The sequence below is a fragment of the Macaca mulatta genome, chromosome 1 (genome assembly GCF_049350105.2).
Source record: "Macaca mulatta isolate MMU2019108-1 chromosome 1, T2T-MMU8v2.0, whole genome shotgun sequence".
NCBI classification, from domain to species: Eukaryota; Metazoa; Chordata; class Mammalia; order Primates; family Cercopithecidae; genus Macaca; species Macaca mulatta.
This window is the reverse complement of record NC_133406.1, coordinates 154,091,330-154,379,687: the sequence shown is the minus strand read 5'-3', so window position 1 is coordinate 154,379,687 and position 288,358 is coordinate 154,091,330. Positions and strand designations below refer to the sequence as shown.

Genomic DNA, 288,358 nt, shown 5'->3' with positions numbered 1-288,358 from the left:
CGGTACTCCAGCATGGGCGTAATATAATTCACCATATTAAACTAAAAAATAAAAACTATATGATAATCTCAATAGCTGAGGAAAAATCATCTCATAAAATTCAACATTATTGGTCAAAACTCTCAGAGATCTAGAAATAGACATTTTCAACTGGATAAAGGACATCTATAAAAATCAAAGCTTTAAGTAAAAATGTACTTAAACAGATAAAGGCAAAACTGGTTAGCTTAAGGAAAGCTCAGTCTCTCCTTCAAACCCTTCCTTACTGTAGAGACTAAAACACTGCCACTACACTCTGAGGCTCCAGGAGCCATGACTTGAAAATCAAGGGGAACCATAGTCACTTGACAAAGGGGATATATTCTGAGAAATGCATTATTAGGTGATTTATTCATTGTGTGAACACTATAAAGTGTACTTACACAAACCTGGATGGTATAGCCTATGACACACCTAGGCTATATGGTACAGATACTGTTCCTAGTCTACAAACTTGTACTCGTATGTTACTGTACTGAATACTGTAAGCCATTGTAACACAATGGTATTTGTATATCTAAGCATATCGGAATATAGAAAAGGTACAGCAAAATATGGTATAAAAGATAAAAATGGTACACCTATATAGGACACTTATAGGGCATAATTGAAGCTTGCAGGGCTGGAAAGTTGCTCTGGGTGGGTGAGTCAGTGACTGAGCGGTGAGTGAATGTGAAAGCCTAGAACATTACTGTAAACTACTATCATTTTTATATAAACATTATACACTTAGGCTACATTAAATTTATTTTTAAAATTTCTTTCTTCAATAATAAATTAACTTTAGTTTACTGTAACTTTTTAATTTATAAGCTTCAATTTTTTAACCTTTTGACTCTTTTGTAATAACATTTAGCTTAAAACACAAGCATATTGTATAACTGCACAAAATATTTTTTCTCTATACCTTTATTCTAGAAACGTTTTTCTACTTTTAATTTTTTTTATTTTTACTCATTAAATGTTTTTGTTAAAAACTAAGACACAAACATACACACTAGCCTAGGTCTACACAGTATCATCAGTATCACTGTGTTCTACCTCCACATCTTGTCCCAGAGGAATGACTTCAGGGACAATAACATGCATGGAGCTGTCATCTCCTATGATAACCATGCCTTCTTCTAGATACCTCCTGAAGGACCTTCCCAAGGCTTTTTTACAGTTAACTTTTTTTTTTGGTAGGAGTACATTCTAAAATAACAATAAAACTATAGCAAATATATAAACTGATAACATATTAACATTATCAAGTATTATGTACTGTTCATAATTGCATGTGCTAGACTTTTACACTAATATCAGAGCACTAGGTTTGTTTACACCAGTATCACCACAAACTGGCAAGCAATGCGTTGTGTTAGAACATTACAATGGCTAATGACGTCATTAGACAATTTTTTGGCTCCAGTATAATCTTATGGGACTGCCAATGTATATGCAATCCATCATTGTCTAAAATGTTGTTATGCAGTTCATGACTGTAGTTACTGAGTCCTCACTACATGTGGCATTTGTGCCATGAACATTACCCAAAAATCAGCCTCTGAATGGTGGGGGCATATAACTCCCTAGTTCAAGACTACCATCTGGTGATGTGCCTCACATATTGTATGTGTTCTACCAGTGTTGGCTGGATTACAGTGAATAGCTATATAAAGGATAAGGCCATAGAGAGATGACTCACGTATCTCAAACTGAAAAACATTACTCTGTACCAGAGGTGTTTGAAGTATGAAGCTATTAAATAAACATGGCACGGCTGAGTTTTAATTTGGCTTGAAGATTGGGGCAAAAGTTGTTTTGCCGTATGAAATAGGTAGCAGAATACACTGTAAATTAACCTTCTTTTTTTTTTTTTTTTTTTGAGACAGAGTTTCACTCTTGTTGCCCAGGCTGGAGTGCAATGGTGCGATCTCGGCGGCTCACTGCAACCTCTGCCTCCCAGGTTCAAGTGATTCTCCTGCCTCGGCCTCCCAAGTAGCTGAGATTACAGGCATGCACCACCATGCCCAGCTAATTTTGTATTTTTAGTAGAGACAGGGTTTCTCCATGTTGGTCAGGCTCGTCTCAAACTCCCGACTTCATGTGATCCACCTGCCTCGGCCTCCCAAAGTGCTTGGATTACAGGCGTGAGCCACCACGCGTGGCCAAATTTACCTTCATTTTTAAAAAACAGTGAAATTTAAAAGAAAGTCAGCCTCACAGCCAGTAGCCTCAAGCTCAGGGAACAGGAACTCATTTCCCTGTCATCAGGGCTTCCTAAATGAAGGTGTTTGAGAAGCGCTAAATGAGTCATGCATCTTCACATTGCAGATGGGGAAGCTCAAGCTCAGATTGTGTATAAGGTTTGTTTGAGATTAGAGATAGCTAGTAGATAGCTTTTCATGAACTATCCTAGAGCCCACCCCTTCAGAAGTAGCTGGAAAAAATAGATAAAAGGAGTAAAAAATTAGATTTAAAAACTTTTCATATACCAGCTGATGAAATTAGGGGTAGAGAGATTAATGTAGCCAGAGTTGGTATACTTACATTTCCAGATTAATTAGGAGATCATGTATGTACATGTAAAGACTCACAATCAAGACCACACAAAATAAGTGCCAACTAAGTATTAAATATATTGAATATAGAAGATATACAGTGGAAAGAGAGAGCACACTTCCAGCTAAGATGGAAACTTGCAGTTTGGTAGCTTCTCAATTTAAAAAAAAAAAAAGAAAAAGGGAGAGACTTACATTTTCCTAAAAACATGCATAGCTCATTTGAGACACACCAAATACCAAGAAGCAGATATTTGGTATTTACTTAAGCTGGAGGGACTTCATCCAGGTAGAATGGGGTTGTCATGCTGAGGACTACATTACATGACCTACTAGGTCCCTTTCAATTCTTAACTGTGTATGGTTCCACAGTGACATGAAACTGTCCATCCCTCCACTATGTAACAGAAATTTATAGTGCATTTGCCTAATATTTGCCTTGTTAGAATTTGCTACTTATTTAATTTAAAATGCAACCTTCAGTAAGTAATTTAAAGAGATAAACTCTGAGAGGCAATATACCTCTCATACACCTGCAAGTGAATACAAACAACACAATGCATAATAGCTCACAGAGGAAGGAGCGGAGGAAGAGCTCCTGTGGCAGGTATGACATGGCATCATTTGCAATACTCCAATAGGAACTGCAAGGAAAAGGCTTTTGGAATTCCCACACCATGAAAGTTATTAGGTTATCTTCAGGGGAAGAGAGCAGTTGGCCATATAGCTGAGTCTCTTGCTACCATGAAAATAAACCCTTTGTTAATCCAGATTTATTTTTTAAACGGGCAAAACCACTTTCAATGAACAGTATTCCCCTGAGGACTTCCACTGGGCATCTTGTTCAGTGTTCTGTCAGGCAGATGTTCACTTGGTTAGCACTCAAGAAAGCAGCAGACAGATTCATTAAGAGACAGGCAGAGACACACGTTCCTCTTCAGAAGATTCACCACAAATTTCCTTAAGTGCTTGCCTTTTATGATAGCTGTCATGGTCATTTCGCTTCAGAGTGCAGCCATGCCTCTTTCATTTTGAAAGCTACCGAGGGACTCACATGCCAGGCTTCCACAAGGAAAGCAGTGGTCAGGATAGGGTTGAAGAGCTGCAGGACAGCAAGGCATTCTGGTGCCTGATGCCCTGTTACTACACTATATTCCATTCTTCCTGGCATTACCCACTTCACTCATGAGTTGTCTTAATTCTTTCCAGCTTCCACTCCAAGCAAATCCTACCTCCCTGATTACATTCTGGAATTAGTTTGCTGGGCCAGCGCTTGGCTTGGTTTCACATGGGTAGCTACTATTGAAACCTAATATTGCACAGTAGAAAGCTAGATGCTGAGTTAGCTTTCTCATCTGTGGGCTGATGCGGCAGAGTAGAAGACTACTACCTTTCAACTAAAAGCTTTTGGTTTCTATTACAGTTTGAAGGGCTTCTCTGATTTACTCTTTGTCTGAAGGACAAAAACAAGGACTGGTAAGCCCACTGGCTTTTCCAAACATCTGCACATTTCCCCCACAGATTCAGCAGACCTCTGCTTTACAGATCCTTTAAACTCTCTCTGGATGTAATCATATTTTATATGACCTTAGTATAGAGCCCATGCTATTTCATGGGCTGCTAGGAAGAGAGGAGTAACCATTGATGGTTATGGGATAGAATAGGGACACCTGTAATCCAAATCACAACACAATACACAAAATCACACGAAGGTCTACCAGTCTGATATTCCAGAATCCTCTGGGCAGGATTGTGGTACCAAGCAGCATATCCAGGTAAAGCAAGAAGCTTAAGCCAACTCCTGGGGAATGAGGTCTAGAGAAGTAAGGCAGGCAAGACACAGAATGCATATTAGAAACCTGAGCAGAAACCCAGGAACAAGTGTACTAGAGAGAACCACCAAGCAGTCTCTCGGGCACCTAGGGACTCATGCCATGCCAGCTCTAGAATGCTTTTCTAAGTTCAGAATTCACTCCTTGTAATCTGCTAGATGTGGTTTACACCATGCAGATCTATCACTGTCATGGAATAGGATTGGGGCAGACAGGTTCTGATAGCTATTTTTGCACTAATGGTCAAATTGTAAAATATACCAAGATAAATTTTTTTAAATCTTGGGGCCATAGAAGAGAGGAAAAATTAGCCAGAATAATCATAGAGCATTTAACTGGCTTGACTAAAATTGTTCAGCTTATAAGGAGCCATTTTTCCAAAGGGTAGTCTAGGTCTGGGTTTTTGAAACCTTTCCCAAGTAGTCTTGGTTGGGTTCCTTTCTTTGATGTTTTCCTTAGAAAAACATTGGCCATTTGAAGGACTTTCTGAAAAAAGAAAAACAAGCAAACAAAAACAAACTGTACTCACAGCCTGCAGACAGGTTATTACTCTATTTCTCTTGCCATATTTCTGGTACCAGTTTTCAAATTATTATGCCTTAAAAAGATAGTTCCTTTCTGTCTTCATCAACCTCAAGCAGAAGCCCTTAATGGAAACAGATTTCATTAGCAGCCCTCAACATACCCTCACAACCACAGAAAACAGTATTTTAAAAAACATAGGTTTTTCTCTACAAGTTTGTGTACTAAGGGACAAGATGACTTTCATTTATTATTTTTCTGTTTTAAATGGATTTATGAGGTGGCAAGAGAGTTGAAGATAAATATGTTTTATTTTATGGATTACATATCATGTTTATCTTTGCTGGATTATTTTTTTTTCACACGCTGTCTTACTAAGGACGGGACTTCTCCAAAACAGAATTTTAAGAAGAGATATGTATGGGCTATTTATGGAAAACAGGTTTGGAGAATGTTTTCTGAATGATTGGACTGAATGTAGACACCGTGTGACTGCAAAGCTTTGCACATGGCAGGAAGTAATTTGGTAATGTGGAGATTCAAGGGTTAAAAAAGCCCCTTGGAGAAGGCTTGAAGACACTCCTATATCCTCAAAGACCAACATTATATTTCAGGATTCCCTTTGGTTAAATTTCTGTAATTATTTATAAATTTTAAAGTCTTCTGAATGAGTCAGGACTACAGATTACAAGGGTAAAGGAAAAGATGAGACTTCTGGAATATTTTGTTGGTTTCTGAGGGATCTGAACAGAAATGAGTGAAATAGAAACAGAAAACAACAGAGACAATCAATAAAATCAGAAGCTGGTTCTTTGAAAAGATTAACAAAATTTACAAATCATTAGCTGATTGGCTAAGAAAAAAAGAGAGAAGACAGAAATTAACAAAATCAAGGATGAAAAAAATGTACATCATTACTGATCCTACAGAAATGAAAAGGAATGACTTCATGCTAACAAATTACACAACTTATTTAATAAAGTGGACACATTCCTAAAAAGAAGCTATAAAAATGATTTAAAAAATAGAAAATATTAATATATTGATAACAAGTAAATAAATTGAATGAGCAATTAAAAATCTTCCGGCCGGGTGCAGTGGCTCACGTCTGTAATCCCAGCACTTTGGGAGGCCAAGGCGGGCGGATCATGAGGTCAGGAGATCAAGACCATCCTGGCTAACATGGTGAAACCCTGTCTCTACTAAAAAAAATACAAAAAAATTAGCCGGGTGTGGTGGCAGGGGCCTGTAGTCCCAGCTACTCAGGAGGCTGAGGCAGGAGAATGGCGTGAACCAGGGAGGCGGAGCTTGCAGTGAGCGGAGATCACGCCACTGCACTCCAGCCTGGGTGACAGAGCGAGACTCCATCTCAAAAATTAATTAATTAATTAATTAATTAATTAAAATAAAATAAATCTTCCAACAGAGAAAAGCCCTGGTGCCTATATGACTCTATTGGTGGATACTATCAAGTAATTTAAAAAGGTAAAATACTAATCCTTTCTTAAGAAAACAAAGAAAAGAACACTTAATTAATTCTATGAGATAGGATTATTTTAACACCAAAGCCAGAAAAAGGCATTTCAATAAAAGAAAACTACAGAAATTCCCACATAAACATAGATACAAAATTTATTAAAGTGAATCCAGCAACATATAAAAAAATTCTACACCGTAATCAAATGAAATTCATCTGAGAAATGCAAGGTTGTTTTAACTTATGAAAATCAATTAATGTCATGCACCATATTGATAGAATATAGAATAAAATCACATAATAATCTCAATAGATGCAGACAAGACATTTGAAAAAATCTGACCTCCTTTTATGATAAAAGCTCCGCAAATTAAGAATATAAGGACATAACCTCAACTTGATAAAGGATATCTGCAAAAACCCATAGCTATGTGATTCCTAATGTTGAAAAACAGAATACTTTCTCCCTAAGATTGAAAACAAGGCAAGTATGTCTTCTATCACCACTTCTACTCAATGCCGTATTATAGATTGTAGTGAGTGACGTAAGGGGAAAAATTAAGTATTCATATTGGAAAGAAAGAACTGTCATTATTTGCAGAAAACATAATACTATATGTAAAAAGTACCAAAGGGACCATTAAAAACCTATTAGAATTAACAAATAAGTTTGCAAGTTCACAGATCAACATACAAAAATCAATTACATTTCTATACTAGCAAAAAGCAATCTAAAAATAAAATAAAGAGAATAATTGTATTTACAATAGCACCAAAAAGATAAAATAGGACTAAATTTAAGAAAATAAATGTAAGACTTTTACACCTAAAACCATAAAATATTGCTGAGGGAAATTTTAAAATATCTAAATAAACAAAGAGACATCCCATGTTCATCAGCTTATAACTCCATACTGTCAAGATAACAATCCTCTCCAAATTGACCCATGGATTCAAAGTAATCCTTATCAAAATCCCATTTGACATTTTAACAGAAATTAACTAGCTCATCTTAAAATGTATACAAAAATGCAAAGCATCTACATTTACCAAAACAACTTTGAAAAAGAAATGAACAAAGTTGGAGGACTTATGCTTCCTTATTACCCAATCTCAAAATGTACTTTAAGTCCACAGCAATCAAGACAGTGTGGTATGATGTAAGTGGGGACTCCCTGCACACAATCAAGACTGTTGCAAATATAATAGGCATATGAATCAATAGAACAGGACTGAAAGCCTAGAAATAAACCCTTAAATGTATGGTTATTTTATTTTGGGCAAAGGTACCATTATAATTCAATGGGGGAAAGGGTAAACTTTTCAATAAATAATGTAGGGATAACTGGATATCTACATGCAAAAATATGATCTTAGATTCTTATCTCAAACCAGACACACAAATTAACTCAAAATGGATTATAAAACTAAATTTAAGAGCTAGACCTATAAAACTGGAAGAAATAGGAGAAAGTCTTTGTGGCTTCGGGTGAGGCAAAGGATTTTTAATTATGAAAGGAAAAGCACAATGCATTTCATCCATTAAAATTTATAAAATTAGACAAATTTTAAATTTCTATTTTAAAATTTAGAATTTTATTTTCTTAATGGTGTCTTTTTAAGTGCAAAAGATCAGCTAAAGACTGGGAGAAAATATTTGCAAATTACATCTCTGATAAAGAATGTGCATCTTTAGCATATATAAAGAATTCTTACAACTTGATAATACAAAGACAAACCTAATTAAGAAATGAGCAAGATATTCACCAGGAAAGATACATGGACTACTAATAAGTAATGAAAAGATGCTCTACATCATTAGTCATTAGGGAAATGCAAACTGAAACCACAATGAGATATCACTACACACCCACTAGAATGACTATAATGAAAAAAATACAGACAATACCAAGTGTTGATGAGCATGTAGAGAAACTGGAATGCTCATGCATGGCTGGTGGAAATATAAAATGGTGCAGAAACTTGTAAAACAGTTTGGCAGTTTACTAAAGTGTTAAATGTAAACATACCACACAATGCAGCAGTTCTCCCAAGAAAGACAAATAAAAATATATGCCTAAACATAACATGTATATGAATGTAGGCATTATTAATAACAGTGAAAAACTGGAAACAATCCAAATATCCATCAACTGGTGAATAAATGTAAAAATGTGATATATCCATATAATAGAATTCTATTCAGCAATAAAAAGGAATAAGAAACTGATATATGCTATAAGGATGAATCTAAAAAATGTTATGCTAAGTGAAAGAATCCAGATGCAAATGATGACATACTGTATGATTGCACTTATGTAAAATATTCAGCAAAGGCAAATATAGAGAGACAGGAAGCAGATTAGTGGTTGCCTAAGCAGAGATCAATTTCAAACAGACTTAAGGAAATTTTTGTGGTAATGAATATGTTTTGAATCTAAATCTGGATTGCAGTGATGGTTGTACATCTCTATAAATTTACAAAAACAATCAATGTATTATAAACTTACAGTGGGTGAATTTTAAGATATATAAATTATATATCCCTAACATTATTTTTTTAAATGGTAAAAGAAAAAAAATCACTTAATAGTTCTTAGCTATGACAAAGCTGAAATTTTCTGGACTTCTTCCAATTTATTGAACACTAAATAAAGTGGCAGGTACTATCTGGAGCTTTATGAAAATTGTTTTTATTTACTTATCACAATAACTCTCTGAGGTAGGAATTATTTTCCCATTTTACATCTTTATAGATGAAGGAACAGCCACAGAGAAAATAAGCAAAAATCCAGGTTCACTCAGCTAGTAATCTAAAGGGCAGGAATTTAAACCCCTGTTTGTCTGGTGGCAAGATCCAAGCTCTAATGACTACACCTTAGTGTCTTGTTTGTCAACTTCTAAGCAAATTAATTCTGACTTTGTCTCATATATGAAATAGACTTAACTTCCCCTAATTCCTTCCTTTAAGATTTTTGTGGGCATGTGAGTTTATTTTCCTCCTTCCTGCCTGGGTCATTTTCTTTTCCATCTATTTCTGTGCTTCAGTTTTGTAAAATTTTCAGCTGTGTTTCAGATGTGTTCTAATCTTCACTCGCATCAGGTGACTGCAGCAGGCTTGACATCTTGCATCCACAAAGCAGAAGACTCCAGGGTGTAAGGGGAACTTCTTTCTTATTGTTTGGGAAAGCACATTTTCCATAGTTTAAATTTTGCCTATTGAGTCCATTTAATGTGGCAACTTTTTGGATAAATGCAAATTGATTGTACAGTACATATTACAGAAACCCATCTGTCTCTAAATGGGTTCATGTGAGACATAGTTTATTCCACAGGTTAACTTTCTAAATTAAATCCTCCTCTAAAGTCAGAACAGTAAGAAGAACCAGACTTCGTAAATGAATAATGAATTTTTTCATTAATAACAAAAACGGCTTAAAGTTGAAAAGTCTACTGGGTAGGTCTGAAATGTGGGAATAATTCATAATTGCGGACCTAATGTTCCACTGAAAAAAAATCTCTTTGAGGTATCATCAGACAAACTTAAAAATTCTCCACCACTGGCCATTTCCAAGTAAAGATGCCAGTTTGACCACACATTTTAAACATGTGTCTGGAGAATTTTATGTAGCTTCTTTTACAAACTTAAAGAGAAATATATTCTCTGTTACCAAAGAAAATTGGTCTTTTGGGAGGATTTAGAAATGGAAAAAATGTAGAAAATAATCCACAAAATAAATACTGGGGCAGTTTCTATTTGTACCTATCCCTGCACTAGTTATATGTTAGGCTCTTTTGAAGACTACACACACATGTTATGCATAAACACATTCTAGAAGAAAGGTAAGAAGAAAAAAATCATGACCAGAGGTTGATATAATAAGAAATCTAGGCCTTCTCACTGTGTATTTGTTGCTAAAGATTATCTTCAGGTAAGACCACCATGCAGCAAACCAGGCCCCATAAAAGACCATATTGATGGCCACTTAATGGGACAATAAACCACAATGGTGTTGTTGTAGCACAACTGTAACCAGAGATATATATCTCCATTCAGATAGAGGAGGTGCTTGTTAATTTTCGCTTTGCTAGACACTTCCTTGGTTTTCATTCTGTTTTTACTTAAAATTCATTATAACCATCTTTTGAACATATTTGTCTAAGGGTTTACATTAATTTTCCTCTTTCAGAGAACAGGGAATCCAAAAACAACAATCTTAGCTGTTGCTGGAAAATAAAAGTGACTGCTGGGACTGTGAACCAGAGTTATAGGAGCTGGTCCATGACCCAGACCACAGGTTGGCAGTGGCAAAGGGCCTTCATCCTGCAGGGCCAGGCCCATGGCCCTAGCACCACCGCTTCTGAAGGACGGACAGGAATGAGGCAGTGATTGGTTCTTCTGGCACCGACCTAGGTAGATACTGCTCTCAATGTTGTCTGGACCATCTGGAGGCAGGTGTGGTGGGCACAGACCACAGGGAAAGAATTCTGTTAGAGCCTGCATTGTGAGATAATTCTCCCCTATTCTAGACTAGTGAAAGAGGAATGGAGGATGTGGGCTCCAGGACAGTTTGGTTCTTTCTTGATCAGCACCCCAGAGTCTGAGTATCCAGAGGGGCCAGGCCTGGGTCTGTCCTAGTAGGAAAGCCTAAAGTAATGCTATATACATCTCAGTGTGTTTTTCCCCACACGACCTGCAAAGTGGTTACAACTGTTAATATCCACATTTACAGATGATGCTTCTGAGTCACAGAGAGGGCAAGGTGCCTGCCACGATATGATGAAGCTAGGATAGAACCCTGTCTCTTGACCCCCACTCTAATGACCCCTATATTAAACCACACGGACTCTGTGAAATCAGTACCACAAGAGGCATTTACTATTCTTTCAAATGTAGTCATGGGAAGGAGATGGGACTCTAGTTAAGATAAGAAGAATCCTGTTGTAGCAGCAGCATACAAAACCCAACTCTGTACAGATGGTTTTAGCATTTCCCCTTGTATTCTTTCCCTGTTCTTTTTCTTGGTTGGTATCCCACTGTATGTGTCCTTGGAGAACAAGGTAGAACTGCCAATTGCCACTCTGGCTGAGGGGCTCCGTGGTTTCCATGCAGAGGTAGGGGTTATAACTCTGTATTTGAAATTTAGTTTGGATTGAATTTTGGGCCACAGTTCTTATATCCAAAAAGAAAAAAATTATTCTTTGCAAAGGTAATTTTTTAAAGTTTTCAAGTTTCAAGTAGAAATAGGGAAAAAGTCACAAGTCCAAATTATAAATTATTATTATTATTTACTTTAGCCATACGTTACTACGTGAAGAAATTACAATTATTTTTGGTTATGTTTACAAGCATCTTTTTTCAAAGATTATTATTCTAATAACACAGGTCGTGACTATGGGAACATTGTCAGGAACTGCTATTCTGGAAACTGCTGAAAATGTGATATGAACATAGAGGAGCTCACATTTCAAGAGTATCTGTGTTGTACTATTTTCCCAAAATATCTTCAAGGGACTAACCTGTCCTCTATCCATCTCCTTAGTGGGATTTTGCATACAAGAGGCTCTTGGGAGTGCACACAGTGATAACTACCTAAATAGAGCTTTCAATATTAATCATTATTTTATAACATTTTGAAGCTTGAAAAAATGTTATGTATATATGCTATATATTAAAGTGCTATAGATATATAACAATTTTCAATGCTGTTTATTAAAAGCCATATATACGCATACATTTAAAAGGCTTATATTATTCTTGTTATATGCGAGAGAACTGAAGCTCAGCAAAGCAAGTTGTCAGCCTCTCACACAGCTAAGGGACAGAAGCAACTCACAAGTACAAGCTATTTATGACATCCAAATGCGCCTCACAAATAATTCTTTACAAAATACAGTCTCTCATTAGTTAGATCTCTGTATTTGGATATGCAGTGCCACGTGGTACTAAAGCTGTTGAATTTGCCCTGTGCTGGATTTGGTACCACCTGTAAGATGGAATGCAGATATTTCCCATCATGTCATAATACCCGGGATGGGCTCCATGACTGCCAAGTTGTCATTCACCAAATTAAGATAGGTAAAAATATTGAATTGTACTTAAATATCTATTTCTCTAGTCTTCAACATGCCCTAATTTGCTGCTGAGAATGAGAAATGAATCAGAAATGAAGAACCAAAATTGTCTACCGCCTGCTTCTCTCACGTCTGCTGTGACAGTAGCACAAAGACAAGCTACTCTCACTCTAGCCTATTTTCCATGAGTTAGAAGCAATTTCCAGGTTCCCCTTCCTGCATCACCTTAGAACTTTACTCAAAATTTTTCACATAGCATATTTCATATTATATTATGATTTTTGGTTATACTATAATTCCCCACTATATTATGACCCCATCTGTAACAGAGACTCTTTATCATCCAAACAGCACAGTCCCTGGTGCAGAATGTGGACTTTACTGAGTATTCATTGAGTAAGTATGACATAGGGAGATGCACCATATGAATAAACTGAGGCACTATGGAACATTTGCACTAAAGCATCCCCACAAGGCAGGAATCTGTCAGATTAGAGAGGTGTGCTGGTTAGATCCACTGCCTAATCTGTTTTTGGCTAGGAGAAAATGTTCTAGATAGATAAATGATACTTCTCTCCATTTAAGTTTTCCTTTTCATGTCAAAGAGAGTCTTTGTTTACAGATATGATGCTACCTTTCCATTAACTGGAGGACAGGCACGCATCTGTTTTTCCAAGAGTGGGAATGAACTGAATCAAACTACTTAAATTTTCTTACCTTTCTCCTATCTAACCGATAGCATTATTTACAGGCTTACAAGCCCCAAGTAAAAGTGTAATTTGAGGTTAGCAAGCAAAAAAACGCTTATGATGAAAAGACTCCAGCCAAATCAGGCTCAAGGACAATGAAATACCTGTTACAGATCAGCATTGAAAGAAAAGGCTCTCACCATGATGACCAAAGATGGGCTAGATCTCCAATACTGTGAGTAAGAGGCTGGGATACAAGTATCTTATTGACAAATCTAACATTCAGAGCCATTAAGAAGCAGGATGGGTCTGCTTTTCTGACTCCAGAGCCCATCACTAGCACGTCTACAGCATTTGCTGTTTTTAAAACACACACATTTTCTTAATTAATCCCCATGGAGGAAGCATAACATAGCTGTTAATAGTTCACGGTACAGGCTCTAAGTCACATTGCCCTGGGTTAGAATCCCGGCTTCCATTTACATGCTATGTTACCTTGGGCAAAATTTAACTTCTTTGAACACCAGTTTCCGTCCATAATGAAGATATAATAATAGTACCTACCTCGAGGGTTGTTAAGATTAAATAAGATAATTACATAAAATATTTGGCCAAGGTGCCTAGCATCTAACAAGTGCCCAATAAAAGTCAGCTGTAAATGATTTAAATCATATTCTCATAATTTACAAAACATCTCTCTGCTTCCCCATTTCTAGATAACTATTATGATAGGCAAATACAGGAAGACACTCCAAATTCAATGCTAACACCATACCAGATCCTAAGCACGTTGGCTCAGAGCCTGATAGTCTCTCTTTAGTCATAGTTCCCACTTACTAGAGTCAGCCTCCTGTCAGGACCAAACCTGCAGTTTCTCTTCATAACATGACTTTTCTCAAACCTCTGTCTATCTTATATTCCTTCTCCTCAGCCCTGGGCAAGACATGACACAGGCCATTGGAGCAAGATGTTTCATGAAGTGAGCCAGGAAGACAGTTTTTCTTAGACTATTTTTTGGAAAATAAATTCCTCCTTTCAAGTAAAATAACATCGATTGAAATCACTAGCCTATGCCAGAGACATCAGGGCATTGTTAAAAGAAAAGCCTTGACTAAGCAATGTTTATAATTTCAGAGTTGTTTGGAGTTTACGGTATAATTTATGCCATGTGTTCTATCATTAACAGTTTTAAGAGCAACCTGTTTTTTTACTCAACTGAGTACAAAACACCCACTTATGACAAGGCATCTCCTATAGTGTAGAAGAGACACTCTTTCATTGGACTGGGAGGGTTCCTTAGAAAACCATTATTTGTTGGTTACCATTTCCTTTCAACCATCTATCTGGCTGAAGACAATAAAACAACTTAAAGAGAAAGGAGTTCAATTTCAGGGTCTACTTACCCGGAATTTGTATTGTGAGTTGTCTGTTGTTGGATAGTCTGTCTTGCTAGTAGGAGCCTGCCTTGATTTGTGTTTAAGAACCTGGAACACCTCTGGGACTGAGTAAAGCCTCAGAAGTATCTTTTAAGAAAGCTTTCTTGGGTAGTGAGGCAGTCTTCTTGATGAGGAGCAGCAAGGGAGGCCGCAGCTGTAAGGAGTTAGCTCGTCCTTCTATCCACAGAGTTTCCAGAAGCGCATTGTTGAGCCACCACAACACAGACCCGTGAAAGGGTTCAGTGCCTCCTCAGAAGTATGTATGAAATATGGGCTGCATAGAATCAGAAAATTACTAAGGAATAATAAACTAGTTGAACATGCAAAGAACTTTTTAAAAAAATCTACCAACAAAATCCTTGAAAATAAAATAAGACACACACACACACACACACACACACACAGACACTCCAGAAACCTAACCTCTGCCTTGGTTTCACTGAAGAGGAATAATACTCGAAATGTTACTTGTACAATGTCACAGATAACATAATTAGGTCTACAAGGTTGGACTATGATGAAAGGAAACTATTTGTCCCTAACTTATTTCTACATTAGTGCTTCATATTCATGATGCAGCAGGATCTCCAAAATTACCAACAGCTCATCTGTGTGCTGACTCTCAGACTTTCCCAGGACATGGAGGAAGTATGCGCTTTGGGAATTCCATGACAAATATTGGGACTGGGAGTGTGAAGGATGCAAGATAACAGACATCCAAACCACACATCCATCCTCTGAAACTTCCTCAGTGCCTCCCCTCTTTTATATCCACATCCAGTTATTCACTGAGTTCTATCTGCCTCCTAGGAAATCCCTAAATCCAGTCCCTCTTGCCCTGTTTGGTGCCACTGCCATGATCTCTTACTGGAGTGTTTTAATAGCCTCCTCACTGATCTCCCTGACTTTTGCCCTTTTCTAGTCTATTGTCTGTACCACTCCTCAATGATCTCCCTAAAACACAAATCAGCACAAATATGACAAAAATGCTTTTGTTACTCCCTTGCCTGATAATCTCCACTGTCCTGTCATTGCCAACAGGATAGAGTTCAAATTCCTTCCAAGAGCCTTTCCAATAGTCTGGGAGTCTCTCTCTCTCTCTCTCTCTCTCTCTCTCTCTCTGGGTTCTGTTATTGACCAGTGTTTGCCCTTAATCTCTCTGAGCTTCAGCCTGCACATCCATAAAGTGGGGTTAATAATAGTACTGATCTCATAAAGTTGTCATGGGGCTGCAATGAGATACCATAAGTATAAGTCTCGGCATAACCAGACACTGAAGTGCTAAGCGAATACTGTTATTATTGTCCCTAGCACATAGCCTTTACCTTAAACAAACTGCTGTTTCTGAAAAAAGGTCACTATGTTTTATATCTTAGAGACTTTGTACCTATTGTTTTATTAATTGATTGATTGATTATTTGCTCATCAGATATTTATTGACTACCTACAGATGTTGGTGGTCTCAGCACCGACAATTTATTGAGTGTCAAAGATATAACAACGAACAAGATAGGATATATACTAGCTCTTGTCATGTTTACATTCCAGAACTAAAGATCCAGGCAATAAAATAAATTATTTTTGTAAACAATGTAATATTATGCATTTAGTATTTAATACTAAGTAAATGAATATGAAAAATCAATATAGTTTTGTGCTTGAAGACAATTCAGGCTAATAGAATCTAGTGGCAATTTGAGCTACTCTTTTCTAGAGATGAGAGCAGCTTTCTCTGAGACAAAGACAAGAAGGAGCCTGCTGCAAGATGTCTGGAAGCACTGAAGCTGCCATCTTCCAAGAAATGATGTTTAGTCAAAGCCAAATATATGTATAAAATCTTAGGCTGTACTTTTGTTTTTACAAACAGTTTGGTGCCACTGCCATGATCTCTTACTGGAGTGTTTTAATAGCCTCCTCACTGATCATTTGATATTTCCTATGGTCTTTATATATAATGCTCATAACGATAGTCTTAGTTGGATTGTGAAAATCATTTTCAGCAACGTATTTTTAGAAATCAGCAACATTTGCTGTTTTTATTTTAATTAGCATAGATTCTTTACATTGATGGTACAATTTGCCAGTTCATATATTTTAATTATAGGTATGAGTACAGGTAAAATAATTATATTCATAATAACCGTTATCACTTATTGAGCTTCTACTATCAGGCACTGTGCTAAGAACTCTATGATTGTTATTTTAAAATCACAGAGCAGTGCTAGGATAAAGGTATTATAGGCCCAATTTTGTAAAGCTAAGAATAACTTGCCCAGAGTTATAGCTGGTAAATGGTAATCCATATCTAAATTCAACTTTGATTCCAAGGCTATGCTACTGCCACTGCATTACAAACGATTATATTCTAGTTAATGTTTAGCTTGTCGGTAAAGTAATGACTCATACAATATTAAGTTAACAGTGACTATCTGATACCAAACATCATAATAAAAGGCTGTCCTCAACATCATCAATCAAAATGAAAATTAAAATTAAATCATGAGATATCACTATGAACCCAGTAGAATGGCTAAAATTTAAAAAAAAAAAGACTTATACCAAGTGTAGGAGAGGATATACCTTGTCTGACATTCTCATACATTGCTAGTGAGAATGCAAAATGGCACCAACACTTTGGGAAAGGTTGGTAGTTACTTACAAAGTTAAACAGGTACTTACCATATGACCTTCAATTCTGCTATTACGTTACTACCCAAAACAAAGGAAAAGCACTTGTCCACACAAGGACTTGTATATTGATGTTCATAGAAACTATATTCAGAGTAGGTCAAAACTGGTAACAACCCAAATATCTGTCCATAGGTGAATGGAAAAATTGTAGTATATCTCTATTATGGAATATTACTCTGTAATTTAAAAAGATGAATCATTGATGCATGCAATAATATTGACAAATCTTAAAAAAAGTTGAGTCAAAGAAGCCTGACATAAATGAATACATACTATTTGATTTCATTCATGTGAAATTCTAGAACAGACAAAACTAATTTATAGGGACAGAAAGCAGATTACTAGTTGCCCAGGACCAGGTGTGGAAAGAAGAGAGAGGAAAATATTTGGAATGATAGAAATGTTCTATATTTTGATTGGGGTGATGAGTGAGTATATTTGTACACTTTCAATTGGTATGTTTTATATTGATATAAATTTTAATTAAATAAAGTTGATTTTAAAAAGATTGTCAAACATTTGATACCTAACAAAGACTGAATGCCAAGAAATCCATTACCTGTGTGAATAGCTAAAACAGCCAAGTCAGTCATTAAAGTTAAAGTTAAAGATGACTTCACACTTTAAAGTGGGTATTTTAGTGTTTTTTGAGACAGAGTCTCACTTCATCACCCAGGCTGGAGTACAGTGGCACAATCTCAGCTCGTTGCAACCTCCACATCCTGGATTCAAGCAATTCTCATTCCTCAACCTCTGGAGTAGCTGGGATTACAGGCGTGCGCCACCACACCAAGCTAATTTTTGTATTTTTTTTAGTAGAGACGGGGTTTTGCCATGTTGACCAGTCTGGTCTCCAACTCCTGGCCTCAAGTGATCCACCTGCCTTGGCCTCCCATAGTGCTGGGATTAAAGGTGTGAGCCACCATTCCCGGAATGTTTTAATTTAAATTGAAAAACAACCCAGCTAGTTTGAGACATTATCTAGCATTCCTGTGTACCAAGGTCATTTAATGATTTCTTCTGTGACGAACAATGTACTAGGCCTTTGGACAATGACAGTCTTCATGAAGAAAACAAATTATTATTATTATTATTATTATTTAAGATGGAGTCTTGCTCTGTCACCCAGGATGGAGTGCAGTGGGCACAATCTCAGCTCACTACAACCTCTGCCTTCCAGGTTGAAGTAATTCTCCTGTCTCAGTCTCCCAAGTAGTTGGGACTACAGGCACATGCGACCCCATGGCTGGCTAATTTTTGTATTTTTAGTAGAGATGGAGTTTTGCCATGTTGGCCAGGCTGGTCTTGAACTCCTGACCTCAGGTGATCCACCCGCCTCAGTTTCCCAAAGTGCTGGGATTACAGGCGTGAGCCACCGTGCCCAGCCAGAAGACAGATTTTTAAAAAGACAATTACAACATAGGGGCAATAAGCATTTTAATAAAATTATTTACAAAGTGCTATGGGGCACAAAAGAAAAGTTATACAATGTTGGCTTAAGCAAATGGGTGGAAAAGGGGCAGACCTGAAGGAGACAATGAGTTTCATTTTGTACATGTGAGCTAAAGGTGTCTCTGATATAACAAGTGCGGATGTTGACTAAGAGTTTGGATGTGAAGATCTGGAGTTCCCTTGCTGCTAAGGAAAGAGATTTGTGACTTACCCACATGCATGTGGTGGTTGAAGTCCAGGAAATGGATGAGACTGCTAAGAAAAAGTGTAGGATGAGGAGAGAGCTGAGACAGAACATACGAGGGAGGAGGACGAACATTTGGAGAAGCCTCGGAAGGATAGCCAGAGCTGTTATGGAAACCAAGATAGAAAGAATTTTGAGTCAGAGAGAGTATTTCCTATGTCAACTGTTGCAAAGAGATCAAGGAAGATAAGGATTTAATAACTAGATAGACACAGATGAGGGCTTGGAAGTGGGAGCAGAGGCCAGACTGAATAGTGAGGAAGTGGAAGTAGTGAGCTCTAACAGGCAGACGTAGCAAGAGTCAGAGAGGACCATGGGCTGGGAGTTTTAATAAATATTGAAAAGCCTGAGCCCAGAGAAGTGAATGGCTGACCTTTCTGCTAGACTTGATTGTAAAATTCAGGCAAGCATGCAGATTTCATCTCTACTCATGAGAATTCAGTTAGCAAAACTAATTCAAATATAAAACGGAAAGTCTCAGCTTGGACTCAGGTCTGGAAAACCACCTCTACAGCTGCCCTTTGTTTCCATAATATAACAGCTACCATTATTGAGCCCCTCCAAGTGCCTGGCACCGGGTTCGTGCCTTCTGTAGACTGGTCTTTGTGGCTTGTCTGCCTCTGGGTACCATGGTAAGTACAAACTCCAGATACTTTTTTGTTTGTTTTTTTTAAGTTATTTGAGGTGAAAGAAAAAGAGACTGAAATCAGAGGCCAAACACCCATTAGAAGAATGCTGTTCTTGGAAGGCACTTTGATATAAACGATTTTCATGCAGAAACCCAGCTCCTTTTTGGTGCTGCCCATGCATTTGAGGCATCACACCAGGCCTGTAGTCCCAGGGCCAAGCCAATAGCTGTGCTGAATCGCCCCTTGTGAGCATGGAATTGCCATCGTGTGTTGCTTCCTGCTGAAGGTGGCCACTGTGGCCGCTGCTACTTTCCTTTTGGAGGCATAACATGCAAAGGTGAGCATTAATCTGGACAGTGAAACTGGCTCTATTTTATTGCATTTCAAATCCTAAGCAGAAGATTAAATGTTCTACATGCTCTGCTATTAAGACCCTAATTCCAATATTTATCACTCCTGCCAGGGTCTCAATTTCCAGCTACCAAATGAAAGGGCACTGCATATTAACCTACATTTGGGAGCATTTTTGAGTACATGCCATCAAAATTCTATTTATGTTTCATAATTACATACATTGTTCAGTGTAATTTATATGTAGAGATTGTTTGCTTAAAAAAAAAGAAAGCTAACGATTTTTGTTTGACTAAAGCATGCAGTTAAAAAGATTTCCAAGGCTGGGCGTGGTGGCTCATGCCTGAAATCCCACCACTTTGGGAGGCTGAGTCGGGTGGATCACCCAAGGTCGCAAGTTCGAGACAAGCCTGGCCAACACGGTGAAATCCCGTCTCTACTAAAAATACAAACTTAGCCAGGCATGGTGGCGCGTGTTTGTAATCCCAGCTACTTGGGAGGCTGAGGCAGGAGAATTACTTGAACCAGGGGGGCAGAGGTTGCAGTGAGCCAAGATAGCGCCATTGTAGTCCAGCCTGGGCAACAAGAGTGAAGTTCTGTCTCAAAAAATAAAATGAAATAAAATAAAATAAAAAGATTTCCAGTAGAGTCAGTTATCCAACATGCTTTTAATTTAGTCCAATGCTACCTACCTTAATTTGCATTTGTTCTTTCAATGTGGCTCAGTTAAAAATAAAATAAAACCATTATCTAAGATAATATCTTTGATTTAAGGTTTTAATTATTTAATGAAAGCAAAACTAAACAACAAAACCCTCAATAACAACCCAGTAAACATTTAAACCAAAAAGTTATAGACCAAAAAAAAGTCCTATTCTACTTAAGGCCAGGTTAGAAAAGAATCTAATCTAATAATCTAATGTACTATAGTTAATGTATATAAATGCAGAGTTATTCCTAAGCAATGTTTCTGTTGCTTTGGGGTAGATATCTATTATTAAATAATGTTGCCTGACACAATAATTCCTAGTGAATGATTTTTATGAACCTAAGTTCTGAGAGAACAAAGGAATTTTATTTTACAATAAAGTATTTTAAAACATTCTTAGTTTAACAAAATAGCTACAGATATACTATTTATTTCTTTATTTCCAAAGAATCTATAGTAAGGCATAGGCACAAATTGGATCAAGAAAAAGCAGCAGATAAATTAGAAGCCAGTTTATGAAGAAACCCAAGAAAGAACAGTGGTACTTTGCCTTTTCAAATGATTTGCATAAAATAATTCAAGCATGTCCAAGGTCTGAAGCAATTGTCAGATGTGTGGGACTCGGGAGTCAGTGAAAATGAAGCCAGCTCAAAGGAAAGAGGAAAGCCATGTGGGAGTCCATTAATGGACCCTCAAATTTTCAGTAAATTTTAATCTTTATGACTTAAGGAAAGAAGAAAACTTATAAGTGAAGTAGTCTGACCACCAATAGAGATATCCTCTTGGCAGAATGGGCATAGGTTTCCCAAATAGTCTGTGCCATATTGTCTTCCTTTTAAATCCATTAGACACTCTGGATAAACATTAGGATGAAAGTGTCTTAATGAACCTACACTGCAGTTCTGTGAGAGGCCCTCTGGCCTCAAAGATTCTGAAGACGTTCTGTCCCTAGAATCAAAGTTTCTATCCTTGTTCAATCAAATTTTCCTGAGGAGTAAAGAGGAAACAGTGACCCCTTACTACACTCTAGGCAGTTAGATGTGCAATCTCATCTAATCCCCACAGGGCACCTTGTTGAATATCTCCATTTCACAGATGAGGAACCTCAGTTTCAGAGACTTTAATTAACTTAACCAAGGTCACATAGCTAATTATATTGAAGGATCTCAATATGAATACTTTGGTTCTGTAGAAAACACCAGGTGAACTCCCAGGACTTCTTTATTTGATTTGGTAGATTTTCTTTTTTTAAAATCATATACATGAACTATTCTTTAAAAGAAGACATGCCTGAAATGTTAATATTTTTGAAACATAAGAGAAGACCTTGACCTCAGCACACATCTCCTGACCCTGTTTTGCTCCATGCAGCAATGCATCTAAAGAATCTCTAGAACATGCTGGCAATTCTTAGAGAGTGAGTCTGAGACTTTGTATTCCCCAGATACATCCAGGGACTAAGCAGGTTCAGATCATTTTCTGTGGCTTCAGGTGACAGCAGAAGAACCAGACACAGGGAACACTTGCCCTTGCTTGAAGCTGGGGAGAGAGACCACAACTGCGATGGTTCTCTGCAGATACTAGCCCAGTGGACCCCTGTGAGTTTCCCTGGAGAGGCACATCTGCTTCCTAACTACTCAATGTTATTAATAAGAAACACACCTAAAAGGAAAGGACAAAGAAAGGGCAAAAATAAGTGACTATTAAATATACACTAGGAATATACATACAAAAAGAAAAAGTGCCACAATATTAACATTAGACTAAATAAGAATTCAAGGAAAAAGAGGGATATTATGAAATGACAAGAGGTACAATTCACAAAGAGATAACATACCACTTTTTGTGCTAAGCAGTACTAGCACCAAAGAAACTCATAGAAAATGAAGGACAATTTTAGAAACATAATAAACACAACAAAAATTTGTATCCTACAAACAAAGAATATGTATTATTTCTCTAATTATGATATTTGGTTATATATTTGGTTACAAAGAACCTTAATACATCCTAGAAAGCAGGAATGTTTTCAGGCCTTGTTTTCTGACTATAATCTAATAACTAGAAATCAACAATTTAAAAAGCAGTAAAAACATAAACACTGGAAATTAAGAAACACTCAAAATAATCTTAGACCAAAGTAAAAAAACAAACTTTTTTTCACTGAGAGTCTTGCTCTGCCAGTCAGGCAGAATGGAGTGCAGTGGCATGATCATAGCTTACTGAAATCTTTAACACCTGAATTCAAACAACTCTCCAGCCTCATCCTCCCAAGCAGCTGGGACTACAGATGTGCGCAACCATGCTTGGCTAATTTTTTATTTTTGTAGAGTCAGGGTCTCACTCTGTTGCCCAGGCTGGTCTCAAACTCCTGGGCTCAAGCGATAATCACACCTTGGCTTCCCCAAATGCTGGGATTACAGGTGTAAGCCACCGCACCCAAACAAAAACAAACTATTTAGAAAGTAACAAAAAGACCACTTTATATTAAAATATGTGAGATATAGCCAAGGCCAAATTCAGAGAAAAACTTACTTATTCAATACTTTATGATTAAAAATAAAGACTAAAATTAAATGATTTGACTTTAAATATTAGAAAAAGAATACCAAAGTAAACTAAAAGAAAGTAAGAGACTTGAATTAATAAAGATAAAAGATTAAAATAATGAAGGAAATAGAAATCAGCACAAAAGAAAAAAAGTGGAAAGACGCAGTAAATCTCTCTAAAAAGAAAAGAAAACAAAAACATGTGAGATTAGCAATGAGAAAGATACCATGGATATGTTAATAGATTAGGATATGTTAATAGAATAGGTTAAAAGAACTATAAGAGAATATTATGTGTTTCTGTATGATAAACAATTTGAAAATCTGGAAGAATTATATGATTTCCTATAAAATAAAAAGAGGCAAAGTTGATCCAAGAAGAGGTTAAAAAAACCTAAATAGACTCATAACTATAGACTACATTGGAAATATAATTAAAGGTCTCCCATTAAAATAAAGATATGCAGCCAGGCGCAGTGGCTCACACATGTAATCACAACACTTTGGGAGGCAGAGGCAGGAGGATCACTTGAGATCAAGAGTTCAAGACCAGCCTGGCCAACATGGTGAAACCCCATCTCTACTAAAAATACAAAAAACATTGCCACTGGGCATGGTCGTGGGCACCTGTAATCCCAGCTACTCGGGAGGCTGAGGCAGGAGAATTGCTTGAACTTGGGAGGCAGAGGTCGCAGGGAGGCAGAGGTTGCAGTGAGCCAAGATCGCCCACTGTACTCCAGCCTGGGCGACAGAACAAGACTGTCTCAAAAACTAAAAATAATGAAAAAAAGAGATGCCACATAAACATGTACCAAGACAAAAACAGTTTTGTAATTGGGTTAGATTTTACTCTTAAAACAGGTAATGCCTATATTATTTGTGTCATTCCAACTCATAGAAAAGATGACAAGCTCCCTGACTCATTTTAGGAAGCTAGCATAGCTATCATATTAAAACCTGATAAAAACAGTACAAACCATGAAAGTGAATATAAGCCCACAAAAAGGATCAAGAGGAACCATTTTGCAAGAAATATATGGGAATAATACAAAGATTATCGCTGTATATTTGCTGCTGCAAGTGCTGAGACACACGAGGTGGAAGCACTCCTGTGTCCAGGTAGGAAATCCTTGGTCAAGCCGAGAGACCATTACTTGCGTGAATATTAGCATTTCCAAGAGGAAGTGGAGAACCCACCTCCTATTCAGAAGACAGCATTATCACTAGGAAAGGTAAATACATCTAAAGGGCTTCTGACCAATTGTTTTTGTCTTAGCTAAAACATACTGAAAACTTACTATGTGTCAGACATTGGGTGAGGAACTTTTGCATTATTTTCTAATTTAATCCCCACAATATTCCTCTGAAGTAAGCACTATTATTATCCTCATTTTGAAAATGAGGAAGCAGACTTTCCAATGTCACACAGCAAGAAAGTGGCAGAGCGAGGATTGGAATCCTAATATGAATCCAGTCCTGAACCACTCTACGTAGACTCTCCCTAAGTCACCCTGATGGCTTCTACCCCTGCCCCACTGTCTTTGTATGTGTTACTCTTTTTGCTTGGAACACTTAACTAAAATAATCATAGCAGTTGTAACAATACTAAAGGTTGGCTGCCACTGAATGATGAGTATGTTCCACGCATGGTGCTAGACATGTTATATGCATGTCTCATTAAATCCTCCTAACAGCCCCATAAGGTAGTTTTTATACAACAAAGCATGATTTATATTCAACAAAGCATGATGAACTATGTGTTCCAAAGGCACAGTGGAAGGATTTGGGAGGGAAGTGGCTGGTGAAAGACTGGTTCAAATCAGTGTACTGAAAGAAAATATCTTGGTAGGCAGTAACATGGTGTATCAGCCTAATATATATCATAAGGAGAGTAAAAAAAGAAAAACCTCAATTTCTAAGATTACATTTTTACATATAGTTTTGCTACCATTAAATGGTCATTAATCAAGCTAAAATAAGCTGTTGAAAAGTCTTGGTGGACCAGCATTAAAAATATTTCACATGTAGCTAGGAAGATATATGAATCAGTTAATCATAAACTAAAACTCTGCTTAGAAAAAGACAGACATCCATCATACATGACCTCATCAATTATATCCTCACTAATTTCAGCATCTATAAATTTGGCATCTTCAGGTAAAGTTAGAAGCTACTAATACAAAAGAAGTCAACACTACATCTTAACTACTCGATATTCCAAATATATAATTGTTTTCATTTCCCTGTGTTTTCAGCTCTTATTCTTATTTGAGTATCATCCTTAACATTAATTAAGACCTCCCAATGTACAATGAAGAAACTGTGATAAATAGATATGTAGTTTCAATGTGGAAAATACAGACAAATGCAATTTTTTGTAAGCTTTGGTTCAAAAATATTTAGGAAACACTATAGAACCTTGGTCTATTAGTGTGACTTGAAGGAATACTGGAAACATTTTGGAGTGGCTGCATGATTCTGATGACATATGGATTCCTGTCTTTCATCTTCTTTCCTTTTCATCAACTTTCCAGGCAATATGTAAAATTGCCAACCCGAGAAAGGAGCAGTCTTGCTCCAAACTTGTGGGGCACACTTTTGACCCCCTATTGATTGAGGCCAGGAAGCCTGAGGAGAGGCAAAAGCTCCCAGATTCTTGTGTGAAGTGGGGTGGAGTGGGGAATTTTCCACTTGTAAAGAGGGTTGGAGACATCAAGATTTTTGTTTCCCAGGTGATTCTTCGTGCAGCCAGTTTTAGACCACTGCTCTAGAGACTTTCTTTCCAAACTGTGTTCTGTGGACCAACAGCATCAACATCACCTGAAAGCTTGTTAGAAACTGAGAATCTTAGGTTGCATCCCAGACCCACTGAATCATAATCTGCTTTTGAACAAGACCTCTGGGCGATTCAAAAGCACATTAAAGTTTGAGTACAACAATGAGTGCAGTGATCCAACAGGTACAAGCTGATCCAATACTTTGACGTCATTTTATATCTTGACCCTACAGTCGGTCTATAATAAAACATAGTTTTGTCTTCAAAGAACTCAGTCTTGAACTTACAGATGCCCTATTCTTCCAACTAGATAATAAGACTTTAGAGGACAAGGATCCTTCCTAGTTTCTTCTGGTAATTGCAGAATCTAGCATGGTGCCTCATAGGTAGTGAGTATATAATAAGTGTCTCTTGATCATGCCAATAGAAGTAGTAGTACTTTGAAATTAAGAACCAGATTTTGTTAAGAGACTGTAGATCTCATGTTACTAAATATAATATGCCAGGCCTTCCTTGAAAGTTTGACGAATATTAATTAGGAAAGAGAATAATTCTATTGGCTTCCTGACAAACTCTTGGCAGTCTGTGGACTTCTAGTAAACTTGATGGTCAGAAATACATTTCAAAATTCCTCCAAATCACCATTATCACCACAGCTACCAAGTGCCCAATTGTTTCTTCTATCCAAATACACTGAGGAGGGCTGTGGATTATTACTGTTTCATTATTTCTCTCTGTTTACAGTTTTAGAGTGAAAATTGAAACTGAACTTTAAAGAAAAAACAACTTCCTAAAACTATTCTGTAGAGAAAAGACAATGAAAGGTGAGATAAATTGTGAGATAAATTTATTGATAACAAATAAGATTTTTTTCCAGTATAAATGACTCACTCATTCAAATATGCTGAAGCTATGCCACATGAGTAAAGATTTTGTACATTTTGCTTCTTTGGGTTTGTTGTCGCCGTGAATGCACTAATACAGTGTTCTGAAACCTCTTCCCCAGAGCAAATTTCACAGATGTCCAGCCAAATAAATTGTTATTCCTAGCTTGACTTTTTTTGGCAACAACAAGAATTTCACATTCTGAGCCATAGTATAAAAATATAAAGAATCTTTATCATTTAGTGAAGCTTAAAATATGTCAGGCATTGTGTTAAGTGTTTTCATTCTTTGTTTCACTCAATTCTAAACAGCCCTATGGTTCATATGTATCATGAACCCCATTTTTCAGGAGAAGAAACTGAGGCTTAGAAAGCTTAATTTAGTTGTTCTCAATCAGCCAACAGAGACCAAACTGTTCTCTAACACTGTTCACAGTTATTGAAGGTCAGAACGTTTTTTCCCAGTGACATATCTTAGCCTGAGATGGAGTTCTGTGGAGTATACAGGGTGGCAGAAGCCTGGTCTATGGGGCTGCTGTAGCTTTAGCTCATCTTCTTGCCCAAGAGGAATGCCATGTTGGCAGAATCATCTAAGCAGAAAATGTCGCTATCTGCTATCTGGCAGACTCCACACAATACCAAAGATTTCTAGGAAGGAACTTCCTGCTTCCAGGTTCTACCTCCTAACTTTCCACAATTCTTAGTCCTCTGAGAAGGAGGTGTTGTGCAAGGAATGTTGCAGACATTGTCAATTTATCAGAATAAATATCTTAATCCATCCCCTCTTAACAACAACAAAAAAAAATCCAGACTTCATGTACTGTATTGCTTTTGTCATATACAGTCATTGCTTATTGACAGAAATAGCATATGTTTGCTTAAGACTTAATAATCCTATAATTTTTTAAATGTGTAAGTTCAGGTAGTTCTTTATATTACATTAAAATGACAGAATTCTTTATATTTCCGAAGTTAGTTATAAAGAAAAGATGACCTGTCTATAAAACGGATAACTAAAAATATTATTTAACACAAACAGCATGGAAAGCACTGCTGAAATGTAAAAATATTTTAGTCATTAGAGAATCCTGTGATCTCCATGCCTGGACAGGTCACATGAGCCTTACATTTAACATGCATATATTAATGGAACACAGAAATACCTCTCATTTCCACCTGAGGAAAGAAATCATCTGACTGAATACATTGTCATTTTTTGAGCCACTATCTCACTTTTGAATATGCTCAGCTTTAGGCAAAAATATGTCTGCATAAACTCATGTGATTAGTGAACCTTAATAGATGTCTTTTTTAACTTAAAATACATAGGAAATCTAATCAAATTAAATACCTATGGGAAATTTTACTTCAGCCCAATAAGATTACATGTGGGAATAGATAAACTCTGTAAGATTAAAAATTAATAAAACACTTATTACTAATTTATGTCCCTTTCAAATGTAAAATTAGTAAAACTGATACTAACATTTAAACTCAAGTTACTCCCAATAGAGCAAGATCAGAAATAGGAAAGCTCATCCAGAGATTGAAATAACCACCATTGCATGAGTTGTGAGCAAACTGAGTTCTCAGCTCTTCCAAGAGGAGGCTGATGTTCAAATGCAGGCTTTTAAAATTATCTTCACCTAAAGAATTAATTGCATTTCCAAGAGGAATGAGTTCAGTTTGATGGGATGACAATAAACTGCCTTGGATCAGCACAAATTTTGTGCTGGTTTTGGGATGGTTCCTTTTCCACACTTTTCATGTTAGATATTATCCCTAGTGCAGCATATTTGTGTGTCAAATGGATGCTTGGGAAATGTCATCATCCACTGGACATCAGGAGAGTTTAACTTTGGCCCAATGCCAGTTTCAGTGGGTGAATATACATATATTTCAGAAGAATGCTTCAAGTAAAATATCAATAGGAAGTCTGAAAATCAACATTTGTTTTCCAAATGTCCACATTGTCCATATGTATTTACTCAAGTCTTTATTGTTCTTAAATTTTTGAAAGAAAAGTGATGAAGTTCTGCCATGCTACAGTATTACAAAACCAAAATTTAAAAAATTGATAGCATGCTTAGATGAAAAAAAAAGGAGGGGAATGTATCATGATTAAGAACACAAGCTTTGGGCCAGGCGCAGTTGCTCACGCCTGTAATTCTAGCACTTTGGGAGACTAAGGCGTGTGGATTGCCTGAGCTCAGGAGTTCAAGACCAGCCTGGGCAACACAATGAAACCCCATCTCTACTAAAATACAAAAAAATTAGCTGTGCTTGGTGGCGTGCACCTATACTCCCAGCTACTTGGGAGGCTGAGGCAGAAGAATTGCTTGAACCCAGGAGGCAGAGTGCATTGCAGTGAGCCAAGATCGTGCCATTGCACTCCAGCCTGGGTGACAGAGCGAGACTCGTCTAAAAAAAAAAAGGAACACAAGTTTGCTTTGTGGCTAGACCTCAACAAGGTCCTTGAGCTTTCTGTACCTATTGATGACATGGAGTAATTATACTCACCTCATGAGATTGTTATGAGATTACATAAGATCATGTGTGCCAAGTACTGAGTACATTGACTGACTCATTCTAGTAAATTCAATATTATCAAAATATTCTCATCAATAATTTTAATTATAGAAAATGAATGTCAATGCTCAGTTTAAATTGTCTTTGTCACCTTTGTGCATAGTTCAAGGAAATTTCTGTAGACTGGTAGTTCAAAGGCCTTGAAAGCCTTGGAAACTAGAAGACTTCTTGTCCCATTCTCTCCCTACACCATAAATAATCTGAAGAAAAATTGAAAAGGTTAGAATTCTGCAAGATTGTTTCTGCATGCAATCTCCAAAATTTTGTTTGTGTACGTTAAGCCTATTTCTAAAACATGGGTTCAGAGTATCTCTAATGGGAAATAGAGGCTTATCCATTAGAGGGCATTTTGTCAGAATTTTAGTGGGCGTTCAAAATTCAATCATTGTAGACTAAGTCCTGTGCAACAGAAATTTTTTTCCCAACTGGTAGGCCTATTTGAATAATAATCTAGTTGGTTTTGAAAATCGCAGTCAAGATTTCAAATACTATTCTATAACCCATTATTTTAAGCTGATAACATTCTTTGCATAAGCAAATAAACAAAAGGAACACTAATAAAAATTCTATACTTTGACTCTCCCTGCTTTTTAACTTTTTGTTGTTTCTATTTATATCTTGCTGTACTATGGCTTGAAAAGTTGTGGTTATTATTTCTGATTCATTCATCTTTTAGTCTTTCTGTTTAAGATAAGAGCAGATTACACACCACAGTTATGGTGTTATAATATTTTCTGTTTTTCTATGTACTTACTATTACCAGTGAGCCTTGTACCTTCAGATGATGTCTTATTGCTCATTAATGTCCTTTTCTTTCTTATTGAAGTACTCCCTTTAGCATTTCTTGTGGGATGGGTCTGACATTGATAAAATCCCTCAGCTTTTGTTTGTCTGGGAAAGTATTTCTCCTTCATGCTTGAAGAATATTTTCACTGGATATACTATTCTGGGGTAAAAGTGTTTTTTTTTTTTCTTTCGGCACTCTCTCCTGGCCTGTAAAATTTGCACGGAAAAGTCTGCTGCCAGACGTATTGGACCTCCATTGTATGTTATTTGTTTCTTTTATCTTGCTGATTTTAGGATTCTTTCTTTACCCTTGACCTTTGAAAGTTTGACTATTAGATGTCTTGAAGATGGGTCTGGTATTGATGAAATCCCTCAGCTTTTGTCTGGGAAAGTATTTCTCCTTCACGTTTGAAGAATATTTTTACTGGATATACTGTTCTGGGGTAAAAGTGTTTAACTTCTTTGAGTTAAATCTGCTTGGTGTTCTATAACCTTCTTATACTTAGATCTTGGTATCTCTCTCTGGGTTTGGGAATTTCTCTGTTACTATCTCTTTGAATAAACTTTCTACCCCTATCTCTTTCTCTACCTCCTCTCAAAGGCCAATAACTCTTAGATTTTCTCTTCTGAGGCTATTTTCTAGATCCCACAGGCAAGCTTCATTGTGTTTTATTCTTTTTTTCTTTTGTCTCCTCTGACTGTATATTGTCAAATAGCCTGTCTTCAAGCTCACTAGTTCTTTCTTCTGCTTGATCAATTCTGCTATTACAAGGTTCTGATGCATTCTTCAGAAAGTCAATTGCATTTTTCAACTCGAGAATTTCTACTTATTCTTATTAATTATTTCAACCTCTTTGTTAGATTTATCTGATAGAATTCTGAATTCCTTCCTATGTTATCTTGAATTTAGTTGAGTTTCCTCAACACTGCTATCTTGAATTCTCTGTCTGAAAGGTCACGTATCTCTGTTTCTCCAGGATTGGTCCCTGGTGCCTTATTTAGTTCATTTGGTTAGGTCATGTTTTTCTGGATGGTCTTCTTGCTTGGGAATGTTCATCTGTGTCTGTGCATTGAAGAGTTTGGTGTTTATTGTAGTCTTCATAGTTTCATCTTGTTTGTACCTACCTTTCTTGAGAAGGCTTTCTAGGTATTTGAAAAGACTTGGGATTGTGATCCATGTCTACATTAGGGGGCACCCCAAGTCCAGTAACACTATGGTTCTTGCAGACTTGTGAAGTACTGCCTTGATGATCTTGGATAAGATCTGGAATAAGTCTCTGAATTATCCAGCAGAGATCCTTATTCTCCTCCCTTACTTTCTCCCAAACAGTTGAAGTTTCTGTCTCTGTTCTGAGTCACCTGGAGCTGGCGGTGGACTAATACAAGCACCCCTGTGGCCACCACCACTATAACTACATTGGGTCAGATCTGAAGCCAGCACAGCACTGGGTCTCATCCAAGACCTGTTATAACCACTACCTGGCTACTGCCTATGTTTACTCAAGACCTTGGAGCTCTACAATCAGCAGGTGGGGAAGCCTGTCAGTCTTACATACTTTTCTTCAGGGTGGCAAGTTCTTCCAGGTCCCAGAGGGTCCAGAGGTGCTATCTGGGAGCCAAGGACTAGAGTCAAAAACCTTAGAAGTCTACCTGGAATTCTATTGTACTGTGACGGAGCTTGCACTCAACCACAATGTGCAGCCTTCCCACTCCTCCCTCCCCTTTCCACAGGCAGAAGATCCTCACTCAGTGGCCACCACCACAGGTCCATGGGAAGTCCTGCCAGGCTGCTGTCAATGTTCCCTTAAGGCCCAAGGGCTCTTCAGTCAGCTTGTCATGAATGCTGCCTGGACTGCAATTCACACTTCAGGGCAGCGGGCTCCACTCTGGCCCAGCACAGGTCCAGAGATTCCATCCAAGAGCAGAGGCCTGGAATTAGGGACCCCAAGAACCTGCTTTGTGCTCTACCCTGCTGTGGCCAAGCTGTTACCAAGGGTGCAAGGCAAAACCCCCTAATTTTTCCTTCTGAGTTTGTCAAGCAGGAGTCTCTCCCCTTACCCACCACAGCTGGGAATGTGTGAAGTTTCACCTGAAGCCAGAAAGTCTCAGAGTCTCACCCAAGGCCCATAATATATGACCAGGGTATTGCTACTGGTTATTCAGTGCCCATGGGCTCTTTAATCAGCAGATGATAGGTCCTGTCAGGACTGAGTTCTTCCCTTCAAGGTAGCAGGTTCCCTTTCTGGCCCAGGGTGTATCTAGTAACATTGTCCAGGAGCTAGGGCCTAGAGGGGGCCTCAAACTCTGACTGGTGCCCTATCTTACTGTGACTGAGCTAGTATCCACCATGCAAGACAAAGTCCTCCGCACTCATCCTTCTCCTTAAGTAGAAAAAGGAGGGGCCTCTTTTGGAGCCACGAGCTGTGCAGCCTGGGGTTGGGGGAGGGGTGGCACACATACTCCCTTAGCTGCCCCAGCTACTGACTCAGTAGGTCGCATGCTGCCCCCATTTATTAGCTCTGAGCCCAGTTCAGACCTAGGGCTCTCCTAGGAGTTGCAGTCCTTGTGGCCTAGACTACCTTTCAAGTTTATTTAATACCCCAGGGCACTTTAGCTTACAGTGGGAAAGCTTGCCAAAACTCAAGTGCTAACCACTGGGATGGGTGAGTCCCCTCTGGCTAGGGCTGGTTTAAATACTACCTCTGTGGGCAGGAGTCAGCTGATTTCAGTATTGTTTTGCTTTCTGCTGTGACAAGGCACCGCTGAGTTCAGTGCAATGTTTCACAATTGCTGTACTCTTCCTCTCCCAAGTACACAGATTCATTCTCCATGCCTTGCAGCAGCTGCCAGGAAATAGGCGGGAAGAGTGGCATCAGTGATTCAAATCTGTCTCCTTCCCTCTTCAGGGCCTCTTTCAGCAATATGAAGTTAAAACTAGGTACTGTGGGTGCTTGCTTGATCTTTGGTTCTTGTGAAAGTGCTTTTCTCATGTAGATGGTTGTTAAATTGGTATCCTTGTGGGGGTGGAGTGGGACAATCAGTGGAGCATTCTATTCGCCCAACCTGCTCTACTCCTTTTCTTCCATAGTCAAGGTTTCAGGGACACACTGATTAGAGTTAACTATCAAAATTCACAAGATAAAAACATTTTATTCACAAGCTTTAAACATCATTGTGTTTAAAAACGTGTTCAAAAGTTAGTCGTGTTCTCAAATGTCCCATTTGGCAACAATTTTGATAGGTCCAATAAAATTCCTATTCACTAGATTTTAAAGTACTTAAATATGGTTGCTTTGAATGTTTTGAAGCCACAGCTGGTGCCAATGTGTTGATAAAAATTATTCAGGAAAGAAAGTCCAAGAATACGGATGACATTGATATATTTTCCAGGCAAGGTGTGTAGATCAAATATCAAGCTATACTTGCCAGCTCTGATGAATAATTAATGGAGACTTAGACATTTAGCACATGGCAGTATGTAGTTGAATAAAGAAAATTAAACACAATTTTAGAGTCTTACCATGTGCTCTCTTCCACTGGTTTCTATCACTGAGACTGTGATATAAGTGGTTCTATGCTATTTTCTCCCCTTTACCTGCCACCAAACAAAAGTAAATAATGTCACTCTCCTATTTGTTTCATATTATACATCTTGTAAAGTACTTTTACATGCATTGCTAATTTAGCCCTCACACACAAATAAAACAGAGTTTGTGAAACTGGCAAGGAAGGCATTATTATTCATATTTTAAAAACTAAGAAAAGTGAAGTAACCTATGCAAGAATCCAGAAAAACAATAAACCCATAAATTTTTTTTTGAAGTGCCCCAACTGTCAGTGCATCAACCAAAATTAAGTCAAACACTCTGAAACTCATCAAACATTTAGAAATCTTTGGCTCACATCCTTGGAGGCCAGACCAGCACCAGAGGGACCAAGAAGCAAGAATGGAGTTGGAATGCACTCCAGAAGCCCATTCTTGAAGCTCTTGGAGTCTATTCTAGATGAATGAATTGCAGGATAGCCCTTAGGATCTGAAAGTAGAAGAAGATATCAATTCTAGGATGTTGTGTTAAGTTACAATAGTATATTCTAGTGGGTAGAATTGAGAGTATTTCTAATATCCAACAGAGTTAATAACACTGAAACTGTCAACTGAAAAAAAAAAGTTAAGCATCTGCCTTTGCTTATACATGGCTAGGTCTCAAATATTTCCAAACCATATGTGGATTTAACATGGATTTGATGATACTGTATAGCTGCTTTTTGATTTCTTGGTTGATTTTTTTGAGGTGGGGAGGTTGGAAAGAGAACAGAAAAGGCCAAATGAAAAGGATTATTGCCAGAAAAATGTTTTAGTCCATGTTTCATTTCAAATTGTTGGATTTAAGAGTTAAATTTCATTTGAGTTTATAATTTCCTGATGTTTTTGCTTAATTTACTTAAAGCAGATATATAACTGAATGTCTATAAGTTATTCTCATGATGTCATCTATAAATTACTTAATTCATGATACATATGCAGGTATATATGTAAAATGTAGAACTCAGACTAAAAAATGTGGAGATTAGAGGACATAAGAGAATATTAATACTGTATGCCCTAACATGGTAGAAATTACAACAAAAACATTGGAAGAGAAATGGGAAAGAAAGTGGGTAAAAAAATATTGATTTTCCTAGATATGTACTATCTGGAGTAAAAAGATATCACTTAAAATTGACATATAAGTAAATCTATATGAATATTTCACAATACAGTTGTAAATTCTAAAGCTAGTGATATAGATGAGGTAGGGAAAGGAGGAAAAGTATGAAAGATCTCAATTTTATATTTACTCATATAAGGGAACTAAAGATATGAATAAGCATATTAAATAAAGCTGTAATTACAAAGGCAACAGTGAAAACAAACTTACGTATCTTTTAAAATATCAGTAGAATCACATACAGAAAGCAAAGCAAAGCAAACAGAGAACAGGCCTTATGCTACACTGCCTTCTTTCTCCTAGCCTGCACCTATGGCCTTGTGAGTTCTCTAAGATCAGCTGACAGAGGAAGGAAAGGCCACAGCTTGGTTTACAGATGGCTCTGCATGACAGGCAGGAACCACCTGAAAGTGGACAGCTGCAGCACTACAGCCCCTTTCTGGGCCATCACCAACCAACAATGGTAAAGGAAAATGCTCCCAGTGGACAGAACTTTGGGCAGTACACCTGATCATGCCCTGTGCTTAGAAAGAGAAATGGCCAGATGAACCATTATATACAGATTCTGGGCCTGTGACCAATGGTTTAGCTAGACGGTCAGGCGCTTGGAAGGAGCACGATTGGAAAACTGGTAACAAGAAAATTTGGAGAAGAGGTAAGTGGATAGACTTATTTCAATGGACAAAAAACCATGAAGATATTTGCGTCTCACATAAATGCTCACCTAAGGGTGACCTCAGCAGAGGAGGCTTTTAATCAAGTGGATTCTGTGGACACCAGTCAGCCTCTTTCCCTAGCCACTCCTGTCATTGCCCAGTTGGCTCATGAACACAGTGGCCATGTGGCAGGGATGGAGGTTGTGTATGGGTTCAGCAATACAGACTTCCATTTACCAAGGCAGACCTGGCTACAGCCACTGCCACATGCCAGTCTGCTAGCAGCAGAGACCAACACTGAATCCAAAACTCCCCAGGGTGATCAGCCAGCTACTGGTGGTAGGTTGATTACATGGAACTTCTTCCATCACAGAAGGGGCAGTCTATTTCTTACTAAAATAGACTTAACTCTGGATATGGATATGCCTTCTCTGCATGTAATGCTTCTGCCAGAACTACCATCCATGGACTTATAGAAGTCTTATACACTGTCCTGGTATGCCACACAGCTGTGCTTCCAATAAGGAAAACATTTCACAGCAAAGGAAGTGCAGCAATGGGCCTATGCTCATGGCATTCACTGGTCTTACCATGTTCCCCACCATCTGAAGAGCTGGTTTGACAGAACAATGAAATGGTCTTTTGAAGAGGCAGTTACAATATCAGCTAGGTGGTAACATCTTGCAAGGTGGGGATAAGGTTCTCTAGAAGGCTGTATATACTCTGAATCAGTGTCCACTGTATGATGCTATTTCTCCCACAGCCAAGATTCATCATCCAGGAGTCATTGGGGTAGAAATGGAAGTTGCACCACTCACTATTACCCCTAGTGACCCACTAGCAAAAATGTTGCTTCCAGTTTTTGCAATCTTATGCCCTCAGTCTCAGAAAGAGAAAGGCTTTCACCAAGAGACACAATGATTCCACTGAACTGGAAGTTAAGCCTGCTGTCTGGTTACTTTGGGCTCTTCAAGCCTCTTAATCAACAGGCAAAGAAGGAAGTTAATGCTTTGACCAGGGTGATTTGTCCCAACTACAAAGAGGAAGTTAAACTGCTATGCCACAGTGGAAGTAAGGAAGAGTATGTCTGCAATACAGAAGAGCCCTTAGGGCATTTCAGGATTACCATGCAACATGGTTAAGGTCAACAGAAAACTACAACAGCCCAATCCAGGCAACATTACACTACCAACATCTCCAAATCTTATAGAGTGAAGATTTAGACCTCTTAACCAGGAAAAGAACCATTACCAGCTGAGGTGTTTGCTGAAAACAAAGGGAATACAAAATGGGTAGTGGAAAAAGGTAAATACTAGCTATGACCATATGGCCAGCTATAGAAACAAGGACTGTAGTTGTCATAAGTGTTTTCCCCTTATTTTGTTATGAATGTGTGTGACACACACAGAGACACACACCTCAAATACCTTTGTTTTCTTTCTTATCATGTAAAAAAATACTGATTTTATATCGTAGTATTTTTAAGTATTGTTAATTTTACATCATAGTATTTAAGTTATAGGATATCAAGGAGAAGAATAAACATCACCCAAGAACTTTTCTTTCTTTTCTGAGGCAATGGTAGGTGCTTTTTTGGTTATGTATGGTATAGTTGTATCATGTTAGGGAGAATTATAGCCTTGTTATTGTCTTTATTTGGAGATTAAATATGGTTTAATGAGACATATTTGGGGGCCGACTTGACAAGGGGGAGACTTGTGATAGTTAATTTTATGTGTCAATTTGATTGGGTCAGGAGTGCCCAGAAATTTGGTTAAACGTTGTTCTGGGTGTGTGATATGTGGTTAAACATTGTTCTGGGTGTGTCTGTGAGGGTGTTTCTGGATGAGATGAACATCTGAGTCAGTAGACTGAGCAAAGCAGACTGCCCTCCTAATATGGGTGGGCCTCATCCAAGTCTGAATAAAACAAAAAGAAAGAGAAGAGAGCATTTACTGTCTCTGCCTGACTGTGTGTGAGCTGGAACACTGGTTCTTTCCTTCCTTCAGACTTGTACTCAGACTGAATCTTATCCCATTAGCTCTCTTGGTTCTTAGACCTTTGAACTCAGACTAGAACTAACACTATTGGCTTTCCTCAGTCTCCGGCCTTTGCACTTGGACTAGAATTGTATCCTTGGCTCTCCTAGGTCTCCACCTTGCCAAATGAAGATCTTGGGACTTCTCAGACTTCATAATCATGTGAGTTAATTTCATATAATGAATCTAACTATCTAACCTATTGGTTCTATTTATCTAGAGAATTCTTATTAATAATGATTTGTGAAGAACTAAGGATGTTAAATAAAGCTATAATTATAAAATAACAGTGAGAACAAAATCACAAACCTTTCTTAATATCAGTAGAATCACACATAGAAAGCAAAACAGAGAAAAACAGAACACAAAGCTTATAAAGATATAAAACAATCTATAAATTCAGAAAATACAATATTGAATAATGAAACTAAGATTAAATATGTTTTTCATATCAATAAGAGTAAGTAGGCTTAAACCAATTACAAAGAGATTTCAAATTAGTTTATTAAACCTATTCTACAATGTCTTTAAGAGATGCACTCTAAGATAAAGTATTTTAGAACGGTCAAAATGGGGGAATGGCATATCAGGAAAATGAAAAAAAAGAGAGAGAGAGAGAGAAGGAGAGAATGTAAAGGTCGCAGTCTAATATTATGGAATGTACAATTCATATTAAATGAGGTAAAGGAATGAACTTTATAATAATAAAGGTAATTCACAATAGTGATGTAACAGTTATGAAAATTTATGCTTCAAGCAACTAGAGGAGCTATAAGAAAAAACAGAAACTTACTAATAGAAGAAAACTTTAATTCACCTTTCTCAGGCCATAATAGATGAAGAGGAAAAAAGTAAGTCAATCTAGATGACACAATGAATTAGGCAGATTTAATTATAAATATCATACTCTGTATCCTGAAAAAAGAGTACACATTTCTGTTTAAGTGTCCATGATCACAGAAATTGATGATATATTAAGACTCAAAGAAAACCTAAATACATTACAAAAAATTGAAGTGATATGGACAACATTCTGTGATCACTATGTAATACTAGAAATTAATAATTAAATTTAAAAATGAAAAGCCAATACCTCTTAGCTTTTACAATCTCAAACAATTGTTGAATCAAAGAGAAAAAAACAAAACTATAATTGCAAAACATCTAACAAACAATAATAAGAAAACTACAAATTGCTAAAACAATAGTGAGAGGAGAGGAAATAATACTTCCATTATAAACATGAAAGACTAAAAAAATGAATTTGACATTTAACTTTAGAAGTTAAAAAAGAAACAAAATAAAATGAAGGAGAATCAAGGGAAAAAGTCAATAAAGATAAAAGCAGAATTTAAGAAGTTGGAACACAAAAACTGAAAGCTGCTGCTTTGAAAAAAAAAGTCAAAAAACATAAACTACTAACTTAATCAAAAAAAATGTAAAAATGTGCTAATAAAATGAGAAGGATTAGGAGAGGAAATTATCATAAAAATGAAAAAAAATCTTAATAAATTGGACAATTTTATACTCAAGCTTAGAAAAGACATAAAATCTAAGTAGCATAATTTTCATTAACAGAAACTCAGAATTTCATCAAAGAGATACTGCCACCTCTTGCACATTTTCCCTGGCCAAACACCAGGCTGAAATTATTTCTCTGAGCAATTTTACGAGATCTTCAAAAAGAATTCTGGATTATTTTTATAAAGCAAGCAGGACACTGATGGTAAAATCTGATGAAAACTATCTCCAATATCATATGAATATTAAAGAAAGCTCCTAAATAAATCTAGCAGTACATTAAAAGAGAAATGTACCATTTCCAATAGGATTTATTACAAGTCTGCAAAGGAGGTTCAATCTTAGAAAACCTATTAATCTATTTATATCTACCAATTAGTAGGCATAAGGAGGAGAATCATATGATCACCTTTATCTTCATATATGCTAAAAAGATACTTGACAAAATTTAATAACCATTCTTGATGAAATTCTTAAGAAAGTATTTATCAATGGATACATCTTTGAATGTTGAAATATAATTATTTCACCTCCCAAATCAGTAACATTTCAGGGAGAATTACTAGGGCATCCCCACTCAGGAACAAGCTAAGAAAGGTCCTATCATCACTATTATTTAACATTCTACCAGAAATGCTAGCCAATGCGATTATGCCAGATAAAGAAATTAGAGATGTGAGAATTAACAAAGCAATAAAACTATCACTATATGTAAATCATATAACATATCTAGAAAATTCAAGGAGGTCAAATAAAAACTACTACAAACAAACAAAACATTCAGTAAATTAGGAAGGTACAAAATTAATATGCAAATTTTTTCATGTATACAATCAATATTCATTGAAAATATAATAGAAGAAAAGACCCCATAGCGAGGTGATGAGCCTAAAAAGAAACGTTCAAGGCTGAGTATTCTACAGACAAAAACATTAAAACATTCTTTGAAAGAGAAAAGGAAGTCTTGAACAAATGGAAAGGCATTTTGGATAGGAAGAGTCAATATTATCAAGATGTTGAACTTAATTTATATATTTAATGTGATTTCAATAAAAATAAAATCTGGGTTTTTTTAGAACCAGACTAGACCAGAAATAATTTTAAAGTTTATATGAAAGTAAGCCAGGCATGGTGGTATGCACATGTAATCCCAGCTATTCCGAGGAAGAAGGATTGCTTGAGCCCAGGAGTTTGAGACCAGCCTGGGCAACACAACAACAACCTGTCTCAAAAAACAGAAAAAGCACATATGGAAATAGAAACAAAAAAATACGAAATCTCCACAAAAGAAAACCACTAAAGGAAGATTTTTCTCTATCAGATAAAGCCTCAGTGATTATTATTGTTATGACACATGAATAGGCAAACAGACTAACACAAAATGTATAGTCAGAAATAGGCCTAAATCCATATGGAGTTTTAGTATATAATAAATGTGGTATCTTAAATCAGTGAGAAAAAGAGGTGCTATCAATGAATCATCTGGGAACTACGAGGAAGCCACATGGAGAAAAAAATACGGTTTGATGTATGCCTCACACCCTAACCCACGGTAAATTTCAAATGGGCTAGGATTTTTCCTATAGATACAAACACATAAGAATGAAATGACATTTGGATATAATTCATTGAAGTATTGTTTATAATGCAATATATTGGAAATGATCTACATGCTCACCAATAAGGGGCTGGTTAAATACATTAATAGTATATCTATAAAATGGAATACTATAATTTTGTTTAAAAAAGCTTTTTTATCAACATATCAAAATATCTCCATGCTATAGTAAGTCAAAAAAGCTAGAACGGGAGGTAAAATTTGTATAATTTCCTATTATCTGTAACTTGAAAGGAGAAAAAATATAATTATTTTTATTAGCTTTCAGATAAATACAAATTCTTATCAAGGATATGATAACCTAGACGCCACATTTGGCAGGTTTCCAAATTAATCCACCTTAGGGAGGTCTTATGATTCATGGCTTACATCCTATTCTTGAGTAAAGAAATTTATCCTGAGTCCCTGAAATCTTATAGTGGGTTCCTCAAACTGTTGATGTACTAATTAATATGTAACTTAACTGATACTGAAAAGGACATTGATTGGTTTCTGAATGGTGAAGCTTTACTGATTGTCTTGCACTTTGATGATTTTAGCCTGTATGTTGCAAAAGACAATTCCTGTATGAGAAGCCCCTCCCTAAACTTCCCCATAGAAGCTTCTTCTTCCTCTTCCTCTTCTTTTTCTTTCTCTTCCTTCTCCTCCTCTTCCTCCTCCTCCGCCACCACCGCCTCCTCCTTCTCCTTCTTCCATTTATTTATTTCTTTATTTATTTATTTAGACAGAGTCTCACCTTGAGGCCCAGACTGGAATGCGGTGGTGTAAACATGGCTCACTGCAGCATTGACCTCCTGGGCTCAAGTGATCCTCCCACCTCAGCCCCCTAAGTAGCTGGGATTACAGGTGTGTACCACCATGCCCAGCTAATTTTTGTATTTTGGTAGAGATAGGGTTTCTTCATGTTACCCAGGCTGGTCTCAAACTCCTGAGCTCAAGTCATCCTCCTGACTCGGCCTCCCAAAGTGCTGGGATTACAGGTGTGAGCCATGGTGCCCAGCTACATTTTCATACATCGTGTTTAAGCCAAGTAAATGAATACCTACTCAAAAAATGTTGATACATGTTTTTAAGTGAAAAAAAAAACTCCTAATCTAATCATAACTAAAGAGTTAAACAGAAAGGTTATGTAAACAATTTGCCAACTTGCAGAAATAAATTTCACTAGTAAATCTGTTCATAATTTTTTATATACTTAAATATCACTTTAAGAGGAAAATGCATTGTGATCTCTTCAGCCAAGGTCAAATTCTTGTGTCCTATACTTATGACACTTATATCCATTTACTTATGACACATATCCATTTATACACATATCCATTTTGTACTTCCTTGGAGCACTCTTAATGATTAGTTAAATAATCAACTACCAAAACATTAATCTTCCATCCCAGAACGAAAGCATCAACAGGGCAGTGGTCAGGCCAGCCTTGCTGACTTCTGTATCTCATAGGGTCTACACAGAGGAAGTTCTACATTGGAGGAGGAGTTGGTGTTTCAAAATCTAAATGTTTTACTTTAGTAAGAGAGTAAAAATAGCTATGCCCATCTCACTGTTACATTGCTACTTAGGTAGAAGGACTGAGGAGTATGCTTTCTGATCTTGCCACTGCTCTGCGGCTTCCTGCAGGTATTTTTGCTTTAAGAAAAGAGAGGAGAGTAAAAGCCCATTTGCAGGGGACAGCTGAAGTCTCAAAAGCTGATGATGTCCTCTTGAATAAAGTTTTGGAATTTTTTCCATGTCCATTTCTCTTTTCTTCTTTTACTAAGAGAACACCCCACACCCATCAAGTTTTGGCTAGACTAACGGCTACTCCAGTTACAGGCTACGTTTCCCACATTCTCTTGAGAAGGCTCTGAGTTTTGGTTTTAGCTTCTAGGTTTTATTTTATTTTTGTGAGACAAGGTCATGCTCTGTCACCCAAGCTGGAATGCAGTGTTGTGATCATAGCTCATTGCAGCCTTGATCAGTGCTCAAGAGATCCTCCCACCTCAGCTTCCCAAGTAGCTGGGACTACAGGCATACATCACCACACCTGGCTAATTTGTTTTATTTTTTATTTTAATTCTTGTAGAGAACGTATCTCCCTGTGTTGCCCAGGCTGGTCTTAAACTCTTGGGCTCAAGTGATCCTCTTGCACTGACCTCCCAAAGTGCTGGAATTACAGATGTCAGCCACCCCGCAAGGCCTAAGTTTTAGTAACCACTTCTGCTTTGTGTTTTTCAAAATAAAGTTGTTTGCCCTTCATATTTTCTTTTGTTCCCTTCTGTGGCCTGGAATGTGGAACCAGTGAAGTTGACAATCACTGGAGAAAACACTTTTGACCTAGCGAGAAAAGCCAAATGTAGAAGATGGCAGATTTGCCCCAGCAACCTGTGTATCTAGATGACTTTATGGAGCATAGCCCAGATATTCATCTTGAACTGTGATATGAAAAAGAAGCTTCTAACACATTTAAGCCTTGTACTTGGAGCTGCTTTTCCCCCCTTACAGTGGCTTAACTTTCTCCCTAATCACGTCAGCAAATACTAGTGGGGTTCTTAGTGGCAGGATCTGTTTTGTAGAGAACAAAAATCCACTTTAGCTAGTTTAAGAAGAAAGGGATTTATTGCAGCCGTTAGGTAGCGTATAAAACTCTTTGGAAGGCCAAGGAAACAATTTTGGATTATACACTGTCAGAAGTAATACAGTCAGAAGAAACATCTGGCTCACTACAAATTTATTCCAGAAGAAATCCCACTGTTGCCACTACCCTCTACAGAGCACAGCATCACTATTATCTATCTCCCTGGGTTATGTGCTGGCTTGTTGATCTGCGAGAGGAGTATGGGAGGTGTCCATAGCACTCTGCTGACTCGTCTCTCTGGGTCATGCCACGGTGGGCTTGGACCATGCCAGCAGAGACCCTGACTGTAGTTCTCTTCGCTTTCTGGCATTCATGTCTCCTGCAAAGATGCTTTGTTTCAGTCTGTTGGTGTGTTCATTTGCTCTCACTGAATGGATGATTTCTTCTTTAGGAGTTCCTAGAAATGTGATGTTTCAAAAATTTTCATTACAGGTTTAGCAGAATAAAATGCTTTAAATGATAGATGTAATTTTCAGTAACAGAAGAGTCATACTGTCAGAATTCTGAGTCTAATTCCAGAATTGTCCTTGAAAGGACAAGATTTATTGTCAAGGAATGAGTTTAAGTAATAAAGTTGGCAAGTAGTCAACATAGATCAACTTTCCATTATTAACATTCTGAGCCATATGTGAAATGACTGGAAAACAGATCTTGGAGCCATAAGGCATTAAGACTTGTTCTTCCCTTCCTGTCAATTTAAACACAAAAAGCACTTTAGGAAACCAAAGACACATGCACATTCATAAAGGGAAAAGGATTGGAGTGAACCTTTCTATTTTGCCTCTAATGCTGGAATATTCTTTCACATTCTTTCCAATATTTTACTTAGTTTGAATCCAACTACTTTCTGTAATACTCAAGACTTTCCTCAAAAGCACTTCACTGTGGGTCAACAAGGTATGCCACCTAAATCAGATTTTCACGTAACCAAGAATCATCTCTTTAGAATTGAAAATCTTTTGCATCTTATTTTTGACATAAATCTTTTTGAAGTCCATACATTTTAACCTCACTTATTAAACAAAAGACGCTCTCCTTGGTTATCTCAATGAATACTCATTACTAGATAGTGCTTGCAGAGTGAAATTCCAGCTACTTTCCAAAATTCTTTTCACTTCTTGCAGTACTGATAATCACTTTTCACTGGGACTCCCTCAAATATTTTTATGCCCCTTTCTCTCTTCAAATGTATTGTTTATAACTTATCAAGCTTAATTGAAGCGTGTTAGGTAGAATCAAACAGGCTCTGAATGAGAGTTTAAAAGGTCACCTAGGAAATAAGGAATTTAGCCAGAGTGCTGTGGCTTTGTCAAAGCCATTTCATCATGCTTTAAAAAAAATTCTGGATGCATATCTCTACATCAGAGAATTGAGGATTATAGAAATCTGGCCTTCAGAAGAGAGTAGTTTTACTATCCTTTTAGATACAAACTTTAAAAAAAAAGTTTTATTCAGATATAATTGACAAATAACAACAAATCATATATATTTAAAGTATACAATTGGATTAGTTTTGACATATGTACACATTCACCAAACCATCATCACAATCAAGATAATGAACATGTCTATCACCCAAAAAAGTTTCCTCATTCCCCTCTGTAATTTTAAAGTCCAGATTCCCAGGAAACTGCTGATCTAATTTACACCACTCTAGATTAGTTTGCATTTTCTAGAATTTTAAATGAATGGAATTATACAGTATGTATCCTTTTTTGACCTTTTAAATTTTACTCAGCATAATTGTTTTGAGATTCACTCTGGTATAGCATATATCAACAATTCATTCTGCTTTATTGCTGAGTAATATTCTATTATATAAATGTAACCCAGTTGTTTATCTATTCATCTGTTTATAGACATTTGGGTTATTTTCAGTTTTTAGCTCTTACAAGTAAAGCTGCTATGAATTTTTATATACAAGGTGTTATGTATGGTGTTATGAACCAAAGAAACTTAGAAACTGTTTTCCAAAGGGGTTGTATCATTTTACATTCTCAGCAGCAGTGCATGAGAATTCTAGTTCCTTTATATTGGTATGGTCAGTCTTTTAAATTTTAGTGATTCTGACAATGAGTGGTGCTATCCATTGTGGTTTTAATTTGCATGTCTTTAATGACTAATAATATTAAATATATTTTAATATGTTTGTTTTCTAGTCATATTGTCTTCTGATGTGGTTTAGATCTGTGTGCCCAACCCAAAATCGTGTCGAAGTGTAATCCCCAATATTGGAGGTGGGGCCTGGTGGCAGGTGATTGGATCATAGGAGTGGATTTCTTGTGAATGGTTTGGTGCTGTTCTTGTGATAGTGAGTTCCTGTGAGATCTGGTTATTTAAAAGTGTGTGGCACTTCCCCTCACTTCTCTTGTTCCTGCTCCTACCATGTGAGATGCCTACAGCTCAGCCTCCCCAGAAGCCCAGGATATACTAGCATCATACTTCCTGTACAGCCTGCAGAACCATGAGCCAATTAAACCTCTTTTCTTTATAAATTACCCAGTCTCATGTGTCTTTACAGCAATGAGAAAACAGACTTATATGTCATCTTTGGTGAGGAATCTGATCAAATCTTTTGCCCATTTTTTTAATTAACTCATTTGCTTTCTTATATTAAGTCTTCAGAGTTATTTATATATTTTGGATACAAGTTTATCCAAATATATCATATAGATGATATATCAGATATACGATCTGCAAGTATTTTCTCTGTAGCTTGCATTTTATTTCTTTCAAGGAATAGAAGTTTTTAACTGTGATGAAGTTCAATATATCATTTTTCCTTTATAGATCATGCTTTCAGTGTTGTGTCTAAGAAATCTTGGCCTAATCCAAGGCAGCAAAGATTTTCTTTCTATGTTTCCTTCTAGATGTTCTATAGTTTTAGGTTTCATGTTTAGGTCTATGATCCATTTTTGGTGAATTTGTGTAAATGGTGTTAAGGAATGGATTGAGGTTCCTTTTTTTCAACTTTTGCTAAAAAGACTTGAAATTAGTTGTTCAAAAATTGGTGTGTGTACTTCTGGGCTCTCCATTTTTTTCTACTGATTCATTTCTTTATCTTTGTGCTAGTACCACTAGTCTTGCTTACTCTAGCATTATAATAAACCTTAAAATCAGGTAGTATTAGTCCTCTAACTTTGTTCTTTATCAACATTGTTTTGGCTATTCTAGGCCTTTGCATTTCAATGTAAATTTTATAATTGTTTTTATCAATACCTACAAAAGAGACTTTCAGGATTATGATCAGAATTTCATTAAATCTATACATTAATGGAGGGGTCAGGGTGAGTTTTCTGACCCATGAGCAAGACATATCTATGTATTTATTTATTGGTTTGTTTGTTTGTTTTTTGTTTTGTTTTGTTTTGTTTTTGAGACAGAGTCTTGCTGTGTCGCCAGGCTGGAGTACAGTGGTGCGATCTTGGCTCACTGCAACCTCTGCCTCCCAGGTTCAAAGGATCCTCATGCCTCAGCCTCCTGAGTAGCTGAGATTACAGGCATGTGCCACTACACTTGGCTAATTTTTGTACTTTTGGTAGAGATGAGGTTTCGCCATGTTGTCCAGCCTGGTCTCAAACTCCTGGCCTTAACTGATCTGCCTGCCTTGGCCTCCCAAAGTGCTGAAATTACAGGCATGAGCCTCTGCACTCAGCTCATACCTACCTATTTAGATTTTCTTTAATTTTTCTCACAAGTGTTTTGTAGTTTTCAATGTGCAAGTCTTTCACCTTTGTTAGTTCATGTTTTTTGCTGCTATTGTAAATAACATTTTTACTAGTATGTAGAGATACTTTCGTATATTGATCTTGTATCTTGTGACTTTGCTAAAGTCATTAGTTCTAGTAAGTGTCTTTATAGATTTCCATGGATTCTCTACGTAATTATCATGTCTGTGAATAACGACAGTGTTATTCCTTCCTATTTAGTCTGTGTGCCTGTTACTCTTTTCCTTGCCTCATTGCAATGGCTAGAACATCTAACCCAATGTTAAACAGAAGTGGAAGAAGTGGACATCGTGATGTCATTTCTGATAGTAGGAGGAAAGTACTCTCTGTAGAGGAAGAATATTTGGAGCTTACCTCCAGCCTCTCCAGATCCTTTTCTTTAAAGTGTTTGACTATAACACATAACCTTTAATGCTGTCACTGTGATGTATCCTTGTTTATATAGCTAACAATTTTCCTTTCATCTGACGGACATCTTTTAACATTTATGATAGTGCTGATGATCCACTGATTACAAATTATTTCAGTTTTTTATGTCTAGAAAGTCTTTATTTCACCTTTGTTTTTTAAATATTTTTTCTGGGTATAGAATTCTAAATATAGAATTTTAGGTTGACTTTTTTTCTTTCAGTAATTTAAATATGTTGCTTCACAGTGAATTCACCTGCAATTTCCAATAAAAATTATACTGTCATCCTTATCTTTGTTCCTCTGCATGTATCATGTCTTTCTTTTTTGGCTGCTTTTTACGATTTTCTCTTTATCATTGGTTTTGAGCACTTTGATTATGATGCACATTGATGTAGTTTTCTTCATGTTTCCTGTGCTTGGGGTTTGTTGAGCTTCTTGAGTCTATGAGTTTTGAGTTTTCATCAAATTTGGAAAATTTACTTTTAAGAGTTTATTTCTCTATTTCCTCTTTTCTCCTCTCCTTTGGATACTCTAATTACACACCTATTAGGATGTCTGAAGTTGTCCCACAGCTTACTGATGTCCTTTCCTCTTTTTAATTCTCCTATCTCTGTGCTTCATTTAGGATCATTTCTATTGCTATGTTTTCAAATTCACTACTCTTTTATTCTTCAATGTCTAATCTTCTGTGGGTCTACTGCAGCTTTTATCTCTAAAGTTCAATGTGTTTTGTTTTATTTTGTTTTTCAAATATCTTTCATGTTTCACCTTAACTTTATAAACATATAAAATGTAATTCTGATCACTTTACTGCCTTGTCTGGTAATTCTAACACTGTGTAAATTCTGAGTTGTTTCAATTGGGTGATAAGTTTTCCAAATATGGTTTGTATTTTCTTGTTTCTTTGACTTGTAACTTTTAGCTGACTATCAGACATTGTAAATTTTGTTTCATTGGGTGCTGGATATTTCTGTGTTCCTACAAGTATTCTTGAGCTTTGTTCTGAGATGCTTGGAAACAGTTTTATCCTTTCAGGGTTGTTAGGCTGGCCCAGAGCAATATTCAATGTAGAGTTACTTATTCCCCACTGAGGCAAGACCCGACTATGCACTGTAGCAAATGTCCTGTGAATTGTGGGATTTTCCAGTCTGGATGGTGGGAACAGACATTACTCTCAGCCTTGTGTGAGCATTGGGCACTGGTTCCTCTAATATGTTTAGGGATTTCTTTCCTTTCTTCACGCAGTTTCCTCATAGGCAAGTGCTAATCTCTATTCATCTGAATACTTGAGAGGAACCCTTTGCAGATCTCTGAAGTTCTCTCTCTTTGCAGGTCTCTGCTCTCCAGTACTCTGTCCTACGACTCTGGCCATCTTAGTCTCCCTGAACTCTCAACTCTGTCTCCTCAACTCAGAGTTCACTGCACTCTCCTGGATTTCCCCTCTCAGCGCCTCATCCTGGAAATTCTCTCAAGACAGTAAGCTGGGGCAACCATAGGGCTCATCTTGCTTGTTTCCTGTCTCTTACGGGGTTACTGTCTTTTTTCCCCAGTGTCCAGCATCCTGAGAACTATTGTGTCCTGTATGTTGTATGTTGTCCTTTTTTATTTATTTATTTTTTTCTTGTCAAAGATAGAAAGAAGAATCTGGTTCCTGTTACTCCATCTTGATTAGAAATAGAAGTTCCCACAATCTATTTTGACCTTTGTTTTATAGCTTCAAGGTAATATAAATAATACAATTTTTAAATAAATGATGTCATTGATCAAGATTTTTAGTCAAATTTTGCTATTCTCATTCACTTTTTTGTTTTGTTTTGTTTTTGAGACGGTGTCTCGCACTGTCGCCTGGGCTGGAGTGCAGTGGTGCCATCTCGGCTCACTACAACCTCCGCCTCCTAGGTTCAAGCCTCAGCCTCCCAAGTAGCTGGGATTACAGCTGCCAGCCACCACGCCTGGCTAACTTTTTTGTAATTTTAGTAGAGACGAGGTTTTACTGTGTTGATCAGGTGGGTCTCAAACTCCTGACTTTGTCATCCACCTGCCTCGGCCTCTTAAAGTGCTGGAATTACAGGCATGAGCCACTGTGCCCAGCCTATTTTTCTTATATTATGTCATTCAGGAACTGTGTCTTTTGATTCTAACCAATGCAGGATTTTTTTTATCCATATGTATCAAACAATGTCAATAATAAATGATTGAATTTGCACTGGAAAATAAATATTTCCTTCTCCTCATACGTCTTGGAGAATGTTTTAACAGTCTCCAGCCAAAGTTTGAAACTTCTTAATTTAAAACTTTTTCTTTTCATTCATTCTCAGTTTTTGTGGAGAAGTAGCAAATAGGCTTCCACTTATGTACCAACCCTCACTCATTTGGTGCTTTGGTGTTTTTGTTTTGGAGGCAGGGTCTCACTCTGTCATCCAGGCTAGAGTGCAGTAACTTGATCACAGCTCATTGCAACCTGGACCTCCCTGGTCCCTAACTTATTTTTTATGGCCACCAGATTGCTGTATGTTCTATATTTTTTAGTACTATTTTTATCTTTTTATATATATTTTTTAAATTTCTGAATTATATCTTTTTCTGGTATGAGAGATAATAGCTACTTTTCAGTGAATAGCCAATTGTCTAGCAATAATTATTAAATTGATGTAAACATCAATTTTATCATATGATGAAATCCATAGATATGGCTATTTTGTTTTTACACTCTTCTCTGTTCTACCGTTCCTCTTTTATACAGTCAAAATTATATTGATAGTAATGATAAAAACGGCTTTAGAGTTATAATATCTAGATTAGAATTCTATTTGCATTATTTACTGGCTATTTAATTTTTCGCAAATGCATCTTTTCTGAGCCTCAGTTTCTTCCTCTAAGTATTAGGTATTAAAAATGCTATCTACTTTATAAGGTTTGTAAGATAATTAAATGACATCAGGTATGTAAAACATAGCACAGCATCTGGCACACAGTAAGCCTTCAATAAATGTCACTAAAAACAGTAGTAGTAATAAAGCTTTATAGTGTGTTTTCATACCTAGTAGGTAAGTCCTCTCATGTTATACTTTAAGAAAAAAAAAATTATTTGCTTGTTTCACCTGTTACCATCCCCGTTGCCTCTGTGTTAAGTAAGAGTAACTCTCCAAGATCCACCACAAGATTGAAGGACAAATGCAGAACCTTGGGAACAGATCTTCCAGAGTCACTTTGTTACTAACATTCAGTCAACTGCAGGGAGGAGAGTGGAAGGGACAAATATAGTCTTTCTGTGATCAGTATGCTTTCTCTCACTCAAACAACACAGCTCACAATGATTAGCAACAGCTGTAGAAAGAAGTGGACTTTTTTTGACATGTCTTTTCAGAGAATGCTTTCTTGCTACTCCTCAGCTTTGCAGTTGAATAATTACATTCTTCATGAATCCTCTTGTTTCTGTAAACTAAAAATAAAATCCTAAGCCCCTCAAACTGACTGGATGGACCCTGCCCCCTTGGCCAAGGGGACTTCAGAGAAACCTTACAAATTTAGTTCCCAGCCATGTCAGGATGAGAGGTCCAACACCCCTTGTTACACCCACCTACTTTTGTGGTTTAGAAACAACTGACCAGCAGTAATGTCAAAATAGATATCATAAGACTGACAGAATGGACTCTTCGTGGAAATAAGATACCAGATTATAAATAGGACCTAAGGCCATGCCAGAGAAGGATTAAATCATACACCCTACACTTAAAGAATAAAGTATGTGCAAAGTGCTACAAGGTTTTTCTTTTTCTCTAGAAGCTAAACAAGCACTGGCCTTGAAATAAACAATATTAAAACAATTGCCACTCACCACCAGATGTTCACTAACTGACACCCTGTTCCACAAGCCTTGACTGGACAACAGACTGATTTCTGTAACTTTCTTCTGATGAGAGACCACTTATCATGAACTGGTTTTGGTGGGTTTTACAGAGACTGCACACTGGAATGCCTTCGTGTCCCTGCCTCACCTTTTGGCTCAGCTGTAATACATTTAAATGTTAATCTTCCACCCCTAAGTGAACATGGGTGGTGTGTAACATGCATGAGGACCAACTTCATGAATATTCATAGCTCCTCCTGTAACCTGTTGAATATGTATACTTGGCCAACCCATTCCAAAAAAATCCCTGTTCCATCCTCCTCTGCCTCAAAGTGCTTTTTTTAGATGGTGGTTGTGCTTCCTGCCTGGAGGTTGTAATCTCCTTCTTAAGAAATAAAGCTCATAACCTCATCAAATTGAATGATGAGGAACCAAAATAGAAAAAAAGGAAATAAATGTCTCTTTTCTAAATGTATACACTGTTATACATAGTGATTTTTAAGTTAATACTTATCATCCCTTTACTTTCAACCATGTTTAGCACAAACTAGCCACTGTCTGTTCTGTCATTGCAGAATTACATACTATACTGAATAATTTGGAAAGAAATTTACCTCACCAGATCCTAGCTAGGAATAGGCACATCTGTCCATTTATTTATTTTGTTCCTTAGCAAAGGTTTTTTTTTGTTTTTGTTTTTGTTTGTTTTTACTTTAAGTTCTGGGATACATGTGCAGAACGTGCAGGTTTGTTACATAGGTATACACGTGCTATGGTGGTTTGCTGCACTTAACCCATCATCTAGGTTTTAAGCCCCGCATGCATTAGGTACTTGTCCTAATGCTCTCCCTCCCCTTGTCCCCCACCCCCAACAGGCCCCAGTGTGTGATGGTCCCCTCTCTGTGTCCATGTGTTCTCGTCGTTCAACTCCCACTTACGAGTGAGAACATGCAGTGTTTGGTTTTCTGTTCCTGTGTTAGTTTGCTGAGAATGATAGTTTTCAGCTTCATCCATGTTCCTGCAAAGGACATGAACTCATTCTTTTTTATGGCTGCATAGTATTCCATGGTGCATATGTGCCACATTTTCTTTATCCAGTCTATCACTGGTGGGCATTTGGGTTGGTTCCAAGTCTTTGCTATTGTAAATAGTGCTGCAATAAACGTATGTGTGCATGTGTCTTTATAGTAGAATGATTTATAATCCTTTGTGGGTATATACCCAGTAATGGGACTGCTAGGTCAAATGGTACTCCTGGTTCTAGATCCTTGAGGAATTGCCACACTGTCTTCCACAACAGTTGAACTAATTTACACTCCCACCAACAGTGTAAAAACCTATTTCTCCACAGCCTTGCCACCCCTTGGCAAAGTTCTAATGGTGCTCTAACTTCCTTTATCCCTTCCTTTCTCTCCTTCTTCTTTCTTTCCTCTCTTCCATGTTATATAGAGTTAAAAATTTTTAATTTTTGTGGGTACATACTAAGTATATATATTTATGAGGTACATGAGATGTTTTGATGCAAGCATGCAATGTGAAATAAGCACTTCATGGAGAATAAAACATCAATCCCCTGAAGCATTTATCCTTTGAGTTACAAACAATCCAATTATATACTTTATTTTTAAAATGTACAGTTATTATTGACTACAGTCACCCTTTTGTGCTATCAAATACTAGATCTTATTCATTCTTTCTATTTTTTGTACCCATTAATCATCCCTACCTACCCCTAGCCCAACCTTCCACTACCCTTCCTAGCCTCTGATAACCATCCTTCTACTCTTTATGTCCATGCGTTAAATTGATTTGATTTTTAGATCCCACAAATAAGTGAGAACATGTGATGTTTGTCTTTCTGTGCCTGGTTTATTTTACTTAACATAATCAACTCCATTTCCATCCATGTTGCTACAAATGATTAGATCTCATTCTTTTTTATGGCTAAACAGTACTCCACTGTGCATATGTACCACATTTTCTTTATCCATTCACCTATTGATGGACACTTAGGTTGCTTCCAAATATTAGCTATTGTAAACAGTGCTGCAACAAACATAAGAGTGCAGATATCTCTTCAATATACTAATTTCCTTTCTTTTGGGTATATACCCAGTAATGTGATTGCTGGATCATATGATAGCTCCATTTTTAGTGTTTTGAGGAACCTCCAAACTGTTCTCCGTAGTGGTTGTACTAATTTACATTCTCACCAATAGTGTACAATGATTCCCTTTTCTCCACATCATCACCAGCATTTATTGCCTGTCTTTTGCATATAAGCCATTTTAACTCAGGTAAGATGATTTCTCATTATAGTTTTGATTTGCATTTCTCTGATGGTCAATGTTGTTGAGCAGTTTTTGATATACCTTTTGCTCATTTTTTATTGGATTATTAAATTGTTTCCCATAAAGTTGTTTGAGCTCCTTACAGATTCTGATTATTATCCCTTGTCAGATGGGTAGTTTGCAAATATTTTCTCCCATTCTGTGATTGTCTGTTTACTTTATTAATTGTATCCTTTGCTGTATAGAAGCTTTTTAACTTGATATGATCCCATTTGTCCAATTTTGCCTTAGCTCCCTGTATTTGTGGGGCATTGCTCAAGAAATCTTTGCCCAGACCAATGTCCAAGAGATATTCCCTAATGTTTTCTCATAGTAGTTTCATAGTTTGAAGTCTTACATTTAAGTATTTAATCAATTTTTATTTGATTTTTGTATATGGCAAGATAGAGGTCTAGTTTCATTATTTGGCATAGGGATATCCAGTTTTTGCAAAATCATTTACTGCAGTACTATCTTTTTCTCAGTGTATGTTCTTGGCACCTTTGACAAAAATGAGTTCAGTGTAGGTGTATGGATTTATTTCCGGGTTCTCTATTCTGTTCCATTGGTCTATGTGTCTTTTGTTATGCCAATACCATACTATTTTGGTTACTATAGCTCTGTAGTATATTTTGAAGTCAGATAATGTGATTTCTCCTGTTTTGGTGTTTTTGTGTAGGACAGCTTTGGCTATTCTGGGTCTTTCATGATTCTATGTAAATTTTAGGATTTTTTTTCTATTTCTGTGAATAATGTCATTAGTATTTTGATAGGGATGGCATTAAATCTGTAAGTTGCTTTGGGTAGTATGGACATTTTAACAATATTGGTTCTTCCAATTCAGGAACATGAAATATTTTTCAATTTTTTGTTGTCCTCTTCAATTTTTTCATAAGTGTTTTGTAGTTTTCATTACAGAGATCTTTCACTTCTTTGTTAATTTTAATTAATTAGGTATTTAATTTTATGTGTGGCTGTTGTAATTGGGATTACTTTTTTATTTCTTTTTTCAGGCAGAGTCATCAGTTTATTCCAAATATAACATCACATCATCTGCAAACAAGGATAATTTGACTTCTTCTTTTCCAAGTTGGACTCCCTTTATATCTAACTTTCTCTTGTCAAATTGTCCTAGATAGGAATTCCAGAACTATGTCAAATAACAGTGGTGACAGTGGACATCCTTGTCATGTTCAGGATTTTAGAGGAAAGGCTTTCAGTTTTTCCCCATTCTGTATGATACTAGCTGTGTGTCTGTCACATATGGTGTTTATTATGTTGAAGGGTGTTCCTTCTATACCCAGTTTTTAGAGGACTTTTATCATGAAAGGATGCTGAATTTTATCAAATGCCTTTTCAGCATCAATTGAAATGATAGTATGGTTTTTATCCTTCATTCTGTTGATATGACATATCACATTTATTGATTTGCATATGTTGAACCATCCTTGCATCTCAGGGGTAAATCCCACTTGGTCATGATGAATAATCTTTCTAAAGTATTGTTGAGTTTGGTTTTCTAGTATTTCATTGAGGATTTTTGCATCAATATTCATCAGCGATATTGTCCTGTAGTTTTCTTTTCTTTTTTTTTTCTAGTTTTTTTTTTTTTTTTTTTTTTTTAATGTGTCTTTGTCTGGTTTTGGTATTAAGGTAATACTGGCCTCGCAGAATGAGCTTGGAAGGATTCCCTCCCTCCTGCATTTTTCTGAATAATTTGAGTAGGATTAGTATTAGTTCTTCTTTAAATGTTTGGTAAAGTTCAACAGTGAAGCCGTCGGGTCTCCAGTTTTTCTTTACTGGAAGACGTTTTATTAAGGCTTCAATCTCATTACTTGTTATTGATCTGTTCAGGTTTTGGATTTCTTCCTGCTTCAATCTTATTAGGTTGTATGTATCTAGTAATTTGTCTCTTTCTTCTAGATTTTCCAATTTGTTGGCATATAGTTGCTCATAGCAGCCACTAATGATCCTTTGAATTTCTGTGGTATCATTTGTAATGTCTCCTTTTTTTATTTCTGATTATATTTATTTTGATCATCTTTTTTGTTGTTGTTAGTCTGGCTAAAGGTTTGTCGATTTTCTTTAACTTTTCAAAAAAACAACTTTTTGTTTCATTGTTTTTTCATTTCAATTTCATTTATTTCCACTCTAATCTTTATTATTTCTTCTACTAATTTTGGGTTTGTTTTGCTCTTGCTTTTCTAATTCTTTAAGATGTATCATTAGATTGTTCATTTGAAGTTTTTCCTCTTTTTTGGTGTAGGCACTTATAGCTGTAGACTTCCCAGTTAATACTGCTTTTGCTGAATCCCATAGGTTTTGGTATGTTGTGTTTCTATTATCATTTGTTTCAAAAAAGTTTCCAATTTCTTTCTTAATTTCTTCATTGATACACTGGTCATTTGGGAGCATATTGTTGTATTTCCATATATTTGTATAGTTTTCAAAATCCCCTTGTTATTAATTACTAGTTTTATTCCATTGTGGTCAGAGAAGATGCTTGATATTATTTCAATTTTTTAATGTTTTCAGATTTGTTTTATGACCTCACCTATGGTCTGTCTTGAGAATGATCCATGTGCTGGGGGAAACAATGCATATTCTGCTGCTCTTGGATAAAATGTTGTGTGACTATCTATTAGATCAATTTGGTTTCTATTGCAGATTAAACTGATATTTGTTGATTTTCTGTCTGGAAGATCTGTCCAATGCTGGAAGTGGGATGTTGAAATCTCCATCTGTTATTGTATTGGAGCTTATCTCTCTCTTTAGCTCTAATAACATTTCCTTTATATATCTGGGTGTTCCAGTGTTGGGTGCATATATATTTAAAATTGTTATATCCTCTTGCTGAATTGATCCCTTTATCATTACACAGCGACCTTCTTCATCTCTTCTTATAGTTTTTGTCTTGAAATCTATCTTGTCTGATATAAGTATAGTGACTCCTCCTCTTTTTTGGTTTTCATTGGCATGGGATATTTTTTACATCCCTTTATTTTCAGTCTATGCATGTCTTTACAGGTGAAGTGTGTGTGTGAGAGACAGTGTGTGTGTGCGTGTGTGTGTGTATTCAGTAGGCAACAGATCAATGGGTCTTGTTTTCTCATCCATTCAGCCAGTCTCTATATCTTTTAACTGGAGAGTTTGGTCCATTCACATTCGATGTTATTATTAAATAAGGACTTACTTCTGCCATGGAAATTCCTTCTGCACACATGCTTCTATAACCAGAATAGGGAGCAGTAGCAGTGTCCAGCCAGAAATAATTACTCTGACCTTAAAGGAATCATAGTATTTCTGGCTGCAACCTGTTATAACAAGCCACCTCAAATGTAAATGTCAAAGGGGTGGAATAGTGTAATCTATAAGATGCCTGGAAGAAGAAGAAATGAAATATTCTGAATAGTGTTACTGTTTCTTCGTCTTATTGTTCACTTTAATGAGAATGCCTCTAGGTTTTAGTACCAGGCATAATATTTGTTTTTGTAGTTGTTGATTTGTGTAAAAAGTCTTTTTTATCATACTAAGTGAGTTATCATTTCTTGCCATGGGTTTTTATTAGGAAGGAATGGTGAATTTTATATTTTAATATTTATAGAAATAGGTGCTTATATTTTTTTCTTTTAATCTGTTATACAGTTAATTATATTAATGGACTTCCTATTTCAAACTATTCTTGCATCACAGAGGGAAAACCCTACTAAACTACAGTTTATTATCATATTCTGTTATAAATGTTCTGGATTTGATATATTTCAAGTTTTGGGGGGTTTTTTTCATCATCGTATCTGAGATTGGGCTACATGCTTTGATATTTTTGTGCCATCTTTGTTGATGATCTATTATAACAGTCAAATAAATCTACTGGATCTGGTACCTCTAAAAAGTAAATTTTAAATTTTTTAAAATTCTTGTATGGTTATTGATTTATTCAGATTGTTGTCCCTTTCTTAAGTTAATTTTGGTTAGCATAAACAATTTATTCCATCTAGATTTTTCTTGAATGCCAAAACTGTACATGGTCATTTTGCTTATATTTTTAATCTTTATCTATGTTTATATATCTTTTATCATTCACAATATTTGCTTTTCTGTTCTAGGTGAATGTGTATTAATTCTTCAAGACTGGTTTTGGGTCAATTTGCCAAAAATCAAACTGCAGAAAGCCAATTTTCCACAAGGACAGTTTGCCAAATTTTCTTCTTCCTTAGAACTCTTTATAAAGTTTACAGCAATCCACATTGAATGAGATCTTTTTAATAGCTTTTAAAGATTTATGTAAACTTTTAGTTGATCAGTTTTAATTTTGTTTTCATAGCAGCATTTTAAGGAATGTTTAATTTATCTTTACCCAGCTTCCTGCTGCTGCAGCTGGAAAGAGCTGGGGACAGAGATAGGAGACCTCTGCTAGGGGCAAGATGGGAAGGAGGCTCAGCTCATTTGCTGATTGCAATGAGAGAGAGGATGTGGGTCATAAAGAGAAAGATATATTCAGGGAATATATACTCATACAGAATATATCCCCAAATATAACCACTTTGCATAAATACATTCTTCATAGAAATAAGAAGTAGCCCCAGCTTCCTCCTTTCTCGGTTTCCCAGGCATTCCGCCCCTAGTCTCTTCCTAGTCTCTTTTCTCCCTGCAAGGGCTGTGCTGTGTGCTGGTTCTGCTCCCCACCTCTCCCCCATGTACTCACTCACTTCCTGCTCCTTCCAGCATAAGCAGCAAGGAGCTGGGGCAGAGACAAACCCCACATTCCATGAAACACTATTATGGAGACCCAATGAGAATCGGGCCATCTAAACTAAATAGAGAAAATAACAAGTACATTAAGACAAGTGGTGAATCGGTGATTTGGACTCTTTTTCTCTAGGACTTGAATCACATGACTCTCTCCTTGGCTGATTTGGTAGCTCCATTCTCTGGGGTCCCAGAGTGCCTTGTTGAGACCTCCAATACCTCACTTAGAAGTGATTTAAAGATATAAACATTCTATCTCAGTTATTTGATTTCATTACCAGCTCAATTTCTAGACTGTTTATTCATTCAGTAACTACTTAATGAACAAAAATTTCATTAAACAAATGTCCATTTAATGAAGAAATGTGAGCTGACTGCAAGCTGGCAGTATGAGCTGAATATGTGCTGCAAAGTGGCATAGATGCTGAAGATTAAAGTTAAATAAAACCTGGTCCCAGTCCAGAGCTCACAGGCTAGAGGTAGCAGGGACCAAGTCTTAGATATCTTCATATCCACTGTGTCCCTCACATCATGGCTGTCATAGAGTCTATGCTCAATAGAAGTTCTAGGTGTATTGAAGGCATGTTTCCACTAAAAGAACTAGAACTACAAGTCCCAAGTACAGTAATTGGTGGCTGTAACTAACATTTTAAACAGCAGAAAGTAGTCAAGTCCAAGAGAGTTTATGAGCTCTAAAGGCTACATTTTCTAATTTATCAAAATATTTTACAAAAACAGGACAAATTTAAAATTGTTTAGTGAGATACATGGTAGTCAGAATCTTACAACAATGAACAAAGCTGGAATTGTCCTTATATTTAACGTTTGGATCCTGAAACAAGCTACCTGCCTTTCCATTTAAACTTCAGCAATAATAATTCAATAGCTATGCTTAAGGTCAGTTAGGACATATTAAATGACCTGTTGGGTGTAAACTCATCAAAAAATGTTTATTAATTCAGCCTTAATCTAGTTCAAAGCATAACCTATCAGTCCCAGGGTGATCCAAATTAAATAGTGTTGATTCACTCCAGATTCCAGGTCTTATAGCTTCCACATGGCTGATCAGAAACACCCAGAAACACATGATAATTTAGGAAGTTCAATAACATATACAGCAGAACCATAATTAAATTTCATTCAAATAAATCCTACCCTCAGGATTTTTGAAGACTTGTAAATTCGTCTGGATATTTAAAAACAGAAACCATGTTCTCAGATGTTCCCCCAAACAACTCTTTTTAAAATAACCGTCTTTCAAAACCTGGTATGGGGTTGAGCACAGTGTCTCACACCTGTAATCCCAACACTTTGAGAGGCTGACGCAGGAGGATCACTTGAGGCCAGGAGGTCAAGACTAACCTGGGCAACACAGGGAGATCCCATCTCCACAAAAATAATTTTAAAAATTAGCTTGGCATGGTGGCACGTGCTAGTAGTTTCAGCTACTCCAGAGGCTGAAGTGGGAGAATCACTTGAGCCCAAGAATTCAAGGTTACAGTGAACTATGATCATGCCACTGCATTTGAGCCTGGGTGACAGACCAAGACCATGTTTCTTACCCTAAAACAACAACAAAACACCTGGTACTGATTATATCACTATAGGTGTATGATAACAATTCAAAACAAATAAGTAGTCTTCCTTCTGTCTGTCATTCTGTAACAAATAAATAAAAAATAAGAAAATAGGTAGTAATTAGGATTGTGTTTTAGTGAATCCTCAGGTAGTATATTTGTTAGGCTGAATAATGGCTCCTCCCAAAAGATATCCATGCCTTAATCCCTGGAACCTATGAATGTTACCTTATATCACAAAAAGTACTTTAAAGATATAATTGAATTACAAATTTTGAGATGGGGAAATTACCCTGGATCATCCGGGGGGATAATTTTTATTGTAGTTATATTTTATAGTTGTATTATAGTTATACTGTCTAAATATAACTATTTGCTTTAGAGGCAAAATAGATTAGGGTAAATTCTGCAGTCAAGTTGATGTGGAAGACAAGATTACCTGGATAATAAGAGTCAACATTATCTGCTCCACATTTCCTTAATGAAACCAGAATTATCTGACTTCCTACTTTGGCTCAAGGGCCAGACTGTGCCTCCAGGCCATCACAACCAGTAACCATGCACAATTGGCTCACTGATTCCCGTAAAGCAACTCATATGCTCTGAGTTATGACTAGATCTATTTCAGGACTTGTCACATTGTCAGGCCAGATTTCCACAATACAACCCCTGAGCAGAGCCTCTAAAGATGGAGATTCCAAAGACCTCTTTTATCCTATTGAATGCACAAAATTTTTGGAGCAAGCCCTCTACTCTCCACCACTTAGTCAGGGAAGTTCCGAGAGGTACAGCTTTACTTCCTGAGTTGCTTTGGATGATCAGACCATCCATCAAATTCCCAGCTGTTCTCACCATCATCCACTCCAAAACTACATAATTTAGACTACTAATTAAATCTCAGGTAAAAGCTTTAACTTTATGCCTTTGTAATTAGGAGACATTTTTATACACACATGCATATTCCAAAACACTTTTTAATTAAAACATTCTGGGGGAAATATCCTTACTTTCCATTTTGGAGATGGTGAAAAGTATTAAGAAAAGTTTGATTTTGCTCAGAGCATTCCTGTTTTAAATCAAACTAATTTTTCCATTGAATATTCTAAGAGTGATTTGCCCACCCTTAATGTACCTCAGCCAGAAACATGTTCCCTTTGAAATTAATCCCAGCTTGTGAACATTGAAAGGTGAAGACCGTAAGGAATGTAATTTCATATTAGTGGTTTCTGTGACTAGATAAACATTAATAATGTTTTCATACTGGCCTAGAAAGTGATTTAATTTATTAAGTGCAGTGGACATATGGTACCCTGTTTGCATTAGCTATGCCCAGTACATGAAAAGAAATCACTAAGTAGAATTCAGTTACCTACTTTTTTTCCCTAACTCACTATATTTTATGTATGAATTTGCCACTGGTAATGAAGAGCTCCAGCTAATATGAACAATGGCAAGAGAAGTTATACCATTAAATGTATAGGTTCATAAATGTAGCATATAAAAATGGATGATTTGCAATTCAATTCTACAAATATTGTGATAATACTATGTGACAGGACTTATAGCCTGAACTGGGGATAGAGAAGTGCATGAGCCAGATGCAGCCCCTGCCCCATAGACCTTAGGGTACCACTCTTTGCCAGAACCATGGTGGAGGTAATGGGGCATCTAAAATGGATTGCCTTCCTCAATATCCATTCCAGCCTCCTTCCAGTACTCCTGAGTTTGGAAAGCTAGAAATTACATTTCCCAGACTCCCTTATAGTCAGAGTTTAGGATGTGGTTGGGATTCCACCATTCAGATGCACTCAAAAGACTTGGATTGTAACTAAATTAAGTGGAGACATGGCTTGCCACATAATTTGGAAGAGCCAATATAAAATTAAAGTGTGAAGACCCTTGTACAAAAGGCAGGAAAAAAACTTTTTCCTCCTGTCTTCTTCCCCTGGTCTTTCTCACCATCTATCAGGGTGTTTTGTTTGTCTGTTTTTTGCTATTGAATGTTATAGTCCCAGAAATGTGAGGATACTCAGATATGAGGGCAGATCCTCACCAGTACTTATAATCTGGCGTATGTGCAGCCCACTGGCTATAAGGTTTCCCTCCTACCTGCTGCAAGACAAAAGGCTCCACAAGTTCAATCAGGCATCTTTTTCCTTCCACTGGCCACAGCAACTCAAGGTTGTTGGGTGACCCCCGAGAGTACTGTCACCTTCATGTATAGATAAATGAGACAGCTGGATGGAGACAAGAGGTGTACCTTCACCAAGTCACCCACTGAATGTTCCATGATGCTACCAGCCTGGGGCAAGGACTGCCACTGCCTTGCCCTCTCCTATCCTGTCTTGCATAGAGATGCTCTGGGAGCATGTGCCTGACTCTAACTAACCCCAATCTTCTTCCTATCCATGCCTAGGGCTCCACCAGAGGTGGAGGGAGGCAGTGATTGGTGGACCATGCCCAGGAAGGGGACGTGTGGGTTAGAGGAGCTGTTGGCTGAGAAGCTGTCACAGGAAGGTGGCAAGAAGAAGACCTAAGGTCCCCCAGGACATACTCTATTGTCCCCAAGGACATCACTTTTAAAACACAAATTAAAAGACAAATTTTTAAGAATTTCATCATGGTAGCCACAGAGCACTAAACTCCATGGATGGGGGCCCAGAAAGAATGCATAGATCACCTGCTCATGAAGCTGGTGCTTCGTGGAAAGAAAGCATTCCATTTTATGCCTGCTGATTGTGGCATCAAGGATCTCCTGTTATCAGTTTCCTGCCAAAATGTCAGGAGGAGATTGTGAGATTCTTGGCCACGCAAAAGTTGGGTGATTTTGGAAATGGGGAGTTTTTCCTAGAAACATAGCCTAGAGCCTGCTCTTTTAGCCACTTTAATGATTTTGTAAGCCATCTAATAGCTGGTAATAATTTCCTTAATACTTAGCCCAACCAGAAAGTCTTAATTGCAAATAACAGAAACCACAGCTGATAATTCTCTCTGGAGAAGCATGAAATAGACGTCAGAAGAAAATTGACTGTGGTGGTGGCCACCATTCCAAACAGAAAAAAAAAAGCATTTGATATTGCCGAAGGTCATTCAGTGCTAGAAGAAAAATCATTTATATTAAAGGAGAGGCATCATGGAAATGGAATAGCAGTGTCATTCCTAGCTGCCCTTTATATTCCAAGAGTTGGAGAGAATTCTTGAAGCAGACCAGTGATTAGCAAGTGGGCACAGAAACAAATTGTATCCTTGCTCAGAAAAAAGTAGGAATCATCCTTGTGATATAGTAGGAAAAACATGAGCTTTAGATTTATGTAAATCGAGGTTTGAATCCAGGCCATCTACTTTCTCTGTTACCTTCGGTAAGTAACTTCTCTAAGTCTCAATTTCCTCAAATTGTTCTTCTAGGGTAGTTAGAGATAATATAGAAAAACAACCCAGTATAATGTCAGATACACAGTAGATATCAATAACTACTGAAATCATAATAAAATCTGAAATTGGTACATAGGACGATGTGGATGGCTTTCCCAGGTCACTATTGCATCTGGGTATATTGTCCAAGCAGAACTTCTGTAAAGCAATACCATACGAAATCTCCATGGGATTTATTGGCATCAATCTCCCAGTCTTCCACCTACCCATCTACCCCCAGTCAACTCACCAATACCCCTATCCCAAATAACCATCTACCCTCTCTCCCTTCTAAAATTGGCACGTAGAATTCAATATTAAGAATTCTCAAGATTAAGTAGTAGCTCTATCTATCAAATCAAACCACAAATTAGAGAAATGATTTACTCCAAAATGAAATTCATTTAAAACTCATATAAAACTTTCTCCTCCCAAAGTTGGATCTGCTTTATAACAATTGCAGGGATGCTAAGGATCTCTGTATGTTTGGGAATCTCTTCATGTCAGCTCCATCCACCATACTGAATATTAATCAGAAATCTTTCTCTACCTTTGCATGTGCTATTTCTGCAGCTTGAGTTTTCTTTCCCTGGTTGGTGTGATACATTCAAGACTCACTTCACATTTCTACTCCTCTTTCTATCCCAGGGCCCCGAGACAGCAGATTTCACTCTTCATTACCAGCACAGAACCTTGCGCACACCTCTACACACCTCTTCCTATAGTGAATTTCAAGTATTTGTTTATATTTTGTCTATCCATATCTATATTTTGATATCCTTGTTGGCAGAGACCATACCTTGTTTATGTTTTTAATCTAATGCCAGCTCAGTCTTATGCATAGGGGGGCCTAATTCATACTGAGTTGATCTACAACCTTAAAAGTAAGCCCAAGCCCTTTACTCTCAACTTCACCCCGTTGGCTCAGTCCAGTGTTCTACTCTTCCATTATGATCAGCAGCCCCAGGCATCCTTTCTACTCTTATCAGCTCCACTGGATACCCAGGTCTCACCTGGTCTCAACTACCACTCATGACTCTGCTCTGTCCTTTACCCTCACAGAAACATATCCCGGCATTTATAAATATGGGCAGAGGAAGATGAGGAAAGGGAAAAAAAAGAGAGTTTAAAGAAAAATGAATGGCATGGTCAACAATGAGAAATGTAGTACGAGATAAAGAGAATGGTTGAAATGTGTAATGTATTGAGACCTACTGTGCTCCAAGCTCAAAGGAGATGTAAAGGGGAGAGAAATCAACAAGGTAGAAGAGCCTCTTTCCCTCTACCTTGCATCCTACTATGGGGCCTTGCATTCTACCATGCTGTATGTGCTGCAGACAATCAGTAAGTAAGTAACCAATGTAATTACAGCTCACGAAGAGTGCCACAAAGGAAGGAGGCAGGGAGATAAGATGATGATGATGACAATAATAGTAAGAAGTTACCTATAGTTAGCCCAAAATAGCTACTATATGTCAAGCCTTGTTTTAAATGCTACCAGTATCTAATCTTGCTTAATCCTTACAAGCACCCTAGAAAACAGGGATAATTATTTTCTCCTTTGTAGATGAGAAACTGAAGCACAGAGAAGTTAAGTAACATCTTTCAATGGCTAGCTTTGCTTAATGAGCAACTCAGCTATAATTGTTAAGAATGAGAAAATCAAATCTGATGTGTCATGGAATAAAAGTTTATTAATTAACTTGTAACAATTTCAAAAATCCTTTTTAGCAATTTTGAATCTTAAAGTTATATTAAATTAAGTAATAGATACTTATTAAATGTCTGGGCCATTTCTAAGTCAGTTAAAACACTGAAACACTAATTATTAAGCATAAATTTAAGTTTATACATTTTGATATATTTTTATGTGGTATGGATAAGCTAAATATATTTGGGTTTGTAAATAAACATGAAAATTTTGTTGTGAGGAAACATGTTTCTGAAAATTATGAAATGGTTACCATTGACAAAATGTTGATATAAAACAGTTCAAAATTGCTTATGTCCTAGGTTTTCATGATAAATTAAGGTTACTAGAGTTTTAAAAATCTAATTAACATATGGTAATTAAAACAACTCCTTACGCAAGGAAAGTAAGACATGTTTTTGGTAAGTGAAGCTTACATGAAAGATGTGTTTTAGTTAAGGGAAACAAAAGGAATTTTCGTCTTAAAACAAGATGATTAGTTGTCCCAAAATAAGAAAGAGAAAAGGTTGTGGAAAGTTTATGAAAGATGAATCTTGTGAAAAGAATTTTATGTGCAATTAAGCTGGCTAAAATTGGAAGGGAATTATAAGTTTTTTCTAAAAACAGCATTACTATCAAAGTTGTACTAATACAAAATGAGAATTTGGTTTTCTCCTTTAAACAAGATTTTTCTGGGGCATAGGTTCTCAGCACCTCCTGAGACTGTATCAAGGGAAAAATATTTTTAAAGATTTTTCTGTAATAAGAGATAGTAAAAGATTTTTTGTTCACCTTTTGAGTAAACTGCAAAAGGTGAGAGTGGGAAGGGAGAGAAAGAGAAACAGATTTTACGTGCTTCATGATGTCTTTTTTTAGGTCTTTTAATTATTTGGAAAATTAGGTCTTCCCTCTAACAAAGAGTAAAGGTTTTTGCTTTTTAAAACTTTTAATCATCAATTTGGCTAAATGATTGATTATTATTTCAGAGTGATCTGTGATCCTATTTTGATCAAGTGTTTTAAACCTTTGACATATTTGACAGGCTTCCCAACATAAAATTTCAAAAGAAAAAATAAGCCTTTTTGACTCCAAACTAACCTTCGGATGCTACAGGGCGCCCTTGAAGCATTCAAAACAGATATAATAAATAGGCTTATTTGGTATGTTTAATTATATGGGAAGCATTGTCAAATAAGAAATGATGTTTAGCCTTTTCCTGAGTTACATCATTTTCCAAAAATAGTATGAGATTTCTAAAATTCTGACATGTCATGGTATATGTTATCAGTCATGATATTATGATTATTATGTTAAATTATTGTAGGCCACAGACAGAATTAAACTTTCTTGTCAATTATGTCTTTAGTTATAACCATTTTAAGTCTTGTTGTCCTAGTTAATTGATTAATTCTGATGCCTTTTCTGAAAGCTCTTTACAAGCAATTATTATCCTAAAGTGTTATATCTTCAAGGAGGTGCATGGAAAGGATGGAAAGGACCCTGACAAGCACTCCTGAATACAGATTTCTGATTACTTTAGGATCATATCATTTGGATTAGGTAAGAATTCTCAGAACTCTAATGAAGAAACTGGTTTATAAAACTGTTTACCCAAGCAGACTAGAATTAATTAAATACCAAGGAAATATGGTTGCAGATTTTCATACTAAGTTTATAAGTACTGAAGTTGTTAAGATACACAATTCCAATAAATTCCATGGTCCAAGTCAAATTACCTATGATAACATATTTAACAAAGAGTGCTACACACCTGAATTAGAAAAACAAAACTGGAATGTAAGAGGATATAAACCCAAGGTTAAGCATGGACTCATGGAGCCTTGACTGCTTCCTGAGTCCCTAAAGCTTCATTATAAGCTTTGCACTCCGTGACTCATCATGGAAGAGATACAGTGATCCAAATTATGGGAAAAAATACTGGTGTGGTGACTGTTCTAAATTTCTGTAATGGTTGATGACCAATTTTTGATTTATCAAAACCATAATCCTGATAAGACAACCAAAACTTCAGGTACATTTCTTCAATCTGATGGGTCACTTATAAAGGGATTTCATTCAATTGCCATTTTCTCTGCATGTTTTCTGATTGTACAGAAGCTTTCCCATATAGGAAGGCTACAAGAGTAGCTAAAAAGTTATTAGAAAATGTGTTTCCCTCATGGTGTATTCCTGGAGAAAATTCCAGCAATAGATCTACTTGTTTCACTGGACAAGTGGTAAAACAGTTAAATAAGGTATTATGGATACAGTCACATTAAGCAAAGCAAACTGAATCAACTGGATTGCCTCAGTCAAAGATATTATAGATTGATTACAATCAAATCCACTTCCAATGGGAACATAAGTTGATCCCCTAGGGAAGAGTTACTGGAAGGCCTATTTCCCTAATAATAGAAACTCATTTATGTTCTGCTTCTAACCTCTGATATGACTAAATGCTGCAAAGCTTTAATGCCTATGCCAAAGTGTATTTTCACCAGGTAAAGGAAACTTTTCATGATTCACCAACTTAAGACAATCAAACCCTTCATGATCTACAACGTGGAGACCAGGTTTTCTGGGAACGATAATAGAGGAAGACTGCCCTTGCCACCAACACTGCAGCAAAACGTTGGGACATTGAACCTTGGGCCTGTAATCACACAACTCAGAGTGGCCCTTCAGACTCTTGGAACTGTACACCTGTAGGAGACCTTAAGGTGCAGCTAATCAGGGAAGTCTCTCCCCAGAAGCAGACAGCATCCTAGACATGGACAACTTTCCCAAGATCATGGATCAAGAATTCTCTGTCATCAGAAAAATTTTACCTCTCTTAGTTTTTTTCTTTTCCTTGCTTATGCCTCTATGAACAATATAATTGGGAAAGGGGCCTTGTGTGCACCAATGGAGTATGCTTTTATTTGTGGAGGATTTTGCAGCCAACCTTATACCTGAGCAACTTATGCCCTGATGGATGGAAGATGAAGGGCCAATATGGGCTAGAAATTTTAATAGTACCTTTGCTGCTCCATGATCAGTCAGAAACAGAACATTTGTTCACTCCTCTTAACCTACATCTTAGGTTAAAAGAACATTGCCAGGAAGTCTTCACTCTTCTGGATGGGCATCATTTCTTAGGTCTCTTTTCCCATGGCCTGCATTAAATATAAATGAGGCAATGCTTACAAATGTATCACTCATAATAGGCTCTACAGCAGGTTCAACTGCAAAGACTGTGGTTGCACAACAGACGTCTTTAAATTCTCTTGCTAACGTTTTATTAGGTAATAAAATTGCTCTAGATTAACTATGAAAAGAGAGGAATCTGTGCAGTTTTTGACACTTCTTATTACACATAGATGAATACATCAGGTATTAGAGGGACTCAGTCACAGGGGATTAAGCAACAAGCTGCTTAGTTAAAATAGGTAGATTCCTCATCTGGTTCGTTCTTTGATGTATTTGATTTTGATTGGTTTTGTTCAGGGGAAACCTGGCTAAGAAGTATATTCTAAACTCTTGATATTATCCTTTTGATAGCCATAATAGTAGTCTCCCTGATGTGCTGTATTCTCTTAAAATTTTTAAAGGTGTACATGAAGCCATCTGTAGAATGCCAAGTGGTCCCTCTTCAACTAGAACAACAAAAACCCAAAGACATGTGATCATGAGGACACTACTGTAACTTACGACTGACTTGTTGAGACTAGAACCCCAAAATGATGGTAACTAAGAATAGCAATAAAGCTCTAAGTTTTGGTCATGCTCTCATCTAAGATTTGTTAAACAAAATTATGGGAGGCCACTGGTTTGAACTGAACTCCTGCACTAGGCCTTAACAGACTACACTAACCCAACTTGGAGTCACTTATGCTATGTTCCACATAATCAAACCAAAGCCTTAAAGAAGCAAGCAGATCTCAAAACAGATGGGAACTGAGACCCAATAAGACTTGTGAATTCTATACTGAGACCAAATAAGTCTGTCCATTTACAATAATGACAGAAAGTGACATTATGCTTAAAGTTTATGGTATAATTGAGAGGTTGAAGGGGTCATTGTTAAATTCAGTTTGGCCTAAAGCTGCCTCCCTACATATTTTAACTTTTGCCTAAAGCTTTCTCCATGCATAGTGAGCTATAACCTAACTTGATATGTAAACAGACTGTAACCTACTCTTGTAACAAGTAGCTAATCACAGGCAGCAAACTGTTCAAACCAGGTTCAAATAAGACAAACACCCAGCTGTAACCAATCCAACTGTTTCAGTACCTCACTTCCATTTTTTGAATGTCACATTCCTTTTTCTGTCCATAAATATGATCTGATCATGCTACAGCACCAGAATTGCTCCGAACCTATTTTGGTTCTGAGGGCTGTCTGATGTGCAAACCATTCTTTGCTCAATTAAACTCCATTAAATTTAATTTGTCTAAAGTTTTTCTTATAACAACTGAATGGGATCATGAATTCTGACAGATATGAAATTCCACTGGTGCAAAACATTAGTAAACATGTTTAATGAAACTCTTATGAAGAAATAACATGTTCATTCCAAAACACTGGCCCACACCCTGAATATTGTAAAATTCCATCTCCTTTGAGAGACTCTAAATGGTTGTGTTTCTCCTCATTAATAATAAAGATAAGAAGGACAATCTATATCGCATTGGATGGGTTACTTGCATCACTCAAAATGAGTTTAATAATTTACTCAGTTTTGAAAAGTAAATTCAGTCTTCTATCAAAGGTTAAAATTTGTTGACCTATGGGTAATTATAAAAGAAAACTTTCTTAAAAGAAACATAAGCTCTACTGGGCAGAAAAGACTATGTACTGTGAATTAAAGAAAGATTGTATTATGGTTAGAAAAAAATTTAGAACTAAGTACGTTATACTAAAATACCTAAAGATTATATATGGCAGGCCAGGCATGGCGGCTCATGCCTGTAATCCCAGAACTTTGGGAGGCTAAGGTAGGAGGATTGGTTGAGGCCAGGAGTTTGAGACCAGCCTGGAAAACACAGAGAGACATCTCTACAAAAATTAAAAAACAAAAAATTTACCTGGGCATGATGGCATTTGATCATAGTCCTAGCTACTTGAGAGGCTGAGAGGGCAGAATGGCTTGAGCCCAGAAGTCCAAGGCTGCAGTAAGCTATGATCATGTTACTGCACTCCAGCCTAGGTGACAGTGAGAGACTCTGTCTCTAAAAAATTAAAATAAAAATTATATAAGAGAGAAATTATAGTATTCTTCTGATTATCTAAGAACTTGCTATTTTAATCTAGATATTCTAGATTTAATCTATTTTATCAATCAAACTATTCTTCAGATCACAAATCACTATGTTTTTACCACATTACTAATCTGAAATATGAACAAACAAGACTGGTTGAGAATTGGGTAGAACAATTATAAAGAAACCACATGAAAAGGTGAGAAAAGAAAGCAGCAGGAAGCTCCAATAAAACAGGACACATTTTTCTAACAATGTTATTATATATTTAATCCATGTTTCTCAGGATGAGATGCTTAAAGGCCTAAAAGTTACTTGGGAGTTTTGTATTACAAAATATCACAATTGATCCTGTTGCTAGATTTCTGCATTACAATTAAATCTAAGAGAAGAAATCTGATTTCTATTAAGTGTTAGGTTTTGTAATGTATTATTGTAAAAGAGGAAAAAATAGGAGTTAATTTAGAAAAATTCTGGGTATATATTACTAGAGTTGTCACTCAATTTGAAATCAGAATGGAAACTAAGGTAGAAGACAACACCACATGACTGCCTTAAAAACAAAAAATACGGCCGGGCGCAGTGGCTCACGCCTGTAATCCCAGCACTTTGGGAGGCCGAGGCGGGCGGATCACAAGGTCAGGAGATCGAGACCATCCTGGCGAACATGGTGAAACTCCATCTCTACTAAAAATACAAAAAAATTAGCCAGGCATGGTGGCGGGTCCCTGTAGTCCCAGCTACTCAGGAGGCTGAGGCAGGAGAATGGCATGAGCCCGTGGGCGGAGCTTGCAGTGAGCTGAGATCTGGCCACTGCACTCCAGCCTGGGCAACAGAGCGAGACTCCGTCTCAAAAAACAACAACAACAACAACAAAAAGGCATGACTTGGGTATATTTCTATTGGGCTTAATTAAATTGACTGAAGTTTGCCTTCAGAAGCTTTTGTTTAACAGTGGTTTTTCAAATAAAATAACAACAAAAAATACATTCTTATTTCCATGTTTTGACAAATGTATCAGTTAGGATTTCGTTCAGCTGCAAGCAACAGAAAAACCAACCAAGAGTAGACTGTATGATTAAGGGACTACCTTTTTTATGTTAAAAAATTTCTGATTTGAGGCTGTTGAGGCCTGGTACATGACTCCACGATATCATCCAGAACCCAGAATCCTTTTAGTTTTCTGTTCCACCATTCTTGACTTGTGGCTTTTTTCTGCATGGTCACAAAATATCTGCTCTACCGCCTCAAGGCTCATCTATATATAAGGCAGGGGCTTCTTAGTTTATCTCTTTAAAAACGGTGTTTCAAAGTTTCATATCATAACAACTGCTTTCATCTTACTGGTTGAGAATTGGGTCACATGGTTACTTCTAATGGAAAGATGGCTGGAAACCTGAATGTTTTAGTTTTCAAGTCATGATGAAGGAAAAGACAAGAATGAAAGATTGAGAATGGCTTTTGAGTAGCTAGGCCACTGTGTCTGCTTCTATGGGCAAGGAGATAAGGATATTTATAGAAAATATTAATATGTGATTGAAATCATTTCTAAATAACAAGAAGAGAACTTGTTTAGCAAATACTGACATTTATGTGTTATTGTCTGGCCTTATTAAGGCAGATCTTTATCATTTAGTAAGTCCACGTAAAAGTCATTTTCTTACCACTCAGATGGTTTCTCTAAATTGCTGTGCTCCTGCTATGATTTGACCTTTGGCTGAGATGCTTTTTCAAATGCTTTTAGCTAAGCCCTGCATACATCTAGATACTCAACCTTCAGGACAGTACAGATTTCAGCCCAATTACTCCCTTTCCAAGCTACAGCAGGAAAACCAAAACAAATATTACGGATTTGTCCAGTTCTCTTAAGTATCAGCTAGGGAAGCAGGATAAGTCCTCTACATTATGTGGTGATTCTCCATATTAGAATCACCTAGGAAGCTTATAAGATATGCTGATACCCTAATCTTTTTAAGGAGCTCTCTCTAGATGATTCTAACATGCAGCTAATGTGGAAAACTAGGCATTTGGAGAAAGAAAAGAAAAAGCTAGAAATAGCATGTAAAACCTTCAGCATGTTATTGAACCTCTTTAAACTCACTTCTCTCATTGTTACTTACATGAGTTAATCCACATAAGTTTAGTCTGGTGTTTGGCTCACAGTAAACACTTAATAAATATTAGTTATTATTAATATTGTTTTATCAAAGTTCATATTTTTTCATCATTTTATTTGTGAATAAATGGTTTCTCCGGAAGCAAAAAATATATAAAAGCATAGATCTTGAAGGTAGGGCTTGAAGACAGCAAAATTTGGCATTTGAATCCCAGCTTGACCACTTACTAGTTGACCACTTACTAGCTTGACATTGAGCAGGCAAGCATTTGATCTGAGTCTCGGTTTTCTCATCTATTAAATGGGAGTGATACCTCTCAGGTTGTGAAGACTAAAAGATACTATGTATGCTAAAGGATAATTTTCAAAAAAGTAAAATTATGACCCTTCTACAGTTATAAAAGAAACATATGTCAAAGATTTTATTCAACTTTTTAATTACTGAGGGAACCGCTAATATAGTAAGATTTGTTCAAATGAGAATTTGACTTATAGAGCTTTCTAATCAACCAGTCAAAATTTGTTTGCTTTGATATGAATAAGAATTTGCTGCATTGTCAGCAGTTTTCAACAATTTAACAGCTACCTCTGCAGAGCTGCAAAATAACCTAGTCAACAGAAAGTCAAGGTGTGAATTTTTGGAATCAGATAATCCAGGACTCCACTGTAATGCCCAGCACTCCACTGAAAGACACCAGTGATCCCCTTTGCCCATTTCTGAGTCCTGACAAGTATATAAAGCACAAGGCAGACTGTACTTGCCATGGAATCAGTGATGATTACATGGTGGCTGCATTCATTATTCTTGAATAACATGATTATTTACGTAGAAAATCCAAACAAATCAACTAAATAAATGTATTATGACAGGACAATTACAATCATTAAAATTTATCATTACTGTGACTCTTGAGTTCATGCTTTACATTCTTCCCTTCACTGTAAACATACCAGTAACAACGTTTTTAAAAAATATATAAAGAAAAGTCATAGCCACATTCAAAAGCAGGATATAGATCACCTGCAGCACGATGCCGGAACTGAAGACTCAGGCAGCGTAGGCAGCCAAGAGTTGGACTCACGTGGGGTGACAGAGCAAAGCATTCTTCCTAAAGCTGGAAGCAAGGACAGTGTTCCCTTTGCCAGCTCAGTGACTGGATCTCTAATATCCCAAAAGACACCAAGCCACAGGAGTTCAAGCCACCAACTAAGACCATGCCCTGGTCTAGAGATGGTGGGGGGAGAGTTGGTGAAAGCAACCAAAAAATTTATATCAAGGAGTCTTGAAGAGGATGGAGATGAAAACTCCCACACAAGCTCAACCTGCAAATTAAAGTTTCAAAGAAAAGGAGAAAAATTAACCCTAAGAAAGAGCAAATAAACTTGTCCGGGGCATTAATAGTTAACAGAATATGATGCAGAATTGTGGAAGAATAATGACATGGAAAACATGGCAAAAGAAGGGAAACATTTCAGGGGAAGGTAAATGTCTTGAAGACTGATTTGCTCATTTGTGATGAGCTCTCAGCTCCAGCTCCACCCCATGCTTTCTCCCTATTGCAGGGAAGCAGAATCTGCATACGCCAGAGTCTTTTCCAAACTTTCCTTTCAGCTGTCTCTCAAAGAGTATTTGGCATTCTGGGAGGCAGTGGGAGGCACTGGAAAAAACTAGAAATTAGGAGGATTTCTTCTCTTCTGGAAGTAGCTCTGATAAACATGGTGGCAGCAGTGACAGCAGCAGGCAAGACTGAGCCCTGGACATCTGCTCAGGCAACATGGTTCAGACAGTAGATGCAGTAGCAGGTACCCCAACAGCCTCAGCGGGACAGTTTCCCTAGGCTGCAACAGGGACAGCAGCTGATGACTTTGGGATCCTGGATCCCTGTAGCATCAGCAAGAGCGCTAACTCCCTGCTTCCTGTAAAGCAGCTGCAGTGGGGTTCCGGCAGCATCAGGGGCACAATGACTGTGGACTCTGGGTAGCAGCATCTGCCTTTCTGCTTCTCCTGCACTAGTATAGTGGTGACTTGTGGAAGTTACTAATCTCTAGGTAACAGATCTTGCCTCTTTTGCTCCTCCAGCCCTTCCAACATGTTTGCAGCCAGTTTTCTGTCCTACATTCATTCTGTCTGCTGATTCTGATTGCCTGAGGGGACACTGACAGTGTTGGCTATGCCTGCAGAATACAGATGACAGATGTGTTGAAAAATCAGAGAAGCTATGATAGTTAAAGAACTATAATGCCAGCAGAAATTGATCTGTCATGCTAAAAACAAACAAACAAACAAAAACATTACAAATGTGTCTGCGTGTCTGTAGACAGGAGGCTAGAAATGATTTGCTCTGGTTACAGTTGCAGATAATTTTTACTAGGTGAGAACTTCACAAATGCTAGAACTAGCTTACGTAAGCTCAAATCCCAGCTCTCTCAACTTCTATCCATGTAGCATTGGGCAGATTTCTTAATCACTCTCTGCCTCTTTTTCTCTAAATGCAAAGTGGTTGAAATAGTATCTCAAAAAGTTATGGAAAAAAGGTGAGTCAATAAATTTTTAAAAATGGAGAAGAGAGACTGGCTCATGGTGCTCTACAAGTGGTTTTCTAAAATGTTTTTCTTTACCCAGATCTTTACTGGTTAAAAAAATAAAAAGAATGAGGCTAATAATTTTTTTACCAATAAATAAATAAAATGTTTGTTTGTATTTTCTAATTTTAATAAAGGATATATATTATTACTGACCAGAAAAATGTCATTTATAAAAAGAGAAACATGGCATTCCATAAAAAATAAATATAAATTATTTTAAAATTATTGCCAAATTTGTGATTTCTACAGTATTACAGGGTTGCAAAGCCTCTTGGAAGATAAACTAGGCTCCTCTAACTTTTAGCAAGTCTATTCCTCTACTTTCTTCACATCAATAGCCAACAATCTGTCACGAAAATATTCATCTGGCTTCACCTAAGTCCTTCTGAATATGCCTTTTCCCCCTCTCACACATTCGATTGTATTTAGAACATTCGATCAACATCTCACATGTAACAATATTCTCTGTATTTAAACATTATGTTGTGCCTTTTCCTATTTACTGCCAGGTGAAATAGATTTTTCTATAGTTATTCACAAAAATCTCAAAGTAAAAATGAAAGGAACTGATAAACTCATGAATTAATGTGTTAGGAAGAATACTTGTTTTGAATTGTACGGGCTGCAATAGAGGGTGGAGCAGCTTTCCTGACTGATAAATGTACAGCTTGGCCCCTTCTTTGGGATCCTCCTTTCTGCAGAGAGTTTGTTTTACGTGTTCTCTCTCCTGAGGGACAGTGGAGGCCTATGGGTAAGCTGGCTTCATTCAGGAAAGACATGTTCACAGGCTTGCTCAAGCGGATTTTTCAGCAGTAAACCCTTTATTTTGATTTCTGTGTTTTATTCCTGCATCTGTTACTCTCAATTTGTCCTAAAATCAGGTGGGGAAGAAAAGATAAATAGTGAAAAGATGAACAGTGATCCCCTCAAACTACAGCATGTTAACCCAGGCATATTATTTTAATTGACACTTAAACCAGGGGCTCTTACCTGGGGTCCACAAATGCATGCATAAACATAGATGGGAAAAGTAAATCACATCTTTATTTTTTCTAAACTTCTTCTTCTTCTTTTTTTTTTTTTTTTTTTGAGACAGAGTCTCGCTCTGTTGCCCAGGCTGGAGTGCAGTGGCCCAATCTTGGCTCACTGCAACCTCTGCCTTCTGGGTTCAAGTGATTCTCCTGCCTCAGCCTGCCAAGTAGGTGGGATTACAGGCACCCGGCACCATGCCTGGCTAATTTTTGTATTTTCTTTTTTTTTTTTTTTTTTTTTTTTTTTTGAGACGGAGTCTTGCTCTGTCGCCCAGGCTGGAGTGCAGTGGCGGTATCTCAGCTCACTGCAAGCTCCACCCCTGGGTTCACGCCATTCTCCCGCCTCAGCCTCCCAATTAGCTGGGACTACAGGCGCCTGCCACCACGCCCGGCTAATTTTTTGTATCTTTTTAGTAGAGAGACGGTTTCAATTTTTGTATTTTCGGTAGAGACAGGGTTTCACCATGTTGACCAGGCTCGTCTCAAACTCCTGACCTCAAGTGATTCGCCTGCAGAAGCCTCCCAAAGCCATGCCCGGCCTATTTTCATTAAACTTCTAACTGACATTTAGTCTTTCCTTTCATTATGAATGTAGACAGCAAATCACCATTGTAGGAGCAGAACAAGTCACTTTGTCACCAATAGTAACCACAGATAGTTTAATCTCTTATTACTGTTATTGGAGATATCTCCAAATATCTTTTACTTTCATCACTACTTTGAAATTATCATCTTTATTAGACTTGCCATTAAATTGCACATGACTGCAGCCTTCCTGTCTTAGATTCCTGTGTGAGATAGCTGGCCAGCCATCTGAAACTGCCTTTTATTGGTGCTTAACCTCCCCGAAGTCACTTATTCTCAATTAGTGACCCAGACATCTACACTACCTTCCAGTAAGTGAGTTACTTTCATCATTAGAGTTTTGCAAGACTGGACTGCTTTCAAATGAGAACTCTTAACTCTCAATAAGAACATGCAACCTCATGTAACTCAAATAAGTGCAGGAGCTGCATGCCAACATGGCAAGTTCAAAAGCATCTGACAGTTTTCAGATCACTGCTGAAGTGTGAAGTAGCTTCCTATTATTGCTAACAGATACCTTTCACACAGTGTTGTAAGATCTTCAGTAGCAGAATTCTTTTGTTTTTCTCTTGTGATCCCTTTTTGTACACTAGCTGTATTAAGAAGAAAAGCATGCATAATCAATGTGCCATATCGGTGGTACATTATTGCATTATTTTTCTATGAAAATACCACACATTTTAAAAATAAACTTCAAGAAAACCATCTACAGCCCCAGAAATGAGAACTATTATTTCTAAGAAGACACAGAAAGCCACATGACTCTAATGGTAGAGAGAGTGCTAAGCCAAGATACAAAATTCTGTCAATTTCCTTGAAAAAAGAGAGCTCTACAAAGACCTGGAAACTATTCAGAATGTTTTCTAAAGTGACTTCAATTTTGATGGTATCACAGTTAAAGCATCGTTGTGATGCTGTAGCACCCTTAAGCTCCACTAGCTCTGTCTTCTTCTAGAGCTGTACCTCATCCAGTGGCATGATCTAAATAGCACCTATATATTTTTATCTCAGTCTGATGGTTCCCTTCAGCATGACAAGATTTCACAGCCAATGAAGCTTGGTTTTGAAAGCCTCTATAAAATTAACCTGCACTATGAATCTCTGAGAAATTGATGACAGCTCCTAAATGTATTTCTCTAGTCCTGACTCCTCTTATAAGCAATGTAGTCAAATACCCAGCTGAGTTCTCTGATTACAATCTTCACATGAAAATATCAGATATTTTGAAACCAACAAAAGCTTTTGTCTCCCAAATACACTCCCCCGCAGTCTTTGCCCAACTTATAAATGCATGTTCATCTACCCAGTTGCTTACATCGGAATGGTGGGAGTTATTTTTTCTTGAGTCTGCTTTTTCCCTCACTGCCTTTCCAGATGCACATTTCCAAAGCATTATCAAGTTCTACCGTTTCTACTTCCAAAATATAGTGCAAATCTGTCCACATGATTGCATCTCCACTGCCATCACACTGACCCAAACTATAGTCATTCTTGACTGACTCTGACATATTCATTAATTCGCTTATCACACACTCACTCATACAGTTCCTATATATGCCAAGCACAACTTTCTCCTAGTTGTTCTGCATCCTCTTGCCCTATTATCCAGCCTGTACCCAGCAGCCCCACAGATCGTTATCAATACACAAATCATGACGTTGCCCTGCTTAGAACTCTCCAGTGGCTTTCATTGAACTTCTTACCATGTCCTACAAAGCTTAGCCCTGCCTACTTTGTTTCTATCAACAAGAAGCCACCTTCAAGGAACTAGGCCCTCATCCTATGCTCCTTCATTCACTGTGGTCCCGTCATAATGGCCTTACTTCTATTGCTTAAGCAAGCTAAGAATTCCCACCTCCTAGCCTCTGCACTCTCTGCGTGCTCTGCTTAGGGGGACCTTTACATTTCTGGCCTCTTCTAAGCATTCAGATTTCAGTAACAATGTTCCCTCCTAGCATAATAAGTCACTCTCTCTCCAAAATCCAGCCATCTTCATCCCGAGTCTATCATTTTAATGGTTTTATTTCCTTCCCAATGATCAGCCCTATATAAAACTGTCTTATTTGTTTACTTGTTCAATTATCTGCCTCCCACACCACAGTAGCAATTCCATGAAAGCTGGGATATTTTCTGACTCACATAAAGAACACTATCTAGATCACGTATTCAATGAGTCAGTAAATAGCACTCAAACATTAAGAAGGCCAAAAAAGTTTTAATAGCAAACATACGAGGACATATATTTCAATATGAAAAAGTTACCTATATATATATATATATATAGGATATATCCATTTCCTAAACCAAAAGGTGTTATTAAAGAACTATAAAATATTTTTAATTGAGTATTTTTAAAGCACACCGTTTAAGATACTATAATCAATCTATTTGTTTCTTAGTTCTCTATTGCTAAGTAATAATCACTTAGTTCTCTATTACTAAGTAATAATCACCCTAAAATGTAGTGGCTTAAAACAACAAGCATTTGCTATTGAGGGTTAAGAATCTGAAAGGGGCACTGCTAGGTGGCTTTGTCTCAGGGTCTCTTGTGAGATGGCCATCATCTGAAGTGGCCACAGAGTCAGCTTCCATGCTCCTGTTGGCAGGAGGCTCTGGTTTTGTACGATGTGGACCTTTCCATAGAGCCGCTCACATAACATGGTAGCTGACTTCCCTAGAGCAAAGAATCAGAGAGAGAGCACCCCAGTAACTGTAACCTTTTATAACCTCAGAAGCAACAACCCTCACTTCTGCCACTTCCTATTGGTCACAGAAACTGACCCTGGTAGAGAGTGGAAGAGGAACTACACAAGGCGGTGAAGGAGGTGGGGATCATTGTGAGCCGTCTTAGAGACTGTTCATCACAATTTGGAATATGAAGACCACTGTCATGCTTATTGCCAAATTTTTTTCCTGAGTCAGTAACTCATGCAGCTGAGAGTAACAGAAACCCAGCGAATGGTCATTTAAACAAGGAAGAGGTGTGTATATTTTATGCCATAAGAAGTCCCGATTAGGAGGTTCACAGTTAGAATAGTAGGTCAAGAGCACCTTCAAAGACTCTTGGCTTCTCAGCTCCACCACCTGAGGTGAATGAAGCAGCACTTCCAGAGCATACTAGAAAGAGACCGTGTGGTATCAGTGACTTTCTCTTCACATCTCATTGGCCAGAACCTTGTCAAGCAAATTTCATCTGTAAGGCAAACTGGGGAACTTTTAGATATTCCAACCTCTATAATAGATGAAAGCAGGGAAAAACAAGGAAAACAGGTGTTGACTGAGGGCACAGTATGTGCCACATTTCCTAAGTTCAGCTTTTGAACACCACATTTTTGGGAAGGTGGATCATAATACAATCATTTATTGGAGCTGCACTGTAACACAAGAGAAGTACAGGGCCTTGTACATAGCAGGTCCTTATTATTTCTTGAATGAATGTATTATATACTAGTGTTTAATATATCTTATAAGCATTAGCCTTATACAAGCATTTCCTAAAATGACTTTGTATTCTATTTGTATTAATTGGGAAAAATAGATTTTCCACTACTATAAAATGAAAATAGTAAAAAGCACAATAATTTTACCTGCTTTACTTTTTCTTAATTTCTAGATTTGTGTTCCAGGTTTTGATCTGTGCAGGAAAGACTGAGCCCATTTACACTTCAGCTCTGTGTTCCTCTGCTTCCCGCTGTGCCCCCAAACCCTCTCCTCCTATCCTACAGCCCTGCTTCACACACAAATTCTTCTTCTATCATTGTTCTTCTTGGTTCAGAATTTTCTTTTTTAAAACAAGATAAAAAATACAAAGTGATAGGGCAAGTTGATTACATATATTCTCTTCAGAAAAATAAATTGATGTTATAAGAAACTGACTATAAAAGGGACAACTCAAAACACAAATTGCATTCTGAAAATACCAGGAAATGCCAACATAGCATTTTTGTACTTCAAAAAAAAAAAGCTTCAACTTTTATGCCAAAATAGACTTTAAAATTGAAGCTGTTAAAAATACACACTTAATTTAGTAGGTTTTAATTCACAGGGTTTTTCATGGGTGGAGTTGCTAAGTGGTGAGTTGATTTTTGCCACAGAGGAGAAGACTGCCTCCATAAAAGTCAGACTTTTACTAAGAATAGACTTGTGGGCTGCAGGATAATTAAAAAGTGCTTGGCATAATTGAAGTTCTGGTGAGGAAATGATTAAAGTCATGGCTTGCATGCTGGGTGTATACAAACTACTTTAAAACTTGGATATTGGAATGTGTAGCCTTCAAAGGATTATATTAAGATGAATAACACTTAAAATACCCCTGATAAACTGTATTTTTCATTTTTAAATAGAGCTAGGATCACTAAACTTACATATTGAAATTATATATTGATTTGACATGAATAGTGAAACTTGCTATATCTATTAGAAATATAGAAAAGCATCTTTTTAGAAGTGTAGCTTATGTTCTTACTCAAAACAAAGTTTACTTGGCCATCTTAGCAACAATAAGACAATCTTAGTGTTGCTAAAATTAAGAGGTTCAAACATTTTCAATATTATTCAGTATCTCTAGGTTTGTGAGTTATCAAAAATTTAAAGGTATTGATACTTAGTTTTTGTTACTTGTAAGAGAACTAGATACTGTTTCTCCCCTGGGCTAAATTATTTAAAGTTAAAGAATTAGGCTTTCTTTAAAGGTTAAGTAATAAGATCAAGCAACAATGAATATGCTTAATTTGGAGAATGGGATCTGGGATGAGAAGCAGCTGAAGTAATATTTTCACATCATATTCTTTGGTATTGTTTGAATTTATTTTAAAATTGAAAATTACTATTTTGTAATTAAATTATTAATGATAAACTGAAGTTGAAAACTTTGTAAGATCAAAATCACTGAAGAAACAAAATTATAAAGCAAGAAAAATAATTGTCTTTATTGAAACTTTAAAAGTAGTCTCATATGTGATATAAATAAACAAGTTTCAAAACAGTAAGATTCAATCCTAAGATTTTATTAAGCCCAAATTGAAAAACTTTTAGAAGACTGCATATTATTTTTTTGTTGTAGCTTTTTTAGAAAAAAAAAATCTATCCTAATAAATCAGGAAACCCCAAATCCCTCTTCATTAAATACCAATGACTCAAGAATGGAAGGAAAACTGCCTTCTTTAGCTCTTTTGTAGTAATTCTGAAGTAACATTAACATGCTTTTTTAACAGTCAGAGTTCCCAGTATAAATATGTACCCCTTCTTACAATTTGCAGGGGATATTTTAATTTGTCAATGAAAGAAATTTACAATAAATAACATAAATTTCAAATTTGGCTAATACTTTCTATAATCCCTTAAATGATTTAGGGTTTGTTTAGAATTTTTTGTATGATTAACTTAGAGCCTCATCTAATCTCAAAGCTATTATGATTATTAGAAACTAATTTATGCACTTGTTTAGAGCTGTAAAGGTTGACCACGTTCTGAGTCTGTCCTAAATATGATTTTAAAATATGATAAATATTTACATCATTATGTAAATAATATAGACACTGGAAATGAAATAAATTTAACACATGAGCAACAATGCAGTAACAAAGAACACAGAAAAATTCTGTGACTTGTTAAATCAAACATCATATTCCTTCCCCAACAAACACACACAAATACATTGGAAAATAATTAGACAAACCCATAAGTTAAAATCAGATCAAAAATATAAGCAAAATAATAATTTTCTTTTTCCTAAGAAAAAAAAGTAAAAGGAATCTGAAACAAAATTGGTCTCCCTCAACCCCACTTTTTCCCCTTGTATTTTAGTTGATGGCCCTAACTGGTACCTGATCAGCAATCTGTGCATCCCTCCTAACAAAAGCCAGTGAGTCACCAAGTCATGTGGATTTCATGTTATCAAATTTCATGACTTTATCCCGTTTTCGCTATTCCTACCACTGCTACCCTCATTATTGTTTACTAGATTATGACACAGTCTCCTATTGGGTCTCCCAGCCTCCAGTGTTCCTTCTCTCTCTTCACCCATTCTTATCCTCCCTGACAACATAGTGATATTTCATTGTCATCAGAGTTATCTACATACATGAAAATTTGACCACTTATATCCCTGTTTGGACAGAATTCTAGAAAAGATGTCATCAGGCACATTTCCTCTTTCAAAAATTCTACTTGACAAGGAGAGAATAGACAGAGATTAAAATATCTGTATCTTAAGTCAGATGACTTAATGACATTGATCCAGTGAAGATACTGTTTAAAGGGATCTGTGGGGTAAAAAAGGATCCAGGGAAACCCAGCAAAAACAGTTAGGCTACCCACAAAAGAAAAGGAATTTGAAAGCCTCAGACATTTCTTCTGTGGGTGTCAGAAGACAGGAAGCAACATCTACAGAGCTTTGGAAGAAATAATTGTAACCCCAAGATTTTCTTCCCACTAAAGTTTCTGCTCAGGTTTCCATCTGTAAATGAAGGCAAGAAAGAAATCCTGATTATGAGAACCCTAAATATATGCCAAATACGGATAATTACTGAATAAAATGTTTAAAGCATATCCTAGAAAAATTAAAGGTAAAACAAAAATAACAATTGAGTGTTGATACCATAAAGAACATGAAATCAGCTAACAATATAACTATAAATTTAAATGATTATTTTATACATGGTTACAACCTTAATTTTTATTATTATCCTTTTTAATAATAATTTAGCACATTCATAGGGTATATAGTGATATTTCCATACACATAATGTATAGTGATCAGATCAGGGTAATTAGCATATTGATCATCTCAAACACTGATCATTTGTTTGTGTTGGGAACATTCAATATCCTTTTAACCATTTGAAAGTATATATTAATATTTATTTTTACAAAAATAATAAATTAGAATTTATAATCTCAGACTGGGAAGAAAAGATGGGACAAATATCAAATTCCTTATCTCCAGGAGAAAGTACTGAAACAAAATAACAAAGAACAATAGAAACAATGAAAATGGCATAATTTATCATGCAAATATGAAGAAAAAATATGTAGAGGTTGCAAAAGTATGTAGAATAAAAATATTAGATATATGAAGAAAAATGGGCAGAAACACACTTTCTGTAGAAGACTTTACAGTATTGATCTATAATAGGTAAAATAGACACAATAAAGAAGATGTAGAAAATTAATAATGGAGTAGAGAAAGATACTTAATAAATTCCCAACAGCAGAAATTATGAAGATCATATTTTTACTACACAATAGTTTACCCTTATCCTAAAGGGACACATTTTAAGACCCCCAGTAAATGCCCAAAACTGAGGACAGTACCAAACCTTATATATACTGTATTAGTCTGTTCTCACATTGCTATAAATACCCGGGACTGGGTCAAGAAAAGAGGTTTAATTGGCTTATGGTTCCACAGGCTGTGCAAGAAGCATGGCAGCATCTGCTTCCTGGGAGGCTTCGGGGAGCTTTTACTCCTGGCAGAAGGCAAAGCAGGAGCAGGCATCTTATATGACAGGAGCAGGACCAGGTTGGGGGAGGTGCCACACACTTTTCAATGACGAGATCTCACAAGAACTAGCCTGCTATCACAGAACTAGCACCGAGAGGGATAGTGTTAAACTATTCATGAGAGGCCGGGCGCGGTGGCTCACGCCTGTAATCCCAGCACTTTGGGAGGCCGAGGCGGGCGGATCACAAGGTCAGGAGATCGAGACCACGGTGAAACCCCGTCTCTACTAAAAATACAAAAAATTAGCCAGGCGCGGTTGTGGGCGCCTGTAGTCCCAGCTACTCGGGAGGCTGAGGCAGGAGAATGGCGTGAACCCGGGAGGCGGAGCTTGCAGTGAGCCGAGATCGCGCCACTGCACTCCAGCCTGGGCGACAGAGCGAGACTCCCTCTCAAAAAAAAAAAAAAAAAAAAAACTATTCATGAGAAACAGCCCCATGAACCAATCACCTCCCACCAAGCTCCATCTCCAGCACTGGGAATTACAATTTGACATGAGATTTGGGTGGGGACACAGATTCAAACCATATAATATGTTATGCTTTTCCAATGCATACATAACTATGATAAAGTTTAATTTACAAATTACAGATAGTGACTAACAACAATAATAAAACAAAACAATTATATCAATATACTGTAATAAAAGTTGCATGAATGCTATCTCTTTAAAAATATCTTATTGTACTGTACTCACCTGTTTTCTGACCATGGTTGACCATGAGTAACTGGAACCACAGAAAATGAAACCACAGATGAGGGGAGGATTGCTGTGATTTAAAAAAAATAAACAATAACTTTAAAAACATAAATGTGAAATAAGAAAAATAAGAACAAACCAAAACCTCAAAAAACTGCAAACCACACACACACATGCCAACACACATACTCACTCTTAAGGGAAGTAGCCAAAAGCCATATGTCAGATTCATGAACACTTTCATTATTAAAAAAAATAATAAATTACTACAGTGAATTAAAGTAGATGAAAAAACACAGATATATTTGTATATTCCATGTTCTGCAAGAATACACTAAAATTAAAACAAAACATTTTGTCGCTTCTGGAGGCTGCTACGAACTCACTCATTATTCTGCAAATTGAATCAAATATTCATCTTTTCCCTTAAAACCTGTATGTGAGGATAAGCACAGTTGATGAAGGAAGGTTCTTTACAGAAAAATCACAGTGAATAAATGCAGAAGAATGACAAAATTAGAAAAATCACCATTTTGATTCCTTAATAAAATAATGGATCTTGGCAATGATTATCGATGGCTGCTTAAAATCATTAGGTTAAAAAGTCGATCAATTTTTGTAATGAATGAATCAGTCTGACATCACGTGAAATCACTGACCCATTTTCACATTAATAAAAGTGCAACAATCAGACATTACCATGCTCTGAGTGTGATACAATTGAAAGTATACAGCATCACCTATGAAGAATACTTGCCAAAAACATTTTAGACCTGAATTCATTTAAGATGTTGCACCTACCTACTGGTTTACAAGAAATAAAGGAGATGGAGAAACATCTTAAAATGTCATGAGACAAATACAGATTGTGGGAAATTTTACAGGGCAAATGATCAAATTTATCCATAAATAAATGTCATGACAATACAGGAGGGGGCTGTAGAGATTACAAGAAACATATTCACCAAATGCAGTATGTGGATTTCATTTGGATCCCAATATGAACAAGTCATTTATAAAGACATTTTAAACATTATTGACACTTAACAGTGATACAATATTAACAATATTGGTAATTACAGTCTTAGACTGCTTATTCAGAAAAGGCCAAAGAATCGATTGGAAAACTGACAAAATTGTTTAGTAATGTGACTAAATACTAGATAAGACTTTTGCATTCATATATACTATTAACTACTAGAGGTTAACAATTCTTAATATCTACACAAAAATCCAAAATACTTTGAAATAATTTTGCCAAGAAATGTGTGTAAGTGGTTTGAAGAAAACTACAGAATTTATAGAATTTATATATGATAATTAGAAATACTTAACATAAACTGTCTTTATACTCTCTTTCCCAATTGCCTCAAAAATCATTACACATTAAGAATTCTTTTACCCATTTTGTAATACACCTTGTTCATTACCTTCTTACCAATCTGTTAATGAATAACATAGTATAGGCAACTTAATTACTTGTTTATTTTAGTAAAAATGTCTCTCTTTACTTAGGAATCCCAAAATCATATACTGAAGTATGTGGTTACAGAACTGTCTCATTATAAGAAGTTGGAGAATAACAATTGGATAATTCTTTCTTTAATGATTTGGGGTTGTTAATTCATTTCTGACTGTTCAGAATTAGGAAGTTGTAGCCTCATAAAGTTTTATTATGGGGGTCATAGCCTTTACCATTTCCTATGGCCTCATGTCATTAAACAACATTCTGCTTGGCTGATGCTTGCTACTAACATTCCTATGCAAAGCTCATCGTCTCTAAGGCTCCCATCACCAGTAGCAATTGGATGACTGTAAACCAGCCTAGGGAATCTTGTTCTGTCTGTTTCTGTTACCTCAGTTTGAGCATTTATGTAATTATATTGTCCAACTATAATCTAATCCTAGTAAGAATTAATGCTGTGATCGTAGACGATTGTTGTCTCTAAATATTTATGCTAGATAAAAGGATATCACAATGAATCAATTAAACTTTCATGTGTGATTATGATAATCTAAATCATCCCTCGAGTTAGTATCTAGTTAGGTATCACAGTAAACCCATCAATTAATTATCTGTTCAACATTTTATAAATAAGTTTAAATAAAACATGTTTGTAAAGTAGACATAAGTTCACATTTTGTATAAGTCAAGAGATTTTTCTGAGACCTGTATAGAGAATTTGCCCTCATCAACTGTAAAGAACTAAGAAAGTTATATACAGAATTAGGATAAAAATTTTAATAACTTTAAAATAAGCATAAATTCAACTATTATATACCACTTTATGAAATGCTTACCTATCATTTTACTTCAGCCATATTCCCATTGCAAATGAAAACTTTTATCTCAGCTATTTCAAAGCCAAATTATACTGCATTTCATATAATGGAAATCATGTGTCCCTCTGGATGAGGAAAATACCTACTACATGGAAAAAGAACAGAAGACAGAAGTGGAGGCAGGAAACAGACTAACAAGACACCAATTATTGCTTCCATGCAACAAGTTGTGAATAGTCGAGATGCACCAACAGACCCAGATTGAGAAAGAACATAAGAAATCTAGCTCATGTACATATCTCAGATCCAAAGGCATCCAGAGGAAGTACCAGTTCTCCCACCGGGGACATGAGATGTTCGCAGGATCTTTTGTAAAAGAAAGGCTAGAACAAAAGAAGGCTAGGAATGGATTTCTTAAGGCATAAATTGATTACAAATGTAGACAGATAATAATCTCAACTCATAAATTGGAGTAGCCTGGACAATATCTATGTTGACTAGAGCCTTGGGTCAGAATTTCTAGCCATAAGCAACTACCTCTTTTTACCATAGTTGGACATAACACATATTATTTTCTAGTGTGTCACGGTTTTCAAAAGGTAGGGAAGCACTATTGCCAGGAAACGAGTTATTAGTCAACTTTGCATGTTCAGTATCAAGTACTGCATCTGGTACATCCTTACAAGTGAGAATGTGCTTTGAAAGCTTTGTGAAGAGTTCTGAAATCATAAATCTTTAATATTTTGCTTATATCAATATTTTGTACATAATTTAGAAGTACTGTGGTTTTATATCTCATTAATATTTAGTTGATGATATTTAAAGTAATACCTGAAGCTGATGTTTATTCCCCTATACATGTATTTATTCAATTATCCATTTGTATTAAAGTTATCTTAAAGATCAACAGTTAGGTCCCAGTTTGTGTAAAATGAATTCTGGATACGAGTCTTTGCTGGAGAAATATATATATATACACACACATATATATGCATATAAATATATATATCTCCAATATTTTTATATAATATTTTTCTATCCCTCTTTGGGTTACCTTTTCACTTTCTCAATTGTGACTTTTGATAAACAGAAGTTCTCAATTTTAATTGCTAATCACAAAGGAAACACAATTTATCCAATTATAAATTTGGATTTATATAAGTTATATAATTTATAAAATTTATAAATCCAATTTGTCCAATCCTCTATGTTCTTTAAGAAGTCTTTGCCTACTCTAAGCTATTGAAGATAGTCCTCTAAATTTTCTTCTAAAAACTTTGATTTACCTTCATATTATGTTCAATCATTCATCTTGAATAGATTCTATGTATGGCTTGAACTAGAAATTAAGATTGTTTTCCATGTGTATATTTAACTGGTCTGGCACCATTTATTGAAACTACAATTCATTCCCAATATAGTACAGTGTCATCTTTGTCATAAATCAGATAAATCAGACATCATAAACCAAATGGGTGGGTTTTGCCTCAAACTCTTTATTCTGTTTCATTGTTCTGTTTGCCTTTGCTCCATTACTACTCTGTTGTAATAACTGTAGCTTCATAAGTTTTGATGTCTTGTAGTGTAAGTCCTTAAGCTTTGTTTTTCAAGATTGCTTTAACCATTCTTGGCCCTTTTTATATAAATGTAAATTTTAGAATCAGGTTGTCAATGTCCATCTAAGGAAATGAAACAAGCTTTTGACTGGGATTGTAATGAATTTATAGATCTACAGGTCTAAAAATTTGGGAAAGTTGACTAAGATCTTTACCATTCATGGATATATATCCTTCAATTTTTTACATTAGAAAAATTTCAGTAATGTTTTGTAGTTTTCAGTGTAAATGCCTTGCAGATATTTTGCTTGTCCTCAGTGTTTGATGCAATATTACTTAAAGGTGGACTATTTTTTTTCATGCTAGTATCAATGGTATTTTAAAAATTCATTTTCTATATGTTTATTTCTACAATACAGAAATAGTGTGATTTTTGGTATACTGACCTATTCATATATATTAATAAATTCACATTATTCTAGGAGTTTATAAATTCTTTTGGATTTTCTATGTACACAATAATGTCATTTGCAAATACTGACATCTTATTTCTTCTTTTCAATTCTTATGCCTTTCATTTCTTTTTCTTCCTTATTGCACTGGATAGGACCTTCCACACAATTTTGAATATAAATATGTGAGAGCAGATATTGTTGTCTTATTTGTAATCTCAGGCAGACCTTTCAATAATTTGCCATTAAGTATGATGTTTGCTCTAAGTTTTTTGCAGACATTCCAACATCTATTTCTAGTTTACTAAGAGTTTTCATTATGAATGGATGCTGAATTTTGTTAAATACTATTTAGTATACCAATCAAAATGAGTATATTATTTTTCTCTCTTTCTGGAGAATAAAGCAAATTAAATTAATTCAATTTTAAATATTAAACCACATTTGCATTTCTGAAATAAATTGCCATTTGATGATCATATATTCTCCTTTTTGCATACTGCTGAATCTAATTTGCTAATATTCTGGTTAGGATTTTTGCATCTATATTCATGTGTGATACTGGACTCCATTTTTCTTTAAAATGTCCTTGCTGTGTTTTAGTTATTGAAATTATATTGACTTCATTAAAAAAAAAAATTGAGAAGTATTTCCTCCTCTATTCTTTGGAAGCTTTGGTTTATGTTACTTCTTACTTAATAATTTGAGAAAAGTCAGCAGTGAAGCCTAAGATTTTAGAATGTATGTGTCTGTGATCATATTGGGGGGTCTTGTAAGATTCTCCCTGGGGCCTGAAAGCTTAGGGAGATGAATAACTCCTTCCTTCTCAGGCCCAGTCCCAAGGTGCAAGGCCACTTGTATCAACCGTGGGCGTCAGCAAGATAGCAGAAGCAGGAAGACAGCCTGCCAGAAGACACCTACCCTGGCCGGAAGACACGTATCCCTGAAGATTGAGAAAGAGGACATCTGGGTACAACATAGCAGTTATGTCAGACTAGGACACTTCCTGTTTACAGGAAACTATAAAACCTTTGCCCCGTCCTCATTTGGGGCTGACTGTAGGCCTCAGCCCACCTGCACCCAGGTGCTCATTAAAACAGCATGTTGTTCCACACTGCCTCCTGTCTGTTGGTGTGCTCTTAGGATTCGAACCGATACAAGAACCTTACATCTATCTGGTGCCGAAAACAGGGAGGGGCTCCAGTCCGTGTCCCTCATGGACTTACCCCTCCACCCCGGAGAGCAGACCACAGCAACTGGACAAAGGAAGTTCCTCAGCCTCTAGTCGCCTCTCTGTGCATGCAAATCAGTCACTGATCTCGCCTACTACTGGTAAGTTTTCCCGGGAGTCCAGTTAACAGGTAAAAATACGCACAGCCTCTCTTGGTTTCTCCAGTCTGAAAACTCAGCGTTGGTCCAAGGCTTCGGTGTGTGCCAGGCACTCGCTGATCATCTGGTCTTAGGGGGATGCCTCTAAGCCATTTGATCCTGTTCCTGGAGTGAAAAAGGCAGCAGTGACGATCACTCCTTTTATCATATCCCTCCGGCCATCCAAGACAGTCTCCTTTTCCCTGTTCTCCCAAACCTACCCTCCGTTATGTGAAACTCACGGTCCTCCATTCCAAAAAACAGCCCTCTAGGCTGCCTCATAAAAAACCTGCAAATGTTAGGCCTCAGGCAAGATATCCACCCTAAGCACCTTGTCATTTTTTGCAATTCAATCTGGCCACAATACGAATTGGATAATGGGTCCAAATGGCCCACAAATGAAACATTCGCCTTTAAATTTTAACTGATTTAAACAATTATTGCCGACGACTGGAGAAATAGGGAAAAATTCCTTACGTCCAGGCCTTTTTGCACTCAGATCACAACTCGACCTCTGCAATTCTTGCTCACCTGTTCAAATCCTTCTCCGCCATTCTTGCTGCCCTGATCACCTTTCTCCTCCCGATCCTACCTCTTTTTCCTCATTCAATCCAGCTGACTGCTGTCCACCCCTCCCAGCCCCTACCTCTTTCTCTGAACTGTCTTCGTTAACCGCCCAAGCCTCCTCCTTACCTTCTCAGCTACCATCTTCCCAGCTGCCATCTTCTCAATCAGCAGTATCCACTTCTTTTCCTACACCGTCCCCTCCTCAGGACAATTCTAGTATTGCCTGTACCCATTCTCCTCCCCCACCACCCTCTCCTGAGGCTTGTAAACCCATCCTGCCACCTTTTGCCCCTATCTAGCCTTCACTGCCTGTTAACTCATCCCCCCACCCCTTCAAACCCTTAGCAGGAACCACTTTCAACTTCTTCCTTCTCTCCCGCCCACACTCGCTTGGGCACCACCTTTGGCCCATACCGCACCCTTACTTCAGTGCAGGTGCTAGAGTGCCCACTTCGGGAAGTAGCAGGAACTGAAGGTATTATTACAGTTCACATTCCCTTCTCCCTCACTGATCTCTCTCAAATTAACAAAAGACTCAGTTCACTTCCAGAAGACCCTACCTCTTATATTAGAGAGTTTTAGTACCTCACCCAGTTTTACGAACTAACCTGGCATGACCTCTGCGTTATCCTCTCTTCCACCCTCACCCCAGAAGGCCGAGACCATATCTGGACCCTAGCTCAGGCACATGCTAATACAATTCATCACCAAGCTCCTGCCCAGCCTTCTGTTGCAGAGGCAGTCCCCAACCAGGATCCCCACTAGGATTATCAAGACAGGGCCTCTGGACACCGCCATCAAGACCACATGATTGTGTGTCTCCTTGCAGGACTCAAAAAGGGTGCCCATAAAGTGGTAAACTATAAAAAACTTTCAGAAATCACCCAAGGTCCTAACAAAAACCCAGCCTTTTTTCACTCTGGTTTAACTGAAGGCATGAGAAAATATACCAACCTAGACCCAGCCAGCCCAGAAGGAACTACTATCTTAAACCTTCAATTCATCTCCCATCCACTCCCGATACTCAGTGCAAGCTTCAGAAGCTTGGTGACAGCCCTCACACCCCAGAACGAGACCTTCTTAATTTAGCCTTCAAAGTCTTTATCAATCGTAATGAGGAAAGTAAAAGGCAAAAACAGGCAGAGTTTCAAATGCTCGATTCCACCATCAGGGGCCCTGCAGGCCCAGGGAGCCGCAGCTCCACAAGGAAGTCTCTTAGAAATCCACCTCCACCTGGCGCCTGTTTGAAGTGCGGCAATGAAGGCCGCTAGTCCAGACAATGCCCAAACCCAGGTAAGCCCACCAGGCCGTGTCCCCTCTGCAGAGGACCCCACAGGAAGTTGGACTGTCAGCGGCCCCTGCAAGGACCACCCCTTCCTAAGCCAGCCAAAACCTCCTACTCGAATCTCATTGGCCTTGCCACTGAAGACTGATGGTGCCCTGGAATGGATGCCCCGGCAACTACCATTGCTTCATCTGAGTCAAGGGTAACCCTGATAGTGGCAGGTAGGCCAGTATGGTTTTTTTTTTTTTTTTTAATTATTAATATCAGACAACCTACTCGGCTTTACCTAATTTTTCAGAATCCACCCAGTCCTCCCAAGTCTCTGTTGTGGGAATTGATGGACAAGTCTTGAAACTCCAAGCCACCCCTCCACTTTTCTGCTCCCTGCACACCTTTTCCTTCACTCACTCTATCTGAGTCCTGCCCTATGCCCAACTCTGCTCCTAGGCAGAGATATCCTTTCAAAACTCCACACTATCCATTTCCACATTCCCCATAGTACCCAATGCATCAACCCAGACCCCTCCGGAGCTTCTAACTTTCTTCTACTCCTCCAACCTCCTACCTTAAAGCATGCAACTTTTCCTTATCCCCAATTCGTAGTTAACCCCGCTGTTTAGGATACTTCCAGACCCTCAGTCACAAAACACCACACCCCCCTCTGCCTTACCTTTAAAGAGACCACCCAGTTCCTATCACAGAAGCAGTGTCCCATCCCTCAATCAGCTCTCATAGGCCTAAAGCCTATCATTTCTGGCCTCCTCACCAGTCACCTACTCCGCCCAACAAATTTCCCTTTCACACACCAATTCTACCTGTTAAAAAGCCAGATGGAACTTATCAATTAGTCCAGGACCTCAGGCTCATTAACCAAGCTGTACTCCCAGTATGTCCAATAGTTCCTAATCCATATACTTGACTTTCCACAGTTCCCTACAATACCACCTATTTTTCTCCTAAAGGATGCTTTTTTTTTTCACAATTCCTTTACACCCTGATTCCCAAAACCTCTTTGCCTTCATGTGGGAAAACGCTGACACCCACCTTTCACATCAGCTCACCTGGTGTATACTACCTCAAGGTTATACAGACAGCCCCCACCTTTTTGGACAGGCCCTTGCTCAAGACCTCTGTACCTGATCCCTAAAACCATCCATGTTAATCATCTGCTCCTATGTAGCCCCTCTCAACGAGACTGCAATGCCCATACCATCTCTCTTTTAAACTTCTTGGCCCAACAGGGGTATCAGGTCTCCCCTAAGAAAGCACACATATATGCACCCCCTCAGTCACCTATCTAGGCCTAGCTCTTACCCCGCAAACCTGAAGGCTCACAACGGACTGCATTCCCTCCTCCAGTCCTTCCTGCCTCTGCAAACTAAGCAAGAAATTCTCTCTTTTCTAGAACTAGCGGGATATTTTGGGCTCCAGGTTCCCTCCTTCGCTCTACTTGCCAAACCGTTATACCAAGCTGCTAAAGGCCCTTTCCATGAGCCTTTAAAACCTGCACAGCCTATTACCCAACCTTTGTGTCTACTCCAGAAGGCTCTCACCTCAACCCTCATCCTCACTCTCTCAGAACTCACCAAACTTTTCTCCCTCTATACCGACCAACGGCGTGGAGTTACACTAGGTGTTCTAATCCAGTCTAAGGGACCCACCCTCCAGGTTATTGCCTACCTCTCCAAACAGCTTGAAGCCACAGTTCTCGGATGGCCTGCCTGCCTCCGAACATTGGCAGCAGCTGCTGTCCTCACCCTTAAAAGCCTAAAACTATCTCTTCATGCCAACCTAACAGTTTATTCAACCCATAACATCAAAGACATGCTAGCTTACCACAGTGTACTAAGTCTCATCTCTGCCCTACAGTTCCTCCAACTGTATGCTCTATCCATAAAAATTCCCCAAAGCACCATGCTAACCAGCTCCCGTCTAAACCCAGCCACGCTCTTACCTGAAGCTACAACCACCCGAGACTCTACATGCTTCTGTGTGAACACTATTCAAACCTTTCTTATACCTTTTCCAAACCTCATACACCAGCCCCTTCCAGATGTACTTGGTTTCTACGTGGTAGCTCCTTCCTACATCAAGGATGTTAGCATGCTGGCTATGCTATAGTGTCACCCCCCAGACTACTGAAGCCAATCTGCTCCCCTTAGGAACCACCTCCCAAAAAGCTGAACTCATCACCCTCACTCAAGCTCTTGCTCTAGCAGCCAGACAACAGATGAACATATATTCAAATTCTCATGATGCGTTCTACACAGTGCACTCACACTCATCCATCTGGAAAGAACGGGGTTTCCTAACTGCAAAAAACACTCCTGTCATAAATGGCTCTCTCATCAGCAAGCTCCTTCAAGCTGCCAGCCTCCCACAGAAAGTTGCCATCATTCATTGCAGGGGCCACCAAACCCCAGACAATCCTATATCGGCTGGAAATGCGCTAGCAGATCAGGTAGCCAAACAAGTAGCCCTACAACCCATGCAAGACCAGTTTCTTTACTCCTCAGAAGAAAAGGAGGACTTCTGAGCCCAAAACCTTCAAAAGCAAGGACCATGGTATGTCAAGGAAGGGCGTGTTATTCTTCCTTACTCTCAAAATCTTCCTTACCTCCAAAGCCTCCACAACGATTTCCATGTTGGTTACAAACCTCTCTTGCAACTTCTCCATCCTATTCTCACTTGTCCTCACCTTTCCAGTGATGTATGAGAGATTACCCAGTCCTCCTCTATCTGCCACTCAGTGTTACCCCTGGGGTCCCTCTGGCCGCAGCCTTTTCCTACCCACCAAGCCCAGGACCAGGTACCCAGGCAAGATTGGCAAGTAGATTTCACTCACATGCTGCCCAATAAATGGCTCCACTATCTTCTAGTCTTTGCCTGTACTTTCTCCAGGTAAGTAGAAGTGTTTCCAAAAACTTAAGAAGGTGCAAGTGTCATCACACAAACTCATCATGCATATAATTCCCTGTTTCAGGCTCCCAACATCTATCCAGTCCAATAACAGGCCTGCCTTCATCAGCCAAATTACCCAAGGTGTCTCTACATCCTTAAGAATAAAGCAGATTCTCCACACACCCTACAAGCCTCAGTCTCAGGCAAAGTTGAAAAAATTAATTCTGTTCTTAAAGCCCAACTCACCAAGCTGGCTCTAGAAACCTGCCAGTTGTGGAAAAAAAATCTCCCTTTCACCCTTATGAGACTTCGCACAACACCAAAACCACCCTCTTTTTATAGTCCCTTTGAAATCATGTATGGCCGAACTTTTGTCTTGGGGCCTCCACCCTTACCAAACTCCGAGCCACTTGGGAATTATTTCCCCTCCTTAATCCAGACATGGTCTTTCATTCATGAAGCAACAAATAAGGCCATGCCTCTCCCTGTTGACACCTCCTTGTCCTCTCAACATAACTGTTTTGCAGGCACAGACATGTTTATCTGCCAAGCCAGCCCTCACCAAAAGCTACAACCTAAGTGGACAGGCCCCTACACTGTGATACTCAGCATGCCAACTACAGTGAGAGTCCAAGGACACCCCCACTGGATCCATCGCACCAGGGTCAAGCTCACCCCCAAGGCTACTCCCTCTTCCAAAACATTAACAGCAGGCAACACCCTCGGAGTCCCTGTATATAATAATCTAAACAAAGAAAAATGATCCTTAAAGGTAGGAGGAAGCCAAAAATGGCAAGGGCACAAATGGCCTCCAGAAAGAATCATCAAATATTATGGTCCTGCCACTTGGACTGAGGATGGTCTATGGGGTTATCGCACTCCTATATATATGCTAAATAGAATAATTAGACTACAGGCTGTTCTAGAACTAATCACTAACCAAACTGCCTCAGCCCTGGAAATGCTCGCACAACAATAAAATGCACGTGGCAATTTATCAAAACAAGCTAGCACTAGACTGCTTATTAGCAGAAAAGGGTGGAGTCTGTGGTAAATTTAATATCTCCAATTGCTGTCTTAACATAGACGATAACAAAAAAGTGGTTCCAGAAATTGCTTCAAACATCAGAAAAATAGCCCATGTACCAGTTCAAACCTGGAAAGGATGGGACCCAACAAACCTTCTAGGTGGGTGGTTCTCTAATTTAGGAGAATTTAAAACGCTGGTAGTGACAATAATCTTTATCACTGGGCTCCCCTCTTTCTCCCCTGTGTTATCCCACTGATAATAAAAGCCATTAAAACTCTTGTTGAAACTACAGTTAACCAACAGACAATCCAGACAATGCTCCTGCTACTACGACACAATAGATACCAACCCGTCTCTCAAGAATACCCCCAAAATTGTTTTTCTTTTTCCAAGGTGCCCACACCACCCCTATGTCATGCCTGAAGTAGTTATTGAAAAAGTCGTCCCTTTTCCCTTTTCTATAACCAAATACCAGGAATGTAAGATTCTCCCTGGGGCCTGAAAGCTTAAGGAGCTCCTCCCTTCTCAGGCCCAGTCCCAAGGTGCAAGGCCACTTGTGTCAGCAGTGGGCGTCAGCAAGATAGCAGAAGCAGGAAGAGAGCCTGCCAGAAAATACCTACCCTGGCTGGACGACAGGTACCCCTGAAGAGAAACAGGACATCCAGGTACAGCGTAGCAGTTACATCAGACTAGGACACTTTCTGTTTACAGGAGACCATAAAACTTTTACCCTGTCCTCACCTGGGGCTGACACCATTTTAGGCCTCAGCCCTCCTGCACCCAGGCGCTCATTAAAACAGCATGTTGCTCCACACCGCCTCGTTGTCTGTTGGCGCGCTCTTGGGGTTCGAACAGATACAAGAACCTTACAGGTCTCTTTAATAATGTTTATTTATTCAATTAATATTACACTATTCCAATGTTATTTCCTTCCATAAGTTTTGGTATGCTGTGTTCTTTCAGGAGTTTTCCAATTTCATGTAAGTTTTCAAAATTATTGGCATAATGTTGCTCACAACTTCCTCTTATCAATATAAGATCAGCAGCGACATCCTCCTTTTCATTTGTAATATCAATAATTTCTCTGTTTTCCTTAATGAATTTACTAATCTTCAAAGAATTAACTTTTGACCTAAGTTTCTCTGTATATGTTTTTTAATTTATTAGTTTGTGTTATCTTTAATATTTTCTTCCTTCTAATCTGGCTCGAGGGGGATTCTTTCCTAGGTTTTTTTTTTTTTTGAGATGGAGTCTCGCTCTGTCACCCAGGCTAGAGTGCAGTGGCATGATCTGGACTCACTGCAAGCTCGGCCTCCCGGGTTCACTCCCTTCTCCTGCCTCAGGCTCCCGAGTAGCTTTTCTAGTTTTTTAAGGTGGAATTGTAGAATACTGATTTATAGTCATTTTCCTTCTCATATATATTTATATAAATTTCTCTCTAACCACTGATTAATTCTATCTTACAAGTTTTAATGTGTCATATTTTCATTATAATTTAGTTCAAAATATTTTTAGATTAATAGTTCCTGGTTCTAACATTTATTATTATTTTTTATTTCAATATAGGTTTTTGTGGAACCGGTGGTTTGGTTACATGAGTAAGTTCTTTAATGGTGATTTCTGAGATTTTAGGGCACCTATCACCTGAGCAGTGTACACTGTGCCCAATGTGTAGTCTTCTATCCCTCACCCCTCTCCCACCCTTTCCCCAGAGTCCCCACATTCCATTGTATCTTTCTTATGCTTTTGCATCCTCATAGCTTAGCTCCCACTTATGAGTGAGAACATATGACGTTTGGTTTCCCATCTCTGAGTTACTTCACTTAGAATAGTGGTCTCCAATTCCACCCAGGTTGCTGTAAAAGCATTATTTTGTTCCTTTTTATTGCTGAGTAGTATTCCATGGTCTACCTATCATCTATCTATCTACACACACACACACACACACACACACACAGACACACACACACACATATACACACACATTTTCTTCATCCAGTTGTTGATTGATCAGCATTTGGGCTGGTTCCATATTTTTGCAATTGCAAATTGTTCTGCTATAAACATGTGTGTGCAGGTATCTTTTTCATATAATGACTTCTTTTCCTCTGGGAAAAGAAGTGTCTCTAGCTCATTGAGGAATGACCTTAGATTGTCTATTTATGCTTTTTCAGACTTTCTGACATAAGCACTTAATGCTACGAACGTTCCTCTTAGCACCACCTTTGCTGTATCCCAGAGGTTTTGACAGGTTGTGTCACTATTCTTGTTCAGTTAAATAATTTTTTAAATTTCCATCTTGATTTCATTGTTGACCCAATGATCATTTGGGAGCAGGTTATTTAATTTCCATGTATTTTCATGGTTCTGAGGGTTCCTTTTGGATTTGATATCCAATTTTATTTCACTGTGGTCTGACAGAGTACTTGCTATAATTTCAATGTTCTTAAATTGGTTGAGACTTGTTTTGTGGCCTGCCATGTGGTCTGTCTTGGAGAACATCCCATGTGCTGATGAATAGAATATATATTTTTCAGTTGTTGGGTAGAATGTTCTGTAAATATCTGTTAAGTCCATTTGTTGTAGGGTACAGTTTAAGTCCATTGTTTCTCTGTTGACTTTCTGTCATGAGGGCCTGTCTAGTGCTATCAGTAGAATACTGACATCCCCCACTACTATTGTGTTGTTGTCTATCTCACTTCTTAGGTCTAATAGTAATTGTTTTATAAATTTGGGAGCTCTGGTGCTCAGTGCATATATATTTAGGATTATGATATTTTCCTGTTGGACTACTCCTTTTATCATTACATAATGTCCCTCTTTGTTGTTTTTAACTGCTGCTGCTTTAAAGTTTGTTTTGTCTGATACAAGAATAGCTACACCTGCTCATTTTTGGTGTCCATTTGCATGGAATACCTTTTTCTACACCTTTACCTTAAGTTTATGTGAATCCTTATGTGTCAGGTGAGTCTTTTGAAGATAGCAGATACTTGAATGATGAATTCTTATCCATTCTGCCAGCATTCTGTATCTTTTAAGTGGAGCACTTAGGCCATTTACATTCAATATTACTATTGAGATGTGAGGTACCATTCTATCCATTGTGCTATTTGTTGCTTGAATACCTTTTTTTTTTTTTCATTGTGTTGTTGTTTTATAGGTTCTGTGAGATTTGTGCTTAAGGAGATTCTATTTTGCTGTATTTTGGAGATTTGTTTCAAGATTTAAAGCTCCTTTTAGCCATTCTTGCAGTGCTGGCTTGGTAGTGGCAATTCTCTCAGCATTTGTTTGCCTGAAAAAGACCGTACTTTCCTTATTTATGAAGCTTAGTTTTGCTAGATACGAAATTCTATCATGGTATGTTCCTGTGGTAGTTACCGGAGCAAAAGCTCATGATTTGTTTAAGGATGCTAAAGATAGGATCCCAATCCCTTCTAGCTTGTAGGCTTTCTGCTGGGAAATCTAATCTGCTGTTAATCTGATAGGATTTTCCTTTATAGGTTACTTGATGTTTTTGCCTCACAGCTCTTAAGATTCTTTATTTCCTCTTGACTTTAGATAACCTGATGACTATGTGCCTAGGTGATAATCATTTTGCAATGAACTTCCCAGGTGTTCTTTGAGCTTCTTGTATTTGGATGTCTAGATCTCTAGCAAGGCCAGGGAAGTTTTCCTCAACTATACCCTGAAATATGTTTTCCAAACTTTTAGAGTTCTCTTCTTCCTCAGGAACACCAATTATTCTTAAGTTTGGTCATTTAAGATAATCCCAAACTTCTTGGAGGCTTCTTCATTTTTTTAAGTTCTTTTTTCTTTTTCTTTGTTGGATTAAATAAATTCAAAGCCTTGTCTTTGAGCTCTGAAGCTTTTTCTTCTACTTGTTCAATTCCGTTGCTGAGACTTTTCAGTGCATTTTGCAATTCTCTGGGTATGTCCCTCATTTCCAGAAGATGTGATTGTTTTTTATTTATGCTATCTATTTCACTACAGATTTTTTTCCGTTTGTATTCTGTATCTTTTTTTTTTTTTTTCTTTAAGTTGGATTTCACTTTTTTCTGGTGCGTCCTTTATTGGCTTAACAGTCAACCTTCTGAATTCTTTTTCTGGCAATTTAGAGATTTTTATCCTGGTTTGGATCCATTGCTGTGGGTGGGGGGTGTTAAAGAACCTTGTTTTGTCATATTTCCAGAATTGTTTTTCTGATTCCTTCTTATTTGGGTAGACTACATCAGAGGGAAGATCTGTGACACAAGGGCTGCTGTTCAGATTCTTTTGTTCCATGGGTGTCCCCCCTTGATGTGGTGCTTTCCTTTTTCCCCTAGGGATGTGGCTTCCTGAGAGCCAAACTACAGTGATTGTTATTTCTCTTCTGGATCTAGCCACCCAGTGGAGCTACCAGGCTCTGGGCTGGTACTGGGGAGTGTCTGCAAGGAGTCCTGTGATGTGATCCATCTTCAACTCTCTTAGCTGCAGATACCAACAGCTACTTTGGTGGAGGTAGCAGGGGAGTGAAGTGGACTCTGTGAGGGTCCTTGGTTGTATTTTTAAGTGTGCTGGTTTTGTTGGTTGGCTTCCAGCCAGAAGGTGGCACTTTGAAGAGCACATCAGCTGCAGTAGTATAGGAAGGATCAAGCCGGTAGGCAGAGCCATAGAGCTCCTAAGAGATTATGTCATTTGTCTTTGGCTACCAGGGCAAGTAGAGAAAGACTATGGGGTGGGGAGTAGGGGCAGGGTTGGGCATGTCTGAGCTCAGACTCTCCTTGGCAGGGCTTGCTGCTGCTGTTGTAGGGGTTGGGAGTGTGATTCACAGGCCAATGGAGTTATGTTCTCTCGAGGATTATGGCTGCCTCTGCTGTGTCACACAGATCACCAGGGAAGTGGGGGAAAGGCAGCAGCCACAGGCCTCACCCAACTTCCATGCAGCCCACGGCCTGAAAGGCCAGTCTCACTCCCATTTTGTCCCCATAATAGCACCAAGTTTATTTCCAGGCAGCCCGAGTAGGGTTGAGAACTTGCCTCAGGCTACAAGCCTCCCAGCTGAGAAAAAAAGCCAATTCACAGTTCCTCAGCTGTCCCACTGAGCTTGAAGCAGCAACCCAGCAAACCTCCTTCAAAGGGTCTGTGGCGTCTCTCAGCATTCCTGGTATGTTCCTGTGGTAGTTACCGGAGCAAAAGCTCATGATGTGGGACCCCACATGTTGCTCCGTCCGCCCAAGTGGTAGCTGCAAGTTAGTCCTGCCTCCTATCTGCCATTTTCTCCCTCCAAAAATCTATTTTTATCTATTTAATATTATTTATAAGTATTTTTAATTTCTAGTCAGTTGGGTTTTTTCCCTAAATAGCTTTTTCTTTTTTTTTTTTTCAATACGGAGTCTTGTTCTGTCACCCAGGTTGGAGTGGTGTGATCTCTGCTCACTGCAACCTCTGTCTCCCGGGTTCAAGTGATTCTCCTGTCTCAGCCTCCTGAGTAGCTGGGATTACAGGAGCCTGCCACCATGCCTTCTTAATTTTTATATTTTTAGTATAGACGGGGTTTCACCACTTTGGCCAGGCTGGTTTCGAACTCCTGACCTCAGGTGATCTACCCACCTTGGCCTCCCAAAGTGCTAGGATTATAGGCGTGAGCCACTGAGCCCAGCCTTTTTCCTAATTATCTTTCTAATATCCCAACATTTGGAGATTTCTTTTGACAATCTTGGGAAATGCAATTATTTAACAATAGAGCTATAGTTAATATATTGTGTGGTACCCAGATAAAGAAACAATAAGCTCCATTGGTAATATGAGAAAATCTTCATTTTATCTCATCTTTTCAATACTAGGAATTAATGATTTAAAATTATTGTAGACAAAAATAATAAAAAAGATTAGTTTTACTTTACATTCCCTTACTAATTAATCTGAATATCTTATAAACATGATTATTGGCCATTGGTAATTCTTCTCTTGTGAATTGTCTGTTCGTATCCTTCGATATTTTATTGTTGGAATTCACATTTTTATTAATTTCTAAAAGTTCTTTCTATGACAGGTAGGAAAAAGAAAGAAGTCTTTGAGTATCGAATATACCATACAGTATTGTGCTTGGTGTTTTACTGTGAGTCATTTGAAATTAAAATTCTTATTTCTTGAAATGCTTACACTACCACATGTATACTATCAGAAAGGCTAAAATAAAAAATTTCAAATAAAACAAGCTCAAAATAGTGAAATCAAGTTATACTTCTAGCCTGGAAATGCAAATTTATGAAGTTTTAAGGTGATTAACTGTGTTTGTCCATAGAAGTTAAAGCAAATTTTATAGACAAAAATGAGTTTTAGGATTACATTCAGGTGACATTCAAGAAGTTTTCCTTGACATTACAATAAAATTATTTCTTTTTTTTTAAATTTCAATAGTTTTTGGGGAACAGGTGGTGTTTGGTCACATGGATAAGTTCGTTAGTGGTAATTTCTGAGATTTTGGTGTACTCATCACCCGAGCAGTTTACACTATACCCATTGTGTAGTCTTTTATCCCTCCCCTCCCCCCAACCCTTTCCCAGAGTCCCCAAAGTCCATTATATCATTCTTATGCCTTTGTATCCTCATAGCTTAGCTCCCACGTATGAGTGAGAATATATGATATTTGGTTTTCTATTTCTGAGTTGCTTCACTTAGAATAATGGTCTCCCACTCCATCCAGGTTGCTGTGAATGCTGTGATTTTTTTCCTTTTTGTGACTGAGTAGTATTCCACAGTGTATATGTACCACATTTTCTTTATCCTCTCATTGGTTGACAGGCATTTAGGCTGGTTCCATATTTTTGCAATTGCAAACTGTGCTGCTATAAACATGCATATGCAGTATATTTTTCACATAATGACTTCTTTTCCTTTGGGTAGACACCCAGTAGTGGGATTGCTGGATGAAATGGTAGTTTTACTTTTAGTTATTTAAGGACTCTCCATCCTATTTTCCATAGTGGTTGTACTAGTTTACATTCCTACCAGCAGTGTAGAAGTGTTCCCTTTTCACCACATCCATGCCAACATCTATTCTTTTTTGATTTTTTTGATTATGGCCATTCTTGCAGTAGTAAGGTGGTATCTCATTGTGGTTTTAATTTGCATTTCCCTGACAATTAGTGATGTTGAGCATTTTTTTTCATATGTTTGTCGGTCATTTGTATATCTTCTTTTGAGAATTTGTCTATTCATATCCTTTGTCCACTTTTTAATGGGATTATTTTTATCTTGCTGATTTGAGTTTGAGTCAGTTCCACAGGCTTAACAGGAAACACGACTAGGAGGCCTCAGGAAACTTACAATTATGGTGGAAAGCAAAGGGGAAGCAAGCACGTCTTACCATGGCAGAGCAGGAGAAGGACTGAGAGAGTGAGGGGGGAACTGCCACACACTTTTTTTCATGAGAAATCATTATATCTCATGAAAACTCATTCACTATCCAGAGAACAGCAAGGGGGAAATGCGCCCCCATAATCCAATCACCTCCCACTAGGCCTCTCCTCCAACACGTGGGGATTACAATTTGAGATGAGATTTGGTTGGGGACACAGAATCAAACCATATCAGGTGTATAGGTTTCTATTCCTTTCTCCATGTGCATACCAACATATGTGAACCTATATACAGAGAGGTGTTTAATTACAAAAATAAACATGATTTTGTGACTTTTTTTCACCTAAATATAACGAATAAACTGCAAGCCAGCAGAGATAGATCAAATTCATTCTTTAAAGTGCTGTATGTTTTTCCAACTACAGACCCTGCTGTGACTCGCTTCCTAAGAGGACTTCACTTGCCATTTGCTGCAACAGACCTACTGGCCTCAGAAAACCTTTAAGGGGCTCTCTAGTGAAGGGCTTTCCAATCTTGTAGTTGGGAAGGAACTGCTGCTTGAGACTGAAAAGGTCTGGGAGTTAAACAGCTCCTCATAGAAAGTTATCAGATGGTAAGAGGTCTCACAGGTCCATGAGAAATGAAGCCACCGCATCTCTTACCACTTAGTTTGCTACTGCCCAAGAGATGTGCACAAGGTGCTGGCAGATGCTGAGGAAACCACAGCATGAGTAGGCCAGGAAAAGTTAAATTCATTTACGGGGCATGGGAAGAAAGAAGACCGGCGGAACAGAAATAAGACAGATGTCTACTGAAGCAGAACCAATGGAAAAGACAGAGGAGAATTTTAATGAAAAATATCATGGAATTATAGAATTAAAAAAAGATTTTCAGAAACTAAAAAATACCACGATTTCTTAATTAAAAGTTCAACATCCAACAGAAAAAGAGAATGACTGACTTTGAAAATAACATTAGTGGTCAAAAAAATCGCTGGAGGAAATACCTCATAAGAGACCCAGTGCAGATAACCTGAGGGAAAAGACAAAGCTGCATGGAGGTCAGATCCAGGAGGCCAACTAAAGAGGAAAGGAACATGAGAAGTAATAGTAACATAGATAATGGAATAAAACATTTACAACTTAGAAAGTCTTGAGGCCCTGAATATCAAAGTTAAAGGGAAAATCCTGCAGATCTTTTAGTACTGTGGGGAAATGGGCTTTCTGGCTCAAGGACCTCACTGACATTGAATTTATGTCACATACCAGGTAAGCCCAATGTGTGTACCTAATGCTTCACAAGGAAACAGTATTAAGCAGAGATTGTTAAATTCTAGCATTCAGCAACTTTCCTTTGTCATGTTGTGTCACTAGGAGCTAAATACCAACCTTAGGAACTCTGTGGTAGTCTTTTCATACACAGTCCATCTAAAGCTGCAGGCACCAATTTTTAAATGCCATAAGCACAAATTATTTTGGTAACAATAAAAAATTAAAAATATGAGAAAGGAGGTATTCAAGGGTAAGACAAACGCATTACTGTTAAAAGAAACCACTATCTTTATTTATGAAATGGATACAGAGGTAGTATGGTGAGAGTTAAGAGCAGAGCAGAGACTCTGGACGTCTGCCACTTACTAGCTGTGCGACCTTGGGCAAGTTACCTAACCTTTCCACGTCTTAGTTTCCTGAAAATTAAACAAGTTAATATATTATCACAAGTATTAACTCTGCAACATAGCAAGTGCTTAATCAATCATAGCAGCGCTGCTGCTGGGCTGCTGCTACAGTGGGAAAACAGCACTGTACATAGAACTTTAATATTGTAGACTTGAATTTAAATGCCAACTTTAAACTTAAGTTTCATACCACAGCCATAGTAGTTAACCCTTTTTGCTTACATTTTTCATATCTAAAACAGGAGTATGAATACCTGCTTCTTTCAACATCTGTCCCTCTATCCACAAACATCAACTGAGTACCTAGATATTTATATGACTAAGATACATTTCAGCCCTTAAGGAGCTTACAGTTTAGTGAGTAAAACTCAAGAGCTTTGCTTTCCTTTCATGTGGGCATTTCTTGAGGCTCCCTTTGTGTTAGGAGATAAAGAAACGGCTGCAAGGGTCAGGTATGTTTTTAGTACCATGAGTACTACGATTTTTTTAAAAAGTGACACTAATCTTGTCAGCAATTGTTGGGTAAAAAATGTGGCCAGTTCTGACACTCTGTATTTTGCTATTTTAAGAAAAATACTATGAAGCAATTGGGTCACTAGAAAGTAAGCATCTGTGGATGATACGACAGTCTTAAAAGTGAGGGGATCAGTGGGGACCAGGCCCTCAACTCTGATCAGGAAAGAGCATAAAACATCTTAAAGAGATATGTCTGTTCATAGGCTGGAACTGTGTAGTTCAAAACCTGCCTTTTTTAGAGATCTTTTAAGACCTGAGTGTTCCTTTGAATTAACAGCTCTAAAGTCATTGTCCAAGAGGAGTCATTATTACTTGATCCTTTGTAAACCACGTCCATCCCCTTTTAGAGTATCCTGCCTTAGCACACACAGTGGGAGATTATAGCAAACAAGTTCTTTGTCAACTTGGACAACTTCATCTCAATACTAAAGACCTTATTTTAAAGCTTCTTGATGTTAAGAGTGCTTATTTTGATCATCTCCATGTGAGTTGGCCATGGAAAGGTGGGATAAGTTGTTCTCCTTTAATCTTTTATTTAACTAAGGGGCTTTAGAATGCCTAAAATAATAATAATATCAGATAATCATTAGTATAAAATGAATAAAAGAGACTACAAATTGAAGACAGCCTGAATGTCTGTTCTTTATAAAGAAACAATGCATGACCACGTTTTCACCTGTCATTAGCAGCTGGTATTTAATAGCTGTGACTTAAAACTTAGTAGCTTTAGAAAGTATGTAATTACACCATTATTAAAAATTAAAATTAAGAATATTTTACTTTATTACATTTATATATCGCCACAATATAATCAATTATATACATTATTTAAAATCAAATTGGCAAAGACTTACTACAAATTCACTTGAATGGTGGCTACAAACATCACAAAGAATTAATCGGACTTCTATGTGTATGTGTGAGAGAAAAATTCTAAAAACCAATTTACTCTTAAAAGAAATTAAACCAGAGATAAATAAGAATTATCCAGCAAAAAGGAAAAGTAACAACTATCCTATTTTAAAGTTTCAGTTAGATAAATTATGTTTCAAAAATCTTTACATAAAAACTCTAATACTATCACCCATAAATCATAAAATATAACTGGTAGTATATTTATTTTTTTACCCAATCACATTTTAGACTCATAATAAAAATCTACTACTTAGAGAAAATAAATCTGACAATTTATTCAAACATTGTTACATACGAAGTTTTAAGAAACTGTAAATAATTCTTAATACTCTCATTTTGATTTTCTGACTTCTCAAGACTATTTTGTACTTCTTTCAAACACACTTCCTGATGTTGTGCTTTCTAAAGAAAAAAAGGAAAAAAATACAGATAAGCAATAATAGCATTCATTCCAAAGAAGCAGAGTCATAATATTAAAAACATATATACAATAACTAGATAATTCTTTTTGATTTTTTAAAAGAATACTCACATCTGATGTGTTCATTCTTAGAGCTCACTCTTCTTTAAAATTAATAATTAAAGCACACATATGGTTGATTTTCACTGATATAATTTATAATACACATTCATTTAGCACCAAATTATTACATATTTAACATAATTAACTTAATAGGTTCTTTAACAACTGTTATAATTTCACATGTAACATGATACATTTTCATACCAGTTTTTGCCATTTTCTGTCTAAAAATTCACATTTTATTCCAAAATAATTAAACGTCTTAAAAGCTGACAGAACTCTAGTTTTGATAATGTGAACATTTTATTTCTAGAATCCCTTAAAAAATAAAAATAATTCTTCACATTAAAGTTGTTCTTTGAGGAAAAAATTTAAAACTGCAATACATTTTTTTTTAACTAAGGTGCATATGAATTCTTAAGTAGGTGAGTTCACTGACAATGCTTTAGATAACCACAGGTTGCAAATATCATCTAGCTTCCAATTAAAATACAGACACCTAGACAGAAAAGAGAGAACTTTTACATCCTTCATATCAGGTGTTCAATGACACCTGATACCTTCTGAAACTGAGCAATGCCCATCTCAGGAAATGGGGCAGGTAAAAAATAATGTGATAGGCTTAGCAGTACAAAGTCACAGGATAAATACAATGAGTTTTACTCAAAAATTTGGAAAGAAAAATAGTAACACTTATTTTGTAGGGTAGGATATAAAATGTCAATGGATTTTAGGATAATACATAAGACTTCAAAGACATTTCAGGCTTCAGGAGGGGTGCCTTGGTTTAAGCTGCTGAGGTCATCCTCAGATCTGTACATCCATTCTGCGCCACCCCATTAGGGTACTTGGACAGAAAATACAAAAAGGCCTGCAGGTGAGCAGGGCACTGTGGGAGACACCAGGGATAAAGGCAACTATGAGACATGCTCTCAGAGTGCTTACAATTCAAATGGGGCTAAAGCAGGCATATTAAATACTGCCCACTTAACTGTCCCCTGGAAGGCATAAAACACACAAACTAATTTTTCAGCAATGTTTTAAATCTATGCTTAGAATTCTAGAATTTTACTAGTACAAAAATTATCAGGTTTCACAAAACATCAGATCTTTATTTTTTATTATTATTATACTTTAAGTTCTGGGATACATGTACAGAATGTGCAGGTTGGTTACATAGGTATACACATGCTGGGTATGCTGCACCCATCAACCCATCCTCTACATTAGGTATTTCTACTACTGTTATCCTTCCCCTAGCCCCCCATGCCCTGACAGGCCCCAGTGTGATGTTCCCTGCCCTGTATCCATGTGTTCTCATTGTTCAACTCCCACTTATGAGTGAGAACATGCGGTGTTTGGTTTTCTGTTCTTGTGTTAGTTTGCTGAGAATGATGGTTTCTAGCTTCATCCATGTCCCTGCAAAGGACATGAACTCATCCTTTTTTATGGCTGCATAGTATTCCATGGTGTATATGTGCCACATTTTCTTTATTCAGTCTATCACTGATGGGCATTTGGGTTGGCTCCAAGTCTTTGCTATTGTGAATAGTGCTGCAATAAACACATGTGTGCATGTGTCTTTAGAGTAGAATGATTTATAACCCTCTGGGTATACACCCAGTAATGGGATTGCTGAGTCAAATGGTATTTCTGGTTCTAGATCCTTGAGGAATCGCCACACTGTCTTCCACAGTGGTTGAACTAATTTACACTCCCACCAACAGTGTAAAAGCATTCCTATTTCTCCACATCCTCTCCAGCATCTGTTGCTTCCTGACTTTATAATGATCGTCATTCTAACTGGCATGAGATGGTATCTCACTGTGGTTTTGATTTGCATTTATCTAATGACCAGTGATGATGAGCTTTTTTTCATAGTTTTTTGGCTGCCTAAATGTCTTGAGATGTGTCTGTTCATATTCTTTGCCCACTTTTTGATGGGGTTTTTTTCCTTGTAAATTTGTTTAAGTTCTTTGTAGATTCTGGATATTGGCCCTTTGTCAGATGGATAGATTGCAAAAATTTTCTTCCATTCTGTCAGTTGCCTGTTCACTCTGATGATAGTTTCTTTTGCTGTGCAGAAGCTCTTTAGTTTAATTAGATCCCATTTGTCAATTTTGGCTTTTATTGCCATTACTTTTGGTGTTTTAGTCATGAAGTCTTTGTCCATGCCTATGTCCTGAATGGTATTGCCTAGGTTTTCTTCTAGGGTTTTTATGGTTTTAGGTCTTACATTTAAGTCTTTAATCCATCTTGAGTTAATTTTTGTATAAGGTATAAGGAAGGGATCCAGTTTCAGTTCTCTGCATACGGCTAGCCAGTTTTCCCAACACCATTTATTAAATAGGAAATCCTTTCCTCATTGCTTTTGTCAGGTTTGTCAAAGATCAGATGGTTGTAGATGTGTGGTGTTATTTTGAGGCCTCTGTTCTGTTCCATTGGTCTATGTATCTGTTTTGGCACCAGTACCATGCTATTTTGGTTACTGTAGCCTTGTTGTATAGTCTGAAGTCAGGTAATGTGATGCCTCCAGCTTTGTTCTTTTTGTTTAGGATTGTCTTGGTTATGTGGGCTCTTTTTTGGTTCCAAATGAAATTTGAAGTAGTTTTTTCTAATTCTGTAAAGAAAATCAATGGTAGCTTGATGGGGATAGCACTGAATCTATAAATTACTTTGGGGAGTATGGCCATTTTCATGATATTGATTTGTCTTATTCATGACCATGGATGTTTTTCCATTTGTTTGTGTCCTCTCTTATTTCCTTCAGCAGTGGTTCATAGTTCTCCTTGAAGAGGTCCTTCACATCCCTTGTAAGTTGTATTCCTAAATATTTTATTCTCTTGGTAGCAATTGTGAATGGAATCTGTTTATTTTACTAACTTTAGCCAAGTACTAGGGATATTACAGCAAAACCCACCTCATTTATTTTTTCAGAGGCTTCAATTACACAAAAAACAGCACACATATTTTACAATGTCAGAAACTCTAATGGTGAGTTTAAAAAAAAGTTTTGAAATAAATGGAAGGCCTGTGCTAAATTAAAGGTGATCGACATTTTGTTCTGATTAAGTTGTCATGAAACTTTTGATGACAATAAAATCAAATTGTGCATGCCAAAAGTCATTTAACCCTTGAATCTTTTAGGTTTTCAACTTTTTAGACACTTGGGAATAAAAAAAATAGATTTAATGGACTCTCTGGATCCTGGAAAAAATACAGTATCATTATTCTCTATGTCATTATCTAGTAGATAGTTATTAAGTAATTTAATCATGAGTAATACTAGCTTTCAGAATATTCTATGCCAATTGACTATTTCATGCGTATTCAGGAAAAAAACAGAAGACTAACTGAACACAGTCAATTTGGTATTTTCATTTCTCGACTGAATGGACTAAAGTATCCATCTCACATGCATATCTAACAATACTGAATGTTTAATACAAAATTATAACTTTCTAAAATAAAATATTCATTATTCAAGACAGATATAAAACTCACGTGTTTATCTTTAAAAAATGAAAAATTCATATCAGGATGAAATCAAGTAGATTATATCTGTAATTTTCATTAAGCAGTGGTCATTGCAAAAGTAACATGTAGGGAAAGGGCCTGATGAGATTTTATCAGATTTGAGGGCAATGCAATACATGCCATCCAAGGAGGCAGAATAATAAATTATTTGGCATATCATAACATTTTTATTTTTTATGTTTTATATTGCTTGTTATTTTTAATATTATCAGTAAAACAATAGCCTTGATTTACTCGCTTTGTACTTTCTACATGGTAAGAATATTAAATGCTATTTTTTATAATATGTTAAGCCATGCTAATACTCACACTGCTCATTTTGCAAACAAGTTGATTTTGTTCTTCGTTTTTCTTTCTAAGCTCAGTTTCCAGATCTAATATTTTAATTTGTAAAGCTCTCTCTCTAGATGACATTTTCTCTATTTCTTCAGCAACCTGTAATTTTTATCAAAAGAGTAAAATAAAGTGCTTTCTTTAAAATATGATTTAAAGCCTTGACATAGTTATATTGTACCTTTTTTCTAAACATATTACTTGTATGTTATATCCAAGTTTAAAGATGTTCTATCTTGAAGAAGCATATATAGTGTAAGTATGTACTATACTTATCTTCGCAGCATTAAATATCTGCAAAATTGGCTTGAGATGGAAGAGATGTATACATTTTCACTGCTCTGTGACTTAGGTAGGTGTTTTCTCCAACAGTATATTTTAAAAACAGACTGAGACCAGTTACCATTTTTATAGCATTTATATTCCCCAGGGTGTTAAGAGCAGTGATGGAACATAGAAATTCCTTGTTAAATGCTCATTATACACTTGGATTAACAGAACTGGGAGTAGGAACTGGTATACACACTTCCTACAAACACACACACACACAAACACAGAGACTGGTTCTTCATTCATTCACTTCCAAACTGGTCTGAATTTGAATTTTCATATTTACCTGATTACTTATTTTGGCAGGAAGTCTAGCTTAGTTATGTTCTTCTAAGGAATCAGATATGTGGAAGCCTATTTGTAAGAATGCTGGGTTGGAGCCACAAGAATGAGAGTAGAGGCAGGGACTGATCCAGGAACAAGGAGCTAGTGGAAAGGACTGTCCTCCAACCTAATTCCTATGAACTCAGTTCTAAGTTATTATAAAGATTTCTTCTGTACATATTCCAAGAACAATTATGCATGAGAGATGCCAGTGTGATCTGAAGCTATGGGAGAAAAGGCCCTTAGGACAAACACCAATGCCCTCGGCACCATCCCCTCAGTGTAGGCCATGGTAACAGGGCAGTGATGGCACTCTCACATGGGCAGAAGCTACAGATAGCCCCATATTCCACCGTAGCAGGAGAGAAAGGAGAGGGCAGACATACCTCTGGGACTCTGAACTCTTCCTTTCAGGAAGGAATCTGAGAGCATACCTGGCATTTCCAAAATGCACTTAGGCTGAACCCTACCAGATTATGAGAGTGCTGAGAGCTAAGGCCAGGTCTCATTCATCTTTGCATCTCAAGCACTAGCAGATTGCCTGATACTGAAGTATTCATTGAATGCTAACCTAATGGATGTAACTGAAATTTAATATTGTATGTATTTATTTATGCAACCATATTTGTCAAAAGGGACTTGAACATTACAGCTCACTGAATCCTGATCAAAACAAAAATGTTCAATTATTTGCACATTCAATTTGGTTGTATATAAAAAAAAAGGTACAGGAGGAGATTATGTCTTCAAAGTGGTTTCCATCTCTGCCCTTTCCCCAGCCACATTACCATTTATCTAGTGAAGTAACTCTAGCCCAGCAATGTATCTGTTTTGCTTGAAAGAGAAGATAGTTAAAGAACAAAAATGTAATTGCTCCCTTCACCCTGTCATCAAGACAAAACAATAACTACTGGTTTGGCAAGATGTTTAAAAAGATGACTCTTTGGTAAATGAATTAAAAAGTTTCTAAATAAAGGCCATGCATACCTTTTGTCTACCTTCTTCTAAAGCGGCTTCCAGTTGTCTGGCCAATGCTGTATATTCTGCAGATTTCTCTTTAAACTTAAGATTGCTGTGCTTAAGACATTCTTCTTGGTTTGCCAGCTTCTTCTCAAGCTCTTTATTTTCTGTGTCCATCTGTTCTAATTTTCTTTTTACAGAAAACATATATTTCAAAAGTTTAGTGTGCAGAGAAATATGCAGCAGCAATGTTAAGTAATTTAATACTTACTGTTGAAGGTTTTCACACTTCAACTGAATAAGATAGTTTTCCTCTTCCAGAGAAAGCTTTGTCAGAAGACTGTGATTTCCATCAACCTAAAAGAAAAAAAAAGGTTTCTTAGTCATTTTCTTCACTATCAACTTCCAAAGAAATCCACACAATTTATTGTTAGACCACAAGCAATGAGAAGGTATAAATGTTACTACTCTCATACAGAAAGACACCAAGAAAACGTTATATTGTTAAAATGGAAGTTTTAAATTCCTGGTTATATTTAAAGAAGATGTGTTGCCTGTGTTGGAAAATAATCAACTGAAAAAAATTCAGGATGATGGCAATTAAAACATTTTGAACAACACCTTATTGAAGAAAGGTATTTATTTTGTTAAGTTGAAATACGAAAATTTGAAGCAGTATTAATCTCCTATTTTTGGATACCTAGGGTTTCTCTTATGGTTTTCTGTTTCACCTAAAAATACTGATTAATAATTGAATATCTGTGAAGTTGAAACTGTCAGTAAAAAATGTGTTTTTTTGAGAAGCAAAATGAAGTAAACAAAGACACACTCGCCCATGCCAAGACAGAATATTCTTCCCACTGCTTCAAAATCTGATCTAAATAATGTAAGAAGTTTTGATTTAAGGAAAAAATTTTTTTCTCATAATTTCAATTAGTAATTTAGGCTAATCTATGTCATCTGACATTTTACTAGAAAAATCTCTTTGAACTCTAAAATTTTGTCTGCATATTTCTATCTAACTTTTAAGTTCAGGGGTACAAATGCAGGTTTGTTACACAGGTCAACTTGTGTCATGGGGGTTTGTTGTACAGATTATTTCATCAACCAAGTATTAAGCCTAGTACCTATTAGTTATTTTTCCTGATCCTCTCCCTCCTCCCACTCTCCACCCTCTGAAAGGCCCCAGTGTGTGTTGTTCTTCTCACGTGTCCACGTGTTCTCATCATTTAGCTCCCACTGATTAAGTGAGAAAATGCAGTATTTGGTTTTTTGCAAAATTAAAATCCAGATTATATTTGGAAGATAGACAGGGAATGCTTCCTAAAACTGTCTTGAAAGTAAAAGAAAAAAGACTTGTCACCATCCTTGGACTGCTCCTTTAAAAAAATTTCATTAATTAAAAAAATATTGAGTGCTTACTATGTGCTAGGCATTGAGCTAGGAGACGGCTATGTGGCTACTACTAACAGGACACACATGATCCCTATTCTGATGGTATAAAAAGTAAAACAGAAAAGAAAAAAAAAAAAAACAGACTGAAAAAAAATCCCAAAAACTTGATGTACAATTCTAATTAAAATAAATTCTAATTTTTGTAAATTTCAATAATTTACCTTATCCTGACATCAAGGAACATATATGTAAGTATAACTTTGCTCCTTCTCTGATTCTATTACCATGTCTTCAAATGTCTATAGATTTGCAGGAATAAACCAAAATAGGAATTTTAATTACCAATTTTTCACCATAAAATACTAAAAGAATAGCTTGCAAAACAGTATTATAGTATCTGCGTGAAAATGATGTTTTACAAACTAAGTAGATGGGAATTTAAAAATCAAGCTCTGACATGAGTGCCCTCAACTGGTGAAATCATTCCAAAGCATTCTTTTAACGCATTTAGCAAAACTCAGAAGGATGGCTGCACACCTGGCCCTGAAGCTCCCTAACGGTGTGTTCCTGGTCTGCACACTTCCCCTTGCAGCACTGCAGACTCTCCTGACACTCGTGAAGCCTCCGTTCAGCTGCCATCAAGGAATCGCAGACACGCTCTAACTCCTTCAGATGAGACTCCATCTGGCCTTTCATCTGAGTTGTGGCAGTAGGGAAATAAGTGCAAGATCACACATTCAGCATTAATATTTTTATTACCTTAAATACTAGATATGCTTGTAACACAAGTATTTTAGGTATAATGGCTTTAAATAAGAACACAACTGAATAAATATTAATTTAAACTCTGTTAAATAGGAATGTATAACTAAAAAGTGGGGTAGACTTTAGTTTTCAAAAAGTTTATTGAGCACATAAATAGGGTAAATTAGCTGACAGGGTGGATGTTTAACTAATTTTTAAAAGCAAATTTTTAAAATCCTGACATTATATTCAAGCACAGATTATCACTAATAATCATTACTAATAAAGCTGTAGTTGTCTACTATCCAGCTATAGGTTCTAAAGGAAATGTCACTTTTAGTCATTCAATCTTATAACTCAGATACTTACCTAAATTAGAGCAGCTTGCTTCACTCATCTTAGCCAAAACTGGTAGGGTTTACTGTATATTATTTAAAAATAGCTAGTATCATCAGTTCTCGCTTGCCTTTAATTTGACCATTAATGTTACTATCAACAAATCTAATTTCATCTACATTAATCTGCTTTGGCTACTGCAGTTCCTCACTGCAGCACTTTTGTGGAGATGTGAAAAGCGGCAACCTTAAGAAATGTTTGCACTGCTAATTACAAAAAATAGACTCTTTCCCTGAGATGGGAACACCTAATAGTTTCTGTGTAGTATCTGGCATTCTTGATCATGAAAGACAAAACCAGAACAAAGGATCCCTCAGTGTCCCTAAAACATCTTAGAAACCATGAGAAAACCAGGAGACTTAAAACAGTGAAGAAAAAGAAAACTTTCATTAAAAAAGTAGTTGTCTTGTAAAATACTAGAAAGAAAACATCGTGACCTCATAGTATCTGAAAAAGGCTCCAGCCCTTTCTGTCATTTGAACAGAACTGTAAAATATGCTTTTATTTGCAGTGCTGCCTAGCAGAAAAGGAGACATTTGCACTGGTATGTTTCATGAGAAAAAGAGACCAAAAGACATAAAATGGTTTCTTCACTGGCCTGCTAAAAATAGGTGAAAAGTAATTCCATGAAAGCAGTAAGTTGTGCATTCAGTGGGCTATTTTATCTCTGTATAACTGGAGGACGCTTGCTGTGGCTGACCCCTTCTTCACATTATTGCCTCGCTCTGACTCCTCAATCCTAAGATAGGGGAGCAACCCAGAGAGAGTAACCTTATTAGATTCAGATGGAACTGACCACTAACATCGCATGACCTCTGCTGCCAGGAGTCAGCATCCTACAACTTTCACTGCTTCTTTACCAAAACAACACAAAAACCCAGAGATGTGGTTTCATTTAAAAACTTTAAAATATTCACAAAAACATCATAACTCGCCAACATTGGCCTTCCCTTCATTCTGTTGCAATAGAACAAATAAAAGAAATGATGGTTTTTTAAAAGATATTATTTTTCTTCAAAAATGCATTTAGCAGATATTGGCTTTGCTTTTTTAGACATAAAAGATTTATAACCAGAAAAAAAGGGTGAGATTAAAAATGAGAGGTACTTAGGTTTGTATACTTATGATTGATAACCATTTTTTGAGCTATTTAAAGTCTGTTCTTGCATCAGAAAAATTAAACATTTATGTTATGCTATTTTCCAAATATTAACAAAAAAGTGAAAATAATTCATATAAACAAACAACATTTCCAGCCTGGAAGAAACATTATTTCCTTGGAAAACAAACTCTTACAGAGGTTAAGACTAGCCCTTTCCTAAGTATGAACTAGAGAAAATGACCAAAATGAATAAATTTGCATACTATTTATAAAGTAAAAAATATATAAATAAAATTTTTATATATTTTATATTTTATTTGAAATTCCAAACATACCTTCTCTATATTTTTATTTTTGGTTTTTGTTATTTGGTTATTTTTATGTAGCAAATTTTCACATCTGCTTTTTACTATTTCAGCTGCTTCTTGCAACTTTTGTACCTGAAAATAAAGTCTATTATTAGAGATACAACTTTGTACCTGAAAATAAAGTCTGTTATTAGAGAAACATATTATTTTTAGAATCATGAGATAAAAATCTAAAATTTAAAATTTCATTTTAAACAAGTCATCATTTTCCTATCAATATCCTCGATTGGTTCATCTAATGTTATTCCTTCTTTAAATACGGAATCACTCAGTGGTCTACTCTAACCCACAATCTTTGTCTGATTTACCTGTCTTCTCTCATCAATACTTCTAAACTCTCCAGTTGAGCTTTGAAGACTACAAAGGTTTCATTTGCAGATCAATGTCACTTCAAAGAACCAGTCTCTGGTCCAAACTAGCTTCCATTTAAATTATTTTTCCCACCAAATCAAAATCTGATTAAAAAAAAAAAAAGATTCTAGGCCCTGCACCCAGAATACGGTCACTCAACAACAATATTCCTGCTGAGGGATTAAACACAAATAACCAGCTGGAAGACCCTGATGAAGAAGAGGTCCCACAGTCCCCCACAATCTCCATTCCTACCTCAGACTTGGATGACTGAAATACTCTAACTGGAGGTCTCAACTCTAATTTTCCCATCTAATCCATCGAGATGCAGCCCCTTTCTACTGCCCACACTTTGCTCCCCTTAAGCTTTCATCCTTAGTTCATTCTTTTTTTTTTTTTTTTTTTTTTTCTGGAGATGGAGTCTTGCTCTGTCGCCCAGTCTGGGAGCACACTGGTACAGTCTCGGCTCACTGCAACCTCCACCTCCTGGATTCAAGCAATTATCCTGCCTCAGCCTCCTGAGTAGCTGAGACTACAGGTGCGTGTCACCACACCTGCCTAATTTTTGTATTTTTAGTAGAGACAGGGTTTCACCATAGTGGTCAGGCTAGTCTCAAACTCCTGACTTCAAGTGATCCGCCCACCTCAGCCTCTCAGTGAATTACAGGTGTGAGCTACTATGCCCAGCCAGTTCATTATTCTTTAATTCAAACTTTCTCTGACCAGTGTGTTACCCATCATGCAAGGACCTGCATAAGTCCCATCTTTCTCATGAAGTTTTTTCTTGAATACTACATTTCCAAAAAATAAAGGTTTTTCTACAAATTACCATTGAACACATGGTCTATTTCATATATATTGTCACATGTTCTTTTCTTGGCATTTCATGTGAATAAATCTGAATTATACTTTATTTCCTGAGAAAGGAGGCATAATGAACTTTAATGACCCTAGAAAGGAGTCATTAATCTAAATCAATACCATTAAATATACACGATGACAGACAAATATAGCCAAGATTAACAAGAATACATTAGAGGTCACATTATACCTACGTAATTAATATTAAATCTACTTTTAGGAATATCCACTATATCCATATGCAGTGTTGGAATCAGTAATTGGCAGAATCATCTATTTACAAAGATGTGTGGGACCTTAAGAAATATTTGAGTCATACCATATTATAACCCACAATGATAGCCCCAACTCTCTTCAGTTCTGTTTATTTAGATTGCAAACAAATAGTGTTTTAAATTGTCTACCAATTTTAGTAAGCACTAAAATAAATGCAGTAGTCACCTGAGTTTTATACATTTCAACAAGGGTTTTCTGGTTTTTTTCTACTTCTTGCAATTCTAAGAGTTCATTTTCAACAGAAACAACTTCATCCTTCAAAGCAGAAAGTGTAGTCTAGCAAAAAAGATATAGATTTTATAAGTCATTAGAATATATTTATACTTCAGTGCTACAGAATTATAAAAACATAACTCATGTATTAACAAAGTTGATAAAACAATTATTTCTGATTGCATGCAATTACCATCTAAAATTTAGGAATTTCACAAAGTTAGTGACTAATACTTATGAACAACCTTCTTAAGATTTACACAGGACATATGATTTTTAAAACTTTTTAAATTTACTGACAAAAAAACTTGGAAATGTTCCTAGATATGAAAAATCAATAGAATATAGAGGTTACTGGAAAAGAAAAATACAGAAAAATTATACTTAGTACATGATAAAGGTTAGATTTTTAAATCAATGGAGGAAACATGGACAACTAAATAAATGGCAATAAAATAACTGTTTATTAGGAAAAAAAATAGGTTGACTACCTGCCTCAGCCCAACTAAAGAAGCATCAAATGAATTAAATAAAAACTTTAAAAATTTTCAAAGACAATTCAGGTAAAACTGTATTTCATTTCAGGATAGCAAAAGTCCTAAAGAGCATAAAATTAAAAGAAGATATGGAGAAATGTAAAAGTCTGAGATACTATCTTCCTTGCAAGCTTACCAGTTAGCCTACTGCAATTTCATGGATGCTATAACAGAAGGTACAAGATTCCTAGGTCAGAGACAGGGGACTTATTACTCATAGCAATAAGAGTAGCAAGACTGTCAGCATTTGTATCAGTTTCCTGAGCCCCAATTCCCACAGAGCAACCTAAACAGGCCAGGTGGCAACTGCATATGCAGTCAAATGCATTACAAAAGAATGAACCTGAGTTTAGGGAACCCAAATTTCTTATAGCAGGCAGTGAGCATGCCTGCCCATACTCCTAAGGGAGACACAGTTATCATATTCCAAGGATATCTACTATGCAAACATCCTTGAAAAGACAGTCTACATGGACAATGTCTTTGATTACAAGATGTGCAGAGCTGTGAGAGCACTCTCAAGAGAAACCATTTAAAAAAATGTGTGCACGTGTATCTCTCTCCAAAATTTCATAGCTTTTCAATACAGTTTAAATGGCAAACAAAATATGAAAAAATATTAGCAAATGACAAATTTGATGCCTTGTCAAATAACATTTGTCGTTACAAAAATAAAACATATAACATTAATATCCTTAATATACAGTTATTATATATTAATTAGGACAAAAGACAACTATAAAAAATGAGCAATTAATTCAAAAAAGGCAGAAATGTGAATGATTGATGAATACATGAACCAGCATGTTCATTAGTTTTTATGCTGTAGGCACTGAAGGTTCTATTAGTGAACAAAACAGACGAAATTCCCTTCCTCCATGAAACTTACATACTGGAGGGACAGACAGACCAAAAATAAGAATAAGCAGTAAAATAAATCAAACACAAAAGCAGCTAGGAATGACATGTGGGGGAAGGCCTCCTGAGAAAGAGACTTTTGAGTAAAACTGATAGGAAGAGTGTCTCTTTAAGAGAAAAAGGCAACAGCAGCAGGAGGCCTAGCAAGTTAGGGGAAAACAACAAGAAAGCCAGTGAGGTAGAAATAGAGAAGAAACGGGAAGAATGGAAGGAGATGAGCGTAGAAGAAGAAGAGAGGTAATAGAAAATGAGATGGTATAATGACTTGTAGGTATTTATGAACCAAGATATCTCGGGGGGGTTCGGAGCAGGGCAGTGACATGATCTGACTACATTTTTACAGGAACAACTCTACTGCTATACTGAATGCTGCCTGCAGGGGCCAGGGCTGAAGCAAGGAGAATGATCATGAGGTCACAGTAACAATGAGAGATGATGGAGGCTTGAATCGGGATAATGACAGTGGTGCTGGTGAGAAGTCGTCAAATTCTGAATATACTTGAGGTAGATTTGATGACAGACTGGAAGCAGCGTATGAGAAAAATGATGATTTTCCATTAATTGGGATGAGGAAAACTGTAGTATTTACTATTTTGGGAAACATCAAGAGCTCCATTTTGGACATGACAACTTTGAGACATCTATTAAATATCGAAGTGGAGATGTCAATCAGGCAGCAGAATATACGTCTGGAATTCAGGGACAAGGTCTAGATTCGAGGTATAAATTTGAAAACCTTGAGCACATAGATAGTATGTAAAGCCACAAAAATAAATGAGATTATTTATAAAATTTGGAGAGATTTGTTTTAAAATTAGTACTTTTAATTACCTGGTACTGGAAAATGTATAGGGACTGTTTTACTTATAGTAGACACATTTATGATAGGTAATTTGGAAATACAGAACAATATTAAAAATGAGTCTCTCTTTTGACCAAACAATTAAATATATCCTAAGAAAACAGATAAGCAAAAAAGACTCAACGAAACTATGTTTTTATTTGCAATAGTAAAAAACTGGAAGTAGCTATTGGAAGTAGCATATATATCACACATAAAATAAAAAAATTATATATATGCTAAAATATTAATTCCAGTTATCTTTCAGTTGTGAGATTATGGGCGATTTAAATTTTTTTCCTTTTGTGTTTTTCTGTTTTTCTAACTTTCTGTAAGAAACAAATACAACTTTTTAACCTTCCAAATAAACTTTCTGTTGTGTCTAATAGAGGAGGTTACTGGGCCTTGGAAGCAGCATTAACAGTTTATTTTTCATTTGCAACTTTAAAATCTAAAACTATTCTAAAGTAATTAAAAGTAATAAAACACAAACATCTAGGCTGCAAAAAAACTGCATTTACACTGCAAATAACATATGCCAAACTTATTTAAATGTTTTCCTTAAAAATCCAGAAAATAATGCATTAAAAATACATTTCTTAATTATTAATAGAATACGCTAAGATACAAACTTTAACTCAATGACTTTTATAGTCTATATAATTTAAAATTAATTCATAATTTTATCAGAAACTAGTTTAAAATATCTTTCTAATCCTTTGTCTATGAAGGATTTCAAGAAAATAAGAAAATAAACATAATAAAATTGCTTCCTCTTTCCAAATAGAGTAATTTAAGCATTCACTCAATAAATATCCATTAAGAGTATATGTCACACCTTCCCTGGGCAACCTGTATGTACACAAAGATAAGAGTTTACAAGGAGAGATTCATTGAGAAGACTTTGGGAGGAAGTAGCATTTGAGCTAAACTTTAAAGGAAAGGTAGGATTTAGATACTGAGAAAAATGGCATTCCAAAGTGTAAGAATAGGAGAACTATAGGAGTAGATGCAGAAAATATAAAACGAGTATTCATATTTGGCTAGAGCTCAGAATAACTAGAAGACGACATTCCCTAGTCTCCCTTGCAGCTAGGTGGGGGTCACGTGCCTAAATAAGTAAGAGAGTCAAGTCATATGGGAATTTTGAGAAGGCTCCTTAAAGGGGAGGAAATTTTTTAAAAAGGGAGGTAATGCATCTTTTTTTCCTCCATCCTGTTGCTTGAAACTTGACTATAATGGCTGAAGCTCCAGCCTCTATTCTAGATCAAAAGAATGAGGGTCATACCTAGGGATGGCAGAACAGAAAGTTAAAAAGCTAAAGAGCCACATCAGTTTTGAAGTGCCAACTCTGTACTACTTCTACATAATAAACATATATCTCTATCTTACTTAAGCCATATAATTTGGATTTTCTGTTATATATGGTGAAGCTGAATCTTAATATAAGGCTTGCTGAAATATAAAAGAAACTTCCCTAGTGTTGCTAGTGTATTTTGTTTTCTGGAATTTTCCAATACAATTTCTGGCAAACTTTATATAACTTAAAATGTGAGACAAATCAAATTTCTAATTATAAAATATGAACAAGATTGTGTCTAGTATTTTTTTTCCTGTCTTCTTCCAAATTCTATTCTGGCTCTGCCAGTAAACTAGTTGTATGATCTTGGGCATGTTATTTAATCTCTCTGAGTTTCAATGTATTCATCCATAATTAAGAAAAGCATCTTTATGATAGCATTGACATGAGAATTAGAAGTAAAAAAAATGTAAACTACTTATCAAGTGCCTCCTACATTAATGGTAATTGATAGATAGTAGCCATTATGGTTGCTACTCTCCAGAGTCATTTATTAAATGACTGATGTATTCCAGGCACAGTACTAGGCACTAGAAGTAATGGGAGGATAAAATGATCCCTGGCCCTGGTATGTGGAGGATGGAGGGAAAAACAGCCCTCAGAGGGAGAAAAATTATACAAACAAGTAAGTGTAATGAAGTTCTACCTGCAAAATTAATATAGAGAGAATAAAACAGGGTGAAAAATGGGAAGATTAGTAATGTGCCCTATTACAGAGAATTTCCTAGGTTTAAGGAGTCTTCTGCTGGAAAACTAACCACATGTTAAAATCTCCATTCATTCCCAAGACCAAATGACCAAACTAATATAAAGCAAAAGGAATGTTTATAAGTCAACTTAATAAAAATAACAGACCGGGGCTGTCAAAGGAAAAAATATTTTTAATGCTTCTGGAAAACTGATGACTGACTAATGAATCAGGAATGGATTTAGGCAAGGAGGAAGTTCATCTACCTGAAGAATCTAGAGAGGTACAGGGCTAAGGGCAAGAGTGAGACCTGGGTTTGAAAAGGATTAATTCAAAGTCTGTGAATAGAACAGCTGACTACCACTACCCTCCACCCCCTGCTCACACACTCAAGGGAAGAACACCTGGAACTAGGAGTTTACTTCCCAACAAACAAAGACAAGACAAGTCCTTCTCTAAAGAAATAGAATGAACTGTTTGGGAACAACAAAGGGATGGTGCTGGTGACCCAGAGCAAAGACGCATGTATTTTGGCATTTTTTAGGGGCCACCAGTAAACTGCTAGTTTCCCAACAGTTGAGAAAAGTGAAGTGAAACCAATCAAGTGACAAGAACCATCCACATATCCATTTGGTTTTCTACTGTTTCATTAGTCTTTTTATTGTCTCATTTGTAAATTCTTAAATGTCATCAGACTTTTGGAAAAAGAGTATCATGAGAGAGATCTAAAAGTTTTTTATATATTAAAAAAAAAAGGAAGAAAAAAATTGGGCGCAGTGGCTCGTACCTGTAATCCCAGTAGTTTGGGAGGACAAAGTGGGAGGACTGCTTGAGCCCAGGAGTTCAAAAGCCCAGGAGCCTAGGCAGCACAGGGAGACCCCAACTACACACATACACACACACACACACAAATTAGCTATGTGCTGTAGTCCCAGCTACTTGTGAGGCTGAGGTGGGAGATTGCTTGAGCCTGGGAGGTCGAGGCTGCAGTGAGTTCTGATTGTGCCACTGCACTCCAGCATCAGCAACAGAGCAACTGTCTCAAAACAACAACAACAACAAAAAAAAAAACCGTGCCAGTTGGAAACAATAAATTGAAACACTGAAAAAAAAAAAAGAAAAAATTGTTATAGGTATTTTCAGATATTTGATGATAGGAACACTTGGGGAATACTTTTTAAAATTCTTGAAAATTAAACTTTTAAATGAAGGATTAAAAGATAAAAACCAAAGAAATCTGCCCCCAAAATTGAACAAAACCCAGAAACTGAAGACAGAGTATCAATCTAGGAGGTCCAACAAATCAACAATACAATCAGCAGTACATCCAGACAGACTGGAGAAAACGGAAAGGGGCAGGAGAGAGAGCATTACCAAAGAAATAATATAACAGAATTTTCCAGAGGTAAAGGACATGAGTCTTTGGATTTACAAAGTCTACAACGTACTTAGCACAAAGTACTGGAAGACACAACTAGATGTGTGTGAAGTTTCAAAACACCAAGGATAAGGGGAATCTCTTAAAACTTTCAAGAAAAATAAAAAATGTCACTACAGAGGAATAAGTATCAGACTGATGGCAGATTTTCTCTACTAGCAACTCTGACTTATGGAAGACCATGGAGCAAAGCCTTCAAAGTTCTCAGTAAAAATTACTTTCAATCTAAGTTGCTATACCCAGCTGAAACCATTAATCAAAATGACAGAATAAAGGCATTTTTAGACATGTGAGACCATTTTAATGTTTACTTCTAATTTTCTCTTCCTTAAGGGAATATTATTTGCAGATATATTCCAGTAAAGAGAAAAAGAAACACAATGTGGGTTCAAGGAAACAGTGGAACCAGGGTAGCAGTCAAGAAAATTCCGGCATGGCATCTGGGCAGCAGGCCTAGAGACCAACCCATTCAGACTGAAACAAGAACATAGAAGGCCCTAAGTAGAAGAAATCTGGGGAAAATAGGTTCTTCAGAGAACAGAGATAGGATGAAGAATTTCAAGAAGGGGGGGGCGGGGGGGAAGACAACGATAAGGGCAAAGAGTACAACAAGTAGGGTTTTTGGAAACTCCAGGTAAAATTTTAAAGTTGTACAAGAAAAAAACATGCATAAACGTATTACTTGACTGTGTAGTGAAAGAACAATTATAAGTCATTACTATTAATGTTTAGAATCAATCTATTAAAAGAGCACTTGAGGTTACAGAACAAATTGTCAATTTAATAACACTGGCGAAGTGAATGTGGGGAGAACAGATAGAGAACAGGTAGTTGGAAAACATCCTTATTTTCCAAATAAAAGGTGAAGATATATAATCTGTCCTATGCTTCACATTTCTGTCAAGTGAAGCTCATCTTACAATATTGGTAAGCAGGGGAATGATGTATAACAAAGAAGTAACTTTTGTTCAGATGCAGTTTTTTCTAGCTCATTAATTGTCTGAACCATGTAAAAAACATCAGCTGAATACAAAGCGCACAAACACAGCTGAACACAGCAAGCCACAGAGGTACACAGCATTCTACATAAAGCCCATATACTCCATGTTCCTCCTCCTCTTTCTTCTCTTTCGTCATTGAGCCCTATCTTGGAAGTGTTTATTGAATATTGCCCTTATGTTCATATCTTATGTCCATAAAAGCCTTAACTCTTTTAGCTTCCTATATCAAACTACCTTCACTTATTTTTTCGAAAGCATAAAAGTTATATGTTTGTTGTAGTATTTATTAGGAATTTAACATGTCTTTTAGTTGTATTAGTATTTATATTATCAATTATGTTAGTGCTCTACTAATTAGAAGGTTAATATAATTGACTAAATGTGATAAACCAAGGAATAGTATAATACATAATTTACTGATACACAGATAACCATGAGAAGAATAAAAACAGAAATTGTTTAGAAATTTAAAACTAGCTCCTCAAAGAGTTACAAATTAAAACCATAGAAAACATTTTTACCTGCCAAATTAGCAAACACTACAAATAAAAACACACATTTCATTTCCTGTGCTGATGAGGTATAGAGAACTAATGGCAGTACGGGTAATAAAATACCTTTTCAGAGGAAATGTAGCAAAGCATATCAAGAACATTCAAAATGTTCATATTCTTTGACTCAGTAATTCTACATGGAAATCTAAGCTAAAGACAATACAGCAAGAAGTTTATGTACGAAAATGTTCATCAGAGCATTATTTTATTAAATGTTAAAAACAATGGGAATAACGTGAATGTCCAACAAATAGGGAATCACCTAACACTTCTACATTGAATATATATTACAGAGTAATTTAAAAGGATGCTTATAAAGAGTTTATATGTTATATACATACAGTATCTGTTTCCATTTTAAAGTGAACAAAGCAAGACATTATTTTAATTACAACTGTGAAAAAACAAATATTACAAAATACGGTTATCTCCAAGGAATGTGGGATCAACAATCATTCTGTTCTTTCTATATTTCTATAGTTTCCAATTTTACTGTAATGAGTATATATTCTTCACTCAAAAGGTAATACTGAATAAATTGTCAGAAGTTGGAGGAACTATGCTCACTGAATAAATGAACTTCTTTTTATTAAGAAATAAGAAGTTCATACTGCTTGAAGGACTATAAAGAACTTACAAAATTTCTTGAAGGAAAAAATTCTAATTCAAAATATCACAATGTCACTGCCAAAAAAAAATGGTATAAGGTACATCGCAATTTTGATTTTTTTAAAAAACCTTTCCTAACAAAAAGTAGCCGAAATAATTGTATTACTAAATACATTAAAGGTGAGAAAAGAAGACCCTGCTACTTCCTATAACGTATCACTTAGATTCCTATCTCCTCCACTTACTCTGAAAGACCACAGTCAACAGGACTGGCAATTTCAAGTCCTGCACTCCAAACTAATCGAGTCTTTCCACCTGGAACAAAACAGACTTGAGATTTGTGAGCCTAGCTTTGCCCCATTGGTCTAAAGGAGACTGAAACTCAACATCAAGATGAGAAAAGTTACCAACTTTATAAACCTACAAAGGGAAAGAATCTTTTTGGCTTGGGCAATCTGTTGCCTTCTGCAATATATAATAAACAATCTTTAATTACTATATACTGTGCTGCATAACACTATGAATCTCCCACAAAGACAGATCAGTATGTAGAAAACAGATCGGCTCCTAAGAAAATAATGCTAAGACCTACAATGGATAAAATTCTCTTCTCAGCACACATTTTAGACGTATAGCAAAAGAAGGGTTTAGAAAGGGTAAAAGAGATTTGGATGTATCTCCATCAGAAAAATAATCTTTTAAAATAACAATTCAGAACCTTAAAGCCTGGAATGCTATCATTTTATTAAAATAATTTCCTTTGGTGATGATTTTTAAATTGTGTATATTTTTCTCATAAACAAACTCATTTTCAAAAACCCACTGCAAGTTTTATATAATGTGTAATTCTAAACAGCCAGTAATTATAATGCTTCCAAGAAACAAGTGCATTTCTAATGCAAAACAAACAAACAAAAACAAACCTTAAATCAAAAAAAAAAAAAAAAAAAAAAAAAAAAAAGCCTTAGATCTTCACTTCTCTTTTAACATTAAAGATCTTTTCTCTCAAGGACCACAAAATATATCTGCAATATCTCTTAGGAATTTAACATGTCTTAAGGACATCTTAATACACAGACTAAATGTATTATCATTTAGTTAATTCTAATTACAGTGATAGAATTAAACTGCTATAAATACAACAAAACAATGTCAGATGCTTATTTTATAAGTTTCTCTAAAATGTACTCTATACTACTAATATATTATTTTTCCTGTGCATATAAACTTTATTTCATGGTTTAAAAAGGTTCTTTTCTGTCTTCTATTTTCTGTCCTCTAAAAGTATTATTATGGAAGTGGAAATGATGCCATCATCTTTCAAGTTCCATCTGGTTATATGTATCTTGGGTTGACTGAGAACTCAAATACCTCTTTTTCTCAGAAAATTTAAAAGCTTCTCCCCTGTCTCTCCTCTGGTACCTATGGAAAGCAATTACCTCTTGGACATGAGTAAGCTGGAAAATTCTTTCTGATTATGAAGCAGCCAAGAACATACTTTCTGATTTCAAACAGACCAGGCCTGAGGTTATATCCTATTGTAACCATGAGACCTAGAAATAATCTTATGTACTAAAGTTAATGTAATTTGGATGATTCATTTAACTGCAAAATTGGATAGTAGTTTATTTTAAAAGTTGAGGCAAAGAGACTGTTAACTTCATAAATATTATTTAGCACTGCTGAAAACATAATATCCTGACAAGCACAGAAGACAAAATTATATAAGAGCACTGCTCTAAACATACTCTTTCTTCAAGTTATTTCTACTAAGTAGACTATGGTCATTATACAATACACGCCTGTACAAACACTCATACATAGTACCTTTAATTTTGTATTCTCAAGATTCAGAGTTTCATTTTCATATTCAATTGAGTGAATTTTCCTAAGAATTTCTTCACATGAATTTTTTCCATCGTCTTCCATTTTCTTAAGAGCTTCCAAAAGATTGATGATTTGCCTTTATAAAATGAATGACACATTTTATAAAAGTCATAAAAATTTTTATTCAAATAACACATTTTAAGTGTGTTTCTGAAATCACTTTGGTAGGATGCAATGTTTCAAATAGGGAATACACAACAATAAATAGAACTGATAGAACAAGAAAAATAGGGAGAAGTAATCCAAAAGGGTACAACCAAAGTAACTGTGATTAGAAACAATTACCCACTGATGATACCAACAAAAAATTATCCAACATGCTCTTTGCTGTTCAATAAAACTTCTAAACTATTATCCACAAGTATGCACATCTCTCTCTTCCTCTCATTCACACACATGCACACATATATACACTACTTAAGGGACAAGGATAAAGAAAAGAATTAAGTGAGGCAATAACAACTAAACTTTAGAAATGAATTATATATGGTAGTTTTCAATGACAAAACTGAAGACACAGAAAACACTTAAAATCAAATATTCAGGGTTCATTATAGTGTTATTAGTAATACATTTCAAATAATAAAATACATGTATTTTTATTTTTCATTTTCTTTGTTATGCATTTAAGTCACTTTAATTAAGGAACAATAATTTTTAGGATTTTCAAAGCAGTTATTATAAACTTTTTAAATATATTTTTATACATTCTTGTTTAAAAGAGAAACATCACCTCCATTTAAGAAAAAGTAAATATTAACATTTACTACAAATAATAGATGGCATACTGAAATACTGAATGATAATCTACAAGTTTAAAATTTCAAAATGTGGGCCAGGCGCGGTGGCTCATGCCTGTAAATCCAGCACTTTGGGAGGCCAAAGTGGGCAGATCACAAGCTCAGGAGATCGAGACCATCCTGACCAACATGGTGAAACCCTGTCTCTACTAAAAATACAAAAAAATAGTTGGGCATGGTGGTGCGTGCCTGTAGTCCCAGCTACTAGGGAGGCTGAGATAGGAGAATTGCTTGAACCCGGGAGGCAGAGGTTGCAATTAGCCAAGATCACACCATTGCACTTCAGCCTGTGCAACAAAGTGAGACACTGCCTCAAAAAAAAAAAAAAAAAAAATTCAAAATGTGAACACCAATTCTCTTTTAATGAGCAATCATTTTAATTATTTTTAATAGTAAGGTAAGAAAACTTTACAGAATTATAAATGCAAAAATATCAAATCATATAGGTAGCACCTTTACCATATGTAATCTAAAAAAATCAAAATACAAACAACTCAAAGAATTTTTTAAAAAGTGAAAACTCTTACTAAATAACAAAAGATTCTAAATTTTTTCTTACTTTTTCATTGTTTCAATCTGTACTTCCAATTCAGTTTTTTCTATTACAATTTTCTCATAATGACTTTTCCAGGCATTGGAAGTTGAAATTGTTTCAGACAACTTGGCTTCCTAAAAAATACATAAAAGTATTCATACTATAATTTTAAAACATTTTTGTTTTGCTCAGATCTCTAAACACAAATACATTATAAACTGGGAAGCAATCTTCCAAAAAGTATGGAACTTCAAATACAGAAAACTGTACATGCATGTTTATAGCAGTGCAATTCATAATTGTAAAAATATGGAACCAGCCTAAATGCCCATCAACCAATGAGTGGATAAAGAAAATATGGTATATAACCACCATGGAATATACTTAGCCATTAAAAGGAACATCTGCAGCAACCTGGATGAAGTTGGAGATCACTATTCTAAGTGAAGTAACTCAGGAATGGAAAACCAAATATCGTATGTTCTCACTCATAAGTGGGAGCTAAGCTATGAAAACGCAAAAGCATAAGTTTGATATAATGGACTTTGGGAATTTGGGGGAAGGGAGGGAGGGAATTGAGGGGTAAAAGACTACACATTGGGTACAGTGTACAGTGCTTGGCTGATAGGTGCACCAAAATGTCAGAAATAACCACTAAAGAAGTTTTCCAGGTAACCAGAAACAACCTGTCCCCCAAAAACTATTGAAATAAATAAATAAAGTCAGTGTACAACTTTGAACAGAAAAATTTTAAAGTAAATATCTATATTGCTATTATTTTATATACACATAGTGGAAGTTTCAACTTAACATTTTAAAAGATGTTGCAACTATTTTTAAACAATATTTCATAATTAAGATAAGTTCTTTTCTTTTTACTGAACTTTCCATTTTACTTTTTATTTTGCCCTGGCTGAAGTGCAATGGCACAGTCATGATGGTTCACTGTAGCCTCCAACTCCTGAGTGCAAGGGATCCTCCTGTCTCAGCCTCCCTAGTAGCTAGGGCTACAAATGTGTGCCACCACAGCCACCATATATATATACACACATACGTAAAATATGTCTAGATATATATGTATATATGTCTACATATATCTATTTTATGCATATGGTGTATATACTATTTTATATATACATATATATATATATATATATATATAGTAAAGACAGCATCTTGCTATGTTACCCAGGCTGGTCTTGAATTAATTTCATGCTCTATATACAGAAGATGGTAACAACCACATAAGCATCAGAGGAGAAAGCCCCTGTGGTACACACAAACTACCCCTAGTTCCAAAGCTCCATAACATTTGGTGATGCACCTTACTTATCTTTGCTATAACAACGCCAAGATCTATTTTATAGAGGTCACCCCATCAGCCTTCAAACACTGCTACTGTCCACAAAGAGACATAAATGATAGTAGTGGCTTATCCATTTTGAATGTGAACTCCCACGAGGTAGGGATTTTTATCTGCTTTTGTTCATAGCTGTATTTCTAGGGCCTTGATAGTGCCTGCAGCACAGTACACACTCAATAAATAGCTCAAATCTATTAACTGCAGATCCACCTAAAGAGCTGTAGCCACTGTGCCTCCTGTCTACATTCTACATAAAAACACACTGGAAGGCAACAATGCCAGTAATTACAAATCAAAAAGCTCAGAAACAGTAATGACAACAATTAACATTTATTGGGTACTTCCTTCTTTCATCGTTCATCCATTTACTGAGCAAGTATTTACTGGGCATGTATTATGCGCAAGACTGTTTTGTTTAAATTTTTTCACAGTAATATTTTTGATATATTAAAGACTAGTATTTTCATATTTTGTATAAAATAAGCTTTAATATAAATTATGAAGTATAAGTTTATAATATAAATTAAGATATACAGAAGTTTTATCAGTAAGAAAAGAATTTATGTGTTAGCAAGATAATTATTACCTACTTCATCAGTATGGCATTCCTAGATGTCAAAACTAGTCAGTGATGGAATTACCTTCCTAGAGAGTTTTTTGAGTTGGCCTACCTTTTCTCTTTGCTTTAGAGAAATGGCACATCTAAGGCCACCAGAAGCAAAATTAGGATCTAATTTCCAAAGAAGGAAATGGGTTAATTCTTCAGTGTGCAGAATTATAGAGCATTTAACATCCTCACCCCTGGGTACTAAATGTCAGAATCATTTGTCTCTAGTACTTTCCAAATCCTCATTTCTTCTTTCATCTCTCCTTACAACATGCAGATATAAAGCAAAATCCCCCTTTTCACCTTTCCTTCCACTGCACTGAAACTGCAACTGAATTAGTAACTAGTGACCTTCTAATTACGAAAGACCACAGACCTTTACAAATCCTCCTTGTCCTTGATCTCTCTCTGTAGTCCTTGGTAAAATTTATGCATTGTGTAGATATGTGATAACATTTTGTCAAACTATTATTTAGCTCTTATTGCTGAACTGTTCATGTTTTAGACTTAAGATACCGTTTTAAATAATGGTACCCTTACCTTAGGTGAATAGGATAGCAAGCTCCTGCCTTCTGAGACTTATATTCAAGTAGAAGGAAACAGTTAAAAATAAAACAAAACACAACAGCAGTGATAAATGAAAAAATAAATGATATAGTTTCAGATTATAGTGAATGCTATGAAAAAAAATTAAGACATTGATATGATTGTTTTAGGACTACTTCAAAAGGAATGGTCAAGAAAGGCCTCTCTGAAGAGATGTCAATTGAAAAGATACCTGAATGATTAAAAAAAGAAAGAGCTATTGTGAGCCAGGGAAGAACATTAAAGCCAGATGCAGCAACAAACAAGAAAAACAACAAAACAAAGAAAAAAACTTCATGCATTACAGGAACAGAAAGGAGGGCAGTGCAAAAATATATTTTCTCATTTATCTCTCCCTACAAACACATGAGATAGGGAGTATTATGATCCCCTATTTTATACATGAGGAAATTGTAGCTTAAAGAGGTTAAGTTCCTTATCCCAAGTCACAAAGTTAACAAAATACTATTTTGTTTGCAATAAGCTTTTATACAAGTCTGTTTTCTTTTCTAAAAGCCTCTAATAATTCTATAAGCCTTAACATAAGTTCTTAAGAGGTAGGATATCAGTCAGACTTTATTTTAAAAATTATTAATTAGTAATTGAATAAATATAATGTGTTGAAAACAACAAAGCACTAAGGCCATTTTCAAATTTGTACTATACCCAAAGATATATTTTACATGATGTGTTTATGTCAGTACATGGTTTTAAATGTATTACTGAGATTAAATGAGGTTAATTACTGAATAAAGTCATAGGGTCTAATAACATAAATCAGCATTTCTCAAACTAGTGTTCCTCAGAACCAGTTCCAAGAGTTGCTCTGTGGGTAAAAGAATAGCTCTGTGGTTAAAAAAGTGTGGGAAACTCTTAGTTCAACACCCTTCGTTCCACTGTTTCTGAAAGCCTTCTCAGAGCCTTTAATTTGCTAACATGGACCACAATGTCCCAAGAGGAAATGTGTATAATATATTACCCTTAAGTAGTTGGCCAATAGAACCTTTTTGTTTGTGTAGGGGGGGACACACTTAATATTTCCTTTAAGTAAAGTTCCCAAGGAAATGCTGATATATTTCAATATGAAAATTTGACATTTTATGTAATATTTCAAAATAAAAGATTTAAAGCAAAAAGTGTAAGTTTTCCTGGTATTAACAGCATTAAGAGAAGAATAAAATTACTATATGAAGCATCATAACATTAATTATATAAACTAAGCACATAAAATATAACTTTTAATTTTAAAAAGAATGAATTTACATACCTGATCTCTAATTTGGGAAGTAAGTTTTTCAGTAGCTCCTGTAAAATGGTCAAGCCTTTGTTTGTAAACTTTAGATGCCTTTTTTAAAGCTACAGCTATTTGCCTACTTGCTTCTTTCATCACTACAGCCTCATTCTTATTCATTCTCAATTGCAGGCTCCACTTGGCTATCTTGGTTTCTAAGCTCTAAAAAAAAAATTAGCAACAATTAAATTATTTCAGAACTCCAATGTTTATGTAAACATTGTAAAAATATGTACATAACTGATACGGTTTGTGTATTACTTCATTCTCACACTGCCATAAAGAAATAACCTAGACTGAGTAATTTATAAAGGAAAGAAGTTTAATTGACTCACAGTTCCACATGGCTGGGAAGATCTCAGGAAACTTACAATCATGGCAGAAGGTGAAGAGGAAGCAAGGACCTTCTTCACATGGTGGCAGGAGAGAGAAGAGTGAGGAGTAAAGGGGGAAGAGCCCCTTATAAAACCATCAGGTCTCACAAGAACTCACTCACTATCATGAGAACAGCATGGGGAAAACCACCCTCATGATCCAATCACCTCCTATCAGGTCTCTCCCTAGACACATGGAGATTATAAGGATTATAATTCAAAATGAGATTTGGGTGGGGACACAGCCAAACCATAGCATTCTGCCCCTTGCCCCTCCCAAATCTCATGTCATCACATTTCAAAACACAATCATGCCTTTCCAACAGTCCTCTAAAGTCTTAATTCATTCCAGCATTAACCCAAAAGTCCAAGTCTAAAGTCTCATCTGAGACAAGGCAAGTCCCTTCTGCCTAGGAGTCTGTAAAATAAAAAGCAAGTTAATTACTTCCAAGAAACAATGGGGGCACAGGTATTGGGTAAATGTTCCCATTCCAAATGGAAGAAATTGACCAAAAAAGGGCGGGCTACAGGACCCATGCAAGTCCAAAATCCAACAGGGCAGTCATTAAATCTTAAAGCTCCTAAATAATCTCCCTTGACTCCATGTTTCACATCATGCTGATGCAAGGAGTGGGCTCCCATGGTCTTTGGCAGCTCCAGCCTTGTGGCCTGCAGGGTACAGCCCCCTTCCTAGCTGTTTTCCCAGGCTGGCATTGAGTATCCGGAACTCTTCCAGGCACATGGTGCAAGCTGTCAGTGGATCTACCATTCTGGGGTCTGGAGGACTGTGGCCCTCTTCTCACAGCTCCACTAGGCAGTGCTCCAATGGGGACTCTATGTGGGGGCTCCAACCCCACATTTCTCTTCCACACTGCCCCAGCAGAGGTTCTCCATGAGGGCTCTATCCCTGCAGCAAACTTCTGCCTGGACATCCAGGTGCTTCCACACATCCCATGAAATCTAGGCTGAGGTTCCCAAGCCTCAATTCTTGACTTCTGTGCACCTGCAAGTCCATCACCACGTGGAAGTCGTCAAGGCTTGGGGCATCCACCCTCTGAAAAAATGGCCTGAGCTATACATTGGCCCCTTTTAACCACAACTAGAACACAGGGCACCAAGTCCCAAGACAGTACAAAGCAGCAAGGCCCTAGGCCCAGCCCACAAAACCACTTTTTCCTCCTAGGCCTCTGGGTCTGTGATGGAAGCGGCTGCCATGAAGACCTCTGACATGCCCCAGAGACATTTTCCCCATTGATTAACATTTGACTTCTCATTATTTATGCAAATTTCTGCAGACCACTTGAATTTCTCCCCAGAAAATGGGTGTTTCTTTTCTATCGCAGGGTCAGGCTGCAAATTTTCCAAACTTTTACGCTCTGTTTCCCTTTTAAACATATGTTCCAATTTCAAACCATCACTTTGTGAATGCATAAAACTGAAAGCTTTCAGAATCAACCAGGTCATATCTTGAATGTTTTTCTGCTTAGAAATTTCTTCTACCAGATACCCTAAATCATCTCTTTCAAATTCAAAGTTCCACAGATCTCTAGGGCAGGGGTAAAATACCGTCAGTCTCTTTGCTAAAGCATAGCAAGAGTCACCTTTATTCCAGTTCCCAACAAGTTCCTCATCTGTATCTGAGACCACCTCAGCCAGGACTTCATCGTTCATATCACTATCAGCATTTTGCTCAACACCATTCAACAAGCCTCTAGGAAGTTCCAAGCTTTCCCACATCTTCCTGTCTTCTGAGCCATCCAAACTGTTCCAACCTCTGCCAATTACTTAGTTCCAAAGTCACTTCCACATTTGTGGGTATCTTTATAGCGATACCCACTCTCTGCAGTACCAATTAACTGTATTAGTCCATTCTCGTGCTGCTATAAAGAAATACTTGAGACTGGGTGATTTACAAAGGGCCAAGTTTTAATTGACTCACAGTTCCACATGGCTAGGGAGGCCTCAGGAAACTTCAATCATGGCAGAAGGCGAGGGGGAAGCAAGGACCTTCTTCACATGGCAGCAGGAGAGAAAAGAGTGAAGAGCCAAGGGGGAAGAGCCTCTTATAAAACCATCAGATCTCACTCACTATCATGAGAACAGGATGGGGGAAACCACCCCCATGATCCAATCACCTCCCATCAGGTCTCTCCCTAAACACATGTGGATTCTTAAGATTACAATTCAAGATGAGATTTCGGTGGGGACACAGCCAAACTATATCGGTTTGGATCTGTGTCCCTACCCAAATTTCATGTCAAACTGTAACCCCCAGTGTTGGCGCTGGGGCCTGGTGGGAGGTGGTTGGATTAAAGGGGTTGTTTCTTATGAATGGTTTACAGCATCCTCTTGGTGCTGTTCTCCTGATAGTGAGTGAGTTCTCACGAAATTGGGTTGTTTAAAAGTGTGCAGTACCTCCCTACTTGCTCTCTCTCTTGCTTCTGCTCCCACCATGTGAGATGCCTCACTCCCCGCTTGTCTTCCACCATGACTGCTAAGTTTCCTGAGGCCTCCCCAGAAGCTAAGCAGATGCCAGAATCATGCTTCCTGTACAGCCTGTGGAACTGTGGGCCAATTAAACTTCTCTTCTTTATAAACTATGCAGTCTCATGTATTTCTTCATAACAATGTTAAAATGGCCTAATACAATAATTCTCTATATAGGTTTTATCAAAATGATTAATAAGATTAATTAAAAAAGCAAAATAGTGAAGAAAGGTGACTTCACCAATGCTTCTCTATAACCTGTTAAAGGATGCAAATTTAAAACATATAATCCTATATCAAACTAATGCTACCATTATTAAAGATACTAATATTAGTGATTATGGTACAAACACTAACTTCCTTAAAACTTCTGTGATTAACTCAGCTTTTTTAGTTCACATCTAGAATATTACACAACTTACTAGTTTTAAAAACTAGTTTAAAAAAACACAATTGAGCTAGAAACAATCTAAATATGTACCAATATTCAAAGGAATTGGTAGCTCCCCAAATATATTAGGACTATTCATTTTGAAAGCTAAAATCTTAAAGATATTATTATAATCTTTAAGAAGGCTATAGATGAGATAAACAGATTTATTTACCAAATTTTAATTTACTAGAATTAGGGGGCATGTCCTGACACTAGAGTTACATTAAAGATAATAAAATACTACTTTATCCAATAAAGTAAATTTATGGAAGTCATTATTCCAAGACCAAACACAGGTTTAGACAAATTAATGACTATAACAGTCATAAGATTAGTATTATTGAGGACACGTTTCTATCATTGAATGTGACTGTAACTAATTGGCATGACTATCTCTTTGGCATACCTCTTGGTGACATGAGAGACAGAATATTAGGCTGGGTAGATGAGGGATGTGATTTAAGGTGATGACTCAAATGTTTTTATTCAAATTATTTTAAGACTTTGTATTTAAAGTATTTGAGTATTAAGTATCTATTAATTTAAAGACTTATGATTTTAATGTTTTTACATTTTTGAAACCTGTGAAATATTGAAATGTGAAATTATTACAGAATTTAAGTTTTAGTCTCCCATTCCTTAGACAGCCATTTTAATTTTTAAAAATTGCAAAGGAGTCACAGTAAAAGCTAAACCTAGGACTTTTCAACTTAACTCTACAATCATCAAAATCTAAGTTTCTTAACTGCCACTAAAATTGAGATTAAGAAGTATATATTAAGATTTAGATTTGATTTCTTTGAAGAGTGACTAAGTAAACTAAGAGAAGGAGCAATACATTCTTAAATTGTTTTTAAAAAAACAAAATCCCATAAAACATAACTAGTTGGGGAAAAACAGCAGTACAATAAGTCGACATAAGACAAAGGAACATCCCACAGGGAACACTGCTGTCATTCCTCTAGAAGTCCACACGGTGTCATCATCACACCATGAATAGTTGCTGTCTTAGGTTAAAAGACTTTTAAACATAGAAAGTAAATGTTCTTTTTGAACACGGTTCCAGACACAATGTTCTCACCAGATTTATCAAATCCCACACTTAGGCACTATCAAGGAGTATACTGAAATGACAAATTATTTTTATAATTTCAAAATAACCTCTCAAGTCATTTGCCAAATGAATGAACACAAAGTTGATTATCTGTCTTCTTCTCTCTCCAAAGGAGTGTCCGTATACATGTCACATTTTATACAGACAATTATTCTCAATCTCTTCTGAAAATATGAAAATGTTCTAACTCTAATTGCTACATCACAAAGATCTAGAAAGAAAAACTGGTGCAAGGCATCTGTGGGATAGTTCCCAGAGATTTACAATGTAAATTTTTAAAAGACCCAATACAACAAATTACTCAACACTAAACAGTTGAGATTGATGTTGCCAAATTGAGTTCATTGGATTCATACTCTTAAAAACAAAAACAAAAACAAAACACTGTCAAACCTAAGTCAAAAAGAACTAAATTCTGAACCCCTTAATTACTTAATGCCTTAAATCCAAAAGTCTGTGAGAGAAAATGTAGAAAAATCCATAAACTCAGTTTCTTTTAATCATTTCTTAACAGTAGCATTTTGGTAAAAGAATTTGAATTCAAATTATTAGTAGAATTTCAAAGCAAAATTTTAGGATTTTAGCCTTATGTTCTTTCTCCAAATTATCATGGTTATAAAAAATAAACACTATGCTTTAAGATAAATTGGGAAAGATTACCTAATATGTTCAATCACACATCAGATGAATTCAATCACATGTGCTCTCCTGTATTTACTATGACAGACCACTGCAATACCAAGTCCAGTTCATCTGCAGTGCCCTAGCATACAAAATTTACATGCCCCATAAATCTACTTAATGTCCCTTTAAAGGAAGAAACAGACACACACACACACAAACTCGAGTACAGTTTTGAAACATGCTACAGGCTGCAGACATCTGTTATGATTCAGGACTGCAAAACCAAACAGAAATCTAATTTAGAAGTCCTCATACTCAATGCAGTTGGAGTCTCTGTAACCTCTCAAGGTGGGAATATTGCTTCTTTGCCTTTGGCGGAAATAAAAAAAAAAAGTTACCTTATATTGTATGACATGCCACCTCAAATTCTCATCTCAAAGTGACTTTGACTCCAAAAGAATAATTAAATCAAAAAATTCCCCTTAATTATACTCCTACAAAGTTGTTTAATAAGGGAATTACTTAATTTTGTGAACATCAAAGTTGGGCTGATTTTAAAATTATTATGATTAGTAACAAAAAATAAACCTTGTATTGACTATTAAACATGTGAAAGTATATATGAATGTATGTACAGACAGAGAAAAAAGACTGAAATAATGTACACCAAAATGTTAACAATGATTTTGGTGTATTTAAATTTATTTTCTATAAATTTTCCACAGTAAATATAAATTAATTATAAAGTGGAAATGATTTTTAAAGTAATTCAATCCCATAAATCCTTCCTAGATTGGTATTAAACAGAGACAGCATTTTTATATTGAAATTTGGACCCAAACCTTTAGTTAGGCCACAAATACTAAGATTTACCTTAAATATGTATTTCCCATGTCAACAACTGTGTATTTTAAAACCATCAAATTCTAGAACTAAGGAATGGCTTTATAGTGTTTCATTAATTTTATCACTTAAGCTATTAAAATGGATATATATTTATATATAACCTTTACGTATTCTTTCAATTTATTGTTCTCGGCTTCCTTTTTATGAATTTGGATCTGTAGTCGTTCATGTACTACTTTTACTGATTGAGAAAAACGGTTTGCTTTCAAAGTATTTGCCTGTAACAAAGAGAAAGAGAAAACCAAAAACAACCATATTATTTGCTGTATCCCCAGCCCAGCACCTCTAATTTTACCCTGATTTAAAAAACAATCTAAACAGCTGATAAAAAGCAAAGCATTACTTTACATAAACTGCCGCCCCTATTACAAATGTATTTCATGCCCAACCAGGGCTAAGTTCTTTCCCCCAACCTTTTTTATTTAATGGTTCCTGATAATCATCTCTTTTTTAAAATTCCCATCTATCTTTATAAAGGTATGGGTATACCTAAAATGTTCCTACAAACACTAACATTCCTTAATTTGTCACCCAACTGAAATACAATACAAATTTAAAACAGTTCCTATATGAAGTGATTTATGCCAAATATCCTGACAAAACACCATAAAACTCTAAAAAAAGCTTAATAAAATTAAGATGTTATATTTGATAGGTAAAAGCTGTAAAATATCCAAATAATCTAGAATTTCAAAACACTTTTCTGTGTTTATTTCTGAGGAGTTGGGGCCAGGATGGGGAAAAAAAAAAAAAAAAGAAGTCAATATTAATAAAATGAATTAAGCTCAAAAGCTCAAATTTTGCTTACCTTTTCAGTCTGAAACAAACAAGAAAGTTCTTGGATATGGGCCTCCTTTTCAAATACCTTCTTCTTAAGATTCTTGAGCAAATATAAAATAAGAATTAGACATTTCACAACTTGGATAATATTGGCTAATTTTATAAAACCAAGCAGCATGCAAATAACAATGACAGAAAGAATGGACAAAAAGTTAAGTGTGGAAAGACTTACAGTATTTTCACTTTCATTATCAGTTAAATTTTCTAGCAACATGCTGGGTAAATTGTCTCCTGTCTGTGAAAAGAACGTTATAAATCAGTGATCACAAATTATATTTCTCTATATAAAAAAGTAGGAAGTGGAATAAGCATTACTCAATAAATTAATATGACTTTTAATTCAGATTTTTAAAAGAGTTAACCATTGAAAAGATTTTTGCTCAAGTATTCCAAATTATTTTTGGTCTGCAATTTATGAAATTAGTTAATTTACTAAATTGATCGCAAAAGAATGCTTCAGAAGGTATAGGTCAATGACACTAAAATCACAAAAATCCTCTATACAAAAGAAGTTTGTATAGAGTATAGAATGCAACACAGTGCTGTTTACAAAGAGGCAAAAATTATCAACAATCTAAATTCTAGCAATAAGAAATCTCTTAAAGAATTACAGCGAATCAGTAACAGAATTCTATGTAGCCATTTTAAATGAGACCACAGAAGACTATTTATTCATTTTTGAAAGTCATACTTCTGCTTTAGAATGTGAAAAAGTTAATCAATTCTTTTCACCCAAAACCATATATATATGTACATATAACACAAAATTATACACGGAATTTCAGAGGGCTTATGGATTTCATCAAGGCCATTCTTGGATCGATAAGGGTCCAAAGAACTCGAGTTAAGATTCCTTTCTATTCAAAAAATATTCAATACATGAGAAAATATTGACAATACAGTGTTAAGTATAAAAGTCAAGTTACAAAACGAAGAGAGTAGTTTTACTCCATTTTTCTAAAACACCACGTATATATGCACACATAACATATATACAGTAAAGAAACAAAAGACTGCAAAACATACACAACATAAAATTAACAGTCCTTAATCGTGATGTTTCACTAAGTGCTGAGATCAAGAGAATATTTCTCTGCTTATCAAAATTTTCTATAAGCATGTTAAGTTTTTAATTACAAAAACTATTACCTAATATTACTTTTTACAATTCTGAAAAAAATTATCATAGGAAAAAGTCAAAAGGGAGTCAGAAGAATAATTTAGGTGATTTAAAGGGTATAAGCTTTCTTTTTGGAGTGATAAAAATGCTTTAAAATTGACTGTGGTGACGGCTGCACAACTCTGTGAATACAATGAAAACCATTGAATTTTATAATTTAAATGGGAGAACTGTATGGTATGTGAATTCTATTTCAATAAAGCTTTTACCAGATGAAGAATATATAAATATGTTACATATATATAAATATAATGTACAAAGAGTTTAAACTCAAAAAGTGTATATTTTATTAGAATCAGCTAAATTAAGTATAACAAATAAAGTTTTTGAGATGAAAAATAAAAATACATTTTCTATAAAAATGTGGTTTTCATATAGAACTACTTATGAAACATTAAAGGTAGGGATTCATGACTGACAAAATTCAAAGAATTATTTCCATTTCAAATATACCAATAATTTCTACAGTTTAAAAATAATGTATCCTTCAAGTGAGAAATATCACTATTAAAATGAGTGCTTAGTGTTAATGCCTTACTTGTTTGTAGTCTCGCTCTCTAAGAAGATGTTCTAAAGCTAGTTTTACACTTTTGAAAGTGTCTAATTCTTTTGTTAATATTTCCTTCTGTTCGGAAATCTTCAAATTCGATGCTGAAAGATTCGCCTGACAAATTACAAGAACCACATACACATTTTAAGACACAGCATTAAGTAAAACCCTCTAAAATATGATACTATCAAACATATTTTTTCCTAACAAAATCATTCTTTTGTGCATAGTAATAATGTTACAAAATTTGTAAATTGGATCTGTTATACAGTACATTAAAATAAAATGAAATCAAAATAAGAGCTTATATTCTAAAAGCATTTTAGGCTTTTAAATAAAAGTTATAGAAGATAATCTATTGTTTGTCCCTAATTTAAACTTTAATATGCTGGAACTTAAAAACAGTTCTCTATTCCAAATAATACTATCGAAAACTGATACATTTCACCTCTCAGAAGATTTTAGTTTTAAATTCGCTCTTCAGAAAAGCTGATTTTCTAGTTCAACTCCAGTTAATTCAAGCACCCAAAATATATTGTTTCTAGCTTAGCCTCTTATCAGGTGTATGCCTGAGATTATCTTTCAGGAAAAGAATTGTAGTTAGTGACACGGGAATAAAGAATTCTGATAAACCCTCATTTTTGGTATTAAATACTCATATGTGAGCATACCTACATAAGATATGAGACCTCAGTTAATGCATTCTGAGTAATATACTAGCTTTTCATTTTATTATATATTCATAAGTCACTCACATTTTCAAAATTAATCTTTTCAATGGTGTCCTTAAATAGTGGCAAAAGTAATTCTATAGAACAAGTTACCAACTCCGCTTCCTTAAGTGTCGCTTCCAATTCAGTCTTTTCATTTAGGATGTCCTGCTTCAGGCTAATTACAAATGCACATACAAAATTTAAGTTAAATCCAACTTCATTTAAAGATGCTCCTCAGAAATGCCATATCACGTATACAGTACTCTTATTAGCAAGGACAACTTTTAGTCCAAAAGTAGCTCGAAACTTGGACTTTGAGTGTAAGCAAATTTTAAGAACACCTTATTTTACTTATATTTTACTTGTATGTAATCACAAAAGTTATTTGGGTTAAAGACACATGTATAGTTAAGTTTGAAGGAGCATTTTCAATATTTATAAATAAAATTCCAAGTGATATGGAAACTCTTTAATTGGCAGCTTTTCTCTTTCTTTGTAAAACATAATGGCTCATTAACAACTGACAGCATCCTAGAGGCTATGTCAAAAATATGTGTTAAGTACAACTGGCTTAAAGTAAAGAGCCTAAGAACATTCTATCTATAAATGACACCTGTCCCTTATTAAAAATCATAGGCAGAAAGTCAAGTATGATTATAGATGATAAAATATTATTTTCATTTATAACAAGTTAAACCAGAAGCTGGACTAAGCTATCCATACTGACAGTAATGGTATACTAAGATTGCCACTTGGCAGGGGGCAATATTTCATGTAAATAACAAGTGTATTCCCCACTCTAAAGAAGTATGACAAGTATTTGCTATATAGTAATATACGAAATGACAGTGATTTCACATGCATTAACTACATTTCTGATATCACATATTATTACATTTTCATTTATCTTAAATAGCTTTATTTTACAAATTCTTAACAGATGAGGTTTTCATTTTTTTTTTCTTTTTCTTTTTTGAGATGGAGCCTCGCTCTGTCACCCAGGCTCTGTCACCCAGGAGTGTAGTGGTGCTATCTCGGCTCACCGCAACCGCAACCTCCACCTCCTGGGTTCAAGTGATTCTTCTACCGCAGCCTTCCAAGTAACTGGAACAACAGGCACACGCTACCACATCTGGCTAATTTTTGCATTTTTTCACTAGAGATGGGGTTTCACCATGTTGGCCAGGCTGATCTTGAACTCCTGACCTCAAGTGATCCACCTGCCTCATCCTCCCAAAGTACTGAGATTATAGGTATGAGCCATTGCGCCCAGCCAGGTTTTCATTTTTAATTGCTTTCATTCAGATTCAAAAAAACTAGCTGAATTCTGCTAGATGAGTACCTTTGTAATCAGATTAAATATATTTTAATAAATAAATACTAGATTTGAAAAAGATACTCTTAAAAGAATGCTGTATTTGATTCAAATAATTTATATTATGGACAAAACAGGAAATTCTGAAATCGGAAATTTAGATTTCCCCTGATACTGATGAGAATACCAGCTGAGATGACTTTCACTGGTACACCGTGGTAAATCTTCTTTCTCTGATATAGTTTTAAGATGGGAAAAGAGTTCTTCTGAATGACTTCCATCATTTATAGCCGTCTCCATAAATTCAGTAAATGGATTTACAGGTGGCTTCACAGCAACTTCTCCACATAAGCTGAAACCTAGGAAATATTTTAGTTATTAAATTTATCTCAATAGAGATTTTTTTGTCATTACTCTCTCATAAAAAATAAAGGTTATAAGGATGTGTAAAAGAATAACATTTCAAAGACAAAATAAAAAGTATAACTGCTACTCATTGTGATACTAATTCAAAATTGTATCAAAATTGCATAGCACAACCACTCAACAATAGCCAATTTCCATACACTGTTTCCAAAAGGCCTGATAATTCCTAAATAATCACAACAGTGTCAAAATCTTTATTAGTCTATTTCTTGAAGTATTACAATATTTGAACCCAGCAAGACTATAAAACAAATATAAAAACCATGGGTTACTTATAGTTTGTCTTATTAGGCCCATGCCATAAGAAATATATGTTATTTATGCCTAAATCTGTAGAAATCTAACTTTTCAAAGACTTGGCAACAATAGCTACAAAGGATAGGATATTCAATTGCAAGCAGACTTTTCAAAAGTAAATTCACTTACTCCTATTCCCAACTCAATCTAGAATATTGGTGATAATGAAAAGAACAGACAGACATTACTTCCAAATTTTACTAACGTAATTGTTTTTACTCACACCTGTAGATGTCACTTTAAAAATGTGAATATTTATGAATTTCTTCAAAACTACTCCAATTGAAGTAATGAGTTAGAGCTTTGGCAACCATTAAGGCTCTGTTTTCCCAACTCTAACAGTACATGGTAATAGTATTCCCTGACTTCATTTTATGTTTACACAAAATCAAAGGTTATATTCAAGGTTTTCTACATTTTTTTTCAGATATTTACCTCTTGTAATTTAGTTTTGTATGTCTATATTACAAAACATATTATATTCAAGAATTTTTAACACTTAAGAGTAGAAGTGCTATTACAGGTTGAAGATTATTTATATTAGCCATTCAGAAACCTTCCAAAGTGTTCATAAAACGTACTTATTTTATCTGAATGTTCTATATACTGTAGAGACAAATATTTAGGAAACAGGTCAATGAAGTATGGTCATATTTTTTAAATACCAGAAACTGAAGTCCAAAAGGAACTGCTAAGCAACCAACTTAGTCTAGGATGATTCCCTTGAATGCTGCAAATATGCAACATCTATTACAAGGGTATAACAATATTTTGAGCTATCTATAGACTAGAAGAATTACAAGTATACAAAATCAAATAAAAAAACCAAACCTAAAAGTTAAGAATATGCTCGGGATAAGTCACTGCAATCAAGAGAACCATCATCTACTAATTCGTTCAGTTGCAATAGCTATCCCATACAGAAAGCAACTGGTACCAACCCTTCACTTGTTTAAATATTCGTCATATTTATCTCTCTGTGGACTGGAATCTCAAGAAAGAATGTCTTTTTTATATTTCAATCCTCAGCACCTACAAGCCTCGTAAAAGCTAAGCAAAAATTGAAGGAAAACACATAACGCTTAGAGCTCTTAAAAAATATAATGACTAAAAACTGTTTACCTTTTTTTAAATTCACCCCTTGATTTGTCTTTTCAGGGATCATTAAAAGAAAAATGGTTCCTATATTTGCAATAAAGGTTTAAAAAACAATGTAAGAAGACAGAAATTTTCAATTTGTAAAAAATATTTTACAAGATAAGACTAGTTTGGTATCGGTATTTTATACACAACTTTTCTAAAGTTTTATCATAAAATAAAGTCATAAAATTTTTCTGCTTCATCACCTATAATTGGTAACTGCCACTTATCTTAAAGGGTAAACAAATAAATAATAAAATCAATACACTGTAAAAACAGGAATTCAGAATGACTTTCTACCTAACATTCTAAAATGGAATCTATATTACTGATTTCTCAGCACACAAGGAAGAGAACTATTTGTCTCAGGTATTTCCATGAAAATTGTCAACAATCATCTTCTCCAGGATAAATACTGTTCAGATTCCAAGGCACTCCACTGCTTTTGTGTTGTGATAACTGTATAACAAAAAATATGTTGAACAAAAATGTAATAATTTTCTTTAGCATAAAAAGTCCTACTTTATAAGAAATGCTATCGTTTTATTGGATCAAATGTATTCTTGCATAGAAAAGCAGACATTTCACAATGTTTTTAGTAATGTAGAATATACTGTTAACTGACAAATGTATTGTACTTTTGTACAACTTGTCAGTGGTGGGTGAAACAAAGACACATATTCTGTATACATGTTTAATGATCAAATCCTTTTAAAGATAACTTAAAAATTCTTCAAACTGAACGATAAGAGTGACACAATCTATCAAAACCTCTGGGATACAGCAAAGGTGGTGCTAAGAGAAAGGTTCATAGCCTTAAACGCCTACATCAAAAAGTCTGAAAGAACACAAACAGAAAATGTAAGGTCACATCTCAAGAAACTAGAGAAACAAGAACAAAACAAACCCAAACCCAACCGAAGACAGGAAATAACCAAGATCAGAGCATAACAAAATGAAACTGGAAACAAAAATACAAAAGATAAATGAAACAAAAAGCTGGTCCTTTGAAAAGATAAATAAAATTGATAGACCATTAGCAAGATTAATCAAGAAAAGATTCAAATAAGCTCAATTAGAAATGAAACAGGAGATATTACAACTGACACCACAGAAATACAAAAGATCACTCAGGCTACTATGAACACCTTTACACACATAAACTAGAAACCCTAGAGGAGATGGATAAATTCCTGGATACAACCCTCCTAGCTTAGATCAGGAAGAATTAGAAACCCTGAACAGACCAATAACAAGCAGTGAGACTAAAACATGTATTTTTAAAATTACCAACAACAAAAAAAAAAAGTCCAGAACCAGACAGATTTACAGCTGAATTCTACCAGACATTCAAAGAAGAATTGGTACCAATCCTATTGACACTATTCCACAAGATACAGAAAGAGAGAATCCTCTCTAAATCCTCTCTAAATCCTCTCTAAATCATTCTATGAAACCAGTGTCACCCTAATACCAACACCAGGAAAGGACATAACCAAAAAGGAAAACTATAGATCAACATCCCTGATGAACACAGATGCAAGAATTCTTAAAAGGTCGGGCGTGGTGGCTCACACCTGTAATCCCAGCACTTTGGGAGGCCCAGGTGGGTGGATCACGAGGTCAGGAGTTCAAGACCAGTCTGGTGAAGATGGTGAAACCCTGTCTCTACTAAAAATACAAAAATTAGCTGGGCATCCTGTAATCCCAGGCTGAGGCAGAGAAGTGCTTGAATCAGGAGGCAGAGGTTGCAGAGGATCAAGATCGTGCCACTGCACTCCAGCCTGGCAACAGAGCGAGAGTCCATCTCAAAAAAAAAAAAAAGAAAAAAAAACCTTAACAAAAGACTAGCTAACCGAATCCAACAACATATCAAAAAGATAATCCACCATGATCAAGTGGGTTTCACACCAGGGATGCAGGGATGGTTTAACACCCACAAGTCAATAAATGTGATACACCACATAAACAGAATTAAAAACAAAAATCACATGATCATCTCAATAGATGCAGAAAAAGTGTTTGACAAAATCTAGCATCCCTTTATGATTAAAACCCCCAGCAAAATCAGCATACAAGGGACATACCTCAAAAGTCATCAATGACAAACCCATAGCCAACATAATACTGAGTGGGGAAAAGTTGAAAGCATTCCCTCTGAGAACTGAAACAAGACAAAGATGCCCACTCTCACCGCTTATATTCAACATAGTACTGGAAGTCCTAGCCAGAGCAGAGAAGAGAAAGAAATAAAGGGCATCCAAATCGGTAAAGAGGAAGTCAAACTGTTGCTGTTTGCTGATGGTATGAATCTATACCTAGAGAACCCTAAAGACTCCTCCAAAAAGCTCCTAGAACTGATAAATTCAGCAGTTTCAGAATACAAAATTAATGTACACAAATCAGTAGCACTGCTATACACCAACAGTGACCAAGCTGATAATCAAATCAAGAACTCAACCACTTTTATTTATAATAGCTGCAAAAACAAAACAAAATAAAATAAAATACTTAGGAATATACCTAACCAAGGAGGTGAAAGATCTGTATAAGGAAAACTATAAAACACTGCTGAAAGAAATCATAGATGACAAAAACAAATGGAAACACATCCCATGCTCATGGATGGGTCAAAACAACATTGTGAAAAGGGCCATACTGCCAAAAACAATCTATAATTTAAATGTAATTCGCATCAAAATACCATCCTCATTCTTAACAGAACTAGAAAATACAATCCTGAAATTCACATGGAACCAAAAAAGAGCCCACATAGCCAAAGCAAGACTAGGTGAAAAGACATCACATTACCCAATTTCAAACTATACTACAAGGCCACAGTCACCAAAACAGCATGGTCCTGGTATAAAAATAGGCCCACAGACCAATGGAACAGAATAGAGAACCCAGACATAAACTCAAATACTTACAGCCAACTGATATTTGACAAAGCAAGCGAAAACATAAAGTGGGGAAAAGACACCCTATTCAACAAATGGTGCTGGGATAACTGGCAAGCCACATGTAGGAGAATGAAATTGGATCCTCATCTCTCACCTTATATAAAAATCAACTCAAGATGGATCAAAGACTTAAATCTAGGCCTGAAACTATATAAATCTAAGACCTGAAACTATAAAATTCTGGAAGATAACATCAGAAAAACCCTTCTAGATATTGGCTTAGGCAAAAATTTCATGACCAAGAACCCAAAAATAAATTCAATAAAAATAAAGATAAATAACTGAGACTTAACTAAACTAAAGAGCTTTTGCATGGCAAAAGGAATAGTCAGCAGAGTAAACAGACAACCCACAGAGTGGGAGAAAATCTTCACAATCTATACATCTGACAAAAGACTAATATCCAAAACCTACAATGAACTCAAATTAGCAAGAAAAAAAACAAACCATCCCATCAAAAAGTGGGCTAAGGACATGAATAGACAATTCTCAAAAGAATATATACAAATGGCCAAGAAACACAAAAAAAATGCTGAACATCACATCAGGGAAATGCAAATCAAAACCACAATGTGATACCACGTTACTCCTGCAAAAACAGCCATAATCAAAAAATAGTAACAGACGTTGGCATGGATGCGGTGAAAAGGGAACACTTCTACACTGTTGGTGGGAATGTAAACTAGTACAACCACTATGGAAAACAGTATGGAGATTCCTTAAAGAACTAATAGTAGAGCTACCATTTGATCCAGCAATCCCACTACTAGGCATCTACCCAGAGGAAAAGAAGTCATTATATGGAAAAGATACTTGCACATGGATGTTTATAGCAACACAATGTCCATCAATCAATGAGTAAAAAAACTGTGATACACATATACATATATATGATAGAATACTACTCAGCCATAAAAAGGAATAAATTAATGGCATTCACAGCAACATGGATGGAATAGAAGACTTAACTTTAAGTGAAGTAACTCAGCAATAGAAAACCAAACATCATATGTTCTCACTCATAAGTAGGAGCTAAGCTATGAGGATGCAAAGGCATAAGAATGAATCAGTGGACTTTGGAGACTCAGTGTGAAAGGGTGGGAAGTGGCTGAGTGATAAAAGACTACAAATTGGATTCAGTGTACACTGCTCAGGAATGGGTGCACCAAAATCTCACAAATCACCACTCAAGAACTTACTCATGTAACCAACCACCACCTGTTTCCAAAAAATCTATGGAAATAAAAAATTTTTAAAAACCATTTAAAAATCCTTAAAGATGAGCAATTTTAAAACATTTTAAAATGTTTAAAGATTTAAATTTCCTATACAGAGACAATTTTGCCAGTCTACTGCCAAGAGGACATGTACTTAAAATCTTTTCCAGGAGTGCTCTGTAGGCTATGCTGATCCAGCTACATTCACTAAACTATGTTCCATTTTGGCCAACAGCAAGCATTTGGGGATAACTGTTCAGGGACCATGATGCTAGCCATGGCCAGAGAAAAAGGAAAATCATGGTACATGACCTTCCTTAACACCTAGATCAGACTAAGTAAACTAACCAACTTCAGACAAATACGTATTTTAAAGCAATCTCTCTGAAGAGAATAGCATACAAATCCTGCAGATTTTGTTTTGCCAAACACGAATTCTTAGAAAACTAATTTCCACTGGCTTCAAACACAGCTTCCACTGAAAAAAGTCACCATGAAATATTCAGCAAGGAACACAAAGTAGATACAGGAATGCTGTTTTTTTCCCCTTACTATTCTGGACACTAGACAAAAGTTTACTAGAGAGGTAATTGTATGGGGGAAAAAAAAAAAGGACAGGAAGCTTGGAAACAGGCAAAAAGCTGGAAAATAAATCTTATGGGTAAAAGCTACCAAAGTGGAAAAAACATTTTCTGATACAGAGAGATTATATTAGATAACTAATTCACTAATGCCTTTCTCCAATGAATAAAGAAGGATGTATATTTAAAAGATGGGCTGCAGATTGGATAATGTAGGCAGAAGAGTTGACAGCAAGAGTGACTGGTCTGTAAACACGGCATGTACTTCAAAGCCAACATCCCATTTCCTTCTCAAAGTGTTGCCCTGATTTCTCCAGCCCACCAAGAACTCTAAAAAAAGGTATTTTCAGAATCCTATAGTTTAGAATTAAATTGCTCCATAAATGCTCATATTTTAGTTTTCTTTTAAACTTGCTATTAACTGTAAGGACAAATATAAGCATCACTCTCTGCCCTAAAAAATTACCTAACACAGTGGAGAGCATAGATTAGGTTCTCAAATATAAGTTAAGGTGACTAAATTATTTATTGTTTAAACTCAGACACTTTTAAGTGTCCATACAGAGCCCAATTACCCGGAAAAAGGCTGGGCCAAAGATGGTCAGAATACTGTCTAATCCCAAATAAAGCCACCATTCTTTACCAGATAAACATAAAGCACATTCCTTTCCTTCAACATGACAGCTGTTGCCATTTACTGAGCAGAGCACTGACTGACCTTATAAACATCTCACAAAAGCTTCACAAGGTTGCTATTAAAAAGCTATAAATAAGGAAATTAAATCTTAGAAGGGTTAAACAGCTTGCCCAAGGTTACAAGTAAGGAATTGGTGGAACTTAGCTTTGAATTAAAAGTCATGAGATGGTGAAAACCCGTCTCTACTAAAAATACAAAAAGTAGCTGAGCCTGGTGGTGGGCGCCTGTAGTCCGGACTACTCGAGAGGATGAGGCAGGAGAATCACTTGAACTCTGGAGGCGAAGGTTGCAGTGAGCCCAGATCGCGCCACTGCACTCCACTGCGACAGAGCAAGACTCCATCTCAAAAAAAAAAAAAAAAAAAAGTCATGAGATACTAACACATAAATATAAAAATCTACAAAGCAAAAAGTAACACACAAACTTGCCTTAATTCAGTCAGGTTTTAATACTCATAAATTCAATTTAGATTCAAAAGATGAAGACTGTTCTACACAAGGAAATGAAGGAAATGAGTAATGAATAAAGATTGAGCTACCTAAAAGCACAGACTACAATTCTAAAGAGGGAGAGCACACCGCGACCAGATCACTAAATTCTGTTGTTCTGAAGTTTGTCACAGGGAACTTTTAGCATAGAAAAACTACACTATAAATACACATCCATTGTGAAATTAGAAGATGAAAAAGAGAAGCAAAAAGCAGATCACAAACAAGATCAGGCCATTCTTACTATAAGCGGAACATCACAATTTCAAAAGCAGACAGGTTTTCTGCGGTTTGTTTCTTTAACCATAACTAAGTTGCACTTAAAACTCCAAGAACCTCATTCATTCAAAAACACTTGAAACCGTACACTTGAAATGCGTTGGGTGATGAAGAAACTGTCTTCAAAATAGACTTTATCCCCAACAGCAGCCCCAGTATGGTTATTCTCAGTAAACAACAAGCACCACCACTCACTAACCACCTTCATTCGGTGCCACCTTAATGGCCCTGCGCTTATTTAATCTCGTATTACAACCACCCCAAAGTGATGATTACTGTCTCTATTTTACAGTTATCAGTAAGCAAGCCAGGAAGGTTAAGTGACCTAGACAAGGCCACACAGCGGGTTCAGTGGCAGAGCTGGGACTGAACACAAGTCGGCCTTTAGCACTCTCCACGACCCCAGGCCAATCCCGCACTACAGGGGTCGCCTATAGATGCTGGGACCTAGAGGAATCCTGGAGAAGGAATTATTTCCTGAGGATTCCTGGAATATGCCTCACTTACAAAGCCCCCAGGGCTTCCCACAATCTGATACATAACATGAGGGGCGCTTAAAAGCCAGCCCAGTGATTAAGAGGTCACTATTTCTGAAAGAAACGCAACCATATCCAGGAACGGCCCGGTCAGGACTTGGTTCTGGACAAGCCCACCTCACGCTAACATCTGCCCTGATGTCCCAGGGACCACACCCTTCCTAAGAGCGAGTCTCGCCGCCCTTTTCCCAGGCCAGGTAGTCAGCCTGAGGGAGGTGGAGGGTTTACGCGGAGGGGGCTGGGTGGGCGCGAGGGCCTTTTATTTCCGGGACCCACCACGGCCCTCACCTCCACACCTCCAGGGGCGCCCACGGTAAACGCCCAGCAACAGCTTTGCTCCCCACAAAGTCGTCCCCAACCCAAAAGGCGTACCTACGCCCCCGCCGCTGCGTCCGCACGTCGTCGTGACGTCAGCCCGCCGTCGCCGCGCTATAAAAAGGGTCAGAGGCACCACGGCTACTGCAGTGGAAACTCTGGCAATCCTTCCTGGGCTCTGGGTCGGCTAGGAGGGAGCGGGACGCAGGAGGCACTACAGTGGGTAGAGTAGGAAGGAAGGCAAGGGACGCGAGATGGGAAGCAGGCGAATTCCTAGACCTGCTTGCCGCGGAAGAATCCCCCCTCAAGTGGAACAAAAGCTCAGCTAGTAACCGGCTAGTGGCTTCTCTGGCAACGGCGTCTCCGCCCCTCCCGTCAGGCCCGCAGCAGGCTGCGGATTGGTCCGGGTTACGGACGGCGGGCAGCGCCTGTAGCTATTGGCGAGGGTGAGGGACGGGGCAGGGAGGGGAGATTTGTCTATCCTTGTGTCTCGGATAAGCTTTTTTTTTTTTAAGCGTTTGTTTCTGGAAAAGGACGGCACTTGTGTACATTACCGAAAGTCATAACTGAGCCCAACTAGAAAAAAAGGAAATAAAGCCAATTCCGAGTTTTCTGGCGCTTGGCCTGTATGTGTTCTGCTTTCGCGCTTTTTTTTTTTTTTTTTTTTTTTTTTTTTGAGACGGAGTCTCGCTCTGTCGCCCAGGCTCGAGTGCAGTGGCGCGATCTCGGCTGACTGCAAGCTCCGCCCCCCGAGTTCACGCCATTCTCCTGCCTCAGCCTCAGGTGTAGCTGGGACTACAGGCGCCCGCCACCGTGCCCGGCTAATTTTTTTTTTTTTTTTTTTTGTAGTTTTAGTAGAGACGGGGTTTCACCGTGTTAGCCAGGATGGTGTCGATTTCCTGACCTCGTGGTCCGCCCATCTCGGCGTCCCAAAGTGCTGGGATTACAGGCGTGAGCCCCCGGGCCCGGCCTGCTTTCACTTTTTAAAGGAAAGATCTGAAAACGTGAAGGCAACTGCGACCGGAAGAAACCACCTTTTAAATGTATAGTGGTATTTTTAGCTGAGATGCCTCCCTAGGCCTCAGGTTTTTTCCTGTTAAATGAGGGAGCGTGATGATGTTCTCCAAGGTGACTTCAGGTCTCAAAGTCTTTTGTATCTGCGTTACAGCCAGCTTGTCTGGTTTTTAAAGTCCTGAAGAAGCAAAGCAAGATTTAATTCGGAAAAAATCTTCATTCAACGCCTCTACTTAATATTCATCTTAAGAATCGTACACCAACATAGGAAGTTCACAGGTAGAGCAACTGTCAACTGAGCCGTAACCGTGGCATACTGCTACCTAATAATTGGTTTCACTAAAGCACTCCAGCAATGCTTTTCCCCCACTACTGTAATTGTCCCTTTTAATAATTTAAAGCGAGAGACAGAATTAATACATTTTCAGTAAAGGGCCAGTAATATGGTTAGGCTTTGAGTCCCCAACCACATCTCATCTTCAATTTTAATCCCCATAATCCTCATGTGTCAAGAGAGAGACCAGGTGAAGGTAATTGAATCATGGGGGCAGTTTACCCCATGCTGTTCTCGTGCCAGTGAGTTCTCAAGTGATCGGATGGTTTTGTAAGGGGCTCTTCCCCCTCCACCGGGTACTTCTTACTGCTGACTTACTAAGAAGGTGCCCTGCTTCCCCTTCACCTTCCACCATGATTGTAAGTTTCCTGAGGCCTCCCCAGCGACGTTGGACTGTGAGTCTTATTAAATAAACCCCTTTCCTTTATAAAGTATCCAGTCTTGGGCAATTCTTTATAGCAGTATGAAAATGGGCTAATACAGCCAGATAGTAAGTATTTTATTAATGGATTTTGCAAGTCATATGGTCTCTGTGATAGTATTTATCTCTGCCATTGTCGTACCAAGAAAAGCCATAGATGATACATAAATGTAAACATATGAGCTCACTAAAGTACATTTGTGTGTAGGATGCAACACTACGGTGTTGGGTAGATCATGGCAACAAATAGGGACTAGAATGTAAAAATAGCAAACAATGAAATAGAATAAAGATACTTGAATACAAATAATACTTCAAAATTAAAAAGCAATATTTTAGATAACCTTCTGTTTGCAGAGGACAAACAGAAGGTTAAATGAAAGTGTGATGGAGAATCACCACCTTTATGTCTTTGCACTCTTTAATAGTGCCACTAATCACTGGAATTCCCCTAGGACTATGGTATTGCCTTTGGTTTAATCTTTTAGTAGATAGGGGCGGTTCAAAAGGCTTCCACTTTGTCTTCCCATTATAATAGCCATGAGTCAAAAAGCTAATGTCAAGATGCTGTAAATCTCCTTTAAGGTTATGACATTCAGGTCTCTTCATTAGTTCTGGTAAATTTTTTGCTGTACAAATTAAGTAGAATCTTAGTAGACTCTCCATTTCAATTACAGGGACACTGATTAATTATCAACTCCTAAAAATCCCCGCTTACTCAAACAACATGATACGTCCTGCTGGTATCATGGTAACAACAGGTATCTCATCTCTGATGGCTCAGTAGTATCACCTGGCCTCTATCCCTTTGGGATCTTACTATTTCCATTAGAAAATTAGGGGTTTCATGCAATGGCAACATCTTCGTCCCCAGGCTTATAGAATAGCAGCTACAGAGGTTTTAAAGGATTCTGGCATTCCCTATGTTTTCTCAATGCTTTAGTAAAAAGAAGGTCCTTTGACCCTCTCAGAACACCTTTGAAAGGAGATGACTGGTTCACACATGATAAATCTATTCCTACAGTACTATTCCCTAAGTCTTCCTTAAAAATTGATACATACTAGATGTACATATTTTCAGGGTACATGTGATAATTTGATACATTTATATGAATGTGTAATGTGTAAAGATCAAATCAGGATAGTCAGGATATCCATCACCTTAAATATTTATCTTTATGCTATGAACATTCAAATTGTTCTCTTCTAGTTATTTTGAAATATACAATAGATTATTGTTAACTATAGTCACCCTACTTATCTGTCAAATACTGAGTCTTATTTCTTCTATCTAACTGTATGTCTGCACTCATTAATCAACCTCTCTTCATTACCCCCTTCCCTAAGTCTTTTAATTCATTCCTCTAAAATCAAGACATTTCTAACATCTCAACTGTATTTAGTTTCAACCAACCAACTGAGCAAACCTTGACAGCCACTCCCAGATGTTCAAAGCAAGCACAGTGAATTATGGTCTCTGGTAAATATGTTCATATTAATATCTTGGACACATCAAAATATTCCTTCATCCCTGGTCTGCCACACTTGGAATTCATTATTTTCCATAGGCTTCTGCCAATATAAATAAGCAAAATCTTGCACTTTTTTGGTATGAAAGCCTTCTCCCAGGTCAGATCTTACTTCTTCTATCTAACTGTATGTCTGCACTCATTAATCAACCTCTCTTCATTACCCCCTTCCCTAAATTCTTTTAATTCAATCCTCTAAAATCAAGAGATTTTAGAAACAAACTGTTTAAGAACAGCCCACTATATAGTAGTATTTCATTGTGTAAATATACCACAATTTGCTTATTAGCGCTCCTGTTGATAGATATTTAGGTTGTTTGCAGCTTTTCGTTATTATGAATAAGGCTGCTATAAGCATTCTTTAAAAGGCATTTTATTAACATATGCTTTCATTTTTCTTAGCTAGGAGTATGTTTAACTTTACCAGCAGTATATGATGCTTCCTGTTGCTTCACATCCTTGCCAACATTTAGTAAAGCAGTATTTTTTATTTTAACTGTTCTAGGGGATGTGAGGTGGCAGCTCACATGGATTTCAATTTGTGTTTTTTTGGTAATGAATCACGTTCAGTACCTTTCAGTTATTGACCATTTGTACATGATTTATGAAGTGTTGTTCAAGTCTTTTACCCATTTTTGTATTGGATTGTTGTTTTATTGTTGATTTTCATGAGTTGTTTATATATTCTGAAAAACGATTTGTCAGATATATGTAACTAATGTTTTCCTCCTATTTCTTATCTATCTATTTTCTTAATGGTATCTTTTGAAGAGAAGAAAATTTTTATTTGAGACATCTAACTTACCAGTATTTTTCTTTTATAGTTTAATGTACCACAACTCCACATTTGTGAAGTTGCCATGTTTTCATTTAGAAGTTTTATTATTTGAAGCTTTCATAAGTAAGTATATGACGTATCTTGAATTAAGTTTTTTAGGAAAGATGTAAGGAGTCAAGATTCCCTTTGTTTTATACAGATACCCAATGTGGTACCACCGTTTATTTAAAAGACTTTCTCTTCCCCATTGAATTAATTTAGTGCTTTTGTTGAAAATGATTAGACCATATGTGTGTGTGTGTTTATTTCTGGACAATCCATTCTAATAATTTATAATCGAAACATTTGCCTACATCACATTCTCTTGATTACTGTAGTTTTATATAAGTCTTAAAATTGGGTAGACTCCATTTACTACAAAGATGGTTGTCCACAGGGTAAGTAGGACAAGAATTGAGCAAAGTCTTGGGGGAACAGAACAACATTGCTTTTACAAGATAGAGTATCAGCGCATATCTTAGTTTGGAGTGCTATAACAAAAATATAAACTGGGTGGCTTAAACAACAGAAATTTGAGAAGTCCAAGATCAAGTGCCAGCCATTTGGTTCCTGGTGAGGGCCCTCTTCTTGATTTGCAGAAGGATGCCTTCTTGTTTTACTCCCACATGGTGGAGAGAGGAGGGAAGCAAGCTCTTTCATGTTTCTTCCTTATAAATAATAAGATCTTTGCTTTGTATAGAATTATAAATTACAAACTATTATTTTGCTTAATCCTTTTAACCAACATGAGGTGGGCATGTTGGAGGATATTAGCTCCCATTTTACAGGCAGAGTGAAAACACTGTAGCCATTTTTAGTATAAAAGCTGGGATATAAGACCTGGGATTCCATATTCACCACTGCTTTTTTCCATGACTTTGTGATACATCATTTAAAAGTAATCTGATTTCACAGTGTTTTACAGTGTAAGAATAACATCTATAGTATCTATTCCTGGCAGGTTAACTCTGGAGCCAACCAACCTAATTGATGGCCTCATAAGCTGGCACGTTTTAAGGCATTCTTATACCTCTAACTCAATTTTCAGCTATATTTGAGGGCCCCATAAGTCAAATTGTAGAATGCTGTTCTGAAAGGATCAGGAAATACAATGGTCAAGCATGTTTTAAAGTTTAACCTAGGTCTGGCACATCTTCGTCAGTTGCTCAGATGGCAAGCTGTAGGATTGAAGGGAGTAGTGCGAGGATCCACTTGAGGGTGGACACTGATGAAAAACACAAGCAGTATCAGAGCCACTGTTTTCAGGAAATCCCTAGAAGCCTTGTTGCTAGTTTCCTACATTATTACCAGCAGGACAAAGGGCAATACTTTTGGAGACTAGAATTTCAAGGAAAAGATTTATTAGGCTGCCTGCCTGGGGCCTAAAAGCCAGATAGTGCTAACTTTATCCAGGCCAAACCAAGAAAATGGTTCATCCCTTCCTGATCTGCATTTTGAGGAGAGTGCTGATCATCAGAGAAACCAAGAAATTCTGTCCTGAAGCCCAGGAGAGAAACGGTGGGCATTTCCCAGAGTTCTAGGAGGCATAGGGGCAACACAATCTGCCATGTAAAGAGAAAAAGCTATCTTGGTAAGCTTTGGTCTTGCACAGGACATGGAACCAGAAATGATCAACATCAGGGCCTGGGTGACCAGTCCTGAGAAGAGCAGGACTTCCTCACGTAAGGTGCCTAGGTCCCTGAGGAGAAGGGTCTAAACGCCCTAAAACTGCCAGCAAAATTTTGAGTGTGTACATGTTTTTCTGCTGAAGAGATCTTTCATTCTCAAATCCCGAGCTTTTAGAGAAGAAGACTAAGCCAGTTGCAGGCTAGAATACAAAACACACCAGTTATACTTAGAGTCAGCCAAGTCTGAGAGCTCTCAGAGCCATCAGTGAAAAGTTGGAACATAGATGCACAGGAGAGACAACTAAGTTCTTTTTGTGCCATTCTTCCTAACTGTATTTCAAGTCAGTTAAAAATAAGGCCTCAGGAACCGCTAGATTCAAGTATGCCCCTGGGCTTGGTGCGCTGCTGCAGGAGTCTTAGGGTGTCTTGTACAAAATGCTTATTCACTCATGAATATTAAACCCCAGGATAGAAGATGCGACAAAGCAGGACTCCTTCCTCCATGGCCTATGCTGATTTCAGAGGATGTGGCAGCCAATAAGGAGAACATGGAAATGTTTCCTTAGAACTGGACTGTGCCGAGAGGTGCCTGCCATGAACATAACCTGCTGTCTTTTCCCTGACCCTTCCCTTCAGTTTTTGACAATAGAGCAGTAAATAATCTTCTCTGAAGTTATTTGATATCATTTCTGAAAAGCAAAAACACATGCTTCCAATACACAAATACACTGTGCTTTCAGGTATTCTGGATCTAGTTCAGCTGTGGATGACCTCACTCATGCCTTCACTCTGATAGCCAGGTGAGCCCATTCCCTTGAAGAAGCCCACCGTATCATTCTTGGTAGCATGACAGGCCACCAAGAGGTGGAAAGGGTGCAAGAACAATGAGATCTCCTGGAAACACTTCCCCAGGAAGGCAATTTCGTGAATGACGTCTTTCAAGCAAATAATGCCAAACCTCCCCAGGTGCTCCCCAATAACTGTGTTGTCTGCCAGAGGGAATGGTCTTACTTTTGACCTTGACTTGCCCACGTTTCAAGATGAGTTCCTGGAGAGACTTCAGATTTAGAAATCCCCAGGTCACATAATGTTCCACTATATGTAGCATTTTTAGGCTGAAGGTGGAGGGGTGGGGAGGGGGTGACTTCTACAAAGACACCACTGAAAAACGTCTTCAGGCAAAGTCTTATGATGATTCTCTGCACCAGTAAACTCACATCATTAATCCTTTGAATGCATACAACAAAGGCCGAGGAGTGTTTATCTGGTTGTTTCAAGGCACAAGGTTTTACATCTAGTCATTTGAGTTGCAGCTTGTCACATTTGTGCTGCCAAGAATCAAATAGGAATTATTCCAGTCACTTAAACCTGAGTCCTTTTCCTTTCCTCTGCTCCTTCTTTGCTATAAAGTGCCTGCTTTGACTGAGTGGCTTTGAGGACTAGATTTCCTAGGAACAAAGGAATTTTTCTTTGCTCTTGCTCTGCCGACTTTCTAGTGCTAGTTACTGACCATGCCCTCCCCACTGTCATGTCTCTTCTTATAAGAGCAATAATCCCATCATGAGGGCTCCACTTTTATGACCTAATCACCTCCCAAAGACCCCATGCTTAAATACCATCACATTCAGTATTATAGTTTCAACGTATCAATTTTGGGGAGTGGGGGATACAAACATTCAATCCATAGCAACGGACAACATGCTACCCTGAACCTTGAAAGGAGGTTCTTACCAGAAACCATCCAGAAAGGAACTAACTACCCCAGCACTACACTTAACTAAACCTGTGGAGGTAGGGCTAAGTGTGGGCCTGGGGTGAGGGTGAAATGGGTTGTTACAATTACACAGTAATTAGCAACAAGGGCTTTGGAATCAGACCAACCTGTATTCATGTTTTCTACCAAGAAATCATGGAAAAATTACTTTACTTCTCTGAGGCTTCTCTATTAAAAAACTAAGGAATAATTCTACCCATCTGATAGGATTGTTGTGGTAATTGAAGCTATATTTGTAGAATACCTTGCCTTATCGCTGATAAATCGTATGTGCTGTATAAGTGGTAGGTATTGGCAATGATTGTTTTAAGGTGCAAAGTACATGATGCACAATCAAGAATGTTTATCTCTTTTCATCCAGATATTTTCCACATAAGTTACAGTCTTCAGACATGAGCCTTTTTTTTAAAGGAGAGTAATAGTATATGTGAATCTAGTTTTCCCTCTAACTATAAATGATTCCAGTAATTACCATAACCTGAAAAAAATCCAGGATGTTTGACCGGTTAAATAGTTGCTGTCAAACTTAGCCCACCTTGCGCACATGTTCAATGTCTACAGTCAATGAAATTAGGTCAGGTATTAAACATTTAATGCATTGTATTACATAACCAGCTTTTAAATCTGTTTATTTTAAATGCTATTCAGAAAATAACACTGTTTAACCTTGTATTTTAAGCTTAATATTCTGTCCTCTGGGACATCAGTGTTTGACCAAAGGGAAATGATGCTTAAGTATAAAATTTACCTTTTAAACTATGTTATCACTTGGTTTTCATTAGCTATTAGGGGCTTTTTAAAGGTAATGTAAGCAACTTAAGTCTTATGGCATAAAGATGCTGTGTGGTCATAGAGAAATTAAGACACTTTCTATTCTTGTATTGTTTGAAAAATCCACTCGTATAACCAGAAATTAATTTGAGAGCTAGTGAACTATTTAAAGAACCCTCAGAAAATGATGAACTCCTAGGTGCCAAGTATAAAGAAAAATATAGGAAGACAGAAAGTGGTCCTTTGGACACAGAAGCTTAATAATGCAGGGATACAAATATGAAACTGCCATAGTTAGCACATGTGTGGTCTAGCACACACTTTAAGAAAAGCTTTAAAAACCTAAACAATTACTTTACTTTTTCCCTTTTTTCTTTTTAAGGTAGGCTTGTCTACTTTGGATGGATATTTTTCGATAGGTCTTTCCCCCGCTAGCTTATTAAGCTAAACATGATCCTTTTATTTGGAAAAGAAGGGCTGAAAATAATAATAATATGTTCATCAAAATGTTACATAGCTTACAGATTAAACCACTTTATGTACATGTTTCCAAAGATTGATTGACACTTTTTAGAAATGTCAATGCTATTTTCTGAAGTGCCTTTATCAATCGTTATCAGCTTCAGCTGGAAGTAACAGGATACCCAACTGTTAAAGTGGCTTAAAGAATAGGGGCTTTCATGACTTCTCACAGTGAAGTCTGGAGTTAGATGCTCCTGGGTTGGCTCCTGAGTTACCAGTGTCATCGGGGATGCCAGCTCTTTCTACCTTTCAGCTCTACTACCCTTTGCTTTTTGACTGCCCTCACACCTTTTACCTGACAGTCACAGAGCCTCCCTCAGCTTCTGACACCATGATAGGAAAGAAGAATGGGGATTTTCCAGACTTCTCTTTTCCAGGAGAAAAATCTTTTTTCTGAATGATCCCAAAACCACCACTTCCTTCTCTTGCGCCTCCCTCCTGCTAGCATATCCTATTGTCAGGCCACATACTCATGTTCCAGTATAAGGGGTGCTTGGAAAAATGAGCATCAGACATTTGACCTCTGTCATGGAAGACAGGTTCTGCCAGCAAGAAAGAAGGAAGGAGAATGGTGATTCATAGGCATTAACAAAACCTAAGCAGAGGCCACACACATGGGAGATCAGCAATACATTAATTGAGATTAATATCTATTAAACTCTTACTCTGGCCTAATCATAGTTTTAGTCACTATATGTCTCAATTATTACACCAGTTTTACAGATGTATCAACTGAGGCATAGCGATGTTTAATAACTTAGCTAAGGCCACACAGTTAGTAAGAAGCAGAGCTGGGATTTCAATCCAGGCAGACTAACTTCAAAGCCCAATCATATAACCATTTAACCACTGCTTCCACATGATTGTGGTAACACAGGATTAGCAGATGAAGGCCAATAAAAGTTCATATAATGGAAAACAGAAGTGGCAGGAGATTTTGTTGTATTCTTATACTCTGGAATTTTATTCTTTTGGCTTTATTGCCTTCTTAGTAAGTAATCTACAATGTGTGACTCATTGCTATAATCTAGATTATGGTAAGTTATTCAAATGGAAATAAAGCATGTATGTGATGTAATAACATTTAGGATAAGTTATGACACTAAAAAATTTACTATTTTATTCTTTAAAAAGATAATATGCTTGAAAAGTTTCTTTTAAAAAATGTGTCACTTACTCATAACTATTGTTTTTAAAAGACTCAATATTTTTTGTAATATGAATATTTGATCTTGGATAAAATGTACTACATATTGTACACTTTTGTTTTGGAAATTATTGCATTTTTAGTAACCAATTATAATATTACATCAAAGAACTGATTCAATTTCCTTTTTCCTAGTTATCAGACTCTAAAAAATCTCTACTCAAAAATATCCCATTACCTTCTAATGGAGAAAAAATTAAAAACAGATATATTGTGAAAGATACATACTAATTTATTTATTTATTTATTTATTTATTTATTTATTTATTTTTTGAGACAGAGTCTCGCTCTGTCACACAGGCTGGAGTACAGTGGCACAATCTCGGCTCACTGCAAGCTCTGCCTCCTGGGTTCACGCCATTCTCCTGCCTCAGCCTCCCGAGTAGCTGGGACTACAGGTGCCCACCACCACGCCTGGCTAATTTTTTGTATTTTTAGTAGAGATGGGGTTTCACCGTGTTAGCCAAGATGGTCTTGATCTCCTGACCTCATGATCCACCCACCTCAGCCTCCCAAAGTGCTGGGATTACAGGCGTGAGCCACCGCACCTGGCCTAATTTTTTTTTTAAAGTTGTTCCCGGCCGGGCACGGTGGCTCATGCCTGTAATCCCAGCACTTTGGGAGGCCGAGGCGGGCAGATCACCTGAGGTCAGGAGTTCGAGACCAGCCTGGCCAACGTGGTGAAACCCTGTCTCTGCTAAAAATACAAAAATTAAGTGGGCATGGTGTTGGGTGCCTGTTATACTACTCGGGAGGCTACTTGGAGGCTGAGGCAGGAGAATCGCTTGAACCTGGGAGGCAAGGTTGCAGTGAGCCAAGATTGTGCCATCACATTCCACCCTGGGGGACAAGAGCAAGACTTCGTCTCCAAAAAAAAAAAAAAAAAAAAAAGTTGTTTCCTAGCCTTCGTGGGGGAGTATAGAAAAAGGCAGAGGAGAAAGTACTCATATGGGAGACACTAAAAGAATTGGCAAGGAATGAGGAATAAGATCAAAGTGATCTTAGTTTAAGCAGAACCTTCATTAGAATTTTCAAGCAAGCCACAGCCAAAACTCAGAATAATCAAAACAGGAGATTATTCAGGAAAACTGGGAACAAGGTAGAATGCTAGGTATGGTGGGATATGGGAAGAACCCTGAGACCTTACTCTGAGACCTTGGCTATGCCCAGCTAGTTAAAGGGAAAATGGCAACTTTAGAAAATAAAGCTGACATGTCACAGGAAAAAGAATGGTAGAGGAGAAAATACTCTGACTTTGAATTCAGAAAAGAATAAATAGAGGTGAACTCTAGTCCCTTTTGAAGGCCCCAGGAAGATGAATGCCTTTGCCAAAATAGTCTTTGAAAGCTCTTATTGAAGAATCCCTCTTGGGGAGAGCACTTGGTAAATGTCTGGGGTGGAGGGGAGCTATTCTACCTCTCCTATCTTGCCTGGGTTTTGAGTGAGTGGTTCTTAGGATTCAGAGGAGTAAGGCACAGGCTCTGTATGAGGCCAGGAAAGGCTTGTTTTGTTAATGGTTGGTTGGATGCTTTTACTTTTCAAAGTGAGGAAGAGAGAAGAGAAGAGAGATGAAGATCCCTCAGGATAGAAAGAGGCTGAGGCAAACTGGGGGCCAAGGAAGATCCACATTTGTGGAAAATTATTTAAAGAATGTTGCCAGCCAGGTGTGTGGTGGCTCAAACCTGTAATCCCAGCACTTTGGGGGGCCTGCGCAAGTGGATTACTTGAGCTCACGAGTTCGAGACCAGCCTGGACAACATGGCAAAACCCTGTCTCTACAAAAAATCAAAAATTAGCCAGGCATGCTGGTATTCACCTGTAGTTCCAGCTACTCAGGAGGCTGAGGTGAAAGGATGGCTTGAGCCTGGGAGGCGGAGGTTGCAGTGAGCTGAGATTTCACCACTGTACTCCAGCCTGGGCAATAGAACCAGACCTTGTCTCAATAATAAATTAAAAAATAAATAAAGAATTGTCAGGTTCTAACTGAGGTCCTAGGGGAGTCAGTGGGTGAGTGGCAGGTAGCTAGAAAAACATTTGAGGAATCATAGACAGTTTCGACATGGCTTTACTCTCTCTCTGGGCATGAGTGAACCATATGGACAGTGTTAGTGGGGTAACTATACCTTTTTCAGACAATAGTGGCTCCAATCCCTAATGCGCCTCATGTGGCATGGTTACATAATGTGTGGGGTTGTGCGCCTGCACTCCAAACCCACTGAATCATGCTGCACCAGAAGGCAACTTCAGCCTACTGCTGACTAAAGTGCAGCCATATCACTTCCACTCCACTCCCTAGGCTGAGGGCCTCCTCCAGGCAGGGATACATGACCATAGGGGTCATGACCATGGGATACTGAATCCATATCCCACAACAACAATACAGACAGCAACAGCTCACTACTAGGATCCCAGCTATGCTACTTAAGACTATTAGGGCCCAGCGTAGGCCAGAGCCTGGGGAATGCAGGGGGTCATCAGTAAGGCTCTCAACTGCCTTAATCTCCCATGAGACCCCTTGCAGGGCGGCTGTTAAGTTCTGCTGATTGTCAGGGATAAAGGTACAACACTGTTTCTAAAAGGACACAGGTACCACTTGGGCAGCAGTTATGATGCCTAAGGTCATTTGGTTTTGCTACACCACCTTTCTGATCTGATCAACCTCATCCGTTAACAGGAGGAGGGCCACTCAGGTGCAATTCAGAAACCAAGTGGTGTGCTCTACAAGAGGAGTAACTTGTGCTTCTACAGTTATGACACCAGCTCCAGTGATAGTCATTGCCAAGGGGTAGAACCACCAGGGTGCTCGTCGCACTTGCAAAAACCAAGAGCGTAGCACCTCCCAGTTACACAGACATCTGGGCAACATGGAGAGAACAGTGGCAGGTACATAAGGCCACTCCAAGGTACAACATCCAATCCTGTCATCTGGTAGGTAAGGCCACCCTGTGTCCCCACAGATGCATAAAGTCTCAGGGGCAAAAAGTCCATGGGGCCTGACCTTGGTGGGGCCGCTTGTTCCATCCTACCTTCGGTGTGGTGACACATGTTATGTTTGCACAGGCCATGACAGGTACCCATCCCACAGTGGTGTTACCCCAGTGTTGCTCTGTGCACTGCAGTGCCTGGGCCAGGGGTACTACATGTTCCCCCGCTAGGCAGCCCCACCTGTCATAAACGCTACAGGCCAGCCAGGGGGTGGGCGCACCATGGGTCTTGCAGCATCCTTTGTCCAAAGCTTGCCACTTCGCGTTCCGGGTGTCAGCCATGGGACCCCAAGTCTCCAACTATGTCCAGTTCTCTGCAGATGTAGGATGCATGTGCCAAGGCAAGCTATCCACAGCTGCTGCTGGAAGGGTGGTGCAGATCCAAGAGTTGAAAACATTGCTCACCTCAGCATAGGTCCACAATGCAGTTGGAGCATGTTAACCTATGTCAAAGTGACAGAGCAAGCACAGGTACTAAAGGGGGTAAATCACGTCCCTCAGGCAAAATATAGGCTAATCTTTCATCCCTGGATAACAATGCAACCGCCAAGGGCTTTTGCCCTGGGCAATGGTACCACACCTTCCTCAGCTCCCTATGGTTTCTTTGAGTCCTGTATCAGTGCCAGAGTCACAGGGGAGTTCATAATAGGCCACACAGACAGTACATGTGTCCCCCAAGTAGGGCTCCTTCCCCGGCCGCCCCACCTTGAAAGCCAACCGCGGGGGCCATGCATCAAACACCCAAGGAGCAACACGCAAGTCACACTGCAGGCCCTCCCCCCAGGGAGCTGTGATGGACAACCACCAGCACGGGGGTACTTGGAGGATCCACACGCACAGCCAGGTTTTCTGTTCTCCTGCCTTCAAGGGTGTTGGGGCAGGTAACAACAGGTTACCGTTTGTCCCAATATCTGGTCAGAGGAGGTCATCCCTGGTACGTATCTGCAACTGAATAGGACAGTGGCCCGGTGTAACAAAGCCTCCACTGGGACTGGGCCGCCTTTCGGTGGTCATCCATTCACGGTTTGGAGCACCAGGTCCAGCCTTGAACTCCAGCCCCACAAAGATGGGGGTGTGACATACAAGCTTAACCCATTTTTCAGGAGCCTGTTATATCGCTCAATCATACCCACAGCTTGTGGGTTGTATGGCACATGGAGTCCCCACTTTATGCCCATTCGTTGTGCCCATTTTTGTACCTGTTGTCCAGTGAAATGTGTTCCCCTATCACTCTCAATGGCCAGAGGGTAACCACACAGGGCACATAAGTGTTGCACGGCCTGAATGGTGTTCTGTTGGGTGACCACCCTGGAAGAGTAGGCGAACAACAGGCTTGTGGCCATGGCCACAGCTGTTAGCACATGTGTGTACCCTAACAGCTTCAGCAGTGGCCCGGTGTAGTCTACTTGCCACCTGATCAAGGGCACTTGCCCTGTTGTTACTGTTGTGTAACACTGGGCAGCTGCCTCTGATTAGGGTATGTCTGAGCACATGCTGGGCATTTCTGACAAGCCTCCCAAATATCTTACATGGGCAGGGACAGATCCCAATGCATATTGACCTGTGACGTCAGTTTACCCCCGCATGTCCCAGTTTCTGGTGTAGCCACATGACCACATCTCATGTAAGTGCCGACTCTAACCATCAGACCTTGGCCAAGACATCTGCCTCATCATTGCCGGGGGTGGCCAAAGGCCACTTCTGTATTTTCCTGGTAGTTAACCACAAGGTTAAATATTGATAGACCACCCAAGTATCCGTACAGATTACCATAGGTTTCACCTCCTTGGTGATCACCATCCATACTGCTCTATGTTCAGCCTGTCAGCCTCTTTGTCCATACCCAGTTTCAAACCATATGGTGTCAGTACTAGGTTGGACTGCAACAGCGGTCCAGGCAGCAGTAGCACCTCGGCTAGACCCATCTGTGTACCATGCCACATCGGGAATGGGGGGACGCCCTTCCTTAAATGGTGAAGGCTCAGGGTCTAGGGGTGCCTCGGGCCTTGCCTTGCATTAAGACTACAGGTCCCAAGACCTCTTGCAACTCTGCTGCTAAGGGGCTTGTACTCAGCATACTCCACCGCTCCAAGTAGGTGCCCCACTTTGCCAAGGTGGATGTCTGTGCCATCCCAGTCTGGGGGGTCATTACCCATGATGCACCCATCCTGCTATTGGTAAGTCATTCGCACAATGACTGCAGCCCATCCTGTCACACTCTCACAAGCCTAAAGGGCGGCATATACAGCTGCTAGCTGTTTCTCTATCAAGGAATACCAGAGCTCAGCTCCCTTCCATAGAGATCAAAAGCCTAATGGCATTCTCAAGCGCTCCTTGTGCTGCCATCTGTGGTCACATGCACATCCAGCTCAAATGGGTACCCCTGGTCAACTACCCATAGGGCTTGTGCCAGCTGAATAGCCTGCTTGGCTGGCAGGAAGCCAGTCTCAGCCACATCATTCCAATCCGAGATAGCGCCCTTCTTTGTTAACCAATGCAATGCTTTCATCATTTGAGCTAAATTGGGCACAAATGCCCACCAATATCCCAGGAGCCCCACAAAAGTTTGCAGGTGCTTCACCGTGGTGGGGCGGAGATATGCCTGAATCTTATCAATGATAACCTCTGGGATGGCCTTTGTCTCACCCGACCAGATAACTCCCAATAATTTGGCAGATAATCTAGGCCCTTGAACCCTGGATTCATTGACAGCCCAACTGCATGCTGCCAAATGTTGCTGCAAGAGGGGCACTGCCACTTCTAAATCTGCAAGAGAATCAGAGGTTAATATAATATCATCAACATAATGGAATAGACGGGCCCCTTCTGGACATTGCCAGGTGGCTAAATCTGTGGCAACTAGACCATGACATATGGTGGGGCTATGCACATAGTCCTGTAGCAACACTGTGAAAGTTCATTGTCCCCCATCCCACATGAAGGTGAACTGTTTCTAGCTTTCTGGAGTGATGTCTATGGAGAAAAATGTATTGGTCGAGTTCACTACATAGTGGTACTGTCCCAGTTCTGTCATCAAATGGTCCATCAAATCCATTATTGATGGTACAGCTGCATGCAAAGGGGGTGTTACTTAATTTAGTTCTCTCTAGTCCACGGTCATCCGCCAAGTTTCATCAGGCTTTCTATCTGGTCACACTGGAGAACCGTAGGGGTTGTAGGTACCACACACTATCTGCACCTCCTCCAGCTTTTTAATTGACTCAGTTATCTCTGTATGCCCACCCAGGCTTCACTTTCACTGATCAGCCTCCATAACTGTCAATGTAAGCAGGTTTGCCTGGAAACTTATCCAGGTTCCCATAAACAAGGCTGCAATCCATGCCAGTATCCGCCAGTGCCAGCACCCCCTGTACATTGGTGGGGGAGCAGTGGATCTCTAATTCCACATGTGGCCTCCAGTCATCTAGTGTCCCCACAAGCCGGGGACCTCAGCCAGTTCCCTAATCAAACAGAAAAAGGCTCCACGTTTCCACCTGGCTGCAGCAAGTAGTCTTTGAGCTAAAGCACCCAGGTGGGACCAGGTGGCACTGGGTGGTGCAGCAACATCCTTCTCCCCTTGGGAGAATTTTCTGGAATTGCTGCTCTGAAGACAACTATCTTCATAAAGTTAAGAGTACTTCATTGGGCTGCTTATCAATTTTCTCTCATCCAATCCCGGCCAAAATCAAATCTATCTGCATCTGTGAGCATGTCACTCATTGCAGCCCCCTTTTCTCCCATGGTGTGGCCCCTATGGGCAAGGCGTCGTCTCCTTCTTTACGGCGTGGACTTCTAGGTCCCACCAGTGGCCTTCTGCTTCTCCAAGAGCCGCCACAGCAGTAGTCACTTCATGTATGCGGCACCCTACGTATGGGGTGAGGACAGCAGCTAGGAAGCCAAAGGCACTTGGGAGCACAGAACCCAACAGCAGATCCCTCATGTGGGAGGTGAAATATTCATCATCTGGCCCCCTGGGTATTCAGGTCAAACATAGTGTGATGGCTAATACTGAGTGTCAGCTCGCTTCAATCGAAGGATACAAAGTATTGTTCCTGGGTGTGTCTGTGAGGGTGTTGCCAAAAGAGATGAACATTTGAGTCAGGGGGCTGGGGAAGGCAGATCCACCCTTAATCTAATCAGCTGCCATCGAATATAAAGCAGGCAGAAAAACGTGAAAAGAAGAAAACAGGCCTAGCCTCCCAGCCTACATCTTTCTCCCATGCTGGACGCCTCCTGCCCTAGAACACTGGACTCCACGTTCTTCAATTGGAGACCCGGACTGGCTCTCCTTGCTCCTCAGCTAGGAGACAGCCTATTGTGATCGTTTAAGTTTTAATACTTAATAAACCCTCATTCATGTATGTATATGTATGTGTGTGTATATATATATATATATATATATATATATATATATATATCCTATTAGTTTTGTCCAAGAGAACCCTAATACACATAGTCTGCCTCATACTCATCTCCCAGGTGACTTACACCAAATTGGCATACAATTGCCATTTACTCATGGTTTCAAGTATTTCACTGGTGGTGTTCCACACAGTCCGTATGGCTGCCCATAGCCACTCAATCTACGTGTGGTCACCTTGCCCTTGTGTCAGCCACCAGCTAACCTGCAACTGCTGATGGAGGGAGGGGTGAGTCGTGATAGAGGCCATCTTTTCTATCTCAGAGGCAGAAGAGGAGATACTGTCTGCTCCCTCATCCCACAAATGAAGCATCCAGATGAGCAGAGGTTCCCCTGGATGCTGACGGCACTGCCTGCCTAACTCCACAACTCAGTCGGGGTATAGGCAATATCTGAAGTACGCTGCATTATGGTGGTGGGTCCATGAGCCTACCCTTGGGGCCCCAATGGCTGCTTATGATCTACCTTCTGATGGTCCACTGGGTAAGCCCATAACAGGGGTTCTTCCTTCTTGGTATCTGACCAAGTGGGGGTCTCTGGCTGAGATAACCAACCCAGGCCTGCATTCACAGCAGGTTTTTAAATTAAATTTTATTTTTTTTAGACAGGGTCTCTGTCACTCAAGCTGGAGTGCAGTGGCACAATCTCAGCTCATTGCACCCTCCGCCTCCCAGGTTCAAGCAATTCTCCTATCTCAGTGGCCCATGTAGCTGGAATTACAGGGGCACACCACCACACCCAGCTAATTTTTGCATTTTTAGTAGGGCCAGGATTTCACTATGTTGGCCAGGCTGGTCTCAAACTCCTGACCTCAGTAATCCACTCACCTTGCCCTCCCAAAGTGCTGGGATTACAGGCGTGAGCCACCTCACCTGGCCCACAGCAGCTTCTAATTCCTTTTCCAAGCTCTGTAGCCAGCACTTCAGGCACCCCACCGACACCTGGAGGTCCCCATTCATGGCAGTTTCTAACTCTTTTTCTGAGCTGTGTAGCCAGGCCTCAAGGTGCGCTGCCTGCACCTGGAGGGCCCTTACCTGCATTGCATCCCTCAGGGACTGGGTGTGTACTTCTTGTAGTACAGTCAAAAATGCCCATCCAACTCTGCCAGCAAAGGCTCGCTCCTCAGTGTCTGTGCTTCCAGCTGCTTCAGCACCTTCTCCATGCTCATGGGAGACCCAACTACTGCCGCCCAGGTTTCCACTGGAACCCATCCAAGCAGAACAGCTGCCACGGGGTACCACAACCCATGTTTCAGCCACATGGCCAACCTGGAATCAATGGGAGACCAAAGGCTCACTGTCCTCAGGATCCTGTTCATGATGCCAATTGTCAGGTTCTAACTGAGCTCTGAGGGGAGTTGGTGGGCAAGTGGTGGGTAGCTGGAAAAACACTTGAGGAAACATAGACAGTTTTGACATGACTACTCTCTCTCTGGACGCAGGTGAGCGGTATGTACAGTGTTAGCAGGATAATTATACCTTTTACAGACAATAATGGCTCCGAGCCAAGCACGAGCTCACATGGGTGATCACCTAATGCACCTCATGTCATGTGGTTACATAACGTGCAGGCTTGTGCACCTGCACTCCAAACCCACTGAGTCATGCTGCACCAGAAGGCCACCTCAGCCTGCTCTTGACTAAAGTGCAGCTATTTCCCTTACAAGAATGTTGCCATTTTCACTGCTAAAGTTTTATTTTTTTTCTGTGATATAAGTACCGCTCCAGTTTCCCTAAAAACTCTTTAGTAAAGTCTAAAATTCTGCAAACACAATATATACATGTTTCTTTGAGAAATTCCAAATACTGCATTTAAGACAATGTAGTGAAACACAGAAGCGGCAGGTGTGGATCTGGGAAGCAGGAGTTTTGAGAAGTCAAGCATCCAGGGTAGTTGCAGAAATTTAGGAGAGGCTTGATCTTCCACAGACCATGAAATTGACAAAGGCAAAAGTCAATTATACCTACTTCTCTGAGGAATAAGAGAACTCCAGCTGACAATACTGATAATTATACTAATTAATAATTACTGTAGAATCAGCTGCCATTTGTGAGGCATTTATGGATGAGACATTAAGAACCACAGCCTTATAAGCTTAAACTTGAACTACATTTTTGTCATTTGACTACCAATGACTCTAGGTCTCAGGTTATTTTTGTCATTGTTTCTCATTTTATCTCATCTCTTGTCAGTCAGCATTACGTTAAGGCCATTTGGGCAGGCAAAGAAGTATGATCCTTCCTCTTAATAAACCTATAAGCTGAAGGGCTTTTATTTCACCCACACAGCAACAATATTTAATAGGGAGGGGAAAGGAAATTCCAAGAAAGTTGGAGGATGAAGACAACCCAACCTGTTGTCTGAGCTTTGTCTCCCTTCCTCACTGGCATTACAGTTACACCCTCCAACTGGCCCCCACTCCGCCTGCGGCCTCCTCCCATTGACTTTCAACTCAGCAGCCAGAGTGGTCCTTACAAAAAGAACATAGGAAGGTCATACTATATCACTCCGCCACATTCACCACTGATTCCCCATTTTACAGAGTAAACTCCCATCCTTTACATAAAGTTGCAAGCTTTGCATGATCCGTGTACCAGAGGCCACCTGGATGCTTTAGCCTCTCCAGAGCCAGAGATTTCACCTCTTCTCTCACTCTGCTGTCTTGTGCCCACTCCACTGCAGCACCAGCCTGTCTCAGCCTTTTGCCTTTCTACCTGCTCTGTTTTACTCTAGGATAGTTGCATGATTCCTCCCCTCACTCCTGATAATCTTATCTGTGAGGCCTTCCTCATACCAGCTAACACAGAATAGGAAACCCCAACTTCTACCCTCTCATTGCCTCCCCACCGTATCTGATTTCTTATTCTCCACAATATGGTTACTAGATGCTACATTATATTTCTTTGTTGTCTCTCTCCCTTCTCTGGAATGTAAATTCCATCAGGCCGGGGACTTGGTTGGTTTTGTTCACTCATATCCAGCATGTAGAAAAGTGCCTGACATCTAGTAGGAACATAGTTTTGTTTGTAACAGCTTTATTGAGATATAATTGACACAATTTTACTTTTGAATGAATGAATGAACCAGTGTGCAAAAAGAGAGAGTAAGAAAAGTTAAGGGAGCAGTCCCCTGCTGAGTAAGGCAATCATTGAAAATTACTTGTTTGAGGCTATGTGTTGGAGATCACTGAGGAAGCATAAGAAATTTTTTTTAAAGTGCCCATTAAAACAATCTTATTATGCCTCACATATGATCAATAAGAAAATAGATGGATTGAACTGGGGTGGGGAGAGGGGCGGGGCAGGGTTTTAATAATAGAGAAGTGATTGTGAATTTTAGGATTTCAAAACCTACAGATCAGTGTTTTTGTTTTGTTTGGTTTTGCTTTAAAAAAAAAAACCGCAGTTCTTTGCAGTTGTTTCTTTACAAAGAATATTTAAACTATGGTGTCACCATAGAAATGCATAACTAATGCAATGTTTTTCTCCTGAGTTCTGAAGAATACACAGGCCTTTTCCATAGAAGGTAAAAATGTGTTTAAAGACTATAAAGACTACCTCTTTCTGGTGTAAAGGCTATAATTGCGAAATAAATCCCTAGATATTTCCCAGGACCTTACCTGACCCAGAGGTTACTTCAAGTATGGCCCAAGGACCAGTGGCCCCAGCCACATAAATAAATTTCCAATATATATTTCATTTATTAGGTTGAGTTTAGCATAAGTTATTAATGTTTGTCATAATGATTTATTCATTCTTTATGGGCAATCCTCACTTATTAAAGATGTCATTGATTGGCTGAAATTAACAATTCCCTGTTAATTCACAATTCATATTTTAGTGTTAACTATAAAATAAAACAAAGGCTGCATAAGTCACAAATTAATTTACATTCTCATTGGAAATGTAAGGGAGCATAATGGAAGCTTAATAGACATGTAGAATATTGGTCTCATCTTGACCCACTGAGTCAGAATCTGCATTTGAATAGGTGATTCTTGGATATAATAAAACTTGAAAAGCACTGTTCTAGACAGCTGTTGGTACATTTTGGAAGGGAAGTCTGTGCAGGCCCATTCTGTTGCTGAGAATTTATTTAGAGATTCATAGCCCCAGATACCTGCACCCCAAGAACAGAAGGGGGAGCCCTAATCCCCCAGTTGCCAGTTGAAAAACCAGTTATAGCTACTTCCTGTTCTTCACAGGGCAGGCAATGTGAAATGGAGTATTAGAAGCAGCAGAAGTAGAGGAAGGAGAACAAAAAATACCTGCTACCCCTTCCCAGTGGGGTTGCAAGCAAGAGGAGAATCTGGCAAATCCTTGGGGTCTCAGAAACATATGGAGGCCACTGTCAGAGCACCAAGCAATCGAGGGGAAACTAGGGAAGAACAGAGTCGAAATCTTGTTCTTCTACTTCTGTATACTGTTCTGAGTCTCCCTGGTTATTTTTCATCTCTTTAATAAATTTCCTACACTTCTGCTTTCTCTATTTTTTTTTTCCTCTCAAAAGTAACAGTAGTAATAATGATAATATCTTATATCCACATGATGCTATATACTCTCTGGTACATAGTAGGTAGAGCAGTCTTTTACAAAAGGCAAGTTTGTGGCTGTTTTGCAAATGATAAATGTTCCATACACTTTCTCCCAATTTTTAATTGGGTTATCATTGAAAGTATTTCTTGTTTTACATTCATTTTGGCAAATTTTGGAGGGTTTGGGTGTGTTTGTGTGCACACAAGATAATCTATTGAGTTATTGCCACAGTGAATTGAATGAGGAAAGTGAGGAAAAATAATGCCATTCAGTAGATCAACCCCCTTATTTTGAAGATGATAAAACCAAGCCTGAAGAGTTTAAGTGATGTGACTTGGATCCTAGAGCAAGTGAATAAAACCAGTATCTCCCATTCTTTACATTCCACAGTACACTGTACTGATATGCATGGAATAAATTTTAGAGAACCTGTGAGCTAAATCTTAACCTTGTGTGCAAGACAGATCTCACCTGAATGGTCCTTTAAAAAAGATAGCTACTCTTACTATTCTTTAACTTCCACAGAAGCAGAATTTATAAGTTCCTGTGACTCATGAGATACAGTACGATTAAGAAGGGCTTTGAAAAGTGCAAAGCACCATACAAACATGAGAGATTGTTTCTAATAATGACTGGTGCCCATAAGCCTTTATTGCCATGAGTGTCTTTGCAATATCCAAACTCAGTGCCTCCTTCTGCAATGTGAGACAGTCCCTGTTTTGTTCAATTTTGGAATATTTTCACCATCAGTTTCTCAAGCATCTCTCTCTGAAACCAACTGGTTTATCCTGACGTGCTCAATTATAAGTTTATGTTTCATTGTGTTTCACCTTTGCTCTTGATCTCCATGCTTTGGCATGGCAGTGATTTGACAACAAAAATGGCTTCCCAGACCCTATCTGGACCATCCACTTTGTTGCTTTGCTTTGAAAATGAGTCTAAATTTGAAGGAAATGAGATAAAGGAGGTAGGAAATGTACCATCTCGGCCCTTGGCAAACTCTGTGTTTTGTTTAAATTCTTAGTCTTGACAATTTGTCTCACTTCTTTTCCGATTTATTTCACAGGGATTACATAAACTAACGTGGCCCATGAGCTGTGTAGCCCAACCATACAGTGTACTTCACTTTCCTCTTCTAAATGGGATTGTTGAAACCAAAGCCTGAGAGGAAATAATCCAAAATTTTCTTTGATTTCCCCAGGATGCCAAATCTCCTGACTTCTCAGACACCAACTGGGTGTTTTATTCACTTAGACTGTGGGTCTGTACCAGCTGACTCCATGAAAAAAATAGACCCTTCTTTCTGGGGCCGGGTTGAACTACAGAGTCAAACAATTAACAAAGATGTGCTTTAGATTCTTCAGTTACTGAAATTGAATAAATTTTCTTGAAAGCAGAATAAAAGCAAAGCAGATTCCTAGAGTTTATATAACATTGAAATAAACGCTTAAAAACTGTATTCCTCCTTTCTTTTCCTTTAGGTATATTTTCTTTCTCAGATATTATAAAATCTAAAATCTATGGCTATGACCAGTTAATTTTTGTTTAATGAAAGGATAAAAAGTTCACTTTATTGACAAAGTCACACTTCACAAAAAGATGCTGTGCTAGGTATAATTTCTAATTCCTTTAGTCAATTTCATTTTCTCCACCTTTTTAGTTTTGTCTGCTGTAAGGTCAGCCTGCTGAAAGAAGGAGGCAGTAAAAAGAGACCTTCAACTGGCCCAGTCCCAGGCCTGGTTGCTGAAACAAAAAGGGCTGTGAATTATAAGTTTAAAAAAAAAGCAGATAGACAAGGGTAGATATCATGCCTAGACTCTCAACCCAGGCTAAGCAAAGCCTGAGTGAGCTTGTTCAGGTTTCAACCCAAGTAAAGCTGAACAAAAATTGTTCGTTTGTGGCTGTTCTTTATAAAGTTGCATGCACTCTCTAGCCAATATTCTCCACCCTTACATCCCAAGGGAATCATCGTAATGATAAAAACAAGTGGAGAGAGTGCTGAATGTCAGTCCTCAATCACTCCCTCCCACAGCAAACAACCTATACAAGTGTCAAGAAAAATTTCCCTGGGTGTTGGCAAAAAGTCACTCTTGCAGTGTGCTTACGAGTTTAGTTTTTGAGCATATTGCTTTATCGATGGGAATATTTTTACTCTTAAAATCACAAGAGGTTGGCATAAGAAAATAACCTGCCAAGGATATTTGAAATGAAGTGCATTGTTCTGCTCAATGAGTCACATTTACAGACAGAGCCTTTGGAGCTGCCACACCTCCGGCCTTCTACTCTGAAAGACACAGTGAACAAGCAGAACAAAACCAGAGCTGGGAATTCAGTTCGGGAGAAAAGGCAGCTAAGCTGACCTTTGAACTTTAGGGTGAGACACTTGGGCAGCCACGTAATGACCAGCGTCATCTCATACTCAAGGGAGAGCGCCATGCCCAAGCACTGCCCGTCAAGAGGGAGCAAGAGGGAAACTGTTCTAGAACAGAAGAGATGCCTTCTAGAAAACAAGAGTAGGGGAAATAATTTTTACACTATAATCCAGGGCTCCTTCACTATCTGGTTTTATTTACTTCTCCTGACTCCATTCATTCAGTCATTCAACAGAGAGTTTACTGAGCTAGGTGCTGGGGAAGTACTGAATAAAAACAGACCCCATCCCTTCCCTCATACAGCAGGAAGCTGACAATCAATTATACAATATAAATGTGACACTGTTGCCATGATCATGCTGCAAAGGTGAGTTATCTGATGCTATGGAAGCATGAAAGAAGGGAATTCGACCTAGTTATGGAGCTCAGCAGGCTTCCAGGATACAGCTGGAATTTGAAGGAAAAGCAGGTGAGAAGAGGCATGAGAATAGGATTCAAGCAAGACAGCAAGGGGAAAAAATCCCAACATCTGTCAACATTGCAGTGCAATATCAAAGCCCAGGTTCAGAAGACTCCAACCTTGGTGTGAAGAAGAGTGACATCACACGGCCCATGAAGATGGACAGTAGAGCAGAAAAGAGACAATGTTGGTGAAATCCCTGTTGACAGCAGGGACAGACCCTTTCCTAACTGCTACACTTCCTTCCCCAGACATTCAGAGACGGGGCCACAGCAGGGAAGAGTCTCAGGTTTTGCTTGCTGTGGAGCTCTGACGCTGTGAATAAAACTTTTTCTTTAGTTTTACAATAGCTGTCACTGTGCGGCATTTTTAAACACAAAGAAGAGGGAGAAACGAGGTTGCTAAGATAATTTAGTAACTAAGAGAGAATATGATATATTGAAAAACTGGAATTTGAAGTCAGTTGGTTCATTCTAGTATGATAATAATACTCCCAACCTTGAACAAGTTACTTAGATTTTTTTGAACATTAGTTCTGTCAACCATAAAATAGGCATAATAAAATCCATCACTCAATAAATGTTAGTTTCTTCTCTCATTGGCTAATTTTCATAATCAGAATTTCCAAGACTCGGTGTTTTCACTTGAAAAGTACGAATTATACCTGCATCAGAGTATTTATATTTAAGTAAGTGCATATGTAAAACTTTAAAGCATGAGGTAAGTATCAGGTATTATGAAACAGTCATAAAATATTTGAGAAGGTTACTGTAGATTAGATCCTGTTTTTGGTCCTAGAGAAATGGAAGGTTGACTGACGCGGGACCTTGCCCTTAGGAGACAGCTGAAGGAGAAGTCTATTCTTCTTCCTTATGCAGAGAGAAAAGGTAGCAAGGCCAGAGGGAAAGGCCTGCACAGGTACCCAAGTTCCTGGCAGTTGGCCCTCCCTGGGGGATATCTGATACCTGACCCCCAGCCATCAGCTGAGAGCTTGCCCAGACTTTCTGACCCAAGAGCTCTAGGGACTGGGCTGCTGAATGGATTTCTAAATCTTCAAAATAAACAGCCAAGGAAATCTTACACCAAGTGAAAAATGACTTGAGGGCAGTAGAAAGTAGTTGTGCTAACTGATGGAGGAGGTTATGAGAAACGAGGAGAGGAAAATCACTATAGGTTTCTGTGTTTCTACTGCAAGGGGATTGAACAGTCCAGATATACTAATTTCCTGCCAAGCCAGCCAGATTTCCTGCTTTTAAGCTCCTTTGGTCTTATTTCTCTCTTCTTTCTAAGTTATAAAATGAATGAGGAGCAGAAGGTTTCTTGCCCAACCATGATTCAGGAGGCAGCTCAGCCACAGAACAGGCAAGTGTAGCATTGCCTAGAGGAAAAGGACTAGTAGAGGCAGGTCCCAGATGGATCCACCCCAGACTTTTCAAAGAAGACACCTCCTTCATCTTGTATTCTAAAACCTTGCAAGTTCAGAAAGAAACCTTCTGCATCCACATTGAAAACCTGACACAATGTATGCAGCAGGCTCAGTGTGAGTGAACTGGAGGCTTCTCCACAACATGACGCAAAGAGGCATTGCAGGTCCTGTTTGCAACCTGAAGTTTGTGACTCTCCTGGTTGCCCTAAGTTCAGAACTCCCATTCCTGGGAGCTGGAATACAACTTCGAGACAATGGGTATAATGGATTGCTCATTGCAATTAATCCTCAGGTACCTGAGAATCAGAACCTCATCTCAAACATTAAGGTGAGTGGAAATTATGGAACTGATACTAGTATACCATTTGATCAGACCTGTAGCCTTATTTAAAAAGCTAACTACCCTGCCTGGTTTGTATTTGAGTAGTAGAGAGAACAGCATTTTTAAAAGATAACGCCACAGCGTTATGATTATGGCTAACTAAGCCAGTTTGCTCATCTAATTCTGTGTAGTCTCAGCTCAACAAAGTGTTGATCTAGCCCTCTCTTTTGTTATTGTTGGTTGCTACTAATTTCAGCTTTTTTGTTTTCCTACATTACCGTTTTTGGGGTAGCAACTTAGAAAAATAACAACCCATTGTGTCAACAAAGATTGAATATTTAACTGATGAATAAGCATGGTAACGAGCCTGCTTGTTAAAATCATATTGCTGGTTTCCATCCTAAGGGTGAGAATTCTCAGGCAGAAGGGGTGAGAGTCTGTATGGTGGGCCAAAAAGCAAAATTATTTCTTTTCACTTGAATGAGCTATAACATAATTGACTATTTTTACTTTAATATGGCAAGGGAGGATCATAGCTCTATTATGTATGAGCCTCCTTTTGGTATTGCTCTAGTGAAATCAGTGTCATCATAAGGTGTGGTCTTGAATGTGCACACAGGTGTGACATGAAAAGGATTTGTTCAGTAAAAGCTTAAAAGCCTTTCTCAAAATTGGGAAAACTATGAAGGCAAGCACAGACATATAATTAGTGTCCTAAAATCTTCCAGATAGTCATTTAAAGTTTTTTAAAAATTTTACTCCTATGTTTTCCCAAAGTCTAGGTCTCTTCAAAATATTTCAATATTTTTATTACTGTTTAAGCATACCAGAAAACCAAAACATACAGGATTTACAAGTGGTAAAGGAAGTTTTTCTTTTGTCTGGCTATAGGAAATGATAACTGAAGCTTCATTTTACCTATTTAATGCTACCAAGAGAAGAGTATTTTTCAGAGATATAAAGATTTTAATACCTGCCACATGGAAAGCTAATAATTACAGCAAAGTAAAACAAGAATCTTATGAAAAGGTAAGAATCCAGGATTTTACTCAATGATCTCAAGGGGAAAACAAACACCAAAATATACTGTGCTTAAACTATAAAAAGTGAGAAGTTAAGTAAAAACAAGTAATCAGTATTAACAATGCAAATAATTTTAATGGGTAGAATGTTATCAACAAAATACATGAGAATAAATGAATCCTAATTATAGAGTAAAAAATGAGTCAAATGCCATTGCCTAAGTAGTTTCTCAGAAGAGCTCTTTATTTTGTAACTTATGGAATCCTTTCTGAAAAGTTTGGTTAAGGATCAAGAACTAGTTTTATCTTACTGAGGATGAGCTACAAAGGGAACAGTTCCAATTATGAGTATACCCATTTACCATCCTGTCAGGAGCAATAAACATGCATGTCCAGACAGAAATATAAACCACCAGGCATTTAAAAATATGACTGCCGTCTCATGCCATGGTGTAGACTATCAGAATTTCACATTAACTCAAGTCCAGGATATTGTTTTAGGGGAATACAGAGATTAGAAGGAAGGGAGGAAGGATGTGGGGATGTGGGCGAATAGGGGAATGGCTACCATTTTTTTTCCACCTATAGAAGAACTTCACCTTGAAAAGCTCTCATAAGTTGCAGATCATGATTAAGCACCCATGATGATGTCTGGTACATACTAGCATGCACACTAAAAATAACTGATAAATAATATAAATGGTAAATCACTGTTTGAAGTCAACTGTGAACAAGAGTCCATCGCAGTTACCAGAAGGACTAGAAGCAGAGGCACTGACAACTTAGCTCAGGGTTTCAGCAATGGAGTGGGTTTGAGACTGTAGCTACATCTCTAACAGAATGACTCAAACATGCGGTACAGCTTTTCCCTTTCCTTATTTCTGACCCGCAGTATGAAATTTCCTAAGTCTGTTTCATCCTTAGCTCTCCTTCGAAGCTACTCTGTCAGAAATTGAATGGTATAGCAATCCAGATAGGTACCCCAATGTCCTGAAGAAGTTAAAGAGCCTGTGAAAAGCTGTTGACTTATGACCAGATGAAAGCATTTGAGAATGCTTGCACATGAAGATAGGATAGGTGGGGGAACTGGGGAAAACTGGGAAGAGTTAGTGTTTAAGCTCCAACTAAGTGCCAGGCATTTAACATATATTATTTAATTATCACATAACTTAAAATTAATTTCTGTGATCACAAATTAAAACACTGGGGCTTGAATAAGGTCTGGACTTTGTCCCAAATCAAATAGCTGGTAAATTCCAGAGCCATATTTGAACGTCTATTTGACTCCAAAACCCATGGTTTTTGCACTAAGCTTTGTTGTCTCTAGTTGTCGACAGAGATTTCATGCATCTATTTGGCCTTCAATAGAACTAAGAAGTATTGGAGACAACAAACACCAAAACCAGGTTGCCATAGGTAATACTGTTGATCCTAATGGAGAGGAGAGAAATAAATAAGTAAAGCAAAAGTGAAAATATGAGTGAACGGAAAGACCAAAGGAAATAATAGTCACTGAATGCTGTTCATATATCTGTTGGATACCAATTCTTTAACCTCAGAATGTCAGTTAAGCAAACACTTAGTGAATGATCATTATGTATGGGGCCATGCCAGGCACTGCAGAGAACCCAAGGACCAACAAGGTAGTTCCTGTCCTTGCAAGTCTACAATGTGATATAGGTAGGAATCAGGGAAGGGGGAAAGGGTTAGGAAAAGTAGGTAAGAGCTAAATTACTGTGGTTTATAAGATATAAGGTAACCCCAAGCAGCATCTGAGTATTCCATTCCATGAAGGGCACTCTTTCCTTTTGGCCTCAGGACAAATTTTCAGACATAGGAATGAGGTTTTATCCAAGTGAGGACTCTCCAGGAGCATGACCTCTTCAGTCTTTTCTGTAGGTACTTCCTTGTAATGACTTCGGCTTGAATTCTTATCTTTCCAAAAAGAAATGTTAATTATTATAAAAGTAATTTATGTTCATTTAAAAAATTAAATAATGTAGAAATATGGAAAATAAAAATAAAAATATTATTGTCCTCTTCTCCTCAGTGGCACACACAGACACAGATGCACACACATACATACACACACACAACATATATACATATTGTACATATAGTGATAATTATGTATATTGGATCATATTAAATCTATTTTTCCAAAATCAGCTTTTTAAAAAACTTAACAGCATATTTAACTTTTAAGGGCATATCCAGAATAATATGTTATCTTTCTTCCTAAAAATAAAAGAAACAATGTTATATATAACATTTTATTGTCTTGATAGTTATATGAGTAGATATTTCAGTTTGGGACTTCAAATATGTTTTAGCAACAGTAATGGAAGTGGTCAGGCCATAAGATGAAATATAACTTCATTGGAATGATTGTTTTGCTGATCTAATTGGTTACAGGAAAGAAAGGACAAATTTTCAAAGAAATAATGTTCTATTATCTTACACCAGTAAAATAACCCACAGAAAGTTGTTCACAAAAGGCTGTAACATTTTACAGCCTTCTGAGTGGTTCTGAATGATGTATAAATGCTTTTAGAATTTCTTCAAATATTTTAATTACATTTTATGGTCTTTTGTTATATCAGACTTTTATAGGATTGACTTTTGAGAATATTTTAATCTGGAATGTGGAAAGATCAAATGGAAGTAATGAAGTTCCATAAAAATTTGCTAATCTTTTATAACATAGACCTTTTTGGAAGTCCCAAGTGATTTTATTGACATGTAGGCGTGGGTGCATTTTAAACTCCATCCACAAGGCGTTTTTCTTCAATTCTGTTTTTAAATTGGGGTATAATTACATATGATAAAATGCACATATGTTAAGTGTACAGTTCAAAGTGCTTTAATGAATGTATACATTTGTGTCACGAACATCAGAGCTGAGAAAGTGTTACAAGGCATTTCTTTTAATGTAGGCAAATGTCATAGTGACTGACTGGCATGGGGCACATGGAGATGATCCATACACCCTGCAGTACAGAGGGTGTGGAAAAGAGGGAAAATACATTCATTTCACACCTAATTTCCTACTGAATGATAACTTAACAGCTGGCTACGGATCACGAGGTAAGTGGGACCAATAAAACAATAGCCATTGAACGGTACTACTTATAATATTCCGTGCTTGGTGCTGAAAGGGACTCGCTCACAAAACCTGAAACTTGTCAAGGACTTATCATTCAAATGGGGAGATAGCCCTTATACCCATGCAAAGATGAGGGGCTAAAGTGAACCAGAAAGAGTTCAGCACCAGATTAGTGGCCCAGAGAGGAGTGCTATAAGAATTCAGTCAAGGAAAGGTCATTTAGAGCCAAGGGTGGTCAGAAATGGTCTCACAAAGGAAAAGGTCTTCAAGGTTGAACATCATTTTGATAAATGGAAAGAAGGGAGAAAATAGTGGGAAGACTATGAAAAAAACTGTGGCAGCAGAAAAATCATGTAGGAGAGACAGAGACCCCGATGATGGTGCAGGGAGACTGTGGGCAGTGGGAGAAAATGCTGAAACGCACATGAGGGCAGTTGATGCACTAAAATGGCCACATTTTCAAGTCACCGCTCAAGGTTTCTAAGCACAGGAGTGACTCCATCAAAGCAGTGTTTTAAGATTAATCTGGCTTCCTTTGATCAATGAGGGAGAAACTGGATATCAGGAGAATAACTGGGAGAATTGGAGATACAAGGTCACAAGACTTAAAAATGGGTGGAGACCGTGAGACGGGAAGAATAGTAATAAGGACAATGAAGATGTCCTATGTGCTGCCGCTCTGTGGTTTGCTTTTCAAATGTTATCATACTTAATTCTAGCAACTCTAAGTGATGAGAAATATTCCGGAGATAAAAAACAAAAAGAGGTCTGAACGGCTACAGAAGGAAAGGCAAGAGGCATGTAGAGACAGCATTAAGGAAAAAGGCACACACCAGGTTTTTGTCAGACATGGAAAAAAACCAGCTTAAAGAAGAAATCCCACAAGTCTGGATCTAGGCAAGTTCATGGTGAAGAGCAGTGGACTATGCCAGGGAAAGTGGTTCAGCCTGTGGTTAGATATTGATGGCTGGAGTTTGAGAGAGAAGCCAGGGTTATAGGCCTTGGGACTGGTATTTAGTAAGTGAGATCTGAAGGAGAAAATAGTGAGCACAGTTCGCCAGTCAAGGACTATCTATCCCAATCTTTATTTTTTGTTTTTGATTTAACTTAACAGTAATGCCTTTCAAATGATGTCTTAATTTTCTTTTTTATCCCTAGTTAAATCTAAACTAGGGTTTTGTTAACGAGGATTTTGTTATCCTCTGTATAGTTAGCAGGAAGTGGAGTGACACACTCCACAAAATACACTTTACAAAACGCTTTATAAATCTTTAGAAAAATATAGTTTTTTTTTTTCTTTCCTGGTAACCATGAGATGCTGATAATCTCTGCTCAAGCATGATTTCATCAGCACTTCTAAATTTCATGAGTAGGCACAATCTTTCCCTCAACACTCACAGCTTGGACTGTTACCCTCCCTTCCTTTGTCTCGAGGTCCAAAAATTACACAATATGCCACAGCCTGAGTCAACTCAGCACACACTTCCTGAGTTCCCAGAACTTAAAATAATTCAGAAAAAAGAAATGTGTGCTTTGGGAGGAGAGTTCATCTGGAAAGCTTATATGAGAAAGTTATGGTCTGAACTTCGAAGGGAATGTAAGATTTAGAGAGAGAGAAAGTTCTAAGGGATCTCATGCTGAGGATGGGGGTTTCCCTGACCTAGAAGCTGTAAAATATACATAAACATGGAGAATAAGGGATAAAATCAAAGAGAAAGGACCATCCAGGCTGGTCCTTCCCTGAGAGAGAACATTCTGTAGTCTCCTTTTTTGCTCCTTCCTCCTTCCCTAGCTCCTAGGTTTCAACTATTGCTCTAGATAGAATAATTACCTGCAAGAAAAGAAGCAGGTCTGCTTCGATAGCTCAGACAGAAGATTAGGAAAGCTTTATTTGCCTATCTGGATATGCTTCTTTCCCTTTCTCCAAACCCTGAACTTAGAGGCCTCTATGAAGCTGAATAGAAACCTGTCGGGCAGCTTCACTGGGGAGATGAGAGGATGTGGGACTACTCACTAGCTTCAAATAGATGTGCAACAAGTAAATTACTGCATTTACAAGACCAAACATATTTTCATGCTGCCTTTTTTATGATGGTAGGGTGAAGTAGGAGGAAATGTGAATAGGATAGGGGAGATGAAAAGGGGAGAGAGGGAAGTAACTTAAACTCTTTGGAATGAGTATGTGTAGTCAAGACATGTTACGTCTTCACTAGTTAGCAAGGCACATTACTGAGATTTTAGAAACTCAAAAGCAAAAGCTCTTTCTTCCACAGGCCGAGTGTTTGTCCACGAATGGGCCCATCTCCGTTGGGGTGTGTTTGATGAGTATAACAATGACAAACCTTTCTATATAAATGGGCGAAATCAAATTAAAGTGACAAGGTTAGTACTTCTTTTCATGTTATAATTCATTATTTGACTCTAAAATTGCTTATAACTTAAGCAATTAAATTATTGCCTAATTTAAGCAATCAATTTAATTGCAGCTAAAACTTAGTTGACAAGAAAGAGATCCTTTCATTTTTCAGTTCTTAAGTTATATGGCATTTTTCTTTAAATTGGTATTTATGTGGTTCAAATATCAAAACAGTATAAAAAGTGACGCCTGTAGCTGTCTTGCTCGCAGCAGTATCTTCACTGTTTCCCCTCATGCCCTCTAAGTAGCCACTTTGATTAGTTTCTTGTTTATTTTTTCAGTATTTCTTCAGGCAAATTCAAATGAATGGAAATATATGTTTTTCTTCTCTCTGTGTTTTTTAATTGCATAGGGTTCCATTATGTGACTGTACCATAATTTATCCAACCAGTCTCCTCTTGATGGACACATGGGTTGTTTCCCATCAACAATTACTGGGTCAAAGGGTGATTTGGGTAGCTATTGACTGCTTCTTCTCCTAAAAGTGGCACTATTTTTCATTCCCATCAACAATATTTGAGATTGCTTATTTAGGAAAGAATTCTGTTAAATATCATCATTACATGTTCATTCTCTTTTTTTCCCTGATACCAAGTGGAAATGAACTCAAAGGAGTGCTAACCCAGGATCTTGCCACTCATGTCCATCTGGATTTCCTGGTATCTTTTGCGTTGACTCTATTTAGTTGTTAAAGCCCTTGTTAATACGGAGCCCCTCCATCAAGATAAAATGCTTTAAAATAAAATAGAGTGCATTTCTAACTTAGTGAACTTTCTTAATAAAGCAGTTTTTTGTTTGTTTTTGTTGTTGTTGTTGTTTGTTTTTTGAGACGGAGTTTCGCTCCTGTCGCCCAGGCTGGAGTGCAATGGCACGATTTCAGCTCACCGAAACCTCCACCACCTGGGTTCAAGCAATTCTCCTGCCTCAGCCTCCTGAGTAGCTGGCATTACAGGCACCCACCATCACACCTGGCTAATTTTTGTATTTTTAGCAGAGACGGGTTTCACCATGTTAGCCAGGCTGGTCTTAAACTCCTGACCTCAGGCGATCCACCTGCCTCAGCCTCCCAAAGTAATGGGATTACAGGCGTAAGCCATAGCGCCCCGCCAGCAGAGCAGTTTTTAAAGGTTTGTATATATCTAGCAGGCTACAATCCTTGAAACAATTATATGAGCTAGTCAAGAAGAAACAGTTTCTCTTTCCATTTTTAGGTGTTCATCTGACATCACAGGCATTTTTGTGTGTGAAAAAGGTCCTTGCCCCCAAGAAAACTGTATTATTAGTAAGCTTTTTAAAGAAGGATGCACCTTTATCTACAATAGCACCCAAAATGCAACTGCATCAATAATGTTCATGCAAAGTTTATCTTCTGTAAGTATGCCCTTGGAATGACACACTCTTGCAGGATTCCTTCTCTTCCCATGTTTCAAGTATTTAAATTATAAGACAATTAAGAGGCACTATACTTTAGAACTTGGGGGACCCTAGAGTTCATCTAGTTTTTATTCTACAGATTTAAAAATTGAAGCTCCCAAGATAATTACCAAAATGACACCTTTAGGAAAGTGACTATTTGCTTTCCTGGGAGGTTTAACAAGGGGACTCTGGGGACCACAAAATAAATTGTTCATATGCTGGTGTTCTTGTATCCTTTCATAAGAAATCACATTGGGCTAATGAGATTGATATAACAAATGGTTATAATTCTCTCGTTTGAGATAGCAGGCCACTCTGTATTTGAAATGCATTTCCTAAATCTCTTTACTTTGTTTTGAATAGTCTAGAACTTAAAGGTAAGGTATCACCAGGGGAAGTCAACCAACTCTGCTTTGCAGAAACCCAACCTTGTCAATATTCCATGCTAACTAACTGACAAGAGACTAGCATATAAATCCAGAATATTATTTTTAAAATTATTAATTAAAAAGAGTACTCTGTCATGGGAATCTCATACGTGCATCCTCTGGCCAACTTATTTTCTCTCTGGATGAAGCAGCCTGGAACAGCCAATTCTCACCAGATGCAGGGTCAGAGAGCATGGAATCAGAAAGGAGGGAGTTAGGTGATTCAGAGGTTAGTAGCATCAGCCTTCATGACCTGATATATCTCTCTAAGTTCACAAAAACCTGTAAGTCACATCTGTGGGTCATCTCTTCACAGATCTGGGGGTACAGCCCACACATGCCTCTGTGGAGTTTTCTCTTTGTTTCCATGGCTGACCAATGCCCCTTGGATTGACATGCTATTTTATTTCACTCTGGTTTAGTCAGGACTAGGAGTTATTTTGTAACTTTAGGGTAATTTTTCATATTTCTTGTCCCATCCATTATGTTTCTTATTTATAGCTTTAATATCTGATACTAACCTAATGCATTTGATCCACATTATTTGTGACTAGGTACTATCTTCACGATGTTTTGAAAGACCTACTCATAAATATCTTGTCAGAAAAGTTTTACAATCCCATAACCATAGTCATGAAATGGAAGAAAAAGAGTTAAACAACGCAAAGCAAAATCAGATTCTGTTCCAGTCCCCACACCGTCCTAAGAAACTCATATCCTTGAGCAGTTATCAACCTTTCAAAGCTTCAGCTTTCTCTTCTATGAAATTAGAGCTTAGACAAGAGAGGCTATTCAGTTGCTTCTAGCTCTAAATTTCCATGGCTGTGTTAACAGGAAGTATCGACTCTTTGTAGGAATAGAGCCACTGGGAATAGATGGTTATGCATTACTTAGCAATGCAAACCACATTTTTAAGTGGGGGATTAACATAGGTTCAGTATCATTCAGTGAATTATATCTATATTTCTGTAAATTATATCTATTTTCCAAATTGAGTGAGAGGTGGGGGCATCAGGAAGTAAATTTGTTTATCCCCTTATCTATTTTTACAGAGATCAATATTTGAGGTAGAAAAATATATATTGACTGATCAACAAATAAAGGCGCAGTGGTCATTAAATATTATTCCAAGGAGTAGGCTTGGAATAGGAGTAGGTCATGATAACTTCTCCTGGCTGTTTTCTTAACACAATATTGTGCTAAGGGAGGAAGGAGATTGTTTTCTTTTGTTTTTCAAGACTAAGATTATGTGTATATATACACATATATGGTTTGTTATCTAATACCAATAAACTTTAATAGAGATTGTTCTCAGACCGCAAAGGTGCTAGTGTTTCCAGCAAGAAAGCCAAGGTTTATTTGTAAATTTGATGTCATTCTTGAAGGAAAGAGGTATATTACTGTACCACTTTTGATTTCTTTTCTTTCAGTTCACCTTTTCTGTTACCTATACTTCCTTGAGAATGAGAACTATGTTTGCTTTGGGAGGCATTCCTTTCTTTATTAAAGACGGTTTTTGTTTCCAGGTGGTTGAATTTTGTAATGCAAGTACCCACAACCAAGAAGCACCAAACCTACAGAACCGGATGTGCAGCCTCAGAAGTGCATGGGATGTAATCACAGACTCCGCTGACTTTCACCACAGCTTTCCCATGAATGGGACTGAGCTTCCGCCTCCTCCCACATTCTCGCTTGTACAGGCTGGTGACATAGTGGTCTGTTTAGTGCTGGATGTGTCCAGCAAGATGGCAGAGGTAACATTTTGAACGAAAATGAATGTAAACATTTATCATTTTTTCTATCAGTTCTTTATTATTTTATTTTAAGTTCCAGGGTACATGTGCAGGATGTGCAAGTTTGTTACACAGGTAAACGTGTGCCGTAGTGGTTTGCTGCACCTATCAACCCATCACCTAGGTAGTAAGCCCCGCCTGCATTAACTATTTATCCTGATGCTCGCCCTCCCCGCTGTCCTCCAGGCTGGATGGAGTGCAGTGGCACAGTTTCAGCTCACTGCAGCCTCGACCTCTAGGGCTCAAGTGGTCTTCCCATCTCAGTCTTCCAAGTAGCTGGGACTGCAGGCGCGGGACACCATGCCTCTTCTATCAGTTTTTAATTATTTTTATTTTCAGGAAGTAAGGGTGAGAGTTGGAGGGGGCAAAAGGTTTGGAATAGTCAAGGACATCCTATTTTTCGGGGGTTGGGAGGAACAAATTCAGAATGTGGCCAAAAGTTGAGATAATGCAGATAAATGAAATCCACAGATAATTTCTAATGCTTATTTTTGCTCCTAATTGAAACTCTTTCCAACCAAGATCCTTTTCCAAAATTCTGACCTATTACAATCCAAAATTCTATATATAACAAAAAGTTGCTGCTGGCTACATTCTACTCACAGGTAAATATCCCTGGTTGAGGAAGTAGACTGTGAATTTGCAGTGAAAGTGAATGTCCATTATATGGCTATTTTCCACATCATTGTGTACAGAAGACCATATCTCAGTCATCTAGCAATCTAGCAGCCTCCAGCTGCTTTAACTGATTAAAGTCTTAGTCTCCACAATCAGGCAGCTGTGTTTTAATCCTGGCTCCTTCACTACTGTGTAATATGTCTTTGTTATAAAGAGCATGATAGCCTCTCTGAAGCAGTTTTCTCACCTGTAAGATAGGGATAATAATGCCTACTTTTATGAGAGTCAGCTTTTAAAGTTTTAGGAAATCTGCAAACCAGTAATTAAACGTAGTTATTAATAACAATTAAATGATATAAGCTTACAATAAAATATATGAAAACAAATATACAAAATACTCAAAACTCAACACTTCTTAATTTTTCCTACTATTTTTTACTATTATCTGTGCTCAGGGTCAGCAAACTATGTCCCACTACCTGTTTTGCATGGCTCACAAAATAAGGACAGGTTTACATCTTAAATGGTTAAAAAAAATCAAGAGGCTTTTTCATGACATGTGAAAATTATATGAAATTTGCCCACAAATAATTGTATTGGAATATAGCAATGCTCATTTGTCAACATATTATCTATGGATACTTTATTGCTACAGTAGCAGAGTTGGGGAGTTGCAACAGGGAACTTATAGCCAGCAAAGCCTAAATTATTTACTATCTGGCCCTTCACAGAAAACTTCTGCTGATCCCTGAGCTAAATTCTTGAGGTTATTTCTGGTCTATTGCATTTGTATGGATGTGCCACTACAATTTCATCCTAACTGTGCACTCAGTGACGTCACATTAACAGCAGGAAATCAACCATGGTTTCACACATGGAAGAATATTTACCCCACAGAAACTGGCGTTTGCTACGAGTCAGGCCTGCCTGCTCTCTCCCTCCCTTTTTCTCTTCCTTTCTTTTATTCTTCATCAGAAAACTGTTATTAAACATTTACCAGCATACCACTGTCTACTTCATAGGGTTATTGAGGGGGGCGTAAATAAGATAATATGACATTTTTAGTTCAAAATAAATAATAAGTGGTAGCTGTTTATTTTGATAGTAACTTGTCCAAGGAGAGAATTTATCCCCTCATGCTCTGTGGATCAATAGTCCTGGAACACTTGCCTTTTTGGCTGATACCTGAAAAACTAAAAACTCTACTAATATAGCCAGCATTTGAATTATTTTGCTATGTTGCCTACCTGCAGTTGACTAGGGCATGTTTTTTGTTTGTTTGTTTGTTTGATATGGAGTTTCGCTCTTATTTCCCAGGCTGGAGTACAATGGCACGATCTCAGCTCAATGCAACCTCCGCCTTCCAGATTCAAGCAATTCTTCTGCCTCAGCTTCCCTAGTAGCTGGGATTACAGGCATGTGCCACCATGCCTGGCTAATTCTGTATTTTTAGTAGAGACGCGGTTTCTCCATGGTTGGTCAGGCTGGTCTCGAACTCCTGACCTCAGCTTATCTGCTGCCTTGGCCTCCCAAAGTGCTGGGATTACAGGCATGAGCCACCATGCCTGGCGGCATGCTTTTCTTAAATATGGTCTCAGAGTAATTTATATTGGCTGTCTGCCTGTATTGAGCAAGAATGGATGGAGTGAAGAGGAAAGATGATGGTACTTGAGAGTAGACCTGAAATATGTAGAAGATAAATAAGCCCAAAGTAACAAACTCATGGCAAACCAAACTTTCCTCCCTTTTCCTGCCAACAACAGTCATTGAACCATTATTGCCATTCATTCATTTATCAGGTGCCTACGCTGCACTGGCCTGAGGGATATGGAGATGACAAGAACAGTATCTCTGCTTTGAAATGCTTACAGTTAATGAGGGACACAGGGCACACACATGTGAATAGATACAATACAATGTGACCACGCTCCACAGAGATGTAAGTTACTATGTGAGCACTGAAGAGGCAGCACCTGGTGCTGTAGCAGAAAGTGGTCAAGGAAGATTTCACTGAGAGAATCAACTTGGAGTTGAATCTTGAAGGATTCAACTAGGTGCTTGCTAGGTTGGGTGATGTACGGAAAAAGAAGAAAAGAGGACATTTGTGGGAAGGGAAAAATGTGTGCAGTGACCAAGAGGCAAAATAAGAAGGATTTGTTCAAGGGAAGGGCATTCATTTGTATGACACTGGATGGATCTGAGAGGTGGCGAATGGGATAGAGACATAGGTGTGGATTTGAGAGAAATTTAAGATATTGAGTCGATGGGACCTGTTCAAGAATATGGAGGCTGGTAACAGAAATGGTAAGAGAGTCCTGGGTTGCTGGCTTAGCTAGCTGGGAGTAGAGATCAAGATTGGAAGTGATGACCTGATGGCCATGAAGATGGCAATAGCTATTCTATTGTGAGTGCTTACTCAGTATCCATTTCGCAGATGAGAAAACTGAAGCTAAAAAAAAAAAAAAAAAAAGAAGTAATTTTACTATGATCACGTAATTAGCAAAATTTGAAGGCAGAGTTCTAAGACCTTGTTTTACCCCCTTTACAACTTACTTCCCAATATTGTAAGAGAAACAGTATTTGAATTCAAAGTGTAGAGTTGCCATCTTCACGGTTGTCAAATCATCACTCCCAACTAGTTAAGCCAGACACCTGTGTCCTAAGAAGTGTGAAATGCAGGTCTAGATCCACCCAGGAAGATGCCTGAGTTGGAGATAGAGATCGGGGTCATCCCTGAGTGGGTGGTCATTGAAGCTCAGCTTGCTGCTCCTCTCTTTTCCCAGAGCTTTCAAAACAAGTGACCCCAGTGAATTAATCAATAGCATCACCTGCCCAAAACTGGTCACTAATATACTTTAAACCTGGTTAGCCCTTCATGGTTTAACTGTACTGCCATATATGTATCTCACTTGATCCTCACAGCAATTCTAATTTAATAAACAAGAAAGCTATCGTCCTCACCCTATAGATGAAGTACCCAGCCTAAGGTGACCACAATAGCAGAGGGTAGTGCCAGGGCAGATCATGGATCCTCTGACTGCCACTCCTCTCTAGCAAAGGTCTCTTTGCAATGTTTCCTTTTACCTGGACTGCATTTTTAAAACAGCAGTTACAAATCTCGTCTCAGCTGGGTTCATGGATCTTTGAATTCTGGGTTGGAGTGAAATAGTGGGGATGATGAGAAACAGAGAGTGGTAAATTACGAACATCTTGTTGGGGGCAGAGCCCCAAGCCACTCCCTCTTCCCTGAAAGCGTTCATTTTTGAGCCTGCAATTAATCAAACAATATTCTAATATTATGTTACTCTTTAAAGCTCAAAAAATTATGATACAACATCTCTAAAGAATTAGCAGAGATGTTTGCTAATTGAGTTACTTCATCATACTTTTGTCTACCAACCAAATGTTGCCATTTTCTTTTTTCCTTTTTGGGACATAGGCTGACAGACTCCTTCAACTACAACAAGCCGCAGAATTTTATTTGATGCAGATTGTTGAAATTCATACCTTCGTGGGCATTGCCAGTTTCGATAGCAAAGGAGAGATCAGAGCTCAGCTACACCAAATTAACAGCAATGATGATCGAAAGTTGCTGGTTTCATATCTGCCCACCACTGTATCAGCTAAAACAGAAGTCAGCATTTGTTCAGGGCTTAAGAAAGGATTTGAGGTACAGTAGAGCATCCTAAGCCTTGGATCACCATCATTTTCCTTTCCTTCATTTAGTATACGAGGTTTCCTCTGATGGGGGGCAGTCTGTTACAGGGTGGTCATAACAGCCTCAACTATGAAAGTAATGATGGATTATCTTTAAAGTCAGGAGCTGTGCCTTATTCACCATTGTACTCCTTGTGCCTAGCAAAGTACATAGCATAAAATAGTTGCTTAATAAATGCTTGTTGACAGAATAAGCAAATAAATGAATACAATGGACAAGACTAGAGAACCTAAACAACATCTGGGCATTTTCTAAACTGTTCCTAGTCATTCTGGGACTGTCTCAGCTGTGGCCATTTTTCCCTTTCAATTTTCTTGTCAAAATTAGCATGTCTGGCTTCTGTCTATAGTCATTCTAGACTTCAAGCATATCAGAACCAATTAAGGCCAGAATTGTGTTTCAGGAATGACAGAGTTTATTTAAATCAATACAAGTTTGAATTCAGCATCTGGGATGCTTATCTGATAGCAAACAAGACACATCAGCTATGGTTGTTGCTGCCCATAGTCTAAACCTTGGCTATCTATTGAAATCACCTGGGGATTAAAAAAATACTAATGCGTGAGTCTCACCCCCAGAGATTCTGATTTGATTGATCTGGGATGTGACCTGACCATTAAAATTGTTTAAGTCTCCCCATCTGATTCTAACGTGTAGCCAAGACTGAGAACCACTGCTCTAGGCCCTCTTATTGGTCACTTGCTGGATCTCAGAGGCAAGCCTCTCACACTATGATGTATTCCATATCCTCTATGATACAGTTCTAAACTATGAGGACATCTTGACGATTCAGGCAGGAAAAGTCCCTGCTCACAAGCACACTGGCAGTGGAATGTAGGGTGACAAGTGCTGTGATGGGTTGAGGTAAAACTTGAGTGGGGATGGGCGTGGGGTGGAGGAGCTACAGTGGGAATTTGGATGACAGATAATTCTTTTGCTCAATAAAACAATTTGAACTACACTTCCTTCCAAATGACTAATTCTGTATGTTCAGGTGGTTGAAAAACTGAATGGAAAAGCTTATGGCACTGTGATGATATTAGTGACCAGTGGAGACGATAAGCTTATTGGCAATTGCTTACCCACTGTGCTCAGCAGTGGTTCAACAATTCACTCCATTGCCCTGGGTTCATCTGCAGCCCCAAATCTGGAGGAATTATCACGTCTTACAGGTAATAAACTTTTAAAAACATGCCTTTTGGAGCATTTCCCTTTAACTTGAATATCCAAAACACAACTATGAAACTCATTATATGGCTTAATTGAAAATATAGAAACTGTTTTTAAAACACACACACACATTACTAAAATCGATCAATATTTTGCTGATTTTTTTTTTTACATTTTCCCTAAAGGTTCTAATTCTATACATCCAAAAAATAATATTTTATAATTCTGTGTTAAGCCAGTGTGAACATGCATAATCATGGAGCTAAAACATATGTTTAAGATTAAATGCTTTGTGGCCAGGCACAGTGGCTAATGCCTGTAATCCCAGCACTTTGGGAGGCTGAGGTGGGCAGATCACTTGAGGTCAGGAGTTTGAGACCAGTCTGGCCAACACGGTAAAACCCCACTTCTACTAAAAATACAAAAATTAGCCGAGCATGGTGGCAGGTGCCTATAATCCCAGCTACTCGGGAGTCTGAGGCAGGAGAATCACTAGAACTCAGGAGGCAGAGGTTGCAGTGACCTGAGATTGCACTACTGTACTCCAGCCTGGGTGACAGAGCGAGACCCCATCTCAAAACAGAAAAAAGATTAAATGCACTAACTTCTATAGTAGTGACACACACAGTGTTTTAAGATACATATCTTTTTATACTAAATGAGGCACAGAATAATTTTCTCTTATATAAAATGGGCATGCTGATTTGACAACTGAAAGGTTTTATTGAATTATCTTTAAAAGCAAAGTTTTCAGAATATAAATGTAAACATAGGGATGTAAATAGCAATGAACCTAAATTATCTTAAAATTACTTTAATCTTGAGTATTCGATAAATATTTATTGAGTTCTTATGTACTGTGCATAAGTTCTAGGCCCTGGCAATACACTCATGGATAGAATAGCTGAAACCACTTGCCTAGGACCACTTACCATGTAGTTGTATAGGGTGTCAGGCAAAACAAGTCAAGCATAGCACCCATTTCCCCAAAACAAACACTCTAATGCCAAGAAAGTTTGTTGGAAAAGGCCTAACATTTTTATTTTTGTTTTATTTTACCCATTTTAATAGTGAACATCCCTATCATGTATTTCAGGAGGTTTAAAGTTCTTTGTTCCAGATATATCAAACTCCAATAGCATGATTGATGCTTTCAGTAGAATTTCCTCTGGAACTGGAGACATTTTCCAGCAACGTATTCAGGTCAGAATTTTCTCAATGTTATATTTCCAGGTGGGGAGTGGGAAGGGAGAAGGAAACAAGGAAATTGACGAATTGTGCTACTTGCTTCATTAACCTTACTTGAATATGTAACAGCCTGTGTATGAAAGGCTTTTAAAAGGCTGCTTGGCATCACCAGAGCCAGGCTTTCAGCCCTAGGAGCCATTTACCAAAATTGCCACCTCAGCTTTTCAAAGTCTACGAGTGGAGCTTGCTCCTTCCTTGTGGCTCAAAGTGCAGATGGGGGTGTGGCAGAGGCAAAGTGCAGAAGAAAAATAAGAAACTGTGAATTTAGTTTTAGTGTCGTAGTAACTTTTCATCAATCAGAATTCATCTTATTTTTGCTTCTTCAACATCTTTGAAGCTCTTCCTTGTATAAGGGGTATCAACTATTTCATTAAATTCTAACTACCACAAATATCTAAATATCTCTTTGACTACCACAACTTACATGATTTTGCTTACCAAAGCTTCCTCTAGTTAAGTTATTTTTATAGGGCCATTTTTTTTTCTTTCCAAAGTACTTTAAAGATATTTTGGACATAACTGAATAATGTTTTGAACAAAATTTCATCTATAGTTTCCTCACAGATGGCAAGTGTACCTGCCAAGTTAATGGCTTGATGTGACCAATGCAGCCTGTCAATTCTTGTTAGGAAATATTTAACATGAAGATTATATTTACACAGTGAAGGCAATAACCACAATTCCATAATAAGAAGTAAAAATGTGAATTACAAATGACAATATCTAGTACAGATTAGGCTATAATTGGTTCTTCTGATAATGCTCAATCTTTATGCCCTGTGACTTCCTCTTCAATAATATGGAATAAAAACAATTGTTTTAAAAAGTAAAAAACAAATTTAACAAAATATTATTTGTATGGGATCAAATTAGCCTTAACATTCCCAAACTTGTCCCCCTCCCCAAAAGCTGTTGAAGTCATTAGCACCACTGGCCTGAGGTGGGAACTACATGTAAATCCCCTTCAACAGCCCAGGGCCCAGCATAGCATGTGGCACAGAAGTCAGCAATCCATAAGTATTTCTTGAATTGACTTGAACAAACAATTCACAATGCCTTTGCTGTTATCCACCAATATAATTTTACATGCTTTGCAGGTTTCAGCAATTTAACGAAGCATTACTAATGTGTTTATTTAATAAATGTAAATTTTCAAAGTTATTTAGAGACTTGTAGCCATTGGAAATACATAGTGATTAAATGCAGGGGCTCTGGTGTCAGGACCACTGGGTTTTATCACAGTTCCACCTTCTTGCTATGTGACATCGGCAAATTACTTCTCCAAGCCTACTCTTCTCATCTCTAAAATGTGGATAACAATAGTATTTATCACAGAGGATTTTTATAAGGATCAAGTAAGATTGTGAAGCCTTTAGCACAGTGCCAGGCAAACGTTTGTACTCTGTACATGTTACACATGCATGTGCAAACACATGGCTTATTGTGAATGGCTAAATAACTTTTTTTTGTTTGTTTGCGATGGAGTCTCACTCTGTTGCCCAGGCTGGAGTGCAGCGGCATGATCTCAGCTCATTGCAACCTCCACCTCCTTGCTTCAAGCAATTCCCCTGCCTCAGCCTCCCAAGTAGCTGCTGGGATTACAGGCACACGCCACCACACCCGGCTAATTCTTTTGTATTTTTAGTAGAGACAGTGTTTCACCGTGTTGGCCAGACTGGTCTCAAACTCCTGACCTCAGGCAATCCACCTACCTCGGCCTCCCAAAGTGCTGGGATTACAGAAATGAGCCACTGTGACCAACCTAAATAATTTTTTAATGTGGTAAAACCAAGCCAAAACCCAAGTTTGTATTTCTTATCAAAATATGTAAAAGGATCTGGACAAATTATATACAAATTAATAAAATTTAAGCATATTCACAAATGAAAATTTTTAAAAGCTTTATAATTATAATTGCTGATCTGAGGCCAATGTTAGTTTGGATAAGAGATAACATGAGGACAACTAAAATCTCTTAATAAACAATGAAATGACACTTGCATTAACTACAACAAAATGTTTTATACCTACTGTACTTAAATAACATGCAATATTTTGCTTTGCAAAGTATTTTTATATGAAAAATGATGTATAACTATAGTACCTGTCAGAATTAAATTATTTTTATTTTTTCCAATTCATTGTTGCTTGTTATAAAAGAAAAAGATGGAATGATTATGCATACACCAGAAACTCTAATATATATCTTCTCTTTAACAGCTTCAAAGTACAGGTGAAAATGTTAAACCTTACCATCAATTGAAAAACACGGTGACTGTGGATAACACTGTCGGCAATGACACTATCTTTCTAGTTACGTGGCAGACCAGTGGTCCTCCTGAGATTATGTTATTTGATCCTGATGGAAGAAAATACTACACAAATAATTTTATCACCAATCTAACTTTTCGGACAGCTAGTCTTTGGATTCCAGGAACAGCTAAGGTAGGTGTTGTGAGCTTGTTCCTAAGGACAACATTCTGCCAAGTTTATGATTTTCAGTTGAATTACATGATTAAATGCATTGTGTAAAGAAAATCTTGTTTTAATGTATCCAAAGTTTACTTTAAATTTATGAGGCCATTTTGTGAATATTAAAAATTTAAGAGGAATAACTAAAGTATATTCTCAGTTTTAAATATTAGATATCAAACACTTCAACACTGAAAATTAGTATTTCCACTAGTATAACAATTAAATTTTTTTCTAGCCTACATGTTTCTTTACATAATCCATATAAACACACTTTTCTATATGCTTAGAAAAAATCTCTACTTAGAATTTATAATATGAATACATGCAATGTATATGGTTTTTAGCATCTACTGGGTGTACTGGGTCTTGTTCTAGGTACTTTGCAATAAAATGTCATGGTAAGAGTATAAACAAGATACTATCAGAACATACAAGAGGGTGGGAGGAAGAATGCTTCCTGGAAGCAAAGACATCAAAATGGAAATATAAGGAATAACGGGGCCAGAGGTGGGTATGACATTCTGGGCAAAGGAAACAGCACATAGAAAGACTCAGATAAAAAGAACATGACTTCATAGAACTAGAGTAGTTCAATAGAGTAGGGTAGTCTATAAGGTAGGGATGTAGGCAAAGGAAGGAGAGGGGAGTAGTGAGGCTAGACAGATAAACAGGAGCTGTGTTAGCAAGGGCTTTGCACAACAGTAAAGTGAACAGGGGCTTGAATCCTGAAATGAAAGGGAACCACTAATGGTTCTAAGGAGAATTGTAAGTTGATCAGATTCACTCTTGCACTGCCTGAATTCAGTGCCTCCTCACTTGCTGCCCCACTCACTGCTGCTGTTACTGTTGTTGTTGTTGTTGTTGTTGTTGTTGTTGTTGTTGAGACAGAGTCTTGCTCTGTCACCCAGGCTGGAGTGCAGTGGCACAATCTCAGCTTACTGCAACCTTCACCTCCCAGGTTCAAGCGATTCTCCTGCCTCAGCCTCCCGAGTAGCTGGGACTACAGGCACTTGCCACCATGCCTGGCTAGTTTCTGTATTTTTTGGTAGAGATGAGATTTCACCATATTGGCCAGGCTAGTCTCAAACTCCTGACATCAAGTGATCTGCCTGCCTCTGCCTCCTGAAGTGCTGGGACTGCAGGTGTGAGCCACCGTGCCTGCCACCCTCTCAACAGCCCCTTAACTAGCCTCTTTGACTCTAAACTGCCATCCTCCAGTGCATTCTTTACCTCTATCAAAGTGATCCTTCTGAAGCACAAATCAGTGTGTCTCTTGTTCAAAACCTTGTTGGTGGTTTCAGAATAAAATCCAAGTGGTAACTCTTACATACCAGACCCTTCATGTTTTGGCTTCTACCCAAGCTTCTCTCTTAACTTCTTCGATGCTCTGCTCCTATTGAACTTTTCTCCAAATTCATCATGTTCTTTTCACACCTGTGTATAAGGGTCAGGGACAACTTTACCTACTTCTTGCTCCCCTTGCCTGACCTCTTGGTCTGGATTAGATGCCCTGTATCGAAACATTTATTGCACTCAGATAACTTTTTGATGTGGAAGTTCCTGCCATGCATCTGTCACTAATGTTATGATTCAAACAAACAAACAAAAAACATGGTGCTTGAATCATGACTAATGGAAAATGGTGAAGCTCATGAATCCCAATGAAGAAAGATGGCTAGGGTGTGGTGCATCTTAATTCTCCACCCTGAGTTACACTTCAACCCCTTGCTTTTCTGTTCTTCCTTCTGCTTTGTTGTGTTTCTCTTGTTACTTCTGGGGGTTTGATAAGGAGCAGCAGCAGAAGTCAGGAAAAAGTAATATAAAGTATAGCTTAATCAAAAGGATGAATTTCTTCTATATTATAATTTTAGTCTTTTTCTTTCAGATTTTCTTTTTTGTCGGTTTTTCCCAGGCAGATAGGCAAGAGTGGTGTTTAACAGTATTTCTATAAATTACTCAAATTAGATATTGTATAATCCTGACCTATTAAAAATAGTAGGTCCTTTTCTTGGTCCCTAAGAGTGTATGTGTTTTTTGCTGATTGAGATTTCTGAGTGTGGAGTTTTGTGGGAAGTGGAGTGAAAGAAGGATATTGTTGCCTTTTTAGTCCATGGTGTCCACATAAATTATAATATAGGTCCACTTAATTTGATGTAATTTTCTCAGTTACGAAAAGAAATGAAAAACATTTAAACTCCTTTTTGGGGAAGGGGCTCAGATTAATATCTGTAAAGTACTTTGAAGCTGGACACTATTATTGTTATGTTCTAAAAATGGGAATCAAGATGTATCCTCCCTCACTCCAAATAAATCCGAGGTGTAATTCCTAAAGAATCACCTAGAAAGAAAGGTGACTTATGCTATGAAAGCCATGTAAATATGAATTTATTTATCCCTTAACCAATGCTACTTTTCCTGGCATCTTTTTGTAGTATTTTTAAAAGTGTAACATCAACAAAACAAGAGCAAAATTCTCCAGCAGCTTAGATGTATGCTTTCGAATTAGGGTTGATTTTTTTTCACACTTTCCAAAACAATAAGACTTGTTTTACAGCCTGGGCACTGGACTTACACACTGAACAATACCCACCATTCTCTGCAAGCCCTGAAAGTGGCAGTGACCTCTCGTGCCTCCAACTCAGCTGTGCCCCCAGCCACTGTGGAAGCCTTTGTGGAAAGAGACAGCCTCCATTTTCCCCAGCCTGTGATGATTTATGCCAATGTGAGACAGGGATTTTATCCCATTCTTAATGCCACTGTCACTGCCACAGTTGAGCCAGAGACTGGAGATCCTGTTACACTGAGACTTCTCGATGATGGAGCAGGTAACAAGGAATGTCTTGACATTTTATCATGTTCTCAACAGCTCTTATGATATGATGCGGTAGTATCAATATTAAGCCTATCTGTAAGATTCCTTCAGTTCAGTAATTTTTCTTAATCTTACAATATTCTCAAATTCTCATAGAACCACTGATATTTCCATGTTAGCATGGAAAAAGAGAGTCCTCTTGAGGATCCTCATAGTGTCTATGTTTGAGCAAAGGGTGGGAGGCAGCCGCTGGACACTTTGGTCCTGGCTTCCATTTGATGAGGTCATACGGGAGCAGGCTTCTATGTCCTTATGACATACTTATATTCCTCTAAAAGTCACCAGCTTTATTATTCACTGAAGTAATCAGACTGGACTGTTAAAGTAGGAAATGAAAATCAGAAGGGAGGTGCAGTGACAGTGAACCCACTTTTTCCCTTTGGACCCCAGTTGTGAAGAAAAAATTGGAAACTGAACTTGTGACCTATAAGATGACCCTAGACCCAAGAGGCTGGGTTGATGAGAGGGCACAGCTCATTTCTAGCACAGCCACTGCCTTTTACATATATGATTTGGTCCCAAGAAGACCCAGCCTGCAAGTCTAGAGGAATCAGAATAGACAAAAGCTCTCATTCTGCACATACAGCGTTCAGAGCCAGGTCATCATACATTATAGATGGTAAAACATCCAGCCAGGTAAACAGCAGCACTTGGGCTCCTTTGAAAAACAAATTCCTTTGTTGTTCCATCTTTCCTATTTGGTTATTTTCCTAAACTACATTCTTAGAATGGCGGTAGACCTGCCTCTGTTGGCAGCCCGAAGTGTTTGATCTACTAACAAAATTATATTCTTTTGCTCTGTTGTTTCAAAGTTCATCTTTTTTCAAGAGTCTTAAGTTCGGTAGCCCATTAGTATCTTGCCATGGCAATCATGTATGATGTGCAGGAAAACAAAAGTTCATTCAGAGGGTTTTGGTTCAAGTCCACCTCAGGGGGATACCAGAGAAGTCTTCTTGTTTTGCCTATTGGATTGGATCCAAATGAACTTCTCATGCTCTGATGGCTTATCCATGGTTGTACCTTTCAATTTTTGTTTATGGTCCAAAAATGCACTTTTGTAGAATGTTTCTCTCTTGCCCCACCCTGTGGGCTGGCCTGGAGAACAGAGCCTACTCTCCTAGGGAAAATCATCTGATTCAGCTCAATAGGCTTTTATATTATTCCCTGGAACTATTTTATTTGCTTGCTATCTAAATGTATACCCTAAAAAAAGAAACAATAAAAAACACTGCTCAGGCATCAAAATGTAAATTGTTTCCCCTCCAATCAATACCTAACATGTATGTACACAGTTGTTTAATACTTACTTTTATAATGGAAGCAGTATTTATCTGCTCAGTAAATGAACTATAATAAAACTTATACCTCTGAAATGATTTACAATTTAAAATGTACTTTTTCATGCATATTCTCAAATAATCATCACAACAACCCTGCAAGATAAGTTATCTCCATTTTATAGATGAGATAACTGAGGCTCAGAGACATGAAGCCTCATAGCTACTAAGTGACAGATGCAGGCCTTCAAACCAATTCCTCTGTCTCCCAAGCCAATGTTCTTTCCCCATTTCTTTCTGCCTCAGTGATTAAAAGAGGTGGCAGTGCTGACTTTAATATGGAGAGATTTTCCTTTGTAATTTCTCAACAAAGATAAACTTTATTCATCATTAAACCACTAAATACCAAGATTTGATTTTTTTTTTTTTTTTTTTTTTTTTTTGAGACAGAGTCTTGCTCTGTCGCCCAGGCTGGAGTGCAGTGGCGCGATCTCAGCTCACTGCAAGCTCCGCCTCCTGGGTTCACGCCATTCTCCTGCCTCAGCTTCCCTAGTAGCTGGGACTACAGCACCTGCCACTATGCCCGGCTAATTGTTTGTATTTTTAGTAAAGATGGGGTTTCACCGTGTTAGCCAAGATGGTTAAGATTTGATTTCTTACAACAGACAAAAAAGAATTCTAAATCTCCCTTGATAATAAAATGTTTAGCACTTCTTATTTCATTTAAATATACTCCTGTTTTTCTTATGTTAAGGAGCCCTGCCTCTGCAGTGGGGAAGAGGGAGATGGTGGGGACACTTTAGCAATGATACACTGCTGGTGTACAGCACTGTGTGTGTGGTATGAAAACTGAATTGACCTCTAGGATAGAGGACAAGCTGCTTGCCCAATATGACCACCTGTACTTGAATGGCAAAAGTGATCTATACTTGGGCTAAGCTGGACTTCCCTCTGCTGCCCTGGGGTCTAGGCCTTCCTGCCACTGAGTCATGAATTTGGCTTGGAATTGAACTGCTCTCTAAAGATCAACACAAAAGGAAGGAAGTACATCACTGGCTAACCTTTCAGAATGCCCCCTGAAGCAAGGCACAGTAGATGCTATCAAATTCTGTCAAACTCCAGGTCATCAAGCCCCCTAGAATCTAGAAAAACAGTTCCAGATACCCTCTAATGAGGAAATTAAGTAATTTCACACTATTTTATAAGCAACCAAAGTTTGTATTTATTAAAGGTCCCTAATCAAGTGACTTCAGGACATTCATAAACCCTTGAAACTGTACGAAAATGTGTATATGTGCATATATATTTATTTCCTAGAGACAAAATAGCTTTTCTTAACATCTCAAAAGGGTCAATGACTATAAGCAACCTGAAGAATGTGCTTGATTTCTTAAAAAAACTAGTATTATTTTCAATGATAAGAACAAGAATGTTAAAGGTGATGATTAAATGTTTTATTAGCATGGTACAACTTATTTGCCTTTAGAAAATCATTTTTCTGAGGTAAGAAATTACAGGGAGAAATTATGGACCCATTGGATTTTTTATCACCTGAGAATATAAAAAGTAGATAAGAGCATGATCATATACCTTATATAGAAAGAATAAGGGGAGTAAATCTCATTTTTAATGACTTAAATATTAGTAATCTACTATGATAACAAGTGTTGACACTGTGTTTTTTATATATACAGGTGCTGATGTTATAAAAAATGATGGAATTTACTCGAGGTATTTTTTCTCCTTTGCTGTAAATGGTAGATATAGCTTGAAAGTGCATGTCAATCACTCTCCAAGCATAAGCACACTAGCCCACTCTATTCCAGGGAGTCATGCTATGTATGTACCAGGTTACACAGCAAACGGTAAGAACCATTAGCACTGTTATTTGAGTAACATCATTTCATGTACATATCTCTGATGGGTATGTGTGTACTGGGGTGGCAGGGAGTGAGAGAAAGAAAATTTCAAAAGTCTTTACACTTAAGTCCATATATAATTTGTTGACTGTTTCTTCAGTCCTCAGTGATTCGTGGTAGGCGGGTAACAGGAAGGTAATAGGTAATGTCCACAGATTATACCTACCTTTATTTTAGTCGTTATGTTGACCTCTTTCTTGTTTCATCAGAATTACTAATAGTTAATTTCTCAGTTCCTGCTTCTGTGTTTCCTCTATAGAGATTTAGGCAAGAGAAAGAGGCAAAAAGTTATTAGCAGTTGAAAGAAGGAGGCCAACAGCCCAAACAGTCCACACAGGAAATGAGTTCCTAAATAAATATGAACTTGGATGTTACAGACACCTAAGTGATCCTGAAGATGTTTTGTTTTCCTTCAAGAAAAAAATGCAAAATAAATGGAAGATATTTATCTTTTTAACACCATTATAATAGTTCCTGATAGGAAGCAGTGGTTAAAGCACAATAGACAAACAGAAATATGTCATGCTATAGTCTTTGAAAACAATCTCAAAAAAGACTTCTAAGCATTTGTATTTCCAAAAATGCAGATTCTTTATAAATATTATTCATGTATTTTAAAAGTTATAACTAATCATTTGGACTGTTCCATAACATGACTCTATCCTTTTTGTTTACTTTTCAGTCCTCATTCTTTCTGACCTCACCAGTATCAAACACAGCCAATTGATCCCTCTTTTGTCATTTCCTGGTTTCTGTGATACCTCACTCTCTTAATTACCACTTATTTTCCGGAATTTTTTATCAGGCTCTTTTTCCAGCTCCTCGTTTTCTACCAGGCTGTCTGTTGGCTGAGTCTGAACCTTCTTACTTTCCCGTCTGGAGCCACATTTCCTGGCTTTGAAACCCAGTTCCTCCATTTACTAGCTGTGTGACTTTGGGCAAGTGACTTAGCTTCTGTGTGTCTCAGTTCCATCATCTAAAAAAATAAGGGTAATAATTGCCCTCCTCATAGCCATGTTGGGAAAATTAAATATCTGATACATGTAAGGCCTGAGAAAAGTGCCTGGCACATAGAAGGCACTCAGTAAATCCTACTTATCATTACAGTAATAATTATTATTAATCTCATTAATCTGTATGCCTTTAATAACATCTATCTGTGTATAACCTCCAAATTCATAACTTTAAAATTATTACATTTAGCTAAAATCTCTTTTTTAAGCTTAAAATCCAGATCTAAATGGCTCATTAACATCTTGAATTAGATGTTGTACAGGAATCACAAACCTTGTAATTTAATTTTTGGTCTTTTTCTCCTTAGCCTACTTCTCCTCCCAGCTTGCTCATTTTAGAAACCTGGAATTTTTTTTTTCTTTCATTTTAAACCAGGTTTCTCTTCTTCACTATTCTATATTCATATCCATCACCAGCTTTTGCTTGACCTCTGCAGAAGACCTCTTGAACTGCCTCTTTCTTGCCCCCCTCTCCATGCCATTTCCCATCCCAAGCTGCTATCTTCTCTCATCTGGACTATTGAATGGGTAAGTGGCCACCTTGTTGCTTGCTGTGCTTTAATTCATTCTACACCAAGCAGCCAGAGTGTTCTATTAGAAAGCAAATATAATTTTGTCACTTCCCTGCTTCCCTACAGCATGTAACATTAAAATCTAAAACCACATTGAACCATGAGGTCCTGTGTAAACTTCTCTCCTGCCTCATCTCAGATGACTCACTTTGCTTTTAATTTAGCTTTTCTAATTGAAACCTCTTTTCACCTCAGGATTTGCTGTTCTCTCTACCTAGAATGTTCTTCCCACTCTTCTTTACCTGGTCAGTTCCTACTCAACCTTTAGGAAGCCTTTCAATGTTACCTCCTTGATACCACTCTAAATTATAGACCCACTTTATTTTCTTTCATAGCATCCTGCCTTCCTTCCTTCTTACACTTATCATACTTTGTAAATATGTGTTTATTAATGTGATTAACATGACTATAAATTCCATGAGGGATACTGTTTTGTCTGTAATTATTGGTACAGCATATGCCCTCAATAAATATTTACTGAGGCCGGGTGCAGTGGCTCACGCCTGTAATCCTAGCACTTTGGGAGGCCAACACGGGCAGATCACAAGGTCAGGAGTTCGAGACCAGTCTGGCCAACATGGTGAAACCCCGTCTCTACTAAAAATACAAAAATTAGCCGGGCGTGGTGACGGGCACCTGTAATACAAGCTACTTGGGAGGCTGAGGCAGGAGAATTGCTTGAGCCTGGGAGGCAGAGGTTGCAGTGAGCCAAGATTACACCACTGCACTCCAGCCTGGACAGCAGAGTAAGACTCTGTCTCAAAATAAAATAAGTAAAATAAAATATTTATTGAGTGAATAAATGGATGAATTAGTGAGCAAAGGATTGTACAAATACACTCAGTTATTCTAAAGATGTAGTAAATAAAAAAAGGTTTAAGAAAGTCTCACCGTGTCAAGAACAAGCTATTCAGAAGCTTTGTAATTTGTCGTTTTGCCTTTTTTTTTTTTCTTTTTTGTCTCAGGTAATATTCAGATGAATGCTCCAAGGAAATCAGTAGGCAGAAATGAGCAGGAGCAAAAATGGGGCTTTAGCCGAGTCAGCTCAGGAGGCTCCTTTTCAGTGCTGGGAGTTCCAGGTGGCCCCCACCCTGATGTGTTTCCACCATGCAAAATTACTGACCTGGAAGCTGTAAACGTAGAAGAGGAATTGACCCTATCTTGGACAGCACCTGGAGAAGACTTTGATCAGGGCCAGGGTAGGTCTGCTTATTTCATGACCTATTTTTCCATAAGACAGCATTTCTAATAACTAGGGGCTAGTTGAGTGAAAATAGCTTTGGGGTTTTAGAACTGAAAAAGGTACAGAAGATTGTTGTGAAAAGCTCTGAGTTGCTGATAAGGCTTTAAATCCTGGAGTCCCAGAAGGACAGTGTGTTGCTACCCCTGGAGTGAGGAGGCCCTGGCTAACTCACTGATACTAATCTCTCAGAAATCTTGACTAGAAGCATCAACACCATGTGTTATGGTATCTGTGTAGTAGAAATGGGCTCTGCACTACAGAGCGTGTGGTTCCCAGTACTGGAAGTGATTTCTTTCTGAAAGCTGGGTAGTAAACATTTATTCATATATTTATCAGTAGGCTTCGGGGAATTTTTTGTGTAACTCATGCAAACCTTGGTGCATTTTTGTTTCCTACTTCTGGCCATTATTTTTGTTAGGAAGGCTGGGACCGGTCCCCTGATTCAGGGCTTTCTTATTCTTGCTTGGGCAAACATTGACGGAGTACCTTTCTCTACTTTCCCTTTTCTAAGGCTTATGTTAACTTTCAGGCTTCCACCTCCGTTGTCTTTTTCCAAATTTTTTACCCAATTTTCACAACACCATTTATTCAGAAATTTTATTTTTTCCCCCATTAATTTGAATTCCACCTTTGTCATATACTAAACTTCTGAATGTGTTTTGGCCTATTTTTTGATGTGTCTATTCATGCATCAGTAAGTACCACAGCGTTTTAATTATTGAGGTATTATAGCATTTGTATATTTGGTAGAGTTAGTCTTTCCACGTTGCTATTTTTAGACTTTATATGTTCAATTTGGTTGCTTAATTTCCATATGAATTTACAATAAATTTGACTAGTTAAAGCAGAAATGAAGTATTTTAAATAAAATCACATACCAGGCCGGGTGCAGTGGCTCATGCCTGAAATCCCAGCACTTTGGGAGGCCGAGGTGGGCAGATCACCTGAGGTCAGGAGTTTGAGACCAGCCTGGCCAACATGGGGAAACCCCGTCTCTATTAAAAACACAAAAATAAGTTGGGCATGGTGGCGCATGCCTGTAATCCCAGCTACTTGGGAGGCTGAGGTAGGAGAATCACTTGAACCCGGAAGTTGGAGGTTGCAGTGAGCTGAGATGGCACCCCTGCACTCCAGCCTGGACAACAGAGCGAGACTCCATCTCAAACAAAACAAAACAAAACAAAAACAAAAACAAACAAAAAAATCACATAACATTTACAAAATAACTTAGGAAAAAAATAACATCTTTTATGTTGAATCTTGCTTTTCAAAAAAAAAAGTCCTCAGGTTTTAATGAGTCTTTGTGTAGTGTTTTAAAGTTTTGCTTGTATTCGTATTTCTCGTTATGTTTATTTCTAAATATTTTGACTTTTAGTTGCTGTTCTCATTAGTAATTTCTAATAAACTGGAAAATATACTCAAAGTGACTTAATTTTCCTATTTATATTTTTTAATTTCAGCTACAAGCTATGAAATAAGAATGAGTAAAAGTCTAGAGAATATCCAAGATGACTTTAACAATGCTATTTTAGTAAATACATCAAAGCGAAATCCTCAGCAAGCTGGCATCAGGGAGATATTTACATTCTCACCTCAAATTTCCACAAATGGACCTGAACATCAGCCAAATGGAGAAACACATGAAAGCCACAGAATTTATGTTGCAATACGAGCAATGGATAGGAACTCCTTAAAGTCTGCTATATCTAACATTGCCCAGGCATCTCTGTTTACTCCCCCCAATTCTGATCCTGTACCTGCCAGAGATTATCTTATATTGAAAGGAGTTTTAACAGCAATGGGTTTGATAGGAATCATTTGCCTTATTATAGTTGTGACACATCATACTTTAAACAGGAAAAAGAGAGCAGACAAGAAAGAGAATGGAACAAAATTATTATAAACAAATATACAAAATGTCTTCCTTCTTAGATATAAGACCCATGGCCTTCAACTACAAAAACATACTAACAAAGTCAAATTAACATCAAAACTGTATTAAAATGCATTGAGTTTTTATATAATACAGATAAGATTTTTTACATGGTAGATCAACAAATTCTTTTCGGGCAGAGATTAGAAAACCCTTAGACTTAAGGGTTAAGTCTTATTTGGCTATGAACAAATAATAAAAATTATTCTTTAAAGTAATGTCTTTAAAGGCAAAGGCAGGGTAAAGTTGGACCAGTGTCAAGAAAAGTTTGTTTTATTGAGGTGGAAAAATAGCCCCAAGTAGAGAAAAGGAGGGTAGATCTGCATTATAACTGTCTATGTGAAGCAATCATTTAGTTACTTTAATTTTTCTTTTCTCCTTATCTACACAGAACAGGTTGCTTGTTTACAACTGAAGATCATGCTATATTTTATATATGAAGCCCCTATTGCAAAGCTCTTTACCTCTTGCTATTTTGTTACATATATTACAGATGAAATCTCACTGCTAGTGCTCAGAGATCTTTTTTTCACTGTAAGAGGCAACCTTTAAAAATATGGGTATTACCCTTGTCTCTTCATACCAGTTTTGTAAAAAAGGTCTATTGAATTTATTTGTTTATAAGTTTCTACTCCCATCAAAGCAGCTTTCTACGTTACTGCCTTGGGTATTACTGTATGATAGTTATAGCCCTTATAATGCCTTAACTAAGGAAGAAAAGACGTTATTCTGAGTTTGTTTTAATACATATATGAACATATAGTTTTATTCAATTTCAACCAAAGAAAAGGTCAGCAGAGAGATACCAACCTTTGGAAATGATTAGCTGGCTCTGGTTTTTGGTTAAATAAGAGTCTTGAATCCTTTCTCCATCAAGAGTTACTTACCAAGGGCAGCGGAAGGGGGAAATAGAGGTCACAAGGAAATAAAAATCATCTTTCCTCTTTAATTTTACTCCTTCCTCTTATTTTTTAAAATGATTATCGAACAATAAAATCATTTGCCTTTTTAATTAAAGAGTTTAAAACTTTATTGAAGAATATACATAATAAGGTAGACTAGATCTAAGTTTTATAACCAGGACCAATTAAGAATAAAAATTAGATTATGTTTTACGGTAGTGGAGAGGGAAATGTGGGGAATTGGGACAGGAAGAAAGAGACAGCATGAAGCCCTAAATGAGAGACTCAGACCAGTGCTGGGGAGAAAAACAACCAGCAACTCTCTCTACCCAGGCCACCTCCTTGTAGTTTCTACTGATCCAGTGTCTGGCCTGTTACTTTCTAAGTCTCACAGTGCCTACATTTTCACAGATGAAAGCTTCAAGACCCTTGCAGCTCAATTCCTAGCTGGCAGTCAGTCCTTCCTCCCTCTATCGCTATTATACTTGCTAGCATGGAATTTGCTTCTCTCTAGTTTCAAACTGGGCTAGTGAAGCACAGAGATGGATTGTAGTGGGTTTCAAGTTCTCGAATATTTTCCTCATTTTACAGACAGGAAAACGGAGGGTTGGGTGAGTAATTCACAGTTGTATACTTGTTAATGGCAAAGCTATACAAAGGAAGAGCCAGGTTCTCCGACTGCTCCTTTACTCCTATTTAAGAAGGTGTGGGCAGACGCCAGGGTTTCTACCTAGAGGTATTTAACTGTTTCATGATAAGTTCGCAGGACAGCAGATCTAGCTTTAAAGAAACCTGGTAGGTTTTGCTGTTGATGTTGTTGTTGTTTGTCTTCCATTTTGTGGGTACAGGAATGGAACATATGGACTTAAGTCCAGAAATCAGTGAGTATAAGAGGCAAAATTAAGGGATTCTAACGATATTAAAGTAACAAACAAATATAACAGTGTAGAAAGAGTGATCTCATGAAGTGTGTAGGGTAAACACTGTTCAGTGGTTGTAAGGAGTGAAAATATTAAACAAAAAGAAAGATGTAGTAAATGTGGGAAAACACAGATTTAGAGATTCCAGCAATCAATAGAACAGAGTCATAGTAAATGCCCTGTTGATTCTGTATACCTGATTAAAAAAAAAAAAAAAAAAGAAAGAAACAATAGGGCATTTGGCCAAAAAGAATGAAAAACTATGATGTGCTCACTGGTCACTAGTGGAATACCATGATGTCAAAACATGTGACATCATTAACAATTTGACCCAAGATTGCCAGAAAAGGAAGACTGTGGGCCAGATGCACAGTTATCTGAGAGAGGGAAGAGAAGTCTGTGGAATTAAGCAATATGGACAGATACTATTTTCAAATTCCAAAATAGTCATTGTTATGTAGTGGATAGAAATTTGTTCTGGAAAGTGAAGAGAACATCCCCCCATTTTTTGCCCTCTTCTTTTAGGGATAGTAGAGGAAGATTAAATCTCAATGGAAGAGAGACAAAAGTAAGGGATGGAGGATTTTTAAGAGCTGCTAATATAGCCTATGCACTGAGCAGGTCACTGTTTGTGTGGACACCATCGACTGTCATAAAAGTACCTTTGTACTTGTATGTTAATAACAGAAAGTCTTCCAAAAAAATGTTGTTTATGCTTTATCTTTTATTACTATGCAATTATTCTTAGAAGAGTTAACCCCTAGATATAGCTTACATTTAAAACTTAATGTGACACTGATAGTAAAGCTGCTCATATCAAACTAATCCTCTTACAAATAACAATTATAATTCTGGAAAAAAATGTAGAACACAATTCTTGAAGCAATGGACACTGACAAAAGCAGATAGAAACTGAAGGAGATATGACCCTTAAAAGGGGAGAATAAATAGAGATGAGATACACATTTAACCAAATTTTTCCCCAAAGGCTCTCCCTAGTTTGCTCAGAAAATCTGGATAGCGCTCAAGCTGAAAGCAGCCATCTTCCCAGGTTGACAAGTCAGAAGTAAGCTATCTGGGTGTCAGAATAGTTGCAAATTGAGGAAGGAAATCCCAAAAAGAAGCAACCACAAAGAGGAAAGTCCCCAAACCTGTATCCTCTCAATCTGAAAAAAAAAAAAACAAATTTGATTTAAACTATCAATCCACAGATCTTAGATGTTCAAGTGAACCTGAAATAGAAAACACCTAGGCATATCATACAAATGGTGACTGACTACTCATCAGAAACAATTGAGGCCACACGACAATAAAATAGCATTTTAAAGTGCTAAAAGAAAATCTGTCAACATAGAATGATTTCAAGCAAAAATGTCTTTCAAAATGTAGGTAAGTAGAAGCTAATTTTTGCCAGCAAGAAATACCAAATAAATTTCTTCAGGCTGAAGGAAAATGATGTCTGATGGAAATATAGCTCTACAGCATTGAAGGGTTTTTAGAAATTATAGGCTGGGTGCAGTAACTCACACCTGTAATCCTAGCACTTTGGGAGGCCTAGGCGGGTGGATCACCTGAGGTCAGGAGTTCGAGACCAGCCTGGCCAACATGGTGAAAACCTGTCTCTACTAAAAATACAAAAATTAGCTGGGCATGGTGGTGGGTGCCTGTAATCCTAGCCACTCGGGAGGTAGAGGTAAAAGAATCACTTGAACCCTGGAGGCAGAGGTTGCAGTGAGCTGAGATAGCGCCACTGCACTCTAGCCTGGGAGACAGAGTGAGATTCCATCTCCAAATAAATAAATAAATTATAAATAAGTAGGTAAGTATCTATGCTGTTGGTTTGCTTTACCCAATTCCTTTAAAAAACAATTAACTATGGCAGAAATAAAAACAATATATTGTGGTATTAATTACATGAAGAAGTATGATATAAGATAATAAGGGCAAAATGAACATAAAGGTGACAAATGGAATTACAATATTGAAGGGTACTCTCATTATACATAAAGTGGTATAATATTAATTCAGAGTAGACTGGGATAAGTTAAGGATGCACATTGTGACTTTTTTAGCACCCATTAAAAATAGAGAATGGAGGCCAGGTGTCGTGGCTCACATCTATTAGCACTTTAGGAGGCATGGGTAGGAGGATTGCTTGAGCCCAGGAATTAGAGGCCTGCTGGGGCAACAAAATGAGATCCTTCTCTACAAAAAATCAAAAAAATTAGACAGGTGTTGTGGCACATAACTGTAGTCCGAACTACACGGTATGCTGAGGCAGGAGAATCACTTGAACCTAGGAGGTCAAAGCTGCAGTGAGCTGTGTTCATGCTACTGTACTCCAGCCTGGATGACAGAGTGAGACCCTATCTCACAAATAACATATAAAATAAAAATATCTAAAATAAAAATATGCTACACATCCTACAATGCACAGGACAACCCCTGTTAGCAGCAGTTAATCCACATGGGTCTGCAGCAACTAAATTCTTGCCCCCTTGAAGGAAAGAATTTGACCGAGGAGCATAAGGCAGAGTGAGAGACTGAGGCAAGTTTTTGAGCAGGAGTAAGAGTTTATTTAAAAGCTTTAGAGTAGGAACAAAAAGAAGTACACTTGAAAGAGGGCCAAGTGGGCAACTTGAGAGATCCAAGTGTCCTGTTTGATCTTTGACTTAGGGTTTTATACGTTGGCATGGTTCCGGGGTTTTGCATCTCTCCTCCCTTGATGTTTTTCTTGGGACAGGCTGTCTGCATTCACAGTGGCCTGCCAGCACTTGGGAGGGTAGCATGCGCAGTATGTTTACTAAAGTTGTGTGCATGCTCATTTTAGGCATCTTTTTCCTTACCAGTCGAGTGTTCCTAGAGGAAGGTCATTTACCAGTTAAACTCCACCATTTTGCCTCTTAGTGCACATGCTTGAGTCCACCCGCCCAGTTCCCGAGGTCTTATTGGGAAGCGGCTGATCACCAGCTTCGGGTGTTTTCTATCTATTGAGAAACTACCTTCTCCTGGTGCTGGCTGCAACCAATTATTGTTTTAGAGAGACAGTTGAACAACTGCCTGACCATCACCTGATGGCTGCCTGACATTCCTGATGGAGGGTGGGGGGTCTGTCTCCAGTCCTACTCATGTCTGCCTAGCTACCTACTCTAACACCCCTACAACAAAGAATTATTCAGTCAAAAATGTCAATAATGCTGAGGCTGAGAAACCTTGCTTTCTAAGGAGGAAGAGAAAGAGGCAAGGATATTTGATACACAAAGAAAAGAAAAAGTGACCTTATTGAGGGGGAAAGCAGAACAAGAGTGTGAACCAGATCTAAATAAAGCTGATAAGACAAAAGAGAAGAAAAAATAGATTTAAAACAAAATTAAGATGATCCATAATGGAGGACTGTATGTATAAGACTGGTAGAAAATCCGCCTCATGAAAAATAAAGATGGAATGTATACAAAGTTGGGTGGATGCTGCATTATGTGTTAAGATCTGCAAATGCAAAATGCAGGGAAACAGGAAGTAGAGGCAGAGGGAAGTCAGATGAGCAGCAGGCTCTGAAAGAAAGAAAAATCCGATTTCTCGTGTATGTATGCATTATAGGAAGTTTAATGCCAGATCTGGCACAAAAAAGAGATGAAATAAGGTATGAAAGGGATATATCACAGAGTACACGGTGATAGAGAAACACTCAAAGACATAGACACACAGGCATGGGGGTGATTAGAGCTTGTTCCCAAAGATCAAAAGCCATGCCTTGGTCCAAAAATCCCTCCTGCCCTTAGAATGAGTAGCTCTTATCAGCAAGATGGTTCCCGAAATGGGTGGAGAGTGACCTGGATGGTGGCCACTTTTATTTCCCAGTCCCTCTCAGCTACAAGCTGCTGATTCTTATCAAAAAGCTGCTTTCTGACAACTGTTGCCTCAAGGACCCAGGAAGAAGGAAGCTATCCAGCACAGTGGGCAATTACTTTCTATTTCCCTAGCTCTGTGTAGCGAAAGCAATATAAAAGAACAAACATCTAAAAGGAGTATGTTTTAAATTGGCATGATCTTACTTCACACTAACATAGGAAAGAAGAAGCAAGAACATGAAGAAGATAAATGGTGGAGAGGGGCCCCAGAAGATTGCCATTTTTACAGTTGAATGCACAGGCTTTCATAAGAAACCAATGAGGGCTCGGTATCTCATTTGCATAAGGCATGACTTTCTGATAGCTCCACCCTGTCCTCCTAGTGTGCATGTGGGCCCTTAGCTTGAGTTACTCCATATTGCTTTGTTCCTCTTACTGCGCATGTGTTAGCGGACAGAATTTTCCATTGCAGGCATGTCTGGGAAAGTCACCTGTGTAGCCTTTTTTATCTGTGCAGTTGTGGGCATGTCTTAGGCAAGCCCCTCTGTGCAAGCTCCCTTATCTATGTCTGCAGGTTGCTCTTTTGTTTGAAAGAATTCAACCGAAGACCCACCCTAACTGCCTACTTGACTGGTTTCTTCCTTCCTTCTCTCTCAAAACATCCCCTTTGCTCTCTGAAGCTCAGCTGAAAGATCAACTCACAAAAGGCAGATTAGTTGGAGAAATGGCATACAAATTTATTTAATGTGCACATTATTTAATGTCCAACAGAGTTCAGAAGCTTGTTTACCATCCTGGCAAAACAGATTATCAGACAGGGGAAAGAGGAATATAATATATTAGTGTGTGTATATATATATATATATATAATATTTATATTAGTACCTATTAATACTACAGGCAAATTAAATTAGAAAGCAAAAATAAATCAACTAGAGAATCCCAAAATGTCTGGAAATTAAGCAACATATTTCCACATAACTCATATGTTAAGAAAGAACTCACAATGAAAATTAGAAAACAGTTTGTAATCCCACCACTTTGGGAGGCTGAGGCAGGCAGATCACTTGAGGCAGGTAGTTCAGGACAAGCTTAGCCAACATGGCAAAACCCCATCTCTACAAAAAATACAAAAATTTGCCAGACGTGGTGGTGTGGGCCTGTAATCTCAGCTACTCGGTACGGTGAGGTGAAAGAATCACTTGAAATCGGGAGGTGGAGATTGAAGTAAGCAGAGGTTGCTCCACTACACTCCAGCCTGGGTGACAAAGCAAGACATTGTCTCAAAAAAAAAAAAAAAAAAATTTATATTCTGTCTGTATACATTCTGCAACAGTTTTTATAAGACTATTTTTTAGTTTCTTAAATTTCCTCCTGACTGTTGCTTTAGCTTGTCATATAAATTTTGATACACCATATTTTAATTATCATTTAGTTCCAAATATTTTCTAATTTGTGTGTGTGTGTGTGTTTTGAGACAAGGTCTCACTCTGTTACCCATGCTGGAGTGCAGTGGTGTGATCTCAGCTCACTGCAACATCCACCTCCCAGTTTCAAGCAATTCTCCTGCCTCAGCCTCCTGGGTAGCTGGGACTACAGGTCTGCACCACCATGCCCAGCTAATTTTAGTCTTTTTTTTTTTGTAGAGAGAGGGTTTCGCTATGTTGGCCAGGCAGGTCTTAAACTCTTGGACCCAAGTCATCTGCCTGCCTCAGCCTCCCAAAGTATTGGGATTACAGGCGTGAGTTACCATGCCCAGCCTCAGAATATCCTTGATACTGATACTTGGCAAGGACACTACAAGAAAGGAAAAGTACACACCAGTCTTATGAACAAATGTGCAAAAATCCTAAGCAACATATTAGCAAATTGAAAAGGATGCTACATCACGATCAACTAAGATTTACTCTAGGAATGTAAGAGTGATTTAACATTGAAGAATCAGTCATTGTAACTCGTCATGTTATCAGAACAAAGAAGAAAAATTATATACTCATCATAATAGATGTATAAAGAGCATTTGATAAGATTCAACACCTATTCATGATTTAACAACAACAACAACCAAAAAAAAAAACACCTCTCAGAAAAGTAGGAATAGAAAAATACTTTTTTTTTTTTTTTTTAAGACAGGGTCTCAGGGTCTCACTCTATTCAAAGTGAGAGTGAGAGGCAGGATTGTGGGAGTACAGTGGCTCTCCTGGCCTTAAGCAATCCTCCCACCCCAGCCTCCCAAGTAGCTGGGACTACAGGGACATGGCACCACACTTGGCTAATTCTTGTATTTTTTGCAAAGGTGGGATTTCACCATGTTGCCCAGTCTGGCCTCATACTCAAGCAGTCCTCCTGCCTTGGCCTCTCAAAGTTCTGGGATTATAGGTGTGAACTACTGCACCTGGCGCAAAGAGACTTTCTTAATCTGATAAAGGTATCTACAAAATATCTCTAGGTAACAGCATACTTAATGGTAAAATATAGAATTCTTTAGAATGTTTTTCTCCCTGAGATTAGGAACAAGAAAAAAGATATCCATTCTCTTCACTATTCAATATTGTACCCAAGGTCCTAGCTAGTCCAATAAGAGAAGGAAACAAAAATATTGGAAAAGAAGAATCAATATGTTATTAGATGACACAATTATATACATATAAAATCCAAAAGAATCTACAAATACTAGAAATAAGTGAATTAAACAAGTTCACTAAATTTAAGGTCCATACATAAAAATGTATTTTATTTGTATATACCAGCAATAAGCAATTAGAAAATTGAATTTTAAAAAAATACCATTTACAATAGCACCAAGAAAAACCCCTAAGAATAAATCTAATGAAAGATGCACAAGATACCTATCCTGAAACTATAAACCACAGTTGAGACAAATTAAATAAAACTTAAAATGAAGAGACACACCATCTCCATAATTTGAAATACACAATATCATGAAGATGTCAATTTTTCTAAAATTGATCTACAAATTTAATGCACTCCTATAAAATCCAGATTTTTTGTATGTGAAATTGACAAGCTGCTTTTAAATTTTATATTGAAATGCACCTAATGTAGCCAAAATAGTCTTCAATAAAAACAAATCTGGACTGTTTACACTACCAGATAATCAAGGTAAGGATAGTCACACAGACCAATGGAACAAGGAACAGAACAGAGAGTTCAGAAGCAGACCTGCACATCTGTAGTCACCTGAGCACAACAAAAGCACAACTGTAATTAAGTAGGGGAAATATGGTCTTTTCAATAAATGCTCTCGGCTTACTGGCTATCACAGAGGAAAACAAAACAAAACAAAAACCTTGAACCTTTCCTCACACCATACACAAAAATATTTTGAGATAGATCAGTATACCTAAATGTTAAAGGTTAAGCAGCAAGGCTTCTAGAATCATATATTGTATAATATCTTCATGAATTTGGGGAAGCTGTCTTAAATATGACACAAAAACATTACACATAAAAGATTAAATTGGACTGTACTAAAATTAAAAACCTCTATTCATCTAATGATACTGTTAAGGCAAGCCACAAACTAGTAGAAGATATTTTCAATGTATCTTTCAGTACAAAAGACTCAGTATCCAGAACATATAAAGAACTCCCATAAATCAATAAGAAAAAGACAATTTAATTAAAAATTGTACAAAAAAAACCTTGAAGAGACACTTCACAAAAGACCAATATGTATATAAAAAGGTCTTTAACAACATTAGTCATTAGGGAAAATGCAAATCAAAACCACCAAATAATATGACTATACTCCCAAGAAAATGGATACAGTTAGAAAGACTGACAGTACAACGTACTTGGAATGTGGAATAACTTGAACAACCACTTGAAAAGTATTTGGGAGATCAACATAAGCTAGTATCAAAGAAAAACTTCATGCAAACACTTGTTAAAGATGGTAAGCGGTGGGGGCCATGGCGATAGGTACAAGGACCATTGTAAGGAGGTCTTGCAGTTGGGGAGAGAGAGTGGATTAACTCCAACTCCAATAAGGACAAGTGGGAATTTATAACCAAGGAGAAGGCTGGGGTCAGTGGATGAAAAATGCCTAAGAGGAAACATCAAGGATAAGGAATGTCTGGCTAAACTGACTCAATAGGGTTATTGCTGAAGGCAGGCCATGGTGGAAAGATGCTGAGAATGGTCAGATACCAAAGGTGGGGATTTTCCCTAAACTGACTTAGCAAGATTCTTGCTCAAACTGGATTCTGCAAGGATGGAGAGGGAAGCCCAAGGTCAGACCTAGTCAGAGAAGACTCAAGATCCTGACTTAAGTTTTAGTCAAAGGAAGGAGTCTTTGTCACTAGATAGATGTATACCCTGTCACCCAGCAATGTCACTCTTTGTATATTCGCAACTGAAATCAATGCTTACATCCATGGTAGCTTCATTCATAATAGCCCCAAACTGGAAATAGTCCAAATGTTCATCAAGAACAGGTGGTAAGTAAATCGCAGTATATTTTTACAATTGAATGCAATGGAAAAAGAACATATTACTGCTATATTCAACAACTTGGCTGAATCTCTTATAGAAAACATTATGTCACAGTAACCAAATGCAAGAGTACATATGGCATATTTCTGTTTATATGAAGTTCAAAAACAGGCAAAATTAACCTATGTGGCAATAGAAGTCAGAACAGCGATTATCTTTTGGGGGGACGGACTGGAAGGGAATGCAAAGGAAACTTCCAGAATGCTGGAAATATTCTTTGGTGAAAGCTTGTCCCTTAGGGTGCTAACTCCCTGCACCTCTGGTTTGTGTTATTTGGCCCATTTGGGCTGCCTCTGACAAAGCCAGATCCCAGTGCCATGGTGCAGTGCTTTATCTGAGCCAAAGCCTCCGCGCATCCATTTCAAGCTAGACTTGGGCACAGGAGAGAATGGAGGAGCTGCCCACACAGTCTGCACAGTGAAGGCCATGCTAAAGTAGGCCCTCTTCCTGGGGAAAGCTAAGAAGAAACACTGGTTTTAGGAGATGTGTGAATTTTAGCAGCAGCCAAGACTCTCCATTGAGCCAGCAGCCAAGACCCAACTTGCAGGGAATGCCAAGCAAATTTGGAGAGCACTTAAACTGGGTCTGTCACACCAGATGACTCCTGTCATAGGGAAATGCAGCAGCTGCAGCCAACAAGGGCAAGACAACTAAAGACCCCACTAAGGGATGAAAGGTGGGATTACCCCAACAAGAGAGCAAACAATACAGATCAGCCAAAATGCTGAGCAAAAGTGAGGGAAATAGGTGATAAAGGAGGGAGATTATAAATGTCTTGAGACCAGCTGTAGCAGCAGGCATTGCAATTTATTTCAATAACCCTCTTGCCTTATGCATTTGAGCAGATTGCAATTGACCACTACTTTGAAGGAGATTCTGTAAATGATTAAACTTGTACCTTCTCTCAGGGAAAAAGTGAGACAGCTTGTGCTCACACACAGAGAAATGCAAATCCCACATTATAATACTGGAGCTAGATATGATGAAAGTACAAGAGTGAATCTGAGCAGCTCAAAGAGTGAACTGTATCATACTCTTCTTATTGGACCTCCTCAGACTTGCTTGTTTCCATCTGTCTACTGGGCACTCAGTCACTTGCTCCACCTCAGTCACTATCCACTCCTTGCAGGTCCGAGCAGTTCCACTGCCTGAGGTCAAGGTGGAACCTCTTGTAACCCCTGGCTCCTCACCTACCACAAGGCATGGAGGTCTCTCTTTCTAAGCAACTGCTGAAAGGGCTGGATGACACAGCCAGAAAGTCTAGGGGGAGATGATCACCTATAGAAGATAAGGAGCCAAATGCTTTTCCTTCCTCTCTTGAAAGGGCTGCTCCAAGGCGTGGTTTCTTTGCACAGCCCCTCAGGAGACATCCCACACAGGAAGGCAAGGGTGCCTGTGGGCTGGCCTGCTGGGTCTCTCCATTGCATGACTTAGTAATGCTCCTCCTTCAGTAATGATTCCCAGCCTTGCCTGACTCATTTCCCCACTCCCTCATTCTCACTGCTCTGGGATTAAACTCTCAAACTCTTAGCACATATGCCTGCCTTAGGCTCTGTTTTTCAGGGAACCCAGGCACATATATTTGGAGTCTGAGATAACCTGGAATCTAAATTTTTAAATTTTGTATGAATAATAAATGTATACATATTTTGATATAAAAGCATATTTTGGATCATCTGGACAACCACGTTATAATTGAGTATTTCCACTCTATTTCAGTGTTTCCCTTTTAATTGCTTAAGATTATGCTAGCAAAAAGTACTGATTTAATTTTTATGAAAAGGCACAGACAAGATGAAATTGATGCTTACCACCATCTGAAGACCAAATGAAGTTATGGATGTAGAGATATTTCAAGTATTTCAATACAAGAAAATGGTGGGCCAATTTGAGGTTCCACCTGAGGTTTGGCAAATGGAAAGAATATATATAGCTGCTGACAGTCCGTAATTCATGTTCCAAGGGACATTTCGTTTTGGCAAAATAATTTAATGTTGCTAATTGGAATTTTATTGACTGGTAGGAGCTATGGAATAGAGAATGCAGAGGTCTGATGAGGAACTTGAAGAAGTATGCTTTGTAAAGTAAGATATACATGTTATCTTTACTCTCCATTATAAAATATTCAATAATATCTACATCACTTGCTAATGCTTTTGGTACAAATGGATGTGGAATATAATTGAATATTTTCTTATTTAAGGGGAGCATGAAGAGGTGTTGAGGTTATGTCAAGGTAAACAAAACCACCATTGTGGTAAAGACCACAATGAGGGATAACTAGATATATGGCTTACAAGATGTTTATTGAATATGCAGAACAGTCTGGATGTTCCTAGGCAGGAGGAGGTTGGGGTGACTTTGGGTGGGTTGGTGTCCATGGCTGGGTAAACATTTCTAATAAGTAAACAAACCTATCAATGGCCAAGCTGCCTGTCACCTGTGAAGACTTCCAAGGAACCGGATGTGGGCTCCCCCACCCTTACCCCAGCATCTGGCACACCTGAAGGCAAATTGAAATATTTACAAGTACACAATTTGAGACTAAGGTATTGTTATCATTCTCCTACTGAATACAAAAGCAATAGTAAAACACAAAGACCTGTGATAAATCACCTCTGATAAGTTGGAAAGGTGTGTCTTTATATATAATGGTAAAGAAAGACACCTTCATAACCCACATTTTCCAAAGAGAGAAATCACAGGGAGATGTACAGCAATGGGGCCATTTAAGAGTTCTGTGTTCATCTTGATTCTTCACCTTCTAGAAGGGGCCCTGAGTGATTCACTCATTCAGCTGAACAACAATGGCTATGAAGGCATTGTCATTGCAATCGACCCCAACGTGCCAGAAGATGAAACACTCATTCAACAAATAAAGGTAAGTTCTTAGTAATTATCCATGCTTTTTAAAACATAGCATAATGTTGTGACAGAGAGAACATGAGTGCCCTATTCCAGCTGTACGACACTGGCATGTATTTTTATGTCTAAGTTTCAGTTTCTTCATCTGTAAAATGGAAATAATAAGTTAACCATTAGGATTCTTCTGTCAGATAAGATAATAAATGCAATGCACATAACTCAGAGTGATACATTGTTGGCAATTGATAAATGATAAATTGATATGTACTGCTGTGGATTATGTCACTGAAAATTTAGTTCTATAGTACGGCAGGGTCAGCTACATTTGACAGATATTGTGAGATGCACAGATCCTTTGCCTGATTTTACCCTTGGCACATATCAGACTCTCCTTTTATTCTCCTAATTGGAACCCCCTTCCCTGTGATCCTAAAAGGAGCCCAAGATGCAAATCTCTGATGTAAGAACAACCCTGACCCTCTGATGGGAGAAAACCTTGCATTTTATCAGCCCCAATTCAAGGGATCCTTTCAAGGATTTCTTGCTACCTCTTACGTAGCAGAAGGGAAAGGAAGAAGACTTCCTGTCCTGGCAGGGGCATCTATACCATTGAAGAAGGTCTTGTAAAACAGCAAGCAGCTAAAACTAAGAGGGAAATGCTTTATGAAAGACCACCCCGGAATCTGGCTGTAGCACATCCAGAGGCAGTGCTGTACTAGTAAGAGGACTAGTCTGTAAAATGGGAATAATAATAATAAATATCTCTCTTATTGGATTTTGTGAGGATCAAAGCTTAAAATGCATGCCTATAAAGGGAAGCTGGGTGGAGTATGTAAGAATACGGTGCAATATTTTGCATGTCTTCTGTTAATCTAAATTTATCTCAGAACTTTAAAAAATAACTTTAAAAATGCATGCATTAGTGCCTGGTACATAGTAAGAGCTCAATAAATGGTAGATATAGTCATCAGCTCTCTCTAGATGGAAAATTAATAGAACAAGGGCCCAGAGGGGTTTCCCCAGAGATCCATTGCTCTAAGCAGAGGCAAATACAGAAAGATAATGTTTGGAAAGAAAACCGTCTCTACCTGCCGGGAGTGTGTGGTTAGAGAATTGGAGCAGTAGGGGATGGGGAACAGAGTGGAGGGTGTCATTCACCATAAAGTTTACCTACTTAACCCAAAGAGAATCAGGCTGTCTGTGATAAAAGGGAGATTCAGACTTCTTGAATCTCTCAATCATCTAAAATGTTGAGTGAGTTTTTGATTGTTTCTAAATTTGGAAGTGGCATCAGCAAACATGTGACCAGTGTGTTTCGGTCTCTGGCTAGACAGTGGGGTTCAGCAATATGCCAGAAGGAGAATGTAGATGCCATATTCATCTTCAATGACCCTGGTAATTTGCATCTACAGTATATAGTGCTTAGAGCTTTCAAAGTGCTTCCACTTCATTGTCCTTGGAGGTTTTCTTCCTGAGATATATACTTCTCACTACAATTATTAAATTGGCTTTCTAGTATGGATCCTGAAGTTGGGGGTGAGATAATGATGGCTTCCATCATTTCCTTCTCTGTAACAAGAACACTTAAGTGAATAGAATGCTCAGAGTCCCTAACTCCCTCCTATTCGATGTGCCAGATCTGCAGAGTTGAGGGACCTCATCGAGGGCTTGGCCACCTTTCCCGACCATTCCTCCCTCTGCTCCAACAACCTTCTTGCTGATGAGAGACTCTCCCCTGGTGCCCCTGTGGGGACAGAAGCCTCTAAGTCAGCCTTTAAAATACTTGCTTCAGCAGGACAGTCCCCAGATTTCTCTACCTACAAGAGCAGTTGATGGCTCTGCATCACTTCCATCCACTGCATTCTTGCTAATATTAGTAGGGTGAGTACACGTCACAAGCTGAGGAAGGGAGAGTCAGAGAGAAACTCTCTCTCCCCTCCATCAAATATACATACACACACATGCCCATGTACACACGCAGACATACACACGTGCGCACACACACACACAAGAAGGTACACAATAGGGTTATTTTGGAGTCTGGGCAATGCACAGGACCCCACGCACTGCCTGTCTTGGCACTTCTATACCAGTTTGTCACTTACCAAACCCACTTTATTTATCCATTCATTTGTTTATTCATTCAACAAATATTTACGGAACATCTAAATTATGTCAGGTACTCGAAGTCCAGTGGTCAATATACTGTCCCTGTCCTGAAGGAATTTCTAGCCCATCCTATAAACTGTCACCCCCAACCTTCTCTCAGCCTGAGAGTCTAAGTGTGTATTAGGATGTGAGGTCATTTTCTGAAAATCTGGAACAGATGCCAAAACAAAGATCCCTTATTATTATTTCTATTACAATGTAGAAGACAAGAGCATTCCATGTTACTTATTCTTCCTGGGAGACATTGGAAATTCACATTTCACAAGTCAAATGGTAATATAATACTCTAATATATGAAGTTTTATACCTACTTTTCAAGTTTTTGGTGATCTTGGCTCATTTTTTAATTTTATTTTTTAAAGTGACATAATATTAAACTCTCCTAGTGAGTGTTAAAAATCCAGGAGTTTTAGAAGAAAAAAATGTAAATCATTAAGAACACTTAAAAAAATAGAGGCAACCATTATTATCACTATTTGAAAGGGAGAAACTGAGGCTCAGAGAGGTAAAATAAGTTCCTCAAGTTGACCTCTTAGGAAGAGGCATAGCAGGATTCCCCCGTGCACTAATCCCCAAGTGCTGCTTCCCCATAAAATAATGAAGTGTTTCCGCTCCGAAGACGACCCCCACTAGGCAATGGAGTCTGGTCACTCTGGTCTGTTCCCACAAGGACTTTGCTCCTGCAATGACCCCTTTTTCTCTTACATTTTTGGGTTTTTTTCCATTAGCATAAAAATATTGTACAATAGTTCCCATTAAAACAAACAAAACTGTCTTATCCTGAAGTCCACTTCCAGCTACTGCCTATTTCTCCATTCCCCTTTAGTTCACAGAAAAACTTCTGAACCTGTTGTTGTCTGTACTCACCTCCCACTTTCTCGAATCCACTCTATGGAGCTGCTGTCTTTATTCTGCCACAAGGGCTCACCATGCTGCCAAGTCCAGCAATCAGTTCTTAGTCCTCATATGAAGTGACGGCTCAGCAGTGCTTGACACTGATGATCACGCCCTCCTCCCTACAGCACTCTCATCCCACAGCTCCTCATTTCCTCTGCAGGCACTGGCTGCCCTTCTGAGGCCCCTGTACTGGCTCCTCCTCTTCCTACCTCTGAATGCTGGGGTCCCCCACATTCACTAGGCTCAGTCTTCAGCCTCTTCTTTCCTGTCTATGCTCACTTTCGAAGCAAATAGTTTTCAGTCCTAACAGACATACTGCCCCCTTTCTATAACAGTATCTTCTATCACTCTCCCTGCTCTCTTGTCATAACGTATCTCAGGGAATCTGCAGATACATTTATAATTTAACACTGTAGCTATTCCATTTTAGAGAAGTAAAATTAGGTGTAATTTGAAAATATATAATTATGCTATTTTCTTATATCTAACTCTTAGTACCACACTGCACAAAAAATAAATACTTCTATCAGCCCTTGGCAAAGTTTAAGAAAAAGAAAAATAAATAAATAGACAAATACTACCATAACATTTAGTATTACATTTAATTTGACTTAGTATATCATCCCAAAATGATTACAAGAGTTAGCAGGTGTTAAAATCACATTCACTTTTTCTCTTCATTACTACTTGCTGTGAGACCTTGAGAATTGTACTAAGTCTCAGTTTCACCCTCAAAGATTTATTGATCCTCAAAGGAGCGAGTGAAATGAAATGCGTAGCTAACATTATATACTTGCTTGTGCGAAGTAAACATTGTTCCTAGCACATCACATTTCACTTTGTTCCTCACCACGACCTTATCAGCCAGTCACTATAATATAATATTCCATTTCGTAAATGGGAAAACTGAGGCTCGGAATTAGAAATTGCCGAATGTCCCACAAAAAGTGCTGCAGCCAGGATTAGAGTCTGTCTCTAGAGTCTGCATTGCTAGTGATTTTTCGATGACACAGGGTATATGGCAAATGCTCACAAAGCTTAGCTATTATTATTAAAATGTATTTCTACATTTCTTCTTCCCATCCTAACAAATAACTGGTTTTTGAAAATGTGAAATCCTGATGTGAATTTGAATGACTGATAATTTAATTTATTTTCAGTCAATTGTTATGTATGTTTTTTTTTTTTTCTTCCCAGGACATGGTGACCCAGGCATCTCCATACCTATTTGAAGCTACAGGAAAACGATTTTATTTCAAAAATGTTGCCATTTTGATTCCGGAAACATGGAAGACAAAAGCTGACTATGTGAGACCAAAACTCGAGACCTACAAAAATGTGAGAATATCAAGTTCTTCTTTAAAATTCCACTTCCTCCTGTAACCCAGATTTTTTAAAATCAAAATACTCTAAAATCAAACGTGATTGTTTAAAACTTACTCCAGCATGAATATGGTTAATTCATTTGCTGAAACTTTGTGATGATAAAAACTTTTTCTTAAATTTCAGGCTGATGTTCTGGTTGCTGAGTCTACTCCTTCAGGTGGTGATGAACCCTACACAGAGCACATAGGCAAGTGTGGAGACCAGGGTGAAAGGATCCACCTCACTCCTCATTTCCTAGCAGGAAAACAGTTAAAAGAATATGGACCACAAGGTATGAACTACTCTACCATACTTCTCATACGATTTAACTATTTTATGTTCAAAGTGTATCAACACTAGCATTATCTTTGTGAGTAAGCACGTAGAAGCCAAACTATTAGAGTTTAAAACATCATCGCATTTTTCACTTGAAATGGAACATGCATTTCACTTAGAATTTCTAGCATTTCTCAGCTATGAATTTAGTTTACTTTAGATACATGTATAAATATAGTATTTTGAATTTTCATAAATTATTGTAGCATCATACTATAACTGTAAAAGAATTTAATTTGTATTATTAAGTTTCTATGGATATGCAAGGAGACAACGGAATTAAATCTTCTGCCTGCAATTCATATGATAGCCACGAGATGGCGTATATGTGCAGTGTTCTCAGACGTGCATTCAAATTATGTATGAATCTTGTTAAAATGTGGATTCTCCTTTAGGAGACCGAGGCGGGCGAATCACGAGGTCAGGAAATCAAGACCATCCTGGCTAACACAGTGAAACCCCGTCTCTACTAAAAAATACAAAAAAATTAGCCGGGCGTGGTGGCGGACGCCTGTAGTCCCAGTTACTTGGCAGGCTGAGGCAGGAGAATGGCGTGAACCCGGGAGGCGGAGGTTGCAGTGAGCCGAGATCGCGCCACTGCACTCCAGTCTGGGCGACAGAGTGAGACACCGTCTCAAAAAAAAAAAAAAAAAAAAAAAGTGGATTCTCATTCATTGGGTGTGGAGTGGGACTCAAGAATCTGCATTTTAACAAGCTCAGAGGAGATGTTGATTCTACTGGTCTGTGGCTCACACTTTGAGTAGCAGACAGAATACCTTTGCAATTCAGCTCTCAAAAACATGTAACTAAAGAAAAAACTCCAATGATAAACTTTATCATTTATATATGAGGTATACATAATAATTATTGGAGGAAGTATTAAGTAATGACATATATATAAAATGTACTTTTCAAGTATAATCAAATGTGATTCATTACTAAATAACTAGCATTAGATTTCTTTATCTCAAAAAAGGTTTGGATCCCCTAGAACCAGCTTGATTTTCTTTTTTGAAACACATAAGGCAGAGAAAACAAGCAAACAAAAGAACACTATCCAAGCCTCACTCCCAAATACACTAGAGCGCTTAAAGACCTGATCAAAAGGATGCGTCAAGCGTACCTCTTTGTTGTTCTACAACACATTTCACCTCCATAACAGGAACAGAACATTCTCAATGTATGGCTCAACAAATAAGTGTTGAATTGATTGACCTAACTGCCCCATCCCACTCCTGAGCCCACTCCAGCCATCACGATCATATATAAAACCATTCCTTTATAATGTCTCCTTTCTGTACTGTGACTCCACTCCAATTCTCTCACAATCTTCCTTTAAAGAGACCACGAACACCTACAAAATAAAGTCCCAATCCTTAGTGTGGGATACTAGAGTTTCCACAGAATGCCCCACCTCACATAACCATCCAAATTCAGCCTTCCTTGGAATTTAAATTCCAGAAAAACTGAGCTGTACGTAAGTCATTAAGATTTCATTCAAGTTTAACAAATATCACTGAATGCCTGCTAAGTTCTAGACACTATGTGCCCAGATATGACAGTGAAGAAGTCATATTGTCGGTCCTCGTGGAGACAATTTTCTATTGCGGGAGACTGGCAATTAAGTAGCAATGACTGTTTATCATTGTAAGTTCCTAACGGGAGATAGTGAAATGCAAATGGGGAGTACTGGGCCTAGGATGAGGATATCAGGGCAGGCTTCTAGGCACACAGAAGCTTGATTTTCAAAGAAGAATAGGAGTTATCCAGGCAAAGATAGGAAGGAAGTATTCCAAGCTAAGGAAACACAGGTAAAAAAGACCAGAGTTGAACAAGAGCATGATGTGACCTAGGAAAAAAGGAGTTCAGGAACTCATCCTAATTCTAGAGTTTGGGAAGTGAGTGGAGAACAGCAAGAAACAAGGCTGCAGAGAAGAGCAGGCCTGAGGCATCAGGGACCTTGTACACCATGTTGAGAAGTTGGACTTTCCCTGAAGGATGGAGACATGGAAGCCAATCTGGTGACTATTGCAGCAATTCAGGAGTAAGTGGCAATGGGCCTGGAAAGGTGAGAATGAATAAAACAGACAGAGATGGAGTAAGCAGACCTTGAGGTTTGATGAGATAGGAGCCATGAGGAAGAAGAATTGGTTGAGGATGTTGCCCTGGCTGCTGTGGGAATGCCTGGGCTCCCATAGCCGCCTTTGCTGACCTCTGTCATCATGCCTGCACCACCAGGCATTTTAGCTTCTAATCACACATGCCCTCCACTATACCAGGAGCTATGTGAGGACACGGCAGCTGTTTCTCTGTGTCTGAATGGCTGCTTGGCACTTACGAGGTGCCTGATTAACATTTGATAAGCCAAAATAAGTATTCATATTTCAAGAAAATGTACAGCTATGATATTAGATCTAAAGAAATCAAGTCTTTCATTTAAAAAATTAACACAGCAAAGCATAAATATTCCAAAACATTGCTTTCTCCTAGTGTGAGAAGGTAATTTTGCCATTCTTATTGTAATCAGTTTTTTAAAACACTTTCTCACAGGTAGGGCATTTGTCCATGAGTGGGCTCATCTACGATGGGGAGTATTTGATGAGTACAATAATGATGAGAAATTCTACTTATCCAATGGAAGAATCCAAGCAGTAAGGTATGTATATTTTTATTTAACTTGTTCCAAACTATTTTAAATTGCAACCTTTTTTTTCTTGAATTGATTACTTTAAAAAATGTGTGTCCTGTCTTATTTTCTAATTCAAATTCATTCTTAGTGCCTTCTTTTTCAGAGTTCCACAAAACCACTGTTTTGTTACTTTACAAGTGTTTCAGTTCATTGAATTCTTCACTCTGCAGCTAGAAATCATTTGTCTCCTTTTTTTTTTTTTTTTTTTTTTTTAACTGTACCAACTATAAAAAATCTACAGGTGCTGTGTTCAGTGTCTCCATCATCCCATACCAGCACCAGTGACATAAACAGATCTAATGAGGCTCTTCGGTGCCTTGAGGGCAGAATAATATCTTTTTTTTTTTTTTTTTTTTTTTTTGAGAAAGGGTGTTGCTCTGTCACCCAGGCTGGAGTGCAGTGATGCTATCACAGCTCACCCCCACTTCAACCTCCGAGCTCAAGCAATCCTCCCGCCTCAGCCTCCCGAGTAGCTGGGACTACAAGCACACATTACCACATCAGACTAATTTTTATATTTTCCGTAGAGATGGAGTCTCACCATGTTGCCCAGGCTGGTCTTAAGTTTTCGTACAGACAGGGTGTCCTTATGTTGCCCAGGCTGGTGAACTCCTGGGCTCAAGAGATCTTCCCACTTCAGCCTGCCAAAGTGCTGGGATTATTTCTGCCATCATGGTGGTGTGAGCCACTATGCCCACCCAGGCCAGCATGGTATCTGTGTGGACTTTATCAGTATGAATGGGCTTGGGAGGGACTGTGAAACTTATCTGAAAAACAGTTTGAATATCAAAGCAAAACAGAAACTCCTCCCAGTTTGAATTAAACCTTGCGCGATGTCAGTAGAAACCAAGCACAATCCTTGGAAAGAACGCTTGGCTGCCGTGAATGTATGAGCTAATTCTTGCAACCAGCAGTCTCAGTGCACAAAAACTGCTTTAGTGCAAACAGAAGTGATAGGGAACTTCCCAATTTATTTTAAAGAGTTAGTATAACTCACACACTAAAACCTGACAAATGGAATGAAAAAAATTCTGTAGCTACAGCCTCTCTAAAAAGATAGAGGTGAAGATTTCAAATAAAAGGATAGAAAATTACATCTGGCAAAATTAAGGTAATAATAAACACATTAAAGCCAAGTAAGAATGTGTTCCAGAAATCCAAAAATGTTGTAATAGTAAGTAATGAATATAGTATATGAAGAAAAGAAGAAAATAAATGATTGTTCCAATAGATTCTCAAAAGAAACTTGATAAAAATGCACATTTATTCCTGCATTTAAGAACAATACCCTCTTTTTAAGTAGAAGTTGGTACAGCATCCTCTCCATGTCTGCTTCCAGTCTTGCTTGCCTGATAGCCCTTTAAGAAGATGCACTCAGCTTTGATTCCTGTCTCGGCCTAGTACAACTTTTTCAAAAGGGGCTCAGAACTCAGTTCTGGCTTCCATTTATCCCACAAGACCATTACTGCTCTTTACTATTCCCTTTCTTTATAACAGTCAGACTCTGTACACTTCGTCCATTTCCATTATATTATGCCTCAGTGTTGGATCTCTTCAGGTGTAAAGAGACACCAAGTAGGCTGGGCACAGTGGCTCACATCTATAATCCCAGCACTTTGGGAGGCCCAGGCAGGATCACCTGAGGTCAGGAGTTCGAAACCAGCCTGGCCAACATGGCAAAACTCTGTCTCTACTAAAAATACAACAAAACTGGTCAGGTGTGGTGGCACACACCTATAATCTCAGCTACTCAGGAGGCTGAGGCAGGAGAATTGGTTGAACCCAGGAGGTGGAGGTTGCAGTGAGCCGAGATTGTGCCAGTATTCTTTCTGATAGAATATTTCTTTCCAGAGATATTCTAGAAATGAGTACATATACAACACGTTTTTCTTTCCACGGATAAGACATGATCACCATGTCCTCTTTAAACCTTTTAATTTTAATATATTAATAATATGTATTGCTCATTATCTTCCAAATTTTTAAATTATTTGTAAGGCTTAGAAGCAATCACACAAATGACAGCACTGCCCAGGACAGGAGGTTACTTCATTCATATGATACAGAACATCTGTTGAGAGTCAACAATCTACCTCATATTTAATAGGGAAACACTAGAGACACTGCCAGGACTAAGAATGGCCACTGTTACCCCAATTATTCAACCTTGCTTAGGAAATTGTGGCCAACGTAATAAAACCGGGGAGGTAAAAAGATGGAAAGGAAGAGAGAAAATCACTGTTACACAGATGATCTGTGATCCACTTAGAAAACACAAGGAAATAAATTGAAATTAAAATTGACAAGGGAAGCCAATAAGGTGACCCAGTACAAAATAAATATTCAAATTACTTTTCCATATATTAGCAATAACCAGTTCAAAAATATAATCCTCCAAGACAGCAATGAAAGGTATAATAAAAGTAGAAACAACGCTAAAAAATGTGGAAAACATATTTAAAGAAAACTATAAAATCCTTCTCAAGGGGTTAAAAGAAAACCAAGATAAATTGAGAGACATTCAATTCATGGAAGACATAAACAAATTTCATATATAGGTTTTATGAAATTCTAGTCAAAAGTACATCAATTTTTACCTCATTAAAAAAAATCCAAGAGTTCATTTAGTAGATAGTAGCTAAGATCATTTTGGAGAAAAGATGTCCTTGTTTCTTGGATCATGAGAGGAAAATCACAGAAAGGCAATCTGTCAGAAACTGAGCACAGACTCTGACCCTTTGAAATGACGACATCACCTACACATCTAACCTGCCTATATTTTCAGATGTTCAGTAGGTATTACTGGTAGAAATTACTGGTAGTAATGAGAGATGTAAATTTGACAAGGATGAGGTTCATGTATTATCTAGTAAGTTACTGTCAGTAGAATGAAAGCTCTCACAGATGGTTGTTGGAGGCCTAAATTCATAAAGGGGATTCTTACTTTTCAAATTTTAAATATGCTATAAAACTACATTAATTAAAACAATGTGGGCCGGGGCACAGTGGCTCACCACACCTGTAATCCCAGCACTTTAGGAGGCCGAGGCAGGCGGATCAGGAGTCAGGAGATCGAGACCTTCCTGGCTAATATGGTGAAACCCCGTCTCTACTAAAAATACAAAAAATTAGCCAGGTGTGGTGACGGGCGCCTGTAGTCCCAGCTACTCAGGAGGCTGAGGCAGGAGAATGGCGTGAACTTGGGAGGTGGAGCTTGCAGTGAGCCGAGATCGCGCCACTGCACGCCAGCCTGGGCGACAGAGCAAGACTCTGTCTCAAGGAAAAAAAAAAAAAAAAAAAAAAAAAACAATGTGGGCAGATATTTACACTTACACATATAATTTAGTTATTATAGGTAGAATTACAAATCTGTGAAGAAAGGTAGGATTTCTTGAGATAGACAATTTTTTAACTATGTGGGGAAAGTATTAACAGACTCTTTTCCAATTGGATGAACTCTTTAAAGATAAAAAGCAAAATCATAATGAAAACTAGAAGAATGTTAATAAGTATCAAATCCCTGGATAGCAAAACTCTTTCAATGCATTCAATCATTGAAAAATATAACTGAGAGAATAATAAATGTGGCTACATAGAAATTAAAAATTTTGTTGCACATAAACCAAACATAAACTAAATAAAAAGGAAAAACAGAAAAAAGATATTTGCAAAAATAAAAAAGAAAGCCTTTAGAAGCTTAGTATTGTAACACATAAGAGCTTTTGAAAAATCAGTAAGACAGTAACATCCAAATAGAAAAACAGACAAAGGAGAAGGATAGATAATTTACAAAAGAAGAAATTAAAATGCCCAGGAGTTTGAGACCAGCCTTGGCAACATGGTGAAACCCTTTCTCTACAAAAAATACAAAAATTGGCCTGGCATGGTGGCACGTGCCTGTGATCCCGGCTACTTGAGAGGCTGAGATGGAAGGATCACCTGAGCCTGGGGGTGAGGTTGAAGCTGCAGTGAGCCAAGATCACACCACTGCATTCTAGCCTGGGCAACAAGAGTGAGACCTTGTCTCAAGAAAAAGAAAATTAAAGAAATGAAATAAAAATGTCCAATAATAAAAATGTTCGTACTTACTAGTAATGAGAGATGTAAATTTGACAAGGATGAGGTTCATGTATTATCTAGTAAGTTACTGTCAGTGGGATGAAAGCTCTCACAGATGGTTGTTAGAGGCATAAATTCATGTAACTTTTCTGGAAAGCAATTTGGGTGACACATATTAAATTTAACAATTTATTGATCCTGTGATTTCATGTTTAAAAATGCATTTCATGTTTAAAAATGCATTGTAAGGACATGATAGAGAAGCTGTATCAACAGGCTTTAAAATGTTCAAACTTTTGGATCTAATAATTACTCAGGGAATCAATCACAGGGCAAATTTTGAAATACAGTCAAACTTGGATATGAAATTTAGTTTATTCATTGATGTTTTATTTATAGTACTGACAAATTGGGAGGGGAAACTAAGTTCAACAAGTGAGTCTGAATACATATGATGGTATTAAACGATATAAAATTATTAAGATCACATTTTGAATTTTTTTTTTTTTTTTTGAGGCAGTCTCAACTGTGTCTCCCAGGCTGGAGTGCAGTGGTGCGATCTCAGCTCACTGCAACCTCTGCATTTCAGGTTCAAGTGTTTGTCGTGCCTTAGCTTCCCAAGTAGCTGGGATTACAGGTGCACACCACCATGCCCAGCTAATTTTTATTGTATTTCTGGTAGAGGTGGGTTTCGCCACATTGTCCAGGCTGGTCTCAAATTCCTGGCCTCAAGCAATCCACCCACCTCAGCCTCCCGAAGTGCTGGGATTATAGGTATAAGTCACCGCACCCAGCCACATTTTGAAAAATATTAAATAATATATAAATATATAAATAAATAATAATATTAAAAAGTTAAATATGCTAAGTTTTTTTAAAGCAGGAAACAAAGCTATATGTGCAGTGTTATGTTAATATATACATATTCAACATGGTAACAGTAGCTCATTTCTGATGGTGAGACATGTTTTTTTTCTTTTCTTCATGCTTTTTGCCATTTTCCAAATTTTCTATAGTGCTCATGCATTGTTATATGGTTAAAAAATAAAATTAAACAATAAGATGTAGGGGGAAAGCATTCCAACTGTAATAGCAACAAAACTCATAAATACCTAATGCATGGAAACATTTAAAATACCTATGAACATACCAGAACTCCGCAAAAGTCGTATGCAATAAACTAATTAGAAAATAAACAAATAAGAAATGTCAGCAAATCTTTTGTGGGAAATAAAAGAGGGCTCTTGACCTTCTAGGGATGAAGGGAATAGATTCAGAGGTGCCTGAGGACTTACATCTGTATTAATGCTAACAACAGCCCTAAGCCAGACTTGGCTCTTCTGCTGCATAGAAATACATTCTAATACCATTTTTGTAATCCCCCCAGATACTTTCTGGCAAACAGAAATGACTCTGATGACAGTTTAACAATTTTGCTATGATGGGATATCCTTGTTTTTTGGATCATAAGAGGAAAATCACAGAAAGCCAATCTGTCAGAAACTGAGCATAGACTCTGACCCTTTGAAATGATGACATCACCTAAACATCTAACCTTCCTATATTTTCAGATGTTCAGTAGGTATTACTGGTAAAACTGAAGTAAACAAGTGTCAGGGAGGCAGCTGTTACACCAAAAGATGCACATTCAATAAAGCAACAGGACTCTACGAAAAAGGATGTGAGTTTATACCCCATTCCCAACAGACCGAGAAGGCTTCTATAATGTTTGCACAACATGTTGATTCTGTAAGTACCTTGTTTTCCCCCCCTGCCCCCACCCCCAGATTCTTTTGAATTTAGTGAGGCTTTTACTCCAAGTGCTCCAAGGGAGAATCAAAGTTTAGAGAAATCATCAGTGAGCAGTGGATTATCTCTGGGACAAGCTGGGCGTGCAAGTCAAGGAAAAAGTCCTATCTTCCTTCCCCTCATCCTCCTTGTGTCCACGCTTTCTTCTCCATCATCCTCCCCCAACTAGTTTTTAGTTCAAGTGCTTAGGATTACTTTAAATACTCACAAAGGCATACAAGCACACACATTCTTACTTAAATAAGGACTTTACCCAGGGGGATTGGGCAGTTCCTTTTATTAGTTAATAAAGACATGATCAGTAGGCTCTTGATTTAACTTTTCAGAGAGTTCTTTTCAGCCTGCATGTTTGCTTTTGGTTAACTGAAATTTTCTATCTTTTTAAGAGTGTTGGTTACGTTAGGGAGTTCATATATAGTTAAAATAGCTTTAAAGTTTTAAAATTCTTAATTTTTTTTTATGACCAACTGGTCATAAAATGAACTTGGCCAGTTATTGATATTACTGCTAAATATATAAGTCAGAAATTTTGCACAAAATGAGATTGAAGGCATCAGTTAACTGACTTCAGTGGGAAGTCTCTCTTATCTTCCAGTCTCATATAAAATTACATTTTCCTTTTGGAATGGAGGTTGAAATAAATTGCAAGAGTCTGTCAATAGGAATGTAGCATAAGTTTTTAAAATGTGATGCACCATGGCTCACCAGGCCCATCGTCCTTCAATTTGGCATTGCAGTTCATTCCCAGGCCTATTCAGAAACTTCCAGGAGGAGGCCCAGATTATATATTTTAAATTAGCCACAGAGTTAAATCTGATGCCTAGTCAGGTGGGTAGCCTCTGCCTGGGGTTTACACAAAAGTTTTTCAGGTCTTCTTCCTAAAAAGTATCCATACTGATAACATAAAAACATTACCGAAACACATAACCTGAAAAATGCACATAAAGAGAAAAATGTTGTACAACTAATGATTACTTTCTAAATTAATAGAATCCTAGATACTAGGATTTATAATTGAATGATAATATTGTAAAGTCACTGAGAGGAGGAATCATATTACTTCTCTTTTGTATACTATGCCTTAATAAAAAATCCCCCACATGTGAGGGATATAAATACTAGCAAGTGTTATATGACATAGGAAAGGGAAAGGAACCATCATTTATTGGCTGTGTTAGTATTGACCCTAGTGCCTATATTCTCATTTATTTCCTGCATAATAACTATCACTATTTTGTAGATTTAATAATTCAGGTGCAGACAGGTTCAGGTTAGTCAAAAAACAACAAAGTTATATTGAGTTTTTGTTATGTGTCAGACACTAGGGCTAAATTTTGAGGAAGCAAAATTTAGTAAGCAGGTTTTTGTAATAGATGGTGTATTAGTTCATTTTCACACCACTATAAACTATACCTAAGACTGGGTAATTTATAAATGAAAGAGGTTTCACTGACTCACAGTTCCACATGGCTAAGGTGGCCTCAGGAAACTTGCAATCATGGTGGAAGGTGAAGGGGAAGCAAGGCACACCTTACCAGGCGGCAGGAGAGAGAGAATGCAGGGGAAACTGCCACTTACAAAATCATCAGATCCTGTGGGAACTCACTCAGTATCACAAGAACAGCATGGGGGAAACCATCTCAATGATCCAGTCACCTCCCACCAGATCCCTCCCTCAACACATGGGGATTACAAATCAAGATGAGATTTGGGTGGGGACACAGAACCAAACCATATCAGATGGATTTACAGTCCAATAAGTGCATTGCAATGTTAAAGGGGCCTTATTAAAATTTCTACAAGATACTATGAGGCTGTAAAGGGCAGAATGGAAATTCTCAGTAGGAAGAGTAGAAAATGAAGAAACATTTCGGAAGTGACTTTTTGGCTGAACATGAAGGTAGTTTACAACATAGAAGACAGAGGAGGAGCAAAGCCTTAGAGATGCCAAAGGCTGGCAAGTATGGGAACTGACAGGCTATAGTGGGGTAAATTAAGAGACATGGAACACACAGCCAGAACGAGAATGGAGAAGGAAGCAAAGTTCCAAGTCATAGAGTTTGCCGTTGGTATATGAAGGAGAGGATTGTAATGTATGAACAATCATGAGCCACCAAAGGGTGTTAAGCAGAGGAATAAGAGGAAAGACTCTCAGGCAGCTGGGAGGTGGACCAAACAGAGAGGAAACAAGATGGAAAAGTTACACAGGAAACTGCAATCATCTGAGGGAGGGACTGTGATGGCTTGGGTGATGGATATTTCATTGGAGATGGAGAAAAGATGATGAAATGGAGAGACAGTGAAATGTATTGGTCTTGGTTACTTTTTAGGAGGGAAAAGGTAGGAAAACTTCCAGTTTCCTAATTTTGGTGATGGAGTGCATAGTGGTGACATCAAGTTAGGAAATACATGAGGAAGAGGAGCAGATGGGAGGAAGGTGATAAGGTCAACAATGAACATGAGGAGTTTCAGGAGCATGTGAGACCTCCAAGTGGATTTTGGAGAGAGCTGGAACATTGGGAGTTGAAGGCTGGAATACAGTGTGTTAGTAAATGAGTGGGAAGTAAGGAAGTGGAGTTTGGTAGTATAAGGATGGAGAGATAAGATGGTTCCAAGAGAGGAATGCTGGAAAGGGTGCCATGGAGAGAGTAGTGATGGCTTGAAATGGTAAATATGAGGAGTAGGAAGGAAACCAAAAAGAAGAGGTAAATGGATTGCCGAGGAGCACTAAGGGTCTAATGAGATTGAAGGCCTGGTTTAAGGCGGGAAGTCTGCATTATGACCATGATTTTCCCCAGCATTGTTTTACAGTGATTGTGCAATTGAGCCAAGGTTATGCAATAGCAGAGCAGACAGGAAAAGGACAGAGGATTAAACTATTTTAAATGTGGATTTAGAATATTTCTATCAGGCTGGGCATAGTGGCTCATGCCTGTAATCCCAGCACTGTGGGAGGCCGAGGTGGGCAGATCACTTTAGCTCAGGAGTTCAAGACAAGCCTGAGCAACATGGAAAAACCCCATCTCTACTAAAAATACAAAAATAAGCCAGGCATGGTGGCACAAACCTGTAGTCCCAACTACGCGGGAGGCTGAGGTGGGAGGCTTACTTGAGCCCAGGAGGTAGAAGCTGCAGTGAGCTAAGATTGTGCCACTGCACTCCAGCGGCTGACTAAGTGATACCTTGTCTCAAAATAAAAGAAAATATTTCTAACAAATTATCAAATATTTTACCACATAGTTTACCATTATCTATATCATTTCATTGACAATTTCAGGTAGTTGAATTCTGTACAGAACAAAACCACAACAAAGAAGCTCCAAACATGCAAAATACAAAATGCAATCTCCGAAGCACATGGGAAGTGATCCGTGATTCTGAGGACTTTAAGAAAACCACTCCTACGACAACACAGCCACCCAATCCCACCTTCTCATTGCTGCAGATTGGACAAAGAATTGTGTGTCTAGTCCTTGACAAATCTGGAAGCATGGCGGTATGTTCAATGAGTCTTGGTCTTCTGGATGCTGGTCACAGATATGCATGTTCTGGACCCTGACTCGGAACTGGTTGGGAATAAACATAACCCGAGGGCCAGAATGGTTGTAACTATAACATTGTCTTCAGAAATGTCCACTTCACCTTTGTTCAACAAAGATTCAGCATCAACTATCTCATTTGCCAAATTGAATTAATTTTCAATTTATGAGCCAAGATCTGATGAATTATATGAGCTTAACATTTTTAATGTTTCACTGATGATATATAAGTCTATAGGTCCACAGCCTTATGTATTACTCTGTTCTCATACTGCTATAAAGAAATACCCAAGACTGGGTAATTTATAAAGGAAAGAGGTTTAATTGACGCACAGTTCCCCATGGCTGGGGAGGCCTCAGGAAATTTACTATCATGGTGGAAGGGGAAGCAGGGATGTCTTACACGGCAGCAGGAGAGAGAGTGAGAGAGAGAGAAAAAGAGAGAGAGAGAGAGAGCACAAAGTGGGAAGAGTCCCTTATAAAACATCAGATCTTGTGATAACTCACTCACTATAGCGAAAACATCATGGAAGAAACCACCTCCATGTTCCAATCACCTCCCACCAGGTCCCTCTATTGACATGTGGGGATTATAGGGATTACAATTTGAGGTGAGATTTGGTTGAGGACACAGAGCCAAGCCATATCACCTGATACAGAACTTATCTAGAATTATTACTAATGCATTGAACTTTAATGATTATGTAATCTGGTTTTATCTTTTACTATTTATACACTGGCCCTAAAATTCTACCCAAAGATGCTGCTAAATATAAATAAGAAGTTTTTCCCCCTAGGATATGCCTCAAGTAAGCTTATGGTCATTTGCTCTACATTCATGCAGCCACTTCCAAATTCCCTATTGCCTTTTCTGTTATTAGTCTTTCCATCTAAATGTAACCTGTTTTTCTTTTGCTTCTCCATTTAGACTGGTAACCGCCTCAATCGACTGAATCAAGCAGGCCAGCTTTTCCTGCTGCAGATAATTGAGCTGCGGTCCTGGGTTGGGATGGTGACATTTGACAGTGCTGCCCATGTACAAAGTGAACTCATACAGATAAACAGTGGCAGTGACAGGGACACACTCACCAAAAGATTACCTACAGCAGCTTCAGGAGGGACGTCCATCTGCTCTGGGCTTCGATCGGCATTTACTGTGAGATGTGTTTTTGTATTGTAGTTTGGAATGTTTGCAATTTATGTTGCTTAACAAATTTCCATTTCCAGTGTTTCCATGCATGCCTAGGGTCCAACTGGATGAGAGAGCCAAGGTCAGAGCAATGGTTCAAATGATGCAAAGATACAAACCTCCAAAGATACTAGTAACCAATTCATTTATGCTTTTACGCTTTTTTGCATCTGTGCATTCATGCTTTTCTGCATGCGTATCTGCATTCAAAATATTCGTGGTGTGCCTTCTACATGCCAGGCAATGTGCTAGGCCCTAAGAATACCATGAGGGCCAAATAGACACTACCCTTCTGTCATGGAACTTACCATCTTATTGGGGGAGACACATTAACCAAAATATAACACAAATAAGAGTATATTTACAAACTGCAATGAATGCTGTGAATAAAGGTACACAATGATGTAAAAAAGTATCTTCTATGGGAATAAAGAGGTCTGTGAATATGGTTAAGCTTTGAGGCAACTCAACACTCCAAACTTTAGGGCATATCAGACCTCCTTTTGGGAAAGCAAATAGTTTATTTATTGAAGCAGGAGGCCTTGGGGACTGTAACTATGATTGTATTGGGGTAATACCTAAAAATCTCGTCTGACCATCCAATCACATCATTCCTCTACTTAGATGTCCTGTCTCCCCATTTTCAGTGAAATTAAGAAAAAATTTCTCTAATGTGTAAGATCTATCATGATGCAGCTTTTATCTATCTTTCCAGGCTTACGCACCAGGGACTCTCTGCCAGGCAGCCTCTGTTTAAGCAAACTGGATAACCTGTCCTTCAGAGCTTCCACATCTTTGCCACACTAGGTCCTCACCAGAGCACTGTCTCCTCCCTTCTTTGAACTTTTAATCACGCTCATTCTTCAAAGACCCATCTCAGACACTACCTGCTTCTTGACATCTTTCCTGATTCTTTCAACCATATAGAATTGCTTCCTAAACCCTATAACTCTTAAAAGAAATTCCCTCTTATGACATCTAGCTAGTCTGTCTTACAGTCTAATTATCCATTGTAATTGAGAAGAACTACTTTAGGAATAGTACTTATCTTCTTACCTCCTAGACTGCTAGCACAATATCATTTATGCAGGAGGTTCTTAGTAAATAAAATTGAATTCATTGTTTGATGCACTAATAACACCTGATGTTTAGTTGCTGCAAGTGTAAAATGCAATATTCCATCTTTACCTGGAGGCTATTTAGCCACATGAAACAGAATAGGAGATTGAAACGGGCTGGCAGGGATAAGGTCTCAGAACCTCGCAGTATCTTAGGCGAGTTTGCCCTAAGCCTGCTCGTTGGGCACATCACACTCAATAGTGCTATTCCAGTTTTCCACGTGGCAGCGGAAATCTGTAGTTTCCAGCTGACACTGCTTGATGTGGACAATGGGCTTGACCATTTCTTCAAGTGCTTCTGTCCCTCTGACCATTTTGGTCCACTTTGAAGATCAGTTCCCTGAAAGTGGTTTCTATTGCATATACAGTCAGCTGCGAAACCCTTCTCCAGATGCCTGCATGCATCTGCGTTTTATTACCCCTGTCACCTACCCAAGCCTTGACTAAAGGAGCAAATAAGGGAGGAAAACAGACAATGAAATCACTGATGTGCTGTACCAAACTCTCACTATGCAAGACCCTAGGGGAGATGACTAATGCCAGATGGCACGGTGGTGAAGAGAGAACTTCTGATTCTGCATTTTCCATTCAGATGAGTAAGAGAGAGAGTGCTACACCAGTGGAATTTAGGATGCCTCCTGGAGTGGAGTCTGGGTGTGGGGTGGGAGAAGCTCATGTGGCTTCAGGGTGATGAGGTAAGGGACCTTGGATGTTATACTGTCTTCAAGATCCCTGCTAGTCCCTGCTGCAGGCCCTGGTCAGGTCTGCCCTGGGCTCCTCGCAGTGGTGTCTACTGTAGCCATAGCAGTTTGGCTTGTTCTCTTGGCTTGCTCAGGGCCCAGTGGTCCTTCCTCGCTGACTCAGTCCCACCCTGGCTCTCCCTGTTGGAGAGGAGCCCTGAGCACCACCCTGTCCTCCATCCAGCCTCTAGCCACACTGTACACTCCTCAACCTCTGTGGCAGGATTATCTTTCTCTCACCTGCCAACACTCAACTCAGCTGTCTTCTGTCTCCCCTTTAGGATATATGGGAACATTTGCCTGTTTTCCATGACACACAGTAGTTATGGGAAGTGAGACAAGAAAATCCAAATTGGGCCTCTCTGGCCTGCAGCTTAGTAAGGCCAAAGCCGTGATCACAGCTGATAGGCTTCTGGGCTCTGAGCTCCTTGACACAGCAACAGTCACAGTTCTGTTCTCTTCCAGGGAGTCAAGGCAGCCTCCTCTAATAGCTGAAACAGAGAGAGAGGTGGAAGCCTCCTTTCCCTTCAACCTTCAGAGGACACCTTCTTTTCTGAGATTCTAGGCCTTTGGAGGATGCCTTCTTATCTGAGATTCTAGGTCAGAGAGATGCTTAGGCTTGATTGCTTATTTCTCCTATTTCTGGGTCTCTCCTTCCACTCTTTTTAGGGGAAGAGTGGACTCTTGCTTTCTCTTCTTAAATAGATAGCATTATTATTTTATCTAATTTTCCTTCCATCCTAATCTTATTCAACATTGGCAGGAGTATCCTCTCTACGCCATGTAAAAAAAATAAATAAATAATCCAAATGTACCAGGAATAGTTGAGACACAGGTGTCACAGAACAACTAGGAACTGAGATTAATGGAAACGAAATGTTTTGCTTTAATCAGAAAGACTGTTAAAAATATTGACAACTCATGTGACCTAGGTAATGACCAATCAAAACCAATGCCAGGCATAAATAGCTGGTATTGTCCGACTGGTGAATATCATACAAATTAAAGTCTGCCCTGGGTCTAATCTCCCCCCAGTACAATCCCCACTAAATGAGGATGGTTTCTGAAGGCGTCTTGGAAGCTCTGAAAGCCTATCGAGGAGAGACCACGTGAAGGAAACTAGGAACATCTTCTTTGCTGTTTCCCCAGTGCTGTCCACCCCTAGAGTTGCCCTGCATCCCACACCATCCCTCCCTGCAGCAGACTAGCCAAGGGGAAAGACAGCAGTCAAGTTCCATGAACACTGCTGGGTTACGATTGTATCATTTCAAGGCAGACAGATATTTGGTCATTCCCAGACACTTTGGTTTATTCCTTCTGGAATTTCTTTTCTCCTTTCCTGTAAGCAGAATTTTCATAAACACCTTGGCCACCCTGAGTCTGATAACTCATGACCTGAATTCTGTCCTTAGGTGATTAAGAAGAAATATCCAACTGATGGATCTGAAATTGTGCTGCTGACGGATGGGGAAGACAACACTATAAGTGGGTGCTTTAATGAGGTCAAACAAAGTGGTGCCATCATCCACACAGTCGCCTTGGGGCCCTCTGCAGCTCGAGAACTAGAGGAACTGTCCAAAATGACAGGTGAGGGATGATTTGCTGAGACCCCCGGTATTGTCTGTCCTACTGGACTGTGAGCTCCAGTGAACTGGGGAGTAGGGGAAAGATGGGATGGAGAGAGATAAGATAACCTAATTGGCCAACTAGCCACCCTTACCCCCAAATGACTATTTGAATGGACTCTGCTCATTTATTTTAAAGCTTTGGATCTAGGACTAGGGCAGCCTGGAGAAGAGAGAACTAGCACAGCACTCTAGTGAGGACTTAAGACCTTCTTCCTGGGCCAAGAACCACTCCCTTCCAGTGGCAGCTGGCCAAGAGACCCAAAGGAGACAGATGACAAGCCACTAACTACATAACACCATGGCACAAGTGCTACATTAGCAACAGAAAGTACAATAAAGCACAAATAAGGGAGCCCTTAACTTTACCTGGAAAAGAAGCGTTCAAGAAACAGGAGTAGTAGCAAGGAAGGGCAAAGAGCCTGTTAAACAAGGCAAAAGATCACTCCCAAAATAGAATACAATGCAGTTTCTCCATAAAACCTTAACGTATTGTGTGTCTAACTCCCATACACAGTCAGATGGTTAAAATAGATTCCATATGTTACCAGCTTCTTTAGCAGAGTAGGTGAACACATTTTTTTCCTTTTTTAACTTAGGGATAATATTGTAGATCTCAATTATCATACTGAGTTGCCTTCTGAGGCCACTAAAATGCCAGAGCTGTGTATTCCTAATACTACCTGTCCTAGACTGGGTTTCTTAGAAGCAGAGCCTGAGACAGGGATTTGGGTGCATGCAATTTATAGGGGAGAGAGTGCTCAGGAGAAAAGGAAGGAGGAAAGGATAGGGCCAAGGAAGGAGCTAAGCACCGATGCAGACGTGGTCAGAGTCTAACTGCACCCCCAGGGGACTCTGGAATTGAAAGTGCATCACAGACTTGTCTTCACCTTGAGGCAGGAGGGTGGCCTTTTACACCATTGTGTCTATCAGTCTTTGACTGTGGACTGTCAGAACAGGGCAGAGGAGAGGGGCATGTTATTTCTCTAGGCAGGGTGGCCCCTTTTAGTAAGACAATTCTCTGGAAGAGGAGGCAGCTACAAGCCAACGCCTAGAGCAGCTGGGAAGAGATGCACTTGGCTGGGTACGGAGATGTGGGTGGGGCATCAACAGCCTTACTGAAATTATTTCCTTAACTTCAGATGGAATCATAATAGTTAAAAAGTGCTTTCACATCAACTAACTTAGTGACACCTATTCTAAATAGCCCAAGACTGCCTGGCCTGGTGTAAAATCCTGTTTTTACGATATACTACTCTGTAACTGTCCCTTTGTCCACTGTTGTTTCTTGCTGTTGTCACATATCTGTCTTTCCTCATTTAGAAGAAAACTCTAAAGCCAGGTTTGTTAGAATTATGTTTCAAAGAAGAGTAAATCAATAGTCTTGGAGTACGTCTTAATGAATTCTCTCATGTAAAAGTGCAGGACCTTTAATATGTAGATTTCATGACATAAGTTTATACCATAAATTGATATCAAATCGTATCAGAGATTCATGGCTGCTTTGCAGATAGTTGAAGTAACCAGGTGACTGAGATGTTGCTGAAGCTATTATGTACTAAGATTTAAAAATTAGTGGCTGGGTCTGGTGGCTCATTCCTATAATCCCAGAATTTGGGGAGGCCAAGGCAGGTGGATTCATTGAGCCCAGGAGTTCAAGACCAGCCTGAGCAACATGGTGAAACTCATCTCTAAAAAAAAAAAAAAAAATACAAAAATTAGCCAGACATGGTGGTATATGCCTGTAATCCCAGCTACCTGGGGGCTGAGGTAGGAAGATCACTCGAGCCTGGGAGGTGGAGGTTGTAGTGAGCCAAGATCATGCCACTGTACTCCACCCCGGGCAACAGAGCAAGAGCCTGTCTCAGAAAAAAAATAAGTAAGTTAAAATAGTATCAAAGTCTGAGTTAATGTAGGCACCTATTTGATGTTGATCTATTTATACTTTAATAACACAATGGGATATTTATTTTGTATATTCTCTAAACAACAGTTAAAATGTTGCAAATATTTGCTTTCTGGTAAGTAATTTCTAAAAATGTATTGCATTTTAGGAGGTTTACAGACATATGCTTCAGATCAAGTTCAGAACAATGGCCTCATTGATGCTTTTGGAGCCCTTTCATCAGGAAATGGAGTTGTCTCTGAGCGCTCCATCCAGGTTGGAGTTCTTAATCTTTGTTTTTCATATTTACACACAATCATAGCCAAGATGAAGCATTTAATGGCTAAAAGTTTTAAGTTTTACACTCTTCTGGTATTGAATTAAAATTAAAATAGAAGGTCCAGCCTGATATTAGACATTATTCCTAAAATGCAATACTACTCATTTAAACAAGGCAATTAGTGTTTACTTGTTTGGAAGCAATACCCAGTGACTTCCTCATAGAAATCAGCAGATAAAATGTCGTAGGTCCAAGAATTCTTTTTTAACATCTCTACACAAGCAAGTAGAGCAATGTAGTTGGCTCAGAATTTTCTTCAGAGTAGATCATCTCAATTACAAATTTTCTGGGACAAGTGTCCAGGGATTACTTGTTTTATTTTTCCATTACATCAAATTTCTGATGTTTGCCAAGATTTACATATAATGGACAGAAAGCTTTGTACTGTAAAAAGCCAGCGGTGTCAATCCAGACCCCTGGATCTTGGCCCTGGGTCTGTCATTAACTATGTGACCTGGGCAATGAACTTCACCTCTGTGGACTTTCATTTCTCCACCAGGTATAGACCAGAAAATTTCCAATGGCCCATCTGGTTCTAAAATTTCAGGAAAAACCAAATTGCCTTTCAAAAGTCTTGGGACTATTAAGAAAAAAGAAAAAAAATGCATTTTTTTCAATGCTTTTTTTAAGTAATTGCAGAAATTATTCTCATTAATTTTTAAACTAGAGAGAGTGAACAATCAGCATTCACACTGGTGTGAATTATAATTTTTATGATGAAAGTTCAGATAAAGGTAAAGGAATACCATAATGTCAAAGCCTAATAATGACAGATTTTGAAACCATAGGCTTTCTGGCTTATCAATGGAGCATTTATTCAATCTAGGAAGACACCAATTATACCCATCTGGGTTATTCTGGTTCAGATTTAGAAAATTAAACTCAAGGGCCTGGTTTGGGAAAATGGAGGAATGTGTCCTAGAAAAGTAATTAAAGTGATAAAAGGACAAGTTCACATTTAGGAAATTTCTGCCTGTGATTTTTGTATTTAAGAAACTTAACAGAGAGACAGCGAGAGAGATGGAGAAATGAGCAAGACTCATTCACCAGCGTGCCACAAGAACCAGGTCTAATAGCCCTTTACTTTCTCCATATGCCAGCTTGTAATCTACCTGTGAAACTAGGAAATCTGGCTCCATGACCAGCCCAGTCTGTCTTCTAATAGGTGCTAACTTTGAGACAATAACTACCTAGGAGATAATCCTCAAAATCACATTTTCTAAAAAAGTCTTCCCTACCTCACTCCCTGCTCTGCAGCTCCCTCATCTATTCCAAACAAGTTGGCCTTGGCTTACTTCATTTATCTCCACGGGGCCTGCAATACTCCCTGACCTAGCAATTAGGTAATTCAGACAATTTCACCCACAATGTGTGGGTGTCACACATTGGGTAAATGTCAAAGGATTGATAGAAATAAATAAATTGATAGAAATAAAATCCTATAGGAGATCAGAGGAAAAGGGGAAATTTTTTACAACTGGTAAATGAGATGGACAGCAGAGAAAACTTTACGGAGAAAGTAAAATTTGAATTTTGAAGGATGAGTAAGGCTTAGACAAATAGAGAAGACTAAGAAGGCTTAGATAAATGGAGAAGACAAATGTAAAGCCTTCTAGGAAAAGTAAAGAGTATGATAATAAAGTCAAAGAGTCAGGGATTCACAAGGATATTTTGGGGAAAAGGTCTTGTTTGGGTGGAGGAAGGGAAATTGTGGAAGCTAAGGCTAGAAAGATAACTTAGAACTGCATCATAATTGCTCCTAACACCAAATCAAGGACTCAGGCATCACTGAAGTCTTTTTGATGGGGCACTGGGAAGACAGGGGCAGAAGGGAAAAGACCATGTGATGGGAGCTGTATTCTCCAGAAAGTAAGAGTTGTTTTTCTTAACAGCTTGAGAGTAAGGGATCAACCCTCCAGAACAGCCAGTGGATGAATGGCACAGTGATCGTGGACAGCACAGTGGGAAAGGACACTTTGTTTCTTGTCACCTGGACAACACAGCCTCCCCAAATCCTTCTCTGGGATCCCAGTGGACAGAAGCAAGATGGCTTTGTAGTGGACAAAAACACCAAAATGGCCTTCCTCCAAATCCCAGGCATTGCTAAGGTATGGAGTCAGCTTTTTTTGTTTCTCATAATTCAACAAGATAAAATAAAGCTTTCACAGTATAATTGTAGCATTTTAAATGTTGGCGGTTGCTAAAAGGAGAGTCAGTATTGAATCAAAGAGAGAACAAGGAAAAAAGTCTCCATCCAATGAAAATCACTCAGTATGCCAGCAAGTAAAGAGAAAGGAAATAGGTGATATTTTGTCCAGGTACTAAATGGAGAACCTTCAAATTACATAGTAATCAAGATGCAAAATGATCCTCGACGTTTTGGGATCACAAAAACGATTTGCTTTATCTCAGAGACTCGTGTCTTATAAAAACAAAGCAACAATAAGCATACAGCTTTCAGACCTCACCATCCCCCTGACACCCTCCGTGGAATTTTCTTGACAATGGGAACGATATAGTTAGTTTAAACACACTGAAGCTCCCCGTGGCTGACAGAGTATCAAACATGCACACCTCTTCTTAGATATGCTTCCAACATGCTTGTATCAGAGGCTTTTCCTGTACGTGACACTGAAGTCAGGTCTGTGTCACCTGAAGTTATTCATTGGAAATGTTTACATGTGTTTTGGTTCAGGTTGGCACTTGGAAATACAGTCTGCAAGCAAGCTCACAAACCTTGACTCTGACTGTCACGTCCCGTGCATCCAGTGCTACCCTGCCTCCAATTACAGTGACTTCCAAAATGAACAAGGACACTGGCAAATTCCCCAGCCCTATGATAGTTTATGCAAATATTCGCCAAGGAGCCTCTCCGATTCTCAGGGCCAGTGTCACAGCCCTGATTGAATCAGAGAATGGAAAAACAGTTACCTTGGAACTACTGGATAATGGAGCAGGTAATCACCCAAGAAATTGGAAAGTGTATATTTCTTTTTCCAAGAAGCAACCAGGGAATGCCAAGAGGGCACAGTCTGGTGAGGGCAGTTAGACAGGTAAGGCAGAACAGCACTGGGGTCTGGTTGGGAGAGTTCTCCATTTCCCCACAATTCCTACATTTCAAAATGCTGGAAAATATGAAGGCTTCTGCAAGGCCTAAAACACATTAATGGCTCAAACTCAATGGATTCGGAGTCTCTAGGGAGTTGTCATAGGGTATTCCACAAACCCCAAAAAAAGAAAAAGAGGAAAATTCATAACTATATTGTGGTAGGTGCTTTGTATATACACATACGTACACACACATACGTGTGTATGTATATATACACAAATGCATATATACAAAGACATATATAATCTTTGTTTTTACAATATCTTCACTGAGGCTTTCACATTTATAAAGCAGCAGACATAGATTCAAGCACAGTCCTATATGATTCCTGTATCTATGCAGATTCTATATTAGCTTGCCCCAAAAGTGAAAATTCTGCCCCTTATTCTTGTCTTTAAGAAGTCTATCGGGGAGAGAGGGAGAGAATTCTACATTTCTTTTTAGAAAAAAACATGTCTTCTTACTGTGAAGCAAGTAACCTTACTAGAATGAATCCTGTGAATGAATTTCCCACCTAAATCTACCCTGGGGAGAAGTCATGAATTTTATTAAATAACCATACAACATTGTTTTCCTCCACAGTTGCATATAGCAGTTTAATTTAGTTCAACAGATACTTATTGACTAGTTACTTTGTGCTATGTTGGGTATAACAAAGAAACAATATCATCTTAGATTTCATTTAAAAAGTCAACAATTCAAGAAGACAGAATGTATACCTAAAACCACACACACTTCACACAGTGATAAAAGAAGTAAGCCTCACCCTCAACACACCAAAATCTTAAGGTCTCTTGGAGCTAATGCTGAATTTCTTATTGCTTTGAAAATTCTTAGCCTACATATGAGTTGGAAATATACAAATACCCTCCCAGTTACCTTTAGGATATTTATTAATTCCTTCATTCTTTATCAAGGTGCTGATGCTGCTAAGGATGACGGTGTCTACTCAAGGTATTTCACAACTTATGACACGAATGGTAGATACAGTGTAAAAGTACGGGCTCTGGGAGGAGTTAACGCAGTCAGACGGAGAGCGATACCCCAGCAGAGTGGAGTAATGTACATACCTGGCTGGATTGAGAATGGTAAGTAATCTGTAATAACACTCCTGGCTTGTGCAAAAGGATTGGTTTCAAGAGGAAACTATTAAACCTGTGGGGCAGAATGGTGCATGATTAAATCAGGGTTTCTCAACCTTGGCACTACTAAGATTTTGAGCCAGACAATCCTTTGTTGTGGAGGGCTATCCTGCACATTGTGGGATGTTTAGTAGCATCCTTAACCTCTATCCATTATTTGTCAATAGCAATTCCCTAGTCATGACAATCAAAAATGTCTCCATATGTCATCCACTGTCCCTTAGGGGGGCAAACTAGCCCCCAGCTGAAAATCACTCGATAGAACACAGCTTTTGACTGCCTTACTTCAAAGCCCAGCCCTCTATCAAATACAGTATTTTGTGTAATCTTTTTGTACTTCACTCTCCTCAGTTGTAAAATAAGGATAATAATGGCAGCTACCCGATAGTATGGTCACAAAGAATAAATAACACATCTAACAAACTGTTACTAGTAAATAGTATTTAATAAAGATTTTATCATTATTTTAAAAACATTTTTAATGAAGTTCTTTCCATTGAAGCATTTCTAATTTATCCTAATGAATCATTTAAACAGAATTTAAAAAGCAATAATTTAGGGTTTGTTATCTACATCAATATCATTATCCAAGTCCACTGTCTGTCTTTCCTCCTTTCTCCTCCTGCTCAGACCAGGGAGCATAGTAGATGAATTTCACGCGGGCCAGCACACTGAGCCCACGTGTAAGCAAGTGAGAAAATTATGTCCATGAAACAGACAGTCCCATACCACTTTTGGTTACAAACACTTGCCCTGGACTAGAGAAGGAGTTGAGACCAAGTTTGTGTCCCAGTGGGTTCCCAGACTAGTTTTCCATCAATCTCCACCCTGTCCTGGGCAGGCTTTTTCTTGATGTTGGTGTGGGGGAAGGAGAAGAGCTCCTCTGAGAACCTTCCCACTGTCATCTTTACTTGGCTGTGTGCTTAGTGAAGAGAGGATTCAGAGACACATGGTGTCCCTCATGCAGAGGTGATAATAGAGGGGAAATGTTTTAAAAGATGCCACTGCCTTTTTTCTTTTTTTTCTTTTTTTTTTAGACAGTCTTGCTCTGTCGCCAGGCTGGAGTGCAGTGGCGTGATCTCAGCTCACTGCAACCTCTGCCTCCCGGGTTCAAGTGATTCTCCTGCCTCAGCCTCCCGAGTAGCTGGGACTACAGGTGCATGCCACCATGCCCAGCTAAGTTTTGTATTTTTAGTAGAGACAGGGTTTCACCATGTTGGCCAGGATGGTCTTGATCTCTTGACCTTGTGATCTGCCCACCTCGGACTCCCAAAGTGCTGGGATTACAAGCGTGAGCCACTGCGCCCAGCCAATGCCACTGCTTTTTGAGTTAGGGGAAGGAGGCAGAAGGGGACTGGTTAAGTGACTAAGTCCTAAGTCCTAAGTCCTAAGGCTAAGTCTAGCCTTATCACAGCATTTTACTTACAGTAATACATTTCATTCTTGTAAGTATCCATTTTTAAAGATGGGGAAACAGAAGCTAGAGAGGTTATGGGTTCATATAACTAATAGTGTTAGTGCGTGGCATAACAGTAGGCCATGTTCTTCCCTCTATCCCTCGATAAGCCTTAATGGCAGTCTCTACTGGTGCTTTCAATATGAACCCTGAACCTGCTAGAGCATTCACTTCATCTTTGCCAAAGACCAGATTAATGGGTATGAAGATTAAATGGTCTTTAACAGATAAAAATTTTATAAAGAGGTAGAGTTTATGAGAAAACAAATTCTAAGTAATGCCATGTTAGGATCTTATGAGATATTTTTATTGAAAAGAAAAGAGAACTTGAGAACTCTGTAGATTGAACAGACCAGGGTATTTTTTAAATTCCAGGATTACTTTTATACCTATCTTTGACAAGAATGTGAATGAAATTGGAATTACTACAATAACTAGATTCCCATGCATTTACTAAGAAAATTAGAAGTCTTTCAAAAGCACAAAATTTTGGAACCTCTAACATAAAACATTTCATTAAAAACTGAAATTTAATAAGAAACATGAAACACAAACATGGAGAAAGTGAAAGAAATATGCATAAACAATCAAGGCATTCTTGAAGGTCCAGTTGATTAGTTGCCAAATAAATAGGAAAGATAATGAAACCCACACTATTATTTAGGTGGAAGACATTTCTTGAGGCAGTCTGAGGTTTAAAACAAAGTTAGTATTTAGGCCGGGCACAGTGGCTCACTCTTGTAATCCCAGTACTTTGGGAGGCCGAGGCAGGTGGATCACCTGAGGTCAAGAGTTCGAGACCACCCTGGCCAACATGGTAAAACCCCATCTCTACTAAAAATACAAAAAATAGCTCGGTGTGGTGGCACATGCCTGTAATCCCAGCTACTCAGGAGGCTGAGGCAGGAGAATCCCCTGAACCCGGGAGGCAGAGGTGGTAGTGAGCTGAGATCGCGCCATTGCACTCCAGCCTGGATGACAAGAGCGAAAGTTCGTCTCAAAAACAAAAATGAAAGAAAGGAAGGGAAAGGAGAGGAGAGGAGAGGAGAGGACAGGACAGGACAGGAAAGGAAAGGAAAGGAAAAACAGAGGTAGTATTGAAACCGATCTTGCGGAAAGACAAGATCAGGATGGGCAAAGAGATGGGAAAAGAAGCAATTTCAGGACAAATGTCATGAAAATAAATTCCAAAAGGTTATTCCACTAAATATCCAGGAAATATCTTAAGAGATCAAAAGCTGTGATTCTCTGTTTGCTCTTTTCCCTCTGATGAAACCGTATTTGGGGTCTTGTCTCCAAATATTTAAAATTAATTCTGTGTGCGGAAGGAAAGAAGCAGAAGTGGGGAATAGGAAGAGGGTGATCTGATAATAAAACAGACGGAGGTATCACCATTTAGTGATGTTGCTTACCATATTTTGCATAATTTTTTTATTGCAGATGAAATACAATGGAATCCACCAAGACCTGAAATTGAGGACGATGTTCAACGCAAGCAAGTATGTTTCAGCAGAACATCCTCGGGAGGCTCATTTGTGGCTTCTGGTGTCCCAAATGCTCCCATACCTGATCTCTTCCCACCTTGCCAAATCACCGACCTGAAGGCGGAAATTCACGGGCACAGTCTCATTAATCTGACTTGGACAGCTCCTGGGGATGATTATGACCATGGAACAGGTAAGCTGAACCTGGTGTGGACCCTGTAAAGGAGTTTACCAGCCAAGCAGAGGAGCAGAAGTGGGTGAGGCAGGCAGCCGTGTTCTGATGCTTGGGGGCAGAAAGCAGGAGGGATCTTGCTGGTCCTTTGAAATGAGGGATAAATGTATTTAAAGAAGAGAGATTTAAAACCTGAAAAACTGGTATACTTTGGGAGTAAGAGGTTTCAGCCTGGAAAGGTAAACCTCACTTAGTTTCTGAAACCTTGCCAAACTGTCCTTTGACAAACTCCATTTTCTGGGGAGCAGTGACTCCTGGGGAAGAACTGGGAATAGAGCATAGATGTCTATAGAGCGGAGCTCTTTTGGAAGGAACCTCAGGTCCTATCAGACTTTCTCTTTCAAAGTGCGGTCTGCGGACTACAGCATGCGGATACCATGAACACTAGTTAGAAAGTTTTTTCAGATCTGCATTTTCAGATCCCTGGGTGATTTGTACACACATTACAGTTTGAGAAGCACTGGTGCAAACTCCCTCTATAAATAATAAAATAATAAACATTTTTTAAACAACCTGTTCTTTCTGTCAGGCACTATGCCCAGAAATGCTGACCAAGGCTTTAAGTCATGCCCAATCCAGTTTTACGCTTATCACTGTGTCATTATATACAAAGAAGAATGTAAAAGAGATAGTGACCCTTGTAAATAGGACCATCGGTTCATTTATTTGGGAATCTTATGGGGTGATGATATAATTTCTAATAGACTTTTAAAGCTTTTTAAATATTTTTTAAAGTTCTACAGCTTAGGAAGTTTCTTTAAGATTTCAGAATTGAAGTCACATTCTTCTTTTTTCTTTTTAGCTCACAAGTATATCATTCGAATAAGTACAAGTATTCTTGATCTCAGAGATAAGTTCAATGAATCTCTTCAAGTGAATACTACTGCTCTCATCCCAAAGGAAGCCAACTCTGAGGAAGTCTTTTTGTTTAAACCAGAAAACATTACTTTTGAAAATGGCACAGATCTTTTCATTGCTATTCAGGCTGTTGATAAGGTCGATCTAAAATCAGAAATATCCAACATTGCACGAGTATCTTTGTTTATTCCTCCACAGACTCCACCAGAGACACCTAGTCCTGATGAAACATCTGCTCCTTGTCCTAATATTAGTATCAACAGCACCATTCCTGGCATTCACATTTTAAAAATTATGTGGAAGTGGATAGGAGAACTGCAGCTGTCAATAGGCTAGGGCTGAATTTTTGTGAGATAAATAAAATAAATCATTCATCCTTTTTTTTTTTTAATTATAAAATGTTCTAAAATGTATTTTAGATTTCCTGTAGGGGGCGATATATTAAATGTATTTCCTGTAGGGGGCGATATACTAAATGTATTTTAGACTTCCTGTAGGGGGCGATAAAATAAAATGCTAAACAACTGGGTATATATGCATAAAAACTATCCATTCAAATCCAAAAATTTAATAATCATTGAGTCTTTTATTAATGAATTTGAATACTAGAAAGAAACAGGGCTTGCATCGATAAATGGAAGAATGTTTTTATTTGTTTTAAGGAGCTTTGCCCCTTAAAAAAACATGCAATTGCATAAATCTAACAGAGTTGCTAAAAGTTGTTTGGTTTCTTTTGATGAAGGAAAGACCAAACTAAATTATTTAAATATAAAAGTCATGACTTGTTATATAGGGGTTTTGGACCAGCATCACCAGGAACATGTCTTATTTTCTCTAAATTTGAGCAATGATGGTGCATTTAAGGAAGTGATGGCATTGAAGAAAGAAAGAACAGCATAATGAAAGTTCTCTAGGCACAAAAATGAATGTTATGTGCATGAAATTACAAGAGTTAGCGATGTTTTAAGCCATGGCAGTGGGGATAAGGTGGGAAAGGTAGCTTCAGGCCAGGTGTGAAGGGAAAGTGATTGAGAGAAAAATATTTATTGTGTACTTTGTCCAAGGGCCCAACTAATGCCTTATATGCATTACTTTATTTAATGTAATTCAGTTCTTTCAACAAATGTACACCAGCTGTTTATTATTTTCCGGGCCAATGCTAGGTTCTAAGGATAGAAAGATAAGTAAGCATTGGCCTTTTTTCTGTACACTAAAGAGAGCATTTGAGGATTTATTTTTGAAGTCAGGAGGCAGAAATGTTCAGAGAGATGCTTGAGAAGGGGGTCTTGGAGAACCACATGAAGGCCTTAATAAGCGTGAGAAAGGCCGGTAGCATGACAGATGAAAGGGGAAGAAGAGGAAAAAGGGCTGCAAGTGTAGGCCTAGCGGTATGGCAGTCCTCGTGAAGGACTAGTCACAGATTCCAGTGCCTGCAGGAGTAGATATTCCTGTGAAAATTGTTTCGAGTTCTCAGTTATTAGCACAATGAGTTCAAGAAGTAGGTGGCTTTCTTTATGATTGAAAACAAAATATCTGACATATCGTTTTTGTGTCACCCCAAATTTCTTTATGTGTAGACCTTTCTTATTTCAAAACCAGATTTGAGGCATCTTAATGATACATGCAATAAACATAAAAATAAAGAAATAAAATATATAATAAAAACTAGAAGAAGTGGTCAGCTATAAACCTATAAAGAATGCATGGGGGAAAAAAACTAAAGGAAAAATCACCACATCGAATGCCTAATACAGTGTTCTGTACAATTGCTACAGCCAAGTCACATATTTCACTTTGTGGCAAGTAGGCAGGACAAATGAGGCGTATATAGTAACAAGATTAACAGAGTCTATAGTGAAAAGCAAGCCAGAAGCAGCTCAGGAGAAGCATGGCTTTTCCTAGTCATGAGACCCAGGAGAAGTTTTATCTATGGATCCTCAGTTTATTAGGGCACTGTGATGTTAAGGGGCTGCAGCAGCATCCTTACAGTAATCATAACAACAAGTTTAATATAGTGCTAATTACATCCTTCACAGTAAGCCAAAGGAGCAACACCACAGCATTGTTCAGGAAAGGCAATTATACAGGGACCCCAAAAATGCAGGCCTAGCAATTAGCTCTTGAGCTTGCCCCAGAGGTAAAATTTGGAGTGAATGGGTTGCGTGTCCTTCAGGCTGTTTCCTGGGACCCATGTCTCTTACATGCAAATTTGTTATAAAAACTGAACAGTAGAGAGTTCCAAGACTATGAAGACCCTGATGTTCCCAAAGTCAGTACTGTTTATTGAGGGCACAACCAGTTGCTTTGCCAGCCAAATGGTCACAGGGTTGTTGGGGGTGCATTGCAATATATTCAAGCTTGTGTACAAGGCATTTGAGGTTGGGGGCATGGAAAAATACTAAGGCACTGTGTGTATGATATTTGTGCATGGGAATGTAACTCCTTGACCCTGAAAACAGGACAAGGAATGGAGTGTGTCATAAGAAACGCTGAAAACAGCCTCCCGAGAATGCAGTTGGGGAGCTTTTACAAGGCCATAGGTGCCTCGCGACCCGACCTCAAAAGGCCATCTAGTGGATGTTTGTAGTTTAACAAGCCCTTTCAATAAATACTTGGCAGATAGATTCTGGGGTGACACTCTCTCTCAGAAGAGTGGTCCCCGCTCCGCTCAGCTGGAATCGTCTGATAACTCATTCTTGGTGTTCACTGCAAGCTATAGGCTCTGCAAGGGTCAGTTTGGAGTCCTCTTCTGAATGTTACAAAACCAAACCAAGCACATACCTGATGAGAAGGCCACTTACCTGCTCCATGTGACAAATGAGTCTGAGGTCCCAACTTCATAGAACATGGTTGCCATGGGTTTCACCTGGAAAATTTCCAATAAGTCACTCACTGAGATTTTAATTCCCCATTTAGGTGAACTCAGAGAAATGTAGCATGGGATATGGTAGTAACCTGCAGAGAGGCATACCATGTGACTTCGGAGAAGAAGAGATAAATGTCATCATGTAGATAAGATAGAAAATAGAGAACAACAAAGAAAAAGCATTCTTATGTACTCTGGGTTATAGGAAAGTTTATTGCAAAATGGATCTGCATTGTCAAAGGAGATAAAATAAGCCGAATTTTTGCCTTATGCCATCATTGACTCACAATGGCCTTAGTTTCTTTAGTTTCTGATAAGCCAATTGAGTGAGTAAATCTAGTAAACCTGTCCCAGACATTGGTACTTCTCTTGATATCCAAGTATCCAGCATCAAAAGAGGGTAGGGAGAAATATTCTCCAAGCTCCCCTTTGCAACTTCCAAGCGAGGCTGTTACCCCTATGATCTAATGTGGTTTGTTTAAAGCCTCCATCCTATGTCATTGATCTATGCTGTTTTTATCCCTTCTCTTCACTGTTATCTACCATCCTCACCCAAGCTAGACACAACACTCTTCCCCCTTCACCTCTTAAAATCACTCTGAGTGGGATCAGAATCTATATGAATGAGTCAATTAATATCTCAGCCTCAAAAGTCCTTGATTGTCACCCCACCTCCACTAAAATTTAGCAAACTATTGGTTTGAATAATAAAACTGTCTCTTTATAAGTAAAAAATTCGAATATTGGCAATTCCATGTGGTTTGACCAAGTGCAGCTAAGGCTACATTTTGACCTAGTAATGACCTGAAACAACTCCACCTGTGAAATCTTAAAATCCAGTATCCTATTCTGGCCACAACCTCCTAACCCTCCATGCTGTTCACTTCCTACCCCACTGAACTGATACTGTAATTTCATAATGACTGTCATCACTTGATTGTTTCTTTTCACCTGGTCCATTATCTTTTTCTTTATATGGCCCCTATATGCCTTGGGGTGTCACTTCAAGTCCTCCTTTGACAATTCCTTCAACTTCCACATCTACTTACCCTCTTAACACACCTGCCCTGAAATCCTCTAGCTTTGCATTTAGCATATTGTCTGTGTGCTTGAGACATTCATTTATCTGTTCAGCAAATATTTTTAAAGTACCCACATTGTATTCCAAGTTCCATGTTAGACATTAAGATTACAATGGGTAATAAGCTATATGGTTTCTGCCAACTAAAGTACAATGAAGCCAACAGACACTTAACAATGCTCAGATCTATAAGGAACTTAAATTTACAAGAGAAAAACAAACAACCCCTTTAAAAAGTGGGCAAAGAACATAAACAGACACTTCTCAAAAGAAGACATACATGCAGCCAACAAGCATATGAAAAAATGCCCAACATCACTAATTATTAGAGAAACGTAAATCAAAACCACAATGAGATGCCACCTCACACCAGTCAGAATGGCTATTTTTAAAAAGTCAAAAAACAACAGATGCTGGCAAGGTTGCAGAGAAAAGGGGGACACTTATACACTGTTGGTGGGAGTGTAAATTAGTTCAACCATTGTGGAAAGCAGTATGGTGATTCCTCAAAGACCTGAAAGCAGAACTACATTCGACCCAGCAAACCCATTACTGGGTATATATCCAGAGAAACATAAATCATTCTACCATAAAGACACACACATGTGAATGTTAACTCCACCACTATTCATAATAGCAAAGACATGGAATCCACCTAAATTCCCATCAATCATAGACTGGATAAAGAAAATGTGGTGCATATACACCATGGAATACTATGCAGCCATAAAAAAAGAACAAGATCTTGTCTTTTGTGGGAACATGGATGGAACTGGAGGCTATTATCCTTAGCAAACTAATGCAGGAAAAGAAAACCAAATACCACATGCTCTCAATTATAAGTGGGAGCTAAATGATGAGAACTCGTGAACATAAAGAAGAGAACTACAGACACTGGGGTCTACTTGAGGATGGAGGGTGAGAGAAGGGAGAGGAGAAGAAAAAATAACTATTGTCCTCTGGTCTTTATACCTGGGTGATGAAATAATCTGTACAACAAACCCTCATGACACAAGTTTACCTATGTAACAAACCTTGACATATACCCCTAAACCTAAAATAAAAATTAAAAACAAACAAACAAAGCAATGCACAGTATGTAGGGCCTATTTCAGGGGAAGCACCTATTATAGGAACTCATGCTATATATACCTAATCCACATGTGGTATCTGCCAGAGAAAGTGATCCTTTTACTTTAATGGTGTCTGGGTATATGTATAAAATAAGAAGAGAAAAGCAAGAGAAAGAAATGAAGCAAAATAACCCTAATCAAACCTCTGTTTCTCCAAATATTACTACATCTTGGAATTAGTCATACGGGGCAAAATCTACTTCCAGGTATACTCTGGAATTCCTCTAGGGATCAAATTCTTTTCTAATTAATTTTTTGTTGGATATTGGCAAGTTATAATTATATATATTTTATGAGGTACAAAATGATTCTGATACACACACACACACACACACACACACACACAATATGGAATGATTGAACCCAATTAATTAAGAAATCCATCACCTTAAGAAATCCATCACCTTAAATTCTTATCATTTATTCCTTCTGTCTGGCTGAAACATTATATACTTTGACCAACATCTCCCCATTCCCCTAACTCTCCAGCCTCTGTTAATCCCCATTCTACTCTCTGTTTCTATGTGTTCAACTTTTTTGGCTTCCACATATAGATGAGAACATAAGGCATTTGTCTTTTGTGCCTGGCTTATTTCACTTAGAATAATGGCCTTCTGGTTCATCCATGTTGTCACAACATAACCTCTTTTTTTGAGGCTGAATAGTATTCCACTGTGTGAATATATAGATATGTGGTGTACATATATATATGTATATATATATACAGCTGTACATGTATGCATATACAGATACACATACATTCATCCAAACAGATGAATGGATAAAGAAAATGTTCTATATATGGATGGACACTTAGACTGATTCCACAACTTGGCTATTGTGACTGATGCTGTAATGAACATGGAAGTACAAATATTTCTTCAACATAGTGATTTTAAAACTTTTGAATATGTACCCAGAAGAGGAATTGCTGGGTTATATGGCAATTTAGTCTTTTAAGAGACTTCGATACTGTTTTCCATAATTGATGTCTTAGCTTACATTTCCATCAACGGTATACTAGGTTCCCCATTTTCTACATCCTCGCCAACAACTGGTTTTTGTCTTTATTATAATTGCCATTCTGATAGGTATTAAGTGATATCTCATTGTGGTTTTAATTTGCATTTCCCCAGTGATGTTGACCAGTTTTTTCACGTATTATTGACTATTTGTATGTCCTCTGTGTTACTTCGGCCCATTTATTGAGTGACCCGAAAGACTGCCAGTTTTTAGTGGGGTCCAGAACAGAAGGCTTTGCAACAGGTCCAGGCTGCTGTGCAAGCTGCTCTGCCGCTTGGGCCATATGACCAGCAAATTCAATGGTGCTTGAGGTGTCAGTGGCAGATAGGGATGCTGTTTGGAGCCTTTTGCAGGCCCCCATAGGTGAATCACAGCAGAGGCTTCTAGGATTTTGGAGCAAGGCCCTGCCATCTTCTGCAGATAACTACTCTCCTTTTGAGAGACAGCTCTTGGCCTGTTACTGGGCTTTGGTGGAAACTGAATATTTGACTATGGGTCATGAAGTCACCATGCTCTCTGAACTGCCTATCATGAACTGGGTGCTTTCTGATCCATCTAGTTATAAAGTGGATCATGCACAGCAGCATTCCATCATCAAATGGAAGTGGTATATAATGTGATCTGGCTTGAGTAGGTCCTGAAGGCATAGGTAAGTTACATGAGGAAGTGGTTCAAATGCCCATGGTCTCCACTTCTGCCACCTTGCCTTCTCTCCTCCAGTCTGCACCAATGGCCTCATGGGGAGTTCCCTATGGTCAACTGACAGAGGAAGAGAAGACTAGGGCCTGGTTCACAGATGATTCTGCACAATATGCAGGCACTACCTGAAAGTGGACAGCTGCGGCACTACAGCCCCTTTCTAGGACATCCCTGAAAGATGGTGAAGGGAAATCTTCCCAGTAGGCAGAACTTCCAGCAGTTCACCTGGTTGTGCACTTTGCTTGAAATTAGAGATGGCCAGATGTGCAATTATATACTGATTCATGGGCTGGAGCCAATGGTTTGGCTGGATGGTCAGGGACTTGGAAGAAGCATGATTGGAAAATTGATGACAAAGAAATCTGGGGAAGAGGTTTGTGGATAGACCTCTCTGAGTGGTCAAAAACTGAAGATATTTGTATCCCATGTGAGTGCTCACCAATGGGTGACCTCAGCAGAGGAGGATTTTAATAATCAAGTGGACCAGGTGACCCATTCTGTAGACACCACTCAGCCTCTTTCCCCAGTCACCCCTGTCATCGTCCAGTGGACTCATGAACAAAGTGGCCATGGTGGCAAGGATGGAGGTTACTCATGGGCTCAGTAACATGGACTTCCATTCACCAAGAGTGACCTGCTATGGTCATTACTGAGTGCCCAATTTGCCAGCAGAAGACACCCACACTAAGCCCTCCATGTGTGAATGGCACCATTCTTTGGGGTGATCAGCCAGTTATCTGGTGGCAGATTGATTATATTGGACCTCTTCCATCATGGAAGGGGCAGAGGTTTGTCCTCACTGGATAGAGTAAGTGTCTATCTGGAATAGACACTTACTCCGGATATGGGTTTGCCTATCCTACATGAACTGCTTCTGCCAAGACTACATCCATGGACTCACAGAATGCCTTATCCACCGTTGTTATATTCCACACAGCATTGCCTCTGACCAAGGTACTCATTTTATGGTCAAAGAAGTGTGGCAGTGGGCTCATGCTTATGGAATTCACTGGTCTTACCATGTTTCCCAACGTTCTGAAGCAGCTGGATTGAAAAAATGGTGGAAAGGCTTTTTGAAGTCAAAATTACAAAGCCAACTAGGTGATAATACTTTACAGGGCTGAGGCAAAGGTCTCCAGAAGGCCGTGTATGCTCTGAATCAGCGTCCAACATGTGGTACTGTTTCTCCCATAGCCAGGATTCACGGGTCCAGGAATCAAGGGGTGGAAGTGGAAGTCGCACCGCTCACCATCACCCCTAGTGATTTACTAGCAAAATTTTTGTTTCCTGTTCTCATGACATTACATTCTGCTGGCCTGGAGGTCTTAGTTCCAGAGGGAGGAATGCTGCCACCAGGAGACACAATGATTCAATTAAACTGGAAGTTAAGATTGCCACCTGGACACTTTGGGCTCCTCTACCTTTAAGTCAACAGGCTAAGAAGGGAGTTACAGTGTTGGCTGGGGTGACTGACCCAGACTATCAAGATGAAATCAGTCCACCACTCCACAACAGAGGTAAGGAAGAATATGCATGGAATACAGGAGATCCATTAGGGCTTCTCTTAGTATTACCGTGCCCTGAGATTAAGGTCTATGGGAAAGTACAACAGCCCAATCCAGGCAGGACTACAAATGGCCCAGGCCCTTCAGGAATAAAGAGTTGGGTCACTCCACTAGGGAAAAAACCATGCCTGCTGAGGTGCTTGCTGAAAGCAAATGGGATACAAAATGGGTAGTAGAACAAGGTAGTCATCGATATCAGCTACCACGACAGGACCAGCTGTAGAAACAAGGACTGTAATTGTCATGAGTATTTCCTCCTTCTTTTGTTAAAAACATGTTTGTACATGTATACACTTACACCAAGAAAATATCTTCATTTTACTTCCTTTCTCGTTTATCATGTGACATAAGATTTATTGACTTCACATCAGCATTTAAGTATCATTAACTTTGTGTAACAGTATTTGGGTTGGGGATTGGTGCATTCCGGTTGTACGAAGGACAGTTGCATTATGTTAGGCATAATCATGACCTTATTATTATCTCTATTTGAAGATTATGTGTGATCTTAGATGTGTATGGGTTCAAGTGGACAAGGGATGGTTAATACTGAGTGTCAACTTGATTCAATTGGAGGATACAAAGTATTGATCCTGGGTGTGTCCTTGAGGGTGTTGCCAAAGGAGATTAACATTTGAGTCAGTGGGCTGGGAAAGGCAGACCCACCCTCAATCTGGGTGGGCACAATCTAATCAGCTGCCAGTGCAGCTAGAATACAAGCAGGCAGAAAAATGTGAAAAGTAAGACTGGCCTAGCCTCCCAGCCTATATCTTTCTCCTGTGCTGGATGCTTCCTGTCCTTGAACATCAAACTCAAAGTTCTTCAGTTTTGGAACTTGGACTGGCTCTCCTTGCTACTCAGCCTGGAGATGGCCTATTGTGGGACCTTGTGATTGTGTGAGTTAATACTTAATAAAATCTCCTTTATATATTCCATTAGCTCTGTCCCTCTAGAGAACCCTGACTAATACATCCTCTTTTGAGAAATGTCTATTTAGGCCGGGCGCGGTGGCTCAAGCCTGTAATCCCAGCACTTTGGGAGGCCGAGACGGGCGGATCACGAGGTCAGGAGATCGAGACCATCCTGGCTAACACAGTGAAACCCCGTCTCTACTAAAAATACAAAAAAAAAACTTAGCCGGGCGAGGTGGCAGGCACCTGTAGTCCCAGCTACTCGGGAGGCTGAGGCAGGAGAATGGCGTGAACCCGGGAGGCGGAGCTTGCAGTGAGCTGAGATCCGGCCACTGCACTCCAGCCTGGGTGACAGAGCGAGACTCCGTCTCAAAAAAAAAAAAAAAAGAGAAATGTCTATTTAGGCCCTTTGCTTGTCTTTTAATCAGGTCGTTTTCTTGTTATTGAGTTGTTTGAGTTCCTTCTACATTTTAGATATTCTCTCTTTATTAGATGTATGGCCTTGCAAATACTTCCTCCCATTTCACAGGTTGCCTATTCACTCTGTTATTTGTTTCCTTTGCTGTGCAGGAGCTTTTTCGTTTGATGTAATCCCATTTGTCTACTTTTCTTTTGTTGCCTGAGCTTTTGGAGTCGAATCCAAAAAAATCATTGCCCAGAACATAACAAATAAAAAGAAAATATAAGCACTATAATCTTTAAATTATACTTTAAAAATACACCTGACATATGGCCTCAATAGATTTTCATTGCCTCCAAGTAATTCTACACAGTTTCAGACTTTTAAAGAAATGCCAAAATCTTTCCCAAAAAAAATGTGTTAGAGTAATTCATTAAACTAAGAAAGAGAAGACAAATCAACAAAGCAGTGTTCAAGGAGGCTTACAGTAAAATTTCACATAGACAGTAACATTTAACAACCCAGGTAAGAACTAAATAATGAGGACAAGAAAGTTATTCAATTAAAAAGCCCAAGCAATGCATAGTTATTGTATTTGAGAAAAATCTATTTAACTGACTTCCTGAGCCCACATGCCAAAAGGAAAACATGTTAAATGGGTCTTCCTAACCTATTTTAGCTGTTTCTAGAGATAAACCTTTTCCTAAATTTCAAAGAAGTTCAGAATTCTTAAGGGGGAGGGGAGACTAAAAAAGAGTGATGACCTATACAATGGACAGCACAATTCAAACTCCAGAAGGCACATTCAGTTCATGTGTGATTCAGGCAGGCACAGGAATTCACTACTCCTACTCATGGGGCATGGAAGTGGGACCCCAGGCAGCACTTTAAGGATCCAGGCAACCAGTCTATGAAGAGAAAGGTATCCCTCCTCAGATACAATCTGAGGGTTGGGAAGCAAAATACTACCACCATCATCACACCAACTGGAGGGGGGAAGTGCAGGGGGAGGGAGAGGTGAACAAAACTCAGAGCCTTGACCGAGAAGAAAATGGTGTGATATTATTATCATTATCATTAATTATTGTATCTGATAATGATAACAGCTACCATTTCCTGGTTTTTGCTTTGCTTTGTTTTGTTTTACTGAGTGCCAGACACTAAGTGCTTCCCATATTCACATCTAGGCCTTCCACTAATATTTGAGTGTCCTGAGGCAAGAGGACAAATGTAGATCCAAATACCATGTGTCTAAATATGCAAACATTATAAATCAGGCCTACAAGGTGTTACAATGTGTTATCTCCTATCTTGACAAATATACCTTCATAATGATTTGGAAGGCGAGGTTCAAATTTAAAATTCTTGGAAACCTCTTAGTGTGATGGTGGGACATGACAACTCAGGAACAGATGGGCCATGGTTCACCCTCTTCCTCTCTTTCTCCACCCCACAGTCCAAACCCCAACGGGCCTCATGCATATGGGTGTGGCCTCATCAGCTCATACACCACATCAATAGCCACTTTTTTCCATCTTTCCAACCTGAAAGTATACATACCTTTGTCACAATCTTCCCTAGGAAGAACCGGCCCTGGCATCCAAGTCAGTTGTGGCACACACAGACCGTGGAAGGAGGATGAGTCATTTGTCAGGGAATTTCAGGTTGGGTATGTTATACATGTTGCAGAAATGTGGGGCTCTGGGAGGACACACACTGGGTGTCACAACCCCTTGATCCTGTGGACTCTCCACTCCATCGGAAGAGGACAGGACATATTACATAATTTTGGGGAGCCAGTACAAAATGAAAATGCAGGACCAAGGCCTTATGCAAACATCAGGAAAAAAAGTGTTATTAAAGTTAGTAAATTATAAAGCTTTTTTCTTTCTTCCACAGTGTATCTCAGCTTATCATGGTATTTTTTTTTTTGTCATTTAATGTTCTACATAAAGAAAAATTATAACTCTAAAGTATTCATATGAATTTCACCATGCATCTACATTATGTGGTTCCAGTTTTAAACACAAATGTAAGAACTTTTAACTTGTATATTGAATACACAATTTGTATTTTGTAGCTTGTACATGCATACTTACTTTGTTTTGTCAAAACAATGAAAATACTGCATAAAACTGGCTCAAGTGTTTTTATTTCACTTAATATGTTAACATTCTACCATCACACTCTACCTTCAGCTGACTGATGAATAAGAAAAGACTGAAAGGAAAAGGAAATATGGGCTGCTTCATCTTCTTCCTTCTATGTCATCATTTTCAGCACAAGTAATTGGCAAATACAGGGAAGTAACACAAATAAGAAAGGATAGGTAGAATCGCATGGTCATTTATGTTTCTTAGAATGTCGTTGCTTTCTTTCTGTGTTTGAAGAAAGTTCTGATTTGAACTGAAAGTGTGGTCTCAAGATGTCAGGGCACCTGCTTACTCAGTCCTAGAAATGGCATGCTTATCTGGTACTTTGAGTCTCACTGACTTTCCATGCATTCTAGGTCTACCCGAATTCTTTGTACATTAGCCATCAGGAACCTGTATGCAAATGGCACAGTACAGAATGGCAAATACGCATATTACACCTATCTCCACTAGTTACACACGTCCTCTATTGTCCCATCAGAGTTCCCTTATAAAACACAAATTCAAAGATAAAATTATTAAGAATTTTAAGACACCTGAAGCAGAGGAATAAACCAAGCACAGGACCCCTTGAGTGCGGGGCCATAAGTGACTACACAGGACTCTCATGCCCTTGAAACTGGCCCTGGGCCCACTAAGGGGAAGAAATGTCTTATGAAAAGGCTGTGTAGATGGACAACTAAGACTGAAAGTTAAATGATCTGCCTGCAAACTCATTTGGTAAGTGACTTAAGCAGTATGTAAATCAGAGTTAGTCTGACTCTGGAAGCCAATCTCTTTCACCGGTTTATTATATTTCCTCTTGAAGGAAGCTTAGTTGCATGAACTGAGCCAACACTGTACAAGCCTCAGATGTTCAACAGCTTTAGTCCCTATAGCCAAGAAGCATTTTCAGGTTAATTCATTGGCAGGCTCACTCCAGAAACACAGTCGCAATTATATGAATGCTATTCACAAGACATTATTTGCTGGATGAAGAAAGAAGCGGAAAACTACTTTCCTTATAGCAGTAACAGAATACTTAGAATAATAACAAAATACTCATTGTGGTTTTGATTTGCATTTCTCTGATGGCCAGTGATGATGAGCATTTTTTCATGTGTCTGTTGGCTGTATGAATGTCTTCTTTTGAGAAATGTCTGTTCATATCCTTTGCCCACTTTTTGATGGGGTTGTTTGTTTTTTTCTTGTAAATTTGTTTGAGTTCTTTGTAGGTTCTGGATATTAGCCCTTTGTCAGATGAGTAGATTGCAAAAATTTTCTCCCATTCTGTAGGTTGCCTGTTCACTCTGATGGTAGTTTCTTTTGCTGTGCAGAAGCTCTTTAGTTTAATGAGATCCCATTTGTCAATTTTGGCTTTTGCTGCCGTTGCTTTTGGTGACACCAGTTAGAATGGCGATCATTAAAAAGTCAGGAAACAACAGGTGCTGGAGAGGATGTGGAGAAATAGGAACACTTTTACACTGTTGGTGGGATTGTAAACTAGTTCAACCATTATGGAAAACAGTATGGCGATTCCTCAAGGATCTAGAACTAGATGTACCATATGACCCAGCCATCCCATTACTGGGTATATACCCAAAGGATTATAAATTATGCTGCTATAAAGACACATGCACTCGTATGTTTATTGCAGCACTATTCACAATAGCAAAGACTTGGAATCAACCCAAATGTCCATCAGTGACAGATTGGATTAAGAAAATGTGGCACATATACACCATGGAATACTATGAAGCCATCAAAAAGGATGAGTTTGTGTCCTTTGTAGGGACATGGATGCAGCTGGAAACCATCATTCTTAGCAATCTATCACAAGAACAGAAAACCAAACACCGCATGTTCTCACTCATAGGTGGGAACTGAACAATGAGATCACTTGGACTCAGGAAGGGGAACATCACACACAGGGGCCTGTCATGGGGAGGGGGGAGGGGGGAGGGATTGCATTGGGAGTTATACCTGATGTAAATGACAAGTTGATGGGTGCAGCACACCAACATGGCACAAGTATACATATGTAACAAACCTGCACGTTATGCACATGTACCCTACAACTTAAAGTATAATAATAATAAATAAATTTTAAAAAAAAAGAATAATAACAAAATACTTATTATTGCTTAGTAATAATACTAAGAATTGCTACTATTTACTAAGCACTTTCCATGTGTCAAGCACTACTCTAAGAGCTTCCCCTGTATTATCTCATTTTTCTTCACAGAAACCCTAGGTCAACGATATTATTATCTGTATTTACAAATCAGGAAGCTGAGGCAAAGAGTGGTTCAACAAGTTGAGTAAGGTCATACGGCCAGTTAGTGACAAAGCACTGGGTTAGTTGAACCCAGACAGCTTTGCTACTTTGAACCGTCTCTATGCATGGATCCATCTCTGTGTTAGTGAGCTCTATCTGTAGGCAGATAGAACTAAAGCAATTGACCCAGACAAGATAATCTGTAAATATTTCTAGAGTAATAGTACAAGTAACTTCAGGAACATTTTAGTTTATCTGATGAACATCTAACATTATTCATTTTTTTTCTTGCATATTACTTTTCAGAAAATAATTTTTAATGCTTTCATTAAAGATCTAACATTTTGTTGTGTAGCCAAAATCCCATATGCAGGAAATATTTTGTATTTAATTCAATGTCCTGTGTACCTTCCTTACCTATATTTCCAGGAACCAGGAAATCAGGGGAAATTTCTATGGATTCAGGGAGGAACCGTTTCAAGGGACTATTCTCAACATAACTATTGACTTTGGAATTTTTATGACTGTGCGTCCATCAAATTTACTAACTTAAAGTATGTAGTTAATGGCCTAGCTTGCTTGCCTGTTTTGTTTTTCTGTTTTAACACCAGATAAGGCGTGTCAATCAAATTTGCTAATTTAACATAGTTGACATAGTTGTCTAGTGAGTTGGAGTTTTTTGTTTTGTTGTTCTGTTTTACTGCTGAATAGATTCTTAAATCAGGAGAACTGGCATCTTACTAATCTTTGTCACTGTGGGTTAGACGGTTTGAGAATCTAGTGAGACTTTGAATCAGAATCCCAAAAGTGGTTTTAGATGCTTTAAATTCTTACCACTTTTCTATCTTTTTTTTTTTTTTTTTTTTTTAAATAATAGACACAGGGATCTTGCTATGTTGCCCCAGGCTGGTCTCGAACTCCTGGCCTCAAGTGATCCTCCCACCTCAGCTTCCCAAAATGCTGAGACTACAAGTGTAAGCCACCTTACCCAGCCCATTCTCTTAAAAGAAAAAAAAAAATCACCACTTGAAATGATTTAAACCATTCACCAAAAAAAAACTACTATAGAAAAAACATCTATCATATTATAATTTAATTCATCAACAATAAGTGACATAAACAATTCTGTGTAAAAAGTCAATATTCTTTGGAACTGTCCTTTAATCCTTTGGGAATCTGTTGTAACAACCTTCGTTTTGACCAATAGCAAAGACACAATCTGATTTTTTAAAGCTCTGATATGCAGAGAAGATAAAGAGAATAGTTAATTCTTAAAAATGTTTTTGCTCCACTCAACCAAAGAACAAATTCTTTACCGTCAAAAAGCATTTTCTGGCCAGGCGCGGTGGCTCAAGCCTGTAATCCCAGCACTTTGGGAGGCCAAGACGGGCAGATCACGAGGTCAGGAGATCGAGACCATCCTGGCTAACATGGTGAAACCCCGTCTCTACTTAAAAAAATACAAAAAAACTAGCCGGGCTTGGTGGCGGGTGCCTGTAGTCCCAGCTACTCAGGAGGCTGAGGCAGGAGAATGGCGTAAACCCGGGAGGTGGAGCTTGCAGTGAGCTGAGATCCGGCCACTGCACTCCAGCCTGGGCGACAGAGCAAGACTCCGTCTCAAAAAAAAAAAAAAAGCATTTTCTAGACTTTACTTGGAATAAGCTAGAAAAAAGGATTGGTAAATTTAAGAAACTCCTTCCCTCCCTCCCTCCCTCCCTCCCTTCCTCCCTTCCTTCCTTCCTCCCTTCCTCCCTGAGACGGAGTCTCAGTATCATGTGGAGAAAACATAATTAGTGTGAGGCCCAAAGAGGAAATACGTCACTGCTATAGAAATAGGTATTTCCAGGTGCCAGTATCTAGTCTCTGGGGTGAATTTGTTTAAAAAAAAAAATAGGTAATTTATTATAGAAATGATGGGAGAGTAAAGTAAGTCTGAATGTCTATTTCTTTGCATATATGGCAAACTATTCCAGAGAAAAATAGCGAATATTTCTCTGTAAAATTTCCTCCAAAAGAAAATTCCAAAACTTTTCAAGATACTGTTGTATTCTATGTTTTAAATACAAGATAATCTTACAAACATTTCCTTGCAATACCTCTTGCTACAACTTAAAATCAGTACTAATTTTCCCAGTCTCAGAAAAAAGAGAGAACTGTTGTTCCTGGTTAATGTGTTCTATGCCTCTTAAACTTGAGTGTGTACATGAAACACTTGGGAGCTAGTTAAAATGCAGATTTTGGTTCAGTAAGTTCAGGAGCCCAAGATTCTTTATGTCTAGTAAGCTCCAGACGATGCTGGAGGACATCATTTTGCATGAGACTGCCCCACTTCTCATACCTTTGGCTATCTGCCCCTTCCCTCCTTGCTATCACTGATTCACCCTAGGTGGGCACCTGACTCAGAAGGCTTATCAGAGCTCTTCTCCGGGACTTATTCAACAGGAGCCAGCGAAGGAGATCAATGTCTCTGACAGAAAAACTATGTGTTGTAAGGCTCAGAGCTCCTCTCTGTCCATTTTTCCTGCTGAAAAAGGGAAGCTGGTATAAGAGGTGAGGCCAATAGACCAAGAGATGGTCAGAACGCTGGCTACATTCATATCCCCAGTTTTCCCGGTTCCCTTTGAACGTGAGCTCTAGGGGCAGCCTCACCTTTACGATGCTATTTGAGACATGCCCAATACTTTTTACATATACTGTACATTTAACTAACTTATTTGAGTTGGTTTTCTGTCACATGCAACCATCAGAGTGCTGCCTAAGTATAATACTCATACAGTACAATAAAATTTCAGAAAATAACTTGTTTATGTTAATTTCCTTTTTGAGCTAACTAAATCATTTAGTGTAACCTTTGTACAGAGAACCTATTTCCTAAATTTTTGTTTCTTATCTCTTGGTCTGAGTCTAACACTGTCTAGCACCTGAGACATAGTATTTGTTGTCTGGGATACATCTACTCATGGAGAACAATCTGTACTACATGTCAGGCACTGTGCTGGAGGTGGGACCATGTGGTCCCTGTTTTCCAGTAGTTAACAATTTAGTAGGGGATATGGATAAAGCAACAAAGTAATGTAATGTGATGTAATATAATGTCATATAAATACAGGAGCATAAAGGAGACAGTATCATGGAGAGGGTGGTACCTCCTCAAAGTCTTGATGGATAAAGAAGGAAGAAAGAAATTCCAGCCAGAAAGATTCAAATAGGCAAAGGTACATAAATGAGAATTACAATGCTTTATGTAGAAAAGTGCAAATGTTTCATCCCAAAGCATGAAGAGGAGAGAATAAGAGGGTCAAAGGTACAGAGGCAATAGGGAAGTAGCCAACACAAATCAGGAAAGGCTTTGAATAACATGACAGCGATCTTGGACTTTTATCCTGTAGGCAATGGATAATGATTGTGAAAAGCAGCAACAGGTGTGGATCATGTTTTTACTTAGACTGTGTTGCAGGACATATTGAGAGCAATCAAGTTAGAGACAAAGAGTTCTGTAAAACAGAGTTGGCAGTCTTTGAGCTAGTGAGCTATAGAGCAAAGTTATAATGAGGCAGAGTAAAATATTTTAGAGTCAACTGTTTTTTTCTTTTTCATTACCTGTTACAAATATCCTAACTTTCATACATTTTCTTTTACACATAGGTAATTTTGGAATTGTTACATTATCGTTTAAAATATTTGTCTATGAACCTTATACTATTGCATCATTTAAAAATCTATACTGAGAGTCTCTGCCTTACTAGAAGTGAGTTTAACTAATTCACAAAGGTTTATTATTATTTATTTATTTATTGCATTTATTTCTTCATTTTACATATTTCCTTTGTGTTTCTTCTGTTTCCCTCCTTTCCTAACATCTATTGGATAGGTTGAGTTTTACTCTGCTGGTTTGAAAATTACACATTATGATTTTTAGTCTTCTGGTATTTTTCTCAACTTAAGATGTGTTCTTATCTTTAGTATTCATTGATTTATTTCCTACAGTAATAGAATTCTAAAGCTTGTCAGTAGCTCTATTTTCCTTATCCCCTTCATTTTCAACAGATATGCCTTAGTAAGCTCTTTTGTCTCTCTGGACTCCAACACCAACCTGACTCATGTTGGTGTTTTCTAAAGTTTAAACACTGATAGACTTTTGTTGTTGTTATTCTTTACTTTAGACAAGAAATTTTACTAAATTATTTACTGATATTTATTTCCTGTATCTTATTTGCTTCTAACTGGATTATTTCCTCCAACAGTGCTTTTAACATGTGTGTTAGGTGGTCTGAGTCTTAGTATCCACTTCATGCAAATATGTAAGTGATAATTAAAAATACTAGGTTTAATTTGTTTCTTTAAACACTTTGAAAATATATTCTACCACTTCTTGCACCTAGGGCTGCTGTTCAGAAGTCTGAGCTGGATGTGTAGTTGGTCATCATCAGCATACAGAGGATAACTGAAGCCATGTGTGGGAGGGAGATCATCAACTGGAACACAAATGGGAGAATAGAAGGGAGCCAAGAATGAACTCTGAGAAAAGCTAACATTTAAGGAGGGGATACAAGAAGAGGCATTGTGAGCTAGACTGAGAAGGAATGGCCAGAGTTTTGCAAATGTAATCAGAAGTGCGTCATGAAAACCAAGAAAGGGGGCAGTTTCAACGAAGAGGGATGATCAGCAACAACCTCAAATATTACAGAAAGATCTAGCAATATAAGTATTTCAAATTGTTTTTCGCATGTAACGATATGTCCAAGTTACTGCATTTTCTTTAAGATGAGAAAGGTTTGTATCATTTTTCTATGTTGGTGGGGGTGGGCAGGGGGAGGAGTAGGAAACCAGTAGAGAAGAGGACATAAAAAAGAGAGGAGACAAATAGTACATCAAGAAAGTACTGAAAGAGAATGGAGGATAAAGAGCACAAGTGCACAGAGATTACCCTTTACAAAGGTAATGATCAGTGTTCTCTGATGATTAAGGAAAGAAATAGTCATGAAGGCAAGCATTTGAGGGAGTTCATGTCTAGGAGCTTCTATATTCTTTGTGAAGTAGGAATCAAGGCCTTTTGCTGATAGATAGGGAGTGAGGTGAGTTAATAGTGCCAGTAGTATTGGAACTACTAATGATACCAGTAAATAGCACCAGTAGCACTGGTCTACTCGTACTTGTCGTATGAGATATCGCTTCTAATTAGACCAAAGAACAAAAACATTTGCCTAGAGTAAATAATTAGATTTCCCCCATTGATTCCCCAGAATCAAAAACCAAAAATAAACCTAAGAGAAAGTGTTGCTTCTACGTCCTTAAAAAGTTGTGAAAAGGAACCATAGTGCTTTAATTGCATGTTTAAGAATCTATTACATTTTCCTTTTAATGTTATGAGGTGGAAGTTGTCTGACGAGTCTCTGGTTCTTTGGGGAAAATTTTGGTTCCAACCAAGATTTTTGTAATTCTAAGCTCTATAATTAAGGCAAAGACTCAGTTAACAAAATTTTACAAAGTTAAAGAATGATCAGGGAGCAAAATTTTGGTCCCTGTATAGTTTCCTACGGTTGCTATAACAAAGGCCACAAACATGGCAGAATTTTATTGTCTCATAGTTCTGGAAACTAGGAGTTCAAGATTAAGGTGTTGGCAGGTTGAATCCTTCTGAGTTTTTGAGGGCTGTGAGACAGAATTCGTTCCATTCCTTTCTCCCCCTAGCTTCTGGTAGTTTGCTGGCAGTCTGTGGCATTCTTTGACTTATAGACACATCACCTGATCCCTTGCCTTCATGTCTACATGGTGTTGTCCCTATTTGAGGGTCTGTGTCTAAATTTCTCCATTTTATAAGTACACTAGTTATATTGAAATAGGAGCTTCACCAGTATAATCTCTTAATTAATTACATCCTTAATGGCCTTATTTTCAAATAAAGTTATATTCTGAAGTACTAGGGGTCCAGACTTCAACATAGGAATTTTTGGGGTAACAAGATTTAACCCATAATAGCCCTTTTCCAAACTTCCAAAACTCTTTCCAAAGAGCCCCTTTCAAAACTTTTCAGGTCATGAAAGTGACTCAGGGTATTTCAAACTCTCAGTCTATGATTATTACTTTTGTTTTTGTTTTTATTTTTATTTTTTCCCAGGTTTTCTGCTTATGAGAAGAAAAGCAAAAGTGAAAAGGAGGAAGCCATTTATGTAACAACCTAGGAGGAAGGTGCTGGCAGCCTAAAGAAACAGATGTGAGAGGAATTCTGGTCTGTATAAGAAGTCTGACTGCCATTTAAAAATTCAGGATTTTAAAAAATAATTTTGTTTAAACAAGAGTGTTAAAAATACCACCTAATCAATAATTGAAAAGAATTAAGAATTAGTGAATGCCATAAACTATGCATCTGACAAAGGTCTAATACCCAGAATTTATAAGGAACTTAAACAATTCAACAAGCAAAAAACAACCTCATTAAAAAGTGGGCAATCACGCCTGTAATCCCAGCACTTTGGGAGGACAAGGCAGGTAGATCACGAGGTCAGGAGTTCAAGACCAGCTGACCAACATGGTGAAACCCATCTCTAGTAGAAATACAAAAATCAGTTGGGCATGGTGGCACACACCTGGAATCCCAGCTACTCAGGAGACTGAGGCAAGAGAATCGCTTGAACCCGGGAGGCAGAGGTTGCAGTGAGCCGAGATCGTGCCACTGCACTCCAGCCTGGAGTCAACAGAATGAGACACCATCTCAAAAAAAAGAAAAAAAAAAGTGGGCAAAAGACATGAACAGATGCTTCTCAAAAGAAAACATATAAGTAGCCAACAAACATATGAAAAAAATGCTCAGCATCACCAGTAGTCAGAAAAACGCAAATCAAAACCACAATGAGATACCATCACACACCAATCTGAATGACTATTATTAAAAAGTCAGAAAACAATAGATGTTGGCAAGGCTGCAGAGAAAAGGGAACACTTATATATTGTCAGTAGAAAAGTAGATTTGTTCAGCCACTGCAGAAAGCAATTTGGAAATTCCTCAAGGAACTAAAAATAGAATTATCATTCAATCCAGCAACCCCATTAGTGGGTATATACCAAAAGGAAAGAAATGGTTCTACCAAAAGGACACATGCACTCGTAAGTTCATCATCACGCTATTCACAATAGCAAAGACATGGAATCAACCCAGGTGACCATCAATGGTAGATCAAATAAAGAAAATTTGGAATAGCCATAAAAAGGAACAAAATCACGTCCTTTGCAGAAATATGGATGGGTCTGGAGGCCATAATCGTAAGCAAATTAATGCAGGAACAGAAAACCAAACACCATATATTCTCCCTTGTAAGTGTGAGCTGAACATTGAGCACACATGGATATAAACATGGGAACAACAGACACTAGGGAGGAAGAGAGGGGTGCATGAGTTTAAAACTACCTATTGTGTACTATGCCCACGACCTGGGTGATGGGATCATTCCTACCCCAAAACTCAGCATCATGCAATATACCCATGTAGCAAATGTGCACATGTATCCCTGAATCTAAAGTAAAAGTCAAAATTATTTTTAAAAAATTAGTGAATGTAATCCTGATAAAAGTAATGGAATTTTAGAGTTGAAAAGAATCTTAGGAATTACCTATTCTAATATCTTAATTTGCTACATCATATTATAGAAAGTCAGAGAGATGGCAAAGTTAGACCCAGAAACCATTTCTCCAGATTTCTAATACAGTGGTTCTTCCTCTGTCTCTTATGATACCCAGTGTGTTCTACATGACAATAAATCAATCAGTAAATACCTGCTAAAAATCCTTAATTATGAAAGAAGGCAAAATATAAGGCATGATTGGTACTTCAAAGAAGCTTACAATTTTGTTAGAGAAATCAGACATGTACACTATATAAAGATGATAGTAGGTAATTTTAGGTTATTGTCTTTCTGGATGAGAACTGCCTCCTGCATCCAGATCTCTATGACTTTAGAACTTTTTCGCCATAAGACCCCCATATTCTGGCCACAGGTGATTGGTTTAGAGACTGGTATGTGACCCATGATGGGCCAATTATAGTATCTCATCCCCCTCCCACTCTGGTAATTGACCAAGGGATGGGTACCTAATCCAAGTCAGGCCAATCAAAGTATTCGCCTAAGAAACTGAATGAATCCATTCTTTTCCAGTGAGAGAAGCTTTAATGCATAAAACTCAGTTTCTGTTCTTGGCTCTGTTTCTTGTCATATGGACAAGGTCAGCCTTCATAAGAGAGAATGGAAGTGACTAAAGAAAGCAGAAACAAAGGAGAGAGAAAAATGGGTAAGTTCCTGGTTTCGACTGCTCTTGAAATTAGCTGTACCTTGACCTTCCCACACTTCCTTGTTCAATCTTTATTGGGATCTAATAAGTATTTACCACATGTTAAGCACTATTCTAAGCATTTCACAATAAGAATCCATTTAATCCTCACAACAATCCTATGAGCTAAGAATCATTACTACCCCCATTTTACAGAAACTAAAGCACAGATTTAGTAACTTGCTTAAGATCACACTTCTGGTAAAAGTAATCAAGCCAGGATTCAAATTCAGGCAGTGTGTTCCAGAAACTGCTTTTTCAACCAGACTTTCATATATATTTCTGTTATACGTTGCATTTCACTAAGTTGCAGTCATTTGTCTCCATGTCTGTCTTCTGTGACCTCATTTGTCTCCATGCTAATCTGTGACCTCACTAAAGTCAAGGGCTATATTTAACTTCTTTTTGTATCTTTAAGGCCTGCTACAGTGCCTGGTTAATAGTCAGCAGGGCACTGAGCAAATGCTTGTTGGACTATTGGTAACCCTGGAAAACTGAGGTTACCAATACCTGACACCAACCTACCTAATAAAGCTACCTAATAAAGACAATAACACGGTGGTAAGTGTTTAACTCATTAACTTAAATGTGAGATAATAGAAAATGTTAAACCTTCATCCTCTTAAGTTTCTAAATTTTTCCTTATGGCAAAATATATGTAAAATAAAATTTACCTTTTTAACCATTTTTAAGTACACAACTTAGTGGCACTAAATACATTCACGCTTTTGTGCAACCATTACTCCCATCCATCTATAGAACATTTTCATCTTCCCAAACTGAAACTCTACCCATTAAAAATAATTTCCCATTCCTGCCTCTCCCCAGTTCCTGGCAACCACCATTCTACTTTGTGTCTCTATGAATCTGACTCCTATGGGTTCCTCATAGAAATTGACTCATACAGTATTTGTGTCCTTTTGTGACTGGCTTGTTCCACATAGCATAATGTCTTCAAGGTTCATCCATGTTGTAGCATGTGTGAAAATTTCCTTCCTTTTTAAGGCTGAATAATATTCAATTGTGTTGAGACCAGCTCAGTCAGGGAAACCCTAACCCAGTGGTGCTAGAGGAATTAAAGACACACACACAGAAATACAGAGGTGTGAAGTGGGAAATCAGGGGTCTCAGCCTTCAGAGCTGAGAGCCCCGAACAGAGATTTACCCACATATTAACCACAATATAACCATATTACCCACTTATTAACAGCAAGTCAGTCATTAGCATTGTTTCTATAGACATTAAATTAACTAAAAGTATCCCTTATGGGAAACGAAGGGATGGGCCAAATTAAAGGAATAGGTTGGGCTAGTTAACTGTAGCAGGAGCATGTCCTTAAGGCCCAGATCGCTCATGCTATTTTTGTGGCTTAAGAATGCCTTTAAGCGGTTTTCCGCCCTGGGTGGGCCAGGTGTTCCTTGCCTTCACTGTGGTAAACCCACAACTTTCCAGCGTGGGCGTTATGGCCATCATGAACATGTCACAGTGCTGCAGAGATTTTGTTTATGGCCAGTTTTGGGGCCAGCTTACGGTCACATTTTGGGGGGTTTGTTCCCAACACAATTGCACATGGATATCACATTTTTTTTAGTTCATTCATCCATCAATGAACAATTTGTTTGTCAACTGTAAATAATGCTGCTATGAACATGGGTGTACAAATATATGTTCAAGTTCCTGTTTTCAATTCTTTTGGGTATAGACCCAGAAGTGAAATCGCTGAATTATATGGTTATTCTGTGTTTAAATTTTTGAAGAATCACCATACTATTTTTCAAGATTGCTGCATCATTTTACATTCCCACCAGCAATGCAAGAGGGTCCCAATTTCTCCACATCCTTGCCAACACTCGTTATTTTATGTTTTTTGTTTTGTTGGTTTGATGATAATAGCTTCCTAGCAAGTGTGAAGCAGTGTCTCATTGTGAAGTTTCTCACATTTTTGACCAGTGTTTATCTTTCTGGCAACTCTGAATATTCGAAATTTCATACTACTCTTGAATCTTACACTGAAAGAAAACTTATTTGAAATCATAGAAATAAAGAACACTTCCCAAAGGATAGTATTCTTTCTATTTTATGCATACTGGTATGGAGGTGCTGAAATACTCTATGTTTTGTGCTTAATATACAAAATTCACACTTTTTTCCTAGTTAACCCTATGTTAGTCTTTGTCCTGTCTTTAATTGAGCAGTTCATTTAGACCCTATTTATCTTTATTCTGTTTAGATCAGCTTTACAATTTTTCAGTCATTCAAACTTTTTATCTAGTTATTCAGGTAAGAGTCATCAACAAGTGAATGAAGAAGCACGTTATTTATCAGCTGCATTTTCTAAAATCTAGGGGCAAATTTTAAAACATTTTATGCTCTTTATATTATATATTATTTATTTAAACATTATATATTATTACTTTATATTATTTATATTATTTTATATTATTACATTATGAAGTATATTATTACTTTATGAAGTTTTCTCACTTAAAAACATATTGTCTTAAATAACCGTCAAAAGAATTTACTTACAAAAAAAAACCACAGCAAACTTTTTATTGACAGGCACTTTGTCTAAAAGAAAATTAAAATTGATTTGCTCTGTGACAATCTTCTGAATAAAATATCTCAAAGTATACAGAAACATTAAATTTCTATCTAGAGGGAAAACCCATTATATAAACACTGTATTTCACTAAATAAGGAGTTCAATAATAATTTTCAACTTGCTTACTTTGAAGCACACATATGTAGAGAGAAGAAAAACAAGTAGCCCAACCAATAATTAGTTGGGCAAGTATTTAACTGAAAGAGGGACCTTTCCTTCCTATCATCCCTCCCCCAAGTGGCAAGAGAATTGTCTGAGCAGGTTTTACAAGAATAATTCAAAAGCTAAAATAGGATATGAATGGCACAGCTGACTCTGTACCAAGAATGAAGGGCATGCCTGATAAAGAAATGCAAAGATGTGAATGCCTAGCAAAGAAAGTAGATCAGGCATGAAGGATTATGTGGGTGGCAGTGCTGCCACCATAAGCCTGTTTGACTGTAGCAGATAAATGATTTATAATAATGCATTTATATCCAAGTCAAACAAAAAAAGGCATAGTCTGGCCATTACAGTCAATATGGTGAACATCAGTGCTTCTCAAAATTTATGGTGCATATGAATCATTGGAGAACCTGTTAAAATGCAGATTCTGATTCAGTAGGTCTGGGATAATGCCTGAAACTGCATTTCTAACAAGCTCCCAGCTGATGACAATGTAGCAATGCAGCTGGTCCACAGACCACACTTTTTTTTTTTTTTACTTTTTTTTTTTTTTTTTTTGAGACAAAGTCTCGCTTTGTCACCCAGGCTGAAGTGCAGTGGTGCAATATCTTGGCTCATTGCAACCTATTTCTCCCAGGCTTAAGCTATTCTCTTGCCTTAGCCTCCCAAGTAGCCTGGGATTACAGGCATGAGCCACTGTGCCCAGACCATAGACCACACTTTTAATAGCATGACATACAGAATCAGGAGATACAGTGAATCAGATGGAAATTGAAATTTTCTGAGGCTCTTGGTGGTGTGTGCCTGTAATCCCAGCTATTCAGGAGCCTGAGGCAGGAGAATCGCTTGAACCTGGGAGGCAGAGGTTGCAGTGAGCCGAGATCGTGCCACTGCAATCCAGCCTGGGCAACAGAGCAAGACTCCTCTCAAAAAAGAAAAAAATGCATTCTGATAAAAGAGCAGGCATTGTTGGGGCCACCACAGTCCTCTATAGCTGCAGCAGCCATCTTATGATGAGTAAAAAGCCACCAATCCAAGGCTGGTGAAGAAATATAAAAGGAACCTGTGTCCTTATTGCCATCATTAAGCTACTATACTAGCCCTAGGCTGCCTTATAAAGAAAATCAATCCATATTTGGTTCAGCCACTATTAATCAGGTGTTACAACTGAAAACACTCCTAATAAATAGATATAGGCTAGAAGTACTAATGTGTCAAGTGTGGACAAACAAGCTAGCAGTACAGGGAGAGAAAGAAGCAGTGAAAGACCTGGGTAATCTGGCTGCGTGCGGAGGCTCACGCCTGTAATCCCAGCATTTTGGGAGGCCAAGGCAGGTAGATCATGAGGTCAAGAGATCAAGACCATCCTGGCCAACGTGGTGAAACTCCGTCTCTACTAAAAATACAAAAATTATTCAGGTGTGGTGGACAGGCCTGTAGTCCCAGCTACTCATGAGCCTGAGGCAGGGGAATTGCTTGAACCCGGGAGGCAGAGGTGGCAGTGAGCTGAGATCATGCCACTGCACTCCAGCCTGGGCAACACAGCAAGACTCCATCTCAAAAAAAAAAAAAAAGACCTGGGTAATCCAAACTGAGATAAGCTACTGTGAATAAGCAAGAATCCACCATGGACTAGAAATCCCCAGCTTTTTATAGACTTCATTTTTTTTTAAGCAATTTTAGGTTCACAGCAAAATTGAGAAAAAGGTACAGAGATTTCCCATATATCCCAGTTTCCTACACATGCATAGCCTCCCCTGTTATCAACATCCCTACCAAATATAGTGATATATTTGTTATAATTGATAAACCTATATTGACACTACATATAGTTTACATTAGGGTTCACTCTTGGTGTTGTACATTCTATGTGTTTTCACAAATGTATAATGACGTGTCCACCATTATAGTATCATACAAAGTATAAATCTGTGCTTTGACTTTTTATCCTCACCCTCCCCCATTCAGTCTCTAGCAATCACTCACCTTTTTACTATCTCCAAATTTTTGCCTCCAAATTATGCCAGAATGTCAAATAGTTGGAATTCTACAGTATGCAGCCTTTTCAAATTGGCTTCTTTCATTTAGTAATATTTATTTAAGATTCCTCCATGTCTTTTCATGGCTTTGTAACTCATTTCTTTTTAGTGGTAAATAATATTTCATTGTCTGGATGTACCACAGCTTAATTATCCACTCATCTACTGAAGGATATCTTGACTGCTTCCAAGTTTTGGCAATTATGAATAAAGCTGCTATAATAACCCATGTGCAGGTTTTTGTGTAGACATGTCTTCAACTTTTTGGATAGATACCAAGGAACAGAATTGCTGAATCATATAGTAAGAGTATGTTTAGCTTTGTAAGAAACTGTCTCCCAAAGTGGCTACGCCATTTTGTATTCCTGCCAATGAGAGTTCTTGTCGCTCCGGTATTGCTATCATTTGATCTTGTCGGTATTCAGAATTTTGGCCATTCAAATTGGTGAGCAGTGGTATTTCATTGTGGTTTTAATTTGCATTTCCCTGATGACCTATGATGTGGAGCATGTTTTCATATGCTTATTTTCCATCTGCATATCTTCTTTGGTGAGGTGTCTGTTAAGGTCCTTGGCCCATTTTTTTAATTAGGTTGGTTTTCTTATTGTTGAATTTTCAGAATCCTTTGTATGTTTTGAATAACTGTCCTTTCTCAGATGTGTCTTCTGCAAATATTTTCTCCCAGTCTCTGGCTTATCCTCTTATTCACTTGACATTGTATTTTGCAGAGCAGAAGTTTTAAATGTTGATAAAATCCAGCCTATCAATGATTTCCTTCATGAATTGTGCCTTTGTGCTGTATTTAATAAGTCATCATCATATACAGGTCATTTAAGTTTTCTCCTATGTTATCTTCAAGGACTTTTATAGTTTTGCATTTCACATTTAGGTCTATGATCCATTTTGGGTTAACTTTTTTGTGAAGGGTGTAAGGTTTGTGACTAAATTCTTTTTTGTTTTGCATGTGGATGTCCAGTTGTTCTACCACCAAACTATCTTTACTTCATCGTATTTCCTTTGCTCCCTTGTCGTAAGTTATGATCAGTTGAGCATATTTGTTGGTCTATTTCTGGGCTGTCTATTCTGTGTCCTTGATCTATTTAACTATTCTTTTGCCAGTACCACACTGTCTGAATTACTATAGCTTTGTAGTAAGTCCTGAGGTCAGGTAGTGTCAATCATCCAATTCTGTTCTTCTCCTTCAATATTATATTAACTATTCTGGGTATTGGCTCTCCATATAAACATTAAAACGAGTTTGTTGATATCCACAGAATAACTTGCTTGGATTTAGATTGGGGTTGCATTGAATCTATAGATCAAGTTGGGAAGAACTGACATCTTGACAATATTGAATCTTCTTATCCATGAACATGAAATATCTTTCCATTGTAGTTCTTTGATATCTTTCATCAGAGTTTTGTAGCTTTCCATATACAGATCATAAAAATATTTTGTTAGACTATATTTATTTCTTCTTTTCAGTTCTAATGTAAATGATATTGTGTTTTTCATTTCAAATTCTTTTTGATCATTTGGTGTATAGGAAAGTGACTAACCTTTGTATATTAACTTTGGATCCTGCAACTTTACTATAATTATTTATTAGTTCCAGGATTTTTTTTGTCAACTTTTGCAAATTTTCTACATAGACACTCAAGTCATCTGTGAACAATGGCAATTTTATTTCTTGGTTCCCAATCTGTATATCTTTTATTTCTCCCTCCCGCACCCTTCCCCCACCCCCACATTTTTTTCTTATTGCATTAACTAGAATTATCAGTATGTTGTTGAGGAGTGGTGAGAGGGACACTTTTGCCTTGGTCTGATCTTGGAGGAAAAGCTCTGATTTCTCACTATTAAGGAAAATGTTAGCTGTAGGTTTTTTTGTAGATATTCTTTGTCAAGTTTAGGAAATGCTCCTCTATCCCTGGTTTACTGAGAATTTTTATCATGAATGGGTGTTTGGTTTGTCAAATGCTTTTTTTGAATCTATCGATATGATCATGTGATTTTCCCATTTTACCCTATTGATGTGATTAATTAGATTAATTCATTTTCCAAAGTTGAATCAACCTTGAATAAAGGGATAAAAACCTAGGGTATATCCTATTTGGTCATGGTATGTAATTCTTTTTATACATTTTTTGCTCCACTTTACTAATATTTTGTTGAGGACTTTTACATGAGAGATATTGGTCTGTAGTTGTCTTATAATGTCTTTGTCTGGTATTGGTTTTAGAATAACATTTGCCTTATAGAATGAGTTGGAAAATAACCCCTCTGCTTCTAGCCTCTGAAAGAGATTGTCAAGAATTGGTTTAATTTATTTCTTAAATGTTGGGTATAAATCACCAGTGAACCCATCTGGACTTGTTGCTTTCTGTAGGAAGTTATTATTATTGAGTCAATGTCTTTAACAGATACAGGCCTATTCCAATGTTCTATTTGTGCCTGTGTGAGTCTTGGCCGATTGTGACTTTCAAGGTCCATTTCATCTAGTTATCAAATTGTGGGCATAAAGCTCTTCATAGTATTTCCTTATTAACCTTCTAATGTCCATGGGATTTGTAGTAATATCCTTTATTTCATTTCTTCTATCAACAATTTATGTCCTCTCTCTTTTTTCTTAGCCTGGCTAGAGACTTACCAGTTTTACTGTTCTTTTCAAAGAACTAGATTTTGGTTTCATTGATTTTCTTTATTAATGTCCTGTTTTAAATGTTATTGTTTTTTGTTCACTTATTTCTTTTCTTCTGCACAGTTTAAATTTTCCCTTTTTTTTTTTTTTTTTAGTTTCCTAAGGTTTTTTCTATCCTTTTACTTTTAATCTTATGTGTCTTTATATTTAGAATGAGTTTCTTATAAACAAGAAGATGGATCTTGTTTTTATAGATGGATCTTGTTTTTTGATTCACTCTGACAATCTGTGACTTTTAATTGGTTCATTTAGACTATTGATGTTCAAAGTGATTATTGATGTAGTTGGATTACTGTCTACCATATTTGTTACTATTTTTCCATTTGTTTTCCTTGCTATTTTTTTATTTGTTTTCCTTTGTTATTATTTTTGTCTTCCTCTCTTTTCCTGCCTTTGGTGGTTTTAACTGAGGATTTTATATCATCTATTTTCTCTTCTTTCTTAGCATTATTCATTATTATTCTTTTTACTTTTTTTAGTGGTTGCCCTAGAATTTGCAATATACACTTACAATTAACCCAACTCCATTTTCAAATAACACTACATCACTTCACAGGTAGTGTGAGTACCTTATAATACAAAATAATTCTAATTCATCTGCCCCATTGTTTGTATCATTGCTGTCATTCATTTCACCAAAATATAAGCACATATATATAAAAGAAAGACAGATGTTATATCTACATGTGTAGATATATATAGCATACATCTATCTATAAATGAGATATATAATATATACCCATAGGCATACATAATCTAATATATTGTTACTATTACTTTTGAACAATTGAAAATAAGATAAATAGAAGTTTTTATCTGCACTTATTCCTCCTTCAGTGCTTTTCTTTTCTTTATGAAGATCTGAGTTTCTGACCTATATTATTTTCCTCTTCTCTAAAGAACTTTTTAAAACATATTTTGCAAGGCAGGACTGCTGGCAATAAATTTCCTTAATTTTTGTTTGAGAAACCCTTTATTACTCCCTCAATTTTGGGAGGTACAGAACTCTGGGTTGATGGTTTTCTTTTTTTTCCTCTCAACACTTTAAATATTTTATTTCGCTCTCTTCTTGATTACGTGGCTTCTGAGGAAAGTCAAATGTAATTCATTGTTTCTCTACAGGTGAAATCCTCATTGAGAATTTTTTTTAATCTTTAATTTTTCGTAGTTTAAAAATGATAAGCCTAAGTGTAATTTTTTGACATTCATCCCACTTGGTGTTCTCTGAGCTTCCTGGATCGGTACATTAATTTGGTAAAATTCTCAGTCTTTATTATGTCAAATATGACTTCTATTCCTTCCTCTCTTTCTTCTCCTTCTGGTATTCCCATCATGCCCATATTACATCTATTGCAGTTGTCCTACAATTCTTGGACATTCTTTTCTATTTTTTTTTCAGTGTTTGTTCTCTTTGCTTTTCAGTTTTGGAGGTTGGTGTTGATATACCCACAACCTTAGAGATTGCTTCGTAACTTGTGTCCGGTCTACTAGTAGGCACACCAAAGTATTCTTCATTTCTATTACAATATTTTTTTATCTCTAGCATTTTTTTTTCATTCTTTCTTAGGATTTCCATCTCTCTGCTTACATTGCCCATCTGGTTTTGCATGCTAGTTCCTTTATCCATTAGTATATTAATCACTTTTGTTTAAAATTTCTGGTCTGATTCCAATATCCTTGCCATGTCTGGTGATTCCAATATCCCTGCCATGTCTGGTTCTGATCTTTCCTGTCTCTCTTCACATTGTTGTTATTTTGCTTTTTAGTATGCCTTGTATTTTTTTCTTGGTAGTTGAACATGATGTACTGAGTGAAAGGAACTGCCACAAGTAGACCTGTAAAAATGTGGTGGTAAGGTTGGGAGTGGAGGAAGAGGGAAAATGTCCTATCATCCTATGATTAGTCTTTCAGTGAGCCTATACCTCTGGACTGGAAAGTGTTACAAATGTGTCTCAGGTTTTTCTCCCTCCTTAGATGGAACAGGATGGCTACAGTTGGCTGGAGCTGGGTAGCTCCCTTCCTTCAAGTCAGTTAGGCTCTGAAGAAACCCCAGCAGGCTGGGCTCTGGTTAAATAGTTTTTCCTGAGAGCAGGCCTTGTTAAGAACAGAGTGCTCTGACATATCTTTAAATAGTTTTTCCCTCTGCTGCTACTGGAAGCATCAAGTTTTTGTTTGTTTTGTTTGTTTTTTTCTAGTATTTACTATGAGAATCTGGTCAGACTTCTGGAGGTAAAACTTACATAAATGTTGCACCTGCTCTGCCCCGCACCTGTGGCTGGCTCACCCTGGAGTTTTTAACTCTCAGACTTGTCCACACTGAGCTTCCAGCAAGTAGTCAATTACAGTTCAGATTTCCTACCTTGGCACTGGTTCTCATGGTGGTTTCCACTCCTAAGCCTATACACCAGTAAGCTAAGACTTCCTGTATTTACCTGTGTGCTCCTATTTTGGGGGCAGCAGTTTGCCCTGTGTCCTCACCTCTCTTAGATATCCAAGAAGAGTTGTTGATTTTTCAGTGTGTTCAACATTTTACTTGTTAGAATGGAGTAGAAACTTCAAAGCTCCTTACCTGTGAAATGGGAAATGAGAAGTTGATCCCCAGCTTTTTCATAAATAATGTAGTATTTTTTTAATGTCAAAAGAATGTCAGGAATCTACTTCCCCAATTCACATATATATAATAATAACAGCCTCTATTTGTTGAGCACTTACTATGTGTCACGCAGTGTTCTAAGTGTCATATATATATGTATATGTATATATCTATATAAAAATATATATTTTTTAATTCTTCGTGTTAGAATTTTAATTAGAAGTAGAAATATAGGCCACTTTCTATCTCTGTGATTTTGACCTCTCTTTCAAACACAATTCTGGTATGTGTTCTTTCTTCATAAAATATAGAATAGAATAGTAAAATAAAATAAAAATAATAGAGTAAAATAAAATATTAAAATTCTACCAATTCTTTAAGACCTAGTTGAAATATCATTTTCTAACTCCATCACTAGCCCTGACTCACCCAGGGAATCTCCAGGGTCATGATTCCTTGTTCTTTCCTCCTACTATCATATAATTTTATTATGGCACTTATGAGATTGTATCATAGGTCTTCACTGGGACATTGCCTTCACGAGATTATGGATTCCTTAAGGGCAACAACTTTTTATTTTCTCAGCTTATAACAAAGGAAATATACCATAAACATTTAAGGAATTAGTCTCATCACTATATGACCTGCTAAATTTGTTTCTCCCAGACAAGATTTCTATTGCTTCCCAGGAACAAAAATGAAAGGCTTCTGCATTAGAAAAAAGAAAATTGTAAAATTTGTCAGAATCTGGTTTTTGCACTGGCATTTTAATCATTTGCTTTTAATATTCTTCCTCAAATAGAGGGGTTGACTGACCATAAGTTGGTCTCCTTACCAGGGAAAATGGTGTATCTTCAAGGAATGCGGCATAAGGATTACGAGTGTGACTTGGAGATGGACCAGAGTTTCGGTTTAGTTCTAACACCCATTGGC

The 288,358-nt window shown here is 37.9% G+C and overlaps 3 protein-coding genes and 1 long non-coding RNA gene across 10 annotated transcripts; 3 read left to right on the top strand and 1 right to left on the bottom strand.

The window, feature by feature from the left end:
* The first annotated feature begins 37,557 nt into the window (after positions 1–37,557).
* LOC144332742 (uncharacterized) lies at positions 37,558–69,852 on the top strand. Its single transcript, XR_013400793.1, has 2 exons — positions 37,558–37,839; positions 66,662–69,852. It is a non-coding gene; the product is annotated as an uncharacterized LOC144332742 (long non-coding RNA).
* A 36,696-nt stretch (positions 69,853–106,548) lies between these two features.
* On the bottom strand, positions 106,549–226,186 carry ODF2L (outer dense fiber of sperm tails 2 like). 7 transcript variants are annotated; one of them, XM_077953327.1, is made up of 18 exons: positions 225,907–226,186; positions 171,498–171,731; positions 144,291–144,462; positions 142,831–142,963; positions 142,064–142,189; positions 140,518–140,580; positions 140,314–140,385; positions 139,607–139,723; positions 133,544–133,729; positions 129,746–129,855; positions 128,327–128,462; positions 118,507–118,617; positions 116,821–116,925; positions 114,781–114,939; positions 113,120–113,205; positions 112,876–113,038; positions 111,211–111,336; positions 106,549–107,243 (listed from the first exon to the last, which is right to left on the bottom strand). In XM_077953327.1, exons 2-18 carry the CDS (start codon positions 171,556–171,558, stop codon positions 107,115–107,117), a joined length of 2,055 nt encoding a protein of 684 aa, XP_077809453.1. In that variant the 5' UTR covers positions 171,559–171,731; positions 225,907–226,186; the 3' UTR covers positions 106,549–107,114. The 7 variants fall into 7 exon arrangements, with proteins under 7 accessions (XP_077809453.1, XP_077809462.1, XP_077809471.1 ...); XM_077953336.1 differs by lacking the exons at positions 171,498–171,731; positions 225,907–226,186 and adding exons at positions 145,949–151,766; positions 153,100–153,392; XM_077953345.1 differs by lacking the exons at positions 171,498–171,731; positions 225,907–226,186 and adding exons at positions 145,949–151,766; positions 153,016–153,128.
* CLCA2 (chloride channel accessory 2) lies at positions 179,169–210,834 on the top strand. The gene is made up of 14 exons (XM_001109351.5): positions 179,169–179,584; positions 180,470–180,607; positions 183,537–183,687; positions 185,980–186,088; positions 187,334–187,493; positions 189,493–189,720; positions 193,817–194,047; positions 195,090–195,267; positions 196,362–196,468; positions 198,734–198,958; positions 201,543–201,813; positions 204,832–205,002; positions 207,607–207,840; positions 209,345–210,834. Exons 1-14 carry the CDS (start codon positions 179,399–179,401, stop codon positions 209,785–209,787), a joined length of 2,832 nt encoding a protein of 943 aa, XP_001109351.3. The 5' UTR covers positions 179,169–179,398; the 3' UTR covers positions 209,788–210,834.
* CLCA1 (chloride channel accessory 1) lies at positions 222,709–255,265 on the top strand. The gene is given in 14 exon segments (NM_001032912.1): positions 222,709–222,886; positions 227,134–227,274; positions 227,446–227,593; positions 230,188–230,293; positions 235,957–236,134; positions 239,472–239,690; positions 240,662–240,889; positions 244,193–244,367; positions 246,460–246,566; positions 248,523–248,738; positions 249,326–249,587; positions 250,657–250,827; positions 253,778–254,014; positions 254,856–255,265. Coding segments are annotated over 14 exon segments (2,742 nt in total). The 5' UTR covers positions 222,709–222,724; the 3' UTR covers positions 255,248–255,265.
* Positions 255,266–288,358: the final 33,093 nt, after the last annotated feature.

Bases quoted from the DNA above. Each gene is read 5' to 3' on its own strand.
- ODF2L (XM_077953327.1), bottom strand. From the start codon at position 171,558: ATGGGCATTTTTGACTGTACTACAAGAAGTACACACCCAGTCCCTGAG. The intron at 118,618-128,326 runs GTACTATGTATG...CTTTTTTGCTAG, and splicing joins TTGAGAATACAAAATTAAAG to ACTACACTTTCTGCTTTGAA. The intron at 107,244-111,210 runs GTGAGTATTAGC...TTTTTTCTTTAG, and splicing joins TTGTTTGCAAAATGAGCAGT to AAAGCACAACATCAGGAAGT.
- CLCA2 (XM_001109351.5), top strand. From the start codon at position 179,399: ATGACGCAAAGAGGCATTGCAGGTCCTGTTTGCAACCTGAAGTTTGTG. The intron at 189,721-193,816 runs GTAACATTTTGA...TTTGGGACATAG, and splicing joins TGTCCAGCAAGATGGCAGAG to GCTGACAGACTCCTTCAACT. The intron at 194,048-195,089 runs GTACAGTAGAGC...CTGTATGTTCAG, and splicing joins GGCTTAAGAAAGGATTTGAG to GTGGTTGAAAAACTGAATGG.